Below are 288,358 nucleotides of genomic sequence, written 5' to 3'. Positions count from 1 at the left end.
GTTTGTAATATGAAGCTTCTTCAAACAACCAATGGATTCCTTTTTTATACTGTGTTGCTAGGGGTGAAAACATGATGCATTTAAAAATGATGTGGCTTAAATAATTTTTAATAGTGCAACCAACCTGTTTTGAAAATAATAATGAAAGTTATCGTTGCCAGTGTAACCATACCTGCTGTTGGATTATTGCAAATCCCATCATTGTTTTCCATTGCTTTTATCTGTGTGTGGGCATTGATACACACTGAGAAGTTAATAGAGGCTTCTTATTTCTACCCCAGGAAATGCAAACCTTTTGATTGCCCTTCATGAAACAATGAAAAAAAGTATAACAAGCTCAGAAGAAGAGTGAGAGAGAAGGAAATAGTAACTTTGTATTGAAAACAATGATGGAATAAAATGTTAGTTTAACAAAAGAAAGAGAAATATTTTATTTATCCCCATTGACCTAATCTTTAGGGTTGATAGATTAAAGCTATTCCATTAAAGTAGCTGAAACATGAGTGTTCGACATCTGTTGACAAAATAAACACAATTCAAAATGCTAGTATTCATCCTGACCTTCAAAAGTTAAAGGGTTTACACATTCTCTAAAGGAAAAATGACCAGACTACAATTGCGAGCAATCTGAACAGGATACTGTTACAATCTGTCCTGCCACTCCTCCATTCACTCCTCACCTCCCTCATCCTCCACACCTGTTCCTCATCCGCTCATCAGTGATCTAGTCAACCTGCCACACCTGTCTTCCTTTGTTCCCCAGTCCTTTATATACACCAGCACCACAGTCATTCCCTGTCGGACCTTAACCTACACACTTCATGGACTCACCCCTTCTCCATTCCATGGTTCCTGTCCCTCCTATCGACGCCTTCAGTTCAGTCATAGTAAGACCTCTTCCTTATATCCTGTCTTATAAATAAAGAATGTTTAACCTGCCCTTGTCTCCGAGGAGTCCTGTGTAACAGATACCCAACAAACTCATGGGATTGTAGGGGTATGAGACCAATTACACTAAAGTTCACTATAGCATGACAATGCTTTGATTAGGTTTCATCGTACAACATATCAAACCAATGCAAGCAGGGACATAATAGAAAACACACAAAAAAAAACTACAGTAAACCTTGGGGCAAGTGTTGAGCAGTATAGCTGATGGGCAGTCAAAAGTTAAAAAAAAAAAAAAAAAAAGAAGAAATCTCACAGACCTCTCAAGTTTACTGCGCTGCCTCTTTTAATCTCTCTTTCTGAGCATGTACAGTATCATGATCTGCTCCTCCGTCACTGACATCAAAACTAGGGGGGTGAACTCTAATCTCTGCCACTTCCTCTTGTTGAATGTGTTGCCTTATGAGGCATGTGAAACTGATGTTTTAACCACAAAAAAGCATGAATGGGCCTTAAGGGGGCTTTCAGTAAAGATTAAAACATTTTAAATAACAAGAATTTGTGTTTTTTTTTTATTATTTTTATACCTTTGAATATCATTTTCATAATTATAACCTTTTTATAGTTACACTAAATAGAATCAGTTCCTGTCCATGCTTTTTTCATCTCTGGCGATATTGTAAGTTGTGTGCGTGAACATAGTTTGTTCTTTATGTTATTGTGATATTTGGTACAAAGTCGTTGGCTATCTGCAGTGAAGTCGTAGTAGACTGGTACTTTTTGACAAAGAACATAGAAAAATGATTAGCAAGATAGCAACCACTGCTACAACTGCAGGTGCATGTGTCCCTTATTCTCCTCTGCCCCTGGAGGCACCATCTGCAGCTGGATTAAACTCCATCCAACTCATCCAAACAAAGTGTAGTAAGTTACAATTCCATTTTTACTGACAGTATTTTAGCATGTTAGATTTTTCTCTGCTTCAGATGTTTTCTTGATGTTTTACAGAGTTGAAATAAGTTTAAAAAAAAAAATCAACCAGGATATGTTTGAGCTCTAGCAGCCTCTCTCAGAAGAATAATTTATGTAGTTGTGCAGGTTAGTTACTGAGTGTTCCACCACGGTTCCTCTTTGACTGGGATGTAAAAGTTTATTGAGGGATAAAATCACAATGAAAACATCTGTGCAGAATGCCTGTATTTGTTTTAACTGAAATGTAATCCATGGAGAACTTATCTTATATCACTTTCTAGATTCTTTGATTAACTGATCTAAGCCTCATGATGTCTATCATTTATTTATAAAGTCTGAATATTGGTTAAAATTACTGAACTGACATTGCTATTCATAAATGAAACGTTCTTTTTTCTGTCAACTCTGTCAGGTCACATAACTGGATAAATGAATGAGATTTTAAGTGTTGGCAAAAAGGTTGTTTTTTTTTTTTGTTTGTTTTTTTTTTTTTTTGTAGAGGAAAATACTTATTTTTAATAACAGTCTATACCTAATCTGCTTTGTATGGGCCAAATATTTAATAATTAATCTAGAATTTGTCCTCGTGAATTTAAAGTTTGCTTTATTAATAGGGCCCACCCATATCAATTAAATTCCCGGGATGCTACCATTCTCGGCGCTGGGACTGTCTGTGCAGCCTAAAGCCTGCAGACTTGGCTCATGACAGAGAACTTGACATGAGGCTCCAAGTCTGGCTAGTGTATGTGAAATTAATTTGTGGCAATGGTGGACATCATCACAAATGAAGTGGATTATTTACTTTCTCATCTGTTTTCTTCAATGTCCCTCCAGGAAAAACTTGAAGTGAAGAAACTGTTTGCATATCATTGACAGAATATTCAAATATGCTGAAGGACGTGCAAAATTTGTATAATTTCTGACAAACAGACAATGGCCGGTGCAGCCAGGAAGTCATGTTTCTGTGTCCTGGGTTCACTTTTTGGGGAGTATATGAGGTTAGTGGCTGCAGTGAAGCTTTTAAGGATGTTGATAGAGAATGAGCTTCAAGGCACTGGAAGATCAAGGTCTGAAATGCTGAAATTATTGCAAATGGCAATCACATCCTCAATGACATCAGCAGTCAGAAATATTCTCTACGACATTGAAAAGGATGAAGTCACTCGTCTGGATAAAAATGGGACAGGAAAGACAGAACATACTGTTCTGCTTTCTTTTGAGCTGGGCGTAATTCAGAAATCATCTGAAATTCTGTGAAATTGTGATAAAATTGGTAAACTGAGATGGTAAACTCATTCAGTTTCTTCCACAATGTTTTATTTAATACATTGCAAAGCAGTTGTATTTTACAAGAATAGCAAAAAAGCTAAAAAAACATACAAAAATGGCTAAAGTTATGCAAAGAAGATGTGAGATGTTTAGATGCGAGTTAAAGCAGAAGATATATCTAAAAAGCTGAGCTGTGATGGTGTCTGAAGTGAGCTTCCATGCTGACCAGATGAAAGCACTGGAAAACCTTGGAATCTTTTATATTTATCTGTGTGTGGATGGGTGAAACTTGTTTGAATTAAGGCCTCCACAATCAGGCATTGTTTTTTCCTTGTGTAAGTCGGCATTTTATTGTTTCCTTGTTGTTCAATGTTAAAAGGTTTTGGTGTCAACAAACTATGACAGTCGGGTTCCATCTGCCATGAAAAAGATTGCTAGGACATCCCAGTAAATTAAGCAAAAACATTTGCACAAGCTAAAATAACCTCTATTTCTGGATTTTCTACTACAACCGCAACTATGTGTGAAACAAAAAAGCAGCTACACCTTTCGTCATTTTAATTTACCCTCAAAACAGCAGAAACTAAAGCTTGGTACACACATACCTGTTTTTTGTCCCGATTTTGCCCCTTCCTGACCAAGGACAGCAAACGCTTGATTATCTTATGTCTGAGGCGTGTTAAGACCGAATTTGTCCAGAGAATTGGCTCCAAAACAGGTCGTGGCCGACAATCGGAAGTTTTAAACATGTAATCAATTAGAAAGCAAGCTGGGGAGCAAGAAGGGACATAAAATCTTCGTGTTCACGCTTTCTCCAGTCTTTTTTTTTTTTTTTTCAGTGCTTGATTTTTCTGTTATTAATCGCAAGACGAACATCCTTACTTCATCATGTATGTCCTCTGCTATGCTGGATGTTGTGTTTTTTGGTTGTTGCCATGTTTCTTCTTTTTGGTTTTTGTTCAATCAGTTTGATCAAGGAAGATTTCTGGCTCGGAGGACTAGATTCTAGATCGGTTGCGGGACAGATTTGTTATGTGTGTGTTTTTCTATGCTAAGATTATCGGAGCACATCACACAGTACAATCAAAACTGTTAAATGCCTGATTTTTTTTATCTTCATGTAGGTCTCTAACAGATAAAAAATCTCTTCACATTTAGAAAATCATTATGTGTGTACCAGCCTTAACTGAGAATGACCCCGACCTACTGAAGTAAAGTCATTTACAAATCTTTAACAAAGTGCTTCCTGCAAACCCTTTTTGACCCACTTCATTTTGATCCTTATAGAAAAAAGAGACTTCAAGAGGAACCTTCAAGTAATATTGAGCAATTTCACTATTTAAACAGTTAAAGCAACTAAGAGCAACACAAATACAAGCCACTTTCATCTGATCATTTCTATATTTTTTCCATGCATTGTCCATAAAAAAATGACAAACTAAAATCTGTACACAACACGGGAGCATAACTAGCATTAAAGATGTAGAGGTGCAAGACTGGCCTGCAGTGCACCTGAAGAGAGAATGTGTGAAGAACACAGAAATAAAATATAACAGCAATAACCCTTACCGTTGCAGACTGTAGCAGTCAAATTAGTCTAATTCTATATAAGACAGGAAATGATGTGTGTAGGGGTGTGTGTTAGGCCGGAAAGGGAAATAGGTTTTGACCGCTTTTTCTGGGAACACGCTGCTAATATGCAGCATGCGATTTGTTTTATATTTTGCATTAAGAGGAGAAGAAAGGAAAATAAATTGGCTTTTAACTGCAAACGGACAGGGTCTGGAAAGTTTATTCACACCATCTACACACCATCTACACCTGGCAGAAGCGTGTAAGTCAAAATTCCGGATCTAAACATTCCAGTGGCTTTAAGCAATGGCTTAGACCCTACACAGACTTTAAAACTGATTAGCAGTTATAATGAAACAATGGGAATTTGCGTCCAGGAAGGTTAACATTGCAAAGTTGTGGAACTTTTTTTTTTTTTTTTTTTAACATATCCAATGGGGAAAAAAGTAAATGTATATGAAAGAATCATTTATTTTATCAATTTAGTTTTTTTGTCCATACCATCACAACTTTTTTAGTAAGTGATGTGGGGTTGTTAGGTTTAGGAAATAATCAGCTTTCATGTTCATCAAAAAAAAAAAAAAAAAAAATTTCTACTTGGGTGCTGCTAAACAAAAGAAAATGAATAAATGAATGAATGGATGAAACATTTTTTTGTGGTTAGAGTGATAATTACATGATTATGTTACACGAATACACAGCTATTGCCACGTGTTTAAAATCATATGATGGTTGCATTTTATTATCCACTATCAAAGGAAATACGATAACACATACCCACAATTCCTTGCAGTAGGAACATTCGGTGTGATGCTTCGCAGGCTTAATATCAGATTAAAATTAGCATAATACCCAGAACAGTCTATGTTTCAAGAAAACTGGAAATAGCAAGATTATTTATTATTCATTTATATTTACCTTGACTGATTAACTGATTTGTAAGCCTATATTAACTCAAAATTTTCAGTTTGAAATGGGCAGCTCAGTCTCTTTTGTTAATGTTCAATGCCGTGTCAACCTTTTCATCCACTTAGGCCCCCTCTGTGGACCTTTTAACTCCATGCAACATCACCTCACTACTTCCTTTGCTCTTGTCAAAGTTGTTATGGCCGCAAGAGGGCTTTGTCATGATAAAACATAACACTGGGTTGTAATAAGCTGTTTGCTCAAATGACCTATGGGCATTTTATTTATTTTTTTATTTATTTATTATGGGAGGGCAGTCTTTACTAACACAACTGTCACTTCTTCTTCAGTTTCATTCTTTCAAGGGACAATAAAGCTGTCTTTTTTGATGTGTTATTCTGTCTTTCATTGTCACAATACATTAGTTTAGAAAATCTTTTGTTGTATTGCCCCTTTGAAAGCCAGTGCTTCTGGGATGTGTAAAATGAACATTGGTTTTGTTTGTGCAACTTTTATCCGAAACATTATATTCATATATCTTAGATATTTTTAATTTCTGTTTAATATACATTATGTGGCTAAAACGTGAAAGTTATTAAAAATACTGCAAAATCTTTACATTAGTGTTCAGACCCTTTGTTAAGATTGCTTGTAGGTTTTTACTATTAAAAAAAACTGGCCATGGACAAACACATAATCATTAGGAGCTTTTCTTCTGTTAGTAAAGGAGCATTGTCCTTTTAAAATAAATTCTTAGATAAAAAAAAATACAAAAATAAAAGGATGAGTGCCCTCAGGAACAACTGTTTTTCAGCTGAGAATCCTCATTAAAGCTACTTATGGGTAACAAAATGTATCCATGTTGTCTTCCTTGGCTAATGTGCCAGACTGTCATCATTCTCTTCCTCTACTCTGTTCTCCAGTTCATCTGCCATTGTTTAGTCAGCAATGATTCACACCAGATGCATCCTTATGATGAGTGCACACAACAGAAATGATAGCCTAAACTGGACTTTTATATCAGTCTAAGCCCATCCTTTTACTTTATCCTTATTTGTCAAAGTGGCCTTGAATCTAGTAAGCAATATGCTTTTCCTAATATATCACATATTTTATCTTGCAGAGAACAGATGTGTTTTTTAGATTTTTTGTTTTGATCGTCCCCCAGCTGTCTGATGTCCTCTTGCAGAATTGTTAAAACTTTTCAGGCAACTATTTTCCTAAATTGGATTATCATTTGTTATCATGATTCCTTTTTGACAGATAATGTCCAATTCCCAAGTTGTTTTGTAGTATGTATAATTCAAGGTTTAATAAAAGTAGAAAGCACACACACACACACAAACAAGAAAAGAAAAAATTAATATCTGCTATGTTCTTACAAATATTTATTTAAGTGCTTGATGACTAAAAAAAAAAAAAAATCATTCATCCATCATTATTAGTTAAAAAAAAGCACAGACAAAAAAAACAGTAAGAAAATAAGCCTAGTTGCCTTGGTGATAAGAAGTGCATTTCTCCTCTGTGCCCACATAAAGCTGAAATTCTATACCATCAAATGAATTCTACATGTCCTCAAATTGCTTAAACCACTGGCTGTGCTCTTGGACACTTTATGGTTAAGGCATTGGCTTACTGATTAGAAGGTGAGGATCACTTTGTGCCAGCTGATCCTGCTTCACAAGCTCTTAAACAGAAAGAGAAAATAAAGATTTTTGTGACCCAGGCTTGGTCCTGGTTTTAAGTCACTAATCAAAGATATCTTGAGGTTACGTTCTTCATTTAAGGTAGATTGCACTGGGGTTCACTGACAACTCTTCACTAAGATTTAGAAGGGGATGATTAGAACATTTACAAGATTAATTGAAAGTTCCTCCTCTCCTTTTTGTGTTTGAAATAATACTATTAAGAAGAATGTATTTCGTCATTAAAAATGTTTTGATAGGGCCTATCATTAATTCAGTTATGGATTGGTATTAGATTGGTATAAGGACATTTTTCTTATTTTGTTCTGTATGCATGTAAGCATCTACTTCAATCATTTTTTTTAAGTAAATGCATGCCACATTTTTACAATTTTACTCTCAATTGTGAACTGGCTTTTTTCTTTTTTTTTTCTCTCTTTACAGGACAGAATAATGATGGGACAGATTATACATACATCTTTTTCAGTAACGACTTAAAAAGATTAATTTTCCTACTGCCTTATAAGCTGAGGTTGAAAGAAGAGTATGGTGAATCAGTTCAATTTTAATTACTTTTAGAAAACTTAACAGAACCATTTCTGACTTTTGGATATGACATTTGTGCTCATGTCAGCCATGCACTCACTTGGAAATGAACATAGCATGACCTTGGAACCACATAAAGAATTACTTTGAATATGAATCTAATGGTACTCACTGGAAAACCATGCAGTTGTAATAATCTTTAATGTACTGTTGGAGGTTATATTATTTAATGGCTGATCATTAAAACAATCTACAGAAAAGGTAACCTTCCATCTTATACTTTTAAATAGTTTTTTTTGTTTGTTTGTTTGTTTGTTTGTTTTGTTTTTGTTGTTTTTTCTCCGACCTGACACTCCTTTATCTCTTGTCCTCGCTTAAACCAAATTTGGGGAAAGATTCATATTTAAACTGCTTGTAGGTTGCAGCTACTGTACATTGACTGCAGCAGGTGAAGTGGAGAACAACAAATTAGGGTCTTCTTTTCAATAAATGCTTCCAGATCAATATGTTTTATTTTGTCTAATAAATACTGTTCACATTTTGTTCCTCAAGCTGCCACATTACATCTTGGAGATGACAGCAGCTAATCTCAAAGCTTTGTTTTTCAGTGTGATCCACTGCTTATGGTGCGGGTGTGTACTGAATCTATCAACCTTTAAAAGTTAACAAGTTGTCTGGGGAAATGCCATTTGTACCAGTTCAAAAGGAAATGTCAGATACTGATAAAATGGTGAAGCCTTATACACATGTCAGTTGTTTTTAGAGGATCTACAGAGAAACCTTTGTGGCTTAAATAGTTCTTCAACATTTTTACAAGCTGTCTGTAAAAAAAAAAAAAGGTAGGGGTGTGGGGCACAATTTGAAAAAAAGTGGATTTGAAATTATCTGTTCTACCTTCTAATTTAACATCTATATAATAATTTTAACCTGCAACCTTGACTCATAATGCTGACTACAGCGATGGTATTGGTAAAGTCATTCTAGGATCAAACATTTTCTTTTTGATTGATCTGAATGATTTGAGGCCAGAGATTACAGTTTATATCTGTAGAGACAGTGAACAACGGCACAGCTTTCTTGTCAACATCACAGGGACATATAAAACACACATACATGAATATGCTGCATCATCGGGCTGTCTCTACGAGGCATTTCACAAAATATTGAAAGGAATTGTTCAGCATGAAGGCCTACCTGCATTATCTGGGTGTTTTTTTCTTTTTTCTTTGGTTTTCAGAACCTTGATTTTTGCATGGTTTAAACAGTGTGTTGTAGTAAATTCCATTAATGTTAATGGCTGGAATGCACTGATATTAAAATTAATAACTAATTATTATGTATAATTTATGTTTCATTATGTGACTCATGATTGGGTGATTTATTGGAAATAATGAATATATCTAATCTCAGTTTTGAGAATTTATGATACAACAGTAAACAGCAGCATGGTATTTTAAATTGGATTTCTGTGGGAATAAGGTGAACACAATGGTTTATAAGCAAAAATGCCAAGCATGACCTGCAGGAGACAGACAATCTACTCTGATTGTGATTAGATAAAGCCTAACTTCCTGTTAGTTTATACTGTCAAACTATTAACATTAAGTATTCTGTAGGTTATGTCATAGTTTTAATGATGAAGCTGCATAAATGTCAAATTACTCACTTGCTACTAAGGAAAATTTAAAAGCCTGATAATTTGTGACTTATAAGCAGTGATGCACTTACCCTCTATTTTCAGGGTTCCAATTAAATTACGATGACTGAAATCAGATATCTGCTGATACTGATCTTTTCCTGTGAGTTTATGTGAACAATATTGTGATTATCATCATTATTGCTCTTCTTGTTATTGTGTAAAGCCGGATTTATGCTTGTGCGGCACCTGTGTGCGGTCGGCCACGGCGTTTCTGACACTGGTGAGTTTGCTTTCACACTCGAGCGTAGGGGGTGCATGTCGTTTTGGTGTTGTGTTGCAGTTTCTCCTCCTAACCTGAAGGTGGCAGCAGGGGTGGTATCGGCCGGTAAACTCACCAGGTCGGAATTCTTTAATCAAAGACAATATCTGTAGTTATTTCATACTCTTAATAAAAACAAAGATAGTTATAATTTCGCTGTAACAACAGCTTTTTTAATATTTAAGGTCCAAGAGAAAGTGTAGAAAGGGAACCAGGATGTATAATAAACTGGGAGCGCTAGATAAGGTGACAGTGTAGCAAACAGACCGTGGTCGGCAGTATCAGCACAGGACAACTTTTGATCATAGAAGCTACTGTTGAACTTTTACCCTGCGGAGAAAACTGATTTCGGCCACTTGTATTTGTAAAATAATTTTTTCAGTCACTACTCACAGCTCGTGACCAAGGCCGCCTTATTGCACGGGCTTACCTGGGCTGAAGCCCAGGGGCCCACGGGGTTTATGGGCCTATCATTTTGGGACTAAATTATCATAAAAACTGAGATTGTTATGTAATTTGTCAACTCTCCTGTCAATCACATTGTATGAGAATTTGAGACGGCTGATTGATCCAAATTAACCAGTTGCTACCATGCAAAACCACCCCCCCCCCCCCCATGTCAAGTTGGTCATGCTTCACCACTTTGATAGAGCGAGACAGCCTGGTGCAAGATGTCGTCCAAAAAAAAGTTCGAAAGCGGTGCGTTCAAAAGGAAATTGGCTCGGGATAAACAGGACCGGGAGAAAAAATTACTAAAAAGCATTCCAAAGCTAACTGGATTTTTTCAGTCCCACTCGGATGACAGCGGAGGAAGTGGCCCATCTATCCCGCCAGAGGAAGCAGCGGGGCCCACGCAGATGCCGCAGGTAACGGACACAGGCGAGGAAGACAGATATGGGGTGGAGGAGGAACGGCAGGCACACGAGCATCACAGAGGGGCGGGGGACGAGATGGACGGCGCTTTCAGCAGTGACCCTGGCCTCTGGGGAAATGACTTTGACCGGCCCAAAGTGCGCGCATACTGGGCAAAAGTGGGGCCGGCAGGTTGTCAGAATAAAAACGCTGATCTGTCTGCGTCGGTGCGCATGTACAAACATCAGAGACGTTTTTTTTCAAAAACATATTTCAGCCGCAAACTGAGTAATGGAGAGTGTGTGGATAGAGAATGGCTTAGTTACTCACCATCAGCAGGATGTGTGTTTTGTTTTGCATGCAAAATATTTGGTGACAACAAAGAAAAGTCTGTATTTGTCAATGGGGGTTACTCTGACTGGAAACATGCAGGTGATCGTTTAGCAGAACATGAAGGCAGTGACATCCACAGAAAAGCCATGGTTGCTTACATCAACCAAGCAGCTGACTGTGGGACAGTGGACTCTGAACTGAAGAAACAGTTCAATGAAGAATGTGAATACTGGACACAGGTTCTACAAAGAGTTGTTGCTGTTGTAAAATATTTGGCTGAACGGGGATTAGCTTTCAGGGGTGACAGCCACAGGTTTGGAGATGCAGACAATGGCAATTATTGGCCTACAAAACTTCTCAGCCCAGGGGCCTAACAGTAGGTTAAGGCGGCCCTGCTCGTGACCATAGGTGAAGGTAGGAATGTAGATCGACTGGTAAACGGAGAGCTTTGCCTTTTGGCTCAGCTCCTTCTTCACCACGACAGACCAATGCAGAGTCTGCATCACTCCGGTCGTCGCACTGATCCATCTGTCAACATCCCGCTCCGTCCTTCCCTCACTTGTGAACAAGACCCCGAGATACTTGAACTCCTCCACTTGGGGCATGACCTCATTCCCTAATTGGAGAAACCACTCCACCCTTCTCCAGCTGAGTACCAAGATCTTGGATTTGGAGGTGCTGATTCTCATCCCAGCTGCTTCACGCTGTGAATTGCTTCAGCGAAAGCTGAAGATCACGGTCCAGTGAAGCCGACAGAACGACATTATCTGCACAAAAAAGAGACCCAATCCTCAGGTCACCAAACCGGACCTAGAAATTCTGGTCATAAAAGTTCTGAACAGAATCAGTGAGAATGGGCAGCCTTGGCGGAGTTTAAATTTTATTGAAAACAAATCTTAGTTACTGACAGCAATCCGGATCAAGGCATTAGTTGTACAGGGATGGGACAGCTCATACAAGGTGTCTGGCACTCCACACTCCCAGAGCACCTCCGACAACAGTCCCAGAGGACACAGTCGATCGCCTTCTCCGAGTGCACAAAGCACATGTGGACTTGTTGAGCAAACTCCCATGTCCCTGCAAGACCCTGAAGAGGGTGTATTGCTGGTCCACTGTTCCACAACCAGGATGAAAGCCCCATTACTCCTCAATCCAAGGTTCGACTATCCAACGGACGCTTTCTCTCTAGGACCACTGTTGTTTTGGGCAGGTATCTCAGTTTTAGTCTTAGTTTTAGTCATCATGATGAAAATGCTTATTAGGAACACATGCTCAACTTGACCTAGTTTGCCAGTGAACTTATGATGGATTATAGTTAAAATATGTCCATATATTGTTTCATCGCTTCCACCAAACCCCTTTGTCGATGCTGCCGCGATGATTTATCTATGAATGAATAAACTGCTTGTCTGTGTGCTTGCTGCATGTCAGGTGGTGGGCGTGGCCAAGGTGCAGCCCCATTGCTGACTGAAAGATTGCCCTCACAATAGGCTGAAATGTCATGCATTTTTAATGTCAGACAATCAGCCCTTGAACATTTTCGTCTTATCTCGTCTTGTCAGCGAAATCTCATAAACATCTCATCATGTTTTCATCACCAGAGAGCCATGTTTAGTCGTCATCGTTGACTAAAATAACACTGTCCAGGACCCCTGAAAAGACATTACCAGGGAGGCTGAGGCGTGTGATTCCCCCTGTAGTTGGAGCACTCTCCCTTTCTGAAGAGGGGGACCACCACCCCAGTCTGCAGTCCAGGGGAACTGTCCCCGATGTCCATGTGTTGCTGCAGAGGTGAGTCAAACAAAACAGCCCTACAGCATCCAGAGCCTTAAGGAACTCTGGGCGGACCTCATCCATCCCTGGGGCACTGCCACCGAGGAGCTTATTAATCACCTCAATGACCTAAGCCCCAGAGATAGGAGAGCCCATAACATGGTCCCCTGACTCTTCTTTCTCATTGGAAGATGTGTCAGTGGGATTGTTACGGCCCCTGGCCTTTCTGGATTGGCCTCCAGCCTGTCACTCTACACTTGGATATGCAAATACCACTGTGCCAGTGCTGCCTTGGGATTGGCTGTGGACCAGCAGCTGCAGTTTCTCCCCTCCGCCTCGCCGATTGGTCACTACTGCTCCCGCACTCCCCAGCTGGAAATCATGAGTGATGCCTTTCCCTTAAATAGGAGGACCTGTCATTGATCATGGGAGCTGTGTCAGTAGGACACAGTTCGCCTTTTGGTTGGTTCTCTGAGCGTGTATTAGCTGAATTGCTTTACAGTTGTTAGTAGAGAAAATTATTGGTCTTGTGAACTGTTTTCCTGAGTATACGCTTTGTGACTTCTGGTATAGCTTGGTGTCATTGGACACTTTAGATTGTTTTGAAGAGGTTTTGAGCGTTTTTCTGTCCTGACTGTTTAACTGATGGTTTGCTAAACAGTGTGTTAATTTACAGATTGTAATTAGGGAGCTTCCTCATTAGGAGAGGCTCCCCTCTTTTGTTTCTTAGGATCCTTTTGTTTGATATTCTGGTTTTCATTTTGATTCTGATTTCTTTCTATAGGATTTCTTTGGTTAAGTTTCCTTTGTTTTTTTTTGTTTTTATTGTAAGCGAGTTATATTTTGCTGCTGGTTAGAGTAGACACCCTTTGTTATTGCTGTACTTCACCTGAAAAGGACATTTTATGTAGTATTTATTTGTAAATAACAGTAACTTTGTAAATAAATTATTGCTTATTTTAATTTTGTTTCTTGTTGTGTTACTCCATCCCTTCCACCCCTAGACCAGAGTAACAGGGATTAAGAAGGTCTTTGAAGCAGTCCCTCCACCAACCCACAACACCCTGATTCGAGGTTAACAGTTCCCCATCCCCACTGTACGCAGTGTTGATGGAGCACTGCTTCCTATTGAGCTGCCGGATGGTGGATGAGAATCTCCTCAAAGTTGTCCGAAAGTCATTCTCCATGGCCTCTCCAAACTTCTCCCATGCCTGAGTTTTTGTTGCATTCTGCTTAACCTACTGATACCCATCAGCTGCATTTAGAGTCCCACAGGCCAAAAAGGTCCAACAGGAGTCCTTCTTCAGCTTAATGGCATCCCTCACTGCTTGTGTACACCAACAAGTTTGGGGATTTCTGCTGTGACAGGCACCGATGACTTTATGTCCACAGCTCCTCAACAATAAAGACACTAAACACAGCCCACTCAGACTCGATGTCCCCTGCCTCACCTAGGACTTGATTTAAACTCTTCTGGAGATGGGAGTTTGATGCTAACATTATTTTAGCTTATGATGGCGTGCGAGCTAGCCTAATCAGAGACATCGCGTCATACTAAGTCATGATTTTAAGTCATTACTTAGTGAGCAGTTGTTGCATTACTTATCCCCAGTTCTTAGAACACAGACTGCGAACAGCATGAGATATTTCCATCAGTAGCTGAAGTTGCTTAGAAACTAAAAACTGCAACTTAGATATTTTCTCCCCAAAAATGCAACATCCTCCTCTTTTGATGAGCATTTTCAGTACTGCATACGACCCAAGCGCACACGTTTCGTGACTCAGACCTTGGGCAATCAGATCTTGTTACTTGCCTACCTGTGCTGTTTGTTCAGGCTTTTCAGCAGAGCTGACTGATTGGTTGTAACAGCAACCACAGAAGAAAAACAAGTGGGTATTATTGGAAAAGTGAGCTCTGTGAGTACATAATTTCACTTGAACAGGCAAATGCAATAATTACTGACATAAAACAGCAGATTCAACCACTCTCAGATGAACTTCAGAAAAGAAATTTGTGCAGTCTGGTTTAATGACTTGTCTGCCAATGTTGTCAAGTTTCATCGGGAAACAGACAAAAATGCTTGCCTCACAAACTGCAGTCCTTTAGGATACAGTCGAGTGGGATCTGTCACCTGTCAATGGCCCTCCTGTTCTACGCCTGGCACAAAGATGCCTTGGACTGAGTTGGTGATTCATGAGATATATATATATATATATCAGGAGATATATGGCTGCTGCGTCCCCTTTACATCTGAGACTCTCCAACCACTATGCTTTCCTATCAGCCCACAACAATGTCCTTGCCGTTGCTGACCCATCTTGTCTAGGAAAACCATTGTCTCATATTAAGGCTTTCCTCTTGCTGCCCCGTACCGTCATAGATCCATCCTGTCCAGGAAAACCACCAAATGACATCAAAGCTTTCCTTCCCCTGCTGATTCCTTGGAGAAGCCCCAACAAGCTCCATCCCGGTCTCAGACATTATCAGCTTGGCGTAAAATTGTAAGGGAGGCTGTTTTTCATCGCTCTGGTAATCCCTGTGGCTTCAAACCAGCAGAAAAATCTCAAAGGCCCTCTCAAATGACCATGTAGAGGGGCTGTTCATCTCCTTCTCTTTTCCCTCTTACTATCTTCATTGTTGGTAATTCCAATATGAGGCACATCTAGTTTGTTTTTTTTTAACGCCATCAATTACTTCATTCCAGGAGCAATAGTCACAACAATAATAGACAGGCTTCCAGAAATCCTGAGCTCACTCCCACCCAGTGTAATGCACGTTGTTGTTCATGTTGGGACCAACAACATAATCCAAGGCCAATCTGTGCTACTGAAAATGAATTTCATCAACTGTTTCACCTCCTAAATGTAAGTAACCAATCAGTCTTTAGTAGTCTCCTTCCAACTCTTGGCTGACGATCTGGGAGACTTAGTTGCCCTTTTTTCCCAACACTCCTGTCTCCAGAATGCTTGGAGTTCTGAGGTTTTGCTTTTATTGACGATTTTAATTTCTTTTAGGACCGGCCCCATCTTTTATCTTCACTCTAACAAGCTTGGTAGTCACTTGGTTGCTTCAGATATTCAATTCAAAGTAAAACATGCTTGACTGTTTACACCTGAAAGACATGTTCATCATTGCTCTTCTTCTGGAACGAACATATCATCACCTTTTTCGGGCACTAGCTCCTTCTGCAGGCCACGACTAGTGCAGATTTCTGTTCCTTTCTTTTCATCTGAATTAGATGGTAGATTATTTAATGCCCTTTCTAACCCAATTCCTGTCATTTCTTTTAAAAGAAACTTGGAAAAAGAAACTTGCAAAGGAGAAGCAAACAGTAAAACTTATTAAAATGAAAACAACCAACTTATTGAATCCAAAAAGTAAGACTACTGAATGTGCCGTATTAAATATCAGACCTCTTAAATCTAAATCTCTTTTGATTAATGATTTAATCTGTGACAATGATATTTATTTGTTCTGTCTGAGTGAAACTTGGCTTCAACAGGGGGTATTATGTAACTATCAATGAATCAACACCACTTGGTTATTTAAACTTTTACATTCCTTGAACTACAGGCAATATCTGAGCTTGTTGACAATGTTGGATCAGATCTGTCCCAACTCTACTAAAAGGCCAATCACATTTGTACAATTTTCTAATTACACCAAAGTTAAGCAAGGAAAGACCAGTGAGATTGTCTTACAACTGCCATTTTTTTAGTAACTTTATTCTTTTCTCTGAGCTTAAAATAAAGGCATACATCTTGCTGTGTCGTTACTCTAAGGTGTCAAAATGGATTTGCGATCTAGATTCTGTACGGACATCCACTCATATTCCAGTTTACCTTCCATGTTTTCCGCCACACTCCTGGTCTTCACTTATGACCTTGATTCATTGACTGTGCAGGTCAACGAGCCCACAGGTCACCATGACAGAATTCCAGATGAGAAGATTTGTTACCATTCTGTGGTTGGATCATTGTTTTCCAGTGGGATCTGGCTTGGAAGTTGATATGCAACTGGGAGTATTGAAGATATCTGGCTCTATGCCATGTCCCTGACTGTCCTTTACTCCTCAAACACATAAGTCTTTTTTTTTCTTCTGATCTCTTACATTTTCTATACCACTTATGCCAATTCAGGGTAGCAGGGAGACCTGAGCCTTTCCCAGCAATTAAGTTTTTAAATGTATAAATATATATATATATATATATATATATATATATATATATATATATATATATATACAGTGTGTGTGTCTGTGTGTGTGTATTTAAGTTTGTAAGAGGCTTTTTTCATTGGCTCTGAAGATTTAATTCAGCAAATTAATTATCCCATGTTCACTTTTAATTGTGATTTGTTTTATTCAACCATGATGACATGAAGTTATATTGTAGATTTATAAAAGTAGCTTCTTTACAATTTATTATGTGGGATAAATATGGTTAGGCTACAACAAACAAATGGTATAAATCACTGCTGTCACCATCTGCCTCGGCCTTTGACAGATGAAAAATCTACTAGATATACCACTGCATACACCACTGCAAGACATACTGTGACTTTCAGAACATTATAAGGCTCATTGACACAATAATGTAGAAGCACGGCATTGTCAAAGCAGTACAATGTCAGTATGCAACCTGTCTGACAAGGTGTTGTTGTTGGTTCTTTTCTTTTTCTTCATCTTCTTATTATTACTATTAAATAATTGTAAAAAGCAGCCATTTGGTGAAGTAGTTATGGGGTACTGCTATGCATACTAGAGTATCTATTGAATGAAGTAAAGGCTGCTCTGCTATATCTCATTAGTCAGTAGTACTGTACTGTAACTTAACTCTGAAACCATATTTGGTCACTGAGATGAATGTTTAAATGACAAATTTCTTGTCTTTTTAAAATTTCATGAGAACATTATATCTAGTGTTTAACTGCAAAGTACCATTTGATTGAATTTATCATAAAGAACTATATTTGAATCAGAGGAGGACAGCAGCGGTGCTTTGTAAAATAAATTATCCCTAATTGACGGATTACATTGCCTCAATTAGTCTGCTCCTGCATTTGTCTCTGTAATGTGTAGCTTTCTACATATAAATGATCTTGCCTCTGCTATTTTCAGGCCTATTTTAGCTCTGTCTGAGATTATGAACATTTTAATATTCATGTGTTAATAGGAGGCATTACAACTCAAATGAATCATAACAAGTCAAGCTCACTCAGATCAAATTAGAGTAGACAATGTGCTATCAAATGTGCTGTTAACTTAAAGGTTCCATATTGTGACAAAGGAGGGGGGTCTCCCTGTGTCCCCTTTTTTTAAGGAAGCAGGTCTACAGTCATTTGAAAAATAAAGTACACACCCTCTTTATTGAATGTGTTTGATCAGCAGCCCCTTGCTGTGACTTACCCTCTTAGGGCCCATTTATATTCGACGCAGAAGATGCACATGGACAGTTTTGTCCGTCTTCTGCATCGGTTACGCCCGTAATTTGGTCTGTTTTCAGGGAGCTTAGCTATCCATCACTTGACGCAGAAGATGGAGCAATACTAACATGCTGACATGCTAAGAGCGAAAGAAACCAGAAAAGAAGAAGAGAATCAGGAAGGAAACAAAAATGCAGAAGAAGAATGAAGACAAGAAAAACGACTGGAGAAGTTCTGCAAGCTTTGGAGAGTGTTTAGGGTGTGTTGGGCGGTTGGAAACAACTTCATAGCAATGCATTATCACTGCCAAATGGTTTCTGAAACTGATATTCAAGATTCAAGATCTTTATTGTCATTATGCAAGTATAAGGAAATTTTGAGGAGTCTATCGGCTTAGCACACATAAATAAGTAAAAAGTTCAGATCTGTGGCCAACAATCCCCTGAGCTGTCCTCACCACCTGGGCTAAGTTCCTCTTGTCCTGTGCTGTGCAGCTGCCATACCACACCATCACACTGAAACATAGGTCCTGCAAGAAAGCAACAGCCAGAGCTTAGCTGGCTTAATACATCAAAATACGGTACACATTTAAACGTAAGGGACATTATGGAAGAAAAGGTGCCCATAATGAGTCAGAAAAGAAAAACTGTTTTGGAGAAGACTATTTTCAAGTAAACAGCTGAGGAGAGTGGAGCAAGAGTGAGGTGTTAGCGAATCAATGCTGCCCAGAGCTTGTCAGCCCTCACGAATAAGGGGTTTGGACTTTTGAATTCTGTATTTTTAAAATGTAGCTTGCTCAAAACGTTTTTCCAATATCTTCTACCCTAACTTTAAGTTCCTTCTTTAAAAAAAAGAAAACTAATCTTAAGAAAAATTGTGCAGATGCTACAATGTTAAAAGCTGAAACCTTAAACACGACTGTGAACTTTTAATTCAACTATTGTGGATTGTAACTTTTTTTTTTTTTTTTTATCAAAGTCTTGCCATGTTGTCAATTTTTTTTTATCAGTTAAAGGTTAAGTAGTGTTTTCTGCTTATTACCAGGAGCTTAGGTAACCTTTTGTGGTTGGACTAATATTCTAAGTCTGAGTATTTGAGTCAACATGTCACTGTTTGAGAACAAAGGACTTTGGTTGAGCCACAAATTGGATATGCAGTCCAATTTTTCTATAAAATAAACGCAGCAGTTTGTATTTATTTTTACTGGCCAAAATGGGCAACTGGATGAAACTAAAAGCTTGCCCAAATATAATGTTTAGTTGCTCTGGGGCAAGTCGGGTTGTTTGTGTTAAAATGAATACAAAGATTTTTAAAAATTATTTCAAACTAATTAAATGGTAAATGAATGCTATGTCAAATGTGAAGTTAAAAAATGTTGAGGGAGATGTGCAATTGTTGAATAAAAGGAATGTTGAAATGCAATTTACATTTGCAAAGCCAGTCTTTAATCTATTCGAAGCAATGCCTATTAATTTGAGCTAAATCCATAACACATTTGACAATTTGAAGTCTAACTCCTGATTCTCTAAAAAAGATAAATGAAAAAAAGTTTTAAAGAAAGAATGAAAATGAAGAAAGTTTGTGATCAGTTTCCTCAGCCATGCCTCTGACACAACCTACCAAAACTAGCTGTGTTTTGCAGCTGTCATTTAAAATATCTTGAATTTCTTTACCATTTCATTCCATTGCTAAGATCACAAATTACTGGATAAAAAATTACGAGAAAATATTGTTTTAAAAGCTACAAACAGTGTTCATAATGGTAAAATATCTTACAGAAGAGTTAAATGAATGGATTTGCCCATCTCAGTCTTGTTTGTTGTTTTTGCTGCCATCTACGTAACTAAAGATCTGGTTTATTACTTATCTGATGACCTTTTCTCCCCAACAATAAACAAATATTTGAACAAACCCATAATTCTGTCTATTTTATCCAAAACATAGTCCTTTATGTCACCCTACCAGTCTGTCATGCCTTTCATCTGGGCTGAAACTGACTGAAATTGACTGAAGTCTGATCTGACAAAGTCCCGATATAAAGATCAAACAGATTATATCAGATCTCCACATGTATCATAACTCTAAGCCCAGGTATATTTCAAGTTCTGCACTCCACACATGGTTTCCAGCCTTTGTTTGTACCTGAGGCTGATACAAGATTGAATAAAAACATCTGCCAAACAAGGCTTTGGGTAAGATTAATTTGAAATTACAGTTTAAGCAACATAATTCTACTATTAAAGTTACAAACAAAAATGCAATAAAAAACTCAACTTATACCAAAGAAAAAAAATAGATTTTTTTTATTTTTTAACCTTGTCTTTAACAAGATTTTGTAAGTATTGGAGCACTGAAGCATCCCAAAAATGCCACTGTCAAAACCAATGATTTTTTTTTCCTATTAAATAAATATTGTAATAGAAAAACACAATAGCTAAACATAAGAAAAAAAAGAAGAAAGATCCAACATAAAAAGAGTTACTTCAATAGGCTACTATAAGTGTGATGCCATTCTTTAACAACTACCTGCCCAGACACCAGTCATGTGGACATTTAATGCATGCCTTCAAAAGAATAAAAAGAAAGTAAATTAGCTGTGCAATGTACACTTCAAATGTTATTCCTGGTTTGCAAAACCATAAAATGGAAAGGACATTTTTCAGTATTCTAATGTAGTTTTAAATTTCTAGGACTTTCATGATAAAACCATGTCACACTGTACAATACAGGCCCACCTTAGAACATGATCACAATTTTTCTATTGACCTGGTTCCTATTGTAATGAAAATTATTCTCATTATTATAATATACAATAAATTATCCAACTATTGGTAACGTGCTGTTGAAGACTGTATTTATTATTTGGCTCTGTGATGAGCACCACATCATAGGGTGATTTTATTTGACACACTAGTTTTAGGACCAGTACAGATAAGATTAGCTGCCATCACCACATGACTGTAATTGGTACTTGAGCTGCGTTGGACACAGAGGTTTTTCTAATTTGAATGTGACAGTCTATAATATCAGCTGGGACGCTATTCAAAATTTCAGTTCCTTTAACTAATGGCACCTGTTGACTGAATGATGTGAGTTTTTAGGTTACTACACAGCCACTTATAATAAAGGCTTTGCTTACTTTACTACTTATACTGCATTTGAACTTGAAAAACAATTAATTAATTGGTGGAGAGAATTTATGCAAAATCTTATAAATCCAACATGCCAATTTTAATTCTTAAAATTTTTCAAAATTTAGAATATTATATTTCTGAAGAATTAAGCAATGATGAAAGGAAAACTGTTTTCTAACAAATATATTTAAAGCTTGTTTGTATAAGGATTCTATTGGTTTTAATATTTGTCAGTGACCACTTGGTAATACAATATTCAGTATTTGAAAAAAATCATAAACTGAAGAAACATTTTAGCAGCATTTATTTGCAGTCATGATTTGTCTAAAATTACAATGAATGTACATTGTTTTTTTTCAACTTGAGTCTAAGGTAGCACCAAGTTGGTTAAATTCATCTGCAATCTGTAGGTCCTCTCCTTTTAAAAAAAAAATACATGGCTTGATCATGCTGTTGGGCATTTTTAAAATATTATGAAGACAGATTCTTTGAATACAATTAATGCATGATTCACTGAGCCTCTCATCAATACAGGTCATTGCTGAAGTCAGTTTTTTTAAAACTTCCACATCAAAATTTGCCTTTGTAAAAACCATGGCATCATCAGCATAAAGCTGGGTATTGATGAGTTGGCAAATATTTGGTAATTCATTAATATTTACTTTAAATAAGTGAATAGCGCATGAGTGTGTACTCACAGGAAGTGATACAGATATAATGTTGTGATCAACAGCTGAGGCGGACACAGAATGGGTCTTTTACATGAACAGTGAAGGTTTAATGCTCTCTGAGATGGTTCTCTGGACAAAGCTTAGGTAATTATTTGTTATCTGCTGTTGATGTGAACTGATCACTGTAGTATGTCACATCTCAAATACCACCTGCTGTTCAGCACACATAGCTGATTCAGAGAGCCCACCTCCTCCTCTAAAGGCAGTCTGTGATAGATAGCTTCCAGCGAGACGTCCTGATATTTCCACAAGCAGCAACATTTCAACAGCTGATCTGTAAAAACTAAAGACGCTGGAAACGTAGCCAGAGCACTGCAGGAAGCTTACTCCTGTTCATATAATTGTTTATAAATAAAGATGAGGCTGTCAGATTTGGTATGAGAAATGTATTTGTAAAGGAGTATGTGTGTGTGTAAAAAACTGCCCGTGCATTGAACTCACCATGTTTTTAATAATTCCTTGAACTACTATGAAATTTGAAGACATGAGTTATCTAAAGTGTTGCAAATTTGTTCTTCTGGTGGTCCTTTATCTGGGCACTATTTAACTTTGCTCGGACTTTAGGAATCCTCTTCTCCAGTCTAAGTCACGACCGCTGTCTCATGCAGGGAAGTCGCTGGTTATTTATAAATACTTAACATTAAAAAGAGAAAGACTCCACTCAAAAAATAAATAAATAAAACAGCAAAAGGCATAGTAAGTCAAAGTGTGCAGCATTGATCTGCTCACCCAGCTGTATGTCTAGTGTTGGATTCCATCAGCTTTATTTACAAATCACTGTTCTCAGTACAGCAAATGTAGGAGAATTTTCTTTTTCCCAGTGGTGAGCACTAACAGCCTTGGGTCCTGTTTCTCATTTCTCACAGTAATGCATCCCTCCCAAGGAACAAAAATAGAAGAATTGAAAAAGAACACCCAAAAAGTATTTGTCTGGAGGCAAAGTATTCAGCATTGTTAAAAATGGATGAATTCAAAATGAATTTGTCAAAGAAATACAGCACAGCATACATAAAATATTTCAGAAATGTGATACTTTGGTTTTTATTTATGTGAGTGGAGAAGTGTTTTATAATGCATGCACCTGCCCACCATGTAAACGTACAGAATAATATGAATTTGTTCTTTCATCAACTTGATTTACTTCATCAAGTAAATGAATCATTCTGAGTAAACACATTTTCTTCAACTTATTTTGTAAGATACTTTTGATGTGATAAGGATTAATTTACCTATCAAAAGGATTCCTACATTCTCTGAAGGAGGACGCACCATCTTGTTCCACGTGGGGGCCAAGCAGATCAAATCAAAAAATTCACAGTTTGTAGCAGATCAGTGGGATTATGCAGAATGTTAAAACATGCTTTCCGTGCCAAGCTTAAAGCTTGTGTTTGGGTTTTATGTGGTGTCAAACTGTCATTAATTTGAAATGGAATATATAGAGTCTTTTACCAGAACTGAAGCATACAGCCATAACTGTGTTAACACAGAGAGACAAAGAGGAAAAAGCTTAAGCACGATCTAAAATTATGTCTGGCCAACATTCACACAAGTAAACCAGGAGAACATGAACTTGTTTTAAAATATAAAATACTTTTATTTCCGCTAGGAAAAACTTTACATCTGTCTATCTATCTATCTATCTGTCTATCTATCTATCTATCTATCTATCTATCTATCTATCTATCTATCTATCTATCTGTCTGTCTGTCTGTCTGTCTGTCTGTCTGTCTGTATTTATTTTTAATAATTACAGAATCCCTGTATTAGAAAATTCTGATTCTCTCTGGCCAAAGGAACATCTTTCATCTTCCAAAGTTTGTGTTTTCAACATTCTTTCTTCCAAAATAACTGCACAACAAGGAAAGCATTCTCATCATTATACAACCATTCCAGTGCTTGTTCATCAAGGGACCTTTTTTTATTAAAAGACCCCCTGTGGAATCTTGATCTCAGGGTTAGGAAAAACTTGAGCTAGAGGAGAAATAAAATGGTGCAGCAGATTTCCAGAGGCAGAGTAAGTAGTTCTCGTAGATATGCGTGTGCCCTTCGTCCTCTGAATGTGAAAGAGTGAGTGCAGAGTAGCTGAGACTGAAAGATGGTACAATTGCCCACAGCAAGCGGCTGCAGCAACTCTCCCTTCAAAACTTGAAAGGCCTGCTGGTCCTCTCTCATGTCTCCTGTCATCACAGTGGTCTGCATTGGCAGGGGGTCCCCTCTACGTCCATGTCATTAGCTCAGCCCTCAGCAAATGCTTTTGTATGCTTGACTCTCATTTTTCCTTTCTCTCTGGCTAGCAGTACATAGAAAAAGAGAGGAGGAGGTTTAAATAAGGGATTTTTTCCTTCCTTATTTTTGAAGGTCATACATACTTTAATACCATTTTAAATCATAAGAAGAGGCTTTCAGACTAAAGTTTTTTAAACTTTCTCCATTGGGGTTGTTTTAGGATGGGTTGTTTGTCTCTGACAAGATCAAAGTATATAAATTGTTAATTCTTAATTTCAAAGAATACAACAATATTGTAGAGACACAAAACTGAATGCATTTTCTAAAACTTTTTTTCAGACAGAGTGGCTATCAGACTGTTGGCAACTGAATTAACGGACAGATTAGAGAGATTTATAACTTCATTTTGAAAGAATGAATAACTTAGGAGGGAACAAAGTTTGAATTTAAAAAAAAAAAAAACGATTTCCGTGCTTAATGACCTGCACTAAAATTACACTTTTTAATTAAACCTGCGCTCAAAATAGAGTACAGTCTACATTTAGTAGAACTGAAGAGAGTAAAATAACAAATTTAGGTAAATCTTTGCTCCAGAATAAGAATAAGAATGTAGGAAATCATTAACTAAAGGTAAGCTGTGTTCGAAGCAGGAAACAAAAAAGCATAAATGTCACACAAGTCAGTAAAAATCTGCCTTCTTTGAGCATCAGAGCTCATGACAGTGCTCTCTGTCTTAACTTCACAAATGTCTTTGCTGGAACATTTCACAGTAATGCAATTAATCAAGTCATTATGCCATCAAGAACACCCAAAATGTCTTATTTTCAATATAACGGTGCGAAAGTACATTGGTAGCAGACATTTGAACATTTCCTAACATCAAGATGTCAACAGTTTCCTTTAGAGAAGGGAGATGTAAACACCTTTTACTCTCACATCTCTTTATTTCTTCAGATCTCAATCCCATTATCTTCTCACTTCTGTCAATACTCTTACAAGGCAATTGCGGAGAAAGTCAAAGAGATAAGAATGGTTATATAATGTGGCATCGCACAAGGATTTGTTTCAGCTGACTGAGGACAAGACTCTGTTTCTTCTTTCAGTATTAACATAATCTCCTGTGATCCATCTGACCCAATGCAGTACCTCCTCATCTAAAGAACAGTTCTAAGAAATGACAGTGTGTCTTGACGGTTCAGATTATTGAGCACGTCATTTGGTATTCTTTTTTGCTCTAATGTACGGTGGATATATAATAATAGAGACACTTAAACCATGCACACTGATCTACTCCACGATTCATCTGCTTTCCTTCTCTGTAGCTGCGGAACAAAAATGTCAACATTTTGATAATACTTGACCTCATTTACATACCTTATACTACCAGACACACAATGTCTTTCCAGCATTTAAATTTCTTAAGTGTACTGGGTGGCACCAGACCTCGGCAAGCTGCTTTGTCTTTCGCACCATATGGCATCTTGACAGTGTTTTCCTCACTAATTAGTCCTTAACACATATGCCAAGTCCAAATGACTGTAATGTCAGGCTGTACTGAGAATCTTTGTTGCATCAGAAATTAGCTGCCATACAGAATATTAACAAAGGAAAGCATTTTGTTTTAGTTTTTGAAATGTAAACAAACATTGACCAATTTTTTTTTTTTTTTTTTTGTTACACTCTTGCAGTAATTCAGAAGTAAATCACTGTGATGGAGATAAGCCAGCATTTTGATCTGTATTACAAGTGCCAAAGATCATTTAATAAATATGTTGTCCCTTTGGCAGACCCCATAACTCAATCTCTTTGTTGAAATAAACAGTGAGTTAATCTCATTATGTGATTCAAGTAATAATTTTGTAACAGCCATCACTGCAAGCAAAGTGATAGCAGCACCTGATTTAATGGTGTAGCTGTCATAGTATTGCAGTTTCATACCCAGCTACTCTTGTGCTTGTGACTTAATATCCATGAATAATATGCTGTACTGCACACTGCTCCCAAAGGCCAAGCCACTCCCTTGCATCACAGCATGTGTACTATGGGCTGAATGAAAGGGAAATTGAGAACATCCTCATATTCTAAGGTTGGAAAGTGCAGCCCGTTGTGCTGTTTGGCCGGAACTTCCAAATCATTCATAATAACATTTGTTTTGTTTTTGCACATTTGGTTTTCCTCCCCTACTTTTCTGTTTTATGTCCATGTAGAATTGATAGAAAGCAGAAAAAAAGTACATGTTATAAATATTTGGTGAAGCAAATATACAGTACAAGTCAAATGTTCTAAACTTTGTACTGTAAGCCCATTAAATTTCAACTTCTGTTCTTTTTAAAATGATTGAACTGTTTAAATGATAGCAGAAATTATAATACATTGCATATACAACATTTAAACAAAACATGCATTGTTCCCAGGACCTTATAAAAGTTGCTAAAAGATTAGAAAGTCAAGGACTACCTTTGCATAGGGTCTTAATATGAGTTAAAAAATAACAGAATTGGGTCACATACTCTTATTAAAAGATATGCGCTTCTTGTTTTTGACTCATTGTCTTTTTGCTAAATTGTGTTACTTTGTCTTATTGTTCTCTTTGTTGCTTTTCCTTGTTCTTAAAGATTGTCTGAAATTTCACAAACTTGGAAACAAATTGCTGAAATTGAAATCTTCTCCCTGTCAACATAAGTCTGATGCACAAAATCAGTTTGATTAAAATGAACATAATAGTCATGTAAGGGAAGACCACAGACGTACTGGACTCATATCCCTGTCAAAAACCATAAAGCATTATTTTATTGTAAAGGGTGCTAAAGTGTAGTTCTCTAATCCTGTGGTAATTAGAAAGATGATTTGTGCTAAACAGGATAAGACATATATTTTTGCAAAGATTCTTAAATCTTGGCACTTGCAAAATAACATATTACAAATGCAAAGAACTTTTAACCCCAAGCAAAATTCATTTTCAGTTCAAGCGTGTCTTGCTTGTTTTTGTCTGTGTATGCATGCTTGTCATTTTAATTTATAAGTGGATATAACATGTTGATTCCCACTCATTTATTTTTAAATGCTGGATACCTCTTTAATAGCTTTGTAGCCACCATGACTCCAAAGATGTTTAATTATTTCAGAATGGGTTACAGCTTTCTTCTGGAAGAAGAGTCCCCATGAAAACAAGAGGATTTGAAAAAAGGATAGTGTAAACATGTGCCATGGACAACTACAGTTTCCAGTCATTTCCTATTATAGCTTGTAAACAATTAATATTTGAATAACATTATACATCATCTTGTTTCCAGGCATGAAGTCACCTTAAATGCTGATGTACATGTTTGAAATAAATCTGTGTAAGAGTAAAATGAAGACAAATAATGACCTTTTAGTTTGATAAATATACTCATTCCCTGTTTTTGTGCAATATTATTTGGTTATCTTACAGTTCTTCCCCATATATAAATGTATATTTAGCTGTTTGATTCCTTGTTAATAGGTTTGAAATGTGGAAAATGTGGGAAAATGCCAATTGATTGGAAAACATAGACCTGCAAATGTCTCGAAAAAGTAATGATGCTTATGTCCTCAGTCATTGTTACAGATGAATTAATAACTGGTTTCCTTTTGTACATAATGTGTAAAGTGAATGGGGGTTGGGCTTCTGTGAATAATTATGTTTCTGAGCAATTGGAGAAGGCTGGTGGCTCACATCAGCTCATTGGGAGGCAGCCACTGGTCACCTAAAACCCATGGCTTTTGTAAACTCAGGGCTTGTGCTAGCTTCCTTTTTTTTTTTTTTTTTTTTTCCATTTTTCACATCAAATGCCAAGTAGCTGTACAGTCTCACCCTGCAATAAAAGAAAAAAAACATCCACTTTTAAAATGGTTGTAGATTGATAAAATGCAGACTCTTGCTAGGGTGCACTGCCCAGAGAATATGACCATGCAAGAAAGTTTGAACCAAGATGTGGTTGTGGCCAGGTTTCAAAAGAAAGAAAAGTTTTTCCGCATGACTTTGATGTTACTGGATAAACGGTCCTTCTTCTGTATAAAAATATAACATGTGTATACCTCTTTTATTTTTCACATTTGGGTGGTGTTTAAACTGATCATACACTGTTTTAACTCTGAGGATAAGCCAGAAAACCTGGAAAATCAGCCCATGAGCCCTTTAGGGACAAAATAACTTGTTCAGTGTTTCTACTCTTCATGTTTTTTTCTTCGTTTTCTCTGTTTTGATGTAAACTTGGTGAAACTAAAATAGTCACAAATGTGTATTTTATAAAACCGGTGTGCAGTTTAAGAAGCTTGGATTGTGCATTTTGGTGCCCTATAGGCAGAAATATGTAAATCTACCCCAAATAAACTTTATTTTGACTTTGACCTACATTTACTGTAATCACTGAAAAAGTTTAACTGTAAAAGTTAGTAATAGTACTATAATAAAATTAATGACTAACATTAATAATTATAATAATAATGAGAGCATACTTAGCCACGATGCCAGAGAAGACAAATCATTGGCTAAACCTACATTTTTCTTAAAATAAAAACTTATATTTTACATTACTTAAAACGATTAAGACAATTTTGTTTAAGGATATTTAGATTAATTCTTATTCATAAAGAACTGCCAGGTTTCCAGTTGCTATCAAATTAATTTTGCAACATGAGGTTGCAGCAATACCTTTATATATAGTCAAATTTATAAAAGGTTAAGCATCAAGAAGAAAATATTGATATGCATAAACAGATGGAATGACATTCACACTGTCCTGATCATACAGTATCATTGATCAGACTTTTATAATCTAAGAAGAGAAGTAACTAGCTGTGCTTAAAATCACTGGAAACCTATGGTGAATTCTAGATCAATTCTATACTAAGTACCTCAGCTCATTTAAAAATTGCGTTCAAAAGAAATGTTGGTTTTATTTTGGATATATCTTTGTTTACTGAAAATAAATAAATAAATAAATGAAACAACACTGTATAATTTTGATACCACATGATACATGATCATATTAAAGGCAAAGTCTATATTCCACTGAGTTCAAATTAGTTTTGAACTCAAGGCATAAAACTGTAAATATTGATGAGGCTGTACATTCAGTGTAACTTTTGGATTTGGCCATCCTGACTCTGTAATTTGTCCCCTAACACTGCTGGCAAGGTTGCATCCATGTGGTCAGGTGTGCAGGGGCTTGACCGGTTGATGTTGAGCTTCCTTGCACACTAAGGAGTCTGGCACTCAGGTCAGTGGTAATGGCCACAGCCAGATGGTAGCTATCCACTGGGGACGAAGGACACAGACATGCTGGTCACAGTTTAACTTTGGAGGTTGCATATTCTAGCATTATTTAATGCTTGATTACATGCATCATTTATCACAATTATGTCTTGATAAAAGTTTGATGCAAAACACAGCAGAGGCATGCTGAATATTCAAACTTTGCCCTCTCCTGTCTAATCAGCCCCAAAGAGGGTGTGAGGGGAGGAAGCAGAAACAGAGAAAGAGAGAAAATAAGAGCAACAAAAGGACTTTGATGATATGAAAACATTTTGTTATTTAAAGTGGAGCAAGATCACGAACACACTGAAAATAAACAAACCTTCATAAGGTGAAATGTGCAAAAAAAATGAAATACTGATGATGCTTCCGCAAATAGAATATTATAATTTATATTTCAGTTGTAGGGTAATAGTATTGCTTCACTGCTAAACTAGGGCAATTTTTCATGTTCTACATAAAAATACACAGCTATGCAATTAGGCCTTCCTTCTCATGGCTATAAGTCTGGCTCAATCAATTAAAAAAAAATAATAAAAACCTAAATAAACATTATTTTTATTGAGGATATTATCTTCATTGTTCAACATATTTGGCTCACTGGACAAAGTGACTGGAAAACAGGATAGTGAGGGAAAGAGCAAATAACGCCATTACAAAGATAGTAGTAAATTTTATTTATAAAGCACTCATCGTTTTTGACAGGATTTTAGTAGTATTGTCTTACTTTTACTGGCTGACCGGGAATGCAAAGAATTAGACTTTGACTTTGAGTAAGAGATTTTGATTTAAAAATATCTGTGTCCATTACAGTTTTTTGCAAAAGAGAAGCAATATTTCTAAAACTTTGACGAAGTACAATTGTGATTTGCAGGTGTTTCCATTAAACAAAGTTTAACTCATAAGCCGTAATTTTCATAAAATCTTGCCCTGTGAGATTCCGCTTTGAGGAGGATGGATTTTTCAAATTCTTGTAAAACTGTCTTTTGCTGTTTGCTATCATGTATGGCAGTTATATTTCTTTCTTTAATTATTTGTACAAAGATTTCCACCTCCTCCTCCATCCATACATACTGTGCCATCTTTACTTAAAATGAAATAGTAACATGACCACCTACATCCTGTCTGGTGACACGTAAATGTGGAAAAAGTGTTTCCATTGCACTGTTGCAATATACTTTTATATCGACATGTCTGAAAAACAATCTCATGAAACCATAAAAACTTCTTTTGCAATATTTGAGAGGTTTTTCAAAATTTTGTTTTTTATTGGGATATTTAGGTTTTGGACAATTCTAGAAGTAATGAAAATGCAGCTACTTACAATTTAGGATTTAGGAGGAGAATGAAATGGAGGAACCATCATGGGAGGACAAACCCCTGCATGGGATGTACCACCGACAAATAGTCAAAGTGGCAGATATGAACAATACCTACCAATGGCTAGAGAGGGCTGGACTGAAGGACAAAACAGAGGCACTAATCATGGCAGCACAGGAGCAAGTCTTGAGTACCACGGCGATAGAGGCCCAGATCTACCACACCAGGCAGGACCCCAGGTGTATAGTGTATAGTGAATAGTGTACAGAAGCATCTGTGCAGACTATGGACTTGAGACCCCTAGATCACAATGAGAAACACCTCCCAAGGTGGTGGAGAATGAGAGGGCTAAGATCCTGTGGGACTTCCAGATGACAAACGACAAAATGTTGGTGGCCAACCAACCAGACATAGTGACTATGGATAAGAAGTGAAGGAAAGCCATAGTGATTGATGTAGCCATCCGGAAATATCAGGAAAAAGGAACACGAGAAACTAGAGAAATACCAAGAACTCAAGGAAGAGCTGGAGAAAGCCTGGGAGGTGAACATCTCCATCTAGAAGAGCACAGTCCTAAGAACAGCTGATACTGCATAGGTACCTCAAGCTCCCAGGACTCTGGTGGAGGACCTAAGCTTGAGATGAGCAGCCATCCAGCCTACCCAGGGTAGATGGGAGGATGGGAAGAGAAATGCACAGTACAGGAGTCAGAGCAGTACAGAGAGAAGGAAGGGGGAACGTTGGAGCAGCGAAAGTCTCTGTGAGAAACTGCCTGTTTAGCAGTGAATGTTTTTGCTACAAGCTTTAGCAATAAACACCACATAGCTGTTTTAGTCTGCTTCACCACTGCTGGGTAAAGTGAAGGAAGCTAAGCCTGAAGCTGGTAGCTTCACCCAGGAGCAATCACTCTCTTCTGCTTCCTGACCTTGGTGCAGAGGCGAAACGTTTATCCGCTGTGTCCGTTGGAGTTTTCATCGATTGTGGAGGCAATAGACCAGAGCAACATGGTTACTGAACCCTCACTGAAATTTTGCTTCAGGAGCAAAACAACCAGACAAAAAGACGGGCAAATTAACTGTTTTTTGTTCTTGCTGAACGTTCATATGGGCGCACTGTTTAGCTCATGTAGCATAGCAGCCGCTAGCCTATATAAATGCACACAACCCAGGTTCAATCCCAACGTCATCATGACCGACTTTCTTATCTACCTGCTGAACAATAAAGAACACTACAGCACACACAATGTTAAAAATATAATAATGTAAAAAAAAACACTTGTTTATGGAACACATGAAATATACAAATAACATCTCATACATGTTTTACAGTTTCCATTTGGAGATAAAGCATTTTTTTACATTCCATTATTGATTATGTCAACATATATAAATATGTATCTGTGAACATATGTGTGTCAGTGATTTTCAGTTTAACACACAGAATCACATATGCGCCCCCGTTAGCTTAAGAAGCACAAGGGGTTGACGTATTTGAGAAATGTATTCACATTTTTTCACATTTTGATTGGATTATATAAAATAAAAATTGAATTCCAAATCCATTTTACTGAGGCTCTGTGAAGGCTATCCAGGGACGGAGACATCATTATGAATATTAATTGTTAATAATTATCCTTCTCCTCAGGGTAACTCGTTTTTCAGGACAGTGGAAGCTGATTTAGAGAGAAAAAATTTGTAGGTAGAGAGATGGAAAGAGCAAGAAAAATAAGTGAGAGAAAAGAAGTGAATCTGTATTTCTACTGATGCCTACAGATTTTCCCTGTCATGAAAACTGTTGTATACATTGCTCAGTGACTTGAGACATTAACATTAAATCCAGATTAGCGTCAGACCATCTGCTTTTGAATATTTGTATCCACTCAGAGGATTTAATTTAATGCTGGTACTATAAGAAGTGCCACATTTTGTTAGCAATGCTGTCTTTGCTGAAACTCCAAAGACACTTCATTATTTTACACCATTCATTTCAGTTTTTGCAAGTCTGAGGATCCTACCAACTTCCGTCGTTTTGAGATCACCGTCGTCATGTGCAGCCATGTCCTTGTGGAAATTATAGCTTTAAAAAAATTGTGTTCAAAAGTTTTATGCAGTCACCCTGTACATGAATGAATGAATGAAAAATACTTTATTAATCCCAAAGGGATTCAAATTCAATACATAAATGCTGTAGTGGCTTTTATTTCTGGTGTAGAATGGTTGTAAAAAATGTCTTTAATTAAATTAAATTTTGAAAATGAATAATATATATATACTTATAAAACAAACATTATGTAATGTCATCCAAATATAAACCTGACTTTTAAGCCCACATTATTGGCAGGTTTGAAGTTGGGATATTGGAAAGGTTTTTCTTAAAGCTTAATGCTAACCCCTTAGTGTTCTATTGACTTGGTTTGTATTCACTTCTCATTTTAATAACTGAATCCACAGGATGTACTTGTTGCACAGTTACATGTCCTTGCACAATTAGATTTTTCCTACCATGTCACCTGTTTTTGCCAAAACGATGTGTGGCCATGGCAACGTGAAATGGAGAAAAGCTTTTACAATTACATGCATGAAATTGTGCATTTTCGCACTTAATTATGATATATTATTAACCTTAGCAAAGTACTTTTATAATGTAGTAGTCTGCAGTAGTTGGATGAAGATAGTCAAAATGAAGCTTGCAAGTAAAATACATATTGATGAAATAGTTGGGTTAAGCTTTGACTGAAATTCTAGTTGCAGCCAAATGCAAATCTCTCTCCTGGCTTTTGATTAAGAAAAAGAAAAGAAAATTGCATTTTAGGGATATGCAGATGCTAGGCAGGTCTCTGCATGTTGGACAGCAACCTTTCAGTCTGTTGAGATGTAAGCTGTTCCATAACTCTACTTTACTAAAGCATTCAGATGCGTCTATTTTCCTGAATGACAATATTTCTTCATTTATCTACTGAATCTTCCGATTTTAAGAATCTCATTATGGTAAAAAGTATATTCCAGGCAGCTTCATTTAAAATATATTTTCTGTTGCAAATTAGTTGTATACAAATAGTTTATTGCAGACATTGTTTAAAAGGATATGCATTGTGTAAATCAGCTTATTATGAGAACTCAAACTCTGCGCAATACACAATAGAGGAACAAACCTGAAAACACCAGTTGTCTGTAGACAGTGCAAACTGATGACCTTTGCCCTTAAACTGTCAAATTAAGGCATATGAAAAGTAGTTACCAAGACGTTGGCTCTTTTGACGAGCAAGAAGTGTATAAAATGAGATGACATGCTTGCTAGTTTGCAGTGGCATTGACTACAGAAAAAAGCACAGAAAAATACAAAAAATTATTTAACAAAACCCTCAGTAGGGGTATTGTTAATGTCAAGCCCTCAGAGATTAGGTAGCATTTTCAGAGACTCAACTTGGACTCAAACTCAAGACTTGAGAATCAACTCGGACTCGCGATTGGAGGCTCTTGAACAATCTTATTTTTTTCATGATTTTTCTCTCTGTCTGATCTCCTGTCTGCTGTCTGTGTTGTGTACATTTCCCCAGATGTAGCACTGACCTGCTGTCACACAAACACACGCATCTGCATACACAATTAGCCAAAACAAAAGCAGCATCAACACATCTGTTGCTACAGTATGGGGACCTGTTGAGCCACTGTCCTGCAGACACATTTACCTGCTTCAATACACCTAAGTTAAATTACTTATAGGTCATTATGAGGCTTGTGCAGAACTTGACAGCAAGCTGTCATTTGGATCAGGTGTGTTGCTGTATGGAAATGTCTAAAAGTTGTACTACAGTTGGTGTTCCAAGCACTAGTGCAGGATATTTACCCCCCTACATTCAGGAAAAAAATGCAATGAACTGCAGTATTAGTTTTGAACATTTCTCTGTGGGTCCAAATGGATTTATTGTACACATTAAAGACTCCTCAATAAGTCATGTTAAAAGCATATTTACTTATCTGAAGAAATTTCCATATTCCATATTCATATCTACAGGTTTTCAGAATTCCAAAAAGCAAAGAAATTGTCCAGAGGACAGAAACAAAGTATTTCTCACTTCAAGCTAAAGATTAATGCTGTTACAAAATGCTGGTAAGGGTGAGATTTTAAACTAACTGGATATTTTAATGGAGTCTTCTAAGCCGACTAGATGTAGGCATTGCATGGCAGAACTTAAAGTGACTTGCGACTTGACTTGGACTTGTGAACAACTCAGCAAGATCCTCTTTGGAAACCTTAAGTGTAACAGGAAGCAATAGGCCCCCATTTGTGGTGGCTAACAAGCTTCACATCTAACCAAGTTGTGATAAAATATGCACAGTTTATTAAAAGCAGAATAAAAGAGTCCAAGCAAAAAATAAAAAAAGGTCTCTTGTGTCTCTTGTGCAGTCCTTCCATCCCCCCTTTTTTTCTTTTTGTTTAAGTTAAATGAACAAACACTTTAAATAAATGCACTATTCATAATTTTACATGTTAATTTTTTATTAACCAGTTTTGGTAAGGTGGTTGTCTGACTGGGTGCACACATTTAGTTAACTTACTTCGTTGGCTTGTTATTTCATTTACTTTAATATAGTTATATAGTTAATATACTTTCCTTCTGAGGTGCAGTGTGGGAGTTGCCTGGCCTGCTTAGGAAAAATATTCCACCCACTGTGGATCTCTTTAAATGGGCCGAGGCTTCCTAATTTGACTATAACGTTTGATTTGAGGAAAGTATAGGAAGGGTTAGTTTTTCTATTGTTTTTTGCTTTGTTTTATTTTGCTTTATTTAGAAAGTTTTGATTGTTAAGGTTCTTTTTCCCTAAGAGGTTACTGTTTGGCATTGTACTGATTAGTTAAGTCTTTGTTGTATTTTTTTTTAGATATATATTTTAATTCCCCCTTTTGTTTGGAGAAGGAAACCAAGATATTTATCTCCCCAACAACACTGCCCAGCTCCTTTAGGCCAGGAAGGATATACTATAATTCCTTCAGTAAAGCCTGGGTCTCCCCCAGGGTTTTGTCCCAGTTGGGCATGTTTAAAACACCTCCAATGGGAGGGAACAAGGAGGCTTCCCTAGTGGATATCCATACCACCTCAGCTGACTCATTTTGATGAAATAAAATGAAAAATGAATTAACATGAAATGAAAAATACTTGATTTATCCCAGAGAGAAATTGTAATGTTGTTGTAGTTGTGTGTGTGTGTGTGTGTGTGTGTGTGTGCTTTTTCCAACATATACAGTAATGATAATTAATTACAGGATAATTCCTTATGCAGGTTATGGCTGCTGGCAGGAATGATTCCCTGTATTGGTTATTACATTCAGCAGCTTGTGCAGTATTCTTCCCTGGACAATCAGCTCCTTTGGCTCCAGAATTATCCCAAGCACAGAACCAGCTTTCTTGATCAGTTTATTCAGCTTCTTCAAGTATCTGTCTCTTATGTTGCTTCCGCGCAGATGGCTGCAGAGCTGATTGCACTTTCCACAACAGATTTATAAAAGATTTGCAACATCTTGGTGCAGACATTGATTGATCTTAACTTCCTTAAGAAGTAGAGTCTGCCCTGTCCTTTCTTGTAGTTGACTTCTGTGTTGCATTTCTAGTCTAGTATAATTTGATTATTCTTGCTCCTCCTGAAGTATAGGAGAATGTGGAGAAGCAGTGGCCCCATCAGCTGCAGAAGAAAAGGGCTTTGCAGACAACTTCAGAAGTCAGGTCAGTGCTATTTAATTCAGCCTTCCAACTCTGCTAAATGTAGATTTTAACATATCTGAAGCATTGTTTTTACCTGAGGAAACACTGGAGAGTATTTCGCTGGTATATGCTATGGTTTCATAGTCCAGTTTTTTCCCAACAATCTGCCTTTTAAATCCAGTTTCCACATCACTTTTAGAATATTTTATAGTTTCACTGACCATGGGCTTTTAAACATTTTAAAATGCTGTCTTCATATGCATGTTTTCCCAGCAGCCCATCCTGAAGAAAAGTCATTTAGGCCCATTTTCTAGAATCTAGTTTTAGGACAAATAGTAGTACTGTTACTGACCTTAGATGTAACTTGGAGTAACCTGGTGCTACTGGATCTAAGAGCTGCCTTTGATGCAGTAAATCACCACATTTTAGTACACAGACTGAGAAGTCTGGTGGGCATCTCAGGTACTTTATTAAATGGTTTACTCTTATCTCACAGATCGACAGTTTTTCATAAATATGGATACATGCTTCTCAAGAATTGTGGGTTTCCCCAAGGATCGATTTTAGTCCCAATTCTTTCCAATCTATACATGCTGCCATTTGGGGATATCAACAGGAGACATGGCATTAATTTTCACAATTATGATGATGACACACAGCTTTACATTGCAGTATGTTCTGAAGATGAAGAGCTGGTGAATGTTATTTTAAACTGTATTTTAGATATAAAGTCATGAATGGCAGAAAACTTCTTACAGCTCAACCAGAATAAAACTAAAGTTTTAATTTATTTTCAGTCCTGAAGACAAGCGAGAGCTTATTTTACCAAAACTGCTAAAATGTATACCTTCTCAGTGTTGTGAGAAATATTGGTGTCCTTTTTTACTCTGAGTTGGACTTTTTTCCACACATAAGAAATGTAATAAAAAAAGAATTTCATCATCATAAAAGCATACCCCAAGTGTGCCCATTTCTCTCTCTTGTCAGCACGGAGGTGTTTTCTAGGAGAATAGATTATTGTCATGCCCTATTCACAGGTCTTCCCAAAAAGACCATCACTAACCAGCTATTACTTCAGAACTCAGCTGCATGTGTGCTGATGAGGACCAGAGGGTGGGAAAGGATTACATCAATTTTAAAATTGCTGCATTTGTTTCAAGATTCAAGAAGTAGTTTATAACTGTCTCAATGGTCTTGGGCCTTTTATGTAACCTAAATTATGAGCCCTAAGGGACCCTAAGATCCTCTGATATTGGCATGTTAGCTGTTTCCAGAGTAAGAACCAAAACTTATGGTGAGGTCTCTTTCCACTACTATGTGGAACAGCCTATCTTAAAACGTCACGTCTGCAGTGACTATAGATGTTTTTAAAAAGAGGCTTAATTATTTAATTATGTACTCATTTACTTTTTAGCTTTTTCTATTTTGTTTTGTCTTACCAAAATACACTGTTTATATGAACTCCTTTATCTATAATTGTTTATTTAACACTTTTATTTGCTGTTATCTTTTTTAGGTTTATCACTTTACTTTTTTAGGTCCAGTGCTTGCTTGGTCTGCAGGGTTGTTGCCGTGGGAGCCACCCTTGTCTGGGTGGCCCTGCACTGCAGACCCATGGCCACGGTTTGGACTTCGGCCTGCTCTTATCTGGCTCGTGTCTGCGGTGAGGTCCTCTGTGGTCATCTGTGGATAGGCTCCTGGTGTAAAAAGATCCCCAAGATGTTGTTTCCTCACAGCAGCATCAAGCCACATGTTTATTTCCATTTATATTTATATATTTATATTCAGTTAAGAGATGTGCACTTTGTATGCGTGTAGGTGTGTGTGTGTGTGTTAATGTGCTGAGCACATTAATGCGTTAAACGCATGTTAACGCATTAATGCAGTTAATTTTTTTTAATCGAGCATTAAGTTGTTTTTTTTTTTTTTTTTCTCAGCTGGCCGCTGGCTTTGATGACAGAAACATGGCCCTTTCTCTCTTCCCTGCTGCTGCGGTACATCTGATAAATCCAGGAGAGAGCAGGTTTATTAAAATGAAGAAACGTTTTCTGTCTGGAACTTAAGAAAGAAGAAGAACCAACATTTGTCTTTGTCTGTAAAACCTATGCAGATGGGCAGAACATTGTGATTTTTGGACCGGAAACTGCTCCAAAAAGGCAATGAGAAATGGTTTATTTTTTTTATTTTTTAAATAAATGCAGCTTTAATTTAGACAAGACAGCAAAGGTAAGACATGCTTTCTGACTTTTACAAATGTAAAGCATAAATCGGGCCTTCTTCTGCCTCTGGTTCAGTAAATCTTGGTCATATCAAAATGAAACTTCCAGCTGTGGAATCTGTGAGATGTGAGCTTTTAATAAAGGAGCCGTTTGTTCTTGTCCATGGGGCGACATCATCTGTGTTTACACATTTTCCGGACTTATTGTAACTGGTCTTTGAATTATTTGTTGTCCTAACTGTGTTTGTTGGTGATAGAAATGGTTTTACTGAGCTGGTAGCTGAGATTCTGGACTTTCTGTGGATACCACACATGTTTATATTTGCATCTACAGACCTGACCTTTGTCATAAATATTTGATTTTATAAACATATATGAAGAAATATTTTAACTGTTGTTGTTTAAAGAGAAAACTGCTGCTAAATCCGTTTATGTGTTTAGTGCAGGGGTCTGCAGCCTTTCCAATCCAAAGAGCCATTTTTCTCTCAGCCAGGTAAATAAAACTCCTTTAGAGACGCAAATATTACAAGTTACAACTTTTCAAAAAGGCAACTTAATATATATTTTTAATGAAGAGCCACCATAGGATGTTTGTTATTTTTGAAGAACCACATTTTTATTTATGTTTTTAGGTTTTAAAATAAAGAAAAACACAAAACCTTTATAAATAGAGGATAGACAGACTTATAAGGGATGTAGATATTTGTGGAAAATGATGTAAAGGAAAAAAAAAAGTCCCTGGTTTCCAACCTAATGACAAGAAAGATAGATTTAAAAAAATATTTCAGCCACGTATTTAGGAGTATTGTGGAAGGTCCAGAGACCCACTTGCGGCTCCAGAGTCGCAGGGTGGACACACCTGATGTAGTGTTTGTAAACCAAAATTTACTGCATTTTCTTTATATAGCCATAAGCCTTCTTTTAAAGGAAAGAGACATGGCGATTAATCGCAATTAAAAATTTTAATCGTTGCCCAGCACTAATATATATATATATATATATATATATATATATATATATATATATATATATATATATATATATATATACGTGTGTGTGTGTGTAACAAAATGTTGCCATCTCACCAATTATAAGCTTGGATTGTGAAACTAGTTTTTAGACATGGTGAAAAAGGCTCCTATTTCACAATTCCTGCTGAGATCAGGTTGGCAAATGACAACTACTTCAGTGGTTATTCAGCCGTGTTATAACACATATGTGAACATGCAGAGTAAAATGGAAGCAATCAGAAAATAATGATTGCCACATTTGCTGAAAGATATGATATATACGCTGGGATTATCTTATTGCAGTGAGGACAGTGCCAGCAAAAAAAAAAAAAAAAAAGAAAAGCCATTCACCAGATCTTAAATTCCTCAGATACAAGGAGTGCATGAAGGTTGACAGTCGCTGCCATTAACAGCAATTGTCATGCTTTGAGCATGGCTGAGACATTTTAGAGTAATAATATGGTGTACAGAGGCAGTGCTCATTCTGAATTTAAAGCTCTCCTTCTTATCTGTGAAGAAAAGAAGGGAAAAATGTGGTGTGCCCAGTTGGTGTTTTATGACACACCGGGGCCACATAGAAAGGTTAAAAATTTTTTTTTTTTTTTTCCTTATGCTCCCTTTAAAAGATGTGGATATATGAAGTATGGAAATTAAATGACAAAATGTCAATTTCAAAGGTTAAAATGAATGGGGGATGGCTAAAGTCACAAAAACAATGCAGTCGGAGCATGTTCACCTTGGAGAAAATTTATTATCCTGTACAGGTGTATCTTAACCTTTTGCAGGTACTTAATTACTCATAAAACCCATGCCATAAGAACGCCGTTACAAACTGTCAGCCTGTAAATGCTGTATTATGTAAATGCCAAATGCTGATGTCAACAAATACAAAACAGGAAAACTCATTAGGCGAGGAAAAGTTTGTCCATCAAGCTGTGTGGGGAAGGAAGGGGCCAGTCAGCCCAGTGGGCATGTTATAAATTATATTCACCTGCAGTTTTAACTTCAAATTATCCAGGCAAAAGCTACTTTAAAACCTATATATGTAAAATACAGATTTACAAATGTACTTGCTGCTCTCACTGCAAAAAAGGAAAGCATGATCACACAAAAACATGCTCATAAAGTGCCAGTGTTTCATTTGAAAAGTATATTTTTGGTCTAAGCTGGAGATCGAAATCAAGTCAGTTTTGGAAAAATCTGTGGTTATCTTTTTAACCTTGGCTTGGAAATTAGATTTGTTAAAATGCAATTATACTGTAAAATAGTGGCAAAACACTCATTGACATTCCATGAGATTAAACTGTGCTAGTTATTTATAAAGGGCGTGCTGATCTTTTTCAGCATTTGCTATTTTGAATCAGTACTTTTAAGAAAGGAGCATTTTGCTTAGTTTGTGATATTGTCTTTTGTTTATGACATATTGCTTCTTTAAAAGGACTGAATATTTAAGGTTTAGTTATGTATAGGAAGGTGCATGTGAAAGACAACATATGCCAACTCTGAACACACCACTTACAGGTAAAAACAAAGTGACAGTCCTCAGTGTGCAGACTGAATAGTCAAGTGTGAATTGAAATCCTTCAAACATGCATATCTACACAAGGCCTGCTTGAAATGGGCCAATAGTAATTTCACCATTTTCCCTACAGCCTGTCTGACAGCCCTTTTTCAACGCCTTTTAGGGACTTCCTCTGGCACCAAGAGATTTCAGTCACCACCACAGGGAATGTGATGCCTTCCCCAAAAGCAAATTATTAGACCGAAACCTCCATTATGGTGTGTGAAGTGGCTGAATGGATAGGCTTCTGTTCTAAGAGGATCTTACTGAAACCAGCATTTGATGCCTCCTTGTCTCAATTCTTCTATATCTGAGAAACTTGTTAGTTTGTTCTTTGTTTGTTTTGAAAGCTGAATATGGGACTAATCCACAGTGGTAGAAGAGCCAGAAGCTCATAGACCGTCAGTATATGAATTATTCACATTACTATCAACATATTAATTTGAAGCTTGTCTTTCATACAGCGTAGGATGAAAATTAGGTTTGGTTCCCAAAAGATTTACCAAACAGCAAGATGAGCTGTGAACAAATTATAGCTGAAGACAAATTTGAGTACCTGATATGTTTCAAGAACTGTCCACAGATTTTACAAACTAAGACTGGACTATGGCTAGGCCTCATCCATAATACCAAAAACTAGGTACTTGCTTATTATTTAATTTAAGCCTCCATCATAGGCTTCCAGTTCTGTTGTGTATTTAACTGGAGGTTTTGGTTTCCAAACAAGAAAACAATGTCAAAAGAACACAAGCATATGAGCTCCCCTGCTCTTCCCCGTCATAAGAGTTTCAGGGTTAGATTTTTAAACTTATACAGAGTGTTTTGTAATTCATTCTCTAAATCTATGTCAAATGAGTGGGGCAAACCTAAAAAGGATGTTGAGTGAATTACTGAGTACAATAATTAGACCAAGTGTTATCATTTGGCGGATCTTTCACCACCCCTGCAACTCACCTACACAGCAACCCAGCTCTGACCTTGAACTAAAAACTCTGTCTGGAGAAACTTTATAGAAAATGGGTTCTGAATCAATACATTTAATAGTCTTGCCTCTTTTCCTAGTTATCTCTTCTTGTTCAAGTCTTATCAAGCTGTATATCTTAACAATGTGAGCCCTTTCTTTGTACAGTCGTTGTAGGTTACCCAGGGGGTAGCACTGCTCATATTAATGAGCAAAAAAAAAAAAAGTTTTATATTAGTTTCTGTTTTGTGGTACTTTTTCAAAATTTTGTTCATACAAAGTTTACATATTAGTGAAGAAGTACTCAAAACTTTTGACATACTGTAAAAGACTATTTGGGAGTTTTAACATCTGTAATTCCTTTAATCTAAAACAATGTTGGAATGCCTTAAAAGCTGTCACTTAGTGACACATAAATGGGCCAGTAATTATTCATCAAACACACTTCATTACTTATGTTACAATTAACTTTTTATTGGTTGTATGGTCAAAAAAGTAGCATTCACAAAAAATGCTAAATATAACAGCTCTATATATTTTCTTTGTATGTTCTAATATTAACAGCAACTCTGTATTTGTATGACTGTATTCTCAACAATAGACACACTGAGGTAAAGATGATTTTATATAAAAATAATGTTTTAACGTCAAACTGATATGATTTCTACTGTTTAAATATTACTAAAGTTACCCATCTGCCACCTCCTCCAGCCCCAATGTGCTGTCCCACATGATCCAACCTTTAAATGATTAAATCAAAACTTGTTTGAACATGTCCTCATATAGTCCCTCTACTCAAACCCACACCCACCCACAGCTTTGACTAAGTACATTTAGCCTCATCTGTTATAATTTTTTTCTGTGTTGGCTCTTGTGATTGATTTTCCAACCTTACTCAGTGTTCACAGATCAAGATTTCAATGTAGATACAGTTGAAAACCAGGCAGTAAGAGCAGCAACAGCCTAAGCTGTTTTATTTTATTTTATTTTTCAGTATTGTTTCTTTATCATTGCTGATATGGACTGATGTGTCTGAAATACAGAATAAAGTTAAAGGAAAGTAACAAAAAACAGCAGACATGACAAGATATATTTTGAGTAAACAAGTTAACCAGTTTAGTTACTGTTGTTTTTTAAAATTTGAAACATAGGTACAAAAGTGTGTAAAAAAATGCAGTCTTCCACTACAAAATAGGTTAAAATTGCTGCCAACTTTTAATTTACTTCTTAGGTTAGTGAACCCCAAAGATTTTACAATGCCCTGCAAAAAAAAAAAAAAAAAAAAAAAAACTGCATATGCCATACAGCAGAAGCAGGAATTCAAAAAACTTGTATCATTTGCATGCAAACCATGAAATTTTCACAGCTGGTATGCAACCATGATTTATGTGTATAATACCATTTTTGTTTAAATTATTAAATAATCTATATATTTTTCTTCATTTTTTTTTATTTTTATTTTAATCAAAGGCCATTTTTAGGGGTACCGTGGTGGTGTGGGGGCTCCGAGACGCCTCATAGCTTGCTTATTTTTTTGGGCTGGCTCTGAGTATGTGGTCTGAACATCTTAGACCAATTTGCCCTCTTTCTAACAACCTAAAATGTTAAGTCATTTCAGTATTACAAAAGTTAATTAAACTAAATATCTTTGTTTGTTTGTTTGTTTGTTTTCATTCAACATCTGGTTAGTATTAAACTAATGTATCAGCTCTTCCAATCTCTGTTTTGTTTGCTTAAATATCTTCTTAATCATCTTGAATAAGCCACGCAGCTAAAAAAGATTCTGTATCACACTTCCCTACTCCTCTTCCTCCTTAATTTGAGTGCTTGAAGTTTGCTTTTTATCCATTTGAATAATTAATACTTTGCTATTTGAGGCGTCATAAATATTTCCATTGTTGTCAAGGGGATTCTTGCAGAGCTGATACAATGCTGTTCATCCTGTCACTGATAGGCCTGTATCTAAATATTATTTTTGTCTCAGAAATGCTCACAAAATCTGTGTTCTAACAAAGGATTACCCCTGGGTAGTGGAGCTAATAGCAATGTCTGAACCCACTACTTGTTAACATTCTCAGGAGTGGTGTACACTGCAACTAAAATAGGAGTTTAATATGCTAATTGCATGGATCTATCTAGCAATAAGCTGATGTGTTGCTTGATGGTTTACCAAAGTAAATAGCACCTAAGGCTAGATAGTTTCCACTTTTTTATTTATTTTTTATTTTATTTTTTTTAGCTGTTATAAAAGGCTCCATTTAATTATTTAATTACCAATGCTCAAGTTGCCACCCCTTAGTATAATAAATCAATAGCATTTCCATGAATACTAATTGTGGTGGGATATAGCCAGTAGGTGGGAATTTGATCAGGTCTGCAAAACCAACCGACCGAGGCCTCTGCCTTTCGTGCCATGCCCCACAGAGGCTTGCTGCTAACTCTTTGAAGTTGAGGTGCAAAATCAATTGAACACATCTCGGAGTAAATTAACTTGTTTGGAGCTTAATTTCCACCAGATGAAAGCTTTCTAAAAAGATGTACCAATATACATAATGGAAGTTTTCACATACCATCTTGGTTGCCATCACAGACATTCGACTTTCACAGCTTTTAGGCTGTTCGTGTTTTGTGTTTGTTGTGTTCTTCCATGACTTTATCTTTGAGAGTTGAGTGACTGCTAGAAAACCGTTTTCACTATGCCTAAAATGTATCAACAGAAGAAGCCAATGCTACAAATATTTAATGTTAACTGACCTTCCTTTGGGTAAATGTTAGATGTCCAAGGCACAGTAAATGCAGCATGTAATGTACTTCTATATGTTGCTCTGCATCATCTCTACCATGTTCTAGATCATAATGCAAAATTCGTATATTATTATCTCACCCACCGTCTCCATGGTGATAATTTCTGTCATAAAAATAAAAGATGTGACGACTGAAGTTAAACAGCTGACATTGATGAAGAAACTCAGATAAAACTGATGATCTGGCTTAAAACACATTTTTCCATTTATCATTGAAGTGTAAGTGTTAAAAGTCCTACAGCAGCATCAGTTAAATTATTTAAACATCTGTTGATAAAATATATCATTGGCTGTTTGTTTTACAAGTTTTTCTTTACTATTTTACATTATATTATCACTGTAGTTGTTATAATCAGTTCAAATTTTCATAAAATCTAGACATAGAAAAGGGTCTCATATGTGCCCCCCTTTTCCTGGCCAGTGGTCCCACTTGCCCCGCCATCAGAACTTTTCTAGACCCGCCCCTGCATAGCCAAAGTATAAACCCTGCCTACCACTAGCCATCTCCTATGTTAGAGAAGGTCATGCCAAAAACAATACTTCTGGGCAAATATGTGAGAGCCCAACCATGAAACTCTTTTCCAACAAGGTATCATCTCTTCTATTTATGTCACTTGTGCTTGTTTTAGCCATGCAATGGTTTCTGATCAAAGGGAAGTGCTGACTGGACTGCTGCCCTTCAGGCATATGCAATATATTCTCCATTTCAAGTTTGAAATTAAAATATGAAAATACTCTAACCTTCATTTGCATTATTTTAGATGGCAAGTGTAATTCTCTTTGAAGAAGAAAAAGCGATAGCACTCAGTAGGCTCTGTTAATTACCATAGACTGAAAATAAATGTAAAATAAATTAGCCAAGTTATGTTTTATCCTGGAAAATAATTTGTTGCCCATTTCAACCTTATATATTTGCTTCAAACTGAAGATAACATTAGTTTACACTTGACACAGGACTAATATTTGGTTAACTCAATGCTTGTTCCACCTTTAGATTGTCGTTAAATAAATAAATAAACAACAGCGAAAGGTCCTAATTGCTTTAATGTCCATAGACTTTCTCATATTATACATTTTTTCTCACACAAAGAAATAAGAAAACAAAGAAGACAATTGAGAGAGAGAGAAAGAGAGAGAGATAATGGACTACACTTCTCTCACCAGAATAAAAAAGGAAAAAGAGACAGCAGCCAGAGAAAAGAGAAATAAAAAAAGTAACTTGATTAGGGAGAAAGGGAGTCGGTAAGACGGAAGAAAGTCTAAGCTCTTTAACTGGTGCTCCTTTGCATATAAATGAGAGATTAGACAGAAACTATATCTTACCGCCTGTTAGAATACATATGCCTAATTACAATATATTCATAAAGTCAAAGTGTAATTTCCACAAAGGAGATTACAAACGAAGCACAAGGTCAGGAAAAGCCCTTTCTGTTCTTTCATGCCAATAGGATGATGATGCTGATGCTGCACAGAAAATGGCACACTCATTGGTTCTCCTTAGAGATTATGTTTCTTTTTTTTTTTTTAAGACTAAGTATAAAGATGGGATAAATGGAAGGGGAGTAAGTACTAATGAGTTATGTGTTAAGGAAAATGTTAAAGTAAAAGTATAGATCATTTGAACTTTGCCAACACATTCGTGTTTTTAGTTATATCTGATGAATGATCATGACTTTTCTAATAATAATGCTCTGCTTGCCATTCTTTTCCTTTTTTTAAGACTCATTTCTGTCCATAAATTAAAAGATAGAAAAAATATATGAAAAATAATAACTGAATGAAATTGTGTGTTGAACATTGAATAACATCTTATAGGTGGTCAACAACAAATACAGTTCCTTCAAGTTCCAGCTTCCCGCAGTGCATTTAAAACAGTGAATGTAGGGAATTTATAGAATATTGACAGCCAAAAGCATTAATATCAACTCCAAAGTATGAGAAGACTGAATGAGTTGCCTAACAATAAACCAATAAAATAAAATCATAGGCAGTTACCTCTTCCCACTGGTCATTAAATGTGTTGTTAAAACTGTTTCCTGTTAAATCTTCATGATCTGGCTCTACCACACGTAAGCTCATGATGAAGTTGGTTCCCTGCTGTACATCTTTGTGAGTAATCAGAAACATGTGCATAATGTGAATTATTTACAAAATAGCAGATTTATGGTAAAAACTGACTGAGAAGCTACACTCTTTTATTGTTAAGAGTCAGAGGCTTGATGTGTGTATGTTGATGTGTGTTATTTCACGTAATAAACAATGACATCTAATTTTTACAGTTCTTTGATGGAGTAATGAATACTTTATAAAGAATTAAATAGTGATATGCCAAACAATGGATTAAAAAAGATATGTTTAGTTTGTGAAGTTTATGAGAAAGAAAATAAGACATGATAGAGTTCATAACAGAAGACAAAAAAAAACTAAACATTTGTACAGTAACTTAGCATGATGTGACATTTTCTTCATAATGCTTTATTCTTTTTTATTATAATGTTGTATTTAGTTTAAAGAACAAGAGCCCGGATCTTTTTTTTTAAATACACAGACCTTTGCACCCACAGTTATAAAGTTAAGTCCAAGTCAAAAGTTCTATATTGTCATTCTACATATTAACATTCCATTAACATAAATAACAAAATTTATTCACCTAAAAGCCCGGGAGAACACTGAAAATACATGTCAGTACAATGATGTGCAAATAGATAGATTGAATGGACATGATCAGTCCATCAATTCCAAATTCAGGGCTGTGTTTCCACATGCCCCCTATTGCATCTTAATTTATCAATCTTCTTAAATCAAATGTCAAACAGGACATCACTGAAAATTCCTTGTCCAATTATTAGCAAGTGAATGTCTAAAAGCTCTTATTTCTGGTAATGCTTAACCATAGCTGTTTCATTAGAATTTTAATGGAAATCTCTTATCTCTGTCCTGTCTTCCAGGTGTTCAGAAGTCCTTACATTAAATGAAATAATCCCATAAGCCAGCACAATTACAGCTAATTCCATTTTAATTCAGCCAAAAGGTGACACCACGTGAGATATTTCAACTGCCAGGTGGTTAAAAAGAAAACAAAAAAAACCTTTCAATTATAGACATATGGAGATAATGTGTGAGGGGGAAAGAGGGACTAACTTGATTAGAGCTGTACACTTTGTAAAGACAGAACTATCTGAGGTAGTCAGGCCAATAAAAAAAATCAATTACCTACCACATTTATTTGTGACATTTCCAGTGTTCTTTAATTTTGTAAATAGGACTGATATTATTATCATCAAAATTTTCAAGTTTAACTATTAATCTTTTTTTTAAATTAGCAAGCTTTCATTTTACACAGCTTTTATAACAGAAGTCAGTTTGACACCATTGTGTTGGAGGTGCTGTAAAATGTCATTATGCTGTTTGAAATGCAAAAGGAAAATTTACTTGTTTACCCTGAACAAAGATTTAATTACATTTAAACAACCCTTATGTTTTGATATCTAAACAATTAATCAGTTAGTGTGACTGAAATTGAGAAAAAAGAGAATGAAATATCAGGGGAACCAGGATAAATTATAGTAACAAAATGGCCTTGGATCTCATGTCAAATGGAGCAAAGTATAGCGTAAACAATGATGTGTCTAACCTTATGGATGTGTGGAGCTGTCACTCAAATTAAAAGAAAAATTGGCACCTTATCACATTATAACAAGATAGTTTTACTGTAAAAACGTGAAACGTATCATGTTATAAGGCAATACGTTTTGTGGTGAAAACATGGACTATAAACCATATTTGTCGTTGTATGGGGAAACTGTGCATGCTACGGCCAGAGAAATGCCTAACTTACCAAATAGGATTAGGTTGTACTTAAATGGAGAGATTTGGTGAAGGTTAAAGGACACTGTGATATTGTTGACGTTGCACCCTTAAAGCAGAGAGGACTATGTCTTCGTGTCAGCAACTTATTTCTCCCAGTCCCAGCGGTGCAAATAGCCTTTATAATTTTCATGTTCATATTATTGCATGTTACATTTTATTACCTAAAAGCAGCACACACACACACTATGGCAACTCAGACGTACGCATGCACCATCTCACTGTGCATGCAGGTGGTGTACCTTGTTGCTCATAACTGCCCCACATTTCTGTGTACAACAATAAACCAGAGTAGAACAATTAGTCATTGTCAAAAATAACTGAAATGTTTCTGCTTGACAAGAATATTTTCCATAAAATGGCTACTTTGATTCATGTTCTTACAATAAAATTCATCACAATATAACGCGATACATTTCACATTTTTACAATAAAACTACATGTTATAATGTGATAATGTCCCATTTTTTTATTTGTGTGACAACTCCACGCTTACGTACAATCTTTATTTATTATTTTTTTTGTCTGTGGAGCTTAAGATATCTATATTATACACTGTCATGATGAAATTTTGTTTATGTTGATGTTTCATTTTTGTCACACAGACAGGTGGGTAAAGCCTCTGCTACTGTTAATGGAAGCATGCCAAAACATATAAAGGAAGATCTTTCTGCAACAAAGTTAGCATCAAGATGATCATCTCATCAAAGCCATTTAGAGACTCATATCGCAGCCGCTGATACGAGTATCATATGTGAAGCTCTGGAGCTGATAGATGGAGCTCACTGTAGTACATATGTCACTAAGTTTTTAACATCATCTGTTGATGTAGTGCTGATGACAATCATGTAAGTTTCTTCCCAAGTTAAAGATACACTACTGAATTTTGTTCAGTGTTGACTCTTGTCTTATCTCTTGTTCTGTTCCTTTTTTATCTCTTTTTTCCCTCCCTTACAATGTTCTTTTGTATTTGTTTGATAATTCAGTAACAGTGTGCTTTCAAATGGCCAGTGTGTTGATATACGGTTGCTGGAATGTGACATATTGCTGTAAAGCTCAATGCTGGTGTAAAGTTGGAAAATACAGTTTCTTTGCTGTGGGATGCTGCTGTGCAACACCTGCATAAGGAATAATATAATAAATGTCACAGTGAGTCAGAGACACAGCTCTGCTGAAATGTCTTGATTGAAGTCTTGTGGTGTCTTCTCTTTCTTTAGAACAGAATCCTATAGGATTTTTTTTTTCTTTTCATACAACTAACATGACACAATTTTTAATTCTTCGCACTGAAACTTTTCAACCTCATTCTTAAACTGCTGAACCATTTGTACACAGCATTCATGAGTGCTGAATCTCACCCCATCTTTACTTTGGAAGAACTCAACCTGTCTGGTTCTATTTTTATGCCATGCTTTCTATTTAATGAAAAATGTGTAATTATCATGTGTCAAAAGGAAAATTGTAAAAACTGGCTAAGCACTAAGTACCTTAATCTAATGTGCTAACCACAATTATTGTGTTAGGCTCAGGACTTTTCTGTGCACTGATTTGCAACTTCAGGTTTGAGTTTTTATGTTTAGCTTTTTTTATTTTTCCTACCACTCACAAAACTGCTGCAAGGCTGGAAAATGAATGCAACTTGTATTCATCTTTAAATCTACAAGAATGTTTATTCCATGTTCACATCATCTCTTTGTCTCATTAATGTCTTTACCTGAAGAAGAATCTGTGGAGCATGGTTGTGCAAATTGCCCATTGACTGCCTGAAAAAAATGGCAATGGCATGTATCAGTAATTATAAATTACTTTTATTATTACACAATGTATAAAATTAGGCGCTGGTGGTGCATTTCTTTACCTGTACTGTCCTTTTCATTCATGGTGCCAAGTTTAAACTTCAAAGAGGGCAGAACTTTATAACATTGTTTAATTGTTACATAACACAGGAATCAAAGCAGAAAACTCAAATTTACAGCACAGCAATAAAAAAACAGGTGAAATTTCAGCTGAATCTGCGTCTCCCATGAGCCTTTGCGGTCGGGATATGTTGAGTTGTGAAAATAGACAGAAACGTAACATGTTGAGTTTTCTTTGCTAATTATTATTATTACACTGCACAGTATAGAAAACTATTAGAAACAACTTATTTCTTTTATTAATGAGACACTGTTATATAAAACATAAAATGATAATTAGTCACTACTAAAAAGTTTATGTTCAAAGAAAATCTGGGCTAAGAGTGTGGAATCACTGTGTGAAGTAAAACAAGCGCACCCTGAAGAAGGTGGGGATCGTTTGCTCGAATTATCTCGTATTCTATTGGCTGGAGGAGGTTTTGAAAGGAAGTACGACAGATTTGAAAGCAAGAGGGACTTTCTGAGTGTGAGAGCAGAGTTTAGAGAGAAAGCGAGATGATATTTGAGCGTGAAAACCAGAAATCTTGCTCTCAAAGCAAACAATTGTGCTCTTGATTAAAGATAGAAAAATACTTCCATACCCAGCCCTATGATTTACCACTGTACACGTATCCAGTACATACGCAATGCTTCCTGCTCCACTCACTTTTCTTTTCCTCATCAGAAACTGTGAGTATACCCAACACACTGTCACTCCCAATTCATCACATACTGTTACTTGGTCAGGAGCCCACAACCATAACAACCTATTAATGAATGATTTAAGGAAAAATAAATAAATAGACAATCAGTTTTAACATGACACTACAATAACTGCAGAACATGATATTATAAATGTCTATTAGTAAATTAGCAGAATGAAAGAAGTGAAAATAGAGTGATATTAAAAAAAGATGGAATAACCAGTCGTGTCAAGGTTGAACTGGAGCGTATGTTCTGTGCATGGAAGTCTTTTACTTCCCTATGCAGCCTGTTCTGTTGATAGACAAAAAGGATAGTAACTTTGTAGTATCGGCAGATGGTGTGTCTCTTACCCCAAGAAACTGGTCCATGAAGTGTAAAGTTCAAGCCTTTATAGTGATGCAAATTTATACAGAAAGTCCAAAGGAATTAGATGAAACTTTGGGAAACTCACTGTGACTTCAGTACATGTGATTAGTGTTATGCAATGTTGAGAAAGATAACTTGAAAAAAAAGCAAAGATAGTTGATGTTTTGAGAGAGATTTGGACGAAAAATGTGTTTATTTATTTTTATTTTTTTTGTAAACAATAAACTTTGTTAGCAACCATAGATTTTGAATGGTTACTATCTGTTAAAAGAAGAAAAAAAAAAGAAAAACACATTAGGCATACCTCCAAAACACACACTTTATAGATTCTGAATTAACATATGAGATGAGTGAATGTATACCCTCATGTATTAAAGGTAAGGTTACAGGTTGACTAAGCAAAATGAATGTTGTGTAGTGGATTCTTGTGGGAGCAGAGCTGAACAGAAAGGAACGAATGAGCAAAGAAGAGAAGGAGAAATGGATTGAAGGAAAGATAAAGTGTTTTATGCATTTTTGTCTCTGTTTTCATCTTTTTGTTTTTCATTATGTTTTTTTTCTTTTTTTTTTTACCAAGTTTAGACTCTTCCATTCATGTTTATTTAGCAACAATTTAAGTAACATGCCTGTGCTCCCCTATGGAATTTACAGTAAAATCTCAGTGCAACTTTATTAATAGGTAACAACTATTTTTGTAATCAGAACAACTCAGAAGAGTTTTTTTATTATTATTTTTACAGCCCTTGCAGCTAAAGCATTTTTTAAAATGTTTAAATCACTCTTCTGTCTGTGAAGAGTCTGGTCTGGTGACATCAGTCCTGAGCTCTAGGAGATACAAAGAGAGGGAGGAACCACTGCAGACCCAATAAGCTGACGGCCCACAAAGAGTTACTGGTGCATTTCCAGGAGATCGCGCATTGTAGGGATTCATCTACCTAACTTTGCTTGCTCTGGATTCAGCAACAGCCCAACAGAACCAAATCCTCTGACAATGACCAATTCCCTCTCAAAAGTTCGGTTTGGACATGATTGGTGATAGTGAATTAATCTTCCTCGTCATTAATCTAAACATCCCTCTTAAACGCCCATTAAAAGCCCATCAAATTTGGTTTAGTCAGATTAAAAAAAAACACTTTGTTCATTACCTTGAACATTAATTAATGAATTAGAATATTTTCTTTTTATGCTTTAAATGTTCATATTGTATGTTTTGTAGCTTTTAGAATAATTCATAAATATATTATGATAACTGTTGTTTCTCTGTGTGGTTCTATAGGGTCCAATCAAACAACAACTCTACTAGTACTGTGTGAGACTGATTTATTTAATGATATAAGCTATATCAATTTTCCCTGTATTAGAGGGTGGTGCCCCGATTTTTGATTAATAAATGTGTTACAGTTGTCTTACAGTATAAATTGAAACACTGGCTATTAAAACATACTTAGTTACAGATAACATGCAAACACAAAATAAAGTAACATAATCTTATCTTAATCGTTCTTTTAATTAGAAATAATTAATTCTTATTGTGTATAATTCCATCAGTTGTTTGCTTTATTATTATTAAACAACACAAACACCTCCAGTAGATAGCTGTCTACCACAGTAAAATAACCTGCTGTGAGAAAGGTTTCACTCATTACAAGGTACCACAGAGAAGGCCATAACAGGTGAGAACTAAACTGGTCTTCAAACCATTTCTACACAGTGTGTTTAAAGACAGCTGGCCTTGACAAGAATCCTTTTCAGATTGCTGTGGTGGATATAAACGAGTCCTATGCCAGTGCCTGGGTTTCTCCTGTGTGTACAGATTTACTACCAACTACAGAGGTTAATCAGCAAACCCCTTCTGCTTTCTGTCTTTCATCTCAGCTCTCTGTTGAGAGCTCAGGCCTCATCTGGAGGGAATATTGGCAAATTGTTTGTTCCTTGATTGGCTTGAGGGAGCAATCCATACAGATGTGTCTGTTGTGCCCATGTGGATCAAATTTCTGGAAGGGGTAAGACAGACTGAAGCCATCAGATCTCTCTCTAAATGGCCTTTGGGTCCAGGGAATGGCTCTCTCACAAGTAGAGTGCTCATTGATCCTCACTAACTGTTGATGAAACAGTCCAGGCTTTCTATCAGTACTTCTATGAGCTGTCCAGTTTTAATATCTTATTTTCACTCAGTGTAACAAAGAATGTTATCATCCTAACAATAATAATAGAATTAAATGATAACCTAACCTTTTTTTTATTATTATTAACTTATTAACTCATAAAACCAATCTTGGCATTATTTTTCTTTTCATTTATAATTGCATGTAAAAATTCTAAATTTAATCACTGTCGTAAAATAAGTGCACATTTTAAAATTTACTGATGGCTGTAAAGTAATTAAAATATGTGTGTAACTTAGGATGTAGAATGCATTATGAAATAAATACAAAGCAATGCAAGTAAGGTTGGTGTACTAGAGCAAAACAACTCTTTTGAGTCGTTTTGTGAAAGCTCATCTTACTGCTGGCTGAAGTCATCCTGAACTGTCCCCCATAGTTATGCTACTGTATGTCCACTCTGCTGCAGACCTCCTATGGTGCACTGTGGACCTCCTGTCTACTCTCCTTACACTTAGCCCACATGCATTTGTATACCACTACTACATGTCATTAGGCTTGTATCGTTGTCCCCTGTGGTTGTTCTCATCCTTTACTTCTTTGGAAGCTTCAGAGCTGTATGCATCTACAGTTACTTGCCCAACCCAGTGGCAATTGCTTATAGTTGTCTCTTTTCCTCTCTTGGAGATCATTATCTCTTTTGCAATACCTTCCCCACAATCAGTCAAGCCTGATGGCCTTTCTGTCTGTGTGATTCAGGAGGTTACTTCTTATTAAAACCTAGGTATATTTATTTATTTATTTTGCTTGATTTTTCTTTGTTTAATTTTGTTTACCCCCACTGTTAACAATTGCTCAGTCAAAGGGATTTTTCCTATGTACATGCCCTGAGATGACTTTTTGTTGCTCATTGCTGACACACAATGAAAAAAAGTTTCTTTTTTAATATTTACCCAAGGTTCCTAGCAGTGTAAAACTGACAAAATGATCTGAATTATTTTGAACTCAGGATCTTGACCAGTGCGCTTTGTGCACTGATTAAGTAACTCAGAAGTCAGTGAACGATTTAAGTAGCAGTCTGAGTGAAGAGGCCAATGTCACAGTGGCAGCAGGCATATATTTGGTTTTATGAGTAGCGCTTAGGAAAAGCTGGAAATGAACCACAGAGGCTTGACCGATAAAAGTAAACATGAGCAAGCACTGGTCCCAGAGCTGCATGGTTCTCAAGGACATCACTGTCTGTCAGTCAGTTAATATCACAGCTCATTGATATATATACATGGTAAATAAACTAATAAACAACAAAATAGTGAAATCAGTTAAATATCTGAAATGAAAGAAGGGTTGTAACATAAAAACTGATTGGAAATTAACTAAAATAAAGCAATTAAAAGTTAAAGCAGAATGAGTTTAATAAAAACTTATAAAGGAATGTGAAATGTGTTCGCTGTAACAGGTCCAACATATAGAATGGCACTTAAAAAAAAGCTGAGCAAGAAAATGTACAAAAGGATCATTACATGTCAAAAGTTACTAATTAAAGGCAGCACTAGAGTGGCATGATCAATTGCTAGAGTTTAAAGCTAGCATTATCCATTTACGTTTAAACTGTTGGATGATGTCAGATAAACTTTTGAAATACCAGCATTTACAAAAAGAGAAAAAGACAAAAAAAAAAAAAAAAAAAAAGGAACTCGCTCTCAGAACTTGGAGCGTTTGTCACATTGAACATTAGTTCTGATGCACCTTCAGCAAGAAGAATGTTAGCACAGGGCCTCATATTATGCTCATGCATGTTATTTACCTTGTGTTGTTTAAACATAATGCTGCGTTTTGTTTTTACCTGGTTTTACTTCCCTTAAAATCAGACAGCTTTAGTCTGTTCAGCCGGGTTAGATGTATTACACATGATAAAGACTAGATGGTGATCAAATTAAGTAACATATTTAACCACTGTACCTGTAATAAAGGTGTTGACTGCATTGGAAACCACTGACATTTAAAATATCAGCTTACCTTAGACTCTTATTGGACAGGGCTTTTGCTGTATGTACACACATGGACAAAATTATTGGTACCCTTCGGTTAATGAAAGAAAAACTCACAATGGTCACAGAAATAACTTGAATCTGACAAAAGTAATAATAAATAAAAATTCAATGAAATTTAACCAATGAAAATCAGACATTGCTTTTCAACCATGCTTCAACAGAATTATTTAAAAAAATAAACTCATGAAACAGGCCTGGACAAAAATGATGGTACTCTTAACTTAATATTTTGTTGCACAACCTTTTGAGGCAATCACTGCAATCAAACGATTCCTGTAACTGTCAATGAGACTTCTGCACCCTTCAGAAGGTATTTTGGCCCACTCCTCATAAGCAAACTGCTCCTGTTGTCTCAGGTTTGAAGGTTTCTATGACCATTGTGAGTTTTTCTTTCATCAACCGAAGGGTACCAACAATTTTGTCCATGTGTGTATGCCATTACATAGACCCATCGACATTGTGTAAAGTGTACTTATCAAAACAAGCTTGACTGAAAAACCAACAGGCACGGTAAGATAATTCAGAAAACTAAAATTCCACCATCACAACTTCTTGGAAAGCCTAGTAGAGAAAAGCATGTCTCTGTAATCTTGCTTAAATCATTTTCTGATGCAAACAGTGGGCGCAGAAGGTTTTTATAAAAAGCCTTCAGTATTCAGCTTTGACTTGCAATATTTCACAGTGACCTCTAGGAATGAAATAACTCAAATGATTCAGATTTGCTGTATGAGGTCAGAGTCAGAGGAGCTGGCCAAGGTACAATTTCTTCTTACAGACTCTTAATCTGTCATAGTTAATGCAGTGGCTATTGCATGACAGTTCATGTTCTCTCATCATCCTCTCCACTGACCTTCATGTTTCATTTGGTCATCCACCTTTTTCTCTGGGTACATAAATAAAATAGATTGTCCTGCTGTTTATTTAAATGGAGACTATAAGGCTGGATAAGATGTATGGACCTTGGCTACTGTGAGACACAGACATCTTTAAAGGTTGTCATGCCTGTACAAATAAACATTCTAAGTATTCTCATATGGACACAATATTACTGCAACTTTGATTATTTTTATTGTTATTATTATTAAATGTCTATGGTACTGACTTCTTATGGTGTTTTCGCCACATCAGTACCAAGAAATCAAATTAATTACATGTTTTGTACTTAATTCATCGCATTTTAATCGCATAACAACATTTGCCCCAAAAATCAACATTTTTTTATTTATATGTATTTTAGTGGACAACATTAATATTGTAACTCAAACTGTAGTGACGTCTGGAGAAATGCATTTAATTGCATTTCAATTCAAAACAGTAGAAAAAAAATATAATAATTTGCGCCCAAAATGAACAGACCTAAATTTAAAGTGCCATTTAACTACTTTAAAAAACAGCTCCAACTGTTCTATAATTAAAAGTCTACTACATGTTATAGAATGTTTAACTTTTTAAACATTTTTGACCACATTCTTCATTCATTAATATGGCATAATAGGCATTAATATCTGACGGTAAGCCAGGGCAGGATCAGCCAGCAGCAGCTTTACGTGTTTCTTTTTCATTCTGGTTATGAAGCAGAGGTGAACGTGAATATATATATATATATATATATATATATATATATATATATATATATATATATATATATATATGAGAGAGAGAGAGAGAGAGAGGATGTGCCTTTCAGTTCATCCATCTAATGCTGTAGATGTTTCCACACTAATAAAATATTTTTAAATGAAATTATGGTAATTACTAAAATTATAGATCACTTAGAGATCATCATAAGGTACTGGAGGCATGCATAAAGTTTATTCAGCTCTTTAGAAAAGCAACAATCATTTTACTTTGCATGGTAAGTTATTATCTTTTAATGTTCCCTCAGACAGCTCAAATCCTCTTTTTTGCCTAATTTAACATCATGCATAGATATCGTCTAAGGAAAGTGTTAAACTGTAAAGAAAGGGAAGTCAGCTTGGGTTAAACAGCTTAGAGGCTGTTCAACTCTTACCTTCATTTGACTGCGATCTGCAGTGTGAGCTCCTTTCAAAGCTGCACCCTAACTGCTTTCAGATTTTGGACTCCCACAGAGCTCTTCTTCAGGTGAGACAAACAGGAATTCCTTCTGGCTCAAAACATTTAAGTTCACAAGACCATAGACCCCACCGGGCTGACTGAGATCCAAAGTGAATTCTCCCAAAATTATTAAGCAAAATGAAACTGACTGCAGTGTGGGAGCAGCCTTACATTAATTTGTACTCTTACTATCTTCAAATTCAGCCTTCAAATTGTATAGATGGTGCAGTTTCTGTATCTTTGTGGAGAGCTTTCTTTTTCTGTCTGATGTGCATGCCATCTCTGTGACTGATTCCCTGCTGAACATTCGCTCTGTTCCACTTTGTGCACAGAACCTTTCCTTTCTGAGAAATACTCTCAAAGCCATAGAAAAAGCAAATGCGATTGGGAACCTTTTTTCTTGGTTGTGGCATGACACTAATTTACTTCCCCTCACACTTCCAAGGCAATTAGCTTTGAAGCTTCTCAGAAACTATTCTTGCACAAGTTGATAGCTAGCATGGCAAGCTCAAATTTAAGCTGGTCCATTGGGCGACAGCTGATAAATATATCAAATGAGGTTATAGTAAGAAAGAGAAACCTAAAAGAATAAAGAAAATATATTTTTTTTCAAGTTACACTGGGTCTTTCACTTTACTGGTAACTTGGAATGGTGGACATTTATCTCTGATTGACTGTGACTTGATGATCGAAAAATAACTGTAACCCACGAAAAATTTGGAAAATGATTGACAGAACTTTGGAGAACTTTGCAGAGTAAATCCTATTATACTGCATGTGATGTTATATTCATTATGTTAGGTAAAACACACTTTGGTCTATGAGAGAATGATATTTGCAGGCATTTTTAAACACCAGAAAAGCAGAAAAATGCTGAATTTTTGAAAGTTCTGCCAAATTAATGACTCAATCAATCTGAATTCAGTATCTCGACTGACCAAACAAATCGATTTAAAATCGCCCACATAAGTCTAAAAAAAAGGCATAAAAAGTGTTTTACATTCATTAAATATGAATATTAGTATAAAAAGTTTCTTTTTGAACTGATCACAAAATTATGATTAATATGTTGAAATTCTAACTTTCTCTATGGGAGCAACTGTGGTAGATGAGTATCCACATCTCTGGGCTTCTCAACTTCTATAATTTGAACATTTATTGGATTTTAACTGTTTAATTTCCCATATCAATATTTGTAAAAGGTAATTTAATTAATCTTAAACATTTAATACCTGCATCAGCATGCTCACAGTGTAATGAGAAGGTATGAATTTGGTTTCTTTCAAAGTAATGAATGATATAGTTAGTTTTGTGGACCTGCTGACCCCTTCACAGTAAAAGTTAAATGCCCCTGTTTACATATACTTATTATTGTATTCCTGCAAACACAGCTTTTGTTGATTTGTTTATTTACTTTTAAATGTACACATGGATTAGTGAATTAAGAGCAGTGTGGGGTTCAGTATCACCTTCAGAACCCCTGACCTTCTATTTGGTGGATGACTGCTTTACCTCCTCACACAGTGCTCCATGTAAAATAAATCAAAGGTCACTAAAAGAGGTGTTGCTTGTGCAAACGCTGCAGTACCTGCTAACAGCCCCCGCAGTGTTGTGTGAAATATCAGAATTGACACTTTAAACTATGAGAATAAAAATGAAAAAATTGCTTGCAGTGTTTGTCATTGTGGTTAAACAGTTGTTGGCTGATGTGAATATATTCAGTTTATCAAACTTGTCTTGCAAAGCTTTTTTTTATTTTTTTTTTTTTTTATTAGTAGTTCATTCCCACAGCTCATGAGCTTAATTTGGAGTAATTAAACAAATTAGAGTCAGGCAATGAAAGAAATTCCCAAAATAGTTAAATCCAGTGCTAATGTTCATTCATATTTCTAAGGTAGAAAGGAGAGCTTCAAGGTTTTAAGTTGAGCTGGTGTCAAATGATTTCATTTCTTTAAACAGTAATTTCTCCAAAATTGTTCAGTCTTTTTTTTTTCTTCTTTTTTTACAGTAAAACTCAACAATAAGCTATTAGTTTCCTTTGTATGATATGACTGCATTTCCATAGCAACCCTCTTACAGAAATTTCACCTTCCAAGAAATTGCCTCCCTCAGGATTTGTCATTGCAGTAGAGGGTTTGTATATTCCACAGTGACCCTGGAAGTAATGTTTTAAGGAGAATCGTTTTCTATAAGGACACAACATGCAAAATAGAAGTGACCAGAAAACTATTCCTCAAGTTACTCATGAAGGATATTTCAACACATTTATCTTTGCTCAGTTAACGTCATTGTTTCATTCTTCTTTACACCAGATAATAATAATAATAATAATAATAATAATAATAATGATTTGTAAGTTGTTAAGTAGAGGGAATAGCCTGCTCCGATAATGGGGATGTCTAAAAGCTGCTTTTTAAGAATGAAAATGACTGAAATTAGACAAAGCATATACAGTGCACTCTCATAACAAATTACTGACTGTACTAAATTACCTGATGTTCATGTCGGCATACATTTACACAAATTAAGAGACAGATCTTCAGATGTAATCATCGTGTACACAAATTAAGCAGACACATAATTAAAACATTTATTGCAGTAGCTGTATACCTGTAGAGTAGTAACAAGGATTAACTGTTTCAGTATCAGTGATGTCAAACACCCTCACGACTGACAAACATACTGCGGTAAGCAAATCACTCCATCCCACTTAACTTTTTTTTATATTGTGGCATAAATATGAAAGTGCTTTACAAACTGAATGCTTCTTTAATGCACAACTCAATTCTACCCCCTACACTCCCATTACCCAAATAAAAGGAGAAAGTAAACAAAGAAAGACAAAAACATGATCAAGTTAATTGCAAAAGCTATATCTTTAAGCATGCTAGTCCTTTGTGTGTTTGCCTTCCATGCTGTGGGAAATAAGCAACCTTATCAGATGGTGGAATGACAGATGGTCTTTAATGACTGACCCATTATCTGCACATGCCTTTTAGTTTTTCCTCAAAATCAAAGATTTAGGTTTGCACTTTAACATCTTTGTGATTATGTCTTGAAATTTGGCAAACATTTAATGCATTAGGCATTTCATTATCAGACAGGATTTACTTTGTAGCCAACATGTTCTAGTCATTTAAATAAGTACAATTCATCATTTGGAGAAACATCATGAAGGCACAGTGATTAAAGTGTAATCTTAACCTGTGTTTTCTTATGTGTGGCAAATAATTGTCCATGTGAAAATAATATATATATATATGTATATACATATGTCAATAAATTGCAGGTACGATTAAGAGATTGGACTCAGTTAAATCACAATTTGAATAAAATCTATACAATAATGAGATCAACGTTAGATAAAACATTTAGCCATTTACAAATATATTGCTATTTAACCGTACTGAACACCTTCAAAATCAGTTTATAGAAGAGAGCCTTTAGAACCTTTCATTTTTGTAATGCGCATATTGAGCACTGACATCATTCATACAAAGTTTTTTTTTTTCTTTTCTTTTTTTTAGGAAAATGTTGCCTTCATGGCAATGATCATGGTCTATGGGCTAAACACTTGACTAAATTACAGGGATAATTTTGTTTAAAAAAAATACAATAAAAATCAAAACAAACAAACAAACAAAATACAAACAAATCAACAGTAGAGTTTTTAAAGAATTAGGTAAATGCTTTCTTGTTGCCATGTTAAGGATATTTATCCAGCTGAAATCTCAAATCTGATGACAAGCCGTAATGATGACAACAGTCAAGAACTGTCCTATTCACTGCAGATACTACAGATACATGATTGTGGTTAATAAGTCTTATTTACAAACACAGAGACAATGACAGAATAAACAAGTGTCCACAAACAGTGTTATTAGAACAACGCTTGTTGAAATGTAATTCAATTTCTTTTTTGATTGTGTTGATTAATATAGTCCTGAACAACTCAATAACAATCACACCACAGATATTTTTATATACTGGTCAGCCGGTAGTTCTTTTTTTTTCTCCTCTCTTTTACTTTGATTTATGGAAGTCCTACTTCCAAATGTCCAATTCGTACATGAAATGGACAGAAAATGTTATTTCACGCTGAAGAAATCCGAAGAGAGTCACAAAAACAAAACAAAACAAAACAAAACAAAACAAAACAAAACAAAACAAAAAAAAAAACAAAACTTTGTGTTGAGCCATAATCAAGTTTCATAGAAGAAAACACAGCATAAGCACTATTTTCTGGCCTACTCAGTACATGTGGCTATCACATGGCAGAAGCATCAACTTAAGTGGGAAAATACTAAACAAGAACAAAAACAATAGAACAGGAGAGAAGCTTGGACAGGATGCTCCACCTGTTTTCTGTGTCCAGATTCAAGGACACCTCAAAGCACAAACACAGTCCCTCTTATAGCTGCTGGTCCTTTGGGTTGTCTGGACAGGAAGCTGACTGGCAGGACCTCAGACTAACCAACGGAATATCAGCCATGCCACTGTTGGTGAAGTGTCCCTCTCCACTCCCAAACTGCTTCCTATCACCAAAATGCTCTGACCGTCCACTTTCATTTTTCCAGGTTCTGGACAGGGTATGCCCATTGATGAGTTTGTCCTTTGGACCCCACTCCTGCTGAGACCCAAAGCTGGACATCGGTGACTTCGGCTGCTGGTATGTTCCTAATGTGGGGGGCATCCAACAGTTGTCTGAGTGTCCTAGGACGAGGCACTCCTGCGTGCACATCTCTGTTGCTTCCACTAAGCCACGTGGCCCCAAAGGACCATCTGAAAAAGAAGAAAGAGAAAAATTTATCCAGATCAACAACATTTACGATGTTAGCACCTGCTGCAACAGTCTAACATGATTTAACTGTTCATATAGCAGATTGTTATGTGGAGTGCATGAGTTACAAATAAAACAAAGAGAGAAATATAAGTAAAAATTAATAAACTCTTAATAGAATATGAGCAACTACTGCAGTTCTAAGATCGGTTTGGTTCGAATTATGTTTTTTTTTTTTTTAAATGGTTTTCAAAGTTCATTAAATGTAATAGAGTTGTGTCATTTAAACAAATGTCTTCTAATCTGAATTAGTTTTATTTTCCTGTTTCTGTCTATGTTTGTAGTAGGTTTCAGTAGACAATGAATCCATTTTTGTCCTAAAAACGAAACAGATTTTTCCTACATTACACCTTTTGTTCACAAGCTTGAAATTATGTAAGTTCTGTGAGTTTTACATTAGATTTATAATCCCATAATTCCCATATAAATTTCTTTGGCTATAAATTAATTTTCAAAATGATCAAATTCCAAAGCCACCTCTATGACAGAGGCAGGTAGCACAAAAGCTTGCGCTGCTTTACACTGACTCTCAGCAGTAAATTTAAGAGTGTTGAGAGATAAGTTTGTGAGTTCTGATTAAATATGTGTCAAAAATTGCTATGTATGTTGATGTTTAAATTAACATTTGAACAAAGATAGTAATAAAGAAGTGACAAGAACTGCTGTCAGCTGTCTTTTAATATTATTTCTGAACAGAATACAGAGACTTGCTCAGAAATAAAAGATGTATTAAGAAGGGGTGAGACTTTAATTAGTTAATGAAGATTAATTAATAACAAAAAAAAATGTATGCACTTGATTGCAGTTTGAATTCCAAACAGCACGAAACGTTTGTCAGTGCACGAGTTCCTGGTACATCGAATAAACTGGTTCACACGTCAGAGCTCTGGTAACAACTTGGCAACTTTGCCGCTATATTTAGCAAGTTTTCAGATCCCTCTAGTGACTCTTTCAAAAAAAGGGCTAGCTAAAAGTCTAATGACTATTCTGTTGTTATTTGAAGCTTTTGGAGACTGACATGAAAGCTTGTATCGTTTACTTTTTGTCAATGAGCACCGGGTGCTGCTGCAGGCTCCTACCGCTCCATGATCAGACTGAAAAAGAAACGTGCACAGTTGCCACTGTGCAATCCCACCCATGCCTACAGTACAAGATTAATGCCTATTCATGAAGAATGTGGATGAAAACATTTTAAAAAGTTGAAGTACTATAACCTTTTGTAGAGTTTTATTTAGATAACGTCTGGAACTGTTAGTTAAAGTACTAAAAATGACACTTTAGGTTTGTTCAGTTTTGGGCAGGGGTATTGTGTATTTCTTTTTCTACTGTTTGGAATTGAAATGCAATTAAATACATTTTTCCAGACTATTATTCCAGTCTATTATTAAATTCAGTCATCCACTAAAATACATTTATACAAAAAAATAGCTTTTTGAGACAAATAATGTGCGATTAAAATGCAGTTAATCTAAAATAATTAATTACAAAGCCAGTATTTATTTAGAATTTTTTTTTAAATTGAGTCCAATCCTAGTATATACACACATGGACAAAATTGTTGGTACCCTTCTGTTAATAAAAGAAAAACTCAAAATGATCACAGAAATAGCTTGAATCTGACAAAAGAAATAATAAATAAAGATACTGTGAATTTAACCAATGAAAGTCAGACATTGCTTTTCAACCATGCTTCAACAGAATTATTTAAAAAAATAAACTCATGAAACAGGCCTGGACAAAAATGATGGTACCCTTAACTTAATATTTTGTTGCACAACCTTTTGAGGCAATCACTGCAAAATGATTCCTGTAACTGTCAATGAGACTTCTGCACCTCTCAGCAGGTATTTTGGTCCACTTCTCATACGTAAACTGCTCCAGTTGTCTCAGGTTTAAAGGGTGCCTTTTCCAGACACCATGTTTCAACTCCTTCCAAAGATTCTCAATAGGATTTAGGTCAGGGCTCATAGAAGGCCATTTTAGAATAGTCCAATGTTTTCCTCTGAGCCATTCTTGGGTTTTTTTAGCTGTGTTTTGGGTCATTGTCCTGTTGCAAGACCCATGACCTGTGACTGAGACCAAGCTTCCTGACACTGGCCAGCACATTTTTCTCTAGAATCCCTTGATAGTCTTAAGATTTCATTGTACCTGCACAGATTCTAGACACCCTGTGCCAGATGCAGCAAAGCAGCCCCAGAACATAACAGAGCCTCCTCCATGTTTCAAAGTAGGGACGGTGTTCTTTTCTTCATATGCTTCATTTTTCCATCTGTAAACACAGAGCTGATGTGCCTTGGCAAAAAGTTCCATTTTTGTCTCATCTGTCCATAGGACATTCTCCCAGAAGCTTTGTGGCTTGTCAACATGTAGTTTGGCTTTTTTATGATTTGTTTTTTTAACAATGGTGTCCTCCTTGGTTGTCTCCCATTAAGTCCACTTTGGCTCAAACAACGACAGATGGTGTTCAATCTGACATTGATGTTCCTTGAGCTTGAAGTTCACCTTTAATCTTTTTAGAAGTTTTTCTGGATTTATTTGTGTTACCATTCGTATTATCCGTCTTTTTGATTTGTCATCAATTTTCCTCCTGCGGCCACGTCCAGGGAGGTTGACTACAGTCCCATGGATCTTAAATTTCTGAATAATATGTGTAACTTTAGTCACAGGAACATCAAGCTGCTTAGAGATGGTCTTATAGCCTTTACCTTTAACATGCTTGTCCATAATTTTCTTTCTAATCTCCTGAGACAACTCTTTCCTTTGCTTCTGCCGGGCCATGTTGAGTGTGGTACACACCATGTCACCAAACAGCACAGTGACTATCTGTAGACCTACATATAGGCCCACTGACTGATTACAAGATTGTAGACACCTGTGATGCTAATTAGTGGACACACCTTGGATTAACTTGTCCCTTTGGTCACATTATTTTCAGTCTTTTCTAGGGGTGCCATAATTTTTGTCCAGGCCTGTTTCATGAGTTTATTTTTTTTAAATAATTCTGTTGAAGCATGTTTGAAAAGCAATGTCTGACTTCCATTGATTAAATTTCATAGAATTTTTATTTATTATTACTTTTGTCAGATTCAAGTTATTTCTGTGACCATTGTGAGTTTTTCTTTCATTAACCGAAGGGTAGGGCTGGGCAATATATCGAGATTTTCAAATATATCGAGACTTTATCAGACAAAATATAAAAGGAAGGAATATTGTTTATATCGAGATAGCTTGGTTTGAGTGAAAAACATCTTTTCTTTCAGATTTTGCACAGCTGTAGGTTTTGTTATGGTCATTGAAAATTATTTTTTATTTATTTTGTTTTAGGAGCATTTAATTTAATATAAAGCTACTTTAATTTCATTCAGCTGTTTCAATGCACATGTGCTGCTGATCCTTAATAAAAGTATATTTAGCACTGAACGCTGTAAATTAGAACTGTCTCTTTGGTTACTTGACAAAAAAGAATATATATCGAGATTTACATCGTATATCGTGATTCAGGTAAAAAATATCGAGATATAGGATTTTGTTCATATCACCCAGCCCTACCGAAGGGTACCAACAATTTTGTCCACGTGTGTATGTATGTATGTATGTATGTATGTATGTATGTATGTATGTATGTATGTATGTATGATACCAGAAAGAAGCTCAGCTCCAAGTCAACCTTATAATAAAGCTCCTTTTATGTTCAAGACATGGATGACACTATGTTACTGTCTTAAGATAACATATTATTCAGTAATAGAGACACCAGAAAAATATGTTATGTTGCATTTCTTTACACATTTATCAACAGACAGAGGAAACAGATGAACTCCAGTCACAAGACAACATAAGTTGTTCTACATGTCCAAAACATAGCTGTTTCACAAAATATGTGCAGACATTCTTAGATTGTAACGTTTTTCATTAACTGTTGTTTTATATGGCCGCTTGCAAGCTTTTAAGAAGTTATTGGCATTCTGACGTGAGAGCTGATTTGGGCATCCAGTCTCCAGGAGTATGTGTTAAATGTTATATTTATTAAGACAACATATACGTATAACTTTTGCATTAGATAAAAATGTCTTTAATGTTCAAACGTTCAAATGAAATTATTTTATTTATTAAGCATTTTTCATACAATAATAACATGAAATGCTTTCCACATCAAAAACCATTTTTGAAAAACACAAGCCATCACACACTCATGTTTATTATAGAACAATTTAGGGAGCACACACATGCATTTCTACTTTTTCAATCTCTGTCACACAGACACACAGACACACACACACACACACACACACACACAAACCACTAAGCAAGTGGCTGGTTTATTCTGATTTTAAATCCAACTTAAATAAGTCCTTGTTCATTCTGCTTTAATTCTGGTCTTCTGCACATGCTCGTTCCCTTGACCTGTCACGATGATGGTACAGTAGTCTATCTCCCTTCTCCTTCTCAGCTGACCAAAGTCGCAAACCAAAGTCTTATGCTAGTGTCATGCTGCTGCTTCAAAACTGAAATCAAATTCAGATCGAAAACGGTTCTTATTATGTGATTTTCCGTGTTGTAGCCGAAAAGAAAAGAAGCAGGAACTGGAGTTTGTTTTCTTCCGGTAGACGTGAATATGTTACGTCTGCCCACTGTCCAGTCAGAACCCTTCCTAACCCCCAGACCTTAAGCGGAATTGAATAAAGGCGATTAAATATGTTTTCCTCAATCTCAAACCTCAATTACTATTTTCATCTAAATGTAAAGGAGAATACTTTTGTTCTGAATTAAAAACATATCATGTAACCCATAAACGTAAGAACATAAACAGGTTTATGTCTTGACAAATCAACCATTATAAAATCATAAACATTTAGATATGGGCCTGTGATTGGGAAAACCACAAAACTTGGTGGGGTGAGTCACCTGTTTTTTTATATTTGTTTCTTTTATTTATTTTTTACGTAACCTGCATATTCCTTGTAAACTATCACCATTTAAGAAGTTGCCAGACAATGAAAGAAAAAAAGAAGACAGATTAGATAAACAAAACCAAAGACACATTTTTTTTTTTAATTTGGAAGAAAAAAATATTTATTTTTTTTAATAATAATAGAAACCTGATAAATTGCAATATACAACTTCTTATTTTGGGATGCTGTGCAATGGTGCAGCCGAGTTTCGCTTTACGCACCTGCACCACATCACATGCTAGTAGACTGATATAAACCCTCCAGCTGTTTTGAGTGGGCACCACGACACAAGACGTCTTTATCAAAGAAGACAAGAAAAGAAAGACAGAACGGGACAGAGCTAGAGATAAGACAAAAGTCAAGATAAGACTGTCTTTTACTGTCTGGAGAGAGCTCACAGTACAGGTTGGATGCAAGATGGATGCAGAATTAGCTGTGGATAGAAGTTGCATCACTGGGAAAATATCAATAGTTCTTTAGTGTGTCTTTAGCACAAGCAATATATATCAAAGTAACAATAAGATACTTTAAAATGCAAAAATGCATTTCGTTTGTCATTCCTTAATGAACCATTGGAAATGTAGATGAATGGTTTTGGATTTGAAAGCAAAGGGCATGAAAAAAAGGGACAAAACTTGAGGAAGAATTCTGTAACTTTCCTGAATGCTTGAATGTCCACAACAGTACCCGTTATTTTCAGTTGACATGTAAAAAATGTAACCAGCACACTTATTACCAAACATGCATAAAGAACCACAGAGTGCAATAATGTATGGTGCCCAAGACGCTGCAAGACAAATTCCTCAAATGAGATTGAAGATGACTGAGTAGACATCCTGGGAGCTGTTAAGAAAGAGAGATTGTAGAGAGTGGAAGCACTGTGATCATGCACATGCTCTGCAGTGCAGCACACAGGAACTAGTTACAGACCTGCCATTTATGTGACATTTTACTTTTTTGTGTTGCTAGATAAATGGCTATTTTCGAGGCACAGTAATCATTATGTCACTGATGGCATATGTATTAAACCTTCCTTCTAGTCACATGGCACTTGAAAAATAATAGGAGGAATGGTTCATGCATCAGAACATGTAGACAGCATTAGCAGTTTATGTATTAATTATTAAATTACAAGACTGTGATGTCTGTATTTCATTTTGTTCTTACAAAAGCAAGCCAGTAATTAATCAAGGACACTCTGTGATTTGCTGTTTCTCTGGTATAATAGACATGACCATGTGCATGTAGACTGATGCAATCAGTGGCCCCAGTGGGCAGTAAAGGATAACTTAAATCGACCATTTTCCCTTTCCAGTCTCTGCATACCCTGCTGTTTGAGAAAATGTACAAGTGAAGGCTGATTGAAAAACACTTGAGGTATTGAACTGATAGGTTATGAAATCTAGAACAGTAACAAGAAAATGAGCCAACACCTAAATAAGCAGAAAATTTAAAATGTATTATACCTTTAATTTTTTTTAAGGAACAAAACATAATTTAGGGAAAATGATCTAGAAATACACATACAAATATTTATTAGGTATCCTTCAGCAAAATTTCACATGTAAAAGAGCAAGCTGAACAAACAAACAAAGAAAAAAATTGCACATTAGAATTTTTTATCTTAAAGTATAGATGTGCACAATGATCATGTCCTACTCTTAAATGGGCAAAAGTATGTTAGTCTGTTCAAATGAAAGGACACTGTTAGAGGTAGAATCCTCTCCAATTAGTTCTCATCCCCCTGGAAAAGCTTCTTGACATTATCAGAGATTGAGTTCAGATCCAGCACCTATTTAATATCAGACACAAGTTGCAACCTGACCTAAAATCCTCATCAGCCAGTGTTTTATTGGCTTTTATTATTTTGCAGTTTAAAATCATCTAATTTATTTTTGGCTGACGTGCTATTCATATTTTTCACAGCCACAACCCACACAAGCATGTGCAAACGCACAAATAAATCTGGATTTTATGTTAATTTTTCCATGGCACCTCATGCTTACTTTGCTTTTATAGGATGACAATTGTCACCAAGATATAATAGTACATCAGCAATGACTGAACGTGTTGTCAGTGGCTTTGTTTCAGATTTTTGCTAAAAAAAAAAAAATTCCATTATCAGATTAATACATAGTCATGTACTGTAGCTACACATTCAAAATAACATAAACAGTCCTTATTCACTGCTCAGACCCATGTGACTAGGAAAAGCCTCAAGGAAGTCAAATGACATCCAGGTACTCAGAAGAGCTGTGGACAGATGAAAAGCACCGACACACCATGACACCACATGTGTAGATAAAAAGCTGTTGGGCATGTACTCCATTGTACTACGCCTTGACAAATAACTTGTAAATCTGAAGTAGATCCCTGGTTGGCCCAGGGGATTTGTGAAAAACAAATTTGTTTTGTGACTTTTGAAATGATTTTAGTTGGACTAAACCTAAATTTAAGCCAGGTTTGTGCATCTACGTTAGGTCATTTTAGGTCATACTATAAAATGTTAAGCCATTTAAATTACATTTCAAGCACAGCAGTGAATATAATTTATTTTAATGAGAGTCCATCTTTTGATATGAACATGTACATACTGATGGAAAAAAAACCAAATTATTTTAAAGACACAATTAAAATCTCCTCTTTGTATAATTCTTGTTAAGTGAAAGTATTTGTATTGATGTCTACCCTCTGAAATCAAGTACCTCAGTACTACTCAGCATACTCAGATGGTTATGCAAAGCCACTGCTCTGCTTTATTGATATATAAAATGATGTTCCTTTTTCACACAAAATAGCTTCAACTTTGCTCAGTGCTTCTTTGTCTGTGCTTCTTTAGCACTTTCCTAATAGCTACTACATTCATGAAGTCAAGTTCCTTCCTACACACACTGACACACATAGACACACAACACACACAAGCAAATAGCCAATGGCAGGTGTTTGGTGCAGAGCCCCTGAGTGCTTTAAATAACATCGAGGCACAGGTGTTGAGGAATGCAAGGGATTCAGAACTGTGTCAGATGGTGCTGACTTTTGCTTACAGCGCTGTGCAAATGCTGCAAATGTCCACAAAGACAGATACCTTAAAGACAAAGAAACCATTAGATTGCCTCCTGATGCAATGTCATTAGGACATGCTTCAGGCTGGTCTTTTTAATTCTGCAGAAGCTGTGGATTAAATGTGAACCATGAGGAATAGTTGTTTAACGATAGACACTTTGACAAAGCAGCCTTTACAAGCCGATCTTTCTGTCCTCCTACTCAGCATCAACAGATCACAGAGGTTACAGAGGAGGAGAGAATCATCCTTGTTTCTGACCAGAGGTGGTTCGCAAATAGAGGGGAGTACACTTGTTTTACTCTTCTGGCTATTACTAATGAGATAACGTTTGGCTAATTAATTGGATGCACACTATCAGTGCTGATGTGCCAGTCCCTCACCAACAGCCATCAGAATGGCAAGAGGGAATGGGTAGAGAGGGGGTGTAAGAGTGATTGAGTGTGGGGGATTTAGTGTCCATAGGGCTTGTTTATTTATCCATGCTGTTAAGCATGCCCAGATGTTGTTATTTGGGGATGAATGAGGCTTTGTTTGGGTCCAGCATGGAGGCTTAAAGTTCCATACCAATGTCTCCAGCTGCTGCTTAAAAACCCTCCAGATATGTTTGGCAGATTAATTCTGTATGCCTTAAATCTGCTGTGGGTATTCTGTGTGACCCTTTTATCCACCACTCCAAAACATACATAAATATAACACCAACTCATCACTGTTTACCCCTTAGTATATAATGATATACAGTAAAAAAAATAAATGAATAAATAACCTGTATTAAGATCTGCCTCACACAAGCAACAAATATATCTAAAACAGCTTGGGGAAAAGTGTGAGTGGTATGGTGGTTGGTGTCCAACAAAGCATAGAATTACGGCTTCATACAGCTTTGCAGAAAATATGAAAACAGACCCTGTAATCTACAGTAAAAGCCATCTGGGGTTGGATAGATATAATAGTGAACGGAGTAGAACAGAGCAACACGCTGGCTGCATTCTCCTGAGAGTAGCAGTCTAGCTGATGGATCCTTTCTAGTGCTCCCTTTGAGGCCAGGAAGCAGCTTCTCATGAGAAGAGATGAAGGGCAGGAGGGAATCGAAATAGAAGACGAAGACAAAGCTTGAGAACGGGAGTGAAGGGTGGTCAGGAAAAGAAAATGAGAGAACAAAATGGAATGGAAGACAAATAGAAAACAAAAAACAAAAAACCACAAAGCTGTAATTTACATAATTTTCATGATCACTGAGGAATTTTATTGGCTCAGACCTTACTTAGTAGTATTCTCAGATCAATTTGTAATTCAAATATTCAACTTAAGGTACTCTTTTGGAGCCCCACATTTTTAAAGTTAAAAGTACAACACAAAGCATGAGCAGATAAATTCCATTGATGTGTGTGTTTCTTGGAAATGCAGCTTAAAAAATATAATTTCCATTTTCAATTCTGTTTATTTATCAAAAAGTAATCTTTTTTTTGTATTTAATGTATTGGACAATTTCCACAATAGTCTTGTCTTATTGCACACTAGTCTTGTTTATTTCCCTAATGTTTGCCATCCTGTATACTAATGTGTTGCAAGATTGCCATCGTTATCTGTGATTTGAGAAGCATTCAAAAGTGATCATTTGTAGAAGTGTTGCCTAAACAGCATAGAACAATTTAAAGCTGCATATTGTTGCGTAACTCATGCTACCAATTAAAAATTACACGTCTGAAGGGTATTCCATGAAGCAGGATTAAGGGAAAGTCTTGCTTATTTTGATAAGTCTGGCTCATCAAAGTGAGAGTTCTGTTCCATCAACATGGCTAAAATGAGTCCCAGCTGGGTTACTATGGTAACTAGTTCTGGTAAAAAGGTTTGCTCCAGATCAGGCGAACTGCAAAGCTTATTTAAGTATCACCTCAAAGAATGTCAGATGGGTACCTAAAGACCGTTCCACCAGATTCATTCCACACTCACGCTGCTGCTAAAAGCTATTAAAATCAAAGAACTGTGTTTTCATTGTTTCTAAAATAAAAAAAAAGCTAAAGTCGAACATTGTGTCCAGTCCCGTTAACCACGTATTCAGAGGCATTGTGGAAGGTCCAGAGAGCCACTTGCAGCTCCAGAGTCGCAGGTTGGAGACCCCTAATGTAGTGTTTATAACCAAAATTTACTGCATTTTCTTTATATAGCCGTACGCCTTCTTTTAAAGCAAAGAGAAATTTTGCGAGTAACAATGTGATTAATTGCGATTAAAATTTTTTAATCATTTATATGTATAAATATTATATATATATATATATATATATTTCCACATTTTGTGGGCTTCAAAATCTTCATATGCTCATTTCTGCTTTTTCAAAATCATGTATTGTGAAGGACTTTTTAATTATTAAACTGCCACATATGATTCCAAATTTACTAAGTTTTAAAAGCTCCAAAACGTTACTTCTAAATGTCTCTTCTAAATTGTATTATGTTTACATTTTGAATCACACATGAATGTGTGTGGATGGTACTTTTACACTACAGATTATTATGTAAGATAAACAAGTTTTAGCCCTGTCCACTGAACTTTTACCTTTCAGCTGTGCTTTACTTGATTTGGCATGAAATAAATACTGTTCATGGTTAGGGTTGGGGCTAAAAAAATGTCGCTGTATCAGTAAAGACAGGATGGCATCACCCTACCTAAAAGCTGCCCTTTAGAGAGAAGAGTAGTCTGTGCCTTTTTCCTTGACGAATGTTCCAATTGCACTTTTTCTTGTAAGACTGGGTTGTAAATAAAGATGCTGGTAAACAGGTGCCTCAAAAGCAAAATGATTGAGGAGCATATCACCTTGCTTCATCTAATGTCTCCCTGCTGCCACATTTCTTGTGTGCATGTAGAATAACATCACAGGGTCAGTCCAAACAACTGACCTTTCTTGCTCATCTACAGTAACCCATAAATTCAATTTGCTGTTCTGCTGGTTTATCTATCTATCTATCTATCTATCTATCTATCTATCTATCTATCTATCTATCTATCTATCTATCTATCTATCTGTCTATCTGCCTGTCTGTCTGTATGATCTATTTGCAAAGTAATTCTTTTATTTTTCCAAATGAAAACTGTGTTTGAGAGAATTCTTCACAGTGTCATCATTGCTTTCACTGGATTCTCTTCTTGATCGTTTTGTATAATGTATTCTTGCTCTAATATGGAAGAAAGGTTCCAAAGTGAAGCTCAAATGGGTGAAATGACATACGTTTGTATATTTAACTTAATTTAAACAGTCACAGTACTCTTAATATATGTTGTTGAAATGCTCTGATGCTCAGTAACACTTTTTCTTTTCTGTTCTTTTGCTTTGAAAGTACATTTTATTACATACTACATACTTCCAAACAGAATGCATTAAAAATAATAGGTCCAACTGGATCATCTAGTTGATTTTGATAGCTGGAGAACATTGGGCAAACAAATATAAGATCAAAAACAGATCAGGCATAACTTAGTTTAAAAAAAACCCGAACTCCCAGTCCTGAGTGTTTACATCTGACTTGCTACAGATGAATTCACAGAAACACTCACAGCATCAGCAACCCAGATGAAAATGTAGTGAAGCTGCAGTTGTAGACTTGGCTGGATTTCCATTTTAAAAACAAACTGTACTTCGCTGATAATGTGGAAGAACTGGGCAAACAAGGGCAGATTAGGCTGCTGTCATGTGGCTCCGGTCCTTCAGCAAATGCAAAACACCACTTATCAGATATGGGAAACTAGAACACTGTTCCTTGTGTTTGTGGACTGAAGAAAAGGTGTAGAGAGTAGGTTTGATAAACAAACTGGTTAAGTGCTGCTTTCTGACCTAAAGACACCTGTAATGGGGTTTGGGAGGACTGGAAACCTTTTCACTTTTTGACACATTTCTGTCATTATCTGTACATCTCATTCTGAACAAGCAGCTCCACTCCAAGTCACACAAAACTGAAGGAAGGTAGGATGCATATACAAGCCGCCATGAACCACTTACAAGAATCAAAAATTAGTAAATTAAGTGTGCAAGAGATGAGTTTGCACATAGTTTCTGCTGGAACCTTCCAGCTTCATGCAGCAGGAAATAAAAGTGGAAATGTGAATGACAAGTAATGTACAAGCAAGTTTGTGAACTGCTAGCTCTACTTCATCAGATGAATGTATAGAAATAATAAGGTGCACTACATTTAAGATGGTTAGTTAGTTACATGCAAATAAATACAATAACAAGATTGCTTTAGAACACATATGTCAAACTGGTCCAGCAAAGGGCCGTGTGGCTGCAGGTTTTTGTTCCAACCAAGCAGCAGCACACCAGATTTGACTGATTCAATCAACTGATCTCAGTCTTCAGACAGCTGATTGGTCAAACTGTGTGCTCTTGGCTGGCTGGAACAAAAACCTGCAGCCACACGGCCCTTTGCTGGACCAGTTTGACATGCCTGCTTTAGAAGGCATTGACTGAGCATGACCTTTTGCATAAATAATATACAATGAAAATGTTTTTTGTTGTTATTTGGTTAACTAAATAAACACTTTTCTGGCCTTCTGTTTGTTTTGCTGAGTGTTTTTTTTTTTTCTTTTTTTTATTACAGGAACAATTTTAGTAGATTTGTCTGACGGAGCTTTGACAGCATCACCATCTGTGTCAAGTAACTGACATCAGGACTTGGAGTTTGATCGTTATCTGAGCTGCCATCATTCATCCCTGTCCATCCATTTAACCTTCTAAACATGATAAAAATGAATCACTCCATGACTTTGGCTGGAAAATACAATAGATCAAAAAGCTACAGTATAGAATATCAAAGAAAAATAAGTTTAGTTTCTTTGCTCCTTGTGATGGATAATTCAAGTTGAAGAATGCTTAATATTTTACAATCAACCGCATATGTATGTGATCAAACTGTAATGACTGGACAATTCTGAAGAAAAGAGACCAAAATCGCTTGTATAAACAGACAAGCTTAGTCCGCCAAGTCTATGTCTCAAAGCGTTATTGCTTTGTCTTTTATTTCTGAATATAAGTCACTTACTTTTTACTTCATGGCAGAATAAAATTGGAAGAGAGATTTCCAAACACACTTTAAGATGCTGATTGGCACAGCTCAGTGCCAGTGCTCAGTCCCCATGACAACAATAGCCATGTAAAATGATTTCATCTCCATCTCTAATCTTATACTACATTGGACTCAGCCACTGACCTTGTAATTTGATTTCTGATCTAACCCAGTGAGTACGCTGGCACATCTCCATACTGGATTTAATACTTTTCTGCATTTTTCTAAATTTATTCTATCTGGTAGTAACAATGAGACAAATATATGATAAGATGTGAAAGATTCAGTTTTTACAGATGTTACCCTTTCAGGTGGTTGAGTGAAAAAATGATTATAGCGACATTCAACAGTTTTAAATTTTATGATAAAACTCATCAGAAATGATACCACAGCAGGCTGCGTCCCTATTGCCTGTGAAAAAAACATGATCTGCAAGCCTTTTCTTACTGCACTCCAGTCAACAGTGCCAGTCTGTGTTGACATTTAAAAATTAAAAATAGACTTCAAATTGAATGCATGAGCATATTCTTTTAATTAAATTGAGCTTGGTGTAGTAGAGGTAAAAGTAATATTACAGAAACAAATAATTATGGTGTTGACCTCATAAACTGTAATTCTGGAACACAACCACAATATTCCTTTTCTTTCACATCCAACAGATCAAACTCCTGCTGTCTAAATAAAGGAAGCAATGATCACGGTATTTATGTTGCTTAGTGTTTTTAGTCTTATTGCGTCATGGTGTGATATGATACTTCTAGTCCTTGCGGTGTTATTTGTGATGTGGCCAGTTGTTTAAATCAAGTATTGATTTTTATACGGGAGAGATAAGAAATTTTTACAGATTTTTTTCCTTTTAGAATGTCATGACAAGTACATGTATGTTACATTTACAATCGCTTTTTCAGGAAAAACAACTACAGTTGCTGATGATAAAGAAAAAAAATACAAAGTAAAAAATTACATCACATTCTATGCTGTCAATAATTCTTCTTAAGTAAAAAGTATTATATTTTGATTAAGCAGTTTAGTTTCAACATTGAATTGATAGTCTGGAATTAGGAACTTATATGAATTCAAATTAATCCCCAAACCTACAGATTTACAGTGTTTGATAAAGCTATTATCTTATGGTGCCAAATTTAGATAAAACATATTCAGTGGTGTATGACTGTCTGTTCAGGGACCACTGTGAAACAGAGCCTATGCACTGTGGTGAAATGATAAAAGGGATTAGAGTACAGTGTTAAACCCGCCTTCAGTCTTGAGAATTGTAATAAAACTTTCCTGAATAAACACATTACGTTTGGAAAACATTTTATGTGTTACTTTTTATTTTTATCATATTTTACAAAAGTAGCAATCACTAACCTGCTGACCACGTGGCCAAGCTTTTTGTCTGAGTTTAAAAGTTAAACATGTGACACCTATGTCATATGACTGGGAATGTTACTGAAACAAACAAAATAAAAAGGCAACACTGAGTCCAACAAATCTGTACTTTGTGTTAGGGATGTGCAGATCGATCCAAATATCAATAGTATCGATACCAAGGCTAGTATTGGTATCATTCGATACCAGCGCAATGAAATTGATATTTTTCTTGCAGAGGGATTTGGGGGCAAAAAGCCAAAGATGTGTCCGTGCCTCTGTAATGGCCAGAGGCAGACCAGGTGATCAGCAGTAAGCCCGGAACACGAATCCCAGCCACCACACAACTACTACCATGCATCCCTCCAAAATGCAGCAGAGGAAATCCCCCTGTCAGAGCTTCCTGAGTGGGGCCTCATTTTTTTTTCCCCTGAGAGAAATTATAATAAATTATAATATTAGCATATGGTTGGCAATGTCTTGCAATTGATTTAAAAAAAAACAAATTGCTTCGTAAAACTCCAGACACTATTCTCTCTAATTCTATTATTTTAGTTAATGAAACATCAAAAGCCAAAACAAATGCTGATTTTATGCAAAAAATGTCAGCATTCAAATGTTCTTAAGGATGCTTCTGCGTGTTCAGTGAATTTGTTTTGCCTAAAAACAAATACCAGGACATGAAAATGTTTGTGAATGCCACTATTTTCGTAAAAGGTTTGCAAGTAAGACTCAAGAAAAAAAAAATTTTCTTGGTTTCTGCAAACTTAATAAAGGTTATGAGTACCAAATGCCAGATAAATGAAAGAAAAACAAAATAGGAGTTTAAAACTGCAATTGCAAATGAGCAGGTTTTTTTTTATATATATAACCGTTTAAAAAAAAGGGGGTTACATTGTATCACAATACAGCTTTGATTGCTCCACACAAAAATTGGGAAATATAATCAGGTCTACAATATTCTGTGATCAACATGCATTTCTCTTGGTATTAAACCCTCCCACACTTATAAATGGAATGTGTGTGAAACACCTTAAAACTGAGTGTTGACCAGTTCGGCACTAACATCTGCTGAGACTCAAAATATGATTTTGGTTGGTAAAGATCAGCATGACTTCAAAAAACAGGTCTGTGTTGCCATGATACATGAATTTGTACACAAATTATTAAAACTTTTCACACAAATATCCAGTGGGAGGAAATGTAATTTACGTAATTTAAATCCAAAAGGCAGAGGTACAACCAGACAGTCCTGTAAAGGCACTGTAGTTTCAGTTTTAATTTTTCTTTGTCCCTATACTTAAACACCAGGCAGTACTTCATAGACACATGATTGGTATGAGTAAATTGCACTGTAAACTGCAGAAATATCATGATGTGTTACCAAGTTATCACCATTTATATGTGTAACAATATGCAATTAGCAACTAAAAATAGCTGTATGACAGTGTGATAATGGAATGATTTAGAAAATTGCCTGTGGTGCGATGTGAAGTTGAACTTTTAACGGTTATCTTCTCATAAAAATTTACAAGAAGAGGTTGTGCAGAATCAGACTGATCATCACAAAGGAATAAAGAGCCTTCAGTAGGAAGTAACAAAAGATATGCTACTTGTAAAATGATTTTGGAGAACAGTCTCTGTTCTTTTGGTAAAGCCCACACAGTCACAGACATAACACATAAGCACGAAGAGGAAAGGAACACAGCAGGTAACTGCTTATTTGCAGAGGTACAGCAAAGGGGTAATAGAAAAAGAAATGGAAGAGTGAGAGGTGGAAGAAACTGAAGCATAGATAGGTTCTACAGAGAGGTGATGACAGAAAGACAAGTAACCCTGTGTTGATCATTACCTACAGCCTGAAGGAATCAGATAATAAAACAGAACCTTGTTAATCCCTGGAGAGCTCTATAATTGCAATACTGAAGTATATCTCCTCTCTGTTAATAACTGTAATTTCAGATCATGCTCTGCCTACATTTACATTTATTCATAATTACCTTAGGGAAAGGACAGTACCATTCTGTCTATTAAAAGTCAGCTGAATTAAAATGATTTCTGGAATGCTCAAAAGTTAACATGAAGGCCAGCAATTAATATATATATATATATATATATATATATATATGTATATATTTTAATTTTTTTTTTCTTCTTCTTTTGCACAAAACTTCAGTGAGAGGTTCTGTCCTTAAGTCAATGACAGCTCGACTGTCTGAATTATTATCTAATATATAACTATATTATCAAAAAAGAACAGAACATACCTGTGTTAATTGACTGTAAGCTTGTTGTCATCAAAGGTTTACCCGTACTTGTTTTTGGTCTCGTGCAATTCAACATGTGTCATGCAATTCACAGCAATGTCTTCCTGTTAAATATGTCAATGTGTCAAAATTTACAAGTTCAGGCATTAAATTGACGGTGACAGAAAAGTTAACACCTCCTCTTCAACTGTGAGAACCGTCTGCCTTGTCTACAGTGGTGTTGAGGTGTTAACTGAAATTGGCAGTTACACATTAAAAGCCTCCGAATCACATGAATTGACGTAAACATTCATTAATGGGGGAAATTTATACAATTCTATTCAAGGTTGAGATTGTAATTGTGTAAAAGTTAGGAAAGTATGATAAATAAGTTATTCATTTGCTGCACAGATAGGAAAAATATTTTAAATTTCCATTGAATTTGATGTGCTGAAAAGAAAGAAAGAAAGAAAGAAAGAAAGAAAGAAAGAAAGAAAGAAAGAAAGAAAATCAAAGCATAAAATGTGAGTAACAGCCATATGCATAAACCTGCTTTGTTAGCTGGTGGGTACACTGAGAGGAAGTGGAGGTCAGGGTCTGGCAGAGACCCCTGTTGGGTGCAGGTGGCGAATAACTTCTGTCAGCCAAGTAATTAAGTGTCCATCACATCTTTGCAGGAGGGCTGTGCAACCCAGAAGTCTCTTCTCATCTCCATCTGTGAGACTAACTAGAGCTACAATATGCCCTAACATATGAGCTGTATACCACAAGAAGGCTCTGCTGTGCTAATAACATACAAATAATAGTCTCTCTTGGATTTTGCTTACACGGCTCAAGCATGTTTTTCAGCTAATAAAGGTTGTTACAATAAAAAGTAAAAGAAAAGGAAAGATAACGGAAGCTAAAAATTAATTATTGTTAAATCCATGTCCAAGAATGTGTTATCTACATGGATTATTTAAATACACAGTACTTACTAACCTTACTGCTGCCCAACATCCGGAAAAATAGTTAGAATGTAAAAAAAAAAAAAAAGTGAATAAAAGTGGCAAAGAGACTTTAAGTAACTTTAAGAAACAAAATGGATGTTTTGACTTGTATACCATAAAGTTAAACAAAAACAGTGCCTGAAACAAAAGCTTAACAGATAAGGTTAATTATTTCTGTGTCACCAATCTCTAGTAAAATGTTCATGCAATCTGTCTAATAATAATAATAATAATAATAATAATAATAATGATAATAATGATAATAATAATAATGGTTACAGAGTAAAAACTTTGGGTGGTAGAGGATGTGGAGGATATTTAATTCATGGAATATCATTCTTGGATAAGTTAATCAAAAGTTATGATTAACTATGTTAATCATGAACATGAATTTCATTGATGCAGTTTTTGACCTTTGATGGTGTTCCATCAAAAGGAAAATATATTGCTTCAGCATGTTGAATTATTATGTCAGACAGTAGCCTATCATCTGAAAAGCGCAAAGCAGCATGTCTTTTTTATCTTTTCTTTTTTTTTTTTTTTACTGAGTTTCTAAGGTTTTAAGTCAACTGGTTTAAAACAGAGGTAAACTTGTGCGACATCTGCCTGAAATGTAGTACAACATTTCTTTGACAGGGGAGACAGTTCTATATGCGGTAACTCCATTTTAATGTTGGAACATGTGTGGAAGTAATTTGTTGTTTTTGAAGATGGCGGCAATTAATCTCTCAAATGACCGGGCTAGATTAAATCAGACGAAAGAGGGGATGCTAGGAAAATAAATGCCAGCATTAGGGAAGAAATTACAAGATGACCTTACTGAACAATGATTTATGGATTCCTTAGTCAAGCAATTACAGCAGGTGATACCTTTGAAATTTCAAACCATGGAAATTAAATTTGCTCCTTTGCAAACTGTGCACTTGTCAAGGACATTTAAACTGTTACCTACATTGGGATACTCCTCTGCAGTTACATCCCTCTTCCCTTAGAGAATCACACACCTTTAGAGCAATATAACGCAGCAATGGACAAAACGATGAGAAACAGAAAATGATACGTGAAAACAAATAAATCCTAAATAATGTTGATTTCAGAAGCAAGGGAAAATGTGGATAAGAAAAGAACAATTCCAAGTAATTTAAAGCATTTGAAAAAATTACATAGTTTTATCCAAAGAAAATACATTAACTAAACCAAACAGGTGGTATTTATTTTGACTATCTACAAAAAAACAAAACAAAACAAAACAAAAAACAAAACATCGACAACAATGATGACAATAAGCACGTAACTGCATGTGTAGAGATGTGTGTGTTTACATGAAATGAAGAATTCTGCTGAAAGTAGGAGATTAAATTGTACCATTGCACCATTTTTGCATTTTTGTTTTTTCGGTTTTTATTGTCTCTCAGAAAAATCTGCATATTTATCAGCCAATGACAAAGTTCCAACAGTTCCTTCCTTTCTCTACATTAGGGCAATTTTACAGTAATGGACCACCTGAGTGCACTTGTGTCTTCTACGTTTTAGCTTTGGTATTAAAGAGTGCTGAAGCATGGCACTCACTGTACTTGTTTGTCACTGACAGATTTAACTTAAGCTGGAAATATGAAAATTAGAGCCCATTTGGAAGCATAAGTGTCTTTCTTTGTTCTGATTTTACAGATAACACATTAACACTAAGATAAAAAGTTGTTGTGCTTTCATTGTGCTTTCTTTTTCCTTACACTTATTTTAGCAAACAAAAATGTTAAATAACAATCGCTTTATTATTATATTTCTTCTGAAAGAAATAAATTCAGATGAAGGTGAGATGATAAGGGTAGGTTTAATGTGCTGCTCACTGTAAATTCTAAGCACCAAGGTGCTTACAAATCTGACTCTCTCTTGCCACTCCCGTTGTAATAGCTCTTTCCTGCATGTACCTGCAGAACATGAAGCATGAGTATGAAAGCAGGGTCGCACACTCAGGTGCCTTTGGAGGACATGCAGTATGTCAGACCCACCATATGCTACAGAAACATGAAAGTATAGGGTAGATGAAAATAATGAACTTTCGTAACTAATGACAACCTAAAATCTGATTTAAGATTTTATTTATCATGCATTCATTTAAGGTTAAACATTTACTTTCCTGTTTTTTGTTCCTTTATAAAAGCAGCTGTTTTGCACCATCAAGTGGGTAATCATGACAAATGGGCTGCTCTGTAAAAGTAACGTAACCACCATTTAATGGATGATTGCATGTTTCTGACAATAACATGATAAAGACAGAATATTGTTATCATCCACTGGTTAGTTTTTGTTTTTAGTGTTTATTTATTGCTGTACACTAAGGGTGCTTAAGTCCTGTCCTTAAGATCTACTAGCATGTAACGTTTAGAAGCATCCCTTCTCCAACACACCTCAATAAAATAGCTGAATTCCCTCATCTGCATGTCATTCAGCTCTGCAGAGGTCTGGTAATGAACCATTCATTTAATTCAGGTGTGTTAGAGAAGGGACACATCTAAAAGATGCAGGATACTAGATCTCGAGGACAGGACTTGGGCACCCCTGCTCTTCATTTTTCACTGAATCAAGTATCTATTGTGATCTCTCTCTAATTAAGCGTAAGAACAGATTGCTAAAGTGTACCCTGTAAAACTGTGGCAACCCTTTACCAAAATAAACAGTGGTGTGGAGGCTTTCAGTGGTTGAAGTAGCTGGGAATAGCTGGTAAATTGTAAATGGCATTCTGTCAAAACCAATCTGTCCAACAGTCCTCTCAGACATTGGACATTTGATGAGTAGCTTTGTCTGTTCCCCTTTCAATGTCAAAAAATCAGCAGCCACTCTGACTCCCTGATGGGGTCAAAGACCTATGCCGCTGTGTGAGGGTGGCCACGTTGAGTTGAGGATGAGCTCTGTCATCACACAAAGATACAGACGCTTATTTCCTGAGACACAATTGAATCCCTATGAGCCACTGACTACTACACAAAATAAATAGATGATAGGAAATGTACAAAAGACAGTAACATTTAGTTAGCAACCAGTCATGTGGTGTCATTGCTGGGAACATCTGCAGTTGTTATTTTTATCCTACATTTGGATCCTGTGACACATTGAATAATGCAAATCTGAATTCACTGACAAAGGAGTGGATATGAAAGGAAAGACATGCACGGGGCAGAAATGGTGCCAGCGGCCTCATCATTCCATTTCTTTTAGCCCATCTATAAATGGCATGCATTTTAATCCTTTTAATTATGGATCCTTGCTACAATTACATCAAATTAAATTACTTTGCAAACCTCAGAAGGATACATAGCTAACTGAGAAGAAGATCCTTCTGTCAGGGATTTAACCTCAGTTTCTCTGTGTAACACTGAGTTGTCACCCCACCTCCTAAATCCATCACCATATGAAACTGAAATATTAAAAATACCTAAAGGCTCATACTGTACCCCTTCTAGAACCCAATCAGCCCTCAAACTCATCCAAATCCCCTCTTTTCCAGTCCTACTCTATTCATGGGGCTATAGAGATTACAGAGAGGAACCCTGCCTGGCAGGCATGCCACACTTAAATAATCTCTGGGTGAAATCCCAGTGTTAATGTGGGGTTTCTGGATCATGGCACTACAGTGTTTTGCGGCGCTCTGTGGCACGCTGGTCGCAGATGATGGCATGCACCAGGAGGCAGAGGATGTAAAGACAGAGGGGAAGACAATTAGGGTGAAAGGAGGGAGATGAAGAAGAGTGATGAGAAGAGAGAAAAAAATGGAGAATGGGAACGGAGTGAAGAAAGAGAATACAACAATGTAGCATGCAGCAATGGAGCAGATGAAAAGACGAGGCAGGGGAGACATAGAGGGAATAGAGAGAATGAGAGAGATAGGACTGTGGAGGCGAGATAGTCCCCTGAGTGGGACACAAGAAGCTTGCCAAGGTCTAAATGACATTACTCTGCATGTTATATACTTCATGGCCTTGGGTGGGTGTCCCATGTGCCAGGAGATGCATAAAATCCTGACTGCTATTCTTACCCTTCTCAACAGCTGACCCATAAACACACTCATCTCACACTTGAAGTGTGGCATCAAACCAAGTGTGCTCAACACAGAGAATGAATTAATTAGTGGATGTTTCAATTGCAGTGCAATAATTGCTTTAGTCCACAGGATAACCAAGAAAGTGAGAAGATAACATATGCCAGTAAAGACGACAGCATAATGACAGGATTAGTGTAGGTCTTAAAGACTTCATCTTTCACAGATACACATGGAGAGGGAAGGGGGGAGGAAGGCTGAAACACAGGAAAGACAGAGAAATCTCTTTGAATTAATGCTTCCTGTTTAACAGAAAAACACAGTCAAATAACTGCAGATGCTGGTCTGTCTTTTCTTTTTTCTTTTCGAAAAAAAAAATGCATTTGTGGTGCTGAATCCTGCACATTAATATAATAATGAAAAGAGCAAGCCACAAAACCCCTTTAGCCCTGTGTTGTGCCTCCACCAACGATTCTCCAATCTTAACTTTTAACCGTGTCAGTACTTCATCTCCTGGTCATGATTCTTTCCTCTTCTGCCTCTTCACTGCAGTGACCTTCCTTCTCAGTCAGGACAACCGAGTTACTCTTCAAAGAGTAAAAACCCATCAGCTGAAAGGCTGCTTTACACACACACACACACACACACACATATATATATATATATATATATATATATATATATATATATATATATATATATATAAAGCCAAAAATGTAATATTCCTCTGACACATTAGTATATTGTCACTATTTCTGGTATTGTCTGAGAGTCATGTCTCATATGTATCAAGCTTGAGCTCTGTAAAAGTTTCCCCTAAGCCAAATGAGTTCTATCTTAAATGCTATGTGAATAATGTTTCAGTCAAGACAAAAAAAAAAAAAAAAAAATGTGTCACACAGTGTATCCTGATCAACTGAAAGCAGAATAGTTAAGAGTAAACAGCATAACATAAGGTTAAGTCAAGGCATTTGACACTTCTAATTCTATTTTTTTAAAGGTTTGACCTCTCGGTCCCAGGAACATTTATTAGAAGGTGAGGCGTTGTAAGTATCTAACAATGAACCTCAAGAGTTTTGAGAACCAGGTTTTGTTGTTGCAAGAGGTGGAAGGGCTGGCATGGATTGTTATGTGTAGGGAGGTTGTTGGGCGAGGGGGACAATCTGTACCAGTTAATTAGCACACACAAGGGGGCATAGGGAGAGCCCTGTCTAAATCCTCCCCTTCATCTCATGCCACCCACAACAAGGGCTGCTAGATTAACCTGCCGGTATTATTATCACAGCCAATGGGGCAGTCAATACACAAAAGCGCAAGACAGCTACTATTAAAAAGCCAGAATAAGCAAGCAGGATTATTAGCTTCTTTCTTGCATTAGAAGATACATGAGACTGACATAAAACTGGATGCTATGTTGGTTTCTGTTTTTTTTTATTTATTTATTTATTTTTTTTGTAAATGAAATTGGTTGACTGACCATGAAGAAATACTAAGACTACATATAAGCTGCAGATGTCAAAAAAAGTAGTTGGAAATGCAGTTTTATAAACCAATGTTATGTGTAATCATTTTTCTTTCTGTCGCTGCCACACAGTTACTGTTATTGACAATAAAATGCATTCTGTTGTTATAATCAAACACACTAACGCTTTTCTCCTCTGACTGGGGGCTGAGGGGGTGAAATAGCTAAACAGAGGCAGACTGGAAATGTGCAGATTGGACATGTATTTAATAGCACCATATCTGAAAATAGAAACGTCTTTGAAAATGAAAGAGAACTACTTGAAAATATTCTGCAACTCAACATTTCCAAATTAAAATTTCAGATTAAATTTTGCATATTTGCAACAGAAGAAAAAAATGACATCTGCTCAGTAACCATGTTGATGTGTATTGGTTATATAAACACTATTTAATGACTTTTTAAAACTTAAAGCCTTAGAAAAAAAAAAAAAGTATGTTAAAAGAATATTTTGCTTTTACATTCTGTGCAGGGATTCAGTGAAGTGAACACAGTATTTTGGGAACAAGTTTTCATGAGGACTTTGGTTCATGTAAGCGCTGCTGCACATGACCACATGCTTCCTAACAGATAATGACAGTCATTCCATTCCAGCACCAACGCCTAGGCACCTCCTCCTGAGGCCTGGGAGCTTGAGGGTCCTGCGCAGTATCTTAGCATGTTATCTCCACGGATTGTGCTGTTCTGGACTGAGATGTCCAATGTTTCTTTAGGGATCTGTTAGAGCCACTTCTCTACTGCAGGGGTAACTGTCTCAAGAACGCCAATGACCATGGGAACACGTGTTGTCTTTACCTTCCAGGGTTTCTCTACCTCTTCATTGAGCTCAGGGGTGTCTCTGGGATTTAAAGACATGGGGGGCTTAGCCCTCAGGACATGACATAAAAAGCTGCTTCTTTCACTCAATGGTGAAATCATGATGACAATGAGTTAAACATGGAAGAGCAGTTATTGTAATGTTATTTAGTTGCTGTAATGTTCTTTCAGTCACAGAGATGTGTGGAGGGAAGTTATCATGATCAGACAGTGACCCTGCTGAGATCTTCTGTTCTCTTAGGTTTAATATAGAATTACTATTTACTGTAACATGCATTTTATTGGACAATGGGAGGATGCACAGCAAGAACATGCAAGCTCTCTTTCACTTTCTCTTTCTATACATACATACATACATACATACATACATACATATATATATATATATATATATATATATATATATATATATATATATATATATATATAAACTTGAATCTTGAATCTTGAAAATTGTCAAATAAAAAAAAAGCTTTTTTCTTCCATTTGCACAAAGGTCTCTGGAAATAAAGGATGCACCCATATGTATGGCATTATTAAATACCTTCTTTCTCTCTTCATCTTTTGTCTTCTATTCATTCTATTTTGACCTTAGGTTTTTTGTGGAGTTCTTTTGCTTTTTGATCCTTTAAATTCAAACTCCAAGTTATTGCATCTGGTTTGTTGCCAACATATATATAACCTCCTTTCATATCTCAGATGCCCTGTCATTTTAAACATAACAGCAGGCTTAAATATTTCCTTCTCCTATATAGGGATGAATAGATAGATAGTAGTGAAAATGAAAATGTCATTTGTCACAGATAATATATATTTTAAGGCTTTTGTCCCTTTTGAGCACATACTGAGCTCCCTATAGCCTTTATAGGTTTTGAAGGCCAATCAGGATGGGTTTGTGGAATGGATTAGGACACCTAAAGGGTTAAACATTAACCAAAAATAATTAATAATTTTTGCAGTGAGACATTTTTTTATCTGTGGCTTTTGAAACAATATATATTCTAAAATCTTGAGCACCATTTAAAGACAGACCTTGTGGCACTTCTAAAGGAAAAGAAAACAACATTCCTGTACACGTTGAGAAAATTTCTCTGTCAATGAAATGTCTAAATGTTACATTTAATTAACTTCTCCCTAATTTTGGCAGCATGACAAATTATCTTAATGTGATAATTATCCTATTACCTTCCAATTAAAATTGGTTATTCTACCATATTAGCCCTGGGGAAAGAAAAGAGTATCTTTGGTTTATGCATGTTTCATTGAAAAGCAACAGATCTAAAATGCAGCAGGCTTTAGTAGAAACATTTGTAGAATTAGAATTGAGATTAGAAATTTTCTTTTTTCTCTCTGTCTTTAGAGTGAGGCTACCCATTTATATACTTCTTTGGCTATAAAAAAAACACTGTTATGTTTAAATCTGTAATGTCCCAAGCCTGGAGGTAACTGCAGCTTGAAATTATAAACATGTCACACATAAAACACACAATCAAAATTCACTTATTTTCATATTCGTAGCTTTCCACTCTACCCCCTTTTCTACTTTTCTTTAAAAGCATCCATCATCATGCTGAGAAATGACTCCACTTTTTTTCAATAAAAGATAAAGACCATCTTATTACCTTCCTATTAAGGACATAACATTTTGTTAAATGGACTCCTATTTAAAACACTCCTTTGAGCTCTGAGCTAGAGTCAATGAATCTCAGCTGCACTTTAATCAACTCTAGCTCTCCTGGTTCCACATAGGCTTTTCATGATTAAGAAGAATAAAAATTCATAGCATTTGATTATTCAGAGGCTTAATTCAAAGGAAAGTAGAAGTCTCTAAAGGATAATCTTACAGATATCTACATCTAAAGTGAGAAATATCAATATTATCCATTCTAGGACAAGCAGAAGTGACGCAGGTATTGGATTTAGAGTAGTTCTACCTATTTTTCACACTGTCTTAGATCCTCAGCCTCATACAAAACTAGCCAGGTTACAAAGAAACAATCACATGCATTACAGGACACAAAGTAATGTGGAAAGAATTTGCTGCAAATGCAAACATGTTGATTTTTTTTTTCTCTTTTAGTAGATATTGAATAATTTACAAGCCACTATAAGATGCTTCATAAAACTGACACCACTAAGACCCCATTTATTTATACTAATAAACTGATTTGTGAACTTTTTATTCTCAAGAAAAACATAAATTCCTCTTGAGCACCATATAACTGGGGCCAAGTAGAAACGCTGATCCTAGAGGTTATTAGGACCTAAATGTCGACCACAGGCTATCAGCAATGATCATGAAGACTGTGAATAACAGAGCTTTTGGCAGAAAAGGTTATGAAAGTTGAAGATGAGCAAATCGCAAAAGTGCTCCACAAACAGCTTCATCAGCTGTTCTCTCTCAGACAGCTCTTGTACCCAAGGGAAAGGTCACAATGGCCCAATTTTTTAAGAGCCTTAGCTCCAAGTGAGTCATATCAGGCCCCATCATAACTGATCATGTGGCACCTCAGGCAGTAACTGGCAGTTGTCAACATTAGTGACTGCCAGTCATTAACTCAATTTCAAGCTTGTCCTATGTCTCTCCTCTTAGGCCATATCAACGAAATGTCTTAATGTGATAGCTTAGGCTTTAATTCTCAAACGACTTTAATTAGAACACTATGATCGTTCTACAGTAAAAAGAGCAGCCGTGTTAATGAAGTAAAGGTAATAAAATATTTATCCCAACTACTAATTCTATGTATTTCTAGCTTAAAACCTCCCCATATAGCTTAATGCACTACTCTCAAACAGATTTGCCGATAAAATTCAAGGATGACACACTTCCAGTTTTTTTGAAACAATCTATCAATTTATTTATTTTAATCTTAGGAATAAAATTTGGTGTTAAAATAGTTTTATGATACAATATGTTGGCTGCTTTGTACTATGCTGAACTACCTCTTCTATGTTATAGTTTGTGCTGCTGCTGTTTTTAAGTGTAGCAATCTTAAAGCAAACATCTGCCACATTTACGCACCAAGAGTTGGGATGCAATCCAAGGCACATATGGCCCCCCTGATAGGGTAGGTTTACTCATTGTCTCTTCTGTAAACCCATCTGCTGCTGTTGTTGTTACATCATGCCTTTATGTACTCATAGACTTTGTTTCCACTCCAAGCAGCCATTTTGTTCCAGAAATATATATATATATATATATATATATATTTCTTTTATTAGGAGTTTGTCAAAAAAATTGCAAGGCAGTTACTCTGAAATTCATAAGATACTGGGGCCAAAATGCAGCTGTGTAGATTTTAGATGAACCTGCACAAATGCGAATAAAACATCTGTATTTCTGTAAGTGAGCATATTTAATCATGCTTGGTATGCTTATATAACAAATATAAGAAACTGACTGTTTCTTTGTAAATAAAATAAGAGCGCCACATAGAAAAGAAGATTCTTTCAAGTACTCTTTCAAGCCAATTTAGAAAGCTGTTATTGAGGAGTTTAAATCAGTCATGTATTATTTAGCACACCGCAGCAAATTATTGCAGGAATGGATTGTGTCTGATGTGTTTTAATTTATTATGTGATATTTGTAAATTACAGGACACAATATTACATCTAAATTAGTTTCAGAATTAAAATGTGTAAATGAGTAGTTGCATCATATCTAATGACAGCTAGCAATGGTCTTGCGTCTCAGTTGTGTGGCTCATTGCTGTTTTCTCATACATGGATAACTGCATTCAGATCAAGTAGTCACATGTTGGAAAGTCCTAATCATTTTCCACACTCTGCCTCTGAGGCTATATTGGATTTTCAGCCACTATGTCAGAAATTTTAGATTCTTTATACTAATGCAGCGATTTCTAAACTTTTTCTGCAGGGCCCCTTTGTCATTGACAAAAACAATGTCAAGCCCCCATGATCTCTCTATCACATGCACCCTGATACTTAAAAAGAAACAAACAAATAAGTGTGCCAGAAAATAGTCTTTATTGGCTGATACTTTATTAATTATATTTAAAACCATGTCAGTGGTAGAGGAAATGATGATTTCTCTGCTATAGTGTGAGGCATTTTAAACCAGGACGCTGCAAACTTCTTCAGGTGAGTTGAGCTTTCGATAAGACAGAGGCTGCTTTTCTTTGTGCTAAGGGTGAAAATTCACTAACCCCTCCTTTACACATGTGCATGTGCGCCACGTTATGGCTGTGCTGCGGCTTCCACTGCTATTTGCGGCAATTTTAGTCAATGGTTTTGTTTTCACCGGGTGCACCACAGCACGTATCAGAAGCATCCCAGAAGCGCATTGTCACAGCTCGCTTGAGTCTATTTTTGATGCTCCACATACCTGGAATGCATTTTTGACAGATATATGTTACATTTTACAATCTACTTCTCAGTAACAGAAATAGAGAGATATGGTCATTATTAATATGGTTAATAGACTTGTACTTATATAGTGCTTTTCCAGTCAGTTTGACCACTCAAAGCGCTTTACACTACTTATCACAGTCACCCGTTCACACACACATTCACACCCCGATAGGCACATCGGGAGGCAACGTGGGGTTAAGTGTCTTGCCCAAGGACACTTCGGCATGTAGTCAGTGGAAGCCTGGAATCGATCCGCCTACCTTCCGGTCGAAACGTCGACTGCTCTTCCTCCTGAGCTACAGCCGCCCAATATGTTAGGAATCATTCTTTTACAGGCATTCTTCACCAGCAGTACAAACCAAATTCAAAAATTTAATTGCCAGCAGCAGCATTTGGGAGGCATGGCATAGAGTTAAATTAACTTTTTTTTTTTTTTGTGTGTGTGTGTGTGTGTGTTGCTCGCAGACATATCATTACCTAAAACTGCTGGATACTTTGTGTACTCTGGGTCGCTTTCTAAATCCTGTGCATTAAGAGATGCTTTAATGTTAGAACAGAGCTCAGTCCCAATTGCTGGAAAACTGCAGCACCACAGACCAGGCAAACAAAGCACAGGAAATAGCTTAGGATTTGTGTAACCCATTTAGCACATGGAAATTGTGTTTTTTTCTTCCTGGTTTGTTTGCATATCTGTAATTAGGTTATTAAATTGTCCGCAGCGCATAATCAAACACGTGGGTGTTTGATTGGGAGATGTGGGAGACAACAGCAACCCCTAATTTCTACACAATTTGACTATGAATGCTTAAAGTTAGACCCACTTGGAGCTACACAGCCCTTTAGTTGGTTAAGAGAAGTTTTCTCTTTCTACTGGTTTGCCACTCATTAACATTTACTTAACATCTATCAAAAATAGCAGCTGTGTATGCCCTTGCACATTTATTCTTGTTGTTGTGATGATGATCATGTTGACCATGATGGCCTTGAAGTCCTGAACTTGATATCAGCAAATCCTCCAAGAGCTCATTTTCTGTTTATTCTAAGCTTTTCCATTAAAATTACATTTTTAATATTGTATTACACTAATCGTATTTATAATGGAGGCATTGTGAGGACCTTTGAACCCAGCTTATTTGTGTAGCCCTCAGCTGTGATTAAGTACTATCCAAACAAACCCTTACTTTGTATGGGTGTGTGGGAGTGTAGCACTGAGTGACATAGAAAGTTGTTCTGAGTAAACAGAGTATTTGGATGTGGCTTGACTGTGTCTGTCTGTGCCATGTATTGGCTTTATTTGACTGCTTTCTGGTTAGGAAGGAAGAACTCTGTCATTACTGATTGTACGATAATATTTTTTTAATGACTTAGGTGTTTTTTTTTATTATTTCTTTTATTATTAGTGTTTAAAATCCTCCACAGTTACAATAAAGTGTCTTGCTTTAAGGTAATATGTAATATTTTCTCTACTTTATTCTCTTCTTTCTTGTGTTAGTAGCAATGATGACTTGGATGTTTTGTGCAATAATAAATACTATGTGCCTTTGCATATTATTTATTTATAGGGAAGAGCAGAAACCTTAGATTTTTTTTTTAACCAAATTTATGTCTCAAATCAATAATTTTGATATTGTATGCCTTATGTCAATATTATGGTAAAAACTAATGGTGTATCTGAATTTTAATGGTCACTATGAAATAGTACACCATCTTGAGGTAATTTAATGTCACATTCAGGTGATGCACCTGACTGTGACTGTGATTAAAATTATAATATGTCTCCAACAATGATGACCATAGTGGACGATCATCATACAATGCATTCATACAAAGCTCTATTCTACGGGCAGGTTTCTTAGAATAAAATAAAGCTGAATACAAGGTGAGTCGAACACAGTAGTGGACCAGATTTTTTTTTTTTTTTTTTTTCTTTTTAAGAGTCCAAGGTCCAAGGTAAGTTTATTACTGTATTGCTCCTTGATGAATTATTTCTGCTGATTGTAGTAACATACAACATGCCAAAGCACTATTGAATAAATAGATGTGTTCAGGCCTTTGATTGATTCTATATTTTTTGTTGTATTTTTTTTAAGATTACATTCTTACTTACAAACTAGTCTTTCCCCGTGCTGTCTTCCCCTGGGCTTAGCCTGTGGTGGTTCCCCTTCCTGCCTCTTTCAATCTGAAAATCATCCATTCATTTAAGAGAGGAAGAGGACAAGAAATTCTTCGCTTCTAGGCACAACTAATTGGAACTGAATTCAATTTCACTGAACCTGTGAGATCTTGAGGCACTCTAGTGTACAGTTAATTTTGAGAGAAATAAAGGACTGACTCTTCCCCAGCTAACACTGATCTGATTTCACCAACAGCTGCAGTCAGTATCTGTCCACTCTGTCTTGTTTTGCTTTTTCCTTCTGTACTGTATAACTTAGTCATGTTTAAGTCCACTTAATGCTACATAGGGGATATACATCTTGGCGCCTCCCTCCTGGTCGGACGCCTGTTGCAGCAGCTCCAGTTCTGCGGGTGCTTTTAGTGTTATTTTGTATTTATTTTAGTATTTATTTTATCTTTCCTTTGGCTTTTCGCTGTGTTTATTATTTATTGCAACGGAACAGCAATGGTTTTTGTATGCTCCAAGTTCTTCTTTTCACTTTTATTGCTGCTCTCGTTACTCCTCGTAACCAAGAGCAACGCTCACAGTGGCAGGCCCATTGTTTACTCTCGCGACCAACTGTTAGCGCTGTACTGTCGCCGGGGGTCAGGCACAATATCCCGAAGGAGCTACGGAGGAGACACCGGGGACGCAGACCCGGAGTGAGGGTGAAGGCAAGGAAGGGGAGATACAAGCCTGCTGTTCCTGCCATCATAATGGGGAATGTGCGCTCTCTGGCGAACAAGATGGACAAGCTGGCGGTGCTGATTAAAACACAGAGGGAGTACCGTGAGGGCAGTTTACTGAGTTTTACGGAGTCGTGGCTGCACTCACATATTCCGGACCACAGCGTTGCTGTACCCGGCTCTGTGACCGTGCGGGCGGACAGAGACGTGACAGACAGCGGTAAGAAGAAGGGAGGAGGGATTGTTCTTTATGTGAATGAACGTTGGTGCAATCCCGGACATGGCCGTGTCAAGGAACGTCTCTGCAACCCAAATGTGGAACTGCTGGCTGTTGGGCTACGGCTGTATTACTTGCCAAGAGAGTTTACATCAGCCATTGTGGTAACTGTTTACATTCCCCCATCAGCTGATGCGGAGGCCGCCGCTGACGTTATCAGCTCCATCGTCTCCCGGTTGCAGACGCAGCAACCAAATGCCTACATGGTAATCACAGGGGACTTTAATCATGCTAGCATGGACAGAACACTGACTGACTTCACTCAGTATGTGGACTGCTCCACGCGGGACAATAAAACTCTGGACCTACTGTATGCAAACGCATAGGGAGCATACAGTGCAACTGCCCTTCCCCCCCTAGGCAGGTCAGATCACAACCTTGTTCTGCTTTCACCAAAGTATGTGCCTATTGTCCGGCGGCAGCCTGTGCCCACAAGGAGAGTGAGGAGGTGGACACAGGAGGCTGAGGAGGCCCTGCAGGACTGCTTTGACTGCACAGACTGGGATGCACTCTGCCTGCCTCATGGGGAGGACATCAACGGTATGACGGACAGCATCACAGAATACATCAAATTCTGTGAGGACACTGTCATGTCCTCCAGGACTGTTAGATGCTTCCCAAACAACAAGCCGTGGATCACTAGCGACCTGAAGACCCTACTCAACAAGAAGAAGAGAGCCTTCAGGTCTGGAGACAGGGAGGAGCTGAGGAGGGTGCAGCACCAACTGAGGGACACGTTGAGGGAGTGTAAGGACTCTTACAAGAGGAAGCTGAAGGCCAAACTCCAGAAGAACAACATGAGGGAGGTGTTGTCTGGAATGAAGGAGATCACATGATGTGGGGGGAGAGGCAGACTGACTGATGGTAATAGGGAGAGAGCTAACGAGCTTAACACCTTTTTCAACAGATTTAGCTCTCAGACTGCCCCTGTCTCCTCTGCCCCTACCCCAGCAATCCCACACCTCCCCCCTCCTCTTCCAACTGCTCCACTGCTCCCCCCCTACAGTGAGCCCACTGGATCAGACTGGACTTCAACCCATAACACCTCCCCCCGCTCCAATCCCTTCCCCTGGCTTGACTGTAACAGCCTGGCAAGTGAGGAGACAGCTGAAGAGAGTGAACAGACACAAGGCTGCTGGCCCAGACGGTATCAGCCCCAGGATACTGAGGACCTGTACCAGCCAGCTGTCTGTAGTTCTCCAGCACCTCTTCAATCTGAGCCTCAGCCTGGAGAAGGTGCCACAACTTTGGAAGACCTCCTGCCTGGTTCCTGTTCCTAAGAAGTCATCTCCATCTGACCTCAGTGATTACCGTCCAGTTGCCCTTACATCACATGTGATGAAGGTGCTGGAGAGGCTGGTGTTGGCCCACCTGAGGCCGCTGGTGAAACCTTCTCTTGACCCTCTGCAGTTTGCCTACCGGCCACGTGTGGGGCTGGATGATGCTGTCATCTATCTGCTGCAGCAAGCTCACTCACACCTGGATGGTAGTGGAGGCATTGTGAGAGTCACATTCTTTGATTTCTCCAGTGCCTTCAACACCATCCAGCCTTCTTTACTGAGTGGGAAGCTGCGGTGGATGGGTGTCGGCGGGTCCTCTGTCTCCTGGATTGCTGATTACCTGACAGACAGGCCGCAGTTTGTCCGGCTGGGCGGTGTCCTGTCTGATGTGGTGATGAGTGATGTAGGAGCCCCGCAGGGCACTGTGCTCTCTCCATTCCCGTTCACCTTATACACCACAGACTTTCAGTCCAACTCAGAGTCATGTCACCTTCAGAAATTTTCTGACGACTGCAGTTGTTGGGTGTATAAGTGATGGACGGGAGGAGGAGTACAGGGGGCTGGTGGACAGATTTGTGGAGTGGGCGGGTAAGAATCACCTGCTGCTTAATGTGGACAAGACCAAAGAGATGGTGTTAGACTTCAGGAAGAAGGGATCTGCTCCACAGCCCCTCTGCATCCTGGGTAGTGATGTGGACACGGTTGAGAAATATAAATACCTGGGAGTGTCTATCGATAACAGACTGAGTTGGAAGACTGTTACAAGATGGCGGCGCGCATGGATGCAGCGGCTTACGGCTCCCCATTCCAGTGCTCTTTTCTCTTTCTTTTTCTGTCGTTTTTCTTTCTTTTGTGCACGACTGGTCATGCGAAAGTCCCGTACACCCGCCAGATGCTCTTGGATATCGGAAACCAACACCAGATATCTATTTCGAGTGACTTTCACCACACGCACAACATTCCAGACGACATAGCGAGACCACCGGACTCTCTGTGGATTGTTATCGGGTCTGGAAGGCGGCGCAGACGGAGGAGGGAGAGGAAGCAGAAGCGGGGCTGCAGGTCCGGCGTCATGCTACGGCTAAGAAAACAACCTCACAAGCCACCTCTTCCGAGCCTGTATCTCTCCAACGCCAGATCCCTGGTAAATAAAACGGACGACCTGGAATTACTACTCGCTGGAAACCGCTATGTCCGGGATTGTTGTGTACTGATTATCACTGAAACCTGGCTTCACCCGGACATACCCGATGCTAGCGTGCAGCTAGCAGGCCGAACTCTGCTACGCTGGGACAGGACAGAGGACTCCGGTAAGAGCAGAGGAGGGGGGCTCTGTACCTATGTGCACGACAACTGGTGTAACAACGTGACAATCATAGACCAACACTGTTGTCCGGACATAGAGTACATGTCTGTTAGATGTCGGCCTTTTTTTCTGCCGAGAGAGCTGACTGTTGTTATCGTCACAGCTGCGTATGTCCCACCCGACGCCAGTGTAAACACGGCGCTCTCTCTCCTGCTGAACACCATAAATGAACAACAGCGGACCTATCCCAATGGTGTTCACATTATTGCGGGGGACTTTAATAAGGCCAACTTAAAGACTGTACTCCCGAAGTTCTACCAGCATGTTAAGTGTGCTACAAGGGGGGAGAACACCCTGGATCATGTCTACACTAACATCAAGCATGCATACAGGGCCGTACCCCTCCCCCACCTCGGACAGTCAGACCATCTTTCCCTCCTGCTTCCCCCAGCCTACACCCCCCTCAGACGTAGGAACAGGCCCACCACAAAAACTGTAACAACCTGGCCTGAAGATGCCCTCGCCAAACTCCAAGACTGTTTCCAACAGACAGACTGGGATGTGTTTGAACAACAGGAGCTGGAGACACTTACAGGAACGGTACTGGACTATATTCAGTTCTGCATCGGGAATGTGACTGTGGACAAAACCATCAGGGCTTTCCCTAACCAGAAACCCCGGATGACCAGCCAGGTCCACACACTCCTCAGAGCCCGGGACGCTGCCTTCAGGTCAGGGGACAGAGCACTGTATAGTGCTGCTCGAGCTGACCTGAAAAGAGGCATAAAAAGAGCCAAGGCGGACCACAGGATGCGCATAGAGTCCCACCTGTCCAGCAACAACACTCGGGAGATGTGGCGGGGCATACAGGACATCACCAACTTCAGAGGTTGTGATGTGTCAACAGCAGATCAGAGTGCAACACTGGCAGAGGAGCTAAACTGCTTCTTTGCCCGGTTCGAATCACAGCAGCATGCATCTGCTCCAACCATGCCCCCACCCACACCCCCACCCACATCCCCATCTGGCTCCCGCACCACCCCACTCTCCATACAGGAGAACGATGTCAGACGGGTGCTCCTGGCAGTGAACACCAAGAAGGCTACTGGCCCAGATGGAGTACCAGGCAAGGTGCTCAGAGCGTGCGCCCACCAGCTCGCCCCCACCCTTACCAGGATCTTCAATCTCTCCCTGGATCAGGCAGTCATCCCACACTGCCTCAAATCCTCCATAATAGTCCCGGTGCCGAAGAAGTCTCCCATCACCAGCCTGAACGATTACCGACCGGTGGCCCTCACTCCGGTAATCATGAAGTGCTTTGAGAGACTTGTTCTTCAGCACATCAAGGACCACCTCCCCCCAGACTTCGACTCCCACCAGTTTGCATACCGCGCAAACAGATCCACTGAGGACGCCATGGCTGTAGCTCTGCACTCTGCTCTGAACCACCTGGAGCAGCAGCAGAGCTACGTCCGGATGCTCTTTGTGGATTACAGTTCTGCGTTCAATACAATAATCCCGGACAGACTATGCACAAAACTGAACACTGTTGGCCTCCCCCCTCTCACATGTGCCTGGATAAAGGACTTTCTTACAGACCGACCCCAGACTGTGAGACTAGGTCCCCACCTCTCCTCCACCCGCACGCTGAGCATCGGCTCCCCACAGGGCTGTGTGCTGAGCCCCCTCCTGTACTGCCTCTACACCCATGACTGCAGGCCGGCCCACAATGACAACCTCATCGTCAAGTTCGCTGACGACACTACAGTGGTCGGACTCATCTCCGGGGGTGATGAGGCTGCCTACAGGGAGGAGATCCTGAAGCTGGCTGCTTGGTGTTCTGAGAACAACCTCACTCTCAACACCAAGAAAACCAGGGAGATTATCATCGACTTCAGGAGGCTCAGCACAGACCCAGCCCCCCTCTACATAAACGGCGAGTGTGTGAAGAGGGTCCACACCATCAGGTTTCTTGGTGTCATCATCTCGGCCGACATCTCCTGGACAGAGAATATTATGTCAATCACCAAGAAGGCTCAGCAGCGGCTACACTTCCTGAGAGTCCTCAGGAAGCACAAACTAAACTCCAACCTGCTGCTGACCTTCTACCGCTCATCCATCGAGAGCCTGCTGACATACTGCATCACAGTATGGTACAGCAGCTGCACTGTAGCAGACAGGGAGAGGCTACAGAGAGTTGTAAAGACAGCACAGAAGATCATTGGCTGTCCTCTCCCCTCCCTGATGGACATTTACACCTCCCGCTGCCTCAGCAGAGCCAGAAACATCATAAATGACAGCTCCCACCCTGGCTCTGATCTGTTTGCCCTGCTGCCCTCTGGGAGGCGCTACAGGTGCATCAGGACTAAAACAAACAGACTCAAAAACAGTTTCTTTCCAAAAGCAATAACTGCCCTGAACTCCTGTAGGACTTCAAATCTGAAATACTCTGGACACTAACGACATGTGCAATACATTCTGTCATGTGACATATACAACATATCATGATACGTGCAACAATACTCTGAATGTGCAATATATTTTTTGATTTGAATAGGTTTCATACTTATATCTGCAAATAACTCGAGTGTGCACATCTGTTTATTTCTGTAAATATTTTATACCTTAGATCTTTTATTTATTTATTTATCTTCTATACTGCTCTCTTTGCACTGACATTGGGGTTGGCTTAATCTCATTGTATATTTGTATAATGACAATAAAAGGCATTCTATTCTATTCTATTCTAAGACCAACAGTACAGCTTAGTACAAGAAGGCCTGCAGCAGACTCTACTTCCTGAGGAAGCTGCGGTTGTTCAACGTGTGCAGCAAGATGCTGGAAATCTTTTACCAGTCTGTTGTGGCCGGTGCCCTGTTTTCATCTGTGGTCTGCTGGGGGGGCAGCATTGCAGCCAGTGACACCAACAGACTGAACAAACTGATCAGGAAGGCTGGCTCTGTCATTGGCTCCAGACAGGACACTTTAGAAGCAGTGGTGGAGAGGAGGACACTGAACAAACTGTTATCTATCTTGGATAACCCGGACCACCCTCTCCACCCTGTGCTGGACAGACAGCGGAGCTCCTTTACCAAAAGGCTCAGACAGCTTTGCTGTCTCAAGGACCGCTTCAGGAAATCTTTCCTGCCACACGCAATAAGACTGTTTAACTCATCATCATTGTGTCAGAGATAACAATATGAGTGACTGTTGTAACTGGTGAATTTTTGCACTGACTGGATCAACCTTGCACAGTTAAACTCCTCATCTTGTGTCATTGAAAACAACTGTCAAGTATGTAATTGGGTAATTTTGTGTGTAACTGGTTAATTTTGCACAGACAAGCTCAATTTCGCACACCACACTACTAATCATTGCACTGGACTGTATTATTTGCTGGCTATTCTCACTTCTTACTGTGTACAGCTAAATACCTCCTTGTATAAGTCTTTTGTAGATATTGAAATTTTTTATACTGTTTTTTTATTTTGCTACCTTTAGAAGCACAACTGCTAAATGACTGTACTGCTGCAACACCTAAATTACCCAACTTGGGATGAATAAAGTACTTCTATCTATCTATCTATCTATCTATCTATCTATCTATCTATCTATCTATCTATCTATCTATCTATCTATCTATCTATCTATCTAGCTAGCTATCTATCTATCTATCTATCTATCTATCTATCTATCTATCTATCTATCTATCTATCTATCTATCTATCTATCTATCTATCTATCTATCTATCCCCGGAAGTTTTTGCTTGATTTTTAGGTTTCGTTAAACAATTGTAGCCATTTATTGGTTAAAGATCTGGATTGAGCCACTAATTATTTCATATTCTCAAAACATTATTATAAGAACTGCTTGGCATCCTTCATTCATTATGTATCTATGGAAAACTTTTACATGCTTGCACATCAAAGTTTTAAATATTTTAAGAGCTTTACTGTTGGTTGCAAACTCATACTCTACATGCTTTATACACTCTACTCTACTGAAGGAGAATGACCACATCCATATAACTAAAGTCAAAAAGGACTTAACCAACAAGAAGTACAAGCAGTTGAGCAACAGATGGCAAGCCCCCTATCAGCCCTGAGCTCAACATCACTGAGTCAATGTGGGATTACATCACACGACAGGTGTCAATGAGACAGCCACTCCAAAGATGAACTGTGGCAAATTCTTCTAAACGAAACGGTAGAATTTACACACTGAGTCTCCTTTTACGAGTAAGAAAGGTCACACTGAATAGAATCTAACAGAAGATATTTTTTCAGGTCAAAAATCCAGACAGCATTCAAATACTTTGGTCTGAACTGGAGCAATAACAGGAAAGACAAGACACGTTATACAAGAAGAGCAAAGCAGTGAACCTACTTTTTGTAAAGTTCCTGTATAATTAACTGTACCATTCAAGTATGATTTTGTTTGTACTCTCACATGCAGCCTGCAGGGATAATCTATAGAAATTACCACGGCTGCAGCGGCTGTATATAAAATGCTTCAGTATGAAGGGAAGGTGTTAGCATAAAGTTCATTGACCGGTTAAAACAGTATTTTTAGTAAAGTGCATCATCACCGCAGATTAAGAGATTAAAGTAAGTCCAGAGTTATGTAGGTGTGGAACAACTGTGACATATTATAACTATGCAACGTGAAGTTTAGGTTTACACTCTTTCACCAAGGTGATAAAAGATTCTGACTATAGGTGCAACCTTTTGACTGATCCTGACCTTTGTAACATTATGTTCTCATTAAATATGTCTACATGTATTTGTTGTTTCATATTGATTGGAATAATCAGGTCTAATGTCTTCAGAGGAATATGAATATGTTTCAAACAATACTGTGTGCTTACATTATCATAAAACAAATTTAATAAACATGATGTGAAAAAAAAACAGAAATAAAAAAAAAAATAAATAAATAAATATCAGTGTGACATAATTTCAGGGGATTTTCCAGCATTGTTTGAGACCAGTCAGACTGCCTCCACTTAAATGTCTTTACAGTTAAAAGATAACAGCAACATATGTTTGGGCAGTTAAATACAATGCATCAGGTCAAGGCTTTGGAGCAAAGGAGTAACCTCTGTGTAATCCCTTTCAGCACAGACAGCCTCGCAGCTACTATTTGCATCAGTACATGGCAGATACATCCAATACAGCGTATTGTGGATACTAATTTGCATTTGTGTACATGTTAAAAATCACAAATTCACACATCCGTCCCCAAGCGTGTAATGTGGGCTCTAGGGAATAAACATTGTGATGTGTGATTTCTTTAAATCAGCTGATATCCAGGCTAAGTCTGTAATAATCTGACATCTCAAGCAGGAGAAAGGCATTTTTCTTTAAAGGTTTGAAAGCTCTTCTTAGGATGATTGTTTTCTTATCTTATCATGCGCATAAATTTCATGCACAGTATCTGTCATCATATTTGTTTCTATTTCTATCTGACTCAGAGCTCAGCTTTGGCATTGTTATTCTTGTATATCTTAATCTAAACAATTTAAAGTTTAAGCTGATACTTAACTGTTAATAACATAGAAAGAATGAAAGAATAAAAACCGAATATAAAAAGAAGGACTTGATTTGTACTGAGAAAACATCTAATATGTATATATCAGTACAAATATATTTTTCATGGACAAAGGAATTAAGACAATACAAGTGTTGTTTAGCGAGCGGTTTTGTTTTGCTTGAAACATTTCCTTTATAGAGCATGTTTAGTCACTTGAGAGAAACCTGCACAGCCCCCCTCGCTGGGAAACCATGAATTTTTCAGTTTTTTTTTTTTTTTTTTTGCCAGAATGAGAACAAACACATTGCAAACAAATATCATTATGCAGCTAAGCTTCACATTCAGTGCAGCCATGTTTGTGATCTCAAGTCAGGCCCCATGTCTGCTCAGTGTTATCCTCACGCTCACACTTTCCCTGACTGAGTTCAAATTTGAAAATCTATACACATAAGTGCAAACAAAGAAAAGCGTCAAGCAAAAAGATCTGACATGTATTCTTTTCTGCTACTTTAAAAGCAAAAAAATAATACACACAGACAGTAAAAAATGTAGGTGCAGACAAATTTCTGGGTGATTCAGCACTACAGTTGAGCATGTGAGGACTCTGCAATATTCTAACCACCAAAACTGTCATTTCATCTTTTTTTTCCCCCCCTTTTGGATATGTTCCCTCCCTTCCACCCTTCTAGCCGGTTAACTGTCCCCAGACAATGAGCCTCAGCTGTGCTTCAGGCTCTACAGAGTAGGGACACGAGGCAGACAGACAAGCCTTGTATTGAGGCAGAGCCGATAGGCCTGGCAAGTGTGTCCTGTTTGGCATTTAAAACACCTCCGCTCACTCCTGTGTCGTGGGAGAAGTGACGGACCTGACAGGCTCAGTCTCATGGGAGCAACTGGGCCTCTTTCCAATCTCCGTGGGTCAGTGCGGGGGTGAGACGCCAGTGAGGAGCTCCTGGCTAGAAACACTAATTATCATGGCTGCCTTGCATTTAGCAGGACTGTGTTCAGCGCTAGGTAGTGTACACCTCCTGGTCACGCTGTCAGATACCTCACAGGACTGGCTCTAATTGTGGAGATTGTAAAGCTATGGGTGTTTAGGTTCAGGCTGCCAAAGGCAACTCTCTGCATCACTGATTTATGTAAATAAATGGGTAAACAAACAAGTGTTTAATGTCCCTCCCCCAATTTACTGCTACTGTTGATATTGTTTGTATCCGGTGTCATTAATGGTCCTCCTTTATAATTTGTGTGGAATCTTCTGATTGGCGAATCGAGAAGTAGTCATGTCACTGAACGTGCACACACTAACACACACAGTAATGCTTCTGCCCAAACTCATGATAATTTAATAAATGCCTGAAGGCAGAGTTTGAGGCAGTGGACAAATATAAATATTAATTAACACACTAGGGACCCAAGTAATGCCTGAAAACTTCTTTGCCTATTGGCTGCTGCCATATTAAAGGAAACTCGGGTCAGATTTTTAATGTGGTTTGGAATATGCATTAAAACTTCAAACATTAACTTCTAAAGTTTACATCTTTTTTTTTTTTTTTTCTTCTTCTTTTTTTAACTGATGTTGAGGTTTAAGTTGTAAAACACTTTAACTTGCAGTGACTGCATCAAACTAAAATTATCATGATTCTCTTTGAGAAACAGGATTTTGGGCATACATGTCTGAGGAAGGTTATTTGTTAAAGTCTTAAACTGCTGATTAGCATGTAAATGCAAACAGAATTATGCAAAAAAAAAAAAAAAAAAAAAAAAAAAAGAAAAGGTTACACTAAAAAATTGAGGACATTGAGTGAGTTAATCATTAGATCTGCTACCCTGTTCCTCTACAGTGCTCTAGCTACACAGCCAGGGTTGTAATGCTGAGTATCAATAACGGGCCGTTGTGACAGGTCTGAGGACTCTTTGAGCTCTGCACTCCCACATTGTCTGACTGAGAGTGGGCAAGTGGGCAGACTGTGACAGCTAGTAGTGAAAGAGGTGGGTTGAGTCTTGACATTGCCCATTTCCGTTTTCCTCAACAGCAGCCTACTAGCCAACTAAACATTAATACTACATGACACAGGATCGACGACTAAACTTAGGTTAGTTAGATATTCAAATCCAGGCATGCAGGAATATGTAGATCAAGACAGAGAACCATACCAGGATGAGCCTTGCACACTTACTGGGCACAATCTGTTTGACACAGAACAGAAATTAGTAAGTTTATATTTGAAAGAACTTGAAAGTCTCTAACTTTCATGCACACATGTATGAGGCAACAATATAACGCAAGCCCCGACTTTACTACAGCACTTGGAGGGATCAGTTTTCAATCCCACATTACAGCGTGACTTGTCAGTGGAAAGGCTTAAACGTAAATTATGGGAAAAATTGCCGGTGTCTGAACCAGCACTGGACAGGTGTACTGGCATATACGTTCAGCTTAGCTCTTCAGTGTATGAATTACAAAGTCAGACACACAGAGTGAGCTCCCTCATTTCTTGTAAGGAGAAAGCTAAGTTGCCAGGTAGAGGGAAGACAGATGGGTAGGAGTTATGCCTGCCAGCTGCTTATAGTGCTGTGCTCTGTTTGGCACAGAGAAAGAAAAGGTTTGTGGGGTTGTTTTATTTGTTTTTTCTTTTTCTTTTTTCTTTTTTTTTTTTAAGAACACACATAGAATGAAAGTTATGGCTACTGTTAGGCACAAGGTGTGGTGTAAATTGTCTGATCAAAATCTGAACACTAGCAAACTGCTGGGACCATGATTTTAAAATATTTTGAAAAGGGATCAATTTAAAAAGACAGGTAATAGTTATTTAGATGGGTACTCATAAAATTAAAGGACAAACAATAGCTGGGATAATACTGGCTTTTGAAATGTTTGGTTTGTAATGGCATTTGACCTGCTTCACCTGCACATAACAATGTATTGCAGTTTCTTTTCATCAGTCAATCCAAAATAAATTGCAGGATTAATATAAAGTCTGTCTTTCTAACTCTGATATTTATTCATTCATCTATAAATATTTATTCACACTGTTTCATTCAAATTATTTGGAAATATTTGAAATACACAGTAGTTTCTAGTAGTTTAGAGAAAAATATAAATTCCTATTGTTCCAATATTTCCAATTCTGCAATGACTAATTTTGAATAACAACTCAAACGTGAGAAGCTTATTTTTATTTTGTTTATTTATTTTTTCTTTAACACACACCATGACATAATTGTGAGAACGTTATTACAGAAACTAAAACATAGATGATTTACTGAGAACCCTGCTGGTACAAACCTTCTACTTTTGAAATGACCAGACATGAGAAGTATGTATTGTGTAAAAGGTTTCCATAACTGGTTGCTGTTTTACAGGACTTCAAAGTGAAATGCTGACTTCTTTAAAGTAAAAAATTTGAGTTCAGCCCCTGAAGGATTTCTCCCTGTAAATCGTGGTGTAAACTCTATTAAACACTTTATCTGAGTAACACTGTCTACCATGCAAAATTGCAGCTTGTAATGGCGGATAGATTAAACGGAATCACTCTCACCTAGTGGCAAATTCCACACCAGTAAGCAACAAATGGCTTGCCAAGCTCTCGGTGACATTTCTAGGGATTAGCTCATAATGTTAGGGCTGAGGCAGGACTCAGTAGGAGGGACAGGAGCTGAGTACAAGATTGTCCATTCTACCAGACATAGACACTCACAGTAAAAACTTTATTCCTTACAAGAACTCAAAGAAAGCAAACTAAATGTAATCAGTAAATGAACACAAATGATAGAAGCACTGCAATGGAAAGAGGAAGCAAGGTTTGAGAGACACAGCCACATGTTCACATCAGCTGTGCAGTGAACTAAAAAAGGGGCCATCCAGATGCAAAGAAATGAGCACATGTGAATGTCAAAGCATCGGTTTTTCAGATGAGAAGCATAACATAGTGGGTGCTGACTGCATTTTTAGTCAGCAACTGATTCCCCTCCGTGTTTTCAAATAGGTATCTGTTGTTCAGGGCTTGCATATTATTTTTGCAATATTTATAACCGAAGATTAGACACTGCATCCTTTTATTTCACCTTTCCTTCTAATTTCTCCCTCCTTCAGTCAAGATATGTTTTGCATTTGACTGGAATCTCACTTATTTTGTCCTGACATTATTCTCTTGCTCTGGGCTCAACAGCCTGAAGTGAGAGAGGAATGAAATGGAAATAATCCAGTGCCACAATAGAGCACAGAATCAAGTTGGAAAAAAAAAAACCAACCCAACAGACGCTGATGATGACATGGTCTGAGAGTGCAGAGGTGTGGATGACACAGCGGGAGGGACCTATAGGAAGGATGCTGCAGCTTGTCTCCAAAGTGCTTCAGCTTGGAGCGTAGGCGCAACGGCCATGGCATGGGCTGAGTCAAAATGCTGTCAATCATCTGCCAGTCCGCTTGAATTGACTGATGATGAGTGACATTTAAATGTTTAGCCTTGAAACCGCAGAATCTCTCTTTTCATCTCTAATGTGTAAGAAGTCAAAGTGTCTGTAATTAAAGGTTGTCATAATTGGATCTATTACAGAGAAAACCTTGATCCTGACATTTATTCAGCTGCATGTGCAGTTGTCCTGATGGCAGTTTAACCCCTGAAAGTAAATGCAGTTTGGGTGAGTGTCTGCCTTCATCCAGATGCAAAACACAATTTCTAATCATCCACATAGAGTGCATTTACTGGGCTACAAAACCATCAATACAGCTACTAAACTGATATTTGAGCTAATTATAAAATTATTATTTCTTTAGTCTTGACTGTACAAACAATGTATTTTGATATACCATACAACTATACATAGAAATTAAAGTTCCATCAAGCAATTTATCAATATTATTTGGTAAATTGCAAAACTCTTCATAGGTATTTGTGACTGAGGAAAGTTTCCAGTCACAATAAACTACAGAGTAATTATTATCTAAAGTTACAACATTATCTCTCTGTCTTCTCTCACTACAGAGTTGATGAAAAGGTAGCACAGCTTCTGGTTTTATTAACGTTTTAAATGTGATCAGGTAGCTAAAAAAAACTACAGCTGCTTTGCCAGAATAATGTTTATTTATTTATTTTATTTATTTTTTCTTTTTCAACCACACAGTGGTGATCATGTTACTAATTGTAATAGTAGCCAGTTAAGCTATGCTAACATACATACATACATATATATATATATGTATGTATGTATGTTTGTGTGTGTGTGTGTGTGTGCAATAAAAACAGATATACAGATGCTGAAATATTTATTTATTTATTTATTTTTATGCCTTACTATAATAAATTCATCAAACAACCACCATTATATTCTCAGCCTGTGGAAAACTGTCCTTCAATTTTATACCGTAGTGCTATGCTTCCAGAGAAACCTTTTCTCCTCTCAAACGTGCTTTATTTTGTCAATGACCTTTTCTCTTCTATCACTTGCAGGATCAGTATGCATTCTCCTCTCAGAGTGATTACTTCTCACCCTGTCAGCTCACCTTGACTTCACCTGTCATCCCTTCATCTATTTTCAATGTGATATTTTTTTTTTCTAGACTCTTATTAGTTGTGGCCATCTGAAGTCTCTTTTGGGTAGCTGTCTCTCTGTGTCCTTTCACTCCTTTCACACACACACACACACACACACACACACACACACACGCACACACACACACACACACACGCACACACACACATGCAACCACACAAATGAACATGTCATTACTTACTGAGTACCAAGTTGCCAATTTTAATCAAATAAAACTCTGTCTATACTTATTTGTGCTATGATTTTGTTCCTTAACAGCCTTAAATGTTTATTCTTTCAGTGGTTACTTTCTGTTAAACTTAGATTTCTTCAACATGAGAAATTCACTGAATACCAAATGTATTTAAGTACTGCAATTACATCTTTGTGATAATAGCCCAAATAATGAAAACAATATTGAGTTACTTGTAGTAAACACAGAGCACTCCATATATGATAGTGATTTGATTGCAAGACTACCACAAGAAACTTAAATGCATCCACATACCAAGACAAAGGTTTTTTTTTCAGTATCTTTAGTGTGCCAATTAAAATAAAAACAAAAAAAAAAGAAAACCTTTTTTCAAAAGATTCATAACCAGTAATGAAGCTGCAAGATGGAAATCTGTTGACAGTAAATGAGTCACCAGCTGAACACTTTCCTGACTTTTCTAACTGTTAAAAACAACAACATGACTTTGAGTATTAGTGTTTTGTGAAATGGCAAAAAAAAAAAAAAAAAAGAAAAAAAATAGTTATACATGTCTGTTTTGTTTCTTAATAAACGTAGTACCAAAGGAAATATCATATGTGTATAGATTTGTTCATTTTATGTGTGTCATGAGTAAATTTTAGAGAAAAAAAAATATATTTATCATTGCACACTTACCATTTTACCAAAAATGGTAAAATTAGAGTTAAGCATTCAAAACAAGTCAAGTTAAACATATTAAATTTTAAAGAATTATATTGTATCATACAAAACTGTGTTGAACCATATCAGAATATAATGATATCAAATTGTATTGATGTACTGAAATGTATTATACAGTATCAAATCCTCAATCTTGTTGATGATGCTTGCTGTAGTTACATGTGAAACAGGAATTCACATTATGTGCTAGTTACCTTTGTCTGACCTTTTCAAGAACATTGATTTAACCCTTGAGGCCATAAATTTTAGTTTTAAATATACTGTTAAATAGAAAGTTGTTAAATATGGACCACAGTTGATGATGACAGTAAAATTACTAATCTAAGTTTGCAACACTAAGCCTACAAGTGGATACCGAAGATATCAGCTGTGACCAACAGCTATTAAAGAAAATGTACACTTTTCATTCATGAATAGAAAAGTCGGTCTAGTAATCTCATCCATGGTCAGACCTAATAATTAAATGACAGATTGTCTGAGGCCCAGATCAGCGAAATTATGTTCAGCACCATGACCACACGTCACACAGAATAATGATGCTCAGCATAGATCCTTTCATCATGCTCTTTCCACTCAACAAATTTTAGGGAAAGGCTACTAGAGCTTAACCAAACAGATCCTGTTTGATATTTTGCAACTTATTAACTTATTAACTTTAACTCTGTAAAACAGGATCTGCTGCAGAAACAAACCTAACATCTAAAATAATGTCAGTAAAAATGTAACTGTGACTTATTAAACTTAGGATGAGTTGGACTGAGTTTAATCCAGCTGCAGATGATCCCTCCAGAAGCATAATGAGGATGAGAAAGGACACACACCTGTGGTTGCTGCAGCGGTTGCTATCTGGCTAGGTCTCATAGCATCGCTGGAATCGTCCAAATTGAAGGAAGTGGTTGATTCTACTGACACACGTTCCTTTCTTCATATCATTGTATAACAATTTTCTTATGTCCTTTGTTAAAAGGTATCAGTCTACTACTACTTCATTAAAGCAAGCCAATGACTTTGTGTCAAATGTCGCGATAACTCAGAGCATAATGTGCCATTTCAGTTATCACAAGAGTCAATGCTTATATACGCATATAGATTTGATACTGACACACATTCACACACAGCTTCTCAGTGGAGAAAGAGCACAAATAGGAACAAATTCTAAATATGATGATTTAGTACCACTTTAAAATAGCTGTTAATAACTTTAAATGATGTTTAAAATTACAAAAGTTAAAATGAAAAGACTCGTTGCTGAATGGCAGGGCCTGATTTGTGAAAGGGCGGGCCTTGCCCACCGGGGCCCGCCGTAGTGCCAGGTCTGCTCTCTGACCTTGGTCAAGTGAAGCCTGAGAGTTTTCATCTCACATGTGTGTTGCTTTAGATGTTATTATTACGGACTGATGCACCGTGATGTCCAACAGAAGTGTCACTTTCACGGTTGCCGGATGACCAGTTGTCATCCTTAGGAGGCAAATATCCCCCCCTCCAGAATCAGAGCTGGATAATTGCTGAGAAAGCACTTCATCAACAGTAAAAACGTGTTTTGATATTTTGCATATTTCCTCTGTAATCCACTCTGCATCACCGATTATGAGTGCTTCCTCGTTGGCTCCCTACGATGTCTTTCAAATGCGATTTCCTCATAAACTTTGAATACACCCCCACCCTTCCCTCCCCTCACCTACCTACCGATTCTGCTACACTGACAATGCATATGTCTGCCATCTAGTGGTGGACAGTAGTAACAAGTTAAATTTCTCTTTCTGGAGATATGGTATGCTGCTTGTTGCAATTTTGTGACTTCAGCACTTAGAGGGTTAATATATTTTGATACAGTGGAAAAATGTACACCATGGTTTGGATGCACAAATTGCATGGGCAAAGAAAATATGCTTATGCCTGTTCCAGCACATAAACTGCTATTTCTAAAGGAAAAATATGTAGTAACGGTGTGCACACATCATGCATACTTCACACCATGCATAAAGCCTGACATGGTGAAATGGAAATAAAAGACAAAGCAAGATTGAATTTAACATAAAACAAAATGGTCAATTTCACAGAGCCTTCATTTGTTACCCTGATTAGAAATTTTTGCTTGGCTCACACGCACCCTCCAATTCATTAATATATGTAAATTATCTTTCACAAGCTGCAATGAAAACACATGACTGGGGAGTTAATTTCATCTGGCATGTTATAATTATTAATTGTTAGTTGTGATACTATAAATAGCTACAGGTGTGTATAAATGCATGGTTTAGGATAGCATGTAACTATTTAACTGTGTCATGTAACTGTTTTTATATAGCAAATAAAAACCCTTTTCAAAAGTTGGCTTCTTTTTTGTTACTGTCTCATTGTCTTGTTTGATTTACCTTTGTTTTATATTCAAATGATAATCATAGAAATATCTATTCTGTTTGCAGCAATTCATAAAACACATATAGTAAACAGGCTTCTGAATTCCATTTCATTTAAAAATAAGTACTGGGAATAAAATGTTTACATGTCTTTTTGATTGCTGTTTAAAGATGTATTCTTATTTATCAATCTGCACAGCTCCATGAATCAGCTTGTTGTACTGTTAAAGCAGATCTTCAAATATTGGTTGCTATTGGTTGAATTAGAATGCATTTGTTATTACTATGTGATCACAGGTTCCCATAATAACCAGGGCATAAATACTAATAAAAATACTTACTATTCTATTCTATTCTATTCTATTCTACTCTATTCTATTCTATTCTATTCTATATCACAGTCATATAGCAGACGCTTTTATCCAAAGTGACTTACATTTGAGAGTAAGAACAACACAAGCAAGAATTCAAACATTATGGGACATCATAATTAAGTGATAGTCAGACTGCTGTGAGTCCAGTTGGACCCAGTGCTAGAGGCAGTGTATATGTATATATATATATATATATATATATATATATATATATATATATATATATATATATACATAGTTTTTATAGTAATAAATTTAAAGTCACGATTTCATCAAACTCTATCAACTTGGGCATAAGTGCACACAGCTTATTCAGTACTTGGTTGAGCCAGAGAGCTGGACAAATCTTTCTAACTCATTCTGTTGAGTAGAAGAGTTAAGCTAAGTGTGGAAATGCTCCTTAAACAACTGAGTCTTTAGCTTGCTTTTAAAAGTGGATAAGGACCCTGCGGATCGGACGGAGTTTGGTAGATCGTTCCACCACCGGGGAACAACAGAGGAGAAGGGTCTAGCTACTGATTTTGCGCCACGTTGTGGTGGGAGCACTAGGTCTTTTTCACTGGCAGCGCGTAACTGTCGAGAGGGAGTGTAGCTCTGGATTAAGGAGTGAAGGTAGACCGGAGCCGTTTGGGTTATCGTTTTGTAAGCCAGAAGCAGAGCTTTGAATTTGATGTGCTGCAACTGGAAGTCAGTGGAGAGCGATTAGCAGCGGAGTGACATGAGCTCTTTTGGGCTGGTTGAAGACCAGACGTGCTGCTGCATTCTGAATCATCTGCAGAGGTTTAACTGAGCATGCAGGCAGGCCAGCCAGTAAGGACTTGCAGTAGTCAATGCGTGAAATGACCAGAGCCTGAACCAGGAGCTGGGCCGTGTGTTCAGTCAGGTAGGGTCTGATCCTCCTGATGTTGTATAGAGCAAATCGGCAAGATCGAGCAATCAAGGCAACATGGTCCTTAAAGGTCAGCTGGTTGTCTATCATGACACCAAGATTCCTGGTAGAAGTGACGTAGGCACAAGTATGATAGAGCTGCATGCTTATCTGTGGCGGTAAGGAAGGATTGGCTGGAAAGACAATAAGCTTGGTCTTGGACAGTGTATTAATCCCTTTTGAGAAATTCAGCTCTGCATTTGACCAATCTATAGATGTACTAGAGAGGTTAAGGGCCTCACTCAGGGGCCCACAGTGCCTCATTTCTGTTGGCACACTAGGAATTTAAACCTGATTTCTCCAGCCCCAGGGCCATTATTATTATTGTTATTATTATTATTATTATTTTTTTTTTTTAAATCATTATTATTATTATTATTATTATTATTATTATTATTATTATTTAATCATTATTATTATTATTATTATTATTATAAATAAGACAAAAAAAGCGTTATGTGATCTGCCTTTACCTATTTTGTGCCATTTTAAATTCTACAATGCAGCGATAAGACACCTCACTCTAAAATTTTGGATTAACAGCTTTTGAGTTATTGTAAGTGACCGACAAAAGAATATAGTACTGTTTCAGTGTTTTTATTCACATGTTAACAAATCTTAAGTAAAACTGTCCTGATGAATTAGAATGGTTTATACTATTGTCCATATAAGATGTCAAAGTATATCTATAGAAAGCTGTTTGTTGTTGAGCGAGTTGTTCAAAGGCAGTCCTCCATATGTGTTATTGTATAGTTTTGTCCAAATTTGGATTTAATGGCTAAAAAATAACAAGTAAAAGTCAATGTTTTTAAAGCCAAGAAATAAAATATAAATAATGATTAAACTATAATGATACATCTTTTTAATTAGTGGGTTTATAAGTGGTCAAGACAATTTTGTTCCAGGTTTTATGATTATGCTAAACATCTGCTGGTGTTCTCAGCTTTACACTGAATTCTAAATTGGTAAATTTCTGCAATTAACCATGAGGCATCGGTTCAGCTCCTGGTGGATTTTTCCACAGGCTAAACGCCATATGCTTCACTCAGAACTACATGTGCACAGACCAGTAGAAACACTTGCACCGACACAAACACCGTTTGCCGCTGCACTGATGCACACATGTGCTTAAAGATTCAACTCTGGCAATGACTGAAAGGATTCATCACGGCGACAGCACCACTTCAACACATTTTCCAGTTTGCCAGAAGTATTTTTCTTCGCAGTTGTTCGTCACTTCTCCTCGGTTTCCTCTGGTGTATTGCTCTGAATCCCAGTCAAAGCACGCGGTGGAGGATTAGTCCCTATCACAGCACTCACTACCCCCAGATCAGTTCACCAGGGTTAAGGTGCAGCTTTTTGGAAGATACTGTTTTCACTGCAAGAACTCTCACAGTACCGTGTTAAAGGAGACCAGTCAGAATGGATTCTTAATGCTATGATAACCTATTTAAGTTGCTGTCTCAGTATAAATACTCCCTCTCTTCCACACTCTTTGTCTCCCTGCCTTTCTGTATGAATGTCAGAGCCTCCAGGTTTATGTTAGTGCTTCACTCTGCAGAAAGCAGTAATGCTTTTCTTTTTTTTTTCCTTTGCTGAAGCACTGTGAGAGATAGTGAATTAAAAGTGATAATAAACAGTAAAAAGATAATCTTTCACAACATGCTAATTTTTGGAGCAGCATTGGACAGCAGAACTGATCTTTGTGTGCTTACAGCTTTGGTTGGTATCTGTTCTGATGTCCTTTCTTTGCATTTCAGAACATTAGTCTAAAACATCAAATTAGGTGTTAATTTTAAGATAAAATAAAAGTAGACATCAAATTGCCTCATCAGTAAGGTTAAATGTCCAATTTTGTCCACTTGACTGAATTCAGATCTGAAGTCAGCTAGCAAAATAGTTTTAAATCTTTATACCAGACCCATAAATGGTAAAATTCTTCAGTGCAGTAGCACTCTTTCAAATCAAATACAAGTTAACAAACTGGTGACTTCAGTGGACTGACATGTTCTCAGGGGTCAGCACCCTGCATGTTTTAGATGTTTCCCTGCTTTGACTAATTTTGCTTTTGTTAATTGGTCAGAATATTAGGATGAGTTGTTGAGAAGATCCATTTGATTTGAGTCAGGGCTGTTGGAGCACGTTCCATCTTAAACCTGCAGGCTAGTGGTCCTTAAAGGCAGAAGTTAAATAACACTCACCTGTTTGTCAATTTGTTTTAGTACTAAAGACTTAAACACATCTGTAATTGCCTAAACTTGATGTACGATTTTCAATATTCTTAACAAATCTCTTCTATTTTACTTTACACTTTTAAGTCCCTGTGAGCTTGTCTGACCTATAAAATATTGAAATAAACTTATCTTGTGATATCATAAATAATATTATCAGGGCCTTGGACCACATGGTGTTTTCTGCCATGGAAAAGTGGCAGGGTGATGAAAAATGCTACTAGCAATTTAAAAGAAAGGAAAACTGAAAAACAAAAGAGTGACTGGATAGGCAACTGAGACTACACCAACGCCTTTTGAAAAGTTTGGAGATTCTCAACTTCAATCGCTTGGAGCACTTACACAAAAAAAAAAAGTGCCACGCTGTATGAAAGGATTCAAAGTGCAGCATTCTTCTTCAAGCTGAATGCACAACTTTGTTCTTTACACATTGATAACAACTGAAATACAAGGGCTATATGTACATAACCATTAGGACTGGGACATTTTGTCTCGCTTTCTTAATTTAAGAATTCTCTTTTTAGATTTAATTTCTTCTATTCACAACTGTACAAGCAACCATCATGATTATAAATTATAAATAAAATTTAATATTGAATTTAAGCTTGTTACTTAGCAGTATGGTACCTCATTAGATTTTACTTAGAATATTTAAAAAGTAATACAATTTTAAAATCTGACTCAAAATGTCAGCTTATATGAAATATAATGCTATTACTTTTTTCAGATGCCAAAAAAAAAACATAAATAAAGTAAAAAGAATAATTTAAAGTGAAAATTTTGAAGTTGTAATTTGACAGTTTCAAAATGTTTTTTCTACAAATTATTTTGTTTGCTCAGAATAAGAAGTTCTGTTCAGGTTATCTCCTTTTTTTATTGACACGGGACTAGTTATTTTTAAAAATATACAAAACTAGAAGAACATGCAAGCCAGAGCTAGAAAAAGATTCAATTGATTTGAAGCATGTTTATCCTTCAAAAACTCCAAAGCACAAAGTGAGCAGGATATTACAGCAAGTTGCTGTAATTAGCCACTTTACTGGTAGAACAAATAATTCTCATTCCCAACAGTGTAATCCTGCAGTCTTCCGATTTCTTCTGTTTTTTTTTTGTTTTTTTTCTCCTCCCTATTGTGACTAATCATCAGCATAGAAGATGCTCTTCATCAGCCCACCCGTCTGCTCACCCTCGCTGTTGGCACTGACTGCCATGATAATGACTGAGGCTACTCTGAGACGATGTTTACTAGCTGACAGCAGCACCCTGCTCTCTGTATGCTCCAGCAAGCATTTCCATTTAGCTCACTTCTGAAGCTCCTGCCTAATTTCTCTTTGGAGACAGAAATCCTTTAAACCCCATTGTATCCTGGGGCAACATATTTACTGAGGGCTGGCTTTCCAATACCTGAGAGAGATTAACACTGCTCCCTGATTTATGAATCCATGCCACCCACCCACAGGCTTGGTCAGGGGCCCTACCTACTCTACCCTGCTACTTCCTCTTCACACAATGGGATTTAGGTATCAGAGGGAACACACAGACACAGACACGCTGTCTCACACATAGCAGAACTGGGTTTAAGGGGAGTTTAAACAGTGAGTATGCATAAAGCATCCCTCAGAATTCCTCTGAAGAAAGCAAAATACAGGACATGCAATGGTGAAACTGGCTCTCTTGACCTAAAATATAACTCATAACTAAACATTACAGGGAATCAAGTCGGCCAAATCAAACTCTATGCTTAAAAAAAAGAACACTCAGTTGATTTTCAGTAAAAGTATATACAATCAGGCTCCACAGGTCTATGACAGCTGTAGGTAGCTCCAGTCAATAAATCTGTGGCAGCCAATCTGATGTTTTGGCACACCGTCATCTCAACGGCATCCCTGGCTGTCTGTGACTGAGGTGGTAGGATGGCTGCCAGACCGAATGACAGTCTGGTATTTGTTTATCCTGGATAGCCAATTGCTGGGCATCTGTACCACAGAAACAACAAAGCTGCTGGCACAGAGTTTAGTGTTTCAGTAGAGTTGTCTCTTACTCTTATTCAAATTAGTGAATGCTTTTATATTGCCCCAATTTCTACAATAAAGCACTCATAAAAGGCATCTTGTTTGTATCTATGTGGGGAAAATATGCTTCAATAACATCAGTTATACTGTAGAACTGACAATATATTTGTGATATATTAATTATGGTACAGTAGTAATCATAAGATATGCATAGAGGCCTTGTATGTCAAGATGCGTTATGTAGAGACAACTGTTGTGCTAACAAAGTTTGTGTGTGTACCTTACATTTTACTTAGAACCTTTTCATAACTCAGTGACAGTGGATAAACAACAAGTTAGGAGACCTTTCTGAGAGTCATCTATAATGTTCGTAAAACAGCTTTTTCATTGACAGAAACACATTATTTGAAATGTACAATAGCTCTCAACCCTCTAATTAGCGGGAGAACAGTGGCAGGTTGCACTGCCTTTTGTTGGTGTATTCCCCCATATGCTTTGGTTATTGTACACTATTAGTGTGAGGCAAACAAGAAATTTTTGACATGGTTTTGAGATACACAACCTTCCCACAGTTTCCCTAATAGCTTAGAATTATTACTGAATACTAAGTGTTACACTGTCATTCACTTTAAAAAGTAGCTGCAAGGAAGAAAATATGAAATTCAAGCAAACTGTAGTGTGCAAGGCAACATCCAATCAGTACCACTAAAGTTTTAATGATTTATTTCTAACAAGAGTTTACTCCTGTCATAATTGTACTGCTATTAAGTGATTGGTGAAAGTCTAGATTTATTTTTGTGTGCTTTAGGGATCAAGATGACATTTCTCAGCTTTGTTCCAGCATCACATCATGGCCACTGCCTCATGTGTGCACAGAGCACAATTTGAAGTGAAAGTATTCTTCTAGTCCAGGTAATCAAGAATGTAGTAATATTTTTATTATACAATCAAAGTCAAAGGTTTACCAAGTCACAGCCCAACTGTAAAGTGTACACACCTACGCAACATAACCCAAGCCCACTCACCAGCCTATACTCTCAGTTCTTGAATATCTTTTCTAAATGCCTTTATTTTCATCTCTATTGTGATACCTCCAATAAATAAGACAGAATTTAATGGTTATTATTCTTGGTAGGTTATAGGAAAGCTATGTCTACATTCCAATCAAATATCTAATGAATAATGACTAGATAGTAGATTGCTATAACTATACACTAAATAAAATCATTCATACATGATGAGGCTATTGAGCTATATAAGAATAAAAGTACCTCTGAAAAACCTTTTATTCTACTATACTTCCTTACTATACTACTGAATTGAAGCTGATAATCTTACATGTAAAATTAAATTACACTTGATTTCTATTCTTAAGGTTTTTTTGTTGTTTGTTTGTTTTTTTTTTTTTTTGTTTTTTTTTTTTGTGTTTTTTTTTTTTGATTTTTATATTATATGGAAACTTATTTGGGCATGTCAGTACAATTACCAGAATATTCTAACATCACTACCCAGAACATATATTGCTTGTGCATCATAATGTGCATGCATTCGGTAAAGTTAACAGAAACCTATTCTATAAAAGAAACTATAATAGCCCGAGGGTTGAAATACACATCTGTCCTCTGTTTACATTTAATGTGCCATATATCGTCTCTCATTTATAACATTGATGGAAGGTGTAAAATGAAGTACAGTTCTTTAGACAGTTTGTTCCTCTGGTTAGGTTTTGTGCTAAGTTAGGTAATTGAGCATTTAGAAAAAAGGGAATATGGAAAATTCATATAGTGAATAGCATCATTACAATATGATCAGAAAAAAAGTCCTTTAAATAATTACATGAAAACCAAAAATGGATCTTAAATTACTTTCCAAGGCCCATTTAGAGTTCTGTTTGTTTGCCTTTCCTGTTAACACACAACTCTTAGAAATGTAGAGTACATAACAGGTTGCAGAAGGAATTAGTTCTGGTTTGGGAGTTCTGCTTTGGCCCAGTATTTTTCATGAAACCAAGTCTAGTGAAACAAATGTTGATGAAGCTGCCAATTGTCTCTGCCCCAGTAGGAACACCTGGAAAACATCAACAGAGTAGACTGAAATATTTGATGCTGTGATTATTATTTTTTCTTGCCTGTAGTATGAACAGAGTGAAAGACAATTTAGTTTGTCTTATTTTACATCGTGATATGATTCAATTGGTAAAACTTGTATTGATGATTATAACCAGAGATATTTCAGAGCAGTGTTTTTTTTTCCTTTAATACTTGGCAGAGTGGGGACCTGAAAACATGCTTTGATGTTTCAGAAGAAGCAGTGTAGAACAGAACGAAGCAGAATACATCAACAAGGGAGTTATCCATCGTCTCCTGTCCATCAATGATTAATGGCTAAAGTGGTTCCATTTTCAGGGTAGAGAACATAGCAATCTTGCATTTGAGCGTTTTGTCCCTTTCTACCAAGCCCTTTAACAGCCACCCTCTCCCAGTCACATTGTGCTATTTCAACAAGCACCTTGCCTACTCACCCCGTCTCCCCCTGAGCTTCCTCCTCAGCTCCTGTCAGCTGCTTGGGTTCCTATGCATTCATCGTGCAACCAGCTATTTTTGTTGAGCATGTTTCTGTCAACCTTACTCATCTTTAAATTGTTCCTACTACACAGTTTAACAAAGGGCTAAACCTAAACTATAAAGAGAGTTTAAAAACTAAATAAAGGGAAATAAGATAAATATGCTTATCTTAAATTATTCTAAACACAATAAGGCATCTGAAGGTAGACTTACTTCTGGTTCAAACTAAAATGTGATTTAATTGTGGTTGAGCTGAAGAGTTTTTCCTTAATATATTATTATCAGAATCATTTGCATCTAGCTTTTATAAATTGCTCAGACTGGTGTCTTAACAGGTGTTACTTTGCCTTTAAAGAAATATATAGTTTTTTTGGTCTAAAAATGTCACAAGATTTCATTATTATAAAATCTGCAGCACAGTATCAGAAAGCATGATAGAACTATCTGTTCTCTGGCTCCCCACATGGTCTGACACCGAACCAGGGATGGTCGTAACCATACTGTAGAGCTGATGCTTAGATATCTGCCAGTCAAAATATATTGTAGGAAATATTGTAATATTGTAGGAAATAATGGTAATATTTCTTCAACCTATGCAATTTGTTCAGTTCAGCCCTCTAATCTTACCTTTTTAAACTTGTCAGCTATTGTATGAATACTGTTACTTTTACGTCTAGTCTGTGACATAGCTTGAAGTGTCAAAAACAACAAACACACGTAATTCAGCAACATTTACAGGCGAAGCTCAAAAAATGACAGTTTTGTCCACAACTTCATTAATTTGTATAATTCAACTTAAAAAGGTAAACTAATATATTGTATAGACTCATTACATGCAAAATGAGATATTTCAAGCATTTATTTGTTCTAATTTTGATGATTATGGCCTATGAAAACCAAAAAATCAAAATCTCAGAAAATTTGAATATTACATGAAATCAATTTAAAAAAAAAAGGATTTTATACACCATCATGACCATCATGCATATGAACTGAGTACTTGGTTTGAGCCCTTTTGCATGAATTCCTGCCTCAATGCAGCACGGCATGGATGTTTTCAGCCTGTGGCTCTGCTGGGGTGTAATGGAAGACCAGGATGCTTCAATAGCGGCCTTCAACTCTTCTGCATTGTTCGGTCTCATGTGTCTTTCTATTGGCAACGCCCTGATTTTCTATGAGGTTAAGGTCTGAAGAGTTTGCTGGCCAATCAGCGCTTCTGTCGTTGTTTTGTTCAGGAGCAGCTTGACAAGAGAAATACAACATTTGAAGTCCCTGTCCAGGATCTGTCTATGTGGTGGCTCTCGAAGCACTAACTTCAGCCTCAGTCAACTCCTTGTGAAGCTCCCCCATGTTTTTGAAAGGCCTTTTCCTGACAATCCTCTCCAGGCTGCGCTCATCCCTGCTGGTTGTTCCACCTTTTTCTTCCACACTTTTTCCCTCCACTTAACTTTTTATTGATGTCCTTTGATGCAGCACTTTGAGAGCATCCAACTTTTTTTGTAATTACCTTTTGAGGCTTTCCTTCCTCTTGGAGGGTGTCAATGATGGTTTTCTGCACAATTGTCTGGTCAACAACCTTCCCCGTGATTGTGAATTCTACTGAAATAAACTAAGAGACCTTTTAAATGTTTAGGAGTCCTTTGCAGGTGTTTAGGATTAATAAGCTGATTAGAGTGTGGTACTTAGAGGCAACAACTTTGAAGTTTGTCACACTATTCTAATTTTCTGAGATTTTGACTTTTGGGTTTTCATTAACTGTAAGCTATAATAATCTAAATTAATACAAAAGAGTGTTTGAAATATCTCACATTGCATATAATAAGCCAATATAATTAGTTTACATTTTTAAGTTGAATTACTAAAATAAATACGTTTTGCACGATATTCTAATTTTTTTGAGTTTCATCTGTAAAACTTTGATAGTTTTGTTCCTTTTAAAGAACCTTCTCCTCCCACTTCATTTATATAATATATTGCAGTGATAATTGCACTTTCTCAGTTTTCAAATTCAAGATTGTTTGCAGAAATTGTGGGAAGAGGCTACGTTTGGCATATTTAACAGGCAGAGAATAAGAGAGTAATGGAAATAATCTTGTACTTTTGCATGTAAGGAAAAACATTAGTTTTGAATAAAAGTATATCGTAAGTGTATCAAAGCAGCAACCTGAGAAAAAGCTTTATCAACTAAAGAACTGACATTTAATTAGTACTAAAATGTACACACAAAATATTAGGTGTTAAACTTTAAAAGAAAAAGCCAACTACAAATGACTTCTTCATGTAAGATTCTCCTTCATACACCACAGCCTACATGTTTCCATAAAATCATTAACGCAAAGATAAGACTATATATATATATATATATATATATATATATATATATATATATATATATATATATGTGTGTGTGTGTGTGTGTGTGTATTCTATATAACATCATCCTTTAGGAAGTATGTTTGTTTGTTTGTAAGGAGGCAGTCAACTATTGTGACTCAAAACTGCTATACTTATACCCACTGCCACAAATCCTTTATCTAAAAAAAACACTGATCTTGCAGACAGATGTCTTACATCTGTGAAATACAGCTTATGCAGGCATATTGTGCAGCATCTGATAAGTCTTTATTTGTTTTGGGAGGGGGTAACTGTAATTTGCTTAATTTTTTTATTAATGTTTTTGTTGCTTCTAAATTTGCATTTGTTTGTTTATTGGCTCGTGTTTAAAGGGAATTCAAGCAAGCATTTGTGCCGGAACATGGGAATAAGACTTGGCTCCTTTGAAAATGTAAAAATGCTTCCAAAAATTACTGTTACAGCAAAATACTGAGAAGTGAGCTTCAGGTAAATGTATTCCAACTGGCACCAGCATCTTAGTGCCCCTTTTATTATCACCTCACTCTCTATGATTGTTAAAGACAACTCAGCAATAGTTTTAATATCATGTTGTTGTTTGTAATGTTGAGTTAATTTATTTCGGTTTGTTTTAATCCTGTTTGACCATAAGAGAAACAACCCCTCTCACTTTCACTTCCACATACTTCAATGTCAAATTCAAATTCTATTTCAGTGATTTCCTGTTGGTCTTTGACTTTCATTGGGAATATTTGTGTATGGAAGATTGCAAAAGCATCACAATCATTAATGCATTAATGTTCTAACCCACATCTTTGTTTATATGCAATACAAATATATATATATATATATATATATATATATATATACATATATGTATGTATGTGTGTGTTAAGTATAAATAAAACCCATCTCTTTCATTTTGTTTCTTCTGGGCATTCCCCCCCAATGTATTATGTCAGCTTCTGTTGGGTTCAGGGACTCTTACTCTCATCCATGCACATCCAGTATGGCAGACATCAATAACCCACAAACCAATTTTAATATTATCTTATTTCTTCCAGAAAAGTAACTGATTCACGAATTGTCCCAAATATGAAACCTTTAGTGAAAATATGAGCTGGCTGTTTTTATGCTTTATTATGTGTTCATTCTGCAGCAAGTGCTGAGAATGACTTTTCTCTGTAATTGCAGAGGGACATGCAATGGTCCTTGAAGATATTGTCTACCTATAACTTCCCCCTTTATGGTTTATTTCATTTGGTTTTATTAAAGTGAGCTAATAAAGAAACTTCAATTTCAAGTCAATATTTTGAATTGCTAAAGAGCAAGATGAAGTGAACTTTGATGAATCTAGAATACTGAAATTAATTCATAGTTAAGCTATTATACAAATATATGTTCACAAAAACATTCCAATTAAAGTTGCTTCTTAGACATTGTTTTATTATGAACTTGCATCAAGTCCCCAAATACCTGAAGATCAGCAAATGCAATGCAACAACTTGTATTCTGTGTCATTGGACTTTGCCACATAGCATGTGGAATGCAGTGGAAGCCCTGAGAACTGTTATTTCCCTGAGGTGTGCTGAGGTTATTTCCTCAACTGCAACAGATTAGTATCTTGGTGACTCTCCATGCAGCACAGTGGGCCACAGTGGGAGGAATGGTGAAGCAGAGGGTGAGGCAATGCCAATCCAACAGTGCACTAAATTCTTAGAGCAAGGAAAGAGAGCATCTTGTGTATAAAACCATGTGTCTGTGTGGTATAGCTTATGTGAATCTATCTGATAGTATTCCATGATTTTCTAGTAACATATTTAGATAAAGTAAAATACAGTAAATATCTCACAGATCCCCATGCAAACAAATATTTTTTTTGACTTTTCCTGTTGTCATATGAGCTTTGTTTAAAAAAAAAAAAAAAAAAAGGAAACAAAGACATGCTAAGAAGTATTCAATTACCACAGGCCAATTAAACATAAATAAATAAATAACAAATGAATAATTCTTACTTTCAGTCTCTATAAAACATGCAATTAAGAACCCTTACCAAGGAGTTTTTTGCTGCAGCTATATAAGTGCAGCAAGGTTTTCTTTTTATTTTCTTTTGCAGTAACTGAGTGATTATATGCACTATGAAGTCACGATGAGCCATTGGAAAACTCTAGAATCAATTTATTTTAAATAGTAAAATGATAAAACACTGTTGTAAAACAACTGCAGAAACCTCTATGATTTAGATATATCATCATAATTCATCACTGTTTCTAACACAGCATACAGTAAATTTAGAGGCATTTTGCAGACATATGCATTCAAAGCAGTTCACACAACTCAACAATTCAAATTTCTCTATTTGCAAAGAAATGGTTCATGTCATTCCATTCCTGCCAGTGTTCAAGCAGTGCTTGGTACAAAACACGGGGTCAGCATATGCAAAGAGCTGTATGATAAGTTTGCTCCAGTCTGTATTTATACTGCATGGAAACGTTGATATTGTCAGAATTTCCACCTTATTTCTGGATAATTAACAGGACCACCTTTAGTTCATATTCCAAGCTCTGCCTCATGAAACTAATATTAGGTGAATTACATAAATGGAAAAAAAAAAAATGTTAGCATCATTTCTTCACCAAAATTGGTGCTTAGTTGCATCGTTTTTTATCTGTCAGCTCAATCACTGAAAAGCTACCAAACCAAATTTTATCAACCCAGAAATGAAGCACTACAAAAGACAACCCATTCTTTTTTGGTGCAGACCTAGATCACTTTCTTTAGAATTGTATAGCAAGGCAGTGGCCTTGGATACATTTACTGCCTCTATAGTTCCATTCAAAACAATATAATAGATATTTCTGCGTGAATCGGGTATTATCCTATATGTTACACATGTTGCTCTTAAGCCAAAGCAACAGAAACTGACACAAAAATCTGTAAAAAAATAAGGGTTTTATTTGAATGAGTTGTGAGCTAATCTCTAGGGAATGAAGACTGAAAGTACATGACAAGCACATGCGCAGCCGAAACGCTCACACTTCCAGTGTAAGGCCAGTGTAGATGCAGTGAGGTGTAACCACATTGAACTGTAAATGGTCTCCATCTGGGCTATAGTGATGGATGGGCAATGCAATGACTAGTGGATATCAATCCTATAGCACCCACATTTGACTTCCAATGAGCAGAACTTAGCTTCATTCCCAACATTTGCATCATGGTTTCAGTTTTTGCTTAATATGTAAAAATATCATCATATGTCATTAATGTTTTTTTGGGGGTTTTTTTTTTTTGGAAGCAATTTCAATTTTAGTCTTATGCAAATTGTTTTGGATGAGTTTTGGATAAACACCATGCTGAGGAAGCAGTGCAGACAGCTGGATTTTTCAACTTCAGGTATTTTTTTCATTCTTTTACATGTTAGAGTCAGTTTAAATTGGTTTTGAAAGAGTTTTGCTTCAGGCTGTAATATAATATCAATTGCATTTAATTTTTAGTCATAATCATGTTTACTTTTTGTTCACTGTTTCGTGTATTTCATTCTCATTTACATGTGTTGGCTGGTTAGTTTTCTTATTAATAGGAAATTTCTATTTCACAGCTTTAAATAAGAAATATATTGGCCTATGCGAGTAATTAAAGAAATATTGATTAAATGACATAATGGCTTAGTGTGTGCGTGTGAGAAATACTGATTAGCAACTAAATAGATGTAGGTATACTTTTTAAAACTTTAATTTGAAACACATTTCCACCCACTAAAATGCTGAAGGCTATGGATGGTCACTTCTAAGTGGAAAATGTATTTGAATATGTACTCATTGTCATATTCCTTAGCACATTACTTTTACTGTCTTACGCTTTTGGATTTTAATTTCCAGCAGAACTGAACTGAATTAGCCTCCTAAAGTACTCTTTTTGGATTTTATTTCAGAGATATAAAGGTTTTAAAAAATAGAACCTCCTAATTTTTTCTTTAGTCAAAATCTGCAATACGGACCTGTTCCCAGGCTACATCTAGCTTGCTAATTCATGACCATCAAGTTTCCATCTCTCAGTTAAAATATCCTGACTAAAACTGGTGTGCTACTGATTGCAGTCCATCTGTTATTTTATCCACAATTCTTTCCAATAGATTTATTTTGTTTGTTTGTCTATTTTTTAAACAATCTTCTGTTCAAAGCTTAAGGGCTATTTTTAAAGTTGTGCATAGACAAAAAAAAAAAAAAAAAAAAACAGATAACTGACTTTTTCAGCTTTTAAACTGTTATGTTTCCTTAATTCAGATGAAAACCACAACCTATGCAAACGTCTCACTGCATTCCTTTATTATTAAAAGATAATTAACAACTTTTTTTTATTAACAGAAAGGAGACCATGCTCCAGAGGTTATTGATTTGTTTACTTCATCAGTTTAAAGTTCCATGTAGTTTAATAATTAGATGAATGAAATGTCCAACTGTAGTCTGTGTTATCTTAGAAGTTCTTATAATTCTGTATAATTAAAAGAAAGAGTAATACTTCTGATTAAAGCCTATTCTATTTTTTTATATGTTGTCTTTATTTGGCCATTTAACAAAATGTAAAAAAGATCAATTTACAAAACATTTTCTTGTATATTTACCTTTTATGTTGTACCAAAATTATGGTGGTGCAAAAGGTATCCACCAGGGGGCAGAAGACAAGCATTTCACTGTGTACAACAGATTTTGAGCAAGGTTGTTTTTTTTTATTTTTCTTGTTTTTAAACCATGAAGTGATGAAAAAGGTCTGAGAAACTGTCTAATATGTATGTATATATATATATATATATATATATATATATATATATATATATATATATATATATATATATATATATATGGCACTAAAGGCATGTGGCATTAAACAAAGCTCAGTGGAAAGATCACCCATTGTCAAGGTCCATATTGAAAATGCTGCACTTTGTGGGATTATTTTCAATACATTTTGAAAATCAATTTAAAACATACCTCTCAAGTATCTTTCAGATATTTTTTTCCTACGTAAAAACACTTATACTATAAGTGAGAAAAACTATGTGGGTTTTCTTTTGTCTGACAGTAGGTTATTCAGAACTTGTTCATCTGAGCCCACTGATTTAATATACTGTATTAAAGCTGATCACAGTAGGAAACACATTTCTCATAGATGGAACATAAAATCATTACCCAGCCAAGAAGCAGGTCAATGATCAAAGACCACTGCTGTCATCGTTAATAGTTTGCTGACAGGTAAACAACAGCAACAAAACAGAATTGACTATGTGCAAGAATGTTATGTAATATTAAAAAGTAGGAAACATTTACGATCAGAAGGCGTTTGACATATATCTGAGGAATTTAAATGTGTTTTTCTCCAACTCTCTCTCTTTTTTTTTTTTTTTTTTTTTTGCATTACATGACTAAATCATGCATTTTACATCTTAGATATACGTTTTTTTGACCGGGCTATACATTCACAGCTCACTGCTGTCTAGTGCATCTAGAGATGGGTCAACTGCAGAACCAAATTTCTTAATCGGTATTGATAAATTATTATTATTATTATTATTATTATTATTATTATTATTAGTAGTAGTAGTAGTAGTAGTAGTAGTAGTAGTACTTTCCAGTAACTAATGGTATGTTACAGATTCTTTATTTTACAATGTTGCTGATCCTCATTAGAATCAACTGTGTCTGCATTTGAGCTGCTAAAATCTTTTGATATAATTAGATATTATGTGTAATTACTAAATTTATCTGCATTAAATGATATGATTCAGAAGACTTTTTTTTTTCTGTTAGATGACAGGATTAGCACAAGTATGTTTATTTTACTGCTTATTTAGAAGGTTTCTAATTAAGTAATCAATATTCATTAGTAATCTTTTTTTGTCATTTATAATGTTTCTAAACAAATCAAATCAAGCTTTATTTACAAAGCACTTATCAGGCAAAAAGCAACAAAATGTGTCTAGCTTGATTTCCACTGTCAGAGATCAACATATCATCTCACCTAGAGGAGACACTTGCTGCTTTAGATTAAAAAGTCCCCTTTTTTACTTATTTTTCTGTGCAGTCACTTAGAAATATCGGCAGTCATGTGTTGCAGGTTTTGACCTTGTTGTTGTTGCTTACTTGGGCTTTCTCTGCTCCCTGTGTGAAGCCCTTCTGATTTTCTCACAGCAGTCCAAAAAACCAAAAACCTCTGGATGGATATGAAAAAGGAAAGGTGAACGCAACAAGCATCCACTACCTCGTTTCCTTGGTTACTGCGGGCGTCCGAATCGGCCCGACTTTACCCACACACACAACTTTACTTGACAGAGAGACAGTGACAATGTCCACAAATAATAAGGACATATGTAAACGAAATTATATAATAAAGAGTAGGAGAAAGATGGGGGGGGGGGTTCATTTTTAATTTTATTTATTTTAAATAATCTGCTGCCTGCAGATCTACTTAAATAAATTAGTGTTGAAAAATTACTTTATGTTTAAGTTTGTCGTATATTTCATACAGCACTGTTTTTAAGTTAATGGGGGAATTTTTAAGAATGTTCTTTACCACAAGTAACTCAAATGTTAGTTTTAACAGAGTTCCTTTTTAAAATGAAGTAACTAGTAACTGTAAGTAGTTACTTGTTTTAGTAACTAGCACAACACTGGTGGTTATAGGGGTGGTCTTTGGTCTGGAGAATACGAGTTCAAGTCAGTGGTGTGCCAACAGAGTTGAACCACTCTGAGTCCCTGAAGTCCCTTAACCCCCAACTGCATTTAACTGATATGTAAAAAGCAAAAACGAATTACCCAGTGGGTCACACGGGGATGTGGTGGTTGGCACCACAGCCTCACAGCAAGATAAAACCTTATCTGCACTTTATATTTTAAAAAGAGAAAAGTCTTGAAGCTAATTTAGACTAAAAGGAAAACAATGAAAGTGATCAGAACCAAGGCAGCATCAAATTTCCATTTTGTGTTGGACTCATTTCTGTTTAATTTAAAATATCCTGTCCATCATGATGCCATCAACTAAAGTTACAACCAATATTTCCTAAAGGACTTGCTGGTGAGCTCCACTACACCTGCACATGGCCCAGCCGTGTGCAGCTTTATTTATTTGCCAAGACAGTGAGCCAGTAGGCCTACACAGTACTCACTGAATGCAACTGCCAACTGTGACTACATCTGCTAAGCTGGAGTGTGTATGAAATCATTCTCACTAACAGTTTACTCACAGCGTTTGTATTTATGTAGCGGTGGCTGCTCCACCCTCAGCAGGCTAGCTGGCATCGACCTTCGGGCGATGCACTTGATCTTTGTGCGCGCCTCACCTCTTAATGATAAAATGAGAAAAACTGGGTCGGAGATGTACATTCCCACCAGAAATAGTGGGAAGTTAACATCTTTAGCTGAGCACCAAGAATTCCAACTGGGAAATCATCTCTAAATAAATCAAATGAGTTTCACAAATAGGTGAGGAGCCTATGGGAGGCCCACGTTTGCTCCTGGGAGGAGTGAACAAGTCTGGATGATTAACTGAGAAATGAATGACCTGCTCATGTATCCACTAGAAACCTACTTGAGCAATCAAATCACTCTAAATTAAATGATATTTGGTTTGTGGAGTCCTTTATAGAAAAAGATGCTGTTTTTTATTTGTATTGTATAAGTATTTATTTTTATTTTTTAATTTTTTCAGGTAGTGAGTGTGAAATATCTTCATTTACCTAACCAGTTTTGGAGGACAAAATATATATTTTGAACTGTTTGTCACACATAGTAAAGGGAACTTTAAATGAAAAACAAAACTGATTGTATTTAAGAGAGAACCCAGTTTCCACTGAACTGAATGAAAGTTAGCATTCTGCAGCTGAGTGAAAATGTGCACAACGGTGCTTGAACACAACTTGCACAAGAGAGAATTACACGAATAAGAGATTAAGGACAAAAATCTAAAAAAAAAAAGTGTGCTTTCATTGAAAGGGAACAGTAGTAAAGGGAAATATTAAAACTCACCAGAGTTGGGGTCAGAGTTGCCATCAGCTTCGGTCCTTTTATCAGGGGAGGCCTGCTCGTAGAAGTCGTCCTGCGCCTGCACCAGAGGGAGAGGTTGTGTGAGGAGGGAGCCACTGCCAACAGGCTCGTGGTCCCCCAGACCGCTGTCACTGCAGCTCTCCTGAGAGCCATCCGGCAGGTGAAACGTGACGCGCCGCTGTGACTAGAACCAAGAGCACAAAACAGAGCCTCTGATGTTAGTGCTCTGCTCTGCCCCCTCAAAATGTTTCTTTTCACAGTATTATTTTACACTGAGCTGAACACGCTCATGCATGCTGCTTTGCACACTGAGCACCGATCAGTACTGCAGTGTGAATAAATTTTGCCCGAATGCTGTAAAATATAGCATAAGTCATCTTTGCCGACTGCAAATGATTACTGAATTAAAGTTCTTTTTTGACCAGCGCCGGATATTGATGGGAAAAGGAGTCTAAACATTGGGAATACAGTCACGTTTCACTGCACAATGACAACCAATAACAACATGCAAATACACACCATGCACTGTTACAAAAAATTAATCAAGGTGAAAAGTGGAAAGTTACGACTCTTTCATAAATGTATAACATAATTAATGTGTGGTATAATTAATAAAGGCTATGTATCTATGTATCCCTGGCTGCCTATGATCATGAGTGTCAGTCAGGTCTCCTGCAGGGACATTTTACAGCCTGTATCCTTTAGCTTGTGTTGTCAATTAGTTTTGGCAAAGTCAAAGTGGCCTGCAGAGTTAGCAGAAGTCGCCAACAGGGTGTCCTTCTTCCCACATTCTGTACTATTACTGAGGAGGGGAATTTTAAAATGCACAAGTGTTCATTGGAAACATCTTACGCCCCGTCTGTCAGAGTCACATGCAGACAGACATGCGCATACACAAGCCCACCATCCTTAAAGCCATCCTGATTGAATTTCCAATTGTTAATTCCGGGTGTCTTTTCTTCATGCTCTAATGACATTTTCCTCAGGCTTTTTCATAAGTCCAGACACAAGCCTCCAGCTAACCTTTCGTAAGCATAGAGAGGTCCCTGCCACATCCTTGGTGATGACAGACAGAGGCGGGTTTTACAGTAATTATTGGCAAAAGCAAAGGTCAACCAATCTGCAGTCTAATGCAAATGACCTCATTATATATTTTAGAACTGTTCCAAAAGCATGCAACATTCAATTAAACAAAAAAGGAGAGTAGCGAAAAGAAAAAGGGGGGTGGTGAGGGAGACGGGGGTCGGGGTATTTGCAAGCAGAATAAAAGAAATGGGGACTTTGCTGCATTGTGTGATAGATAGATAGATAGATAGATAGATAGATAGATAGATAGATAGATAGATAGATAGATAGATAGATAGATAGATAGATAGATAGATAGATACTGCTTTATACTGTAGTTGCTGATTAAAAACAGAACAATCGAATAAATGTAATGGTCTTGTAAAACAGTAGGAATCTGGATAAATGTCACTGTTAGCAATTATGAAGAGGTAGATGAACAGATGTGGCATTTCGAATAAAGATGACATACCGAGCATGACATACCGAGCAGGGGGAAAAAAAATCTTTAAAGAAGCTCCTATTTTGTTTGTTTGTGTGCAGCTTATTCTCATTAGGCAATCCAGAAAAAAGAAAAAAACGCTTCACATGAAGTGAGGTATGCTATGTGTGTGTGAACCCAGAGAAAGTGAAGGGCTAGGGAAGCCTTAAAGATGATGTTTAGTGTATCTCCATTTAATTAACTGTAGCTGAATATGTTTCTCTTTGTGATGATGCCAAAGACATTGGCCTTAGGCAAGTTAGCCATCTGTTTGCTGCCCTGAAAGTGTCAAACTCCAATACTGGTAGCTTCTCTACCACCTCATGTCAGAGCTGAGGAAGCAGTCAATGAAAGTAGCATTCCCCCAAGATAACTGTGTTGCATTTTTAACAAAATAACATTGAATTATCAAGATATCCACAAGAATATAAGAATCAGATCTACCCATAGTCTGAATGTATAGACGGTGTTGGTGAGTTATGATCCTGTTGCTTAAAGTCAAGGGGAGAAACCAGCACTATTTTTCCTCAATTAATAAACACTTTATGTTGAAAAATGTGATTTAAAAGTCAGCTCTGTCTCAAAATTAAAAGAAATCTTTTATTGAAAAGATAATTCACGTATGATTTTCACTTCCAACACAGAAGAAATTACTAACTATTGATTGGGTTCAGGGTTTTAGTGTGCGATGTCAAACACTGCTGGACTGGAAGGGAATGAGTGAGAATTTTTTGGCTGGTCCATGTGAAGAAAGCAGAGAGGTTCAATATAAGAAAAAAAAAAAAAACTTAATAAAAATGCTTAACTAAAACCTGTGTATTTTCAAGCAAAATAATTAAGGCTGTAGCTCCACTATCCATAAAGTTTTAGCATGCACTGTCTATTCCTGTTTGTGCATGTGGTTATTACTGGGTTTAAGCATGTTTGAACATATTTGTATTTCTCTGTTGCTGACAGTCACTCATGGTAATATTAGCATAAGACCGGCTTAAACTATCCCTGCTGCCAGTTTACAAGATATTATGGATTATCACGCCTGCTAACCCTTATTATCCGCTTGTTTTTATAATTTTCCTGACCAAACACACTCATTTTAACAAACACAAAACAAACTGCAGCACAGCTGCTTGAAGGTTTAAATTCCAGCACGCCTGCAAATTATCAAGAAAGGAGCTGGCCTCTGGGTCTTCAGTGAAAGTATAATATTTTGTAAAAAGAAAATAACATCTGACAGATGTGTCTTGAAAGTTTGTTATAATGAAGGTTTGTGCTCTGTACAATAAATACAAAATTCAAAGTCTTATCTAGGGTCCAAAATGGATTAGCAGCTGTGTATAATTATGAAAAAAATCATAAATATAAAAGAGGTAAATAATATCATGCTAATACCATGATCATAGCAAATATGCAAACTAAAAGCTTACTATTAAAATACTGCAATCACAGAACTGTTATTTTAAGTGTGTAAAGCATTATTATGTGCCACCCATAAAATCACTGATATAGCAACTAATATAGTGTGTATATATGTAGTTAAAAAAATAATAATAAAAAAAAAAACATGGGATCTGTGATGCCCTTTGTGTTAAAATCAGAATAATTACTGAGAAAAAAGTGACTGATAGCATCAAGAACAGATAAAAATTTGGTTTAATGTGACAAAAAAACAAATAGGGAGTAGGCTTATGACTAGGAGCACATGCTCTCTTCCAGCCTCACTGTATTTCCCCTCCTCAGTCTGGCCATATGGAGCTCAGTGTGCAGGTTTAATACAACTTCTGTGTTGCACTGTGTTCCAAATTAACACAATACACCATTGCATTTCTATCAGGCAGACATTTAATGAGAAGAAGCACACAGGTGGACATAGTGCACTCATGCACACACCACATACACTCACAAAATAATGCAATCTTCTCACCGCTGCAAATAATCTTATCTAACAGCAGTCTGACACCTCCGGTGAGCGAACACTTCCCACAAGTTTGTTCTCACAATCAGACCACTGAGCGAGATCAGTCAACCAGGAAGCAAAACTCACCAGAAGATCTCTTTTCCCTCTCTGCCCTGATCTCCCACCGTTGCCTTAGAGACCAACAGTGCTGTGCCATCTGCTGGTCATCTTTGAAACTACATGTTCTTCATTTAATGGCTACGAACGTCATTGTCTTCTCTGCTCCACTGGTAGTGTGCATTGATTTTTGTGTCCTACACCTTTACATTATTGCTGAATTTGTGAAATAACAATATGGAAAAGTTCAGTTTTATTTGACACTAACCTTTAAATAAAGCATCATGCATCCTTCCTTTTATATGGTGCTGTGGTTTTTAAAAGTGCATTCAGGTATTAGACTCTGTTCTTCACAGTTTTCATCTAATCCTGACAAGCTGTACGCTTCCATAAAACATCAAATCTAGTGACACATTAGCAGCTGATAAACACGGCTTCCTGTCAGCATAACAGTCAGATTTCCTTTGGGCTCATCCATAAAATGCCTCAGTCAGGCAAGGCTCTATTTTGATGACATAAACAGTCAAAAACTACATTTTTGAACCGTTAAAAAAAGATGAAAGACATGAAGATAAAAAGAGTTCCCAAATGCATTTCTGTAAGTTACACTCAAATCAAAAAGGACATTCAAATCACAATCTCCCTTTCTTTGATTTTGACTCTAATATAGACTTAGTCTGCTCATGCCACCTCTCCAGAGTCTAAGTCCTCTACCCCCTGTGTTTCATCATTAAAACATAGCAAGGCAGTTCTCAGAAACATCTGAATTCTGCCAGTCTGATCAGTCACTCCCTCACCCTGGCTCAGCACAAATACACAAATGCAAACTCACACAGACAAACACAAAGAAACATAAATCTAAGTCATATCTGACCTATTTCCCAAATTACAAGCTTGGAAGAAGGACCATGTAGTGTGTGTGTGTTTGTTTTAGTGTGTTACGTCTAATAATGGTGTGCTCCATATCTTTTTTTTTTCTACAGAACACTGGCTTAGCATGTGATTATTTGCACATTTTGACTCTTTCTGGGTGAAGTGATCTAATGCAGATTTATGGATGTAGTATAAATATTGCACATTTGTTTGTATATTCATTAACTGTCTAATACACATCAGAGACACCACCCCTCACTTAAAAAAAAACACGCAGATACACAATAACATAAATCTGTTTCTAGTCATTCAGTAAGTTTGTCACCAGAGTCTCAGTCTCACCTGTTATCTTTCACAGATGACAGGTGCTGTGACAAACCCCATCTTGCCAGTGCCCTCAAAGCCCAATTTGTTTTCTTTTCATCTTTCTACAACCCCCTAATGAACCACACATCATTCCACTTTTCTCTATTAGCATAAACACCACAGCCACTTGTTATGTGCTTGTTAAAATAGCGCTTGTGTTTTTTTGTCTAATTTGCACTGGGCATGCCAGAGATTTTAAATCTATAATATTTATATCACAAAAAGATGTGAACTAAACAGTAGCAGCCTTTAAAGAAAAAGAATATCATATTTCTCTTTAAAATTCTTTGATGAAACAGTTGATATAAAATATAGCGCAAATATTTTCAAATGTATGTTTCGTGTTCATTATAGGCTTATTCTGGACACTGATTAAATACCTCAAAACTAGTCTCTACTCAAAAGTATTGCATATTTAAACATTTCTTTGATGAAAATATGCCCTTTGTGGCTGAAAACAACTTTGATGTAACTCCACACTTTAGTTTCAATTGGTATTCTTGAATGTGAATAAGCAAAAGGCACAATAAACCAACTTGTCTTTTCTGCTGTTAATATTATTTGGGGATAATTACTCTTTAGGACAACAAAATTCACTTTTTGGGCTTTCTTTCATTGTCATGTGGTGAGCAGTCTATTAGTCAGCTCCAGTAACCTCAAACTGCTCTGCCTGCTTGTGTCGGCTTTGGTCAATTCTATTAAGTGGTTGTTTTTTTTTTGTTTTTTTTTTTTTTGCAAATTAGTTATTTAGTGTGGAGGGAGATACACCAAGGTAGAGTCATACAGATAAGAAGCACAATGAACTCTGCACTACTGTTGCCTTCACATTCCAGGCCTTCTTGAGTTCTTGGCATTTTTCTAGTTTTATTGTGTTCCTTCTTCCTGATATTCCCATCATTCAAGATGGCTACATTGATCAACTTTCCTCTGCTGGTATGACTTGTTTATAACTATCACTTCAGCTATCTGTTGGTGGTATCTCTCATGCAGGGTTTTTCCCCCCATTATGTTTCCTCCAACTCCTTGTCCAGTGACCACTGCATGAGGCTTTTACTAAGTGTTGAATCTTTTGGGGTCTCCCTAATGTATTTGTTGAGCTTAGATGTTTCATCTTGGATAGTGGCTCTGATTCTCACTAGTCCCCTGCCTTTGGGCGTAGCGTGTAGCCTCTGTCAATAGCCCTGATCTTCTTGACCTTAAACTGACTTCTCAGGACTTGCCTTCATTGTTGCAGATTTTTGACTGTTGCTGTGTTCCTTGTTGCTTCTTCGTGGTTGCCATTTGCCTGTGGTATTCCAAGGTACTTTTAGCTCTCCTCAATATCTGCTATTCTGTCCTCTGGGAGTGCAATGCCATCTGCATGGACTACCTTCCATCTCTTTGCGACCATTTGGCCGCATGGCTTGAGTCTGAATGACATTCTGATGTCCCTGCTATAGATCCTGGTGGTTTGGATCAGTGAGTCAATGTCTCGCTCACTCTTAGCGTACAGCTTGATATCATCCATGTAGAGGAGGCGACTGATGGTGGCCCCATCCCTGAGTTGGTAGCCATAGCCTGTCTTGTTGATTAATTGGCTGAGGGGGTTAAGGGCTGTGCAGAAACTGAGTATCTTCAGTTTGCAAAAAAAGGCTCTTAGAGTTTTGCTGACCTTGTACACATTCAGGCATTCCAGGTATTTGGCCATTGAGTCATATCATTTCTGGTTATTGATTCAGGCAGTGCACAGGCTTGTCTGTCTGGTTTTTCAGTCATGGGCGACAGTTCCGTCAACCAGCACCTAGTGGTTGTGAAGTCTTCCATTTTTACAACAATGCCTTTCTATGGCTCTGTCATGTTCCCACTGATCTTAGTCGTAATGATGCCCTACGGGAGCTTCCATGATGCGGAGAGACGGGCTATCAGCCGATAGTTGGATGGGACTGTTCCCTTCTGGGTAACTTTCATTCAGGGATTGGTCCCATCCCTCATATATATATATATATATATATATATATATATATATATATATATATATATATAGAGAGAGAGAGAGAGAGAGAGAGAGAGAGAGAGAGAGAGAGAGAGATGTATTAGGGCACGTTTACGCACTATTTAACAATGTTCATCTTTTATTGTGCAACACAGTTTTTTTCTTTTTTTTTAAAACTTCTTGATGACTGGCCACATGCAGAGGCTTCCAGTCCATCTATTCCTCCTTGTCCAGAAGAGACGTTTTCTGTCCGGCACTTAAGAGAGAGGAAAAGAAACAATATTTCTCTTTGTCCTTCAAAACTTCTCACTGTCAAAAAAGACAATCGAAAAACTTTTTTTTTTTCAACCAAATGTGGTTTTATCCTGGTGGATATGAGTTTTGAGGAAAGACAGCAAAGTTTAGACATTTTATGACTATGTTTTACAAACATGAAGCATAAACTGTCCTTCTTTTGGTTCAGTAAAATCTTGGTCATAAGGAGATTAAATTTAGAGTTGTTCAATTTTTATCACTGTTGCATGGCACTACAGCCAACCAGGGAGGGGATTCATTGACTGATCAATAGCAGGCTAGACAGTGCAGTCTGCAAACACTTTCAAAATAAAGGAGCAGGTCATTTTAGCTGTATCTGACTTTCCCACACCTTATGATAGTTCATGCAAACATTATAGAGATGTAAATAAAAAGGCAGCCGCATGGTGCCTGGATTAATTAGTCCAAACACAGGTCCTGGATTTATGTGGATCGGCCTTGAGGTCCACCATGGAATGATGATATTCACCAAGCTGTTTCCTTGTTTGTAAAATGGAATGAACCCAGGTTTGTCTTTCTCTTTTGTGCAGTAGAGTGAACAGAAGGAGTTCTGTCAATTCAAGCAAAATCTTTGGACTCTTCATGCCTTAATCTGTCACGGACTGCTTTGAAAATGTCAAAATTCGCTCCAATATCATAACCAATCAAATTTCTTGAATAAAAGCGATCTGAGAGTGTGTTGGCTGCTGCCATCACTGCTGTGTGTCACGTACCCATGTGTTGGGTTTCATCTGGGTGATCATGAGTTTCACCTGTCGTTACTTATATGAGTTAGTAAGAGAGTAGAATAAGCTCTGATAATATAAAAGTCTACATTTTATGGCCTTATACTATAAGCCCGTTTAGCTAAAGCTTACATTGTCTGCTTTATAGGCCACAGGCTTAAGGAAGCCTGAAGAATTATTTCTTCTTCAGAATAGTTTTGCAAGTGCCTAAAGTCAGGCTTAAACTGCAGTTAACGGGCAGGGAGCTGGATGAGCTAACTAAGTCTGACATAACAATCTGCCTAGAGCTGAAAACATGAAATGCATACATTGGCTAAGCATGCATCCCTAATTTTTACATAGTAGTTCCATATATCTTACAGATGAACAAATATTCTTGCCTCCTTATGTTGAGTTTGCTCTGCATCAGTGGTGGTATGTGGGATTTCACATTTTACATTCTAATCTATAAAACAGAAAGAAAATCTTTAAACCAAACAGACTTCACCTGAACAGACTTCTTCAGACGGATGAAATTTCATCTATAATAAATGTCATCTAAAACCACCTGGGGCTAGATACGAGCATCTTAGACTCATCTACTCTTTTATCCTCTACTCTGCAGTGACCTCTTACCTTTTCTGATGAAGGTTTCACCAGCCTTACCCTTTATATCTCCCACTCCTGCCGCATCCTAATTTCAGTACGCTGTTAAATCAGCTGACTTGGTTGAGTGAGAACTGTGACACAGTTGTAGTTCAATGAGTTTCTTTCTGTGCCTTAAGCAGAGCTGAAGAAACCTGTGCAACTGCCACAGAGCATTAGCTACAAAGTTAACCACTACTGACTCACTCTTCGGTTCCACCCTCTGCCGACATCCACAACCATAAAATGAGAGACACAGCAATTCTTCTCTGTGTGTGTCTCCTGCATCAGGATGAAGGATTTGACACTCAGAGACAGTTAACTACAGAAGAGAGCTGGCTAGGCCCTGAGCACTGAATGGGGAAGCTTGATGTGTTTATGAGTTACAGTCCATGAGATCTTGGTGCTGCACTCAGCTGTAGACAGTGCACTGAAGTCATTCTTCTGCTGCACTACTGAGGACATTTGTTTATTTATTTATTTGCTATGAATGCTTCAGAGACATGTCTTTGTGATGCTAGTAAATAAAGCAATTACAAACTAATCAAAAATAAATAAAATACTTTAATATTGCAACAAAAACTATAGATTTATGTGTAAACATGCTAAATTAATGCATAATCAGTTTACTCTATGATTCATAATAACCTACAACCCTATTAGCTGTCATGAAATCCTATTTGTGATTTCATTACATCAAATAGGTACAGAAGCACACATTTGTTTAGTTGGATTTCTGTTTATCCTGTGAAAATAATAGCTATTTGCACAGCCATGATTATCCAGCTTTGAGAGATCAAGAGTAAATCGATGCAGCAGGGAGGTCTGGTTGACTTTGGCAATCGGTGATCTGAATTTCTCAATTTTTGGTAGGCGTTCACACCAGCATTGTACTGGAAATTGTACTTCTTTTGAGAACAGCAGAAAGCAAATTTTAAAATATAATCTGACATTTTATAATGTATTTATTCGTGTTTATAATATCATTGATAACATGTAAAGCTGATCCGACTCTGTAGATAATATAATCTTTGTCTCAATTTAGCATGTCCTGTCTATTTCCTCAGAATTACATTCATTAGCAAGTGTTGTGTCCTGAAATTAAAAGTCTTTGTTGAATTTTAAGCTGCACTAAACGAAGCAAAGGAAGGAATTTACTTATATTTTCTAATTCTTTTTACTTTTTATTCCTTCCAGAAGCAGTAGTATTCATGCTACATGATAATGGGAAGAAAAAGATAAGGGTGGTAATGTCTGAGGCTGAAGAGCCTTGGAGAGGACTTGGCAGCGCTACCAAATATAACTATCAACACCCTGCCCCTATAATATGTAAGTCATTGTGGTGCTACATGCACCTGCACAGAAGGCACACTGTAGCCTTACACAAACAAAATGTGCCAAAGGAAAAACTTTGGCTAACAGAATTTTTTATTTATTATTTGTATATTTTTTAAGGTTTCAGTGCATTTTTAGAACAATTTTCAATTTTATCTTTCAACAAGGTGCACTGGCTTTATCAGGCTGCTGATCATGGGCCAGAGTCTATTTCATACCATTTGCACAATCACCATTTCCCCCATGTTTTTAGACAGTGAGAGAAAGCTGGAGCCAGCCATAAAGGCTCAGGAAACACATGCAAACAGCAACCAGAAAGGCCCCCGCTGGCATTAAATTGAAACCCAGAAAAACCCAGAATTTTGTTGCTGTGAGGCAACTGACCACTAAAGTAATGTTTAATTGATTTATATATATATATATATATATATATATATATATATATGCACACTTATACCTACGAGTTCCTGATATGATGGCTAATCTGTATCCTAGCAGTATGGGGCCATTGTTCACTAATCAAAGAAGCTTCCTGCCAATCCCTATTGCTGAGCACTACCTTGGATTTGTAAAACATTAGGAACAAGCACCTGCCAGGAAATTACAAACTAACATTGTTTTTTATTGTTTTGTTTTTTGTTTGTTTTTTTTTTTCCTGAGGATAGTCACAGTAAGAGAATACAATTATGCCCATGCCTTAATAATTAATTTTATGGTCAATGATCTTACCAACAATAATTCTGAAGCAACTAATCATCTGGAAAATAAGGACCACCCGGACCTTTTTTCCATTTGTTTTGTTGCCAAGCAGCCAGCAATTTCCTTCCAACCTTCCCCAGTCAAAGCAAGGCGCTGGCATAATGCATCGTAGTGGATAGTGTGTCCCAGTGTATAATTTGTTTTTGTTTGTGATCGCTTGCCTGTTTGTATTTTAGCAAGAATGAAAAGAGGAACATTTGTGTATCTCTCTCTTTTCTGCATTTGTTTACTTTAATGGATAACCTTTCACGCAAAATGTACACCGATGCACGTCTTGATATATAATGCTAAATATCTCAAATTTGTTTCTCTCTTTTTTTTATTTCTTGTGAACAGGTATGCATTCTCTTGATTATTAGAGTGAGATAAACAACAGCCCAGAATCTGAACTAGAGTTGAAGGTTTTCCATCATGTACTCGTCAGTATTATATGTTTTGTGAGAAAAATAAAGAGGAATCTGATCTCAGCAACCCAAATCATTTATTGGCCTTTGCTGAGGTTTATAAACATCTCAACCAATGACGGCCAAACACTTCATATGGTTTTCCTCTTAATAAGTAGGAATTATTAACATGGAACTGGTATGGATATACTTATGGAGAAATACAAATATTTCAAAACATGAGGTTTTAGCCTGGTTTAAACAAATGTAAATTTTTGACAAATCTGATCACATTCTCTGGCAAAAGGACAAAAAATGAAGAGAGAAAATTGAACAGTGGTCATATAAAATTGGAAAAGGTCCTTCTCCCCAGAACTTACCACAGGTCATGTCTTCAGACGGGCAAATACAGCCCATAATTACGTGTAAAGAAAACACAAGCTATAGTGGTAGTGACAGAAGCTTCATATGCAGTTTAAAAAAGCACCATGAGTTTTTTTGTTTTGATAGTTGCATTGTGGTGTATTTTAGCCCCAATCCCAATTGTTTTCAATCCCTAAGTTTTGTTTTTAAATTATTAACTGAACACAACTAGGACAAGGAAATGCTGTTCTCATTTGTTGGTCTCAGTCTCACATGGTATAAAAGAGTATGGTTCAAGGCACTGCCTGTAGCTGTGCATTACACCCCTTTTTATTCCTCTTCCATGAAGACTTTGTGACTTTTTCTGTGAATAATTGTAGAATGGTGTCTACTTCAATGTGAAAAAAACACGAGTCTGGGGCTTTACAGGATGCAGTAATGAGTTGGATTTAAAGTTGAGCTGTGTAATTGTCTGACATTAAAACTTTCTGACTCGTTTCGATAGGATACTGACATTTATCATCTGTATTCCTGGAGCCATTCAGATGCAAGATGACATGGTCAGAGGAAGCAAGGAAAAGAAAAAAGTAACAGAGCAGGAAATAAAGCTAAAGTCAACATCAGACTGAATTTTACAGGCTGGAGAGACCTCAGAGAAGAGACAGGATGCACAACAGATACCAACTTGGCATTTGTTATGGGGGTTATGATCCATGTAATCAAATCAATAGGAGACTTTTGATAATATGAATCATTCATTATGTTTTACTCTATACTGTTTCAAATATATTCAAGGGTCTACTTTTAAAATATGATAAAAAAATCTGGAAATCTTCTAGCAATATCTATTTGAAACAAGCATTTCTCAGCTGAAATGAGAATAAACTATGAAGGAATAAAAAGATGGCTGATTCAGATTTTAATGGTGCAAATAGAATAAAGTTTTCACTCCAAACCAATGCAGGTGATCACAGTCAATCAAAAACCAGTGTGCATAAACCATTAAACAGATAACTGAGAACCTAATTGCAAGCCTATTGTCAAGCCAAAACAAGGGCAGAGTTTAGCATAATAAACATCCATTTATCACACTCCTACAACCACCACTTGTTTTAGATTGACCTAGACACGATGGTCTAGTGGCCTACAACTTAATCATGCCCAAAATTGTTTAAAACAGAACACTTTTACAAATGACCTGAACCACCAAAAAAGTCACTTATATTCCTAGAAATATCTATGAAAAGAGTTATTGTTTACATTGTCCTGTAAAATGTGCATCCAATCCTTAGTACTTTATTTTTGCCGTTGCAGAAGTCCTTGAGTGGAGTGGACAGTAAGTAACATTTTCTTTTCTAGTTTGATAGTGGGCTTTAAAATAAACAAAATTTTCCATGCAGCTTCAGTTTGCCACAGAGAAATTGTTGTGCCAGTTTAAGTGCATCCCCCTCAGATTGGATCTAACTGCACAGGATGGTCCAGTTCTAATGTGCAGTGGAAGGAATGTTGAGTTTTCTTAAACATAGAACCTGCAACAGCAGGGAAGTCTCATCTAGACATGGCCATGGCCTGTCTCAGTAACAAAAATGACTAACAGAACTGTGTGCTAGAGTTGCCCTTTAATCCTTAGACACCACTGCTACCCTGTATTAGCCATAACTGTTTGAAATGGATAAAACATGCACTGTGCTCTATCAGTGTCAATCTCACTAACTTCCTCTTGATCATGTTTCATTGCTCCATTTTGTTTTCTCCTTTGGTCACCTTTCTTTTTCACAGTGCATGTTTTGTTACTCACTCTGATGCTGCTTTTGCAGTCTAAGTACTTCCACCAACTGCCTGAGGCAGGATGCCCTGATTTCCCACAGTGAGAGTAAGGCTAGCTTGTGACGACCATGTATTTTATCACAGATGCTGAGGTTGTAGAGGTAGATTGTTGAAGCTTAACTGCTTATCTTTTCTGGCTTTTGGTGCTACTGACTAATCTATTCAACCTCTGTTAAATTATCTGCACATAGAGTTCATGTTATTTTATTTATTTATTTTTTTAAATAAAAATACCCATATACCAGTTTGTTACACAGTTAATTAGCACAAGGAAAAGCATGATTACATGATGAAATTAAGGAAATAAATTAATCTGGTAATGGCTTTGTGGATAAATATCTCATACATGTGATAAATTATGCAGAAAGTGTGAAAGAATACATCGTGGACCAGTGCAGAACTGCAACAACACACAGTGTCAGTGAAAGTGGGAGAATAAGGATGACAGATCATCTGTGTGCATCCTTGCTCCATCTACAGTATGAGGCCATCAAAAGCCCACAAGCTATTTTTGCCTACTTGTCAACATATCGGCTAGACAGGCAGACTTCTTGTCAGTCTCTCTTATTGTGAATTTCAGGTTAGAATAACACATGGCAAAAGCAAAGTTACACTTTCAATTTTTAACCACTGCCTCAATATAATGAATTTTCTTTTCTGGAAAAAGGTCGCCGGTTCGAATCTCGGCTGGGGGGAGGTTCGAACCTTGAGGGTGGTGGCCTTTCTCTGTGGAGTTTGCATGTTCTCCCCGTGTATGCGTGGGTTCTCTCCTGGTTCTCCGGCTTCCTCCCACCGTCCAAAGACATGCATGTTAGGTTAATTGGACACTCTAAATTCTCCGTAGGAGTGAGTGTGTGTGTGAATGGTTGTTTGTCTCTATCTGTGTTGGCCCTGCGACAGACTGGTGACCTGTCCAGGGTGTACCCTGCCTCTCACCTGTTAAAATGCTGGGATAGGCTCCAGCTCACCCGCGACCCGAAATGGAATAAGCGATCAAGATAATGGATGGATGGATGGATGGATGGATGGAAAAAGTTTTAAATAACTCTTAGAGAATGAGAAAAATCAAGCAAGATTTCCTTGCAGCTAAAATAACTGATTTAATTAATGTGCCACTGGTTTTAAGGGTGTGACAGAGCTCTGTTCTGGAGTGCAAGAAGATCTAATAAAAACCTGCTACTTGTGCAAGAGTTAAGAATCACAAATGAGACTGCTGGCATGACAAAAAAAAAAAAGAAGAAGAAGAAGAAAAATGACCAGATGCGAAATATTCATTCATTTAACTATATTGAAAGGCAAAGATCATTTAAATTCTTTCACTAAACACTCAAAAATCCCACAATCAGTGGAAGACAGATGCATTTATTTTTAAGGCTTCAGATTAGTCACAACCCCTCATAATATGAAGGTGCCATTCCTTCCTGAGAAATACTTTTCACTTGGCATCCCTTCATGTTTTCAAAACCACAAGTTTAAACTCAAAATAATGTTTGCTGTCAAAGAACATCCTGGAGCCATATCAATTTACACATCTGGCAAAATCCTTGGAGAACACAAAACAAGGATCTCTGAGTTACACAAGCTGCACCCCGAGCTCTTTTTTTTTAAAGATGGGTACTTACATTGCTTATTTATATTAAACAAATGATATGCAGTCACTTGGGACTATTTTAGAACCAACAAACTAATATTCCAACCGGGACACACACAAAAAAAAAAAGAAAAAAAAAAGTTGTATATTGGTTTCTACATTATAAGCAATATGAGTGTGGGGAAAGTGGAGATGACAGACAGGAGCAGGAGAAAAAAATACGGGATAAAATTCACAATATTAGTTTAAAGAGACAGCTGCAATATTCAAACAATCATTCATAAGCACTGACTCCGATTGCTCACTGGCAGCGTGTAAACAAACTTAATGGCTACAGCCTGTATCACCATGAATCTCATAACCGATCCTGGCCCCGAAGCCTTTTCTCAACCCCCCCTCCCACCAGTCCAGTGGCTTATCACATAAACGGTTATTGACTGCTTTGCAAGCCATCAATACTATCAGTGCAGTTTTACATCTGGTAAGCCCTTCAACTTCATCACAGTAAGCCAGTAGAGGCAAAAGGGGGTACACATACACACCGAGTTGTACAATGAGAATAAGAGGGTCAGCAGTAACAGTTGTATAGAAACTGGTTTTACTGTGCTAAAAATATATGTGCATATGCAGGTATATGAGTATAGAAATATAGATAAGTATATGACTACATATAGAGGTATATATGTACTTTTCTTTTTCTCTGTGACAATATTTTTTCTGTATTTATTTTTTCCTAAAAAAATGTGAAAACTGACAATTGATCCAAAAACTGTACATGAACATCTTCTATTCAAACTAATCTTGTGTTCCTGGAGACTTTTGTTAAAACATGGCAAAGGTAAAAGAAGGGATAGCTTTCAAACATTGGCAGAGACTTGTTGAGAACAAAAGCTCATAATATGGCTGTCTGATGATGCAATGTATTGGTATATAAAATGGTGCCTCAAGTCTTACAGCTGAGCCAAAACAACTTAATGGATTAATTGGGAACCAACAGAGATAATTAGGCCTTTGGGGTTGTATGATTCCACCCCTCGTAGACTGTTGCCTCAGAACTGTGATGTAGTGCATTCCTGCTGTGTAATCGAGATAATTAGCAAGAATGTTGTGTCACTGTCCAAAGATTAGCAAAAGGGAAAGGCCAAACAAGGCTCATTAAAATGTGGTTCCTACCTAGAGAGTCTTTATAGGATTTATTTACTGACAGGTTACATCTTACCTTATTTATGTTCTTACTAAAGTAAGATGTGAGGATAAAATAATTCATTTTTTCATCTCATGACAAGCTATGTTCTCTTAATGAAGAGACAGTGTTGTGAAAAGAAATAGTCCAGCTTTTAACTAGGCACCCATTAACAGAGGTCCATGTAATGTGCTGTAATGCATCAAAATCTCTGGCTCATATTGTGTTGTGAGAGAACAATGTACTCTCTGGTCATATATATGCTTCCCCTGAGGAGGAATAAGTATGGATAGCTAAATGTTACTGTAGCTAGGACTAACTGAGGCAGGGCTTCAGTTGTTTACTGTCCTCCTATTATTGGATGCCAAGGTGTCCTTCTGTGAGCCTGACAGGCACTGAGTAGTAGGCCAAATTGATTGGTCTGCTCTTGCCCACCAAAAGGACCTGAACTCAATTTGCTTGTGATGGCTTCAATTTCCTGGCTGGACCAAATCCCCCCTCCCCAACTCCTATCTCTCATTTTCTCTCTCTCTCTCTCTCTCTCTCTCTCTCTCTCTCTCTCTCTCTCTCTCAGCATCCCTTCTTGTTCAAGAGCTGTCATTTAATTTCATTACTCAACAGGGGAAGGTTATGCCCTGTATCTGTTTCTGTCTTTCACCCCTGTTTTGTTCGTACGGACAGTATAAAGAGTTTTAGGAAAGAAAGTTTTGTTTTTAAGACAAAGCTTGTGTTAACATTTCCTGGAAAAGCACCACTTGCTTGCAGTTTTAGTCTGGCAACATCTGCACAAAGATTTGGTAAAATTGAACTGAAACATGGTTGGAGGCTTGGTTATTTTCCTACCCTTTAGCAGATGAAACTTAAGGGAATACTTTTTTTTTGTTTGTTTTTTTATTTTATTTCATTTATTTATTTATTTTTTTTAAGAAAACCCCCAGTTTTGTTTTTGGGTAACAAAAGATGAAAGCAAAAAGATACAAAAATAAAGCCTATGCTAATATGTCTTCTGATTGCTATTTATTTTACACACTGCATCTAAACAAACTCAGGCTGACTGATATTGTAGAAATTGCTTTTACACCATTATTCATGTCAGTATTCAGCTGGTTATTCAAGAGAAAGTCATCAAAGGTTGGACTAATTTAGGCCTTACTTCACAAAGCTTATTTTCTTCCACAGCATTCTCAGGAGCAAAGACCCAATTTGCTTCTCTTAACATACGGTTGCAACATTTCGTAAACTAATTTTAGATGCACGTAATGCCCACACGGTCAGCGGCTGATTAGAAAGAAAACAGGATCTAACACCGGAGTCAAGCATAGAGGTCTTTGAAGTGATTACCTTACATGTTTTGGCCCTGCTTTTGTTGCTTTAAGATAAACATGTGGAGCCACTCAGCATATGCCAGCTTATGTCAAGATGAAAGATTTTACCAGCCATTATCAGAGACCCGCAGATTGTTCTGAGGGTATTAGCTGGCTTCAGAAATGTGCTACAACTGCAAAGATCTTGCTGTGATTTCAGAGACTATGGATGGGGGGCCAGATCCTCAGCACTTTTCGATGATCTAGATGACTGGCAGGAGATTAAGGGCTGGCAAAGTGTGAGGTCCTAACGTTAGCTAACCGCATGCTGTACAGCAAAACAAGAAAAAAAACAAAAAAACGGAGTACAAACATAAACACACAGAATATTCTACCAGGAATAAACTAAAACAGGAGCTGAGAGAAATTTGCAACATCCCACTTCCATAACCATGTCTTGCTTTTACTCGTCTTTATCTCAAAGGATAGGCTCTCTTCTGGGTGTATTTACCAGCGGTCTTACAAGCTTTTACCTCCAGGAAACAAGCAGCTGATCTGGCTTATATCTTACAATGATTCATCTCGCTCAGTATCAACCACGAGGCATAAATGTAATACAACCAAATTAAGGCCGCTCAGCCAGACAAACAAGCTGGGGAATTTCAAACCTATGCCTTTTTTTTTATTTTGCTTTTGTGAGCAACTGCAATTTATTGCTATATTAAGACTGATTTCCTGAAGCTGTTTCTCCTGTTATAGTTTTTCCTCTAATCTTTTTTTCAATTTTATTTTATTTCAAAGGCATGGCAGTAAAACAAAAAAACAAAAAAAAACTGTGTATATATACGGGCTGCACACTTGCAGTCAAAAGCAATGTTATCCAGAATTCATTATGACACCTCTTTAACCCAGCCCAGGCTGTAGTGTCTTGTATCATCAAATCTAAATCACGTTTCAAGAAAAACAGAACACACTCAGGGAACAGGAAAGAAAGGACTGCCTCTAAAACACCTGTACTTATCACTGCGTTTTTTTTTTTTTTTTTTTTTATCTTAACGCAGTGAATGTACTGAACTCATGTTATATTCCAGCAGTGTAACATCTAGCTAGTTTGATCTGCTAAAGCAAAGATGACTTCTGCAGAGAGTGTGTGTAGTTTGCAGACATGGTATGCCCCACTGTTGCTGGAGGTTTCTGTTCTGGCTCTCTTCAAGTGAATCAAAAATCCCCCGGGGGACAAAAAGCCAGAATTGTATCCATTGTGAGGCGGGAACAAAAGAGGAAGCTCCCTACCCGCACAACAGGGAGGAAGAGTAAGCTGGACTCTGGGTCTCAGCTCCGAGGAAATTACACAGATACATACTAAGAAATTGCACTAAAATAATGAAAAATATCCTGTTCTTGTTCTTTTTCATATACCCATCTGTTCCACATGTGAAATAATACTTTCCATCATGTTATCAATACCCGTCATCAGCCTGGGACTAAGATAGTCTGAGATTGTGTCGGGGATATGCGTAATTACCCTGCTCACTAATAATGTTTCATGATTACTTTTTATGAAACAATACAGTTAATCCAAGTATTAAAGTCTAACTCTCATAGTGCTGCAGATCAACTAAATTAAAAAGGTTGAAGAGTAAGTACACACTGAAAAATGAAATAGTGTATGATTGTAATATATTAGGCTATAGCACTGATATCTTTTTTTTTTTTTTTTTTTAAATTAAAACCTATTTTGGAAGATAATTTGCAAATAAAATCACATTCTTCCTGGTTGACTATTATTAGATATTAAACCCATTCTCTGTGCTCTCATACTAAGTGTCTCTACCAGGGGTGCCTAAGTCCGGTCCTCGAGATCTACTATCCTGTAACTTTTAGATGCATCCCTTCTCCAACACACCCGAATCAAATGAATGCCTCTGCATTGATGAATGACATGTGGATGAGGTTATTCAGCCATTGGATAGAGGTTTTTTGAAGAAGGAATGCATCTAAAAAAATCAGGATAGTAGATCTTGAGGACCAGACTTAGGCTCCCCTGGTCTATACTAAAGCAGCTCTAACCAGCTGTACCTTGCTCACACTAACTTTCCATGTGTTTTAGGTTATACAAGTTATTGACTGCAGCTATTTTAGCATTCATGAACAATGCATATGGTGTCATGTCAATTTCAGGAGATAATTATTATCATCCAAACAGCAGATAATCACAATTGTGATGTCTGAGCTGTGTTTGGTGGGAAAGAAAGATGTGTTTGATTGCAACAGCAACTGACAGCTTGTATGACAAATAATCTTTTAAACGTGTAGGTGTCTGTACGAAAGACAGCATGTGGTCAGTCATGACAGTCAATAACAATTATGTGTTTTTCCATATTTTTCACAGTTCTGGAGTATATATCTATATCTATATATATATATATAGATATATATATATATATATATACTTTAAAAGTAATAAAAAAAACAATGCTAGTATTACAAATAACAATGATTGATTACAAAAACTGTTGACCATGGGCCAAAATATCTTATTATCAGTATTACTCTGAATTTTACATTTGGTGCAGCATTAATTTATCCCTATAATGCTGTAAATACTGTAAAAAACATATATTTACATACATTACATGAACATTAAGTAGATATTGCATGCCGTAAAGCAAAAAGCAAAAACCCAAAAAGATGTTCAGATAAATTTAGATGTATTTTTTTCTGACACAGAATAAAGTAGTGTGAAGCTTTATTTGAAGGGTAGTGATGTGTATAATACTTCTCACCCTGAGAAGTTTGCTGGTAGATGGAAATGATTGAAGTGAGCGGAAGCACAAAGTAAGGCTGGCAAAGCTACGTGGTAGCAGAGGGAAGTAGTTCTCTTTTGAAAAGATGGTCTGACACTGGGAAACAAAAGCCAAAGAGGTTCAGTGTCAGGTCAGAGTAAAAGTAAAAGTAAAGGTCCCTCTCTATCTATCTATCTATCTATCTATCTATCTATCTATCTATCTATCTATCTATCTATCTATCTATCTAAACACACACATGGTATTGACTTGCTGTCAAGGACCTGTTGTGATGCAACTGTTTAAATTGCATTCTAAAACAAGATAGATTGTACTGCACGCACAGCTGTGCCAAGCAGATAAATCAATTAAAGTGACCTGATCTGACAAGTCGCCTCGTCCTCAGACAGGCTTAATATGAGAACACACGTCCATGAGACTTATGCCTATCTCTATTTCACCATGAAACCTTTCTCTCCAGAAACTCTGATTAAAAGACAAGTTGACAATGCTTCAAGAGGGACATGCCAACCTTAAATAACAGTTTGGAGAAGAGAATATAAAATCTATTTTATGTCTTAAGGAGATTAATCTTTTTAATATTTTTATTTATTTTTTTTTTAATCAGAAGGAAGTCGGGCTCCTGACCTGCAAGTATTCTAATAACGGTGAATGAACTGCTCACATCACACGAATGAGGAATTTAGGATTTTTCTTTTTTTCATCCTACTATGTCAGATATCTATATGCTATATTCCAGGCTTTCCTTGACTTCATGCTGATGTGTCCTTGGGCAAGACACTGAACCCCACGTTGCCCCCTTGATGTGTCTATCGAATAAATGTGTTCGATAGAGCAAAGTACTTAGAAAGTAACAATAGAAGTAGTGTATAAGTGTGTGTGAGTGGGTGAATGTGACATGTAGTTGTCACTTTATTCTAGTTGACTAGAACTGTAATATTTGGGACACTTAGTCATGCAGAATATGTGATAAATATGTAGAAAACTACATTCAAGTAACTTTTGCACACAGTACTGATTCCTCATGATTAGAATACTTAAAACCAAGCTGTTAAATTATCACCTGTTAACGTGAGGGTTAATAGTATAAACATAGACAATATACCTTTTACAACTAAGAATAAATGCTTCAGTCCTTTCTCGTAGATGTAGAATAAAGTCTCGTGTGATATCTCTTCAATTGCACTTGAATCCAGTTGAGGCTGAATGTAATGTCAAATCTATATTAGGTATACATGTGTCACGTTCATCATACTGTGTGTAAATTCCTGGTGGATAAATTATGCCCGAGATATGTTCTATAAACGTAGGAAAGTATGAACAATAGCAGAGTCCAAAGCAAAACAGGACAAAAACAGCAACCCAACTTTGAGCCCTTCAAGCAGATCATAGATCTTTCTATCTCAGGGAAAACAAGAGCATTGTTGACTCTGGAGTTATCCCTCTCTTTGTGCGAGGATTTCTAACTGAAGAGCTTAGTTTGTTCAGTGGAAGAAAACCTGGAAATTTTCCTCCACCGGACTTTATGGCAGAGACTTAGATGAGCTAACATGAGCGCCTGGCAGGACCGGCTGCTAGGATGATGAACAGCAAAGCACAAATAACACACATGCAGCAAAAATGATTTTCTTTACCAAAAAGCACCACTACTCATCCTGTAGCTCATCAGTGGTTTCCATCTCATGGATCAGTTTTTAAGCATCAACTTTCAAAATTCCATGTTAACGAATAAATTTACTAAACCTATCAAAATCTTTCAAGAAGCTGTCTTCAAGGCATGGTCGTTTGGAACTACATTACCACTAAAGATGGGAATGTGTTTACATTACACCATAACATGACAAGAGCTCACTGAAAACTTACTCAAGGTGATTGCAAGTAAAGAAAAGACTGGTATGGCTAATTAATGCACAGCTAGAGGTCTCAGTCTTGAATCATTTCAAGTATAGACTCTTTTATCAAAGCTCAGAGGGAATAAAATTGTGAGGCTCCTAAAATGCTATTTTTCTCAAGTACATCAAAAAAACTGGTTAATTTTTAAACATTTGTCTTGGGAAAAACTGTTATACTTTATTCAAACAGTACATCTGTGAACTGTGATCTCTCAAACATTAGTTTGATGGTCTTCTTCCGAAGATCAGATGGCATAATGACTTAGAGAATTGAGCAAACAAAGGCTGATATTCAAGGCAAGAAATCAAAAAGGGAAAATGGAAAACAGAAACAGAGACATATGAGAGAGAGGACATCAGAGAAGTCAAATTCCAAATGTGCTGTTAGAGTCCTAAAACAGGCCTATAGGAGTAACATCCTTCATTATTAAAGTGCTGACCAGTTATAATAACACTTCACTGAAGCTGGCAGCTGATGAAGTTCAGGATGCAGAGTGAGGGAAAGTTGCAACACACTGAGTCTTTCAGTCCATCAATATCTCCCTGTCCTTGTCCCTTTCTATCTCTGTCTCTCTCAATTCTGTTCAGACTGGATCTGATACACAGGGATAGCATGGAGAGATCCTTTTGTTGGCTAGAAAGAAGGTACAAAGACCTCCGATAAATAATGGAAAAAGACATTTGTGTGTGATCGATAATAAATAAAAAATAAACCTGTTCTGTCAATGTTAATGATAGAGCATGAATGGATCAGAGTTTAAAAATCAATTCAATATATTAAGTGGCATTCAAGTCAGTGCAACAGCTGAAGACTGGGAGAAATGGGGAGGGCTGCAATGTGAACCAGTAAAACATTCTTCATGCCACATATGCAATGTATTTTTGACATTTTAGGAAAAAAAAAAAAAAAAAACTTCAGCAGTATGCTGGGTTCATTTCTTCCAACATCTCCTCAGTAACTCCACAGCCTGACACTTCAAGTTCTCAGTCAGGAGGTGAAATGTTGAGATATTAACAGTAGTGAGACATGTACGTGCATTATTTTTTGTGTGTGTGTGTGTGTGTGTGCGTGTGCTTTCACACAGGAGTAAAATCTATTACTTGGTCACGAATAGCTTTGTGTGTTATCACCTCCCCCTCTATCCGTCTCTCTCAGTCACGCTCTCAACAAGCCTTATGGCCTTTAAAATAAATTAGGGTCCTTGTTTGGAGTGTTTGATTGTGAACTTGGCAGATTGTGTTCTTTCAGAGGACTGAAGAGAACAAGATGTTCAGGCTGAGCTCTACTGGACAAGCATGTAGTAAAGGTGCATTCTTTATTTATTTATTTTTTTTCTGCATATTTTTTTTTTTTCCTCAAAAATCGTAACAGAGTCTGACAAATGGCGCTCGCTGTTCTGTCCTGTCAAGGATGAATTTGACAAATCCACCAAAGGATTTTCATTATTGTTTGTACAACTTTTTCCATGTGGTATGTATAACAACTATTTTTAGTGTCTTTTTGTTTTTTGAGGGTGACAATGACAATTATTTAAGTGGTTTTTTTTTTTGCTCTGAGTTTGTGCTTTCAGATATGTGTTTATATGAAAAGCACAAACTTGTTTGAAATAAAAATCAATAGACAATGACAGACTGGACCAAGATATACATGTCAAAAAAAGTTAAACTAATCTAAACAGCATCACATAAAGTTCTAGCTTTAAGGAGAATTGGCATCAGAATCTGCAACTTTTCGTTCTTTGTTTAGCTGCAAAGGTTTCACTTTAACCACAGCAGGCAGATGCACTATATCAATGCTCATCTTTCTTTGCTAAACATTATCTGGATATTAGCAAGATCTCAAACCATCTATCACAATTAATATGAATGGTGAACGTTTGTCCATCATAGAAAGATTCTTCATTAAATAACCTGAAAAAAAAACTGTCTGCTCTTATCAAAAACACTTTTAGTGAAGGACTTTCATGTTAATCCAGTGTAATAAAGCATCTGGTGTGTCAGGATGGTTTAGACTAAAATTATTCCTGTTCAGATAAAAAACGTGGTGGAACGATGAGAAATAAAAATTACACGTTTTCTGAGGACTGTTTAATATTCTTCCTAAATCTTCAGAATAAGTAATATAATGTTGGTGTTACACTTCCCACAAATGTAGTTGCCAATGCAAATTTGATTAATTTTAACATATTTTTACAGGGACAGCAGAGCTAATATAATTTTTGCCGACTTATTTTCCTGCTCCCGCCTCACGAATAAAACTAAGCTAAAATGAAATTGGCACATGATAGAAAGAACTGTAGTTATTACTTCAAAAGTAAATATTCCAGTCAGTAAAGTGTGATTACATGGCTGAACTACAGATGGGGTCCAAAAATGTTAAAGAAATACCCAATCAAATTTTGGCATACATATCAAACTAAAGGATTTTTCTCATTATGCTATTCTACATTAACCTCAGATGCAAGTTTATTGATTTTTTTTTTTAATTATTATTATATTTTATTATTTGAAGAAACATACCTGCAAATTGGATGCCCTCATTTTTTCCAAATTTTCCATTTCTAGATTTTATATTTGCTTTTCATATTAGTAGCTTTTTTCATTATTGTTTTTGTACTCCCTCCTCTCTTTGGTAGTAAGAACAGATCTGTTTTGAAAGCTGTCAAAGCAATTTTACGGGATTTAATTGGACATACATACCACCTCTCCAAGAAAAAAATGTTCCGTGTAGAAAGACCCATGACCACAAAAAAATGTATTATTATTCACCTGTGCTGGAGTAAATGGCCTCGATGACACGTGGACACGGTATTTAGCTTGCTCTTACCCCAGACAAATCATGAGAGGTTCCTTCTCTTTTTCCAAAGCTGTAAAACATTGGTTTTAGGTTGTGTTACTCTGACCTCCCAAGGTATCCCTCCAACCTTCAAGGCTATCTATCTCTGTGTCCCTGGCTCCATCTTCATCTGTCTGTCTCGATCTGTCTCTGTTCTCGCTTTCTCTCACTTTCCACACACACACACACACAAACTCCCAAGCACTTACCCTCATGATCCGGTAATGCGAGTCTAGCACTTGTACTCCAATTATTCTCCTGTACTTGTTCTTGAAAGGGTTCTTGCCTCTCTCTTAGCTAAAGAATGTCATGCCCCCTGTGATTCCTGCTGGACCCTCAGAGGCCTTCTAGTGTTTATCTCTTCAAGCTCATCTATTGTCAAATGCACATTTTAATGCTATTTGAGCTGAAAGTGATTCAGCAAATAGAGTTTAAGATAGAGTAGATGTCTGCGTTAGAGTTACTACTTAATACTAGTGTGTCAGTTAGGTAAGGAACAATCAATGTAAGATTTCATTTTTGGTCTGTGTATAAGGTAGAATCTAAAATTTCAACATTTTAAGATGTAGCTACAGCTATATATGAGTGTAATAATGCATCACTTAAAACTTGACATTTGAAAAATAAAGTGCAGTAATAATGAACTGAAAATGTGTTTTATAAATGGGAGAGTTTAGATTAGAATAAACCATTCAATTTATAATTCATAACAGATAAACAAAAACACCTACACATACCCGCTGTCTGTCAGAGCCGCACGTAGTCATCATACACTTTTTTTTTTTTCAGGAAGCATGACCGTTTAATGCCATTCATGATAATCAGATTTACTACAACTTAAAATAGAGTTAATCCTCACAGAAGGTCACTTAAGTGTGTTTCATAAAACTATACCCCATGATTTCCCTGTATCTTTGTAGTTAGATTATACACTGCTGGTGTTGATGTTTGCAGTGCTGCAGTTGTATTATATAAGTCCTCTCAGAGAGCTTGCAGAAAAGTGCCACGTACTGATATTATGAGTAAAGTGAAGCTTTCAGCTACATGAAGCTGAACATTAGCCTGTCAGTGAAAACTGAGAGCATTCATACAAAGTTCGAATAGTGGAGCGATATCTGCATGGAGATAATCTGCTTCATCTCCCTTGCACATTTGAGGAATAATCTCCGTCTTTCATGGTAAAGTGTTATGAAGAGCTTAAAACCAGTGTTGTGATGGTGGAGACAGGCAGCATCATCACGACATTGCAAAGTGCTGATCACATACAATGTAAGCTCCCAGGGCAGAGCAGCTTTAATGGCATCTCTACAGCCACAGGGTGGCCATATGCTTGGACATTTGGAGAAGATGCACACCCGCACACACACTTTATACCAGCAAATGTTAGCAGCCAAGTAACACAAGGTTCAGCTTAGATGTGTCTTTTTCCCGTCTGTTGGTCAGTTCAGCTGGATTCCAACTGTAATCCTTGACACTCGATAGAAAAGCTGCAGCTTGATGTAATGTTTAGATGCAACTAGATATTCCATTGAAAGAATGGATTTTTTTAACATGCATTCTTAATGTTTATATCAAGTCTACTCAACCTCATATTTTTAATGGCATAGTGCTGCAATAAGCACAGAGATGGAGCAGCTCAGTCATTCTGCAGATGTTTATGGCTGTCTCTCTACGTCTTCCTGGCTCTCCCTAAAACAGACAGACATACAGAGAGATGCGGAGTGACAGACAACTACTTCTTAGAGGGCACAAGTGAAAGAGAGGACCTTGTTCATTTGTGCCCTCTAAAAAGCAATGGTCAGCATTAGTGGTCTGACCTTCGTTGTCCTGCAGAGGCAAGAAGATCCACAGAATGTAAAAAGGAAATCTGCCCGGATATGACAGAGATGTGGGCTTTTCAATGGTCACTTAAGCTAAAGAATAATCTCATTACTCAGTGGAGACATCATACTGTACCACTAGAAAGCATGTGCTGGAGGAGATAGACATTAAAGGGAAATTCAAAAAGCCATTTTTTCTTACAATATCTGCCAGTGATGAGTGATAAGATTTCCCAATTTGCCCTACTGACAGATGAGTACAAATGAAATAACTAGGAGATTCAACTCATTTCTGTCTCATTTCTGACACCATGCAGAAGTGTCGTCCAGTAAAGGTTTAACTCATGTTGTAACATATTTGTCAAAGAGTTGTATACTCTATTCAAAAAATGTCTTGTGCTAAACAGATGGTATGTCCATTACATATGCTCAAAAGTTTTGTAAGATAAAATTATTATGAAGAAAGAAATAGAGCAAGAGGTAGGTTAGTGAGGAAAACAAGCAGCCAGGGAGATCAAAACTGAACACTGGACTTAATTTCCATGTCGTTTTTATTCCCCACAGGGGGCACAGTGATTGCACTCAGCAGACTCAAACACCCATTTCCACAGATGCTCTGCTTGGGTTTTTAAGGACACACTACAAAGACATCCTACCTGCTTGCCAGCACCACAAGGGGGAAACATTGTCCATCAGCGCTACACATTCTGTATACGTCTCTGTTTTCCTTTTTCATTTTTATTTTAATTAGTGTAATTGTGTGTTTATCTTTCACCCTGTTCCACATTTTTCTCTCAGAAACATAATCAATATGTTCCATCCCCGTCAATCTAAAACTTAAAACTCACTTACTTCAAAGACCTGCATCCATCATACATTTCAAGGTCACAGATGGACTGAAGATCAGGAGCAAAGATAAATGTGCACATGCCTTCCTGTAAGTGTGTGAGGGAGAGAAAAGGGACACCAACTGAAGATTAAATGTGTGTGTTGCAGAGAGACACAGTCAGACACGGGAACATCGGCAGAGACAGAGGCGGAGACGGTGGTGGGGGGCGGCTAATGGAAGAGTTGCACAGTGCTCTGCACCACCCTAAGAGCTTCTGTAAGTCAGACCAAGTCTTGGTCTGAAATTAGCTGATTTTTCACTGTGAGCAGTGCACATTATCTGGGTGGGGAATGGGGAGAGGAGTAGAGCAGAGGAGCATGGAGAGGGGAGGTGGGGGTCGGCGTTTAACTTAACAAGATTAATATGTTTGCCTCATCTCTCTGGGTTTTATTTCCTTCTCCTTGCAGGGCCCTTGTCAAATCTCTTTGGACAGGCTCTCACACATGATGCTGGAAGGAGACCTGAAGGACACCCGACAGAGTGACAAGAAAAAGGAAGAGGGTCTGTTTTGCGACTTTGTGATTAACGTGGGTGTAAATGTATCCCAGTGCATGACAGATTGTCTCTGGTGGATTTCCTTTGGCTTTCTGTACTTACCTAAGAAAGCATAATTTCTTGAAACTGGGATTTGTTTTAATGTCAACCCCTCCATTTCGGACATCAGTTGTAGAATCATGTCTTTGTGGTCATGTGTTCTTGTAGGCCAGTGTCATAGTAAAGTTGCCATTTTGCATTTGTAGAGGCCTTGAATACATATCATCCCAATTTTTAAACATTCAAATTCTCAACTGTTTCCCAGTTTCAAGAAGAAATGAAAAAGATCACTAATTTTAGAGCCAAAACAAAGTAAATTAATTAAAGTTTGGATGGCGTGAGAGGGGAATAAAGCCAGCTTTACCAGCAGCATGGTGCGATGCATGTGTGTTGCTGAGCTGCTGCTTTGTGGCTGCATGGGTGTATTTACACCGCTGGCCTTTCTGATGCGTTGCTGCTGTGGCACAGTTACCGCCTACACAATCTTTTCACATAGCCATGCTTCTGATAATGGCCTGAAATAGCTCTCACACTGTTCATTAAAATCCTTGTTTGATACAAATTGAAGATTAAAATTTGAAGAGACCAACTCAGATGAAACCAGTCACATGCAACTAGATAATATGAAATAAAATTTCCATTATGGCAGATGAGCTTTGACTTGTACATTTTGTGACATATCTCCTACATTTAAACTACAGTTGAAGGTGTGCTGTTGCTGATGGTCAGCATGATGACCATCATGTTTTAGCTGGTAAGAATCACTTTCTTAAGTCTAACCTCATGTTGGAAGATACATTTTCATGACTGAGTAAATCCAGTGTGTTAACATGGCAGCTGAAATGAAAATAACGTTTTTCATACACCATACAGCTGATGTAAGGTTGGCTTGTAAGACAACTAGGTGCTTTCAAAATGCAAGAACCTATCCATATGTAGTTGGTCCAGTCAACATATTTGTTGCAAATACAAGACAAAATCCATGAAAGTGTGTTCTTCTTTGGGGAACTCTGAGGCCCCCACGAACTCATAGTTTGCATAGCAAACCTATAGATGATAATTCCGTAAAGGAGCAGCCATGTCTTCCCATCCAACTCGTTTTAGAGTCAGTTTCATTTTCAGATTTGATTTCATGTATTTGTTCAGTTAGGCTTCATTAACTTTTTGGTTAGGTTTAAGTATGACAACCACATGTCCGAAAATGACTTGATTGTTTGACTGTCTCTTTTTGATGATAATAATGTATTTATTATTTTGTCCAACTTCTATGTCTTTTATTGTATTTATTAGCACAGACCTACGTAACTGCTTGTTTTGGAAAAGAGATTTTAAATCTTAAGAGTTCTGTCCCTTGGTTAAAGTAAAGGTTAAAATAATAATAATAATAATAATAAAAAGACAATGTGGGTATAAGGAAATATTGTGTTATCCTAAAAACCATACATATAGCAGGTTTTGTGAAAAATTAGAATGGCAATATGAGAAACATTATGGTTACATGAAATCTAGAAATGTAAAACAGCAGAATGACAGAGTATTTACATTTATAGTTTCTAGAAACGTAAAACAGCACAGCTTTAGTCTGGCATCTGGTTTCGTACATATTTGTGGGCACAGATGTTTGGTTGTTGGCCAGATTAGTAAGCCATAATGAAATCAAATCTCAAGTCTGAAAGAAAAAAAAATTAAATGTGCTCATTTAGACCATATAATGATTATATGAAGAATAACCATGTATGCCGACAGAATATTTCTCTGAGGAGATTAAAGAATAGGTATGATGAGATTAAGGAAAGGGATGAAGCGATTAAGACTGACTACTTTAAAATGATTATGAGAGGCTTAGAAGGCTAGGTCGCACACAGCATATTAGAGAGAGACAGAGGGAGGCAGGACACAGAGCAATCTGGAGTTTTTGATCCACAGAAACAACAAAGATGATCTTACTATGCTTGTTATAGTCTTATGTCAATGGCATTTTTAACAGTGTTGCTTGATATTACTGGGAAAGAAAGAAGAAAAGAAGAGGGAAACAAAAAGAATAAAAACAAGGCATATGCACTCCCACATGACCTAAGAGAAACAATGACAATCAAATGGCCTGCAGCAGACTTTTCCCTCCCTCATTCTCCCTCGCTGTCTTACGCTCTATTTTCTGTGTACTTTGATGTACAAAATAGCCCCAATCCATAAACAGCACCATTACTTTCACTGCCTACCTACGATGCTCTCTCCTTTTCTTTTCCTTTCACCCTTTCCTCTCTTTCTTTCTCTCTCTGGCACACACACATGCGTTCCAATTTCCCAAAGCTACTTTCAAGGTATATTTTGCCAGAGGCTTTTGAGAATTGTGGGTCATCTGCAGTATCGATGCCCACTATCAGATACTAGGTTGAAAAATTACGTATGACTGACAGTGACATATAGCTATTTTTTACACTTCTCCCAATGTAGCAGCCCACCTGTCTTTATTGTTTTATCATTCTGTCAAACCTTTCATGCCTCAGTGGGAAGTAGCAGACATATGAAATTCTAATTCCAATGGTCAAACTATGGTACATTCCCAGTACATCTTTCAGTGAGTCTAATTGGTTACCCATTTGGAAACTGTCCATTAAGTTTACATCGTCTTTTATATTTATAATGTCCTTTTTTCCCTGGCACCATGTTACAGCAATGAAAGGGCAGTTGTCCTGTCTGACTGCACAGTCTAATGACCTATGTTAGGTAAAAGAGCAGAAAATGCTGACACTTACTCACATTTCAACGAAAGGTTGTGTTAAGGTTGGATGGACTGGCTACAAAGAGTCTGATTTTTATGTAGAAATATGTGATGCAGGCCTAGTTTCCTGTCAGTCAAAAGTGGTCTTAATACAACAGCAAATTTGAACTGAATTGAGCACTGTTTTAAGCACTGTACAAATACTTTAAACTAGGAGGACAACAACAAAAGAAAGAAAGAAAATTCAATTTGAATTTAAACTGACCTAATAAAATAAAGACTTCTCAAATAATAGTGATGATTTTATACCAAAAGAAGAAAAAGTGCCTGTATTTGGCATGCAAATTTCTAGTGAAAGCGGATTTGTTGTTTGTTTAAGGGGGTGACATGGAGGTACCCTGCCTGAATTGTATGTAAAGTACCATGGGGATATTTTGGTAAACCAGGGAATAAACAAAACTTCAAATAAACAACAGATATTAACAATATTGAAACTCAAAACATGCCATCACTCATCCACCAACATTCATCCATCCATCAGTTTCCCAGCAGCTATGGGTGAGAAGCAGGGTACACTGTGGACAGGTCGCCAGTCCATCACACACATCCAGCAACAAATTAAATAAAAACAATCAAAGAGCGTTTGAAAGTGAATCCACAACAAATTGACCTAGAGTTAAGACAAAACATTCTTGGTCTGAAGACTATCCTTCATGACACCATCACCATATTTCAGATGGTCCAGTTAAAATGCAGTCTTGGAAAAACAATGAAAGATATGTGTAAACATCACATCACAATAGCAAAGTCAACTGTTTGTGGCTATGCTGGTGAATGGCGTGTTTGGAAGAGCTATTCTAAATTTAGAGTGCCAGTTAATTGCACTTATTGTGTGTTACTGTAAAAGCCTCCTCAGAATCATGGCACTGATGTTTAAATACAGTTCGTATATTTTTTGTAACAGGTAATCAAAGGTCCTTTTTTGTGGGACAATAGTCATCATTTATTAGCAATTTGATAAAAAAAAAATAATGCTTTGTTTTCAGGACATTTAATAATTGTATTAAATCATCAACTAAAACAAAACTGCAGCATCTCCAAGACAAACAAATATTTACTTTGAGTTAAATTCTTGATGATGACATGATAATTGTAAATGCAATCTGTATTTAGATGACATAGCTGAGCAGATGTTTTGATAATATTGTCAGAGAGATAATTATTATGCATCGTGCATGTGGAAGCCAACATGGTCTTTTCATCCATATTTCCCTATAGTCTAATCTGTCCTTTATGCCGTACATACAGAAATTATACAGACAAAATACTTAAGATGCAAGGACTAACTATGGCAACATGCTGACAGAGGACTGTCAGCATTTTCTACATGTGAGATGTTCACTCCTTTTATCATAATGAAGGCAGGAACATATGATAGACACTGGTGAATACTGAAAGAAACAATGACCATAAAAGTTTCGAATGAAAGGAAACCTTAACAACAATATCTTTGACAATAAAAGCAGCACAACAAAATCACAAGGTAAGAGTCACCTGTGGGTTTCATTTAGCTGAATGGCCTTCATGTCACATATCTAAGGACATTGGTGCTGGCTTGGCAAAAAGATATGGATGAGTAATGGGATGCCGCCTACATCCGGACACTCTGGGAAGGTGAGGGGCTGCTGCCAAGCCCCAGTCCCTGTTGACCTCTCCTTATTGTGCACTCAGCAAATTTGCCAATGACACCCCATGGGCCACTCTTACCAGCAGTGACATATGTCAGCCATTTTTGGTATTTTATACTTCTGTTATGTGATTGCATGCTATAAATATGACACAATGTAGCCTAAAATGACAAGCTATACAAGAAACTGTAAAAGAAAAAAAAAGTGTGCGTCATCATTCAACTGCAACAATGAATAGATAAAAATAAATAAATAAATAACTCTGCAGACTGTGCAAGTTACCTCTCAGCACCAACATGTCAACTTATGTCTCTTTACCTTTTTTCCCCCCTCTCCTTTTTTTCTTTTTAGATGAGCAAAATGTGGATCTCACTCTAGGGCAGACACAAAAAGGGCCTCCTAGCACACTGCTGATTCAAGGTTTTAGCTGAACAAATCTTAGGCAGGGAGTTGAGAGCACAGAGCTGGCCATTTTGCAGTTTGCTCTCATCTGCCAATTTCTTCCTGGGGCTTTCAGAGTCAATCAAAGAGCTACCAGAATGCTCACACCAGTCTTTTAATTATTCATGGTAATTCTATGCCACTACACACTCTCTCTGCAGCCCCCATCGCCTCCCCCAAGTGAGGTGTGCTCTGATGTGTTTATGTGTACTGAATATATAAAGAAAAAGTCTTCCATCCATTACAATACAGGCTCCTGGCTTTACCATGTGTTATGCTGGCAGCTTAGGGTCATCTGGCTTCCACTTCTGTGGGAAGCTGAGCTGATAAATAGTGGGTCCCATGAAACCCAATTTTTTTTGCCCTTTTAATCCCTTTGCTGGACACGTTGCACACTTAGGCCCAGTTTTTCCATTCACAATTTCCCTTTTTTTTTTTTTTAATATATCAAAATATCTAGAATTCCATTACAATGATCTAGTCTTATCATTTGCCATCTCATACAATCTCATACATCTTTTATGGCTAGTAGCCGGACCTCTTGATACCATCTGTGTTTATTGTGCCTGTTCAAACGGCTGCAGGCTGGTGTAAAAAGGCCTGTCTATCATCATGTCTGCAGGGGGATTGGAAATTTTTTGATAAGCGTTAGCCTTGCTGAAATTGCATTCATTTCCTTCTATGAGCTAATTAACTAGAGAGGGGGGGCAACTCTGCCATTCTTGGCTGTCCATCAACCTGCCAACAACCACTGACATCACAAGGTAGATGTCAAGTTCAGCCTTTTGTGTCTGAGACAAGCCTATTACCAGGAAGTGTGAGCAGCAGGTTTTAAGTGAGTAGAAGGCAGCAGCTTGATGTTATCAAAATCTCATTGTGCCAAAAAGCTAAACTATGAAGAAACAAAACCAAAAAAAAAAAACACTTATGCTCACATCACAAAGTGTATTAAATATCAAAGAGAAAGGGGAAAAATGAGGAAAAGTTGTATATTATGAAAGGAAAGCTGCTGACTGCAAGCTAGCAGCTTGAGTATGCTGTGCGATATACAGTATGCTCTTGATGTCCCTTCACAACTTTGATTTCAGTAGTATCAAAGAAGGTGCTGCCGCTTTTTGGGCCTTTGAGGGAAAGGTGATTTCTCCAGTGCAGAGAAGCTGTTACATTTTGTTGGTTGGCGGCTGAAGAAAAATGGCACACCCCTTCGTTCTGACTTGTCTTCACAAGACTTGTCAAGCTAAAAAAAAAAAAGTAAAAAAAAAAAAAATGTGTGTTTGTGTATGTGTGTGTAGTTGGGGGGTGGGGGGTGTGTGTTTCATGTCTCCTGTCTTTTCCTGCCGAGAGCAAAAGGAGGGCAAAAAGAAAGCTGAGATAGACAGAGTGACATACCAAGGGAGGATGTGGCTGGGATAAAAGCATGTCACTTTGTAAGGGATGATCATGAAACTGGCCCCTTTTTTTCTTTGTGGAAAACAGATTTTGTTAGATTTTGAAGGATGTATTGTTACTGTTTTGCAGAACTCACCGAGACAGAAATTGGGCTTTGAAATTGGCTGTTTACAAGCCAGTCAAATGTGTCCTTTTGATATAAGCGACAAAAAGTTAAAGAATAAGACTACAAGGTCTGCAATCAGCTTAAGAGTGTTTGCTGTTGTTTTAACTAAAAGTGGAATCACTAATTGATCCTTTCAGAAGTTCAGACCAATCTTTGTTATGAAGCTGCAGCAGGAGGGAACTGCATTTCCATTTGAAATATTTAATAGTTTATTTATATGTACATCTGCTAAATTTGGATTAAAGTTTTTTTTCGAGGTCAGAAATGTGTTGGACATAAACTCAAAACAAAAAAATACTCTGAAAGGGGCACAACACACACATTGCCATTATTCTCATTTACTGTAGTATCTTCTCCAACTTCAGATCATGACAACAGATGCTCTTATAAGCTTGTTTTCTGCAGTGGTGCAAATATGAACGCTTTGTACCTCTTTGTTTTTTCCTTATCTTTCTGTGTTCTAATGCATCTATTTTTGACAGCAGCAACAGAAAAGTTCAAATAATGCATCTCCAACTGGTTTGGTGACTAAAAAAAGCTAATAAATTTAAAAAAAAAAGTTTTCCAGCTTAACATATTCTTAACATATTCTTGTGAGTCTCTTCTTTACCCACATGACAGGATTTTTTCTTCCACATCTATACCAGAAAGTTGTATTCTTTAAAAGTGGAGAAAGGAAGAGGAAATAACATGAATGGAGCATATTTGAATTTAGAAACACATTTGACAAATTAAAACCTGACATGATTAAATTTGCTATCAGGCAAAAGCAATATAATAGCATAAAGGTGTGTAATTTTATTCACTTTAGTTTAAACATACAGAAGATACAATACTATAAATAATAATAATAATAATATGTATATATATATATATATATATATATATATATATATATATATATATATATATATATATATATATATATATATATTCATGAATGCCTTTCTCATTCCCCAAAAACATGAATGCTCATTTGTTGACATCCTGTTTACTAAGTAATCCTGATCAGCCTAAGGGGAAGGGATTCCAATTCAAAGTCCTCTAAATAATGGCGGAAGACACACTTGGCCTCAAGCATAATGTTTATCACTACTAACATCGAGAGACCAGCATCCTTTAATACCACTCTGCATTCACAGCATGTTTCCTCCATCCCCACTGCAGTGGTGATAAATGGCTAACACCCTAAACAGAGCTCACCTCTGAGGACCCCGGCCTTACCCTTGTGAGTGTCCGGTAAAGCATTCTGTCTGATTACAAACAGCAGCGGTTTGAACAGGTGCCACAAAGCACGTGACAAATGGCAAGATTATATTTCGTCATTTTTTCTTATTTAAGACATATATGAAGAGTTTACTGTCATTAGCATATCAGGTGACAAATTAATTTTGGATGGATATAATAATGTGTCCAGTTTCAGGTCCATGTTTTCTTTTTTTTTTTTTACAGAATTCGAAAAAAAAAAAACAGACAAAAGCCATCCGGTGGGTGTCGCTGAAAAATGTGGGAAGACAGTAAGCATGACTGGCGCTTCAGTGGTGGATGAGACTGAAGGTAGCGTTCAATGATGCATAACACAACACAGGAGCCTGAAGCTGCATCACAAAGCCTTTTTAGGCAGCAAAGACCATTACTCTTCCATTTCAAGTCTGTCCTTCGTGCCTTCTCCCTGTCCCTCTAACAATTTTGTCATCACCATTTCCTCCCTGAATACTTAATTCTGATTGAGTGGTTAGTAGTCATAAAGAAAAGTGCTACCAGTGTTCCTAAAATATGCTTAAAACTTATCACAATTGTCATGCACAAAACTTTCAACTGCTTTAACATGGGGTGTGATGCTGACAAATGCTTCTACTGAAGTGCCAGCTCCAAAAATGCTCAATTTGTCTTGCATTTAGTGAGAACTGTGTAGGCGGAGAGGAGAGTAAACACCAAGAAGCATCAAGTAATCCCTGAATGGATATTTTATATTGAAAATAACAACAAAGTGTTTGGTGTGTTTGGGGGTCATACTGAGCCTTCAGAGGATAACAACAGAGGCAGCACAAGCAGCAAGGGAAATAAAGTGAATTCTGTGATGTCTGAAGGATCCCTGATTTCCGCTGCTCAGTGAAAAAAAAAAAAAAAAAAAAAGAATATTGCTGTGCTGCCAAGTATTGGCTTCAAAATTTTGACTTGCTGTGATGTAGCTGTCATCCTTTCAAAGGAAGTGGATAGCAAGGGGAATGGGTGCATGTACCATGTCTTTCACTGAGCTTTTCTGAAGTCCAAGAGGAAGATGCAGGACTTCTATTTCGCTCTGCATGGAAAGAACGCTGAGCTGGGTGTTAATTCAACATGCCATCTCTATAGGCCTTTTTGTGTTGAGAACTTTAATAGATGATGGTAGATACTGAACTGTAGACAGCACTTCAGAAAGAGAGAGAAATACTAACATAAACTAAAGAATAGCGACACATGTCAAGACATCAAAGTAGGTATTTATTTACCAGTTGGTTTCTTATCAGTCAAAAACATCTGATTTCCTTGTTGCAAAAAGACATTTCGACAATGCTTTTGCACAACCATTTGTAGTTTAGTTTGTAAAGAATTTGCGGCCACTTTTTTTTTTTTTTTTCTTTTCCAGATGCATCCATTGTGATTCCAACTGAGTCCTCGAGAATTCAGAACAAGCAGCAATTCGAGCATCAGTTACTGAACGTGTGATGACAACCTGTCCGCCTAAAAGGCTTTTTATTGCCACAGTTTGCCTCCGGAAAGAACATCACCCATATTCAGCACACTCTGCATGGGCTGAGGGTAGGATACTTCCGGGCCTCCAGACATCTACATTATCTATTTAGTATTGAAAACACACATTGTGGAGAAAAGATACCACAATGGGGAACAATACATTACTTCCCGAGGCTCCAGTCACTCCACTTTGACTGTCTGTCTTGCAGATGTCTGTGCTTTTGCACACAGATAGCAGTGCTTTGCTTTGAAATGCTTTTATTTCTATTTGTGAAGACTATGTGTATGAACTAATCTTCAGAGCTTTCAGTCATTGTTGTAAGTTTTATAGAATCAGCTGCTACATAATATCAGTTTTAATTTCTGTTCAGCTCTGTTTGTCTGTCTTGTCAGCTTTATTCACTAACCGGAGGTCTCCTTGTGGAATTCATTGTTTTAAATTCCTGCAAATTAAAGAATTCCTTGGAGAATATGTTTTTCATTGCCTTTTATGAATCTTAGTAAATTAGAAAATAGAACAACGAGCCATTTTAATGACTTTGAAACCACGTTATCTTTGTGTTTGACATGATTAAAGCCATAGAACCCCTTACCAGAACTTATAGCGAGTCTATGAGTTTCATGCTCAAGGAGATGTGTTGTTAGCTACTTTTAAACAGTGACAGGTCATTTCATATTTTCTATATCTCGTTTTTAGTAGAGTGCCTGAAATATTTATAATAACACACCTGCATTTTCTACTTTTATTTGAGAATATTCTCTCCATTTTGACACATCCTGTTAAAGACATATTTGTATGACCTCCTCTGTTTGTGTATTGTAAAGACAAAATGTAAAACCAAGCCTATGGCCATCTGCAACATTGTCTGACTTTAAAAGCCTCAGCAACGTGATTTTCACAAAAAAAATAGAAAACGGAAATAATTTAATTCACTGCATTCCTCCTCCTTCCACCTTCTTCCATCTCCCACTCTAATGTGTGCCTTGGGTGAAAAATGCAATACATTAACAGATTTTGAACTCAGAAGCCATAAAAAGGGTAAGCCAGAAGGTTGTGTAGAAGCCATTACAATTGAATGTACATCGTTTAATACACACAAATTCTCCCAATACTAAATAAACTTGCACAGTACTATGCTGAAAACTTGATTTGTGAAAAATCAATGGGATGTTTTTAAATGTACCATGTGATCACACACCTTTCCATTAACTCTCATCTTTTTTCTGTCTGACTTTCCAATCCAATATACAGTCTCTATGGCCTCATCTGTATCTGTAGATCAGGAGTGGTGATCTCCTCTATGACTGAAAGCCTTTGAACGACTCTATACAACAGAAATTTTCACTCCTTTCCTTTCTCAAGTCCTCAGTTATTTTTTTCTTTATTTCTCCGGCAGTGAACAGGATTAGTCAGTGGCGGCAGCCCTACTATCAGTCCAAGATGTGCTCTTCCATCCTGCTGCTCCGCACTGATAAAGGAACTGCTTGCCGAGTGACTCAGGTGCACAGAGAGACTTGTAGAAAACAACATTTCTCTGACTGAGGTACGGTCCTGCATGCTAATGGCAGCCAATAAGCAATTGAAGAATTGTACTCATGTGGCATGCAGTTATCTGGGTAAAGCAAGGAATGAAACGTTTTCTGTGTAAACATGTAGAAGTTTTGCTGAAAGATTATGTCCCATGTCATGTTTTCCACAAACTGATAGCTGTTGATTGGACTATAGTGCACATAATTACAAGAATTTATTTCTATCAAGTTATAGAATCTCCAGAGTTTAATAACTACTTATTTGTACTTATTTAAGTGTAAACAACTTGTGTATAGCAACGGCCTCTGACTTCAGCTCTACAGTGCACTTATCTGGTAACTAAACATTTATGTCTGCCCTTTTCTGACTCTTATTTAAGGGCTTGCTGCTGTCCGAACGAGTAACTACTCCAATATAAGACAGACAGGTTAAGTCAGCAGATCTGTAGGTATATGCTGAGAGGCTTGGCCAAATGGTGCAGAAATAATATGTGTAAAGTACTCTTACTTCCAGGGAGCAGAATTCCCCCTTTTACTGTCTTACTGAGTCTAATTTCTGATAAGTTCAGGCATTGGCTGCACAGTACTGAGCTTCTGAAGTGCACTGAATTACAAATGACTTTTACAGTGATCTCCCTTGACTTCTGAAGGATGGGGTGGAAACCATACAAGAACAGGAAAAAAATGGATGCATGCATCTTTAACAAAACACAGGTGAAAAATGAGTCACAGCATGTTTGATTATATATGCTGCTACTTCTTCATGCTATCTTTCCAGTCTTTTTGGTGCCTGTTTAAACTGTAGAAGATGAACCCTGGAAGCTCCCATTTCTGTTCCTCTATTCACCTCTCCCTCTTCCTTCTGTTCTTCTATTTCTCCCAAACTCCAATAGAAGTAGAAAAATACAATTGGTGGAAGAAGTTCTTCTTCAAACTGTGAAGTTCTTATGCCCTGAGAGGCAGAGAGCAATTGTATGTACATAGCCACAGAATTATAAATAAAACACACACACAGATAAACAACCAGTTCCATTTGTCAGGATCAATGTCTAACCTTCTAAATTATATTCTAAATAAAGGAGATTTGTTTTCTCTCACTGTAATTACAGCTAAGCTCACCCACAAGCATCCACACAAACTCTTTTTTTTTTTTTGCTTTATATGTGGTGTCTGATTCTTTTCTTATAACAAGATTTTTGGCATTTGAAACTGAGTCTAAGCAAAAACAATAAACTCTCCTGTTTTCTCACCAGCACCTAAAAGGAAAAGGTTTTATTTGATTATCAGAACTAAAAATACTACAAGTTGCCCACATTTTCAACATCAAATGCTTCAGCTGAATAAAAGCTTTTAAAGAGCTGTCAACATTTCATCTGAAGCCTTGATGTGTCTCTCAGTCAGCAGTGCCTGAAAATGTCACATACGGTATGTCTGAGGTGAATCATTTTTAAATAATGGAAAAACGGAAAAGGGGGAAGAGATGTCCAACTGAGCGGATTCAAAACTAAACGTGGGAAATGAGCAAAATGTGAAATGACACAGGCATGGTAAAGAGTCCATCTTTGTTTTCCCAAAGGATCCCTGCCATAGTTTGAAATGCACTTAAAGAGGAAGTGAGGCAGTTCAGTATCAATCAAAGAGCAAATCTAATAGCACTGCAGCTTAGCAGACATGACTCAGAAAAAAAAAATTAAAGGATGCCTTTACAGAGTTGAAAACGACAAAGCACTAATGGATTATTCATACTTTCCAAATTCATCCTACCATTCATCCATGTTAATGCCTTTATTTACAATAAGGAATTAAGAACATTTATTTTTGCCAGATATGTATCTTAAAACACATTTTAATGAAAATATACTGCAAATGTTGCTGCTACTCAGAATCAGAATCAGTTAAATTGATGGCAGGGATGATTTAAAGAATGAGCAGTCCATTCCAAAATATGTCAAATTATATGTCACAATGCATTTATTATTTGACAGTTCAATGCAGTATGAACTGTAATTTCATAATCACCAACAATTACCTGGCTGAAACCATCACGTTGGATCAAACATTGGTGAGCAGTCAAATCTCTCTGTTTAATTTCCATTTATAGATGATAGATTGCATCAGTTCAGCAGCCAGGATTTAGCTGATAGATGGCACAATAAAATTTCATGGTGGCCCAATATGTTAAAAGCCAACAGTAAATATACAGTAATTGATAATATTTTTCAAAAATAGCCCCACACTACCTGACAGAAGGGTGTGTATATATATATATATATATATATATATATATATATATATATATATATATAATTACACATTATCAAGTTTCAAATTTTATAATTGTATAATTTGAATTAATATAAATACCGTGAGGGGTATTTCATGGAAGCTGCTCAATAAAGAGAGACACATCTGAATAAGTCAGACTCAAACTTGCACCATCTTCTATTTAAGCCTCAAATAGTTGCACAAATGCTGCTTAGCCTTATTTAATGCAGACTGAGTCAAGATAGTCTTGTATTATTTCAATTAGTGCACACACCCAGGACAAAAACTTTAACAAGCCCAAATGAATGGATGAACAAAAAGTTAATAAAATGAGTGATGCTGAAGGCGAAACTAGAGTCAAATTCAGAATGTTTAAATGTTTAAATCTCCATCATTCAGGATTCTTTTTTACCACATTTCTTCCTCAGAGATGATGGTTCCCCACTATCCTTCCAGCTTTTAATAATGTGCTGGACAGTTCTCAACCCAATTTTAGTAGTTTCAGCATCTCCTTAGATGTTTTCTCTGATTGATGCATTCCAGTAATTCGATCCTTCTTAAACAGACTAACATCTTTCCCACGACCAAAGGATGTGTCTTTCTACATGATTGTTAAAGAAATGAGAAGCTACTCATTGCAGTTATTGTTGGGAGGTTATGACTCCACTGATTTCTAAAAACGTAGGACTACAGTTTTTTAAAACACTAAGGAGTCCAGAACAGATTCAACAGTTTGTTTGGACTCTGATACTAGTTACATGTTTTTTCTCTTTTTTTAAGATCCCCACATTTTTTTAATATAACCACATTTCAACTGTCTCAAGCTTTGTAATCCACCAAAAACCCACTCAAAAAAGAAAATAAATGCTGTAGTATATCAGACCAATAATTCAGCCACAGTTTGTCCTAATATTTAAAATAACATTATTAAATAAATAAGAAAAAAAAAACTTCCTAAAAACAGTGTCCTGTCATTTCATCTGCACACAAATTATTTAAAAAAAAGGGTTAATACATATACTTGAGATATTTTCTGTCATGTCTTAAATCCTATATGACATTTTTATATGCAACTACCCCTTATTCTATGATTCAATCACTCCTTCCTGATAAGAAGGTTCTCTACAAACTTCTAGTTCCTGAAAATGATTTGTCATTCAATAATAATAGCTGCCTGCTTCAAATACTTCAGTGATTTTGAAAAAGCAGATAACGCCTTACAGTCTGCTAATATTAAAGCTTTGGACAGAATACGAACTGCTTTTTTACGACATTAATAATGTGACAGTAAATCCTCTCTGAGAACTGATGGGTTTCAGGGCACATCCATATCACATGTGCCTCATAGACTATTATGGATTTATTTTCTCTGGGCATTTTGGTGTTTTTGTTGTTTGTTGTCACAGAGTAATAATACATCACTGTCTACCAGTTTCCCTTCTTCAGAACTGAACAAAAATTAGTCATAAGATCATAAAATCAATAAATATTGAAAAGGAAAAAAAAAATCTAATTACTTGACTCTCAACAAACCAAGAACCAAAATGTACCTGTTGTGTAATGTAAGATTTCAAACCATGAAAATCATTTGACTTTTTATCAATTCAAAATAATTTATAGTGTGTATATAATAAAATGCTGTACTTAATGCACAAGAATGTGCCTATACGTGACAAATAATCAGCAAAAGGGGGTATATCATAGAGGGAACCTATCATTACTTATCGAGAGACACTCAAAGTAATTAATGACTTGCGCAAACTGTTGCAAGTGGAAAACATTAATGAATAATTTTCGATACATAATCAAGTAATTAGGAAATGAACTCAAGAGTAAATCCAGGAACCATGATAATGAATACTGGTGATTATCAATTTGAAACCATCTCCCTCATGGCCTCGAGGGACCTGTGCTAGTTTTAGATGGAGAGAATGAGGGAAGAAGGATTTCTCTTCCGACACCATGATAATGGGCCAACGCCACTCAAAGATCCAGAGTGACACACAGCTGTGGAGAAAGTGAATTCTGTCAGTATGTCACTTTTTCTGTCTAAAAACACTGTCATGTCTAAGTTCAGTCCATTATATCAAGTGGAATCATCTTTATGTCTACTAATGTGTAGCCTTGTAGGCCAGGCTTTCTCCATTTCTAATGACAAACATGTTGAAAAGGGTTCTAATTATTTATACTGGGTCCTCATTCTGTCAACAATTCAATGGTAGTTCCAAGTGTCACATGAAGATGTCTGATTTTTATGACATGCTGGGAACGGGCTGAGCTACACTGCCAATTTATTTTCATGAACAGCCTCTTTTCTTGTTTGTTAGGAACTTAATGCATCCTTTCTGACTTCAAATGCCACTGGTATCATTAATGAATCTGTAACTTTGAGCTTTAAATGCATTCCATATCGCTTGTCTTTTTGCTCGTTTTTTTATATTGTTAGTAAAAAAGACTTCTTGGAAAATGTGGGATCCCTTTTCTTTTAAAGCAGCATATTTTGATATACACAATTTTCATGTAAGTATATTTTTTTTCTGCAAATGTCTTTGTGAGAAGTTACTGATAGAGTTAATGTAATACATGAGACAGAAAGTTTTTCAAGGGAAAGTCACCATTCTCAGTCGTCTATAATGCATTCCAAGGTGGAGTGTTGCAGTTGTGATCAAGTAAGTTGTAGATTCTCTTGCAATTTGTATCTTTGTGGATGTTATTTTTGTGCAGGTTGCACAAATTCCAGCCTTTCCATGCTCTGCATTTTCCCAAAGCTAACAGAGCTGGCAAGCCAAGACTTCCATAAGCATAATTGTTTGATAAATTTGTTCATGTGTGATGCACATTTTACAGAAGAGGATTATGTACCCACAGGTTTGATGAAGTTCCAGATGAATGTAGAAGCCAGAATAGTGTTAGATTGATTAAGGTCACACTGTAAAGTCACTTCAGTTTTAACATCTGTGACATGCCAGAGCAAAGGTGGGAGCAATAGTAAAAGGTGATGAAAAAAACAGCCTGACAGAGATATGAACTACACACTGTAAGTATTCTTGTCTGTCTTAATAGTTTCTATTTAATTTCTTTCTTGACTTATATCCCATTTTGCACTCCAACATTGCATCACTCTCTGTTACAGTGCATGGAAATTATCCTTTCACATTAGGTTGTTTGGTGTTCTCTTTAACACTCCTGTAGTATACAACCACTTTTTTGTCTGAAACACAATGCCGATCTTTAAAGAACAATATTGGTAACACAACAGGACCTACACTCAGTTTACCCAGTAAGTTTTCTTCATTATCAAAATTACTGTTCATGTATCTTTTTTCATTGTTCATCTTGTTGTAGCAGTGCATAAGTTTGCTTCAAACCTACAAAAACTTAGGCTGCTAGCCTGAATATCCTCTGTTAAGTTCTGAAAAGGGAAACCACATCACCCTCCAATCACTTATACACTGTTTTGGATAAAAGAATCAGATAATAAATACATTGTAATGTTAAGTTAATACCAATTAAAAACCATGCTGTTCAGTGCTTTTAGATAAGTGTACTCTTTGTGTCATCATGAGTACAACCTTTAACCTGAAAGAAGACATTAAAATGTTTGTTTTTGACAACTCATGCTGGTTTTAGCATTCTCTTCTGTTTTAAACTTGTCTAATGGGTCAGTTCAAAATGCAGTTAGAATGACCCACATTGCTGCTTAGGTATGACGACATGTTGGATAAACTGTACCCTGAGGCAAAATCATTATTCACAGCAGCTATAGCTATTAAAAACAGATAATAAGTGGTGGAATAAAAATAGGTACAAGTCGGGTTGTAATTTAGTAGATAAACTGACTGTGTAAGCAAATTCCCCTGTGTAAAAGCTGTTTCGTTGACCTTAAAACCTGAAATGAGCCATCTTATGTCAGGTTCTCATTTAGGATTACTGAGTTTAAGAGCAATAAACCCATGACTCAAGATATCTAGAAAATAACCATAGATTTGCCATAGTCATCAAAGTATTTTCAGTAATTTGCTGAAAGGTCTGGTTCCAAACCCACGAGAGGAAAATGGAGTGGGTCTAACAGTGAGCACAGCAATGACTGCCTATGGTGAAATGTTTTCTCACAGAAGTTTGTTCTGCTATGACATACAGCAAGTAAATAATTATTGCTCCTGTTGGCAACACGGTTACACTGGCCTACTAACACCTTTGAGAAATAACAAAGGTTGGTGGACAGAAAACGGTAACAACGGTGACATGGACCACTTATACACACATTGGCCTTCACTCAGGAACAGGAAGCAGACAAAAGCACAGAAACATGTATTATTCTTTTTCTTTGGTATAAGACCAAAATCTAAATGACTTTGGTACATCCTAGTTATTAACTTGATGACTGTGGCTCTTTATTAACTTTCTGCTCCCTCTATTAAATATATCTGTCAGAAATCACTGTTATTTCTGTCTATAATTATTGAGCTGACGCCACAAGGATTGAACTCGTTCATATATCGATATCCCTGATGATGTTTGTGCCATCACATGTCCGGCCTTATATATTCTGGAATCAATTCCCTCATTTCATTGTTTTTGTTTTCCTCTGTTTTACATCTCTATGGATTTTCTATTTAATTGGGTCAGCATTGTGAGGGAAGACAGGGTATTGATTTCTGTCTAAGGGGGCTTATGGGAACCACTTTAAGCTTGTCTCCTTGAGGCTTCACAGCAGGTTGTGACAACACACAGAATATATCCTTAAATCACAGTGCAAATCTGACGCCAAACCAGCCTGAAGTCAAAATTACCTGATGCCTCCCACCTTGGCTCAGGTGGGTAGTCATGTACACACAACTCTCGAGTGAGAGGCTGGCAATGGAAAATATCTCACTGTTAAGCAAAAAATATGACATTCAGGTCAACTGAGCATGGCAGCCGTGGGAGGATCTTGTCTAGTATAGCTGGGATGTAACCTCCCAGACACACATACAGTGGGTCAGGATGCTGGCAAGCTGAAGTTGTTTGTTGATTCAAAAGTGGTGATAATTGTCAACAGCCACACATCTTGAAAGTGGCCTCTGCTTTCACCCTAGCTCTTCAGTCCCTAACTCAGGCATGGAGATTCACAGATGCGAGAGAAGAACAAGAGGGCAGAGCACAAGTGGAAGCCAGATATATGAGAAAGATGAGAACTTTAACATTATGCAAAACAGCTAAACTTTTAACAAGGGCTTCAAGTGGAGATGCAAAATATTGTTAAAGTAGTCTGTGGCCAGAGGGAAGTGAATTGGTCTCTGTAATCTGCCTGGAAAAAGCAACCACACAAAGATTAGACACATATTTACGTGCTCCTAACATACTGTCAATACATTTTAAATTTGAGGTATATTTTGGTGTCCAGGCATGACTAATATCATTATTTGACTTGATCTAAATGCTTTAACAGTGAATGTAATTTTTTTCCACTTCTGCTGCATGTCACTAAGCCTGAAAATAAGATAAATGCAATGTGTTAGGCGTTAGATTATGTACCAAAACCTTGTTATTTTATTACATTTACTGCCTCATAAGAACATTTCACCTGTGCAGAGCCAAAACACAAATGAGCTGTTTTTGTAAATTTAGATGCACATCAACATGGTGGAAAGTGTCAGTCTTTGCACTAAAATGCAAAACAGACAAAGAGAAACTACACATGGGAATTGGAAGGAAAACCATTACCATAAGCAGGATTTTATGAAAGAAAGACAGTGGGGGCTGTAGGTCATTTGGATGGCTGAAGAGAGGATCAAATGAAAGCAGACTGTGAAACAGGCAAGCAAAGAGAGCCAAGTTGCTTAATCTGAGAAATACACAGTAGCAACAGAAAATGCTGAAAAAATAGAGATTTGATTCTGTTTTAGATGCTAAACTGTAAGTGACCAAGGGATAATTGAAATCGCAGGGCTGCCTGGGACATCTTGATGCCATTCCTATAAATGAAACCACTACCATCCAAACACACACACGCAAACACCCACACGTGAAAAAGATTGGTAAGGATAATACAAAAGCAAAGACAGCCTCTGTATCAAAATAATGCCTACAGGGTCTCTATTTTCCTGCATTTTGGTCCACTTCTGGCTCACATACACCATCTCTATATATCACTGTTTGGGTATGAGCTAATATAATAGCTATATTATTTATTTCAGTGTAATCAATAATCCATGACATCCTCTGTAGAGATATTTTTCGTGTAGAAGAGTAACTGCCAGGATTTATTTCTAAAGATACTGTGAAGCAAATATCCCTCTGCCCAATAATAAACACCTCATAGCAATCATTTGAGTATGGCTAAATTAATTGTATATGTACAGTGTAATTTCAGAGAGCAATGCACATTTTTTGTGTTGTTTTCTGTCACATTGTGCCTTACATGAAGAATAATTTACTACATGTAACAGAAACAATCTCCATAGCCCTGAAGGTGTCGAAATCAGGGCCCTTTGTCATTCTCTTAGACAAAAACTGTGCAAGGCTTCCATTGACATGTGCAATTAATTATTCAAGCAAGGTCAAACTGTCTCTGTTGTTGCACATGTCCTGTATCAGCAACAGCTATAATACAAATGGCACCATTTTACAAAACAGATGTATAGGAGCAGATTTTTTTCTTTCTTTCGTAACAGAGTCTGTCTTTTTCTCATTTGTGCTCAATCACCTTCTGCAAACATTTATCATATACAGCTGTTTCTACCTTCCAGTTCTCTGCTGCTCTTTATATATTGCACTCTGGTTGTGTCTTTTACTCAACACTTTGTGCTATTGATCCACACTGTGGCATCCCTCTCTCGGTGTCAGCACTGAACACAGGGATCATCAGCCTCTCAGGTTTCTCTCTTGTGTTTACAAACATACCTCTGCTGCTATTGGAGACACTCATAGACAATGCACACACAAGCACATGCACATGCACTGAGGTCCATCTCTGGCTCTGTCCTGCAAGAGGTTTAACTGTTATTGGCTTCTTTGCCTTTTTGTGCTCTGGGGAACGAGGTCAAGTCTCATCAAATTTAACCTCAGATTAAAGGTCATGACTTCATTTTTCACATCTTTCATGACCTGTGATATTATGTCAAAATACAATAGGATTAATGCCCTACCTTACCTGTGGACTTTCTTATCTTTTTTTTTTTTTTCCCCCACACACAAGCCTTATTTTATATATAAGACCCATATTCCCTCTTCTACCCTTTACCATGTGTGCAGAGTGTCCTGTATTCCTTGATCACACTGTGCTTGGCAGGCAGCTCAATCTCAATATCATGTTATCGGACTCAGGGGCCAAGGATATAAATACCACGCACCATAACTCTCTCCTGTTCAATAACCATTATATGCTCTACTTTATACATTAGAAGCACCTGATGGGGCAGTAAATTCACAGCTGCAGCTCGACCGTCTCAGAGTGCTTCTAGAGGAAAAATTGATGCTGAAACCAAGGAAACAGTAAAAAGGCGAGTGGAAATAAAAAAAACAAATGTCAATCGGTTGTAAAAATGATGGAAATAAGAGTAAAGAAAGCATGCAATGCAGAGGGTGAGCTGAAGTGATCAGTGACTGCATACACAAAATTTAAGGAAACATAGAGAAGGACAGCAAGAATAAATATTTTCTATTGGCTTGGCTTTCTCAGTACTGCAATTACTATTGTATTTCTGTAATAAGCTTTGTACATCCAATGAATCATGCATTCCATTTCCCACAGTCGTTCTTAGTCCTGCTTGCCCCTTCAGTATGAGATCTGTCAGCTCACACAAAAGGTCCATGTTCCTTTTGCTGAGACTATTTCAACACCACCGCCACCATCTGTTCCCTTTCCAGGGATGGCAATCAATAGAAACATATTTCCATCCAACTCAACAGATAAAGTAAAGCCCACACTGAATAGAGCATGGAAATGGCAATAAATGTCCATTCCCTAAACTCAAAGCACACTGCACACAACACACAGACACACTATTGTTTACCACATAAGCATGACTGCAGCATTGAGTTCACGCTTCAATGCACTTTTTCATTTGGAAAGCAAGGGTGGTTACCCACCGAGCAAGAGCTGATTAAGAAAACAGTCCCATTTAATTCCTTTCTCCTCAACGGCCAGCAAGAGAAATGTAATTAAAGCCACTAAATCTCCCATGGGCCCTGCTACCTGCTACAAGACCAACATGACACGTTGTGTAATTCGGCCGACCTACAAAGGCGACAGCAAGATTTCTTTCTTTCTTTTTTTTTTTTTTTTTGCTTTGGTTGCAGGGTGAGTGCAGGTCTTTACAAGCGACAAAGATAGCGGTGAGGGTACCTGTGTAAGATAACCTCTATTACAGGTCCAAGGACACTGGATAGCCTCAGATGAACAGATGCACATTCAACTTAATATAACTACAAATGCATACAAACAAGGGATACACTGCACTGCCCAGTCTGCACAGCTTCAAAACATCATATGATCTGCATATCTATAAACCAAGAGTACCGTTTGCCTGGGGATAGTGAAGGTAATAGATCATATGAAACCAAACAAGCATGTCTGTGTTAATTTCAAGGGATAGCTGGGACAAATGTGGTCAAAATATATTCCTATTATCAACAGCTCATTTTCTTCACTTTTATACATTCTCCAGTGCCATTCAAATAATGGCATCTGTAAGGATTACTGAAACAGATTTCATGCCAATTTTCATCATAGCAAACATCATGCAGAGTTTTACGATGGGTCCAATGACTTCTTACATTATAATTAGATTGGAAGAGCACCACGTAGGCCATTGTGTGTCAGCTATTTACCACCTACCCATTTCTGTGTCTCAAAGGCCAAGTTAATTATTGTATTGGCGTTGCAAAGACTGTGAGTGAACATACATAGACAGCTCACATGTACACTTCTTGTTTTCATATTTTGTTTTGTTTCAGACTTATCTTAAAATGAGTTATTTCCTTTTTCTGTTCTATATCAATGCAAACATTGATGAGGAATTGATTTTTTTCTTTTGTTAATTCATTAAAAACAAAAGGCATCCATTGACATAAATATTTAAACCCTTTGTTATATCATTTAAAATTGAGCTCTGAGGCATCCTACCCCCACCAACGATCCAACAGATGCTTTTACAACCTGATAGGAATTTACCAGAGCCGCATCGAGTTCACTGAACACAATTAGGAAAAACAAATAGCTGTCTATATAGGGTCTCACAGTTCATCGTGCATGTCAGGGTGAAAACCAAAGCATGTGGTTTAGAGAATTGTCCATAATGTCCAGTGGTGTCTGAAAGCACAGGCGCCACTGGAATTCTATCATACTTAAATGACAGCGCAGTCTCATCAGAAAATCTGAAATGTGTATGTTTGTACACTTGTCTAATACGTAGTAGGGCATATATATTGAATTTTGTGAAATGGTAATGTATGTGCCACTGGCCCTGCACTACAGCCCAAATGGTTGTGGTGTGGGCCCCAGCTGGCCTGGAATTGAATTGTCCGGGTGGTGGCAGCCTCTGTGGTCATGGTTGCTTCTGGTATGGATCCATCCCCAAGATATAGTTTCCTCACAGTAGTGTCAAGCCAGATTATACTCTTATTATGTTAAGAGATAAGGGGAGGGGTTGCTTTGGGTATGAGTGTGTGTGTGGGTAATACAAAGAGTAGGTGTGGATTTTTATTAATAATAATAATTGCTGTTTTTATATTATTTTATACTTGTAAACATTGTTTGCATTTTATTACGTAAAACACTTTGTGCTACTTATGTATGAAAAGTGCTTTATAAATAAAATTTGATTTGATTTGATGCTGCTTTTTTTTTACTGGGCATTGTTAAACTGACATGACAGGAAACATATTGCACGAACATAATGTACCTTATGTAACCATGTAGACATGTCAAGTTTAGTTTATTAATTTCAACCTTGACTATGTACTCTTCTTTTTCTTTTTTGCATTATATTAAGCATTCACAGATTAAAGTACATAAAAAAGAAAAAGATAAGTTTATAGGGATTTAGAGTTTTAATATCTGTTGGAAAGAAGATGTAATTTGAGTCTTGAGCCAGGCACCTCTTGTACGAAAGTGCTTGGTGTCACAACTATCTGTGGATTACTCCCTCATTTATTCTCTATAAGTATTTATGACCAAATAAACACTAGTAAAAGGTGGAGGTGGACATAATCACCCAGGAGCAGGTATGGAGCAAGGTCAGCATGAAGACAAATACTGAAAATGATGTTGCATCTGTGTAAGCAACAGTGGAAGGAAAACAGTAATTTTCCAATTTTCAGCCCATGGGAGTAAAAAGGCAACATTTTGTGATGCAAACCTGCTAAAGCTATGTCATGTTTCAGGGGAAAAAAATCTACCTAGATCTGATTGACTTAGATGTGGTCAAACAAGTCATCAAAAATCCAATGGACCCTATAAATAAGAGCCAGAGTTCTTTCATAGAGATAGAAGAATCTCACAGAAGGAGAGACATCAGTACAGCTCTCCACCAATCATGCTTTTATGGTAGTGACCAGACAGAGGCCATTCCACACTAAAAGACACATGATGACCTGATGGGAGTTTGGCAAATGCTGCTGAATAACTCTCAAGCCTCAGAAAGCATAATCCTCTGATCTGATGAGTGAGACTGGATCATTTGACACATTTATCAGCAGCAGGTGAGGAGAGAACTAGGCAATATGCAGCATCACACTAAAAGGAAACTACTCCTATACTGTACGGTTACAACAGCAAGACTAAAAGACATTTGGGAAACATGGATGGCAAAAAACAAAAAGAATATCTTGGGTGATAGATTTGTCCATAGTGTGCAGAATCACATGATGGGGTAAGAGTTCAGAAATTAACAAACCAAAGCAAAGGTTTAGGGAAGCTGATGTGTATGTTGTGGAGGTCATTGTGGTGTATTGCATGAGGTAGGAAAAGGGCATAATGTTCCATTTGTGTACTGCTTTTATGACCAGCACCATTATCTACTTTCACTGAAACATCCATGCATTAACTATTACCACAATTTTCAACAATTGATTTCTTTATAAGCAAGAACTATAAGTCATAATTTAGTTTCAAATCAAAGTCACTAGAACTTTTCACATATTGCATAGGAGTAAATTCTATTAAAATATTTCAAATTAAGCAGTTTTGATTTGATTAAAAATTCAACAGACATAGTTGTTTAATTAGTCTAATAATCAACATAAATGAAGATGAGATGGCAACTTGTTAAGAATAACCCTTGCCTACAATTATCACTCCCTCACTCTTTTGAGATTAAATGCTTTTTTGTTTTTAATACTATTGGTTGCGTACCTATTTGAGATATTTGATTTGTTTTAAATATTCTGTTTTCTTTTTCCAATTGTTAATAAATGATGGGAAAATGTTAATAATTTATTACCTGCAGGCATATAAACATATAAATGCTTTCAATGGTGATGTTGTTTTACGAAGCAAAACAACAGGCAGTATCATATAATATGCAAAAACAAAATAAAGGAAAAACAGTCTAGACTAAAACCTTCAATAAAGCCAAGAGTATGTCAGCTAAAAACAGAAAAAATTTCTGGCAGCTGGTACCACGAAGACTCACCCAAAACCCAATTTCTTCCTCAAAGTTTTGTCACAGTATGTCTTAGAGCTAGCTGCTGTGCTCCACAGGAGACTACATTCACTCAAAACAAGACATCCGACATAGCCAAAGAAGACACACTTTACTTCTTTAAGGAACACGCCATGTTTTCTCTATAAATATGAAATGAAGCTCCGAGCTCTCATGCAGCTCAAATCTAACATAGATATTTTTTTTTTTTTTTTGAGGGGTGCAAACTAAATTTTACCAGGTCAGGACTTTTCACACTGAGAGGCTCAGAAAATAAGGAAACGGAACAGACTTTTCCCATTCGATTTCAATAAATGAAGGAATACAATTCATGTATTATTTGTACAGACACATTGCTTGAGTTAAATTTAAAAATATATATTTTGGCTCTTGTCTACGTTTGGCCTTGCAGAATTTACCAGCTTTAAGACAAACTGTGAGCTGTGACTTAGAATCATTAAGTTTGTTTCTAACCAAGAGTACAAGGTAATCTACTGAGCACTATCACATAACAAAACAGGTATAAAGACAATATGTTTATGCTTCCTCAGCCATTTAGAAAAATAGCAGCGCACAGGCCTGCTATGTGACAATCTCTTGCTGCACAGTGGCAAATTTGTGAAGGCAGCATGAAATATCTGTGGCAAGAGCTGCTTTGTTTGCTGGTTTCATTAATTCTTCAGGAGGCTATATCTCAAAAGTGCCAACAAATACAGTGGAGAAACATGTGCTCTGGCACCAATCCATGCTTCTAATTGGGAACCTTGGGCTTCAGGAGTGCAGGATGCACCTTCGCTCTGAAAGTCTCCTCCATTATTCATAAAAATGTAAGAATTATAGAACAAGAACCAGCAGCCCATCTGACTAAACTGGAAGAAAAGGATGAGAGATGCACACAGAAAAAAATGCTTAATAATCTATTTTACTTTGATAGCATAAACTCTCATTTTAAATAGCTTCTATTACCTATTCTGAAAGAATCAACATACTTTAGAAAAAGTGTGAAAACAACAAAACAACAGACATTTTGTCATTCTAATAAAGTGTTCTGAAATGTAATAGTCTTTGTGGGGTCTGTGATCAAAACCAGATTACCTATATAGCTTTTGCCATCAATATTTTTGGGGGGACATGAAGTAGACATGAAAAAAAAACACACATCAGAGCAGTCGTATGGTTTTCTTATTTTTTTGTGTCATTCACTGCTTTTCCATTTAACTACAGTCTTTTACTTCTAGTAGCATCATATAAAAATATGAGTGATATATAACATCTAATTTTAGTATTTGACCTTATTAAGGGACTAATAGAAAAACAATTCCAACATCTTTGTAAGCATTTACACTCTCACAGATGATCAAAATGTTTATCCACGTATCATTTAACTTTGAAATGCCATTAATGGCATTACAATACAGGTTTAAAGCTCAGCGTAATAACATTGAAACTTGTGTATGTTTGCTTTGCCCATGCAAAGCTATTTTCAAAGTTGATCTACAGATCATTGCACACAAAAAAGAAAATTCTGCAGCAAAGTACAAAAAAGCATTGTCTAAATTTTTTAATGTTACAGCCATTCTTAGCTGTGTTGATATAGTAAAAAAATTATTTAAGGCCATGTACCACAAATTAATATCACATTGACTTGTAAGTGATCACATGTAAGCACAGATCAGAAGGAGGGAAAATCCATACATTAAGGCTAAGCTGACAGATGATAGCATCATCCATTGCCAATGGCTGACAAGCATGACTATGCTGAGCCACCAACTCCCCTCAAGAGCAGGCACACCCAGCCACACACACAATTATTCCATTTTAATAATGCAGTAGTGGGGAGGGTGAAGTAACTGCAGAAGGAAGAATGGGCCATAAAGAAGCTTCGCAACATGTCAGTAGTCCACAAAGATATCATGCAGGGTCAGTGGTCCATCAAGTTTTGTGGCAGAGAAATTGAGAAACTTAAGTGAAGTGTAACAGCAGAGAGCATGAGCTTTAACACAGATACAGGAGGAGGATTATGTGCCATAGCTGAAGGAAAAGAGGATTACTTCATCAATGTAACTAACTGTAGGGAGGGCACTGCTAGGTAGGCAAAGTTTTGCTAAGAAATACAGTTTACAGGACTGGCCCCCTTAGCCAGTTTTTTCTTCTTTTCTTTTTAATTTTTAATTTATTTTTTTTTTATTGTCAACAGCATATTTTATGTTTCTTTAGACAGTGTGTGTTCAAATGTAGGCAGAAAAATCACGGTAACAAAATTCTGTTAGCATGATGCTGAAGTAATGATTTGCTAGCTAACCTTGTTTGTGGATGGAATATGAAAGATGACAAAGCAATCTAGGGCACTCTCATTGAATCTGATAGAGCTTCCTAAACATTAGTAACTGACAACATGAAAATGAGGAGGAGACTCTTCCTGCATTTTGGAATAGCATATGAAATTAACTAAAATCCTTTCGCAGCTAATGTGTTTGTGCATTTTTTACCTTTTTGTTCATTGGACTTGTCACATTTCTCTGAGCAACCTCATATCACAGAAATACGTGAAATAACCACAAGGTCTCAACACTTATTTATGTGTTTGCGACACGTAAATTTTTATATCTTTACTGTAATTTCACCAAAATATATGTGGTCAGACTGATCTCAAAATATGGTTGTTGTGATATTTTATAAAAAAAAATGCATCAATATTCGTACATATCCTACGGAATCCCGAGCCCATCAAGGCAATGTTAAATCAATTATGCCGCTCTGTTTCATTGTCTGCAAGACTCTTCTGGTTCAGAAGCAACAGCAAAGGCAGAAAACTCTGTTTAATATCTTTACCATATTTTCACTGGTTTAACTATGGTACACTGAAATTTCTGCTCTCTAATAACATCATTCCTTGTGTGTAGGTGTGTTTTTTTTACGTCATCAGATAATTTTGAATGAAACCTGACCGCTGACTCTTCGATTGTTTTATTTAAGTGATTGAGACAACTTCATCCTGTCTTGTTTTGGGCTGTTTGCCTTTGAAGTGTAACTATACCCCCTACTTTTTGCGTACCTCCACTCCACTCCACTCCTCCACTGCCAGAAACTGCAAGGGGAGGGGAGGGAGGTGGGGGTGATCATGGAGCAAAGAGTGGGCAGGTCAGGATCTACAGGCATAAATGATTGACAGACAGCAGCTCAGCTCACAGGCAAGATGCAAAGCAAGATTCACAAAGCACCTAAGCCACAGAGCGGCCTTTGAGGTGGAAGACTTTTCCCCTCCAGAATCCCCTCAGCTACACAAGAACAAGGTGGTCCTGAACTGTATCAGTCTGAGCAGTTAGCGCTGTGGCCCTGGTCTGTCAGCAGCTCTGGAAAGCTGTGGAGACTCACAGGTTGTGGCAGCTGCAGGAACAGCCGCTGTAGGCTACTGCTGCTATGAATTGAGCTACTGTCTGACGCCAGATGAGGATCAGCAGGTAAAGAATAAAGTCCGGTGTTACTTTTACATCTCTCAAAAGCACAAACCCTTCCCACTGCAGCAATATTTAATCGGAAACTCTGTGAGAGAAAAGAAGTTTGAAACTAGCAAATCTACACCACATAAGTTCACATCCATTCATATGCGTTGGTGGGCATGGTTTTCTATGCCTGCAAAGCGATGACCCGCCTTTTTGCATCTGGAGGGAGGGGGGCTATGAGATTTTTTATCATTTTAGAATTGTAGAACGAGTTGTCCAATAATCCTTAGGGAAGACACTTTATGGTAGCCCATGCATGTGTATGTATTTGATAATCTGTGATCTAACCCTGACTCTAACCCATAGACTGTGGTGACCCTAAATTTAGCATTTCATGCCTTCTGTCAAACTTATATTAACATCCTAGATCAGGGCTACTCAATTCGGTCCTACGAGGGCCGCAATCCAGCAGGTTTTCCATGTATCCCTGCACCAACACACCTGAGTCAAATTAATGAGTCATTGTGTAGAACCTGATTGGCTGTTAGAGCCACCTAATTTGACTCAGGTGTGTTGGTGCAGGGATACATGGAAAACCTGCTGGATTGCGGCCCTTGTAGGACCGAATTGAGTAGCCCTGTCCTAGATTATGACTTACATCATATTGTGGAATATCATTTATATATATATATTTATATACTGAAACTGAACCTCTGAATTTCTCTGTCAATGAAAAGAGAAAAATAAAACATTTGACTTCACAAACCATCATTGGAAAGGTCCTAATTTGGAGAATAAGTCAGTATGAACAGTCTACATGACTCCTTTATTCTTGCAGTCTCCCTTTATGTTAAACATATGATGGTTTATTTGGGACATATAATCTTATAGTAAATAAAGTGGGTGTAAGCTGGTAGATCTGCTGGTTTTGTAGTTGTAAATAGGGTCGTAAAATCAAATGCTTACTTCATACAGTATTTCAAACATATTCTAGAGCCGAACTGTCAGTTACTCAGTATAAATGATCTGTGGTGAGAACAGGTAAAGATGTCAGTTTATTTAAGACATTCTAGTCAAAGCTTTCCATAAATGACAGCTTTTGCACAATGTGTACAATTGACACCAAAAACAGCCACTAGGAAGAGAAGAAAGAAAAAAAGAAAAAAAATAATAAAACTCCCACACAAGCCTGGAGCAGGGAGACTTTCATATAAAACCCAATGTGGCATAATTTGTTTCGCTGAACATGACTGTAAAGCTTGTATAATGTACTTTATTATGGGGGGAGTGGCGACATCTGGTTAAGATGCCTCCTGGACACCTCCCTAATGAAGTGATCTCAGCACATCCCACTAGGCCGAAGGCCCGGGAAAGACCCCGGACATGCTGGAGGGATGACATTGTGCGGGAACACCTTGGGATTGGACGAACCAGAAGGACTGGCCAGGGAAAGGAAGAGTCTGGGCTTTCCTGTTTTGGCTGCTGCCACCGTGACCTGACACCAAATTAGTGGAAGAAAATGGATGGGTGGGTGGATATAAGCAGTGGATTACACACAAAATGCTGTTATTAGAGAGCAAAGCGTACAGTGTTCCACAGCTGATTTTGTAAAGTTCCGATTTAAATATTAAAACCACTGTTTTACATATAATTGTTCAAAATTACGTGAGAATTACGCAAACGTTAGTGTTAAGAGCTGGCGAGTATTTTACGTAGTTCGGTGAGATCAGGTTGTTTTGAGAAACGGGACAAAATACTGTATAATGGAACTGAAGTCAAATGAAGGAAAAGGTAAAAATGTACAAATACATCAGCTGTGAAAGGATCGTAACACACTTTAAATGCTATTTCAAAATACAGGAACAGGCTGGTGTTACAACCTCACCTGGCCAGGGCTGGTAGCCCTTCGGCAGCTCATCTCAAATTCTCCACACCTGGTCCTGATCTGCTCATCATAATCACGCCCAACCAGTCCCACCTGTCTCCTGGTCCTCATATACACCAGCACCTCAATCACTCCCTGTCGGACCTTAAACCTACGCACTTCATGGACTCACCCCTTCTCCGTTCCTGGTTCCTGTCCCTCCAACCGACTCCTTCTGTTCTGTTCAAGTAAGACCTTTACCTTGTGTTCAGGATTGATAAATAAAGTATCGTTAATCTGCCTATGTCTCTGTGGAGTACCTACGTAACAGCTGGCTCCTTTTCCACATTCTCATGTCTTCAATTACCAATATTTAGGAAGGTCTATTATATTCAATGAGCACCCTGCACATCAGTTAATGACAAGAGGAAGGTACCCTACGTGTGAGTATGTGACGCAGATGGAGCCTGACCAAGTGTCCATATATGATGAGTAAGGAGTGAGAATCTGATGCCTCAGGCAGTACAAGAGCAGTTGTAAGTGACTTTTATCCCTACATACCTGCTCCTCTCCAGTGAGAATGTTGAGAAATACAAAATCTGAGAATACTTTATTGCATTTGATCCCCCATTCATCTCTCGCGTGGTGGGCCTAACCAGCTCCCAGAAGTGGATAAGAGTCAAGAAGAAAGACAAAACTGTGACCATCCTTCAATAGCTATTAAAGATGCACCCATCAATGTGAATGAGGTAAGTACAGTAGACAGCATAAGGCTGTGAGATTAGGGGAGGAACAAAAGACAGGAAAAAAGGAAATAGAAGTTTGAATGGGAAGATAAGAGAAATGAAGACAATAAGCAGGGCTTATGTTTTGAGACACTGTAAGTTGTGGAGTTTGGATTGAGATGTTCAATAACTATTCAAAATTGATTAATCATCGGAGTCAGAGCTTGCATAAGCTTGTTTCATTTTTTTTTTTTCTTTTTGTTTCTTTAAATTTGAGAAATACTTGGTAATAGTTTAAAAGTTTATATATATATATAGGGCCAACACAGAGAGACAAACAACCACTCACACACACTCCTAGAGAAAATTTAGAGTGAGCAATTAAACTAACATTCATGTCTTAAGGTGGGAGGAAGCTGCAGAACCCACGCATACAGAGGGAGAACATGCAAAGCCTGTACTTTTGTAATTTCGCTGCACTTTTGTTGCAATTACAAAGTTCTATCCTATACTTGTGACTGGTAAGACTATGTATTTTACTATGTAAAAAATAACACAACACACTAATGACATGAAGTCTGTTAATTAAAGAAAACTTGTTTAAAGAACATATTGCCTTTCACTGAATGACTAGCAATGTATACTATTTTAAAAACCTATTTTACTATTTTTAAGAAGCTTATTCCTTGAAATACAATTGTCCTATTCACACACTATTTATATCATGATCAGTATTTAATCAATAAGGGTGTTTTCAGTTATCTGTTTTTATGGAACAGTTATCAGCACTTCATTAGTTTCTGCTATTCCATATCAAGTAATATAAAAAGATCATGTGTAAAACAACCAGAAGCTTTAAAATGAAGCCTTTCAGATATGAATCACATATTAGATTTAAGATATACACTACCATTCAAAAGTTTGGGGTCACTTCCCTATTGAATCCCATGGCAAAGTGACCCCAAACTTTTGAACGGTAGTGTAAACAACAGGGTGCATAAGAGTATTTACTTTTACATTATCACAAAGGGTTTATATTGAAAATCATATCATTTTATGTTAATATAAATATATGTATGTATGTATGTTGATGTTTTTAAGCATTGTCTATTTATTTTCATCAGATAAAGGGGATCATAACTATTTCTATAGTAATTGTTTAATCAAGTTTTAAGAATAAAAAAGGGGAAAAATCCTTTCTCTTTTTCTCTAAAAGAGAAATTAACATAGGATTAGGGACTGGTGTAATGTTTCCCTTTCCTGAAACCTCTTTACTGTATGTTTTCCAAAACTGTACAGAAGACAGAACGCTTTGTTATTTATTGTTCTTTTTTTTTTTCAAACATCCAAATCTGTGCCTCTGTCACTTTTAGTTCACACTCTCTGCAATGATAGATATTTGTTGGCTTTGTATTTCCATATAGTATGAATGCTTTTTTTTTTTTTCATGCACGACTTTCGAAACACAACACAATATGCTTCCACACAGTATTCCTGCTCCTGGGATTAGCAATCAAGCTTCAGTCATGCTCTGTGACACCTCCGCTCTTGAAACTAGCTACTATCAAACAGTCTGAAAAACAGCACAGAGAACAGACTACACCACAGAGGCAGGTATGAAACTCCTGTATAGTTTATATGTATGTGTATGTATACAGGTATCACACTAGCGCAAAGGAAATAAGATGCAATTGCATTGTGGTTAGGATGTTTCTTGTGTTGCTGCAAAGCTAAAGGAGAGTGTGATACACAGAACAAAAACTTTTTTAGATCATAAAAGTTACCACAATGGAGCCATGTGGGTTACCTACCCAAATGTGTGTATTATACTTTGGGAATGATGTCTGCCTTGTCTAATGGCAAATCTCAAGATTGCAGCATGGTTTCTAGACGTCTGCTTCAGACAAGTCAATTGAAAACTAAAGTTACTGAAAGAAACTCTGTACTTCTTAGTACCTACTAAAATAAGAAATAATGAATAATGACATTTACTGGAATTACTTTAACACAGATAGAAGAGAATAGCTAGCCTGATTTCCCCTATAGCCTGTTATACTTTGAGTCTTTGTTCCACAAGGATATTATGTTAAGGCAAAGTGGTATGCTGTATAAATACAACAGAACGAATGTAGTCTGCATTGCCTTGCTGAAGACTCGATGTAATTCAATGATTTTCTTAGCTGCACAGTTAACAGGGATGGGCATTTTAGGGTGATTTCTGAAGTTGATGTCAGGTCTTTCAAAATCAGTTTGTTGTTTAGTTATGATGTCATTAATAATGAAATGAAAACAAATACTTTCTCTCCAAATAGAAATAGTAAAACATGTATGATACGTTTTGGTATATTCTGTCTTCCATAAACAAGTGTTTTTTTGACATTGTTATATAATTTTAACATTGTGTGGGCTCTAATGTCCTTTATTGTCCAGCAGGTAGATGGGAAAGTGGGTCAGGGAGACGTCAGGATCAAACCTGCATTTATATGGTGGCTGCTATGTAAACTAAACACTGCACCCACCAGAGTGTTTAGCAACAACAAAACCATCTTCCCATCTGGTCTTTTTGCTCCTGTGGCAACATTTCTGAGGGTTTAGTGACCATGCTGGTCTGGTCTGTTGCCTCCACTATCAGTAAAATCTCCAATAGAAGCAGCTGCTAATCTTTCCGCTTTCACACCGAGGTTGGGAGGTGGAGGAGAGGTAAATAGTCCTGAGTGTATCTGCAGCTAGCTTCAGAGTTAGCTCTGTTCACTTTACCCGGCAGTGGTGAAGCAGGCACGGGACTTTGCTGTAACTAGAAGAACTGTGTGGTGTTTATTGCTGTAAGTTGTAGCAAATCATTCATCACTCACCAGTAAGTTTGTCAGAGCAACTTTCTCTGTTCCAACGTTCAGCTCTCCTATCCCTACTGATCTGACCTGTGCTATACATCTCTCCTTCTCTCCAGCACTTAAAGGGGCCTCGCTTTTCTTTTAAGGCAGAGCTGTAAACACCACCATGCCGCTACATAATGACATAACTCCTGCAAACAAAACGTCAACGTTTAAATAAAAAAAAAGGCTGTCGACTTTGCATGCTGTTTCATTAAATTGATTACTCGACTAGTTGTTGACATCCCTAACAACTAGCAATGTGCTTTCTCTGTAAATGATAACTTTTCTTCTAAATTGGAAGAATTGAAATGAATTGAATTGAACTGAATTAAATTTAACTGAATTGAACTGAATTGAATTAAAATTAAAATTAATTGAATTGAATAGAAATTAATTGTATTGCATTGAATTGAATTGCCCCTCGTCTGCTAATTGCTGGGATAGGCTCCAGCTTTCCTGTGACCCTAAAGTGGAGTAAGCGGTACAAGAAATGAATGAATGAATGAATGAATGAATGAATGAATGAACGGATTTGAATTGAATTGAACTAAATCAAATTAAATATTTGCAAATATAGGGTGTACCCTGCCTATCACCTGTTAATTACTGAGATAGGCTCCAGTTTCCCTGTGACCCTGAATTGGAATGAGTCATAAAAAAATGGATGGATGGGTCAATTTTTAAATAGCGATTTTTAAAATATATTTATTTCTAAGTCCTAGATTACTGGGTGGTGTGTAATGGCAGTTACAAAGCATTAAATAAAAACTGTATTTCACCATTTGAAAAGTTACATGAGGTATTTTTGTCTTTATTATTTATTTTAATCAATTGCTTGCTCATATTCTTACTTGCTTACTTAATTTATTACTTACTGATTTATTTATTTTTTGTTCAATACCTAAATCCACATTCCTGAAGGTTCTCATGATGAATTTGTGTATATAAAATGCAATGCTTCTGATTTCAGCATTGCACTGAAACCAAAACCTCATTGATATCATTCTTGGAAACTAACTGTTATCCTTGAGTTTTTCATTTAATTATCTATAGCACTGAATAAAAACAGCATAATTATGATGTAATGGAAAACATTATAATGGCCATTTTGTAGCTGGTACAACATACTGAATGTTAGAGGTTCATCAAACGTGGTTGCTTTCTGTGCCACCTCTCCTCTCATCCAATTTTGCTTCCTGCTTATCATAATTCTTTAATGACTTGTCTACATAAAACATCTCAGCAGACTATTCTGTTCATTTTGCTCATTCCTTGAGGCAATGACAACAATGAACTTTGCGCCTCTAATGATTTCAGAAGTTGCCAAGAGTTGGCAAATGACACTTAATGCTTATTATATTGAGTCAGGGTTGGTAAATTTTGTATCATTATCAAAACAATCTTGTTTGTGGTGAAATGTTTTAATGATTTAACAAGCACACTGCAGTAGGTCTAAACCAATCCACAGAGTGCAAGCTCCAAAGTACTGTGTGGGCAAAGATTTTTTTATGGATAAGAACATACACTACAGGCATGTCAGACAGCAGACACACATGAAAAATGTATCTGCAAAGTGAATGCTAAAATTTAGGTTGTAAAACCTAAATCATAATAAAACCACATCCATTTTTTTTCTTAGTTTTTTTTTTTTGTTTTGTTTATTTTGCCCAAATAAATGCATACATATAGACATAAATTACATAAATACTTAGTTATGTAACTAAGTATGAACTATTACATAGTATGAACTATGTAAAATTTTCATAGTTCTTTCTAACATAACCTCTGAAGCAGCAAGCAGGCTTAGACTTGGTTACTTTGGACTACCACGTCTAGAATTTGCTGTGATATGAGATCACATTAAACCCAAATGTAAGTACTAATTATTAGGACTGGGCGATTTATCGAATTTTAATCACAATTACGATCTGGGTTTTCAATGATTATAAAAATGAAATGACCTGATTATTTTTGTCCTTCACAGTTTCCTCTTGTGCTGTTTTCGGTTGCAAATCAAGCACCACTGGCATTGCAGCGCTCTCCTCCCACAGCCCCGACTGCTTTAGTTTTATTCAGCGTGAGTTGCAAACACCTCGCCAGCTAATGGGCTCGATACACGGGAAGTGATGTCACTCCTTCGCCATTCATTTCCTATGGAACCTGCATACTGAGGCAAAAATCGTTGTCCTTCTCCAGCCAAGCGACAGGCGACATTTGCTGCGCTCATTCACGTAGACATGAAAACGGGGGCTTGCGACGCAACAAAATAGAAAAATGTTCAATTTTTGTGAGTTGCGACTAAATAATCCACCAGCTCCCAGAGACACAGAGAGACAAACATTATAAACAAACATTACTTTTTTCTCAGTTAACACAGTGAACAAGCCGGGATTTAAGAAACTCATCAACACTTTGGACAAACGGCATCACTGCCATCTCATCTCCATGTTAGTAGAGTGTCTCTCCCTGCCCTGCATGATGAGTGTCGTGGGGGTGTTGTGAAGGACGAGGCTAAAGTCCAATGTTTCGCCACCGCTACGGACCTGATGTATGTATTTGCAATCCATCACAGGCCAACACAGAGAGCCATGAAACTATTCATGCTTACATTTACAAGAATGGCTAATTGTGACTTTCAAAGTTGATGCAAAATGCATCTCATTGAAAGGATAGTGATGAAATAGGAAAAGAAAGCATCAAAAGACTCCATCTGGCGTGCAAGTTCAAACCCAGAATTTTCATGCAGTGAGCCAGAGAGCCTTGTATATGGTCTGCATTTTTAATTCTGACAGTTATTAATGCCCAAAGTCCCACTGAGAGGGACACAATCACATTTATCTTGTAACTACATAGCACATGAACAATGTGCCTGAATGAATAAAATATTGCACGTGCTCTTTAAACAAGACAAATGTTGGAATCTAATTGCAGTAGTAAGGTTTGGCTACAGGCAGTGGTGTAACCTGTCTGAATAAAAAAAAAATAGTCTTAATAAAACAAAGTCTGGACAATTTTGGTGTAGATCATTGATTAAATATATGCATTACTGTAAAACTTACTAGGACCGTACCTGATATATAAATTTGATAACTGATGTTGCAGTGACATTTACTAGTGTACTTTATAAAAGCCGATGGTGTTAAGTGAATGTATGGTATTCATTTCATTTTAAATGCCTTCGAGCAATGTTTTATGCTTCAGTTCATTTCATTAAACATCACAAGAGAGTTTCTTACTCTTTCTTTTTTTATGTATGAATTACAACCAAAAAGACACAAACCCACATTCGGCATGATATGATGTTAATCCAGAACAACCAATGACTCATCTTTTTCTTTTTTTCCCCAGGAATTGATGTGTTATATAAAAACACATTTTGACTGACCTTAAAATTTGTATGTATTTGCCACCATAGTAAAAAAGGAAACATCTCTCATCACCTGTCTGTTTAATCAAAACATTTATTACTTAAGTAATATTTGTTAAAGCTATTTTCAAGCTGACATGGGAGACATGATGGGAGGAAAAAATAAAATAAGGTCCAGTTGTCTTATACTGCAGATTTGGAATGACATAGAAAAAAAAAAGATGTCCTACAAGCTTTTTATGTCAATTTCTGTTCCTACACAGATTGTGGACAGATGTTCCGCCCGTGTGAAATAACATAACATTCAGATTTTGTAAGTGTAATGTCAGCATAACATGATCACAAGTGTCAGTGTTGCCGCATGTCACACTGATACTAATGGCTGGTTAATTTGGTAACAGTTGTAGTTATTCTTTTTTATAAACAGTCAAAATGATAAGTAATCTTGTCCTGTGAGGTAAATCTGATTCTATATCAAATATTGTTTAATTCAGTATGTTAATGTTAAAATCAATTCTCTAGTATTTCAAAACTTTTTAATAACCTTTCATTTTTCATCAACTTTAAACACTTAGGATATTGCTTATTTCAAGAACAGCAATACAACAATGACTTCTTGGAAGCTTTTAATGACTAACCATGTTATTGCAGCTCATTTACACGAGTGTAAATTTTATGTACGCAAAAAATAAATAAGCAGTTATAATGCTTAATTACATTTTTAAGTGCAAAAATGCAGTTTACACATGTTAATTTTGAATTATTTAATATTTCTTTTCTATGTTTGAGCCTATCCAGCTATCAGGTGAGAACTGGGTTCCCCCTAGATAGGATACCATCACCGGGCCAACACAATGAAAATGAGACAAATAACCAATCGTATATTTGCTTACTTTAAGAGTTAGGGTTAAGTTATTAGGATTAGGATTTGGACTGTGTAAAGAATCCAAGAGAAGACTCATATTTGGGGACAACATGGAAATCACAGTGCAGCCTGTTGTTTGTTATTCCAATAAAACTAAATATGGTTTCCCTCTAATCATGTGATAGGGATTTTTTTTTTTTTTTTTTTTTTTTTTTTTTTTTAGCTTAGATTTCTTCATTATTTTGCAAAAAGAGATTTATTCTGTAAATCCTTGGCCCCTGTGTTGGGAGTCACTACACTAGGATCTAGTGTTGGGAGTCACTAGATTACAGTAATTAAGGTTACGGTAATTAAGGTTATCTACCAGCACATTCACTGAAAAAGGAATTCTTTGTTCAGCAGAGAAAATATATATGACTTTTATTAAGTCCATGATGCACTTGTTAGAATTTAGTTAATTGAAGGTGGGTAAACTTAACAAGGTGCAAAATGGCTTGAGTTAATTAGGATCACATTCATCTCATTCAGTCAATTGCTTGTTATCCACCCTCTAGCCCCCACCCGCCTGCTGCAAAAAAGTAGCATCATGTTGGAATAAACAAAGTTGCCACAGTCCAATATCACGAAAGAATTTTAAAATTTCTCAGACAACAGTGGGTCAGATTAAGTTGAAAGTAAGACTTCTAAAAGTGTCTTTGTAGGGTGAACAAATTACTTATAATTACGAGAAATTTAAAGAATATGTAACCTCTTGGCCCTAAGAGCTTTACAAAAAGATGACGATGATAACTCTGATGTGTAAATGTTAATTTGGGTTGCCTTTCCTTTCTTTTCCTTGGGGGGGGGGCAGTAGTTTGGAGGATGCTATTTTAATTGTATTTAAGGATGAACAAATCACCTATATGGTCATTTAGATTCAAAGGATTTTTTTAGAATGTTTTACAACATCCCAGATTTTACATTCGTTGTAATCTATTTTATGCAGTTTGGTTTTTCATCTTTCAAGCTATATTGTAAAAAAAAGTGTTACATTTATCATTACACATGCATATATTGTCTTTAACATTCCGACTATCTAAGGGTTCTTTCAAAAGATTAAAAGAAGTTTAAAGTCCACTACATCATCTAGGCTCCATGCCAGTGATTAAAAGAAAATCTGTGAAATATGTGGGCAGATGAACGGTTACACTTTATTGTCACAGTTACATACAGTCCTGTGTTTGTTTTTGTGCATCTCCTCTCTCACCCAGGTCCTCCGAGTAAGAGCCAGCTGAATGATATACAAGAACTTACAGAAGTGGTTTCTCTAATTTCCACTTTAGGTGAGTCAAACTAAGAGTCAGGCTTTCAAAAGAACTATAAATAATCCCGGACTTTTGTTCAGGGAACATGGAAATTTAAATTGTTAGGGGGAGTTTATTCATTACTGCTAACATGATCTTGATGGTGCAGGCATGTTTCTGTAAGACAAAATGATCAATATGACGATCACCAATCAAGCCACTGAAAAAGACTAGGACAAAAAAGATTTCATGTTTGGTAAAGCATATTTTATATTTGAATTGCTATTATTATTCTCTGTTTTTTTACCCTATTATTTATTTACAGTCATTACTGGGTTGTAAGAGGGTGGCAGCAGGTGAGAGGCTGCAGACAGAAGCATACAGAACCTCTCAGTCTCAACCCTAAATGGTCATTGCTCAGTTTGTTCATATTTCTACATTTGAGAGCTATTTCATGTAGGATGGATGCCATTTCTCCAAATAAGGCCAGGTTTTCCTGGAAAACGATAAATATCATAAAAAGCCTCAAACTGCTCTTCAGTAGTTTGTCTTCATTTGGGACGTCTGTGAAAATCATTGTTTGGGAACTAAGTCATATAATTATTATGTGAATTGAGTCACTCTATAAAATGGAGTAGAACCATACAGTCACTTAAATGCCACTTACAGTGTCATCACAGGGTAAGAGATATCACCTGAGCTGCCAAAAAGCTTTCCATCCTTAATAAGAAACCTTAATACTGGATTGACGTCAGTCAACAGCTTTAGCTGAAGTCATTAGAGCTGGCATCTTGGGAGTACATTTTTGTGCAAACTTCATTAAAAAAAAAAAAAACTCACAGGCTGTTGTTGCTCAGACTTGGTGGGTAAAAGGACAAACTGTGGCAGCAATTTAACAACCTGACAGTCCTTAAAAAGCTGCATTACCTCACCATTTGTGGCTAGTTCATCTGTATTCAGACAATGATAATTGTAAATCATAAAATAGTTCAACCCACATTGGGACATTTCAATAATAGAAATTTCAATAACATTTCTAGAGTTTCATGAATATTGCCTGGGAAAAGAGATTATCTGAACTGGGACTTTCATGGATTGTGTGTGAGAAAATGTTTTTGCTTCTTTTTAGACTGTTTTCACCAAGTATTTGATGTACCAACTGGTCTGCTGGTAGCTGGAAAATGAAATAAAATGGAAGAAGAATCTGTTGATCAAACTGGTTGATGTAATCATGTTTGGAAAAGATTTGCCCTTTTGCAAATGGTTACCAAGGACAACGTCACAGATGGTTCTGTGTAACAAGCCATATGGCTCGTCAGGTTAATCAGAATTAATAGTGTCAACCAAAGTATTTCCCAACATTCTTCTCTCATTGTGATTGCCTCAGTGATTCTTGTCCACCCCATGAATGATTAATAAAATGACATGGTATAATTATTACATTTCAGTGTTTTGAATAACATTGATTTTACAATCTTTACAAGATTTTGAAGATACATTTATCTTGATCAATCCACTTAAAATGGATTAAAGCGATCGCTGCCTTTGTAATCTACTGCATCAATTTATCAAATATATGATTTTCCTTTCCATACTACATGTATTCTGTTCCCACAGTACATGTTTGTTTTGTTTTTTTTGGCTCGTGCTAAAATAACAGGGTATTGTGTTTTATTCAGCAGCATTTAAAACAGCTGGGCACATCTAAAAATACCAAATAAAACCCTTTTAACTATTTAAAAATAATCCATTAAAACCAATGCCATAAATAACTGCTTAAGACAGCGCTAATAGATGCTATATCTTAGATCCAAAACTTCTCTTTACTGAGTGCAGCAGAGCAGAGCAAAGAAGAGATGTCAAAATTATACTGAGCAGAACCTAAATCAAAGGTATAATGCAGTATGGATCGTCTGGCAGAGCCAACAAAATGGCAAAAGAATCAGAAAGATCTGTCATCAAAAACATACACCCAATAAAAGGAAGAACTTACAAATGTCTGCCATGATGCAAAGACACGTCCATCCCAGAGTACTGGGAGAGAACCCATACATACATGTACGAAGACAGGCCCCTGTTTAAGCCCTTTGCCAGCTGGGGCTCGAACCAGTGATCTTTTTGCTGTGAGGCCCTGGTGTAGCCCGCAAAGGCATATCTTCAAATATAAATGCACACACACAGCTCAGGGCAGCACATTCACTGACAGAGCTCATGCAGGAAGTAAACTTGGAGATTGAAAACAAGATACTTCATGTTTTATAACCAATTATCCACCCATTATGATTTTTATACTTATGTTGAAAAGAAGGCACACAGATTTAAAAGTGCATTAAAAATAATTTCTCTCTTTCCGGTCTCTTATCTTCCCTTTATTCTTCTTTCTATTAGGAAATTGCTTTTATAACTGTCATTTAAACATTATCAATGTTAAATGTGATCCTTTTTTATTCCCTAACGTTGTTATAATCGATTACCAGTGTTCCTTGAAGTGTACTGAACACTGTGCATGTAGTCTTTAACCAGTCAGGCATTTTCAGTAAAGACCACACTTTTGGTTAATGGACCATCCAGCACAACCGTAGGACTTATGACCCCACTGAAAAGTATAAAAGTTCTGAGCATCGAAGACAGCTTCTACATTCCTGGAATGGTTGCCATGGGGACAATGGCTTTTAGAAAGCTGATGCAGGGTAGATAGCTTTTTTGTGTGTAATAAATTGGGTTATTGTTTGCTGTTGGATCAGAGCTCCATTAATATTGTTTGGCCCTTGCATCAATGCTATCTGCCAGCAAGTGTTAGCATTCAGCTATTACTGCATTTTTTTTCAGCCTTGCGAGCAGAAATCCCATAGTTCCGTGTGTGCGTTTAGATTAAGCAGATAATCTAATCAGAACACAATCTGGGAGGATTTATCCGTTTTGACGGCTCAAGGTTAGAATTGGCACAGTAAGACTATTCAAGGATGGTAAGAGGAAAATTACATTTTTTTTTTTTAAAGTTCAACCTCCCCTCTAGAGAATGGTACTTGAACCAGACACACTCAAAGAGATTACTTCAAAGACAGTATTCCTTTAGGAAAAAACAGTATTAACATATTGGAAACAATATCCCCTCCACTCTTGGAGTAAACAGAAACAATATGCAACCATACAAAGACCCCATTGTCATGGAAATTATTCAAGGGAATTAAGGTGTTGCCACTACAGCATAGAAAATCCATCTCTTCCCTCAAGCATTGGGCTACTATTCAAAAAGTCTGTCACTACATTTGATCCAGTATACAGTTTGCTTCTTCATGACATTTGGGGAGTGAGTACTATTTCATTTACAAATTTTTTGTTCCCTGATTTAGGAATAAAATTGCAGTGGATTTCCGATTTCGTAGCCCGGCTTATGGGTCTGTTTCAAATCAAAACAATTTCTTTCTAAAATAGGTCATTGAAGCAGAAAGGGTGCCTATATTATTTTCAGGGATTACCAAGTAAAAGGTATTCACTAAATTTCAATACTAAACTGGGTCATGACAACATACAACAGGCTTAGGGAAATCCATATGAAATAAAAATGATTCACTGAGATTTTCATCAGTGTTGAGATAATCATCTTTATTGTAAGGTATTTATACTTCCAATTTACTGTATAATCAAGAATATATATATTTATATATATATATATATATATATATATACTGTATATGAATGACAGTTATCATGGTGGCATACAGGCTTTAGAGATCATAAAATCTACATACTCCATTCCTTTAGACACCCTTGTTAGCACCTAGCCTGAAAGAATTGATTTATTTGTAACAGTAATTGTCAATATTATGATTTCATCTCTAGCATTCTCTCAAGAGAAGCGAACAGTGGTTAAATTGTAGTTTTTTTCTATTTCTCTCTCTCCCAGAAACACATGTCATTAGAACTAATTCAAATGAGCCATCTGCCAAGTTTTTCACTCACTAACGAAATATTATTTCGGTTGTAGAAGAAATAAATACATTAATAATATTGTGAACACTAACTCTTTCCACCCACACAAGCACATAGCCTCAAGGGCCAAAAGCAGGCATGAATCAAAATCCCTGATGTATAATCCTTCGAATAGAAAATCCACTTCAAAGTCTTATTTCATCCATCCAAGACTCATATGCTCATGTCTGCACCACTACAGTCAAGCCCCTCAGGTACTAGTTTTAGGGTCAATGTGCTGATAAAACCAGCTAATGATGCCTTCAAAGACCACTAGGTCTATGGAGGCTGACCACAAGAGATTCAACTTTTTCTTTCAATATTTATAAATATATATATGAGACCATTTATTTATTAATTTAACCCCCCCACACCTTAGCTTAATTCTTTACCCTTTTCATTCAATATTCATCAGTGAACTCAGTTCAAATTGCAAGCAGATTTTGTTTGGCAGTCCTCAGGAGCCTGTGATCAGCCAAAGATCGCTGACAGCTGTGAACTTGTTTGTGTATGTGAATACAAGCATTACTGTGAATTTGTAGATGGAAAAGGCCCCTGAATAAATAATGAAGTCAAGAGGGTTTATTTATACTGTGCATTTAAAAACTGTAAATGTTGACTGAAACATTAGAAACAGGAACAATCACATGAAATGCAGCCACAAATAAAGGGACATTTTGTTCTCACCAGCCTATATCTTTCTTGAGGCAAAAAACAACAAAACACCAGCATGTCCCACCACTTTCTAGCAATGCGTACTCTAATCTGTGCATGGTAAAGTAATCTAACCATTAGTCAGATTTTGTTCAGGGGTGTAAAAGTTGGAATCTAAACCAAGAGTTTTTCTAAAATGATGTTGGGACACTTTAAAATAAAAATGAAAATCCGATTTATGTTTTAAAAGTAAAACCTTTCCTGTGCCTCTGGCTGCAAAACAAGCCCAAAGCTTGATCGATACAAGTTCGTTTAGATGTTCATTTTGAAACTTTTGACATTGAATTTTGTGGCGAGGATGCAGGCAAGGCTTTCTTCTGATCACTCCCAAGGTCATATTTGTAATAATGTACTAATACTTAAAAAAAAGTTCACTGCCAGTTGTCTTGCTAGATGAATTACTCCACCATATGCATGTGTGCATGAAAAAGATTACAGTGCAAATGTCCCAAAAATGAAGATAATGTTTAACTGCATTAGACCTTAATGTAAAGTTGTTTAACTGAATACTGTAATGAGATGCATTTATAAAACAAAAAGATAAATTTTGTGGTTAACTATTTATGAATCATCATTTATGTGGTCCACTACTTAAAAAGATGAAATCTATATTTAGTAAATTGAATCACAGATGTTGGCATGATGCAGTCTCATATTCCATCCAGATTGTGCTTCTCAATAGTAATAGCTATAATTCAAGAAGCCATTTTATAACCAATTATTCCAATAATGTTATATTGTTCTTTGAGTAATGTGTATTATCTGAAACTATGAACTGTGCCAGAGTACCAGAGCTTAGAAAATACACATAACACATATCTCATGCACAAAGGAATTTATAACTCAAAGCTTTTCCTCAAATGGTCAGTGCTACACTTAGTATTTGTGTTGACATGCTGGACTATGTTATGTTGTTGCAACACTACCCGATAACAGATCATCTTCTGCACATCTTTCTCTGTCTTGTGCTCAGATGTAGAGTGGGGAGGATTTTCATACTGTCTTGCTTGTTGGTATCTGCTGTCATTGTAATGATTGCACTTCAAATTACTAATATTTTTAACTGGTTTGCTTCACAAATAAGCAGTCAACACTTTCATTTTGCTTTGTATCTGCTCCATGTACACGAACCAAAAAAAAAACAGACATGGTGGTGTGCAGTGGGGGAGGCAAAAGAGGCTAGAGAACCTGCCCATTTTGATTCTTGACCCCTTTTTTTCTTTTTTTTTTTTTTGTGGGCAGGCTTCTTGTGGCTTTTCAGAAGAACAATTATTGTTATTAGTAATTTATAATAAGTGACCTGCCACCAGCCATCCCATCATATGTAACCGCATGACCCTTTATCTAAATTCTGCTGTGACATGCAAAGCTGCCAAGCCATGGGAATGCTGTAGGACCTGATGTAACACACTAGTGCAGTAGGTGGCAGTATGCACTTATTTACATTGCTTTGAGACCTGCTATTAATCAAGAGAAGAAGAAGCGCAAGGCAAGCTAGAAAACTGCTGCAGCTGGACCAGAGACCAGCTGTTGTCTGTCTATATTTCGGATTAGTCAAAGAAAGTAGTAAAATCAAAGAATCGGAAGGTGGGTGAAATATATTACGTTTACGTTGTTGCATGTTTTTTGAAAAATGAAGGTATGAGTATAAGAGCCTGCCATGTGAGGGCAAAAACTATGATATGCATGTTTTTCTTACTTTTCTGATTTGGGCTCCCCAGCTATAAATTACTGGGCGTGATGTATCATGTAGCCAGCACATGCTCATCAACGCATGAATGAAATGACATTATTAGTACCCGTGCGACGCAATGTGCGTGTGTTTATCAGTGATGGGAATAACAACGTTAAAATAAACAGCGTCACTAACTGTGGTACTTTTTACAGTAACAGGAATCTAACTAATTACTCTTTCCAAAGTTACAACACTGTTACCGTTACTGATGATATTAATGGTGTTACTAAAATTCAGCATTATGAAGCTGTCATCTTACCAGAGATTTTACAGAGAGGAAAAATCCACATAGTCTAAGTGATGATGATTGACTGATGAAGAGTAAAATGTCATGGCAGACTTAAAATCTGTGTGCGCAGCCGAACACACGCACAGACAGCCACACATATAAACGACCAAGAGACGCACACGGTGAGTCCAGAGTAAACAAAGTAAGAGTTTTATACTGGAATCACAGACATTAGAGATAAAAGACAGGAGCATTATGAGAAATGTTCATTATGACCAGAAACAAAGTGTTTCTTAATGTCAGCTGGAAGCTGTTAGCATCATGGAAGTTTCTGTTTCATTCATTAGTCAGATCTAAGATTCAGTTTTATTATTTTATTAATTATTTTTATTATTTTTTTTTTTTTTAAGTAATGGATATTTTCCATTAATTAGTCAATTTGTTATTTTTATAATGGTGTAACTCCGTTACTAACTCAGTTACTTTTTGGGGAAAGTAATCATTAAATATAATTATTTTTTTTAAATAATGTGCTCAACATTCATGTTTATTATTTCATTTATTTATTTCTATTATACTGTAAGTCATAATATTTTTATTATTTAGTGCAAAAAATGCCCTGCAAAGAGCTGCACATTCAGCCAAAAAAAGAAAGGGCTGCATGAGGCAGATTGTTAAAAGATGTTCAATAGGTAGCAGCAACACACAAACAAAAACAAGAGGGTTAATTCATAATATGTTGTGGTCAGACACCATAAGCCACTTCCTAGCAGTTAGCTGGCTTTGCATGTTTTTTGGGGGGAACATGTAAAGATTTTTTGTTCTCTTCCTGACATGACCATCCCCATTCTATCCCTCGTCAGTTTACATCTGGTTTGTAATCGTGATGTCCATGGCAAAATAAAATCTATCTGTATTGCAGTACATAATAGAACATTGTGTTACATATACCTACATACATGTAGTTCATTGCAACTGTAAGAACTGTGTCTTTACCAGATTACTGTCTCACGCTCAACCTTTGAAAATCAGGTTTGATGTGCCCAAGTTTTTATTTTGAGCACCTGCCCCTTCAGAGGTCTCTGCATGACCTGTACTAATATGTACTGGAGGAAATCAATGAAGATGTAAACTAACTGGAACTAGGTGTTACTGTGGTTGAACTGTACACAGGAGGGCTGCTGCATTTGATCAGTTATACAGTATAAAATGTTCATTTATTGCCTTAAAAAGTGCAACAACTGATGCTCCACTTTTATGCAAAAGTCTTTTGTCATTTTTCATAAAAGTGACACACTGCCAGGAAAATCCACCAATTTATTCAAACATGCAAACACAAATGATGTACAGCAATGAGGTGAAAGCATAGTTTGTACAATTCTAATGAGTTTGAAATTAAATATTTTGGATTTTTATTTCTGCACAGTCCAAGCCCTCTTGCACAAGGTTTCTTGTCATTTGTTTCAGTAGTCTTCAGAAATAGTTCTCTTTCCACCATAATGTTCTCTTTCCATAGCTCATTGTGTTACGCTGTCTATCAAGATGAGCCTACACTGCCTCAATAACGTTAAGATCCAGGGTGGATTTGTCCCTCCACAAGACCTGTTAACACTGATTTTTAGACTAGTTCTTGTGAAATTTTGCCTACCTCAGTCTTTTCTGTCTGCTTCCCAACCTAAAGAATCACTTCTTGACACCCACACTTCCATAGAGACCATTTCTGATGAGGATTCAGTGAACAGTAGATGGATCAATTGAAGAGTTAGATCCATCTTTCAGGTTCTTTGTCAGGTCTTTGATTTTTTTTCTAGTCCTTCAGGACATCATATTAAGACACTGTTCATTTGTTGTAGATCATTCTTAGGCCTGTTAGTTCTTCTTTTGTGTTTCACTTGTTCAGTTTCCTCAATTTTCTAAGAATATGCTGCACATTGTGCTGAGGTAAGCCAGTTTTTGAAAATATTCTTTATGAATCACCTTGTTAGAATATAATTTTATGTGTCACATTTTTTAATGTTGACAATTTTCTTTACATAGAAAATGAATAAATAGGAGCAAAATATTTATCTTGCCAATGTTCAAAGAAACTCTTTAAAAGATTACAAGAAAGTCTGATTGCTTAGACGCAAATGATGAAAAAAATAAATAAATAAATAAAATAAACATCAATGAAATTAAATAAATGAAATGAGAAAAAAAAAAAAAAAAAAAATCCCGGTGGGAAATTTGAGTGTAGTAATTGTAGTAATTTTTTTTGTTTGCTTTTAATTTTAATAAAAACAATAATAATTAATGAGAAAAGGATTTAAAAGGAATTTAAATATAATTTTCAGTTCCTAGGTGGACGTGAGAAGAACCAGATTATGGGCTTGACACAAGGGAGGTGACGTCGCTCCTTCTCCATTCATTTTCTATAGAACCTGCCTATTAAGGAGAAAATCACTGCCCTCCTCCAGCCAAGCGACAGGCGACATTCATGCATGTGAAATGTTGTGCTCGTTCATGCACACGGGGCTTGAGACGTAACACAAGAAAATAGAAAAATGTTCAATTTTTGTCGCTGTCACCTGGCACTACAGCCAACCAGCGAGGGGCTTCATGGACTGACCAATGAGAGCAGGCTAGACAGCGTAGTCTGCAAACACTTTGAACATGGAAGAATAGATCATTTTAACTTAATAAAAGGCAGTCGCGTGGCGCCAGAGTAAATTAGTCCAAACGTAGGTTCTGGATTTATCTCAATCAGCCTTGAGGTCCACCAAATGATGATATTCACGATGCTGTTTCCTATTTTCTAAATGCGGTTGCACCCAGGGTTGTCTCTTATTTATACAGTAACCAGCAAGATTTCTATCAATGCATGCAAAGTCTTCTGACTTTCTGTCTGTCATACGTTGTCATGTCAGGGACTGGTTTGAAAATGTCAAAATCCCCACCAATATCATAACCAATCAAATTTCTTGGAGAAAAGAGATCTTAGATCGTGATGCACGGCGCTGCTGCCGTTTGTCGCATCCCGTGTTTTCAGCTTCACAAAGGTTGCGATGAGTTTCACCTGTCGCTGTCGTTGGTCGCCTCCCGTGTGTCGAGCACATTACAATGTGATCTTCCCAAAGGAGGCAGGGGAGAAGAGCTGTTAGCATTTTGACAGCATCTCATTTTCTCTGATGGAGCAGCTGACAAATTGGTGGAATGTTGGTAATGCTGCAGAGAGGGAGATGCTGAAGTCTCCAGAGATCGTAATGATCATGTTAGGATGCTGTGTTTGTAGCCTAGCAAAAACAGCGTTGATGACATCACAGGCAATGTCTGCAGCGGTACGGGGTATGATATAAAGCGCTACCAGAATTACATAGGTAAACTCTCTGGGTAAATAATATGGCCAAAAACTCACAGCTAACAGTTTGATGTCCCTTTTGTAGATCTTCTCCTTTACAGTGATGTACAGGATGGCACCAATGGTGGTTAAAAAGCACCTCCCTTTAGCTTTTCTCTGACTTTCTTTGCAGTCTGCTCATAAATTCTTAAAGCAATGTACATACACATTACATTACTGCATTCCCTGTATTCTTTTTGAAACCTTGTTAGTACCTTGAGCTCATCCATGTTAGCTAGCAATCTCACATTAGCCATCACATCGGTTGAAAGAAATGGTGTGAATCTCCACCATTTTTCTCTTTGCTTCGTTCCTACCCTGCATCCTCTTCACTTTCTCTTTAACCCCTTTGGGATTTGGTGTGTTATTTCGCTGGTTATCTTGTTTTTGGAGAGGTAAATTAGTTGGTCCCACTGGTGAGCAACTCTCTTGTTTCCATGGACACTCATCATAACAAGTCTTGAAATCACATGAGCAGCACAGCTTCCGATTCAGTGTGAAAAAAGTATTCTTAAAAAATTAACTTGATGGTGTCTTAAAAAAATAGATTGTATCCCAAAAAAATCAAAACAGTACAGTTAGTGAAATGATCTCTGAAATTCCATAAACTCTGTAGATGAATCCCAACACTGATGCCTCCATATGGACACTTTATGTTATTTAGATTAAGAATTCTGTTGTGATCTAGAATGTTGGACAATAGGTGCCACTACGACTCCCGCCCCCAGAGCTAAATGTTATTACACTTTCATATAAGGTGAGCTAATGTTGCTATTATTGCTGTGGATGTGGATTAAAAATTTTGCAGTATTTCCACTCAGATATCTTTTGTGTTGTTATCAGAGGGAAAGAGCAAGTTCTAGGGATTAATGATGACATCTTAATCTTCCTCTAGATGTTCACTAAAGAAATGTTATCAAGCAACGTTTCCCCTAGCCTCCTCTCAAGCTTAACCCAGATAGCGAGCAGTATTCTAGTGAACAAGTTAGAAAATCCAGCTTCTGAATTACTTGCTGCCATGCAATCAAAAGGAGAGGTAGCTGTGGTAAGACAAAATGGGCAAAAACAGCAGACAGAAGGAGTTTCTATTTGCAAAGGCAGAGTTTGAAAATGCTTTACTAATTAGCTCGTGGTGACCACAAGCAGCAGGGATGGCAATAGAAGATGTTTAAAAAAAAGCAGTAAAAGAAATAATTGGACTAAAACAAATCCAATTTCTTATTAAACAACAAAGCCTAAAACTTAAGTTAACAGTGTTTTGCACACAGCACTGCATACAGAAAGCCTGCTATACTGCCAGTTTTAAAAAAATATGAGGTTTGAGTGAGTAACTTGAGCACTAAAGAATAATGAGAATTGCTGCAGCACTGAGACAGGGATGTTCTACCAATTTGGATATTTCACAGCTGATGCTTTGCAATGGTTGCTCTGTTTGTTTTTGATGATGATTTCCCATGATAAACTGCATGCACTGTATTTCCCAAGGTGCACAGCATGTGGCTGTTGTAGAGTGACAGGGAGTTTAAAGCTGCTAAAGTGGCTGACAATGGAAAATCATTTGAGCATTTGAGGGGATAACTGGGCCCTGAGAAGAGGTACTGTGGCTGGAAGAGATAAACTGTTCACAGCTACAGAAAACACTGACTAGAAGAGATTTAACAGTTTTCTGCTGAATGATAAAGTAGATCTTTGTGCTAATGCTAATCTATTTTTCCAAGTGTTGTCCTTTTTGATGCATTTAATGAAACGCCAATAGAAGTAGAACTCCTAAGCATATTTAAATAGTAGATAAAAGAAACTTAAGAAAAAATCTAAGGAAATACACTTTATAGTGCTGCACACATTTCCTGTTTAGTAAATGTGTTCTGCACTTCTGACAAGTAAAATTTTGCTAATATTTTACAAACATCACTAAGTAGAGTCAGTTACCAGTTCCCTGCTTTACCAAATTCATTTCCAGTGTTTAAAAAAAATTGCAACACAGGAGCTGCTGAAAACTGAAAGTCCTGCCTTTAGCTGTGTCCTCCTTTAAGGGCTCCAGTTCCCTAACCACATAGTTTCCACTGCAGGCACCGGGGACTACACAAAGGAACAGAGAGATATTTCACCCTTAAAACAGCCCTGGTCAAGAGGTAGTGCTCTTGAGAGTTCCCTTACTGTTGACATTCATTCTAAAGAACAAACAAAACCATACTCACACCTAGAACAACCCTGTACAAAGATGCCATACTGGCAGATTTAGTGAGACTTTTTTATAGTCCCTTCACTGCTCTGTCTGTCTGCACTCTCAGCACTGATCCTCAAAAAGAGAAGTGAGAAAGGCTTTTTATTCTCTCACATCAGTGGACTAATTTCCTAATTTAAAATGATATCCAGAAATGCTTTTGTTCATTGAAAAAAATCCCCTGGGATGGGACTTTTAGCTGAATATGGCTATAGTTACACAAAACTTCTGTAAAGTTTTAACAGCAAGTCTAAAGCATCAATATGATCATGGACGAAGTATGTTCTATGATATGTGCAGCTTATAGTTGCAACCTCACAATAGCTTACATTTGTTAACTCCACACTGATTTTTATTTGGGGGAAGAGAATGCAGCTATTTGACTGACATGTGGAATCATTCATCCATTCTTTTCGACTTATAAGGGGTTGGGTAACAGGGGCAGCTGCCTAAGCAGGGAAGCCCAGATTTCCCTCTCCCCGCTCACTTCTTCCAGCTCATCCAGGGGGATACTGAAGCATTCCCAGACCAGTCAAGAGACATAGTCTCCCTCCAGCATCTCCTGGGTCTTATCAGGGGTTTCCCCCCAGTGGGATTTGCCTGGAACTTCTCACCAGAGAGGCCTCCTAACCAAATGCCCAAGCCACCTCATCTGGCTCTTCTTAATGCAGGACCAGCAGCTTTACTCTGAGCCCCTCCTGGAAGACTGAGCTTCTCTCATCTCTAAGGGAGAGACAGGCCACCTGGCGGAGGAAACTCATTTCAGCTGCTTGTATTCCCGATCTTGTTCTTTTGGTCACTACCCAGAGCTCATGACCATAGATAATTATAATAATAATACATTTTAATTATAAAGCACTTCACCTTGGTTGAAACAAATCCTAAAGCGCTACACAATAAAAAAAATGTTCATAAGAACAGTGTTAAATGGTAAAAGCAATTACTGTTAAAACCACTGATAAAAAAGAACAATAAAAACACATTAAAATCTAGACATCTCAGAAGCTACTGAGAAGCTTTTGAAAGTAAAAACGTTTTTGAAGGTAAGGTAGGGACATAGATCAACCGGTAAATTAAGAGCTTTGCCTTTTGGCTCAGCTGCTTCTTCAATATGACAGACTGATGCAGAGTCCTCATCACTGATGAGCGATCTGCCTGTCATTCTCCTGCTCCATCCTTCCCTCACTCATAAACAAGACCCCGAGATACTTGAACTCCTCCACTTGCGGCAGGACCTCTCTCCCTCTCTTTTCAGCTGAAGATCATGGTCTTGGATTAGGAGGTGCTGATTCTCATCCCAACCCCTTCACACTCTGCTGCAAACTGATCCATCCCTCAGCTTAGAAATTCTGTCCATAAAAGTTATGAACAGAATGTTTGACAAAGGACCTCAGCTGCAGCCTTTTTTTTGCAGTCCAAACCTCACTGGAAATTAATCTGACTTACTGCCAGCAATGTGGACCAAGCTCTGGCACCGGTCGTACAGGTACTGGATAACTCATACAAGGGGGTCTGGTACTCATACCCATACTCCCATAGCGCTCCTACAGGACACACCTGGCGACACGGTTGGATGCCTTTTCCATGGCAACAAAACACATGTAGACTAGTCCAAAACTCTGCAAAGGGTGTAAAGCACATCAGTGCCAGGGACCGTAGGAAAGCCCATCCACAAGTCCCCAGACTCTGCTTTCTCATTGGAAAGTGCGTTGGCGGGACTGAGGAGGTCTTCAAAAGATTTTTTCCACTGACCTACATCGTCTCAATTCAAGGTCAGCAACATCCCAATCCCACTGCAGACAGTGTTGATGGAGCACTGCTTCCCCCTCCTGAGCCACCGGAAGGTGGATGAGATTCTCTTCAAAACTGTTCAGAAGTTGTTCTCCATGGTCTTTCCGAACTCCTACCAAGCCCAGGTTTTTGCCTCAGCAACCACTGAAGTTACATTCTGCTTAGCCTGCCAATATTTGTCAGCCGCCTCAGGAGTCCCACAAACCCAAAAGGACTGATAGGACTCCTTCTGCTTGACGGCATCCTTCACTGCTGGTGTCCACCAGTTCGTTTGGGGATTACAGCCACAGCAGGCACCCACCACCTTACGGCCACAAAGCCGGTCGGCCACCTCAACAATGAAGGCACGGAACACAGCCCACTCAATGCTGCCTGACTCAACCGGCACATGGCCGATATAGTCTGCCGGACGAAGAAGTTGAAGCTCTTTCTGGCATTTCTAATATAAATTATTTAGATAACATATTGCACCTAATGTTGTGTATAATGTGCTTTTTTTCTCTCTCTCTTTCTTTCTCTCTCTAGTTAGAAAATAAGTAAAAGGTGAAAAAGGTTGAACACACATATTTCCCAAGAGAGCACCTTCCAAATTTCTATTTCTTGTTTCCACAGATTCAATTGACGGCTTCGGTACCAATTACTAAAATCAAGCCTTCCTTAAAAAAAAAAAAAACCCATGGGGTTATGCGTCAAGAGCAACTCGTGCTTAAAAAAGGAAAAAAAGTTAGTCAAAAAGCATATCAGTCCAGAATAACTTTTTGATGTTAGACATCTTCATTATGTGTGTTTTATTTCAATCATATATGACTAGTGGGAAAACTGAATGATCTTCAAGTACATTTTAGGCATTTTTAAAGATATTTTGACTCCAGATCTTCTGTTTTAAAATGAATACTGTAGCTTTGTTTTACTTTAGTTTTTTCTCATATTGAAAAAAAAAACACTATCTGAGCTGTAGGTTCCATTTCTTGTCTCCATTTCTCCTATTTTCATCCTCTTAGAATAATGAGGTGTATAACTGTAGATATAGCAAGGGTATCAATCTGAACCTACAGGCCTCGTCCAAAGCCATCATGTTTGTTAGTATGCCAGGAATAACAAATGACTTAACCTGCTTTCCTCTTTAATAACCCTGTACACCTACAAAACAGCAGTTACAGAGATACCACACTAAGTGCTTCTTAATTCAATTAAAAAAAAGCATGGACAATGAGCATGCAGTGTAAAAAGAAGTCCTTGAGGCAGAGATAAACTTTACAGCTCTACATTTCTTCTGAGATAGCAGATGGATGTTTTATGTGGAATTTGCTCTCAAAGAGGCTGATTCAGGACAAGTTTTATTTCAGTATTTTTTATTAGATTTTTTTTACATCCTGTATTTATGCACAATTGTTAGTGAAGAATAAAACTTGTTGCAAATTATGTAGCTATGAGCCAATAGCAGCGAGTTCCATCCACTTCTTGTTATATAGCTGAATATCTATTTTCTAAGAAGGTCATCACAATCATTCTAAGAGTCTGGTTATTCATGACATCTTTACTTTAAATGGTACATATGTGGATTGATTCATCATCCTTATTATATATGTAGATAATTGATTTCAAGGGCAGATATTTTCAAGCTTAATTCTATCAGTAATCGATAAAAAGTAAACCTTGGTCTTTGGTCATTGTTCTTATTTCCAGGAATTTGAATTGTAACTAGTTATCATGTTTATACACTGCCCAGCAAAACCACAGACATTTCTATTCATAAATGAACACTATGTTTCATAAGCAGTGTGCCTGAATAGAAAATGTACTATTGTTATTATGGCAGTATTTCCTTCCACCTTTATTAGTGACTGTCATATTTCATAACATAATGAAGCAAGGAGAAAAATATGAGAAAAAAATGAGCAACTTTGATACAGTTGGATGCACCCTTTCGCAGTTCATCACCACCACTTACACACTGGACTTCCTGAACTATTCCAAGACGTAAAGATGCTGACCCTTAACTTTATGTTTATTTTGTCTTTTGGAATTGGAATTGGACAAAATCCACCCTCCAACTACTTATTCTGCTGTGAAGCCAAAATGCTCACTGCAGAGTAAATAAGGCAGGAGCTTCTGAAAAAAAAAAAAAAAACTGTGACAATGAGCATTATTTTTCAGTAATATGGGGGGGTATTTGAATAAAGGAATAAAAACTGAATTCAGGTACTCAGTATTAATGATACCTACAAAGCAAATACTACTGCAAAAATTGTTAAGTAATTTAGGCTTCTGCATCTGCTTTATTTGTGCCCATGGTGTCAGACTTCATTTTGAATAAAATCTGAATCTTTGAAAATGAATGATAATGAGGGCATGTGCAGCCCAAATGTGAAATTTCCCGATCTAGTCTTTTTACAAAGACAGCATGGGACATAAAAGTGAACTCAATCACCATCTTCGAGCCGTCTAATAAGGGGTTGGATTCCCTTTTTTTCCTGTGAGGCAAATGTCATTAATACATTGACATGTAACACTGTTGTCTGGCTCAAAGACCATATACTCATAATATGTATAACTTATATAATAATGCATCACATACACAATTCTAATGCATACAAAATCTCCATACTCCCTCTTCTGATATACATTCTCAAAGTAAAGGAGACTGGAGTAATTGTTGACAGCAATGTATGTTTTGAATGCATTTTTTTCTTACATCAAGAACAAATTGATTATACAGTTTAGAATTCTCAGTCTCTTCACTAACATGCACCTCTGTGTTCATCTTGCTCACTCCACATTGCATTCAGAGAAGCAAATTTGCGTCCAAGAACCCGGCCCCTTTCACTAATGCTCCTCCTTGTCAGAGACAAAGAGGTTTTAAGACTGGAGGATTTGGCAAGCTCCACCACTTGCAGGCAATATTTCAACCCATCCATCTCGCTAGGATAATAGAGTGTCCTTGCCTTTCAACGCCTAGAGGAGTGACCAGTTATCACAAGCCACCAGCTCCATTGTTAATAAAACAGGGGATGGAAGGATCACATTGAGGAAGAAGATAAAAAGAAAGAAGGATGGAGAGAAGGGTAAAGGAGAAATGGGTCCGTGTTATTCTGACAGACGCCTCACAAAGGTGAAGTTGATCATGATCAGCAGCCAGTTGCCAAGCTGGCAGGAGTTCGCTTTTAACATCTTTGCTATGGTTTCTGTGAAAATACATTTAGCCCAATCACATCTCTCTTCAGACCATGGAGAGGGGTGGAGAAGTGAGGAGAGGGGAGATGAGATGAGAAGAATTGGAGTGGAGAGGTGGGGCAGGCAGTGTTAGGCTGATCTAGCTAATGGCCAAACTGACCTTCACAGAAAGTCAAACAGGGAGAAGAGAAAGTAGTGTGTCATACAAGACTACTGCAGTTTAATCAAGGCTGCTTCCATTATGCTTGACCTCACTATGATTTTAGGGAAGTAGTTAAAATTTAATTGATTGCTCAGTAAGTGTGTGGACAACTGAAATCGTGTGGGGCAGGATAAAAGAAATGGAAACAAATAAAAAGAAAACAAAAGAGAAAACAACAAGTGCTGCAGACTGTGGAGGGAGCTTGTAATATTAGAAGATCAAGTGACTATATTGTTCATCATCAGGGCATCAATGCTCAAGTAGCAGAAAAAATGAGTAAAGGGTGATAATGTACAGAAAAAAATATCATTTTGAATTTTAGAAGAGAGCAGATCTGGTTTCATATAAAGTAAAATTGCTCCAGGCCTTTCCTCCTCCATCTTTATTTTTATCATTTCTTTCCACTCTGCAGTCCACAGTGCATTCCCCGGCTGCACCTGATTGAGATATAGTCTCAGGGAAATGCTCACAATGACAACCGCATCTCTCGTAGGATCACTGTTTAATCTCACCTTAAAGTTTCCCTGTCAACAACTACTGAAAAGCACACTGCAGTTTCCAAATCTTACTAAAGTGAGGTTTGTGGCAGAAAAAATCCACCTCTTGACAAATGCTACTGCAGTCTGAAATGCAGATTTCTTTAGTTGACTCACAGAAGGCTGCACCTTCTGTTAAAAGAAGCTTTTTGAGGAAAGCTCCAAAGTACTATTCAGACTAAGAGACAAAGAGATTTTCTGGTTTGATTTAAAAAATATCACAACAAATTTTCTAAAAGCTTAAATTCAGAAAAAGAAGGTGATAATTACACCCCCGATCTCATGAAATATGCACACATTCGATGTCCTACATCTCCATGTCTTTTTTTTTCTTGATGATGATCAATTTCCACATCTTGCTAGTGTTTACTTGGTCACAAATGGTTAATCGGAGAAAGTAGATGACCTTTGTGATTATTATGCAACAGGTTGCTGATTTAAAACATAAAACTGCTTAACTTTGGTGTAAACAGGAACATGTTAAAAGACATTTAAAATTAAACCAAAAACAAAAAAAAACAAAACTGCTTTTAGTAAAGTATCAAATAAAAGATTTTTAAATAAATGAAGAAAAGGGGCTGCAACAATTTAGTCGTTAATCCAAAATGACGAAAACAAGTTTTCAGTGAGAACGCGCTTCTATCCACATGCACAGCTCGACACAAGTCTGGCAGACTGCTTTAGTCTTGTCTTTGTCCATTTACATACTTCATTGTGAAGCCGAAGTGCTCCCAAACAGGACATTTTAACAATGGAAGAGGGTCTGCAAGCTCTGATTTCTCTTTAAAACAGTTGCTGGTCACAATATCCGCTAGCATAGTTAAAAGCAGTTAAGGCAGATTTATGCTTGGGCGGCGTCTGAATGTAGTTGGCCATGGCGTAGCTGACACTGGTGAGTTTGCTCTCACACTCGAGAGTAGGGGGTGCGCATCATTTTGTTGTTGCGATGTGGTTTTCTCCTCCTAACCTGAAGGTGGCAGCAGGGGTGGTATCGGCCAATAAACTCACCAGGTCAGAGTTCTTTTGATGGTTCACTTCAGCTCGGTAGGTATTTTCTGTTTTAAAACAACAATGGAGTCTAGTATAGGGACAGTATAGGTTCCATAGGGAGATATTGATTGTATGGACCGAATTGTAACAGCACAACTGTTTCTATGGAATTGTTTAGTGGCTGGTAGTGGTAGTGAGAATGTAATAGAATCTGAATATTGTTGTAATTTACAGGGGTGGGATTACATAAGCTTTTGCTTCCACCACACCACACACCACCACAACTTTTTGTGTTTTCTTTTTTTTTTTTGGTGTAGTATTTTTATTTTTGTTTTTATTTGTCATTATGTTCAAATAAACTTCAATCAATCAAGTGTCTTTATTAGCTTGTTGAAGAAAATGAAGAAATAATTCAATCAGCCTCTCATCATCTTGATCCACTGGTTATTGTTTTTAAAAACGGTGGTTACCACACAAATTCAGCAAGAAGATCCAGATATCCAGTAACACATGATCCCAAACTAACCAATCACGAGAGAGTACCTGCGTAACCGTGTGCTTAGCAGGGGTGCACGTCAGGTCTGGAAGAGGTGCGCGTCGAGCCTCTGTGGAGCTATGCCTAGCCTATGGTGGTTACACAGACGCAGACACAAATGCCACGCGACCATAAATCTGCCTTTATTCTTTCATGTGAAACTAGAAATGTCTCTATTCCAAACCAAACGTTCTGTTCCCAAAAATCAGAATACGGACAAATGTGTCATTATGCATTTTATAAATATCAGATAAAATAAATAATAATAATAATAATAATCGCATTTCATTTAATGTGGAACTTTCATTTTGCAGTCCAATTTTTATTTTTCTCTCTTTTTATTTTGAGTTCTTATATTCCAATGACGCAGCGTGAATATCTGTAACCTTTGCTTCCCTGACTTGCCTGCTTTTATTTCCCAGTCCATCACAGCTCCTAATGCCTGTCAAAAAGTTGCTGATCTCAGATAAAATAGTACTTTCTGTTCCTGTTCATTACTTTCAAGACAAGTTGTCCTCACAAGTAAGGAGACATATAGAGATAAATATATTTTCAATTACCTGTCAATAATTTTAAGCGACTAATAATTATCAACCACCTGTGGTCATGTCAGGGCTGACTGAACGACTGTCAGTGGCATCTTCCAGCTCTGTTCCAGAGATTTTGACATCCCACCATTCTTGTCTAGTTTACTTTGACATACCAATCTGCATTAATCACTACCTGCCCATTTGTTATTTATGCTTGTTTCGTCCAATTCAGTAATAAGTCATTTCTTAAATTCCTGACGAGCTGATTCTCCAAGATCAGCAACCGGAGAATGTAGTGGACCGGGAAGAAAAAGTTGACAGGTTAAGGAAACAAAGGTTATGTGGGGGACTCAGTGAACATTTGCAGAACATTTAGAGAACTTTCCATTTTGACGTTCATGCAAAGTTGACTGAGTGTCACAGCCAATGTTGCCACAGAGCCTTGTGAGCCGTTGGAGTTTACCAATGTACTGCTCACTTTGACATCCTTTGTCATCCCTCAGGAACCCAGTTGATTCCTGATATGATGCTGAATTGGACTGAACAGGGCCTAGTGGGAGGAACACTTGGCAGTGATTTGTCAGAATTCAACGCTCACTTTCTGAAGTGCTCCACTGCGGTGAAACCCAGACAGATAGCCACGCCCCTTCATTTAAATATAAGAACCTAAAAAAAAGGGCAAAACAAAAATAGACAGCTGAATAAAAGTTCAACATTAAATGTGTTAATAAATAAATGAAACATATTTAATAAATTAAATAAATCAATAAGTGTTATTAAATGAATAATCATTAAAAATGTATATTTTATTAATTTATTTTGTATTTATTTTATAAGATCTTTATTCATTTCAGTATTTATTTACACAACAAAGAATAACATAACAATTTTAAAGTGTTTTTTTTTTTTTTTTTCACACAGTCACATCCGTACACTCACATACACACACAAACAGAACGGAAATACCCTTAACTGAAAGTAGACGTAAAAATCCTAATAAAAATAAACAGAAAAAATATCTGGCTTGATGCTGCTGTGAAGAAAACAATATTGTGGAGATCCATCCACGCAGGCTGAGGTCCCCATCACAGCCATAGGGCTGCAGTGCCGGACCCCAGCATCCAGACAGCACGATTGCTGCAACAGCAACCCTGCAGACTGAGAAGGCAAAGCCCCCGGTGTGGTGGGCCTCTGTGAGAAAAACTGGAGTTAAAATGTTAAAAAGTTAAAACAAAAAACCAATTAAATCTCAAAACAATAAAGAATAAAATGCAGAAGTTTAAAAAAGTACATAAAAATAATGTACTGAAATGGGACAAAAAAAGAGACTAAATCACAAATCAATTGACAAAATAAACACATAAATAAATAAATATCTGAAACACAAAAAGACAAAGATCCAGGTAAATTGCTAAGTAAAAAGAATAGGTCTTGAGCCTTGTTTGTTTTTTTTTAAAAAACATCAAGTCTTCCTTGTCTTGCTGTAAGAGGCCACTGCTGTCACAGGGTGCTGTTGCCATGGTGGACTGGTGCTTGGTCTGCAACAATGTTTAGGTGGGTCACACTGACAGAGTAACATTGACATGACTGCCAGGATACAAGGCTTCCCAGCAGAAACCTGCATCCTAACAAGATGATCAATGTTATTCACTTAACCTGTCAGTGGTTTTAATCTCATGGCTGATTAGTGTATATCGATTTCTTCATTAGTTTTTTTTTTTTTTTTTTTTTTGTGTGTGTGTGTGTGTGTGTTAGCATGGAAGTTTTAAATAGTGGTAGTAACTTAAAGCAAAGCAGATGAAGAAATTTGTCCAAAATTCAAATATATTGAAAAATGTTACTAAGAGCAAGTAAGCATGTCAAAGGAAAGTATGACTAATACTCCATTGGCAAGTAGATACATCATGCAGTTGTTGCCAGCCAAATATAGATGAGTGATGCAGCAGATATGGCTTTTAAAAATGTTAAACTTTGCCCTTTAATTACTCTGAATACTGGAAAAGCGTTTCATAACACCTGGCTCATTCTTTTCTCAAACTGACACCATCAAACTGGTGTCTCACATTACATGATTAGCTCTGGATCATTTAATTTTAATAAAAAACAACAAATTTTTGATAACATATTTACAATTATCCACTTTGCAAATGTTTTGCCAAAACAGAACACTAGCAAAAATGGGAAGACCTTTAACAGAGAGCTCTCCACAAATAATACAGGCATGGTGTTCATTCACTATTGTGTACTATAAAAATTGCAACTTATAAGGCTATATAACTGTAGCATCATTGGTTATTGTATTTCCAAACCCCTTAAGTCTCCTCTCTAATATCAGTACATAGCTAAATGAGATTTAGCACTTCAGTCTGTTACAAAAGTCTAAAAATTGTCAGCATTAAAAGCAGCAAGCATCTATAGCATTTTGCTAATGTGATTTACCAGCCCGATCAATAAGTACATTTTAGAGTAATACATTTTAGCCCATGTGTAAGTCTTGTAACTGTACTCGACGTTTCTTCATTTTCAGACTCTAAAGTGACACCTCAAAGGATTGTTTCTGACAACTGCATCATCTCCTCAGTGTTGGCTCAGATGGTATGTCTGCCTCTCTGGACTCCCTTATATTGATTCTGTTCAGATTTTTCTTCAAATTCATAAACTTTGTGGTGGTGAGCTTGCAAACTTGCGAAGGTTTATTTTCATTATAAAGCAATTAAAGTAATTGAACAGCAACTTGTCAACAACAGGAAAAGACTAAAATAATTACATAAAGTCAGAATAGAGCAAGCTGAGGGTGCACCTGTGCCTGAAACATTAGTCCCCTGCCACTCATAGATTATATCTTTCTTTTTGTATGCAAATTAACAGAAACTATATTAATAGATTTGTTCTAATGTGACCTTATCTTAAATGGTAATTAATAAAATACAATATATGTCTAAATTAATTCTAGTGGGCAAATATGTTGACTGTTTTGTATTCCCATCATAAAAATGCTTTAATCTACTGTTTTCCAGACACCGGTGATGCATGGACATGACAGTAAATATATTGATCCTTAAGAGTCCACAGACCTCAAAGTGAAAAACTCCCAATAAATCAATGCAGTCTATGAGGTTCTTTTCCAGTTTGTTAATGCATTTATCCACCACAACTACTCTTAAGGATACAGTTTGCTGTGTGACTACATAATAAATGCAAGATCCATTTTTCTCCACACAATTATGAGTATGATTAAACCATTAATGAAGAAAGGTATCTGTGTGGCCAAGGACTGCTCGACAATCAGCCCAAGGACTCACAGGCTATAGAAGGGAATCATTTCCACCAGCTGTGTCTTTTCATGTTAGCTCTTGCCCCTTTTTCAACCCCTCCTTCCCCAATGCAACAACTCCCTGATGCACTCCGAATGACAGAGGAAAGGAAATTATCGAACACCAATACAATAAAGCTGTCTGGTAACTTAATAGGGCTGCTGAGTAGGGGCACTGTGGCCATCTTGCTTTGAGGCGATAATGAGAGTCATCATTCCCTATTGGGCTGGAAAAAAGGAGCCTGTGTGAGTGAACATACATTTGTGTGTGCACATGCGTGTGTCAGTCTTTGAGCTTCTTTCGTCCGGTGAGGCCCAATAAGCAAACACTGCAGTGTTTTAACAAAGCCAAAGAGATATTCTGCTGAACACAGCTTGGGAGAAATCCGTGAGAAATCTTGTTCATTAAATCAGGCTAAAATCCAAATATTGACTTTGAAAGCTTCAGGGACACAAAACACACACAGTGTCCCATTTATCATATTACATTTCTCTCAACCATGTATATGTTTTAGAAATATTTCCCCGGTTGATAAAAGAAAGCCATCTTTTAATAAAAACCAAAGACATGTCCGTTTTAACTTAATAGGGAACTGATCTTATATGGAAATCTCTAATGATACGTTTGCCAAAGTGACACAGTGCTGTGCAAACAGTGGACTTATACTCAGAAATATTTATCAAATTCCAAATGCAAAGGACTAGTTTACTGTTTATGTTGCCAGTGGCATTTCATTTAAATAAATCATACAAATTCAAGAACACCATCTGCAAGTATGTTTGTACATTAAAAAAGATCCTAAGGGATTCAGTCCAAGACACAGTATGTAAACATTGAGCTACTGCACCTCTGTCTTTCTTTAATTGTGATGTATTGCATCAGACAACAGTTTCACAAGATTACACTGTAGACTAGGCAGGCGGTTTAATATTACAGTATTGTTGTTCAGCACTTGCCTTCTCTCCTGGCTCAGTTTTAGTATAGTGTAGGTTTTAAGCCTAAGATGGATGTGTGATTGTGTAGCAAGCAGAATATGCAGACAAAGGTCAAAAGGCGTTGTTTGATTCTGTGTATGTGTTGGATGAAACATGACAATCTATCCATTAAAAAATCCCTCTGCCCATTTGCAAGCATCTAATCAAGTTTCATTAATGGATTTCGCTCTCATAATGTAACAACACTGGAGCTATTTTTTCTGCCCACACAAGGCTGAAGAAAAAACATAGCCCTTTGATAAGTTAACAATTAATTAAAAGTTCAAATAACATGCTAACAAAATTTTGATCTGCTGATTGTGCTATGTCTAAATAATACAGTCAAATCAGTGCACAACACAGTGGTGAGCCTGAGGACACCGTGGGGATTTGGGAAAGGGGGACTGCATTGTGTTTACACCTATGCCTTGTTATCATCTCCCATTTGCTGATGGTAGACTCATGGGTCCTCAACAAGTGATAAATATTTAATGCAGAGACAACTAAAGGTACAACTTATGGGAACTTTACTATTCCATAAAAAATAAACAAGCTTTTGCTGTAGTATGTATTTAGAGGTGTAAATGTATAAAGTTAACAATGACCTTACAATATGTAAAATAATGTAAAATGTATTAAATTCCTTGAAGGTTTTTACAAGTTTCCCAGTTACTCCTTATTTGTTTTGCAACATTCATTTGTCAAATAAATAAATAAATAAATAATAATAAAATAAAATATTCTATTTAATATCTCGATTGACTGAGCAAAACTTTAAATACATGTGCTTCACATATTCTCAAGCTGTGTATACAAGCTGGTATATAAGCCAGTGCTGAATGACCTTGGGGAATCTTTGGTAAGCCATATAAGGATGTATTTTTCTTTAGGAGACTCTAAACAAGAAAAGCAAGATCCAAATGTCTCCAGGTTGCCCATACATGAACACAGGATATAGAGAAACCCTCTACTGTTAATTTCTTTATCAGACCTCATAGATTGTAGTTTTATTCTTTGCAGTTTGGCTGTGGTACAAAAGCTTGTAATTAAGCCTTGTTAAATTGGTGTCTTTCACCACAATTTTAAATAAACTGAGAACAGATACCACATAAACAGTACATATATATATATATATATATATATATATATATATATATATATATACACTTATACACTATACACTTATTTGTCTGTAGTTGTCTTCAGCTTCAACAAATTCATGTCTAATCATTTCTTAAATTAAAATAAGTCAGAATACTTGTCAGTACGCAAAGTAGTGCTACAACAGTGAGTTGTTTCATTGCTGGCAGATGTAAAGTTCCTTTAAAACTGTTATCCAATTTTCAAATACTAATCCTATCTGCTGTAATATACTCTAAGATAACAATAGCACTTTACTGTTATTTTATGCTAATTGATTTTTCTTTTTGGAATAATTGTCCACAGAAATATGGATACAGAAGGTGAAAAAAAGATACAACAGAAGAAACATCTCCTATTATTGCAACACACAATGGTTAGTACAGAAATCACAGACTGCAAATTATCTCCGCATCATGAAAAAGCAAAAATAAACTTGGCACTGTAGTGTGCAATGGAGGCAGATTATGGTGAGAGTCCAAGTTTCCCCCACCTCATGTTGATATACTGTAGCTGATAACAGAGTAAGAAAAACTGACATCATTAAGATTCACCAGTGTGTAAACAAAGCAGCACAAGCAAACCTCCTCTAACCCCTAGATGACTATCAAGCGCTGTTTTCCAAGCTTGGTAGTAATGAGACAAATACTTATTACTCAAGTAAAAATGGCATGAATATTAGCATCACATTAGGCCCTGAATTTATGGATGTTCTAAGTACAATATGTCACTGTTACTCTGAGGCAGAATATGTTTAAACACTGTAAAGAGAAGAAGGGGAGAAATAAATAGACCCTGTATTTAGTATCTCACTCTGGAGCATTCTGGAGCAAGGATGAAAGCATGAATGAGGAATGATAGCATGTCTATCCAACAATATGTGGCCTCTGCATGGAATACTGAAGTAAGATGGAATACAAAATAATTGGAATGAAATTATGAAATGGAGCCATTTTTATCAGGCGAAACTACAGTGATTGTTTAGTCAGAAATGGGACCATCAGTACTCACTAAAGGGGTGCAAGGGGTCCAATATTCAGGATTCAGCTCTGCTCGCGGACGAAGGTCCAGATATTCAGGGTTCAGTTCAGTTCGGGCACGAGTTAAAGTTCCCTTTATGAAAGATTGAAAAAAGAACAAGGTCTGTTAGAAGTGCTTGTTTAATTATGGTTTTCATTCATATAATTAAGAAGAGTTAATGTTAGTAATCCACCACAGCAAAGTAAATAAAAATAACACTATTGATTAATTTGATTTTTAATTAAATCAGGTTTTTGTACATATTTTCCTGCCTTTACATGGATTTGACTCTATGCCATTTACACTTAACTGAGTGATGATATTCCATTAACACTAAATAATCATCACCATTTTATAGTGAAATGCCAATTCAACATTTTTCCAATAATTTCAACAAGAATTTCTGTTAAATGAATATCAAATGAGGTTAGAATGCAGTTTTCCATTCCTCAGGCTCTCTGCCCTAAATGACAGGCCAATGGAATGGACTGAATCTGCAGGGCCCCATGAGGTCTATGATGTATACTGTAATTATCTGCTGATTCTCAAAATGGCTATGTGTAATGAGGCTATGCTGCATGAAGCCCCAGGCATAAATCACTGTCTTAAACTGACTTCCAGATGACCAACAACAACATAGAGCGAAAGCAGAGAGAAAGAAGACAATGGGTTATCTGGGAAACACTATTATAAACTTGTGCCTCTTATCAGCAAACACCATATTGTTAGCCAAACGTCTTATTTAAAACATTTTTCTAAAAATAGTCAGCTCACATAATTTTTATTTCTTCAATGCTTAGGTGTCACTTTATGAACTTCTAACAGCCTTATCCAGCAAAGCAACACAGGTTGATTTTTTTATTTATTTATCTATTTTTGTTTAGCTTGTGTTAGACTGAACTAAGTTGAATGACAACGTGCCAGTCAGCCTGTCAGACTGTCTGCTGTCCTTGGCATGAAATTGGCTCCACTGCCTGACTCATGCATGCAATCATAAATAAGTATACTACTACCACATACGTACACACTCTGATTTTTTTTTTTTTTGTTTGTTTTTGTTTATTTATTTTTTTTATTTATTTATTTTTTTTGTTTAGGATCGAAATGTTTTTATTTCATGAACCAAACAATGTACATTGTTGGGTGACTGTTAAACAAGCATAGTTGAAATACAGCATTGTGTTCTTTTGAGAGTTGTCTTCACTGGTTTATGAATTTAAAATATAAGAAAAATAAATACATAAATAAATAAAAGCTTTTTATTTTAAAATGAGTCATCATCAGTGAAAGCCCACCAACAGGTATACAAGCAGGGAAAACATCTAAGGAATGCTGAAATTACTAAAAGTGGGTTAAAAATTGTCCAACACATCATTAAAACTGGAAGGATAGTGGGGAAGCATTGTCTTCCAGGAAGGAATGTGGTTATAAAGAAATCCTGAATGAGGGTGATCTGTGTTCATTTGGTGAAATCAAATCAAAGAAAAACAACAGTAGAACTCAGAGCTATGTTAAATAGTGAAAAAAAGAACATTTCCACTTGTACAATATGAAGGGAACCCCAGGGATTGGGACTGAACAGCTGTGCAGCCATAAGAAAACAACTAATCAGTGAGGCTAACCAAAAAAATATGCTGCAATTTACAAGAGAGCTTAAAGATTGGAGTCTGGAGCAATGGACGAAGGTCATGTAGTCTGATGAGTCCAGATTTTCCCTGTTCCACAGAATGGGTGCATCAGGGTATAAGAGAGCCAGATGAAGTGACGTAACCATCACATCTAGTACCTACTGTCCAAACCTGTGGGGGCAATGTTATGATCTGTGGTGGATAAAATAGGTTTGTGCTTTGAATGGTAATGGCTTGCTGAGTTATGTCTCATATTGTAACATAGATGTGTTAGTATCATTCAAACTACCAACAGCGGGCAATGAGGAAACAATTTTTGAAAAGTTTTTGTATTAGTAACACATTTACATATCCTTACTATATATACTGGCCAGCGTGAAAGCAAATGAAGCATTAGGAAGTAGAAAGTAATTAGAATAAACTTAGAAAATAATTTTACCAAGACAAGTATGACAAAATAAAAATGGCCTGTTGCTGGTTTTCACATTGGAAAAATGAAGCAGAGTAGTGTAGGCTTGTGTGCTTGTGTTGGTGTTACTTTAATTGTTCTTTAAAAACCAATATTCCATTTCTAAAATGTGCATAGATCATTTTAACAAGAAACTTTTCTTAAAGCAGTTTTCCTTACAAACTCCTGCAATAAATGGAGAGATACAAGGAAAATGGGTAAAAAGGAACAGGGCCACACTCAGAACCTCTCTCTCATTATGTATCGTCTTAATATACTATTTCCACTTGTCTGTCACTCTAATTAATGGCAGTGCTCTTCCATAAACCACCCAGAATGTAGGATTATTTATTAGTACCTAGCCATTTCTCAACAGTATGATAAGGAACGGTGAGAAGGGAAGAGTTGGCAACATTATAATTGGTCGTTTTTCACTTCACATTGTCAGGGTGATTGTGGTAAAATCCCTAGTTGAAGTTGACAGTATCACATGTTATACTGTCAACACGGACAACAAAAATAAGGCGCATGAATAAAACAAGTTATTGAGATTGATTGAGTGCTGATGGTGCTATGAGGTTTATTATACTTTCCATTAAAGTTACTTTACTTTATTACCTGAAATGGAAAGTAAAATATCTCAGATCAAAATGTTGCAGCCAAATTAAAATGATCTTTAAAATCTGGGAAACACAAAGAGATGTGGAGCCAATGTTATTTGAGGTGTTGATGATTGATTTGAATTGGGAGACAGCTGTTAGCATGCATAAATGTCCAAAACTGAAAAGTACCCCAGCAATATATAGACATATTTAAAATGGGATGGGGGAAAAAAAAAAAAGATGAAAAAAGGAGAATTTAATAAAACCAGCAAAAGAATGAAGAACATGTTTTCATCTCATATAAATGGGACTGTCAGCCACCAGGGACTTAAAATGCCTTTCTGTGCATAAAATAAACTTCTACTGTGGGAAATTCAATCACATGTGGACATATGTCACCTTAAATTCTTATGGATGGGAGTATGGGAGTCTACAGTAAGCAGGAGCATTTAGATGCTGTGTTGGTCATGTCCTAAATAATTCAATAGTGAGCTCAATTGTTGACAAGATGTGGTCCGTGTGTGTAGGTTATTGGGCGATTGAAGGGAAACGGGGGGAAAGGTTGAAAGTGAGGCCATCTAACAGCTATGGCCTAACATTTTCAACATCTAATAAAGTGCTAAATCTTTGCTGAATAAGAGTCAACATCTCATTCAAGCACATTGTTTTGAATGAGACTGGTGGCTATCTAGAAAAAAATATAATGATTTTCTGGATAATATCTGTCTGAGGAACCAAGACGTGGTTAAGTCTGGAAAAAAAAAAACAGCATGCATATTCATATTCAGGCTACACAACACTAAGCTGTTGAACTCTGAGACAAGAGTGTAAAACATGCACATTGATTCAAATCCAGAACCCATAATGAGATCTCTGTAACCATTGAGCCACCATCCTGTATACTGCATCCACCTTTGAATAAAGCACAGAGCAATTCAGCAAAATACCAAAAAAAGCCCAGGTAAGGAAAAACTGGAAGATAACACTTCTCTTTTGTGCCAGGAAAAACATGTCTCCAAAAACATGAGGCTTTCTGGAAGGAATCATTTCAGGTTGAGATATTGTGGCGCTTGTTTTTTTTTTTTTTTTCTATGGAAGGGGTAAATGCCCTTATTTACATGCTGCTATCAGCAAACATGTCTTCCAAATGAAAATACTTGTTATTGTCATCTTGAATTGAAAACTACTCGTACAAAATACTGAAGCAGTTTTTGAAAATATAAAAGAAAATGTTTATAAATTAAGACTAGTTTGCTACACTGGTGAATCTGAATAAAAAATAATGTGGCTGGAATTCCTTCTGGACCTGTAAAGCCACTCAGTTGAAGTTGTCTTGATTCTGTTAGCAGAAAAGATGAGTTTCATTCAGGGGATAAAACACACTTTAATTAGCTTTACCATTAGTCTACCCCTGCCAAGTCTTTCCAGTCACAGCAGACCTTTAATTCTGTTTAATTACCTTAGAGATGCCACTGTATGCATTCTGCCTTGACATCACAAGACAACATTCATTTCTCAACAAGTGTTTTGTGTGTCTGTGTGTGTGTGTGTGTGTGTGTACAGCTGAAGGGAGAACATGATGTTTATCTTGTGACTGGTGGCAAGACTCATGCAGGGGAATACTTTTCACATGAAAATGTGTGGATGACTTATTTAAGCACTTCGTCAATCATTACTTACTTGTTTATTTAACTAATGGCATCAGTGTATCAACACAGTTACATAGATAAATGGGGAGGTTTGATGTAAAAATTAGAAGAAAAAAAAACACAGCTACTAACCTGGCAATGGAAGAGTAAACTGTAGATTAGTCTGAACAGATAATATGCACCAATGAGCACGCTCAAGTCATAGTGGTGCTGTGAACACTTACAACACTATAAAATCAATCACTGCATCATCAGACTTGTCTCTGGAAATTGCTCACCATCAGTTAATATACTACAGCTATAATCACCCAGCCCTAGCATGGCTTTTGTCTTCTTAGCAGCCTGCTGACTTATAGTCAGAGCTCTGGTGATGCAAATGAGTCCATAAAGTGTTAGGAATCTCCCTCTGGACATCAGACTGAGATCAGCTGAGCAGCATTGTCTCTTATACTACAATCCAATCCCCTCTTCATTCAAAACAATTACATTCATCCTGGGGTTGTTTGTTTTTTGCTTTTTCACATTTCGGCATTCTACTCAATGTACTTTACCACTGAACAATGAAATAAAAGAGTTAAAAGAAACAAAGAAAATATAACGCTGCAGTGTTCTACCAGTGGGTCGGAGGGGGCAAAGTATGAAGTGCAAAGGAAAATTGAAAAGATGGGAGGAAATTGGTGGTGATTAGAAAATGAAAGCACACAGGAGGTTGATACTAACTTATTTATATAAAGCTGTTGAGATGGCTAGGCGAGAAAATCTGTGATTATTATTCTTTGATTTGCAAAGCTTTAGTGTGATTGGCCTTTCCTTTGGTGGCGGCATTAAACTTTATGTTTATGGGTCCCAATATTAAGCCCATTTCCACGCTCCCCATTCCACACACTAAGTATTGACTTTCTATTTAAGTTGACGACAATGAGGAGGGTATTTTATGACAGAAATGTAATGGAAATGCATGCACCAAGTACTGCAGTGAAAAATATCACCCAATTACAAAGACATCTTCTCATAGTTGCAGAGTAAAGAACATAAGCATGATGCAGCCCTGCTTCTTTAGAAAGAACAAAGGGAAAGGGATTCATCTCAGTCCTCTGCCTTTCCACTCTGTCTGCTCTATTAAAAACATACAGAGAGAATATTCCCTCTTAACAAAAACCCACTAAGTGTTTTTGTGTGTGTGTGCTGAAAAGAATTAATATAAAGATTATGTTTGATATGATAATTAATTACACAAGTCTAAACATGCCCCTGCTACATGGTGAATCCGTGGACCATCTTTCAAGTGTTCAGAGGGGAGAAAAAATAAATGTAATACCACAGATTGTTAACATAGCTATTCAATGAAGGTGATTTGTGAATGAATGGAAAACAAATTAGGTTAAAGTCTTGTGACAAGATAAATAAAACCTTGATCAATTAAGCGGTTGAAAAAGACGACAGTCCAGCACTCAATGGGAGCAGTCTTGCTGTTACAGTTTAGTTCCTGAGCCACAAAGAAGCATTGATTCTCCCTGGCACCCTGTCCTTGTCATTGCAGTCGATGATGAGGCCAGCCCAAACTATTCTCAGCAGCCGCTAATGGCTTTAAGGAATTTAGCTGGACTTGTGGCAGAATTCTAATAAGCAGATTTTATGAATTTGCAGTGCAGGAACTTGAAGGGAGAATGCTGCAGGTCGTCCAGAGAACACAGCGAATGCATTAGCAAAACAATTCTCTCCCATTACTTGGAATTACCTCTGCTCTACAATGCTGAATAGAGATTGAGGTGCTGGAGGGGTCAGCTTTTCTGATGAAATAAGTTGCAATAGTAATGATTGTAATCTGAGGGAACCAACATTTACAACCATAAAAATGTTGTTTCTCTAAGTACAGTATCTAACTAGTTAGACGAGTTCAGTAAGAAAAGTTTTGTTTGTTGTTTTATCTCTCCTCAGCCCTGTATCTATTCTGTAAGCACACCTTTCATCTCTCGAGTGTAGGGCTTTAACTCACTGGGGGTCTGTCTTATGGTTCTGGCTTCAGAACAGTGATTTCCAGGGAAAGCTCCCAGAGGAGGGATGTACAAAAAGAGAGGAAAGTTGTTGTAGTACAGCACTTTGCTCTGAGATCAGATGGGTTTCTTATGGTCACTGTGAGGTGTACTCCTCTGACCTTCAGTCTTCGTTTTCCTTTTTTTCTTTTCTTTTTTTTTTTTTTTTTTTTTTGCAGACAATAGCTTTTGCTCACTCCTCTTGAGAGAACAATGTATCTTAGTTTAAACTGTGCTGCAGCTAGATATATTTTTGTTGTTATAATCACACTTTTACACTCTTACTTAGTTTTCTAACACTTGCTATTATACTGAATCTTTCACAGTGTCCTTAACGAACAGATTTGTAATGACCATGGAAGATATTTATTTCTAATTGGCTTTTGGTTTAAAAAGCTAAATTTGAAACCTGGTACTGACTTTTGCATCATAGACTAATGGATCAAACTTCACAATAAAGGGCTGTTTTGCATACTATTTTTATTTTTTTTTATAGATGCCACTTTCATTTCAGAATTATGTTAATTTCAGAGATTATTGTTAAAGTTTACCATAAACAGTAATAAGACAGATGATCTTGTGGAACCAATAAAAGTGAAACAATCTTGACCTTGTGTTTTGTCTTTAGAGAGACAGCTGCTTTATGCCGCGCCACATTCATTCTTATACAATCCACATTTTCTGTCAGTCTTGTGTAAATGACATTTACATGAATTTGCTTCGACGTCTGTTTAAAAGTTCCTTGTTCAATCTGCAACAGCTGATCTGCTTCAAAAGAACTCAGTTGAAGAATACATGGCAGTAAAAGTCGAGTGAAAATTTCCCCTTGAGGCTAAGTGATGTTTTTAACCATAAAAGTCCCACCTAGAGTCCCAATTCTTACAACCTATATTAAATGTTACTGTGCAAAATAAAGCATAAAATAGCTGTAATAAATTAAAGTTACCTAAATCTGCTGTATCTGATTTCTTTGTTTGGATTTCAAAGAAACAGGCTACTACGTGTTGTACTGAACGAGCTATATAGAATGACAGACATTATGCTCTGCCTTCCATGCTCTGGGTGTGTTATATTGCTTCTTCCCTGATAGAGGTTTTTATGATCTTGGAAAATACAGACTCACAAGATTGAATCCTGTACTGCCTTCAGGTAGGACAAAGTGTGAATATAAGCTGAATGGCAACTTCACTGTTTCTGTGCCAACTCTTAGACAGTTTTAGCAACTCTAAAAGAGCAAGACTCCAAGGATGGCATTGTCTGGTGAAAGTATTGAGCAACATTACCTTTATGGGCAGCTAACAGGCTTAACTTAGCGTTAAACTAAACACACAAAACACTGTTAATAATTATCTGAATTCGTGAAAACAGCTTTTAAAAAGTGATCTCTAAAATACTGGCAGAAGTATCTGCAAAAGCTCCATATTTTACACAGAAACTACACAGTTCTCTATACTTTTTTTGCACTTTCTTAACAACAAATGCACAGGTTTTGAAAAAGAGGTTTTTTTCAGTGACTTGGAAGATAATGGCTGAAAGCAGATTATTTTTATGTTTCCACTGAACATTGAACAGTAAAAGAGAAGCACCGGATGATCTGTGGGGCCTTCGTGATTCACAAATTAAAAACATTAATCAATGGTAGTTGCGTACAAACCATTATCTTGTGGTACCTTATAAAATATTGAAGGGTATTTAAAATCGATTAGAAAGCTAACACAGACAATCAGTAAAGAGACTTTACAAGTGGTGTCATGTACATTCTTTCTGGTCCTAGTAAGCACTCAATTCTGGATTAGTTGATTTGTATTGTAATCTTCAGTAGACTAGAAAAGAGAGTAAAATAATCTAGCCTGTTATTTATAAAAGCTGCCATTAATCTCTTCCTGTTGCAGAAGCAGAAACACAGCAAAGCAAATAATGGATCTACCACTGGTCTGCAACAGGATTTAATGACAGTGAAAAGAAAGGCAATTGCCTAAACTCATCAGAGAAAGAATATCGTTGGTGAATCATAGCTTCACACTAGAATGTGTAATAGCTACATTGTATGAAGATTATATGACAAATGCTTGTAACATTATTACACTTTCTGGGCTGTTAAATCATTCGGGTCCCAAGCCTGACTTTCAAAACTTGAGTGGGCTTCTACGTTTTACAGTAGGTGAAAACTTTGCATGCGATCAGAATTCTATTCGATTTTCAGAACTTAAAAACATTGCATTTCTACATCTTTTGCTAATTCTGCATCCATCTTGCATCCTGTCTCTTGTCTGAACTTTCTCCAGCAAGTCAAAGTCAGTCCAATGTTTAACCTTGTCATATTGCCTGCTCTATCACTTTCTCTCCTCTTTTTCCTTGATTCTTCCAATAACATCCTCTTGTGATTCTTTTCTTATTCAGCCTCGGTCCATGTTCTAAATGGCCAGCGTGTAGATATCTAGTTACTGGCATGTAACACAGCGCCGTAAAGTGAAAAAAGAGAGAAAAATAAAGTTGAGAAGTGTGGCTTATCAGTCTCGGGATGCTGCAGGAAAACAATGTCTCCAGGAGTGTATATAGGTAACGTCATTGTACCATCAAAACAGGACAAAAACATAGAGGTTCTAGTTATGAAAATGATGTAGTTCCTTTAATGTCGCATTAAGGTTTCCCTATGCCAAACAAAGGGCAGATAAATTGATTGATGTTGACATAAATCAATTTCTACATGTGTATTAAGCTAAACTGGGCTGGCTTGATTAGAAACTTTAGAAAAAAATGCATTTTAAGCTTTCTTGCTTGGTGGTTTGGTGTGAATTCTGCAATGTTTACTTAGGAGGTCTTCTCTCTGAGCCCTGATGTGAATGAAAAGACCTTTTTTGGGGGTAATTTTGGCTGATGTGTCACATATTCATTAATATCTTAAACTGACTTTAAAAGCGAGTAAATTAGGCCAGTTTTGCTTATTTGTTTCCTGTCATTCAGTGATTGGTCAATAATTAGATATACAAAATGATCTGCATGTTCTTTATTATCTTGTAACCTTGAGAAAATAATGACAAAATCACATTATTGGTTTCTTCAAATCGACTTCCAGCAAAACTATTTTACTCCTGTTAATGTTTTTTTATGTCTCTTTTGAAAAAAAATAAAATAAACCTATATCAAATCAAAAATCTAATAATATTTCTGTAAAATTTGCCACTGAAAGTCATTGTTTTATCATGTGATTTTTCTTTTCATACACTAGTACATGGATACCAAGTACATACAAAGGCATATACCCGTGCATCCCTAACAAAAGTCTCACCATTGACATTGATAGACAATTAAAATTCCATCAGCTGCCAAAAATTAAAAAAAAAAAAAAAAAGAAATTGTGTCTGTCAGGATGCTGAATTGTTTTGGAGAATGATTAAGTTTATACTAGGAAGTATCACAGCTGACAGTGTGAGCCAGTGCAAATGTTTTTCAGCACATTTTAACCGTTATAAGACTTCTACTCTATGGTAAACGGTCCAAACAACAACATCATTACTTTACAGACGTAGCTACAATTGAATTAAGCACCAAGCTACACAAGTCAAGATGCTGACAGCATCTGGCTCAAACATATAAATTTTGTTTTGCTGCTGGATCATTATTGTTGACACACTGTCCAGGGCTCTCCCGATATACAGACAGGTGTGTGTCACTGTATTAAGAGGTGTTTTTGGTCAAACTGCTCTGTACTTGTTGGACCTGCTAGCAAAAACACAAGCTGCTTCAGTCTGAGACTACAAGCCAGAGAAAGTAGTTGTGTATAAAACTTCCTGTCTTTTTTCTCACTTAACTCCCTATTCTATTAGTATAAGACTTATGGTGTCAATCGGACTGTATCCGCAGTTATACACAGTATGTGGTACAACTCTAACCTTGCACTTGTGCATAATCTCTAAACTAGTTAGCTCACTAACTAGCAAACTAAGTGTGCTAATCTTCCTTCTCTCTATTGGAGGAAATGATAACCAGTTACACTCAGTCATAATACAATCTCAGGCAAAGTATTTACTCTTAAACTCTCATAAACTTATTTTTAATCTTAACTCACATCATAAGGCACACTAGGTCAGGCTTAAAATGCTCTAAATAGCATACTGATCCAGCTGTAGCTGTGGTTGTATTGATGTAGATGTATTTAAATGCCATACTCAAAACATTTATGTATGATTCACAGAGTTCAAAATTTCCTTACATAAAAGTTTTGCAACTCACTAATATAACTGAAGCAGAGCTAATGTCCTTTTCACACATTGTCCTTGTGCTAGTAAAGAAATGTGTAGCTAAATGGTAATACAGTGACAAAATTATAATTTAATATTTTGTGCTTTTAAAAACATTTTTAAGGGTTTATTCGTTTATTTATTTATTTATTTGGTTTTCATTTTGTTTTTGTTTTATTTTTCATCTGACCACTTGCAACCTGTCCTTGGCTCTATTGTATTAATAAGAATAATAGAGCTTCTTCTTATCTTTTAGATGACTTGAGCAACCGTAGAAAGGATCAAGCAGCACCACCGGGTTTACAGTCACCAATACAAACAGCACATCTGATATTAATGAGCCACAAGGACCCGCTGTTCATATTCTGACCTGGTGGATAACATCATGACTGCTGTTTTGGAACCACTATTCCTATAGGTTAGACGGGCTATGAGCGTGCTGTTGTGCATTCAAATGAGACACACAGGGATTCATTATGTTTGCTCTGTAACAGTCTCTCTAAAGACTTCTGTATGTAATTGTAAGACGTTACTTTCTAAAATTTAATACCTAAGAAAACATTACCTGTTTGGTTCTTTATTTATATCAACATCACCTATATCACACAGAAATCATGTTTTTTTTTTTGTTTGTTTTTTTTCTTTTTCTTTTTTTTCCATACAAACCATTTTTCATAGCATATTTTAAGTTATTTAAGATTACATTTAAATGCTTTTTATTCTTATGTATTGCAGCTACAAAGTTTGTAACCATCTTTGAGTTTTGAATGTAAAAAATACCTGATTTACTATAATTCAAACATTCTCTCATATCAAATAAGCATCTGCCAGCTTCATTACTGTTAACCTTCTTCTTATGTATATGTAAATCAGCAGTGAACCTAAAAGAATTCACATGAAGCTGCAGGGCAAAACCAGGCAATGATGAATCACAAAGTGATAAGAAGTAATGTTAGAGCTAATTTAAATGAGTCAACAATAGGGTCACATAAGGTAATCCACAATTAATAACACAAAGACATCAGATGCTATCAGCTTTGGTCAATCCCTGATGGCAGGGAATTAGATGAAGTCAAGTGTGTCAACAACGCTAATGGTCCAGGCTATCTCCAGGGTGATGTAGTTTGGAAAAAAGCTCAAGTCAGCTAACTCAGTGCTTCCAGTCAGTGTCACCTTGTTTTACAGCTTGAGAACAGCAGCTAGATTTTGAGGATCTAGTGCTGAACAGAGAGAAATGAAAGTGATTTAATGGGTCAACAGTGCTGAAGATTGAACAGAGTATTGCCTCTAATTGGTTAACAGGTTGGGGGATTGTGATACTTCTTCCAAATATGAAGCTGAACCAGGGTTTTAGGAACCTACGGCATCATAATTTCTTTCATGTAATACACATGTTGGACAATGCAATCGAATTTCTGTCAGGTTTAATGTCTTACTGAAATTATTTCTAAAGCTTTTCTTTAGAAGCCTTTTATTATTATTATTATTTTCTTTTTTCACATTGACATAGTGAATGCCTGCTCTTGCCCGTCAGGGAAAATACAGCTAAATGTTTAACAGAAGTTCAATTGGTATTACAGTATTGATTCAGCTTCAAACTTAAGGCATTTTTTATGGCCTAAAGGTAACAGGAGAAAATAAAAGAAAAAAAAAATCACAGATCCAAGTTTCTGAGGCCTTTGGGAAGAAATTAAGTTGAGTTGGACTTTAAAGGGGCTGCTATGTTGGATGTGATTTTGCCATCAACCTTTCACTTGTTCAACTATTTGCTATTACAGTAAATTCTAAAAGCTGCAGGTCTCCAACTCCCCCATCTGCGCTATGCCTTAAAGCAGTTTTTGTTGCAAAATACAACATTTTATCTAAATCAAAGACTGAAGCACAGAAATATGAGTTATAGCCTAAAAAAAACTGTACATGTGCCAATTTCCTAGTAATAAGAGTATTGCATATTTTAAGATCTGTTTTTAAAATTAATTTAAAAGTTATCACTTTATAGAATTGTGAATGTTAAAACAAACAAAAATAAAAGAAATCCAAATGAACAATAAGTCCAAACTAAAGATGATGACATGCCTGCATTTCTTGGCTGAAAATGTCAAAATGCAAAAGATCATAAAGCATTATATGACAGACTTTAACAAGAACAGTAACAATCTGTGCACTGCTAACTGAGACATCTTGACTTTGATCCCTGCAATGGAAAAAGCTCTAAAAGTGATGCTACATTTCCAGTAATGAAAATGGATAGCGTCTTTGAGGAGACCTTGCAAGCTTGATAAACCCTCACAAACTCCAAATTCTAAATTTATAACAATGGCTTTTAGTAGGCATGCATTAAACAAAATAAGCAATACCCCTGATAACATCAATATGGGCTCATTTCTTTTTAGAGCCATAGAGGGCTTTAAAGGGGACACTGTCTTACTACGAGTAAAATAATCTAGTGGAAAATCAGTGGACTGCTCCTTTAATTTCCTGCCTAAAGACACAGCATGCATTTCTTGTATTGTTTGATTTTGGGGTCTTCTTTAAGATCTTAAACCTCAAACAGTTTCAGCTAGACCTAACCTGGGAATCAAGACAATCACAGCTCTGGCTTCTTACTTTCCTGTATGGGTTCAATCTGCCCATGGGCATCAAATTCAGTCCATTGACTACCTTATCGTGTTGAAGAATCAACTGCTGCAAATGGAAACAATTTTTCTGTGGGTATATTCATTTTTTCAGCAGCAATATAAACAGAATCACCTGCAGCCTTGGATAATATTTGAACTTTTGACTTGTCAGGTGCTAATTGCATCACAACCCTCAGCAATCCCATATGTCAATAGCTCCACCTATATGTTAGCTTTCTGGGAACTTTGTATTCACATTTAATGTTTAAAAGCTTGATGTTATATTAATATTCCCCTTTTTATTTTCTCAGAAATATATAACATTGATTTCTTAAAGGGTTTTTGTGGAGTGTTACGCACCAGTATGCTCTGCAAGCTGCATGTACAGTACCATACACACCCCCCCCTTCTTAAGCCTGTAATAATGATAGATATGCTGTTGTGATCACTGTCTCCCTCCTCAGAGATACTTAATGCCTAAATCTTTTTCTAACTGGCAGGGAATCACATAATTGGCTGTGGTCCATTTGCTCACCCGCGTGTGTGTCCTCTCACTAACAGCAGATCTTAATGAATCAGTTTTACAGTGATTAGAGCTCCTAGCTATGGTGAGGTCAGGGAGGGAGTGAACAACTCTGACCGCTGAGAGACAGCCAAGCATAGATGTCTCTACTGTGTGGTCAAAGCAAAGTGTGACAGGCTTTTTCAAAATTTAAAAGTTTTCTCTCCCCTAGTAAAATCTGTCTTTGCTTAAACTCTGAAACCTGCCATCTCTTTCTAAGAATACACAGTGTAGTCTCTGTGTGTGTTTCTGCTTTTCCTCGCTTACCTCGTGCAGTGAATTTCTGTTTTGTCTTCCCAATAATGCTGTTAGTCTTTATTCAGTATCCATCTAACCCTAAACATGTCACAGGGGGCTGACACACAGGTAACTAATGCAATGTTTTCTGTCACTGTATATATGGCAAAACATGACAGAAATGTCAAATATAGGGAAGAAAAAAAAGGTCAAAAATGTTTTTATTGAACTGTATATGTTCCAGTTAACAATTTGTAATTCTATACTAACAGCTTTCACAAATCCAGTAGCTCTGACCAAACTAATGATCCTTCATTCTTTTAATTATCTCCTCGTGGTTTGGTTTATGCCAGATTTCAGGAAACCAGATATACAATACAACAGCTAAATTAAATGTCAATCTTCACTTAATATTTAATATGAAGCACAAACTGAACATGACATAGCTGTAATAGAAATACAATATTCATGTTAAACACAATATTTAAGTTACTAGGAACTGCAGGTAAATCCATCAAAGTTAAAGAATTCTGGTCCTAAGGACCGCTTTTTGAAATACACAACTCATAATTCATGCATTAGAAGACGTGGCCGCCCTGTGTCAGTTTTAATGTAATGGAGCTCAGAAATTGCAGTCTGGTAAATATTATGTGTTTCATTCTGTGGAGTAGGATGACTAAAAAATGTGTGATGGACTTTGCTTTCAGTTAATCTTTGCAATGCATCTACTTACTGACTAACAGTCACCTCTGACACACTTTATGAAAGACACTTGTGTGAAAGCGTGTGGGTCAGAGATACTAAGTAGTGGGCCGATCTATCATGAAACACGGGAAGCCGGAAACTTTACCTTTTATTTATTTTTTTATTTTTATATTTTTATTTTTATTTGTTTTATTATGCAGATAAGTTTACAGTGAGAGGAGAGTCATTGTCTTTCCCAGGAAGTTTAGTGTGGTATTTTGTTATTTGGGTAATTTGCATGCAAAAGTATGAACTTTTAAATGTTAAAATGTTCTCAATTAATAGGCAAGAGGTAAAAGAGCCAAATGCATTAATTTATGTTACATTAGCATTCATTATGTCCAAAATTAAGTAAACATACTTAAAAATCCCCATACTTTCAAAGCAATCTTTAAAAACATGCAATGTTTTAGCTGTTTATTCATAATCTTTGCTCTTGTTTCTCACCACTGAGGAAATATCACTTGAAATACAAAAAAAATAGAAAAAAAAAAGAAAAAGAAATATGCTTACATACAGAATGAATACCTTTACAGCCATCTGCTAGTTGATAAGAACAACTCATTGCCTAAAGCTCAGTCTATGTGATGACAAAAAAACATGGCTCACACAGTACAGTGCAGAGCCAACTCCACTGATTTACCATGTCTACTTCTCTAATTCACCATGTTCTCCATGTTGGCCAGACAATCCATGTTGACAGCCTCAAACCAACCACATTGACAGGAAATGCAACGGCATTTGGGGGTCTGCCCAGTGCGTCTCTGGCTATGTCACACCTGTCAATCAAATGGAAATACTACGATATACAAGCCAAAGAGCTCTTGGGTTGGTGCTCATGCCAAAAGGACCCATGGATTTATTTTCTTTTTAGCATTGCAGCTTGCATTTCATTTTACTGATAGTACTAGTTTTTAGTTTCTATTGTGTTATGTGTCATGATTATTATTCATTAGGGAAGAGGTACAACCATTAAACCCTTCATTTTGAAAATATTCTATTCACCCCAAATGCTCCATATATGTCACATTTAAAATTAATATGGACTTAATAAAAGATTTCATGTTTTTTTTTTTTGTTGTTGTTTTCTCCTGCTCCTATCCATAGCATTTTTAGTTTTATTTTATTTTTTTTCAAATATGTAACAAAACAAGGTAAACATCAATTAAATGTCAAAATTAAGAAAAACTGATATCAATGACATTAAAAAAATTTGTGGTCAGTATTTTTCCATTTATATTCTTTTTACTTTTTATAAAACACTGATGTCACAAATTTTCTGCATCATACTTGCTACAGTAAAATGCATGTCTGTGAAAATCCAGCACCCACACATAGTCAGTCATGCACAACATGTTTCTGCATGCTTAATCTCAACTATTTTCTGCATTGGGCACTATTATAACTCTTTATGTTGTGCCCTTTAGGAAATTAGTTCAACACAAGCCTAAATAAAATAAAAAAAAGCAAACTGGCTCACCCTTTCTCACTTACAAATGTATCATTTTCTGGTTTGTGAACTCAGTACTTTGGTCCAGTCATTGCTCATTCGTTTACTAGCGATTTCCGAGCATGTAGATGAAATCAAAAAATTGGAAATGGGTTTGAACTGATTTGCTCTATTGTTGAAAAGTAATCTTCTTGATATTTAGATGAAAACCAATTTACCTTCTCAGATAGAGATATAGAGATAAAGTACATTTAAGGTGTAAAAGATCAATTAAATTAGTCTATGTTATCCTTTTAATAAATCTGTCCTCACACACACACACACACATATATATATATATATGTGTGTGTGTGTGTGTTTGTGTGTAGCACAACCTACCAGTCTAGCTTTGCTAAATGGACCTCACTGACATTTTGAAAGATTAGCTTGTTGGTCAAGCAGTACATGATGACAAAACAAAATTTATCCATGCGTCCTTCACAGATTGTTTGCTCCAGTGCTCTGTTTTCAGCGAGCCTGCACTGTTATTGACTGATGCATACCTGACTGAGCATCTGAATGGACTATCCACTACTTACACCTACTATAAAAGTGTAATTTAAATCTGGTAGTACAAAGAACAAACTTATTGCATTTCATTTTTACATAACTTGATACCTACATCTGTTGGCTGTGTAATTTAATTCTACTTCTTTTTTATGAGCATTTTGAAAAATAAGGATGGAAGACAGGTCAAACTATGGCAAGTTTTTGCACTGTCATCATCTTTATACATGAGCAGGTGTACAGCTGCGCAGGTTGTGGATGATGTAAGGAGGATTTATTTTTGTTTTTGCTGCAATAGTTATCCTCTGAGACTCTCCAGAGAAGGAGTTATGATAATAAAATATAGTAATATGATAATAAATCTGTTCCATTAGTGAGTATTTTCTCTCCAATTCAAATGAACAGTAAATGCTGCATCAACACTTTGCTGATATGCTGTGATAATATGAACAAATGCATCTGGTTTCTTAACAAAAGAAGCAAACATGACACATTGTTTTCCATTGTGGGAGAATACCCACTTAAATATCTAAAGGCATCATTTTTACTATATAGTTTTTTTCTGAAACTGCAAAAATACAACTCAAAGTTTAGTGCTACAAATGTTAGCCACTTGTGTTAAATTTACAATTGCAACCATCATGTTGTAGGAATCAACCAGCAGAGTTGTGATTTCCATCCATGCCTGTCCAGATTCAAACAATTTGTGTAACAAAGGATGAAGGAATTCAATAAAGGTATTACACGTGTTTATGTTTAGTCAATAAAGCAAAAGCATAAAAGAAATCTATAGCAATGACAAGCAGAGAAGCTTCAGATATGACTGTTATCCATGAAGATACAATTTTACACAAATCATGAAGATCTGTACAACCACCATAATTTAACTGTTGAGGCAAAACATTTAATACCAAAAGTTTAATATAATCACTTCCTCCTGTTTGTTGCACAACATGGAGATGTCACAGTTATTTGTGATTTTTCTTTTCCTAATCTGTTAACAAATATGTGTTATTGTCACAATGACAACTTGAACTCTTGAGGTAAAGGGCAAAAACATGCTGTGAGATTACAGTAACCTTTACCTTTGACCACCAAAATTTACTGAGTTCATTTGAGTTCAAGTGAAGGTTTGTGTCAAATGTGAACTACTTTACAATATCCAGTTAAGAAGAATGGGAAGGATAGATGGACAGCCTGAACATTCGTTGCCTGTGGCCACAGCTGTCATCACCACAAAGGCTAAACAAAACTTAAACATAAAAGCACGACCATGTCAGTGCTGTGACCACTTCTAAATGGTTAAGGTCAGCAAGTCATCATCCATCATCTTCAAATCAGTTCTTACTTCAGGAAGATTTATACTTTAGGAACTTCAGTTTTTTTTTCTTTTTCCTTGTCCTTCATCCTCTTCTTCTGCAAATCACTGAGTGGATCTACTGAGTGGCTCATATCAACCTAAAATGTAGCTGCTCTTTAAATCTTGAGGGAGGCAAGTTTTTCAGTGTTCTGTTGAAACTCATTTTAGAATTGACTAAAAAGCTTCATACACATGCAAAGATGTTTCTTCAATGATGTTATGGAGGAAGCATTTATATTTTAGATCAGGCTTCCAGTTAATTACCAAATTATTCCAATAAGAAATTATCAGTGCATCACAGTGTGACGTCATAAACCGTATCTTTGTTATATCCTGCGGTGCTCTATCAGAATGAGGGTTTGACATTAAAGCCAATGACATTAAAGTTAATGCCAGAGCATTTCGGTGTGCAAGAAAATAACCACCATGACAGTTTAGCAGGAAAAGGTCAGAATAAAAATGACTGTTCACTTATTATGAAGCTTCTGAGGCTATTTTTTACTGTCACTTGGTAATAATGGTCAAGCCAGTTAGTTCCAGTGACTGTTACTTCAAACTAGTGTGGGAGTGCACTGAAATGCTTAAGGGAAGATGTGGAATTATTAATTACAGTTACACTCCTTACTTACCTGTCTATGTTCTGATTATATTCTGGGATCTTTCTTTAAGTACTGTGCTTATGTTTTAGATGCTGTAGATTTTTTATTTTTTTATTTTTACTGAGCATGCAATAAATTCAAAGAGGGCTTTGGTTGTTCCCACATTCATTCTGCAGTATGACAACAACTCTAGACATACAAGCAGTTATAAAAATCTGTCTTCAGAGACAAAGAAAACAAGCAGTCATGCAGCAGATGGCAAGCCCTGATCAAATCGTAACACTGTGGGATGTAATTATGCATTTTTGAAGGCATGGGTGGTCATGGTAAATACTGATTTGATTGATTTACTCTGTTTACTTGTATCATGTCACCATTACCTAAAGCGTTTCCTTTTGATTGAGGCTCTTAAAATCGTTGCAGAGAATGGGATATTTTATTTCTATGTTTGATCTTAAAGAGGATTCTCTTCTATGTAAATATGTGGAATATAAGCCATTTGGTTGTTAATAGGGCAGCTAAAATATTATAGGCTCTGAAGTGGAATGAAAAATGCCAATCTGCTTATCTTTCAGCTTTAAATAAGTTGTGGTTGCCCAGCCCATTCTCACTGTCATCATCAGAAACTCTTGTCAGTGCTAAACTAATCACATCTCTGAGATCCATCTATAAAGTTCATATAGTCGCAGCAATATTTAACACCACGAGCAAAACTCTTGCAGGACTATGAGCATTTGAGGATGGAACAATAGTTGTGCTGTACAATTCCTCCCTGGAGAGTTGAAATCCTGTGTGAGACCATTGTTTTCATAGTAAAACTTTCATTCACTATTTAGGTTGAGGCATCAAAACTGCCTTGTTTTAATAAAAACTAAATTAAAAAAAGGGTTTGTAATACAATAGTCATACGCCTGTGTTAGGGGATAAAGAGCAAAAGATTTATGTTTTATAGTGACTGTAATTCTGAGGGGTCATTAAAAGTATTGCTAAATGTCCATTTGTGAATCAGACTGGGTTGGAAAATGTAACTATGGAGTCTATTTTTTGGACACACTTTCCCAATGGGTAACTGCATCCACACTTTTGACAGCTAATAACGTGTTAACGGCATTTACCAATTTATGTAATTAATTGTGTTAAAATTTTAAACAAAATGAATGCATGCGCAGCATGACAAGCCCCATCCATGCGTCTTTTCTCTGTTATGATGGCAGGACATGGAGAAGCATGGAAAAGATCAGCCGGGTGGATCTATGGATGGATTTGAGAATAAACACAATGTTACTGGATGAACCCATGGACCTCGCCTCTGTGGAGAATGAGGGTGTTTTAACACACACTCTTTTCCCGGTGAGAGGGTTACACATCCACACTTTTTCCTGCATTCTTTTTTAAACTTGCGACAGTTCTGCTGCGTTTTGCACCAACGTGTCTGCTCTAGTTGCTCTCTGGTCGTCTCCGTTTGTACAGCGACGGCTGTTGGTGATCAGCTGATCGACTTTTCTCTCGTTGTGTTTATGCATCAGCTAAGAAGGAGGAAATTAGCGGTTCATGGTTCACACTGTCACATATTTACCCAAAGTATAGTTTTTGGCAGGACCTTCTCTAACACAATAGTTGGCTGATGGTAAACAGGGTTTATACTTCAGCTATGCAGGGGCGGGCCTAGAAAAGTTTTGAAAGGGGGCCAGGCAGGAGCACTGACCAGGAAAAGGGGGCCACAAATGAGACCTTTTTTAGGTCTAGATTTTATGAAATATTAAACTGATTATTACAACTAAAGTGATCATCTAATGTAAAATAGTGAAGAAGTAAAACAACCAGCCAATGATCTATCTTATCAACTCTTGTTTACTTTGAGTGATGCTGCTGTAGGACTTTATCACTGCTACACACTTCAATGATAGAAAAAAATGTGTTTTTACCCAGATCATCGGCTGTTTAACTTCAGTCATCACATCTGTTGGTTTTATGAAAGAAAGTTTCACCATGGAGACTGTTAGTGAGATGATGATATATGAATTCTGAATTATGATCTAGAACATGGTAGAGATGATTTAGAACAACATATAAAAGTACATTACATGCCTCATTTACTGCCCATTGGACATCTGACATTTACCCAAGGGAAGGTCAGTTAACAGTAAATATTTCTGTTGATACAATAAAGTAAAAACAGGTAAATTGCAGATACACAAAATCTTGCGAATGGTAATTGATCATGAATAATTCATTTGAAAGCTGTGATTAGTCTGATTAAAAATGTAAATAATTTGACAGCCCTAATATATATATATATATATATATATATATATATATAATTTATTTATTTATTTATTTTTTACCAATCTCTCTGCAAACACTGAATTCTTCATGTTGACTGGCGAAGATAAGACATCAGCTGCGAGTCATCAGGCACAAAAGTGGCCTGAAGCATGTTGCTTTGCCTCATCTTGGCTCGCCTCAGTGCAAGGGACACATCGCTCTGTCCCTGCAGCAATCAGTGACACCCCAGTCACCTCTTGTCCTTTCTCCCTGTTCATCTTGCAGATCTCCTCCTGTATCCTGCGTTCCCTTTGTATGAGTGTTTCAACTCATGACTTACTCGTGTCTTAAATTGGCCTCGAGACAAAATGAATTAACCAAAGTGCAAACACAGAATCCCACAGACAGATGTACAACCATACCAATGGGAATCAATTAGATCTTTACTGGGAAATGCAATACATTTCAAAGCCTACTGGGTATTCATGTTTACATTTGTGATGGTGCCTTATCAGCAGAACAAAGATGTTTTGGGGACAGTTTCATGAAGCCGAAAAATGCAGAAAACAACAGCTAGCAGTGGTTATTTTACTGGTAATATTAAAATGTTAAATACACTTTTATTAATATTAATTTACAACCTAAACTTGTTAAAACGCAGCTTAATTATGTGTAAAGTTTAAAAACATTTTCATTTTTTAGTACCTTGTGAGTTTAGGAATTAAGATGTTACACATTTTATTTGCTTAATTTTTTTTCCCAGAAACTAAATATCTTGCAGTTTTACTGTCAGCTTGACTTAATATCATTTCATTTTTCTTTTTCTTTTTTTTCATTTCATACTGAGCTATCATCCAATTATTACAAGTGGTAGATGCAACAGGATATTAGCAATTGTCTGTTTAAATTAAAGATTCAACTTCTGATTTTGACTCAGGTGAGATTATCCTCCATAAATTCACAGCCAACTTCTTACCTGTGAAATCACAACTATCTACCTTAACATGCTGGTTGTGCACCCGGAGTTGCAGGAGAAGTGGCTTTGACAAGCACAAACTCACAGGATGAGCTGCAATGTGAATAATAGGACTTGTCAAACTCTTACAATGCACAAGAAGGGTCACAGGCAGTCTGAGCTAAAAATAAGAAGCAGTGGTAATGAAATTAAAAAAGGATCTGTCTCTACCCTTCTATTAGAACCAAACAGGCAGTTGCAAATAACAATTTAAAACTTCCAGTGAGAGAAACTGTTTTACTTCAAGAAGCATGTGACGTAGATATCAATGTGCCTGTTTGTGTGTGTGTGTTTTTTTTACTTGTGCATATAAAAGGGAATGTGTTGAATGACCTTAATCTCTATTAGGTCCAGAGATTGCATTTCATGTCTTGAGTTCAATGTGTTGCAAGACCTAGGTAACAAGCCTTTTGCTAGAGTTAAGGAGAAATTGTGCTTCTAGTTCTTTGTTCATACTATGCGTATTATGCCATGCTTCAAGTTAGTGTTGAGTGACGGGGTTTGTACCAAAGTATGCATCGTAACCACTGTTGTATGTATATGTATATTTTCCATAGTTATTATCTATATTTTCCAAGCAGTATCTGACTGAGAGCTCTGTTTCTGCTGATTAACACTGGTTAGGAATATTTTAGTGCAAAAGGTAATGTTGTTCCTCTCCCTTTCTTTCATCTGCTGTTGTGTGTCTGCTGTACTCAACTGTGTAGCTCCAAATGTTTATGTTTTTCATTGTGACATGTATGGAATCACAACTATGCTCTGTGTGTAGGCATACTGAGTGGCTCTTTGTTTTTCCCATGACTATGACTGAGTGGCTCTAGCTGTGGCTCCAGCAGCTGGGGGATCTCACAGAGAACTTGAAGGGCAACTGCACTGAGCAAAGCAGATGAAACAAACAATGTAAATGCAAAAAGGATTAAAAAAAAGTGTCCAGAAAAACCCCAAATCCCTCCAATTATAACAATCATACAAGTCCTTTAATATCTTTCTATACAATCTATGCTGATGTCCTTTACAGTGCTGTCCCTATAATTGGAAGGAAAATGTGACCCATACGAGCGTCTCCACATAAGAGAAGACATCGTCCTTACGTTTTTCCTTTGAGAAGCCACAAAATTCTCATAAGGAGGTAAGAAGGAGGTTGGTGCTTTCACATATTCTTCATACATAATTGTAGGTAGTTTCAGCCTGCATGAACATCCATTTATCCATTTCCTATGCCCACTTATTCCAATTTAGGGTAGCGTGGGTAGACGGAGGGGGGCACCAATTAATCTGAAATGCATGTGTCTGCATGAACAAATGTCCCACACTCAGGTGAAAGATTGTCTCAGTAAAACAGTAGTAAAAACTTTCAAACTAAGCTTGAATAAAAGTGGAGAAAGATAATGCAAGGCTGCATTAGCATACAGATTATAGTTTATGACTAAGTACTAAGTTAACATAAGCCTTTTCTTCTGTTCTAACAAGTTAATTCCACTCCAAATGATTAACTGATTGTTTTTGTTGTTTGTTTTTTTCCCCCTTTTTAAAGTCTGTTATGTCTAAAACCCTTGTCATTTGACTGTGATTTAGTCTGCCATTTGTAAATTGCAGTGCCGGTCCAAATGCTCAGCTATAGTGTTTCTATTTGGTGTCAGCTGTTTCACTAATATCTTATTTCATATAGGAAAAACAACATAAGGACATCCAGATGCCGTCAAAAACAGGAAGTGGTCTTTAACACATTCAGTAAATTTTACTGTATGTACAGTACAGACCTTCCACACAAGGACAGACAATGTCAGCAGAATCTGTTCCTGACATTGTTAACCATTTACATCTGGGGTGCCCAAGTTCGGTCCTCGAGATCTACTATCCTACAACTTTTAGATGCAACCTTTCTCCAACACACTTGAATCAGATGTCATCTGCATGTCATTCAGCTCTGTGGAGGCCTGGTAACGAGCCAGTCATTTGATTCAGGTGTGTTAGAGAAGGGTTGCATCTAAAAGTTGCAGGATGGTAGATCTCGAGGACCGAACTTGGGCACCCCTGATTTACATTTTAAAAGCCCGCTAAACAACAGGAGATGATTTGTATCAAACCTGATTTTGAAACTGCAAATCGTTAAAGTGAACAGGAAGCCAGACATGGTGCAAAAACATTTACAACACACTGAGGATGAGGGCAAAATTCACTTACTTACCCCTAATAATGATTATTTTACCACTACTATCAATGGCACCTGTTTGCAGGTGTCTCTGCAACATCAATAAGAGTAGTAAGCAAAACACACACAGGCAGCTCATAGTGCATAGAAGCTAAGTTGGCTACTCTAGCTGCTCTGCTCACACTTATAGACAAACACTATCCCTGCTTTTTTCTGATAGAAAGTCTGTACATCTTGTCCAGTTGATGCATGATACTTTTGTGAGTATCGTCCGTGTGTGAGAAGAGCTAAATGTTTTTAAAGAGCATAATTGTTCTTGCAAGTACAAGTTACATTACTCTAAATCAGGAATCACCAACTCCAGATCTCTTGAGCCAATGTCCTGCAGGTTTTCACTGCATCCGTGCTGCAACACACCTAGTTCAAATGAAATAGTTCTTCAACAGCTTGTTGTCAAGGTCTGTACCAGTCTCTTAACAACCCATATTTTGAGTCAGGTGTGCTGCAGAATGGACATATTGAAAACCTGCAGGACACTGGCTGAAGAGGTCTGGCGTTGGTGATCCCTGCTCTAAATGCAGAGCACATTTAATGACTTATGCATAACCAGCTATTGAAGAATTTAAGCAGAGTGGGTCAGACCTTTGGTTTAGGAGATCAATAATTCAAAAATAAGACTAGAATGAGGTTCTTCATTCCTAATCCATCTGTGAAAACATCAGAGGTTTGGAGTAAGTACACTTTACTTCCACTAAACTGACGTCTGTGACAGGGTTCAAGGAGATCAGTCTGATCCAACGGAGGTGGCTCATGGACAGGATATGAGTAATGTTCCAGCTTTAATAAAGGAGAATAACAAATCCAGGATGTCAGGCTGACTGTCAGTGCTGTGATTGGACTAATACTCTGTGGTTCTCCAAAACAGCCTCTGTCTGTGCACATCGGCTGCAACACGTCAAACCCTATCAGAAATACCACTCTATACGGCACAGCACAGCTCAGCACAATAACAGCACCACAGCACAAACAACAAAGATCAAGAGCCACACTATCTCTGTATGACACTCCTTAAGACTGTCGAAACACCCATTCTCTCTCAAACACACATACACAAAAAAACGCATCCAACTCATGCATGAAGAAATGCACACTCTTAAACAAGCATTCATGTACACATACACATGCATTGATGTATTCGGGCTTTGTTATAATTGTAACAGTTAAAGATCTTATTTGCAGATTAACAAAGTCTTTTTTTCCCCATCAACTCAGAGTGAAAGTTTTTGAGGGTGCTCGATAATAAATATTACTGCACAAAACACAAAGAGCATTCCTTATTGTTACTATGGATGTCTACGCCTGCTCTTGTTAGGAGCAACTGGATATAAAGATAATTTCCTTTTATTTTTTTATTTTTTTTCATCTAATGGCAAATTTCTATGCCACAGTGCTTGGCTCCCCAGAGCCTAGGTAATGGTAGGGAGATGCCACCCTCCTTCTGAAGCAAGCCTTGTTTACTCTCATGCAGAATGACAAGCACATGCAAGAAAACTGACAATGTGCAAGTGTAAATTAGGTCCCCAGTCTGCTCTGCATTAATTATGAATTAAGTGTAATTGCAGTGGGATTCTCTGAAGTCAATTCATTTGGACTGACTATAATATGAATATATTCCAAGCAAACAAGCTGTACATTTAAAGGGCTTAATGTTGCGCTCAGACAAAACTGTGTTTCTATTGCAGCTGGTCAAAGACACAAGGTGAAGAAAAAACTTAAAGGCAAATCTACTGAGTGCTCAATACCTTTTTGTGATATACTGTAATTTGGGTAGCACGATAGTGATTGAAGGCAATAACATTTTGTTTCTTGCAAAGCCTTATTTTTGATCAAAGAAATTTTATTTCATGCTCCACTTATCTCTTTTTTGAACATGTTTATTACAATAACAAAGTCAAATGTGACTTCATGCACAGCCTTTGCTAGTTTGGAAGCAGTATATATTTGTGACTGTGTAGAGCAACAAACAAGTGAACCAAAATGATTCACTTCAATTTACAGAGTGCAGGCATTCCTTAATTTTTCTCTCTCAGCCACTGTCTTAACTAAACTAATAGAGGTTTTCAGGATTTGTGCAAGTGAAAAAGAGGGATGCTAATTGCAACAATATGTCAACATCTGTCTAATAGGCAAACTCCTGCATGCACTCGTACGCTTGCAATAAAAGCAAGTAAGAAGAAAAACAGCTTTGTGCAGGATGTGCAAGTTATTCTCAAATATAGAAATGACTCAAAGAAGAGCAGAAGCACAAAAACTGCAAACCAACAAAGACAAAGTCAACTAAAATAAAGAGCTTTGTGTTGTGGCAGTACCAGTGGTGTCTACAGTTTACATTTTTGTGGTGGTAAAATGGCAGGTCAGAGTAGAATCTTACTTAGTTCTGTGCATAAAATCTTTGGATGTTTGTGACCTTTAAATGCAAACTGTTTGACTGCTTAATATTTTGGCTCCTGGTGTTGGTATTTAAATAAACAGTTCTGTTTTTGACATACCACTAAAAAACATTGTGCTTGTTGAACAAACCTGTTCATATATGACACATTCAATCTACTGCTGGTCATGTAAATAGGTAAGGATGCAAATATTAATCACCACCACTCTCCAGTTTATGCATCACAACCCTCTGCTGTTGTTGTGAGCCGTTGTGTAGCAGTAAAAGTGTCTGCCTCACCAACCATGCACGGATGACCTGTGCTGGTCTTTCTAACCTGCACCATAAAAATAGAGTCCTACATCTGTGAAGAAGTACAGGCCCAGTGCGATGCAAGATGCATGAACATAAACTGTCAAGTAACTCAAGCAAATAAAGCACCAGCTTTTGCTTGTTTAATAAAATAGGAAAAAAGAGAAATATCCTCTAGAATACCATGTAACTTTTATTACCATACTCACTTTCCTACTAAATCAGAAATCTTTCACAGTCTCCTTTTTTCCTCTCAAAAGTTTAAGCATTAATATTATTTCTATTTAAATATTATTAGCAAAATTTCAAACTAATTCTCTAAAACACTGAGTCTGCACTGCCTGCTGCAAAGGTTTTTAAAAGACTATTTATTAAAATGACTGATGGTCATTCATGTGTGAATCCCCTGTGTGTTTATAGACTGCTGACATGGAAATTTGCGTGTCTGCTATTCGAAAACATTTGGCTATTTTCCAGAAGCTAATGAAGCATAAATGACTGTGTCAGCCATTTTATTATCTACTTTTCAAAAACTATCAAGTATTGTTAAACTGTATTTAATAAAACAGTCAAATCAACTATAAACATGGTCTTGGTAATCAACTTCACAATGCAGTCCAGTTTCAGGGGGTTAGAATTAATCAGTTTTCCTGAAAGTAGCTGTGTTGTTCCAAATGCAGCCAGTGATACAAGTGACCCTTGATGGTCATTAACAACTCAAGATAAAATAAAGACTGGAAATATGAAAAGTTTTGCAAAGAGGTTTAAGGAAAACAATCACAGTATAGGTATTCACTCAAACTGCTTGTTTTACATTTAACAAAGTTTTTACAAGAAAATCCCACCAATCAGTCACTGCCGCAGACAGCGTTGTATATTGTACCTATACAATGTTTTCCCTTAACAAAGCAAAGCATCTTATCCTTGAGTTTTCTGACTCTATGAAGGAACATTTTGTGCCTCCAGTCAGTCTGAAAGTGAACTTTATACTCTCTTCCACCAACTAATGGCTCTCTGTCATGACCAGGTCAAAATCCTTTCAAATCATGCCAAACACATTTGTTCTCAGACCATAAATGATCAATTTTAGGTGTAATTTTTCTTAGGGAGTTTATTTCGCAGGTATTTTTCATCATTTTACAGGATTTTCTCATTCTGGTTGGAAAATAATTAAACCTTGAGCAAAAGCCAGTTCTTAAGTGGGATTTTTGGATGGAAAATTATTTGTGCTGACATGCTAATTAGCCACTGTAATGAGCATGATTTAGAGCGAGTGTGGCAATATTGTTCTTATATTTCTAAATGCACACATGTACACAGTATACTGAACAGTGACAGACTGAGATCTTAAAATGACCCACAGAGCTGAAAACAGCTTCTCTATTCACAGTGAATAGGTCTATTATCATGACAACAGATATGTAAAACTGTCCAGTGAAGAAGAGGAGAGTGCGCTTTTGAGAGAGAGGGGCTAATTTTCACTCAGTGGGGTTATAATGAGCTTGTCATCCTCTTATCCTGCCCAGTTACCATTAGAAACCATACCAGCTCTGACATAAGCCGCAAAGCACAGCAGAGCTTCCACGGGATCTCCATAAAAGCAAAGTAAATATACATATAATTTTTTTTAAGATCCTGATTTTAAAGGTAATGGTGTGTACCCTCTTTGTGTCATAAGCATGACAAATTTCCCTTGGCTCTTCATGTCCTTTGTACTTTTATGAAAAATCTAAATCATTACTACAAATTAGTTATCTTGCACAAACTGTAAATGAGAAAATATGTTTTCCTGGGTGAGAAGACTTCATGCTGTGAAGCATGTTTTCCTATTGAGACTATATGAAAGTGCTACTTTGATAAAACAAAATAAGGAATATTAGCAAATTATCCAAAATGTATCATTTTTGATATACAGCACATTAGCTTGTTTAATGACAGTTAAATATTTAAAGGTCATCATACTATTTCTAAGTATCAGCACATCTTAAAGGCTGTAAAGAGACATAGAGAGACTAAACACTAATTAGAGTCAATGTTGTGTTGATAAGAAGGACAAGATTGAAGGGTCTGTATATGCTTGGTGTACAATAAAGAGTTTTTCTGCTTGGTCACATGCAATCAAAAGAGCAGTTATAAATCAATTTATTAATCAGTGCAAAGATAAAATGGGTCAGTCACTAAATCTCCTGATGAAGCAAGACTACAGGTTATAGGACTAGAATTAGACACTTTCATTAAGGCACCCTCTGAGGCTGAGTAAAGAAAGCAAAAGTCGGGGACGGCTCTAGGATTTAAAGAAAGGGTGTGTGTGGGGGAGAGGGGGGTCGGCACCCCATGCATAGTGAAAAATTGCATTAAGAATCAGTCTTAGGTCTTCATGTGCAATTTCTTTTAATACAGTCACAGTCAAAATATCAAACAATTCCTAAAAAAGCTATTCAAAACTTTTTCATTTTAAAAATCTCATGGTAATATTTGAGATTGTGTACTCAACTACTCAATCCTTAAAGCAAATAATGAAATAATAATTTTATGATTTTTTAGAGGGCCTTTTTAGCATTTTAAGGTGGTTCAAGACCCCTAAAATAGGCCTAATGACGCCCATGGCAACAGTGATACAGCTTGGGAGGGTTTATTGTTCCAATCTTAATAGTTTGTACAGTGTTAAACCTCCAGTAGCTGTGAAAGCCTTGAGTCTGTAAAGAAGTCCTACGGCATTTATGGGAGAGGAGTGAATCACCAAGGCAATGTAGATTATACAAAAGATAACATGAAATACATTCAGTGACACACAGACACGAAGTGGCTCGGTCAAGATGGCCTGAATACGAAGGGGTTAGCCAAACAAACAGATTGCACATGAATGAAAATGAGGCAGAAAATAGGTGAGAGCGGTAACAGACATCAGCAGAAGACTGAGAGGCAATATCGCAAGAGGGCTTTAAAATATGCAGGTAGGTTGTAAAGTAGGTTCTGAGTGTACGGGCTGTTGCTGCTTCCACCCAGAAAGTACACCCACATATTCTTCTCTGCCGGTGCCTTTCTCTTTGCCCCATTCACTCATAAGAGCATAGGAACAAAAAGAGAGGACAAACTAAATGATGGAGTGAGCATTAGAGGTTAAGGGATGATTTTCCCAGCATCTTTTTGCCTCCGCCTCTGACCATCTGCCTCTCTGGCAATAGTCTCCCCTCCTGAGGTTAAACTCTAAATTGGCAGTAAGCTAAGCAGCCACTTAGACAGGAAGGTTCAGGTGGGTAAAATGAAATAGTTATAGACAGAGCTGGGTTATACACTTTAGAAATGTGCATACTGAAAACAATAGAAGAAAATATGGAATGCCTCAAAAGTGGACTAGTGAAATGTTGCCAACCAACAACCAGCTACGGAGGGAAGGGTGAAGTGAATAGAAATTGACAGGCAGATGGTGAATGATGAAAATTGAGAAATAAATTAGAGAACAAAATGAGAAATGCATAGGAAGGAATGAAATGCAGGCATAAAAGACAGAAGATTGAGGAACACAGATGGAAAATTGACTGAGTGGTGCAGTGGGGAAGAAACTGAGAAGAAAATAGAGGAACAAAAATTAGAAATACAAAACCAGAGAGATAAAAAGAGGGACAAAAAAAAAAAGAAACAGCTGAAACAAAATAATAGTAAATGGCTTATTTTTTGGTGGCAAAGAAAAATAATATATATATATTTATATGTAAAGAAAAGCTTGTCTCTGAGGTAGCCTGTGGTCTCATCCCTGCACTCAAGCTGAGGCAGAAAATGAATACTGACAGAGAGAGAAGAACAAGGGAAGAAGGAAAAAACAAAAACAAATGTCAGGCTAGTATTAAGTCAGAATCTTAAGCCATCCCTCTCATCTCACGCTATCAGACAGGCGCTCTCCAGAAACTGAATCACTTGGATAGAAGGTCCACAATACAACCTCCTATTGCAGTTAATTAGATTTCTCAGTCATGATTTTTCAAATGCTAAACAACCAGGTAACAATAAGAAGCGAGACACCTACAGGGTGGTGTTGAGATTCATCAGTTTCAGTGTGTGGCAACAGCAGGCAGATTTACAAGTGAATTACTACCCAAGTATTGGTCATTGGTCCCACAATTTCATGGTTACCCTACATTCAGCCTGGCAGCCTAAAAGGCCACCATCGCCTCTTCTCCTATTGCACACACATATAGTCTCACACAGAAATACACTTTTATATTCATAATAGAAACCAAACACTAATCATATAATACAAAAATAGTGGATCATCCAAATCAGCAGTTAAAAATATCTTGTTGGAATTCAAGCTATTGACAGAAAACACATTGATTTAATGCTGAATTACACTCACTGAGTCTTTGTGCATCTAGATAGGAGTGCATATTTGCATGTGTGCTTGTTGGCCTGGCATCAGCTCCTCGGAAAGTAGGACTGAGAGCCTGTTACAGCAGTCCCACTGTGTGGCCTCCCTTGGCACACAAACACAAATTAGCTGAGGGACGACTGCTGTGGCAGAAAGCTTCTCTGCAGACAAAACCTCTTAATATTCCTTCCAAGTCCATTAAGGCCTCAAGAGACTGGCCAGGATTGATTGTTTGTACTCGATATTACCAGGGGCTTCAAGGCCTGATCCTCGTCGAAAATTAGAGATGGCATTTTGGTAAAGTCCAAAGAATTGAAAAACTAAATACAAACCTGTGCGCCGTTATCACCCCCACAAAGAGGAATAACAGAGGAAGACTTCATCTAATTAGCAAACGACTGTTGCCATTTCTTCTTTGATTTAGGATCCTCTGACAATTGGACTGGTTTTCCAAGTCAGTGGTTTTCTTTTTTCTTTTTTCTTTTTTTTCTTCTTTTACATGTCACCATGTTTTCTGGCAGAATAGAGCTTTTCCAGTCAATTATTCAATCAAGGCAGTGACCTCTGCACACCCCCTCCACACAAACATCACACACAAGAAGAAGAAAGGATTCCTTTTTGTGCAGCCCTGATGCAGACACCCAGGTGCAGAATGCAAAGCTCTGGCAACAAATCATGCTTTACATTTTTCCATTGAAATAAGATAAAATAAAGTGTTTAATTCTGTAAAAAAAAATAATGCTTTGTTACAAGGAGGATAATAATGATCAGTAATATTTTGTTTTGAACATTTCACTAAATACTTAATAAAGTCCTGATAACATAATGAATAAGGACATGATCAAAACCTTTATGTTCCCTAACTGCTGTTCTAGTAAAAACAAGAGGAAAAAAGCATCTTAAATATCCCAGTGAAGCAGTGTTAAGACAGAGGTGTGCACTTAAGCTCATAACACTGTTGATATTCATCAGATAAAAACCTTCTCAACTATCTAATTTTAGCATACTTGAGTATTTTCACAACTGCCAGTGTTGGAAGTTTGAGATGTTCAGATAAAATATCACATCTCAAAGGTGACTAAATCCACCCTGAGAGGAGCGTGAATGTCCATGCTAAATGTCATGCAAATCCATGAAAAACTGTTTTAAAAATCAGCCTTCAAACCAAAAGCTTACAGTGACACTATGAGAAAAGTCAGAGATTCATTGAACCTTTCAGGTACATCATCTGAGGAGCGTGGATATCTCTGCCAAAGTTATGCTTGTTGCCAGAGAGATGAACTGCCATTTTACATTTCTTGAATACATGTGATTTAACAGTCTCTCTGCAACAAGAGCCAAGTGTTTTGGAAGGTTGCATTTTAAGTCAAAACAAATATTTTTTTTTATAAGTTCAAAGTAGTTTTATTGCTTGACCCATACCAAACACGTCAGTTTCTTGAATGAAACCAAGTGGTTTTGATGCTGGAGAAAATAAGGGGGGAAAAAAGACCCACTGGTCTCTTTCTAAGGCAAAGTGAAAATGAAACTCTCATTTCTAATCCGGGTCTCCGGCTTATTCCGCTGTCACACCTTCAGAAATGTAATCCTTGTATTAACAGATTGACAGTGTTCTTCTCTGGCAACTGAGTGTTTTTATCCACTTTGTCCTATAGCAGGAAGCTTGAGCCCAGCCCAGCTGCCACAGACAGATGCCCTGAGACAGTTCATCTGTCCACTACAGGGCTAACCAATACGAACACAAATGCATGTCATCTTTGGCCTCTGGCATGATGCAGCACAGATTACCTACACAAGCACAAGCATAGATAGATTTGAACTCAGATACTTCTCTCTGAAAGCAAAGGAAATCCTTAGGATCTTCTGGAACCATGGTCAATGCAGGATCAACCAAGAGTTTCTGATATAGATAACCACAGGCCAAAAATTTCACAATGCTAAGACAAGTAAAAAAAAATAACCCAAAGGATTAAGATCCGTGTGCTTCATCCTCTGAAGTACTTAAATAGGCCACAAAAACCATCTTATAGTCTGGGTTGAGTTATTTGGCACATCAATATTCTCATAATGCTGATAGCATGTTTAAAACTTTGTTTTGTATTGTCATATTCAGTATTGTCTAATAATTTATTCATAAAAAGCAAATTTCTACTTAAGACATGTCCATGTGTTTCCAACATGTGATTTGATTAGGCCAAAGTATCATAATAGGAAGTAGTGAAGTTAGGACCATAAACCACATAAATAATACATTGTCTTCGTGTGTATGTGCATGTGCATGAGTGTGTCTGTGCATGTCCACATGTGTGAGCTCATGCAAAAAATGGCAAGTGACAAACTGACCCTCAGTTGCACCTGACAAGTCGTTTTGTTTCACACTAGGGCCATGAATATTCTACAGTAAATGCCTAGAGGGGTTTTCCAGAAAAAAGAAAACAGTTTAGCCCATTTAGTTAGTTCATTTCCTGTACAGTTTCCTTTTGTTTCAAGGGTCTTTGTTTCTTACTCTGTTCTGAAGATACAACTAGGCATGAGTGCAATACTAGTAAGAGATTTCTCAATAAAAACATAAACACATGAGCAAGTGTTTTGGCACCTATGCAGTCAAAATACATGATAAATATAAGAGCGGCCAACATGATATCAGTGACTCTTTGTTCACTGGTAAATAAACACAAGATATAAGCATATGACCTTCTGAGACATTAATCAGTCCAATCTGTCTAGTGCATTGCATTAAATCCCTTCTGTCCTGTTCTGGTTATGAATAACACCCCAGAGGCTGGACTATTAATAAGTAGACACACACTTCCTACTGTGAAGATATGGACCAGAACAAGGCAGCCACTGATCTCTTTCTGTGAACTCCTAAGAGCAGGGTTGAATAAGTGTTGGGGGAACAAAGCCCTATCATCATCACAACAAAACACACACTCAGACACACATGTGTACCATTCAAGGGGAATTCCATGTGATGTAAAGCCCGGGGCAACCACAGTCCACAGTCTGTGTAGATGAAGGAGTCTTATTGTTCCCGGACAGAGAGTAGGCTGGTTTTCTGGGACACTAAAAAAGCCTTCGAAGAAAGTAGCAGGGTCACATGTCACATGGCATATGGGGTCACTGAGATTAAAGCGGAAATTGGGCAGTTGGGGCAAACATGGGGCTGTGTCGCATCCAGTTAAGTCTGAGTCACCCACTCTATTGTCTAAACCTCAGTTTTAAGACTTGATGTAAAATAAATGACTAAATTCAGCAGGCACTGCAACATAGAAATTGAAATAAAAAAAAATCAGAGCTCTGTGTTTGTTTCCCAGAATAATAATAAGCGAGTTTCAAACTCTGTTGAGATGGACAATTATGTGGAAGATAAATCAACAGAATTCAGATTTTGATCTTCCTTTGTATGTGAACTTGCATTACAGCCTTTTTATACATGTTAGAGTAAAAACTGCAGCCTTCAAAAAAGCACCCTTCTCTATTTTTTTCTCCCTGGCAAATGCTCCTCTCCATTCTCTGTTACTGGAACTCTGCCTCCTGAACGTCACAGCTGAAAACCATAAAGCTCTTACACTGAGAAAAAAAAGTTTCTTGGAAAAGCAGTTGTGGAAGGAAATAGAAAATAAATCTGGGTGCATATATCCATTATCAGGGCACGTTATCGTCAGAGGGGAGTCTGTGGAGAGAGAGGCAACCAGGCTGGGTCTCTATGTGCGCCACAAGATAGGGGAAACCAATTTTCACCTCCTCCATGCGCATCCCCACCACACTACTTGATTCAGCCCTCGCTAACTCTGCACAAGCAGGACTAAATCATTTCATCTAAATAAGCTAGCCAAATGTTTTACACCTCTGCATATTACTGAGTGGTGATAAGGTGCTGGTTTACCGTTCTGTGCAAAGCGTCTCTTCTTTTTCGCTTTTTTGTACGCTCCATGGTCCAAACAATGATGAGCAGGACTGAAAGCTTCAGTGCATCCGAGGGCCGCAAAGATAGAAAAGTGTAAAAATAAGATGGCGAGAAGTATTTTAAAACCCTGCCATTTCTTATGCCCTCGACGATAAAACAACAGACAAGCCATATTTTATGTTTGTGTTAAATATTCCCGTGTGCAGCCCCTCTATGACAGCTTATTCTCAGGCAGATTTATCACAACCCTTATCTGCTCAACTCAACAGAAAGGCAAAGCTCACGGCTTCCACTGTAGCGTGCTGATGCCTGGGGCACAAGACAAAGCATGCAATCAATACAAATCTCCAGTATATACATTGACGAGGAGTCGGTTGACACACATCCTTCCAGCTGCCATACATCACAACTTCTTATCTAATTAGTTCCCTGAAGAGCATTATAAAGCTACTAATTCACCCATCTTACTCTTTGCCAGAAAGAAAACAGAAAAAGAAATCATCCATTTTAAATGCTGTTGCTCTTTGTTGTTGCAATCTATTAATGACATGGATTTAAGTAAATATATCATTAGTGGAAATACCAATTAATCTATGTTGTTAAATCACTTCATTGTGGAATGTAGACTTAATTCAATGATTTGCAACCAATCAATCGCAGGATCAAACTTCTGCCAGTACTACTATAAAAGCAGCTGAAGCTCTCATTTAGGAATAGGGATCCCTTTTTTTTTTTTTTTTCCCCCTTTTTTTGCGAAAATTCAAGGGCATCTCTGGAAAGCGCAATGGGAGTATAAACTTTAACTAGTGGCTTATGCAACTCTTTCTTGGAAGGAAAGTGATCATATTCATTAAGACATCAAAAATATTTCATGTTGTGGTGTTCTATCATTTTCAAGGGCAATGAGAAGGCAAACCATTGGATCATCTGGCTCTGCTAATCATCGGCGCACGTTACAACAGGGCTATGAAACCAGCTGGGTGGGACTGAGGTACATTCAGTTGCAATTCACATCCCTTAGCCACCCCTAATTATGCAGTGCTCCCATATTATGACTGAAATGTAGTCCCACAGTTCAAATAATAAAATGATTTAAACTGAAACTGAAGGGATACTTGTAACATTTTACATGAATATGATCAGTAACATTATGTGGAGAAAAGTACTGATTGTGATAATTACCTGCAGCTTCGTGCCAATGGCCAGCCAAACAACTGACTTCTGCAGTGGGTTTTTTGGGTTAGACATAGGTTACCACCAAGGCTGAATGAATGCACTCTAATTCCCCACTAGGGGCCTCAACCACTGGTCAGATCAGCAGTCAGCTTTAGTATGAATATAGCCTTTCCTGACCTCTCATTAGTCTGAATTTTGTCCCTTGTGCTAATATTAAGATGAAAATGGGTCTTTTGCTCCTAATGTTTATCCATCTTTAATATCCAGGGTTGATTTGCCAAACAAATCTTTTCCAGGAAAGGGTTGCACTGCTTTTACAAATCTATACCCAGAATTTGCCCCAATGAATCAATCTAACAGCACTGCACTGAGAAATCCCACAGAAACAACGGGGACTAAGTGCCTTGCTTAAGGGCACCTCATCAGAGGTTTCTCTTCCCTGGTCCAATTTATCCTGCCTGTCCAAAACTTGACCGAGCAACCTTACAGTCAAAAGTTCGCTCCTGTAACCTTTAGCCCATTGTGATGTTGAGTTTGCGGTTGTCTACATGTGTAAGCTGCCTTTGGAAAATAAGAGGAAATAGAAAAGTAACATTTGCCTCAGGCTCCCAGTGGCATGACCACTCCGCCTTCTTTCAATAAAGATTACACATACATTACAGTGGATGGGCCCAGCCCTCCCTGCAACATCAGTGCATAACTCACCACAGTCCTGACAGATTCTAGACTGTTAAGGCTGAAAATGAAAATGGTTTTTCTCTTTGTATGAAGTCAAACACATTTGGGGATTCAGTCTGAGAAATGCACTCACCTTTCTTCATTTGTTTCCCCAAAGGGGAAAATATGAGTGACTGTACTAGTTAAGGAAAATTACCCCTCAGGGAAAATATTAGTAGAAGTAGACCACACTGTTACTAGAGGGAACTATGACAGCATGTGTATCAACCTAAGAAATGATAAGAATCAAAAAATAAATTATGAATAAGGATCACACACACACACAAAAAAAAAAAAAAAAAAACTAGAGTCCTTTTCAAGTGCCTGACTGTTCCTGATCTTAATCCAGTGTAATGGCATCAGGCAGATGACTAATTTAGTGATCATCCCCTTCGGTTCTCTTTGTTAGATAGACTTCCCGTTTCTCCAGTTATTATAGTTATTCCTGCATTTCTTATGAACTGTTCAGTGCATCTTAACTTGCTTTAAAGGTAATCAAACCACTAACTCTGATTTATGGTTTTTGAAGCAAATGCTAGATGTGGGCTTTGTCCTGATTTGCCTTTTTAAATACCTGTACATTTTCTTTTTGTCAAAGCAGAGTTGTTCTTAAAACCTGTTAAGCAAACATTTATGCATCTTCCTCTCTTGGACATGCACCAATCATAATGTAAAGTTTGCTTTATTTCGAAAAGAAATCCTTACTTTAATAACAATATCTAAAAAAAATATTTTTCAAGATTTTAATAAAGCTGCAGCAGAGAGTACCCATATTAGACTACAATTTTCATATTTTCATATATATTTTCACACAATAATCACTGAGTTTATGACTGGGAAAAGTGTAATGTCATAGTGCAGCAAAAAGATGAGAAAGTCTTACAGAGAGACCAGTTTTTGTTTGAGCCTTAATCTTTTTAGCACAGTATGAGTCTCTTCAATGTCTCAGTGCAGCTCAATATTGCTTTAAAATGTGTGCAGTTACAGTATTTATTCTTCTGTGAATAAATAGCTGTAGCCTACACAATTTTCCCCAGCAGCAGTGTAATGTATCCAACTATGTTCATTCAACTAGTTTAGTGAGCAAATATGCCCAGAAAAATAAACAAAAACATATTTTTGCTGCACATTGAATGCCACCAATTTTGACACTTATGTAAACCCTAAAAATATTATACATTGTCAATGTAGAAGTAGCTAGTACTTAAAAGGAGTATTTTTTACCTTTTGTACTGCTATCTTTACATAAGAATTGGAATACTTCTTCAACCACCCATAAGTGAGTCATACAATATTTTTGACCATCCATGGCTCATCTAACAATCACCTTTATTACCACACATACTAAAGTGCAGTCGCTACAGATAATGAAACAAGTGCTGCATTGAGTACAATGCTGGTGGAGGACCAGGGACAGAAATAGTTTGGTTTCCATCCAAACAAGGTTAAAAAGGCATGTGACATCATCTTTGTGTGGATAATTGTTCAAGTGGATGTATGCTCTGTCATGTGCACTCAATATCACGATGACAAAATTGTTTAACAAAGCAATATGAAAATGAGGGTTATAAATCTGCTAAGATTGTGCCTGTCTATTTTGGTGGATATACAAGCTTTCTGTAAAAAAATAAATAAATAAAATAAACTAAATAGAATTTAATGCATGTGGTTGCTTGAGTGGTTCAGTTTCAGTCTTGACTGTGACAAGACTTTTGTTTCATGTGCAATCTGTTAATTGCTTCTTCATTGGCAAAACTTGCATGTTACGTCTTACCACTGGCATATCAATTGAGGAAATGCTGTGCAGGGAAAAAGGACTGACTATTCGCAGTCTTTCAATAACCAGACATCTGAGGCCATCTCTAGCACTGTCAGCTGGCATATATATTTTGTGAATGAGCAGAGATAAAGTAAAGCTGCCTCCCCAAATTCTGTGATGGCACAGCATTTTCTAAGATTCCCCTAATCTACAGTCTTACCATCATAATATATGAGATTGTGCTAAATTTGAAATAACTGGGAAACACTGACAACATACTTTGATAAAATATCTAGAAATACAGCATGTGCATCACAAGGACAGGCAACATGATTATACCTCAGGTCAAAAGCCAGGCTTCAAATTCCAGGCAAGTATACAGAGCGTTTTGAAAGTGACCGTAAAGATGAGGTCAAACTTTAAAGCCTATATTTATTTATTTATCCCTTTTTTCCGCCCCCTCCTCCTCACTCAAATGCAGACTAAGCTCTGCTTCTGCCTTTCAAATGGAGTGGACAGATTAAGCTGAGTTAGGCCTACTTTCCATAGATGTGTTGGTGTGGCACTTTGAAATCCACACCTCCCCCGCCTCCTTCCTCCTTGCAAAAACCAGTTAAGACGTGACATATCTATACTTCTTAAACTGAAAGGTAGCTGGAGATTACCAAGTGTAACGGTCAGGACAAAATAACAACTGTTGCCAAAAGGAGGAAATAACACGTTTTAAGTGTATTACTGGTTGTTATGGTGAGAAGGCCATTAATGATGATAATGAAGATGATAATGGTGATGGTATGACTTTGAAAATGATTGCTTACTTTAAATTTGCCTCTATTATAGACACAAGATTGAGTAAAAAAAAAAAAAAATTATGGTGCTGCTTATGGTTAATTTGCTGCTCAACTCAAGATGTAATTAATATAAAAACTAAAGCTGGTTTTAACGCCTCAATTCAGACATGGCACAAAAGGGCTCGATTTTACAAAACATTCATAAATCGAGTTTGTGATGATTATCTTTATAAGCATCCTTGGAACTTTAGAGTTTTTTATTAAATGAGGAGATTGTATGTTGTTATGTTAATTTTGCATACTGTAAATACATGGAAGCTGTGTATATAAAAAACACAGTTAAAACTCCTGCTGTAGAAGCATTTTGTGAGAAAGCTCAACAACTCTACAGTCATTTTTCTGGTTATTTCTGGTTGTGAAGAGGTCACTTCTTAGAGCCACTCCAGTGAAAGAGATGGGGAAGTAGAGGGAGTATCACACTTAAAGAGCCCATTTTCTGCTCTCTTACAAATTCATCATTTAATTTTAAAGGTCAGTTTTAATACTATTGCATGCTGTAATGTAAAAAAAAGAATAGAAATATTTTCCTATGTTGTATATTGTGGCGCACTTTGTCTCCTTCAGGATGAGAGGCTCCATTGATGCTTCTGTCTCTTTAAGTTGCTCCATCCTCTCAAAAGGCCTAATCTACTGTGATTGATAATCAAATCGGTCACAAATATTAGAGTTTGAAACAAAACAGCCAGTAGAGCTGTTTTTTTTTTTAGATGAGACTGCAGAAATGTGCTATTATCCCCACCAGAAACAATGTACTGTTGACCAATAATATGGCCACTGCACATGCGGAGCTTTGGCACATCTGACACAAACAAGGACCACAATCGTGTCTGCAGAGTCTCAAACAGTTTAGAGAGACGCAGATGTGGAAACCACGTACCCAGCCTTTGACAGCTCTAGAGCAGTGTCTTCTGTGAGTATTACTTCCTTTGACATGGACATTGGACTGTTAATGTACTAGTGAAGCAAAAAGAAAAAGGTAAACAGAAAAACAAAAAAAAATTATGATCTCTTTACTTTAAGGGACATTCATAAATATCTGACTGGACAACTTCAGGTTTTATTGACTTCATGGTTTGACAATGCATTCTTACATAAACTAAATACTGTTGATTTTGTCTCCCATATATTAAACTAAAGACGTGCTAGGAAATGAACTCACTCATATAGGCAGGATGATACTTAACAATGTGCAGACTTTACAAAATCTGAACTAGGCTTTCACTGCTAGGCTAAGAAGAAATATGAATAAAGCCCTCAGCATCAGATGCTTTAGAAGAGCTGCCAACTTGATCTCATTGACATTCATGAATTTAGGTCAGTTAGACTCAAAACTCAGTCTGGCATCAAGCTCCTTACAGAACATTAAGACAATATGTGTTTATGTGACCCTTTAGAAAAGAAAATAATATAATTTCCCCCAAACCAAAAGAGCTTTGAATTATCTTTGAGTGAATATCTAATTGAAAGTTTACTGTGTATCTGTGTCTTTGTGGGCTGCTTTTAAAATAACAGATCAGTCATACCAGAAAATCTGTTTGCCTCTCAAAATACACAACTTGGCAGTATAATCAGTTCATGCACTTATTTGTGGGCAAATGCTGATTAGAACTGGTGGACACATGGTAGCTTGACTGAAACATATCCCAGTTTATACATATAGTTCTTATCAAAAAAGAGAACAAACAGATGAATTCAAAACAGGAAAGAAACAATCTCTTTCAAACATTTATTATGAAATTATAAAGGTAGAATAGCACTGTTCAGATAAAGCTTTTATAAACAGAATAGAGGTCGCAGTGTACTGAAGAACTGTAAGAGTTTATTTCAGATGTAAGTAATGTATACCCAGCAATGTGGAAAAAAAAGGAAAAGGAGAAAGCAGGGCAAATAAATAGCACAAAATATAAATAAATAAAACAAGCCCATTATTGTTTAACACAGCACATTAGGCAAGATTACCAGGAGTTCAATTTACATGAAACATTTCATATATACAAGAAAGATTTACATTGATGAGGGTTACAGAGTCTTTGTGAGCTATGGGGCTCAGTGGCAAAGCAGTCAATGGCAGTCACATTTCAAGTCATGTGTGGCTCTTTGCTTCAGGGATGAGGAGAGGGTTTGGCTGGCAATGCCATTATCACAACTATTACTCTGGACACTGGCACAAGTTTGAGACAGAGCAGCAGCCTGTGTGTTACTTAACACAACGAGCCAATGACAAGGTCTCTCTCTGGCTTTGTCATGTCAGAACATTCAGAACCACTTTGCCCATCTTTTACCCACGCACCCTATTTCCCTCTAAAACAGAGGGAGGATGAGAACAGGAATAAGGCTGGGCTACTAAACCCCCTCATACATCACTAATGATCACAATACAAAGGTGAAACCACCCTTGGTGATTTAACATTGTATGTAACTGCATTGACCCCGATAAACATGGATGAAAGGTTAGGACTAGAGATGGGGAAGAGAAGGAGTGGGTGGAGGGGCCGAGTGAGGAATGGAAAAGAGAGATGGGTTGTTGGGGTGAGAGGGAAGAGGGAGAGGGAGGGGGGCAGTCAAACAATGAAGTAGCATCAAAACTTCATCTTTATATAGTTGTTTTTTTTTTGTTGTTGTTTTTTTTTGTAGACAAGCAAACAGTCAAGAAACATTTTCTTCCACCCTCTACTCTTAGTTTTAGGGATATTTTGAAAGAATTGAAATGAGGTGTTGACACCTTGTCAGTGTTTTAAGCTGCATTTTGCCTCATTCTCATTAAGCAGTGTTGGGAAAAAAAAAATATGAAGCTACAATGTTAAATTGATTGATTGCCTTCGAAAAATAGGAAATATGTTTTGTGGATTAGTGAAAACATGGAGCTGAATTAACTAATGCCAGTACCACAAAAGCCACAGTGACTTTTATGCATTAATGTCACCAAGCAAACCACCTGAAAACTGATCATCAATCAGCTTACTTTGAGAATTTGTTGAAATGAATGATGAAGCTGAGATAAATGGGTTTGCCAGCCAAAAGTGATAGACACACAACAAACCAGAAACGAAAAGAAAACAAAAGGAAAAAAAACATCAAATATGCACACACAGATAAGACTTTGTGATATGACACCATATTTGTCACAATGAAAACTACGTTGGACATGTTTCTCAGAGGAAAACAGTGCAATGAGGAAAGTTTTGTCAAGATGTGCACACTTTAAAAACAGAAAAACAAAATCAAATGAGTGAAAAAAATCAAATGTAAATTCCTGGTAATTTGCCATCATCTGTGTTTTGGCTTTGCTGCCCTTGGCAGTTATAAACAACAAAAAAAAAAAAAAAGAAAGAAAGAAAGCTGCAAATAAATAAATATAGAAATATATTAAAATCAGTAGCACTTCATTTTTCTAAACAGAGAGAAAAAAAAACATATAAATGAACTTCACAGTTCAGCCAGTGTACCAACGGGGAGCTTTGATTTATTTTGTTGTTTTGTACAGACAAAACGTGATCCCCTTTGGGGCAACAATCTACTCTGATAGTACAACTCACATCCACTACTTTAGTATAGCCCACCATCCATTTCATTTCCTTTTACCTTCGTAGATACAGAGTACATGACAATTTTTTAAAAGAAGCACAAGGTTCTTTGCAGTAAAAAGTCTTGAAAATCCTCAACTGATGATTTAAAGCTTTGATAGAAACTGCACTCACAGACTTATTGGCTTACTATCTCAGGACAGCTACATTTGTTTTCAGGATTGGCTGCATTTTACTAGGATAATGCAGTAGTCAGGTTATTCTGCCTTAAGTCTGCTGAGTTATTAAAAGAGATCAAAGAGAAATCAAAGATTTGGTTGGACTAATGTCTTTATATGTATTTGTCCAGTTTAATTGAAGTGCAAAATGAGATTTTGAGAGTTGATTTTTTTTTTAGAAAACTTTAAGCTCTACACTCACTGGAACATCATTAATCAAAAGTATCAAGGACACATACAGTATAAGGGATCACAAACACGGTATCCTGATTAAGTGACAGGATAGCTGGGGAGAAGGATGTATGATCACAGTCGGCAACAATCGCTGGCCTCTCTCCATCTTCCTCATTCATACTGCCAAACTCTGTGTCAGCACAACCCACAAGATATTGCAACAGACTTTTCCCCTCAGGTGCAACATTGTCATAGTTCATTAATCTTCTCAAACTTCTCCTGCCACCATCAGCCTCTGTACATACTACTAATCCCCTTATTAATGAGGCAAATGAACCTGCACAAGAAGGACGACTCCCCCAAGGCTCCATAATTACAATAGTATGTATAAACTCCTGTTTGCATAGAATGTCCATTCATTAAGTGTACGACAAGACAACAGCACTATTTTTTTTCTTTCCTCAAAGGTCTTCATCACATCCTACGTACTTTAATCTGAGTACTCATTTGACTTTAACTTTTCAAAGTCTGCCACTTGTTTGTCAATAATAGTATAACATATATCTATTTTTACTGTAGAAGTTACAATACAAAAAAATCCATATATATATGTATGTATATATATATATATACATAAAAAGACATCTCTGTCACCACATGTGCTGCAGTATGTCTTTTTGGTCTGTATGTGATTACAGTATACTCTACTTAACCGCACAAAAGGGAGATGCAACACTGTCTATCCCCAGAGCTATGGCGTGATTAGTGGTGTATAAGAGCAATGTGAGATAAGTTAATTGTAGGTAAACAGTGTAGGCATATTGCTTACCATGCATCACAAAAAAAAATTACAAAAAAAATCTAATAACACAGATGATTATGACTTTCATACGAGGTACTGAGGCTACATGGTTGCAAAACTGAAATAAAAAAACACTATAAGCACATTATTCTGCTTCTTTAGGTTATTATATGTTACCATAAGAGAAATGAGGAGAAAAGGGGGGCATCATGTGTATCAGAGAGATCTGTATAAGAATTTATTAACACCCTCATTTTCACATTTGCTTTGTAATTTATTTACAGTTTACAGTGAAAACTTAAAATAGGGATTAAAATTGATTATTCATGATGTTTCATATACTTTTGCTGTGATTACTTGCAATCCCTGTGCCCCTGCTGTTAACCATGTTAGCATGTTGATAACATGAGCCCAGGGATCTGACGTACAGCACATGCGTAGCCACTGGGCTCATGTTATGATAGAGAAACACATAGTTGTCTAAGCCTAGTGACAGCAAGAGCGTAAGACTAATGTTGATGATTTTACTTGGTTTCTTAGATGCTTATATTGCCTTGTGAAACTAGGACAGTGTTCTCATACTTTTTTTTTCTTTTTTCTCCAGTCTTGTTTACACTAATATGGGTCCCTTGAGGGTGAATAATAAGTGAGAAAAAAAGAATGGGTAGGCAAAGATCACTTCTATTGCTATCAGCAAAGTTTGGGTCCATATAAAGCTGATTGCAGAAGGCATTTATCTGTGATGGCACTGTTGTAGATGTCTGCTATTACTATTCCCTACATGCTCTATACTCACCACTGAAGGTCATGCTTTGCTGTTGCTCTCAATGTATTTTCCCTCTATTTGCTTTATTTTTTTTTTCTTTCTTTAAAAAAAAAAATCAATCAGTTTCCTTTGTTATTGATTGGAGCTGATGTTGCATGGAGGCGACTCTTGAAAACTGGAAGAAAATAGCTTTTCAAATCTTCGAGAAGAGGTCAATCTTAAAAGACCCCCCCCCCCCCCCCCCCACACACACACACACACTTTTGTGTCTCTTACTCTTGAACATACTTTTTTACTTAATTGCTTGTTTCATGTTAACTTCAGGCAACAGTGATTTGATTGGTGCTGGCTGGCTTCACCCAAACTGAACATTTTTGCAAAATATCATTATTTTATGATCTGCCTTTGTGATGCTTTATATGGTGCAACAAATGAACACCCTACTGGCTGCAGTTTCAGTATATTACATCAACTCACATTTTACAACCAAAAAAATACTATCACGATAACTTTAAATTATATTGACACATTTTTATTAGCAATGTGTATAAAGAAATATGTGTATAAAGAAATATTTTAATAATGCAGTTCTTATCTTTCTTCTAAAGCGCCTCTATTTTGCAGTGACTGTGATATGATAATCCAATGATATTACCTCCTGGATATGCTGTCTACTTTAGGTTTTACTCAAATAATGTGTATTTGTTTTTGGCTCATTTTATGAAAAGAAAATGTTGCTAATACTTTACGTGATTTCATTTGATATGCAGACAGAATTTCAAAAATGAAATAAACTAACTGGTTATCTATTCATGAGTGCTCATGAAATGGGAATGAAATCCACATGTCAATGCAAATGGTTTGAAATGTGGTAAACAATCAAAATATGAATGAAGCAATGGTACTGATAGCAAAGCCTGATTGTCATGTCAGTGTAGTCAGTGCAGTTGGAACGTTTGCCACGACCAATAACTGTCATTTACATTCAACTATGAGCTGGAAGCTTTATCAGTTTTTTTTTTTTTTCTAGTAATTATGACCAGGAACCAATTAGATGGAGTCTTCATTGAGGATCTCCAAAGAAAGATACTGGCTAATAATGCAAAGGCATGGAATGAATTTTTGCTCTAATAATATAGACATGGAAATACGAAAGTGAAGTTTAATAAATTACATCACATCAAAATTGCTTTACTTACTTTGTGTCATAAATAAACAAAAAACATATGTTTATTATGAATTTGTTAATTTGATGAAATTATAAGATTATAATGCTTACATGACATGTTTTCAACTCAAGTTCTGAAGAGGGGTGATTTTAGAAAAAACATGGCCAGATTGGCAACTGAACTGCTCTGGGTTACGCTGAGGCACGACTTAGCTTAAGTTTCAATCCTCCCTTTGTGTATGGATTACACTTAAACCGTACACAACTACCCCAGAAAATATGAATCAAACTGTACAGATCTGTGTGAGCAGAAGTGTATGTTGTCAGTGGCACTATAGAGAACACATTGCCTCTGTTTGTGTGCTTCTTTGAATCATTTGTCAGAACTATTGATTCCAATAAATCTTGTGAGGAATTGTGGGATGACTGAGCAAATCGATGAAGTTGTGCTTACAGTATGGTGTCATATCTCATGTGTCCCCCTCTTGGACTGGAACACAGCCCCCCCCCCAATCCCCCAACTCACTAACCGCAACCACCATCACCCATTTCAACGCCTCACCTCGTGTCTCTTTCTCTCACACATCACCAACCGCACACACGCACAAACAGTGAATGACGCCACACTGAATGCCTCTTTTGACTGCTACCTCTCACACAGCCACACATTAAATGCAACCCCAGATGCAGTGACCCGGAGGTATGCACTGACAGGAGTCACACAGTGTCACCCCTGTAATTCCACTCTCTCCTCCGGATAGATCTTATCACTCACATCTCTAACTGCCATGATCAATCTTCCCTGCGCAGCCTCTGCATCATTAGGCGAGAGTATTTCACTAAGAACACTAACATAGGTTTCACTCCTTTCTTCTCCTCCCTTGCATTCCACTGCAGGTTGGCGTAGTGCCAGCCTGTGCCATGCAGCGCAACACTGCCACCTAAAGTTTCAGTTCCACCACCCGTTAAGTCTGACCCACTGACAAAGCAGTCTCTCTGCCTCCCTTTCTCCTCCCCCCCGCACTCTGCCTTATCCTTTGCTTTCACTGCTCCCTGTATTTGTCCACGTGTGTTCCGTTAGATTAGAACTGTGTGTTGTGTAGTGGTGCTTTATTAGCAGAAAAATTAATAAGGCTTTGATAAAAAAGCAGCATGGATTATGTTGAAATTTGAGTCTCATTATTGGCTAATCCTTTTTGAATTGGATGTGTATCAAGTTCCAGATGAGCTTCACTCAGTTCGCTACTGTGATTTGAGAGGAGGCATTTAATTCAAGCTTAGATGATGAGGCAAAGCCTACAGTGACATTCACAATACCACTGCAGCAGACTAATTATTGACCGTAGTTATTGCAGCAGGTGTTGAAAAGGTTACAAAAGCTTTTGTGATATTACAATACAGAGCAAAACAAAGAAACAAACAAACAAAATAAAAACATGAATACACTCAATTTTATGAGGAGAGGTGAAAAGTAAGGTCAATTTTTTTTCTTTCTTTTTTTTGTATGTATGCAGCATTTTGCTGTGATGACGACGATTATCTGAGTAGATAGGCAAGAAAAAAATGTTTCTTTCACAAAGAACACTGAGTCACATTTAATGTTATGTAGGTACATTTTACCAGTGATCTAACCTGGGTGCTGAAGAGAAAAAATAAGGCAAGGCAATCACTCACCCATTTGCATTTTTGTTAAATACGAATTAAATATATATTAATGACAAAACTCCTTATGATTATCATTCCCAAATCAATGATTAACTCCATTAGTAAGCAGTTGTTCAACTTACATTTTCTTTTTTTTTTCTTTTTCATTTTTAACTTGAGAAACAGTGGAACTTGCTGAAGCACTGAGTCTCAGCATTCTTTTCTGTTGCTTTAAAGTACCTTATAGTGAGTCCCTAATCTAGACTGGCACTTCAGCACTGTGGAACAGGGCAGTTATAGGCAGTACTTATAGACCAGTAAAAGTGCTCCTTTACCTGCTGTCTGGTGTGCATGGGCCCCTTCGTCTTGAACCCTCCTTGGGAGCTGCACTCTGAGGCACTGAAGTGGTCGGAGCTCGTGGAGGATCTCTTGGAAAGGGTGTCACAGCCTCCAACAAATGTGTTATCCAATGGGAGTTCCTGAATCACATGATGCTTCTTCACTGAGACCGGTGTGTCGGCCTTGAGGTGGAAGGCCGACTGCGGAGATGCAGACTTGTAGTGTCGAGCCAGGTCTGGGCTGCTGGGTTTGAAGGTTGTGGTAGGTGTGGCATTCCAATCAAAGCGCCCAATCCCTTGGTCTTCCAGCTCAGTGGGCAAACTGATGGTTCCGTTGATTGGCTCGTGGGCAGGATCGTCAGGTTTGTTTCCTTCTATGGTGACAAAGTTGAGCAATGAGCTTTTGGGAGATTTCCTTTTCTTGCGTTTTTTCTTCTTGTTCTGCTTGTTTTCTGTGTTGGGCGACATCCACTCAGCACCTTGCTTTTTTCTCTGTGCAGCTTTGAACCTGGAAGCGTGGCGACAGCGCAGCAGCACAGTCACAAAGATGACAATAATCACCACTAAGGCCCCAGTTACAAAGGCTATCATTATAGTTAAATAGTCACCACTTTGATATGGTTCACTACTTTCACCAATGTTTCGGTCAATTGGGGTCTCCATGGTGCGACGGATGAGGTCATAAATAAGTGATGAGTTGCCCACAGTGTCATTGACATATAGATATACTAATACCAGCGTATGGAGTGATTTGGGATACCCCAGGTCACTGATGTTGACCACTAATCTGTGTAAACCTATGTCAGTTACTGTTGGCTTCTCCTCCAGAGTAATATTTCCTGTGACAGGGTCAATTCTGAACAAACCCTTGTTGTTCCCGCTCACAATAGTGTATTTCAGTTCTGCATTCATTCCTGTATCACCATCAACAGCAAACACCTCTGCCACCACAGATCCTGGGATAGAGGAGAGAGGCACGAGCTTGAAAGATGTGTTGGAAGGGGGGTAGATGACGATGGGAGTGTTGTCGTTCACATCAATAACGTTGATGGTCACCTTGGCGGCTGAGGAGCAAGGAGGCCTGCCACTGTCCACAGCCCTAACATCAAAAGTGTAGGAGCTCTGTTGCTCCCTGTCAAATGACACATTAGATTTTATCACCCCAGAGTACGGATCTAGTATAAAGTTCTCATTGTCATTCAGTATAGAAAGAGAGACAGCAGCATTTTCTCCTGCATCTGAATCTGTCACAGTTATCACCCCCACAGTGCTGTATTTAGGAAGATTCTCTGACACAAAAAACTGAAAGTGGTTATGAGTAAACTTAGGATTGTTATCATTTTCATCCAGCACAGTTACAATAACGGCTGCCTGTGTTTGCAAAGGGGGTGTGCCATTATCTCTAGCCGTAACAGTGAAGAGGAACCTGTCCTGATCCTCCCTATCAAAAACCCTGGACGCAGTCAGGACCCCTGTTTTACGATCCAAATCAAAAAATGATGCATTCGGCCCCAGCTGATAAACTATCTCTGCATTCTTCCCGCTGTCTTCATCTGTGGCACTAAGAGTAGTGAGGAAAAGGTCTCTTTTGTTGTTTTCCATGACGGCCAGTTCAATGACGGGTTGAGTAAAAATAGGCGGGTTGTCATTCTCATCCTCCAGCCTCACTCTCACCAGGGCAGTCTGATTCAGGCTCGGCTTCCCAGAGTCGGAAGCTACAATTTTAAAGTTGTACTCCTTTGTTCCCTCATAGTCAAGCAGTGCAGATGTCTCCAACAGATACTGGTTGTCATAGACAGCTTTGAGATGGAAGGGTACATCCTTTTCTATAAAACAAATGACCTTGCCATTTATGTCAGTGTCTTTGTCTGACACTGTGATCAGGGCTATCTTGGTATTGATGGGATCCTTCTCTGAGAGAAAAACAGTGCCATTAATGGGGCTGATTATATATCTCAGGTCTATATTGGGTGGATTATCATTAACATCAGTCACATTTATGGTAACAGTGGCTCTGGCTGGACTTGAACTGCCATCACTGGCTAAAACTGAAAGTTTATGAATAGCAGTCTCCTCCCTGTCCAGAGGTCTCTGCACTGTAATTAGGCCAGATGTTGTATTTAATGCAAACAATCTTTTTGTAGCAGGAGAAACCTGAGTCCCAAATACATAACGTATCTCTGCATTTGCCCCTATGTCTGCATCAGTGGCTTGGAGCTGCATAACAGAGGTGCCAATGGGAGAGTTTTCTGGTATATGTACCTCTATTTGACTCTCTTTAAACACTGGCTTGTTATCATTGACATCTGTTACAGTAACTTGAAGGATGGCAGTGCTGGATTTCTGCGGACTGCCGCCATCCTCTACTTTAATCTTCATCACATATGTGTCCTTCTGCTCTCTGTCCAGATTTTGCTGCACAATAAGCTGGGGCCACTTCTCCCCCTCAGGCGTTTCTACTATGTCTAAGCCAAAGGCACTCTGCCCGTTGATCAGCTCGTATTTGTGGACACTGTTGGGGCCAGTGTCCGGGTCAGTGGCAGAAGGAATGGCAAAGCGGCTGTTAATGAGGGTGTTCTCCGGGATGGAGATGTTGATCACAGGGGAAGGGAACATGGGGGCATTATCATTTGTGTCTTTCACAATTATTTTGATCTTAATCAGCCTGAAATAATCATTAGGCAGGATGACCACTTCAATTTCAAAGGAGCACTCGCTGTCCTCAAACGAGGGACCAGGGCACAACTTTTCTCTGTCGATCCGGTTTGATGTTGTGAATATCTCTCCAGTACTGCTCAGAACACGGACCAGTGGGTTATCTCCTGCTTTGGAGACGAGCCGGTACACAAGATTAGCACTTGCTCCAGTGGCAGCATTTGTATGGGAAATGTTTAGGTCCTTTGGTATATTTCCAATGAGGACATTTTCTTGCAGTTCCTCTCTGATGGGGTAGATTAGTTCTTGAGCTATTGAGGGATCTAGCCATATGCAGGCAAGCAGGGCACCCAACAGGTAATAGTCTTTTAGATCCATGACAGTGTTAATGTGTTTCCAGCCTTCAGAAATCAACGGCTTCTTTCTGTGCAGCGCTGTTACAGGCAGTGACTCCTTGCATGCGATAGCAGGAATCTTCCACAAATACACCTATGAATAGATAACAGAGTTTCTTTTTGAGTGAAGTAACTTGAACATGGACAGTAACGGCATTTAATCAACAAGCAACCTCCACCCCCACTCACTGTCAACTGCTTCATCCACTTCGATGTTTTTAAATTATTCTGTATTAAATTTAACCAAAAATAAGTAAATAAATTATGATTTCTTCAAACATTCACAAACCCAGAAAACTCATTTACTGCAGCTCCTCATGTCGGTTTCTCCCTCTCTCAATCTTCCACATTTTATGGTCACCAAGAATTTTCAACACCACCCCCCTCAGGACAAAAAAACTTCACAACACATTACACAGCCTTATTAATTTCACACTTAAATTGCTAAAATTAAAGAGCTTACGCTGTGTGGGGGTTACTAAACGAATGAATGCGCATGAATGAAGCCTACAAACTAAGCTCAGTCAGATGTTGAATTCAATGAGCAACTGCAAGCTATTCTTATCCTACATACCCAAATCCGTTGCAGCCAAGGAGAAAAACTGGAGTGTGTCAGCTCATAGTCTTCTCATCCAGTGTGCCGCTGTGTGTCAGTTTATTCTGGTAAAGAGATCCTTTTTCTGCCAGATCTGCGTTTGGGTCCAGAAAAGAAGAAGAAAAAAAAATAAATAAATGCCCCGTATGAGTAGTCAGACAGAACAGATTTGAGGTAAAAGCTGCTGATCGCACAAACAGGGGTAAATTAGTGGCTGCATAGCCTGTGTCGCAGTTCCTTTCCCCCCATTTAACTTCAGGAAAGGACAGGGACTAACTAAGCGACCTGTGGTGGTTGCGGTGATCAGCGTCGCCCGTCCAGCAGACACGTCAAGGTGGTTAGTGGTTTGTGGCGCCTTCCTGAAAAAGGGTCCCAAAATCAATGCTCATCTCCAGTTCTCTCCCGAGTGTTTTCCTCCTCTTTTTTTCTTTTTCTCGCTTTCTTTTAGGCTACCTGTGAAGGTGAAGGCGCCGACGAGGTGAATGCGAGAGGAGACACTCGTGTCCCGTCATGTCTCAAGTTCACGGAGCTCCATCAATCATCACCAGAGGCAGACTCAAGGTTAATTTTTTCAAATGAGAGAGGATGAAGGCTTTTTTAAACAAAAATAAAGAAAACTATCTGAATCAAATCTTCTTGGAAATGCCAACCAACATAAAAACAGCCTGTTCAGTGTTAGACCGATGCGCGCAGTCTGTGTACCGTTTATCCGTGCACTCTCACTCCCAGAGCAGAATATCTTGCACTAACTCTTTGTAAACCCATAGGAGGGGTGGTGAAGTATACCACTCCAACGCATCCCCCCCACTCCGCCGACCCTCGTCATTGGACACCGCCCCTCTCTTTCTGTTGTGTCGTCAAGCCGATCAGCAACAGGATTGGCCAGCAGTCACGTCACTTAACCAGAGTCGTCCGCGGTGAGATGCTCCGTGAAGATGCTGCAGGCTGCAGAGACGCTTCACCAAAAACCCCGAGGCTGGAGGGGCATGATGATGATGACAGCGGCGATGAAGCTGGCAGTGTTGCTGATAATAATGTACAGAATAAAAAAAAAATTAAATAAATTAATAAGGAGCGAATATTCCCTTTTATACTGTGTGTGCCCATAAAAGGCAACACTCATTGTTTCTAAAGGACGCATCAAACGCATAAACCAACCTGTTAGCCTGTTGTCAGGTGAGCAGCAATAATTGGGTGGTCATAAAAAGCTGTAAAGGCCATTAAAAGCTGCATCACTTCCACGGACACGGACTCGCTGAGAATAAACACAGGCATACAATAAAAGCCTTGTGTGTGAGTCACTTATAACAGCACTCTAGACAGAGAATCCGTTGTCTAAGCATCTTTGCACGAGGTGCATATTCACGCTCTGTCCACCACACTTAGCACCCTGCAGCCAGTCGTCAGCATTTGTCCGTTACAAATAACCTTGACAGATATCCTAGTCATCAAAGCTATACAACTGCACATGGGCTCCTCTAACCTACTAATGTAATGGATGAACAGATTTTTTTTTATTTATTTATTTTTTTAAGTTTACTGCCTTGTGCATGAGTTATAATGATCTGAGGATGCTGTGATGTGACTTTGGAATAGCCCCATAACTGCATCTTGCACATGTTTCAAAGCATCAAGATCAGACTGAACTGCAAAATGACATGTTGGAAGTTACACAAGGTAGTATAAAATAGCATATTTAGATCTAGCTATCATAAAACACCTACCGCCTTCTTATCATTACTTAATTTCAGTTTAGTATAGATAACTCACACTTCAAGCCACAGCTCTGTGTGCTGCAGCTGAGGAAGGCAAGCTGTTGAGCTTAAAGGCTGAGCAGCCTGTCATGGTGAACACTGCCATCTTGAGGTGGACCTTAACAAATGCCTGAACACTCTTTTGAGCATGAAATCTCCCACAAACCTTGCATTTCTCAGAAAAAGGCATCAGTTCAAGCTCTGTTCGGCACCTGGGAATGGTTAACTGCATAATATATGACATGCAGAGTGTCTAAGTAAGGAGCAATACACAAATGACCTGAAAACAAACGTGAGAATAAGCCCCAGTGTTGGTAAATGGTAATGGAAGTGATGCTAAAGACATGGGATCCACACTGCTGAGGTGAGAACTAGGCTGCAATTGTCTCCTGAGAGGGTGGCTTATTGCCCGGTCAGCAGTCCATTAGCACAACCAACCTAGTGGCCTGACCTTTCTGCTTCTGGATCCAACCATCAGTGTCCTTAGCTGCGAGAGAGCAGCTGCAGGAGAGATCTGTCACTTCATTTTAAAGTCTGACACCCTGATGTAGCAGGAAAAATGACAACAGAACTGTCCGTGGTGGTGAAACACTTTCTTGCTCTGGTGGCCAGCTGGAGTCATTAGTAACTCATCACCTGCTTTTACTTGCTCGCTGGGAGTGTGTGTACATGTGTCTTGGGTTTTTTTTTATTGGCATAACAGGAAATATGCTTAAAATTAGAAAGAACATTTCAGAGCTTGGTCGGTCTCTGAGGTGTATGTGTGGGTTAGCACAGGGATGATCGGGCAGTAATTAGGAACCCAGAGCCGAAAGCACACTTTGAAAGCCAGAAATCCTCACATCTTCTGAAGGAATCACTAAGACACAGGTATTGATCACTAACTCTATCAGTACTCCACACAGGTAATGTGGGTTCTCTGTATCATGGGTCAGTAATACCTTATTTATTTTGTCTTTACAGGTAAGTTGAGTGACCTCTGTTTCAGGCACAAGAAGGGGCTAAAATCAGCAACTATTGCACCACTTCAAATTCTAAATTAGCCAGTTTCTCTGGTTTGTTATTGTCATATTTTGCCTTTTTGAACTGGCTGCAGCTAATGTTTCTGCCAGTCAGGTTACTGACAAGTGATGAATAATGTAGTATGGTAATTTATGCACTCTGTCTTGCAGTGTACCTCCCACAATCTCCCATTGAAGAGAGAGCCTAAGGGAAGTGTCTTCACCTAAGGCCTTATGATTCCCTATACCAGATGCAGTCAATCACACTATTCACCTTGGTTTAATTCTCACACTGACATATTGACTTGTCCAAGCTGTTGAATTGGTCTCATGAATAACACAAGGAACAAATATGTTTATCTTTCATGTCCATTAAAGTGCAAGGTTAAATAGGTCCTTATTTTGTTCTAACTTAAACAAGGTCTCTCAAGCTGGAGCCGGAAAATATAAACAGGTGGTGTCACAACTTCTGTGTTGTAGAAGAAGACGCAACAGGAAACATGGCTAAAAGCTGGAAGTGTTCCAATTCCTTTCTTCATTTAAGGAAATTATGCAAGCTGTAGAATTTGAGGTTGCCTTTCGAAAATGGTATTCTCAGTGAGAAAAACATCCCAAGTTTAAGGATATTCTCCCTGAAAATATTCTTGTTTATATCAGTTTCAGTTTGGAAGAGAAAACTTTCAAAAATTCAATTTAAAACCCCATTTTTTCTAACAATACGCTTGTTAAGCTCACTGAGGTTCTTCTCCTTTGTGGGTCAGTGCTATAAGAAACAGTAATTAGAGGCCATTTTAGAGTGTGTGACACTTTTAGTTCTTTCTCTATCCACAGAGCAGGGATGGTCAAAATGATGAAAAGTAATTTATCCACAACTGTAATTATCCAGATCCTGCGCAATATTTAAAAGGACTGAACAACAAACTGCAAATGAATACTTATTTTTACTCTCTTCTACCCACCTCAGTTCCTCTAATCAGCTGACTCTGAGAAACCCATCAGCAGGGCTATTATCACTTGAGCTGAATCCTGCTGCTTGTTTTACTGTACCACCTGCCAGCCAAGCAAATGTGCACTTAAAATTGGATTTGGGCTATAATCAAATTTTTGGAGTCATTTTACTTGTCATCAAAAATTGTGTCTTTACTTAAGCTAGATTTTAAGACGGATGCTCAAAATTCAAACAGACATATTCTTTTATCACCTATTTATTATGTTTTGGCTGCATATGAACAGAAAGTAACCCTTTTCTGTTTTCATAGCTCAGCTCATTCTCCCCATCTTTTTCTTTGTGTAAGGGTTCGCTGTATCCCACAAAGGAGATTGGTTTCCTTTATTCCTTGTCAATACAAAGAGTTACAGCAACTACTGATCAAAATTTAAGCTTTTTCCAGTGTGATTTCTCTCAAGAGTGGTAATAACCCAGTGGATAATTAGCGTCACACATGCTGTGGACCTTGAATACTAATCAGAATTTCCAATCAAGCATTTCTGACTCCAAAGTCCCAAAGCATGCGAATAAAGATTTGGACAGGATTTTTTTTTTTATTTATTTTTTTTAGGTGATTTCAGTAGAAAACACTGAATTCTCTTAAGAAACTTGAGTTATATCGTTTATCAAAGCAGTAACAAGGAGCTTTGATATATGCAGGACTAGAACTGTACAGCTGCTGGTTTATGAGTCAAGCATTGGCTGCCTGATCAAGGTAGATTTTTTAGTCACCATATGGCAACCCCACAGACATCCCTTAGTTGCCACTGAGCTTTTCTTATTTTTGCAAAACTGTTTTAAATACATTTTTCACATAGCCAGCACATCCTTTACCGCCTGTCGGTGGGCATTTAAGACATAAAATGCCATTCATTTTAATCATTTAGACATTGATTGACATGTTGTTTGATCAAAAATGACATCCTGGGTGGATTAGAGATTCAAGATGCCTAAAAAAATCCAAGATATCCTCTATAGGAGTCATCTCCTCTGTCTTTATAGCCTCCCTCTGACTGTAATTTGTTCTCTCCCCTCAGTTTTGGCTTCTTTTCATTTTTTCCCCTTCTCCCTGACACATTTGAATCACATTTCACTTTGCAGACTGTGCTCTGAGAAAGGTCAAACATTCCCTCCCATATACTTTCCTTACTGATGTAAAAACCAGAATCTTACCTGAAATGGATCCTGGATGAAGATTGCTGCAAACCAGGAAAAGAAAGTCGAGCAAAATCCTTCGCTGCTTTGTGCATACACAAGCAGATTTGACCTTGTGCAGAATGAATGAAGCAATATGAAGTTATAGGGTACTTGGCATGCACTCCAACACCGGTGTGATTTCAGATCCCATCAAACTGAGTTGTGTACTTTAGGCAGGGACATCATGTATTCACCTTAAAAGAAATGGACTTGAAAGTTTACTATATGTCTGAGGTAGTTCTGATTTATAGTATCTCACTTTTTTCAATCGGCTTAGTTAGTGATTAACATATAGTACGTGAACGTGAAAACCTTAATGTCTATGCTTATTGTTAATAGCATTGCTGTTTATAATATCTCATCACCATTCCTCAGAGGTTTGTTATCATGCTTCAGTTATCAGGATGCAAAATGTCTAAGACAAGTTGAAGCTAAATGTGAAATTCTGTATATAATGAATCCATACAGTACTGGATGGGTAACTACATATTTAGAGTCTCCATATCTTGAACAAAAATGTCAAGATCAAGCTCTGAGTGTAAAGTACACTGAGCTAATTTATTTCTAGTAGTAGCCTAATTATGACTTTGGCAGTGAGGACAGTTTGTGAAGAAGAAAAGAGATGGCAAGAAAAAGCCTACATTCATACCAAGGCTCTAATGTGTCATTATAAAGGTCAGACTTGTACATGGCAGTTTTTGTCATGCATTAGCCAAGTAGCTTCACATTAACCCAGCAGACAAGGCTAATTAGTCATTTACACAGTTATTGTGTTATTTTAGTGACCTTGCTCTTCAAAAAGGAAAAAAAAAAAGTTTCAAATAAGTTTGGTCTGTTAGTCATTCTGTTCTTCCACGCCTTTGTAATCATCAGAGTTTATTCTTGTAGACCAAATTCCTTGTGCTGACATGTGCTCAGCCACTTAATCAAATTTAAAAAAAAAAAAGTAAATAAATAAATTTCTTTCCAGTAAGTTTTGTGTGTGTGTGTGTGTGTCACTCTGCTGTTAACTGCTTTTCTTTTTTTCTTTCTTTCTTTTTCAATAATTGCAGCAGGCACACAAGTACACAGCTAAGGTGGAATGAAAGCAACAGCATTAAAAAAATGTTCACTTTAAATATGACTTATGAAATTCTATTTTAATGCGTGTCATTTTTACTACTATCTTGGACATCTTGCAACTCAGTGTGTTGTTGTCCTTAATGTATCAGGAGCATGAAACACGGTGCAAGGTCAGATACACGTAACAGACTCTCATTCTCTCATTGTTCATTACATACAAATAACGGGTAGAAAGGTGTGCCAGTTAAACTATAATTAAGAAAAAACACATTGACAGCAGCTTACAGTAAAAAACTGGAACCTCGTGTGCCAAATATTAAGATCACCCAGGTGTGCAGCCTTTGTTGCAGCTGTACTTTTACACCCACTTATCAGTTTAGTCAGTGGTCTGAAACTGAGAATGACTCATTCCCTCAGAGTGAGCTGACATAGATGTGTCCTGTTATGGTGATACTGAGTATGAATACAGGTGGGAAAACAGTGAAGAAGTAAATGAAAATGAGAAAGTTTCCTCTGTGAGCAAGGCTTGTTCATTACCTTGAGCTTTCTCTTGCTTGTAATAGAGCATTCATGTGATGGGTAAGTTGCTTACCAACTTCTAGCATGTAAACAATCTGCAAAGGAAAATTATACCACAGAATTTTCTGAAAGCTCTAATATAACCGTTTATGATAAATCCACGTCACTTTGTTTTTATCTAAACTATCAGGGCAGATCTAATTTAGATGTTCTTTTTTATATTTACATGATGGTTATAAATGCATACAGTAAACAGTTTCTATGTTATATAGCAAACATTGTGAGGAAAATCAATATGAACAAAAATAAAATGACATTCATATATGAGTCTAAATTGCTGAAAATGGTTGTTTTTCTCCTTGTCTCAAATCATGCTAACACATACTGGTGATCTACTCTTGGTGAAGAAATGTCAGGGTGACTTTTACAGGCAACAAAAGCTTCTGTCGAATCACTGCCCATACTGATAAGGTATTTTCAAATGACAACATACAATTTATGTTTAGCAAATGAAACGGGAATAAAAAAATGCCACTCTATGTTCCTTTTTCCAAAAGATTCAACTGAAAAAATTGATGTCATATGTTGTTGTTATTCTGTGTGGTGTGATGTCTGATGCCGGCTCTGCCAATAATCATGTTTGTATGGTGAACAGATTGACAGCGCTGAGAGCACTTAAAGGCTGATTCATGCCTTTTTGTATATTTAGCTTTACACTGGTTTGCCCAGAAAGTAAGACTATTTCAATATCTAAAATCCCATTTGATCATAAATACTGTCAGCTCTATTGAAGCAGGGTGCAGGAACTGCTCAGGGTGGTTGACATCAGCGGAAAAATGTTTTGGTTTTTTTTTTGTTTGTTTTTTTTTTTGTTTTTGTTTTTGTGAGCAAATTTTGAATTATGTAATTTTAATTATTTTTATTTAATGGCTAAGAGTCATGTACTTTACCTCTGCCACTGGTTATACATTGTTGTTACATGCTGTGAGGAATAATAGCTGCAGGACAACAGTTGATATTGAAAAACAACATTCATCCATCCATCCATCCTCAGGCCTGTAAGCAGCAATGTAAACAAGACACCTTTCACTGAAAGAGAGGTTTATTACACATAATAGGTAGTTAAATTTAACCTTAACCTTTTAGCTTTTAAGAGACTGCAGCTGGTGGAGGTGGTCTGGAAGAGGAGGTACAGGTGTAGAATGACGCGCTTCACTTTCCTTCTTTCCATCTTTTTAATCTGCAACCTGGGACAACCAACGAGGCTGCTCTGTAGGGATTCACAGGAATCTGAGGCTGTAATCGTTTCCTAATGAGTTTCCTCTCTCCACTAATTGAGGATCACATTCTGTTACTTCTTTTTTCCAATCCATGGAGTATGCACACCAACATCAGCAAAATGTTAGCACAACTTTTGACTAATGAATTGTGTTCTTCCTGTGAAACATTGCTCGTAAGCTCCTAAACTGTAAATCTGAGCCCACTTTTAATTGGATGTTAGTCTAGATTTTCCGCCACACTTTATCAAGTTAGTTTCTGTTTGTGAATGTGTAAGAATTTATTGCAAAAATGAAGTAAGCCTGTCTAATTCAAATCGATCTATTTTTGCATTGTTTGGAACTAATTACAAATATGTATTTTTAATTGCTTAGGTTTAAATAATACTTAATAAACAAATAAACAAACTAACTGCAAAAATGTGTCTCGTGTATCTTGTTAACAACAATAGCTCAGATAAATGCTCTTTTGAAATACAAATTACATTTAAGGTCAATTAATGACACATCAGTGCCATCCCAAATTATCTTGTTTCAGGACGGCATGAGCTCTAAGAATGCTGCTGAAATCCTCTGTGCTATTACATCTAGTATTAGTTTTTTGTGTATTTATGTGTGTGTGTATGGTCAAATGGACAGGGTCTGAAAGAATCCAAATAGTTATGCAGAGTATATTTTGCAAACTCCTAATGCATCTGACATGACTTTAAAATACTCGTTTGCCCCGTCTCCAATGGGCTAAAGTTTGATTTTCTTGTAACTCATAATCTGAGAACTTGAGACTGTTCTTGAAGACACTGAAGACACTGTCAATACTAGGTAAATTTAATTAGTCATGCCCAGGGACCTCCCATAATACACTTAGCCCATGTCTGCACTCCTCTCTCTTTCCTCTCTGTGTATAAATATATGACATTATTGTTGTGGTTAACTTGTGGTTAACAGTAACTAAAATAACTGCTCATTACAGCCAAGGTATGCAGAATATCATCTCTAAGTACACAACATGTCAAACCTTGAAGCAGATGTGCTACAGCAGCAGAAGACTTCAACAAACGTTATTCCTGACAGAGAAGAACAGGAAATGGAGGCTACAATTTACACAGGCTCACCTAAAAGGATTAAGAGGAGATTGTAAAAACGTTGCCTGGTCTGATAAATCTCAGTTTCAGCTGCACCATTCAGTTAGTGGGATTAGAATTTGGTGTAAACAACATGACAGCATGGATCCTTCATTGTAGCAACGGTTCATATAGTTGGTGGTTAGATAATGGTGTAGAGGATATTTTGTTGGCAGACTTTAGGTCCCTTAGTAACACTTGGGCATTTTTTAAATGCCACATCCTACCCAAGTATTGTTGCTGACCATGTCCCTTCATGACCAGTGTACCATATTCTACATGTGGCTACTTCCATGGACGATGCACCATGTCTCAAAGCTCAAATCTTCTTCACCTCCACAGTCACCAGATATCAATCCAACTAAGCACATTTGGGATGTTGTGTTACAGGAAATTTGCATAAAGGATGCATGGCTGACAAATTTGTAGGAAGGACAGTGATGCTATAGTCTCAATGTGGACCAAATACCTTGTTTAAGGCAGTTCTAAAGGGATAAGGTAGTACTAGTACTGGGTTGTACTAGCCAGGTTTCAAGTGGCCAGCGAGTGCATAATACATTTTAAACTTTTTAGGTTAATATAACTTTACTATAACTTAAAATGAACTTATACAAATAGTATTTAAGTACTTTAAAACTGGGTAATTTTTATTATTAAAATTTGACCCCACCACATTTGTCACTTTCATGTAACAGATCTGTAGCACATCTCTAGCATCTGTAACAGTTGCAAGACTGGGAAAGTCCAAATGAATCCAGTAAAAAACAAAACAAATACATGCATAAACCCTTGTAAAGTTTAAAGACATTCAACTTTAAGATCATGTCATTGTTGCCCTCTTTGCAAATTTTTGGTAAAAAATCTGAACAAAATGAAAAAGAACACTGTTAGTAATAAAGCCTTGTCAAAAACATTTGCACTATAAAATAGACGGATAACTCACACCAATAACTCAATGAATTAGTGAGAAAGATGAGCCTGTTTTATCAGTTCTTGAAGTGATGGGAAACAAACACATCATCCTCCACTTGTAAAGAAGCCCTGTATTTATTTTTCCTGCAGTCAAAGTGGAAAAGGTGGCTCAGAGAGGTCAGGGCTAAGACGAGGGAGCAATATTTGCATTGCCTCAGCAGTAACTTCGGGACACTCATGAAAGAGGGAGGACCAGAAGCTTTTGTGCTTGCCCGGCATAAATCGGACTTTCTCTGCCCCATCACTGGATAATTCTGACTTGTGAGATGATCTGCCATCACTTGTTGTAGCGGACAGATTTCAAAAGAATTCCATTGTGTTGCTGGCTACATGCTAATCCAAGGTTGGAACTGCAGGTGCAGATTGATTGATAAGTGACAGATGCAAATGAATTGTCTCCATCATATCACTTTTTAGGTGGTCCAAAGCTAATATATGGGGAGGTTATTGGTTTAATATCTTTCTTTAAGCTTTACATTAGTCGTAATGTATATTCACTTATTCAGAGATAAACCAAAACTTTTTCTCTTTTTTTGCTTTGCTCTTGCTGACTCCCAAGCTATGGCTTGCCCCACTTTGAGAATAGTGGTAATACAATATAAAAACATATTTTAAGTGACTCTTTTATGTGATAATGTCAGCAGAATCGAGACATAGCCATCGTAGAGCTGTTATGGAAAAAACAGAGCAGAAAAGATCATTTTCTCCATTGCCTCCATTCTATCATTCCTTAACCATGATTGTTCTATTATCTCTTTCATTTTAAAACGTGATACATGGTGATATTTCAGTGCAGTTGTTGCTGAGGGAATCAGTTTGTTTCCATTTCAGTTCACCTGCAGAGATAAAGGCAAACTTTTCTTGGTTGATATGAATGAGCATCACATTTTGGTGTGATAATGGTATGGTGACATTGGAATTAAATCTTGTGCCTGAAAATAATGCATACTGGTAATTAAAAGTGATAAAGTGAAACAGAGAGTGAAGAAAAAAGTTGGTGGGGATGTACTTTCATTTCCCAATTGCTGCAACACTCAGAACGAATAAAAGTGTCTCAGATGGTGTTTGTTTCCATCCCACTCTCTTAAAGATGTTTTACATAATTGCATTGTTAATTACTGTGTTCTGTAAGTTTAGGCAGTAGGAGTCCCAGTTTGCTTGAGTCTAGGGACCACACTAAGCTAAGATGTGTGCTGAATTCTGCCATGGTGTGCACTGGTGAACAGAACAGTAGAGGAAGTCAGGGATATACCAAAGCTGTTATAACTTCATGCCCTGGAGACAATGCCAATGAATAGTTATATAATATTTCAGTCTGGACCAAAGTAGTGGACTAACAGACACACTGACAGATTGTCAATACCATCCCTAAAGCAGCACTGCAAGCATAGCGAAGTAACTTGACCTGTATAAGCAATCTCACTGCAATGATCTTTTGATCTGTGACACATCTCACAATTTAAATTTTAAACTTTGATCAGAACAGTTTCACAAAAGTTGTCAGGGAACAACATTCAGCATTGGTTACTTCTATTGACCTGTTTATTTCCAGTCTGTTAGCAATATTGATGCAAGCAACAATTGCATGGACAAGGCGGAAGCCCATCAAACAGATTGCACTGCAAACAAGTTAAAAAAAAAAAAGACCTGTCTACTTGTCTGTCGTGACTGAGGCAGTACACCACAGAAATCTCCAACTTCCTCTTTGTGCCAACTATGTCAGAGCAATAAGATTCACTTCATGAAGCTATTCACTCACCTCCATAAGGAACTGACTATGGTTACTTAAGCTATCATGCAATGTAGCAGTGATTGTGATGGGCCAGTTATGTTAAATAATATATGCATCCTCTATTAAAAGTAGCTCTTAAAAATGTTCTAGATCTGTGTCTAGGATTTATGACTGTGCAGCTGTGATTGTAATCCCAAAGCTCTATGCTCCACATATCATACCTCAAGCTCAAGTATGTGGGATATGAATGTAAAAAATTGTTTATAGTTGGTGTATATAAACTCATATTTTTATCAGTCTCATTTACTTTAAGAATATTCAACCATTTCATGCTTGAGATTAAAAGTGAATGTGACAGCTTCAAGTGGTCTCAAGAGGCAGCTAAAAAATGTGTTTATTTTCAGGGTACAGTTTAGAAATTGTTGCAGAGGACATACAACCTTCCCTTGGATAAAAGAAAAAGGCTAATTTAATAAATCCGGTTTTTACTGTAGTGAAATATAAATGCTGTGACACTACCCTCCAAAATGGTTGAAGTTTCACATGGATTTACTCCATGTCTCTGTATACATGAAAATGTCAACTCTGGAAAATAGAATATATAATAGTAGCAGAAAAATCCAAAATGTGAAATCAGGCAAGAAATGTAGCTAAATTGGTAGATTGGACATGGCAAAACAGACATGCTAATAACTGGTTTGTGCTTAGGTTAGGTTGATCATCTGAGTAATTATTGGAGTAATAGTTTCACATCAACAAAGAAATGACAGGGAGTAAGAAAATCATTGCATGGCATGTACCATAATGTTTCATGTGTATGCTGACTTTAACACAATTCATTATCAAAGTCCTATGATAAACAATACCTTTGTGAACTTGATGAGGTTCATTTGGCTGTGTGTATGTGTGTGTGTGTGTTTATGTGTATGTGGGTGGGTCAAGTTGTGATTCACCTCTATGGCCATTTTTGAGATTGTTTCCTGTATTAGATTATTTGGTAATGAACTTCTTTCCAGAGGTTGCAGAGGTAATCAGGTCTTTAATGCCTTCTGGAAGCATTTCCATCTGGATGTTATGTGTTTTTGCGCTATCCAATTACAGTGTAATCACCTTGGGCATGCTGATGACAGTTGCTATACAACATAAAGAGGTCAAAGAGATAACCCTCATTGTCGACTATACTGGGGTGCCAAATATCATCGCAACTACACCCTCCCATCTACTTGTGAAGCAGAGCTGCAGTTTGAAGCTTCAGTTTGGTTTATTTGAACAAACAGTTTTTGGGGGGGGGGGTTGCTCTTTAGAGATTTGTTCTATTTCATTCAAAGCCATTTTACATAAGTAAAAGTGACTAAAAGTATACACAAAATACATGGTCTCAGC

At 37.1% G+C, this 288,358-nt stretch overlaps 1 protein-coding gene and 1 long non-coding RNA gene across 6 annotated transcripts; one reads left to right on the top strand and one right to left on the bottom strand.

The window, feature by feature from the left end:
* Positions 1-60,750: 60,750 nt before the first annotated feature.
* On the bottom strand, positions 60,751-276,067 carry LOC121639029 (protocadherin-9). Of its 5 annotated transcripts, none has more exons than XM_041984182.1 (6): positions 275,638-276,067; positions 275,332-275,446; positions 271,705-274,851; positions 223,397-223,498; positions 129,993-130,194; positions 60,751-62,967 (listed from the first exon to the last, which is right to left on the bottom strand). In XM_041984182.1, exons 3-6 carry the CDS (start codon positions 274,738-274,740, stop codon positions 62,597-62,599), a joined length of 3,711 nt encoding a protein of 1,236 aa, XP_041840116.1. In that variant the 5' UTR covers positions 274,741-274,851; positions 275,332-275,446; positions 275,638-276,067; the 3' UTR covers positions 60,751-62,596. The 5 variants fall into 5 exon arrangements, with proteins under 5 accessions (XP_041840116.1, XP_041840122.1, XP_041840132.1 ...); XM_041984188.1 differs by having other exon boundaries at positions 275,332-275,711; positions 275,806-276,067; XM_041984198.1 differs by having other exon boundaries at positions 275,806-276,067.
* Positions 216,321-240,015, top strand: LOC121639053. Its single transcript, XR_006010123.1, has 3 exons — positions 216,321-216,431; positions 223,579-223,585; positions 240,004-240,015. It is a non-coding gene; the product is annotated as an uncharacterized LOC121639053 (long non-coding RNA).
* Positions 276,068-288,358: the final 12,291 nt, after the last annotated feature.

Source organism: Melanotaenia boesemani, chromosome 1, assembly GCF_017639745.1.
Source record: "Melanotaenia boesemani isolate fMelBoe1 chromosome 1, fMelBoe1.pri, whole genome shotgun sequence".
Taxonomy (NCBI): domain Eukaryota; kingdom Metazoa; phylum Chordata; class Actinopteri; order Atheriniformes; family Melanotaeniidae; genus Melanotaenia; species Melanotaenia boesemani.
This window is presented reverse-complemented; position numbering and strand designations above follow the sequence as displayed.

Excerpts from the sequence above, each read along its gene's own strand:
- LOC121639029 (XM_041984182.1), bottom strand. The coding sequence starts at position 274,740 with ATGGATCTAAAAGACTATTACCTGTTGGGTGCCCTGCTTGCCTGCATA. Across the intron at positions 130,195-223,396 it reads GGACCCCTTGCACCCCTTTA|TCACAGCGGCGCGTCACGTT; the intron begins GTGAGTACTGAT and ends TCTTGGTTCTAG. Across the intron at positions 62,968-129,992 it reads CAACTCTGACCCCAACTCTG|ATGGTCCTTTGGGGCCACGT; the intron begins GTGAGTTTTAAT and ends CTTCTTTTTCAG.